The sequence below is a fragment of the Phodopus roborovskii genome, unplaced genomic scaffold, assembly GCF_943737965.1.
Source record: "Phodopus roborovskii unplaced genomic scaffold, PHOROB, whole genome shotgun sequence".
Taxonomy (NCBI): Eukaryota; Metazoa; Chordata; class Mammalia; order Rodentia; family Cricetidae; genus Phodopus; species Phodopus roborovskii.
In genome coordinates this window covers 11,824,311-12,112,668 of record NW_026126563.1, presented here as the reverse complement: position 1 = coordinate 12,112,668, position 288,358 = coordinate 11,824,311, and the positions used below count along the sequence as shown (strand labels likewise).

The window sequence follows — 288,358 nt, the reverse complement described above, 5'->3', positions numbered from 1 at the left end:
TCATCTGTTGAAAATCCTCTCTTTAGATCTATACCCATTTTTTCTTGGATTATTTCATATTTTGCTGTCCAGTTTCTTGAGTTCCTTATATATTTTGGAGATCAGCCCTCTGTGGGGTTGGTGAAGATCTTTTCCCATTCTGTAGGCTGCCATTTTGTCTTGTTGACCATGTCCTTTGTTTTACAGAAGCTTCTCTGTTTCAAGTGGTTCCATTTATTCCTTGTTGCTCACAGTGTCTGTGCTACTGGTGTTATATTTAGGAAGTGGTCTCCTGTGCCAATGTGTTCAAGGCTACCTCCTAATCTTCTTTTATAAAGTTCAGTGTGGCCAGATTTATGTTGAGGTCTTTGATCCATTTGTGCTTGAGCCTCTTGCATGGGGATAGATATGGACCTATTTGCATTTCCTACATGTTGACATCCAGTTATGCCAACACCATATGCTAAAGATGCTTTCTTTTTTTTCCATTTTATAATTTTAGCTTCTCTGACAGAAGTCAGGTGTTCATAGGTGTGTGGATTGATATCAAGGTCTTTGATTTGCTTTCTTTGATCTACCTGTCTGTTCTAAAGCCAGTATCAAACTGTTTTCATTACTATAGCTCTATAATACAGCTTGAAGTCAGGAATGCTGATACCTCCTGAAGTTCCCTTATTATACAGGATTGTTTTCACTGGATTTTTTGTTTTTCCATATGAAGATGAGTATTCTTCTTCCAAAGTCTGAAGAATTGTGCTGAGATTTTGATGAGCATTGCATTGAATTTATAGATTGCTTTTGGTAAAATCTGCCTATCTAAGAGCACAGAAGATCTTTCCATTTTCTGATGTCTTCTTCAATTTCTTTCTTCAAAGACTTAAAGTCCCTGGCATATAGATCTTTTACTTGTTTGGTTAGAGTTCTCCATAGATATTTTATGTTATTTGTAGCTATTGTAAAGGGCGATCTTTCTCTGATTTCTTTCTCATCCCATTTATCATCCGTACATAGGAGGGCTACTGATTTTTTTTAGTTAATCTTGTATCCTGCCACATTGCTGAAAGTTTTTATCAGTTGTAGGAGTTCCCTGGTAGAATTTTCAGGGTCAGTTATGTATACTATCATATCATCAGCAAATAGCAAAAGTTTGACTTCTTGCTTTCCGATTTGTCTCCCATTGATCCTCTTTTGTTTTCTTACAGCTCTAGCTAACATTTTTGAGTACTATATTGAATAGATATCCTGATTTCAGTGGAATCTCTCTGAGTCTCTCCATTTAGTTTCATGTTGGCTGTTGGCTTGCTGTATATTACCTTTATTATGCGTAGGTATGTTTCTTGTATGCCTATTTTCTCCAAGACTTTTATCACGAAGGCTTTCTCAGCATCTAATGACATGATCATGTAGGGGTTTTTTTCTTTCAGTTAGTTTATGTCATGGATTACATTGACAGATTTTCATATGTTGAACCATCCCTGCATTTCTGGGATGACAACTACTTGATCATGTTGTATGATTTTCCTGATGTGTTCTTGGATTTGCTTTGCCATTATTTTATTGAGCACTTTTGCCTCAATGTCCATGAGAGAGATTGGTCTGTTATTCTCTTTCTTATTTATGTCCTTGTGTGGTTTGGGTATCATGGTAATTGTAGCATTGTAAAAAAGAGTTTGGCAATATCCCTACTGTTTCTATTGTGTGGAACAATTTGAAAAGTATTAGTATTAGCTCTTCTTTGAAATTCTGGTAGAATTCTGCACTGGAACCATCTCGCCTTAGACTTTTCTTGGTTTGGAGACTGGATGACTATTTCTATTTCCATAGGGGCTATAGGTCTACTTAATTTGTTTATCTGGTCTTGACTTAATTTTGGTATGTGGTACTTATCCAGAAAATTATCCATTTCCATTAAAAGTTTTAAGTTTTTGGAGTACATGTTTTTGAAATATGATGATTCTTTGGATTTCCTCTGTGTCTGTTGTTATGTCCCCTTTTTATTTCCCATTTTGTTCATTTGGATGTTCTCTCTGTGTCTTTTGGTTAGTGTAGATAAAGGTTTGTCTATCTTGTTGATTTTCTCAAAGTGCCAACTCTTTGTCTCATTGATTCTTTGTATTGCTTTCTTTGTTTCTATTTTATTGACATCAGCCCTCAGTTTGATTATTTCCAGCCATCCACTCCTCCTGGCTGAGTTTGCTTCCTTTTGTTCCAGAGCTTTCAGTTGTTCTGTTAACTCACTAGTGTGGGCTTTCTCTAGCTTCTTCATGTGGGCATTTAGTGCTGTAAATTTGTTTTATCACTGCTTTCATAGTGCCCCATAAGTTTGGGTATGTTGTGCTGTCATTTTTATTGAATTTCAGAAAATCTTTAATTTCTTCCTTTTTTTCTTCCTTGACCCAATGGTGATTCACTTGAGTATTGTTCAATTTCCATGAGTTTATGGACTTTCTGCAATTAGTGTTTGCTTTGTTACCAACTATGTGGTCAACTTTAGAGAAGTTTCCCTGGGGTGTGAGAAGAAGGTATGTTCTTCTGTGCTTGGGTGGAATGTTCTATAGGTGTGTGTTAAGCCCATTTGAGTCAACATCTGTTAGTTCTTTTATTTCTCTGTGAAGTTTCTGTCTGGCAGACCTGTCCAGTGGTGAGAGTTGTGTGTTGAAGTCTCCCACTATTAGTGTGTGGTGCTTGAAGTGTGATTTAAGCTTTAGTAATGTTTCTTTTACAAATATGGGTTCCCATGTATTTGAGACATAGATGTGCAGAATTGAGATTTCATCATGATGGATTTTTCCTTTGACAAATATGAAATGACCTTCTTAGTCTCTTTCAATTAATTTTAGTTTGAGGTCTATTTTGTTAGATGTTAGGATAGGTATACAGCTTGCTTCTTGGGTCCATTTGATTGGGAAAATCTTTTCACAACCCTTTATTCTGAGGTAATGTCTGTCTTTGTAGTTGAGGTGTGTTTCTTGTGTACAGCAGAAGGGTGGGTCCTGTTTTCTTATCTATTCTGATAGTCTGTGTCTTTTTATGAGTGATTTGAGTCCATTGATACTAATGGGTATTAATGACCAGTGATTGCTAGTTCCTGTAATTTTTGTTTTTGTTATTGGTGGTGCTCATTTCCCTTCTTCAGGATTTGCTGGAGTAGAATTATCTTTTGCCTGTGTTTTTGTGGGTGTAGCTGACTTCCTTGGGTTGGGATTTTTCCTTCTAGTATTTTCTGTAGGACCAGATTTGTGGATAAGTATTGTTTAAATCTGGTTATGTCATGGAATATTATGTTTTCTCTATCTATGTGACTGAAAGCTTTGCTGGGTATAGTAGTCTGGGCTGGCGTCCGTGGTCTTAGTGTCTGCATAATGCTTGACCAGGACATTCTGGCTTTCATTGTTTCCACTGAGAAGCTGGGTGTAGTTCTGATAGGTCTACCTCTATATGTTACTTGGCCTTTTTCCTTTGCAGCTCTTACTGCTTGTTCTTTATTCCGTATGTTTAGTGTTTTGATTTTTTGGGGCAAGAGGATTTTTTCATCTACTTGGGGCTCTGTAAGCTTCTTATATCTTTATAGGTGTGTCCTTCTTTAGGTTAGGAAAGCTGCTACTGTTAATGCTTCCGGGTCACTTGCAGCTCCCCTGGGTTGCTAGCCTCTGACATTCTCCCTGGCTGGGACACTCACCTCTGAGAATCAGCCTCATTCTTAACTTCCATATCTAAACCAAAATAATGGGGAGAAACTTACCTACCTCCATCCTACACCCCAACTCTGCACAGCCTCGATGGCTACCAGTATCTAAGGCAGCTCACCAGATGTGTCTGAGTCAATCTTTGGTAGTAGCCTTTGCAGGGGAAGCAATTAAGAGCAAGAGAAAGAATGAATTAACTGAAGTCTACAAAGTGAATGGATGGTTTGGTTGGGGCAACAGAAGTGTGGTACTGTAGGATGCTCCTCTTGTAAGGAAAGAGACTTCTTAAAACATGGAAACAGCTGGGCAGTGGTGGCTCACACCTTCAATCCCAGCACTCAGGAGGCAGAGTCAGGCGCATCTCTGTGACTCTGAGGCCAACCGGATGTACAGAGCTAGTTCAAGGACAACAAGGACCATACAGAGAAACCCTGTCTCAAAAAGGGCCCCCACCCCAAAATGATTTCCTCTTTAAAGTTCCTTAATAGATATGTTCCTAGTTCAATTATTGACCTTTTTCTCTATTTTTCATGGTCTGTCCCATGTTGGAATCATTTACTTGTGCCTGGCCCTCTCTGCTCCATCTTTCTTCCAGTGCCAGGTCCAGGCCCCACCACAGGCACATGCCCAGTGAATATTTTCTGCTTTAAAACTGGCTATTTAAGAAAGGGAACAAAACTGCATGGGTTCAAGAGAAAAGAGTTCACAGGGCACAGACCACATGAATAGGCTGGGTCTCTCTAGAACGTCCACTTGCAAGTCAGTACCTATTAATGAAGATATATTCAGAGGGAACTCATGTCATTAGTAAAAGGGAGCTAAGAATCCGAGTGGAATGAGATGCCAGGAACAAAAGTTTATCTGCTTATGTATCACACAGCATTGTCTCTCCACTGGCACAAAAACTGGTCATTGCTTCTTGGCCCTTTGGCTAAGCCCAAGTGTGGTGCCATCTACACACACATTCATGCACACACAGATGCACACACATAATATAGATGCACTCACACATATACACAGGTGTGAAGAGATTGAGAGATTTGGGGTGCATTGAAACCATGCATACAAATAAGAAACTTTGGGTAAACCCTGAGAAATACTTTAAAGTTTGTGGTTTTGGTGAAGTTGGCAGCTGTGACAGTCATGGTTCCAAAACACACTAGTCGTGGTGGCCACTGCGGCAAACTCTGAAAATAGAACATTGTTATAAGACATTTATAGAAGGACACATTTACTGACCTGTATGCCAGTGAATAAGTCATAGCTCAAAAGGCATGGTGTTTTACTGTAAAGATAACTCAGCAGAAACATGGTCTCTCTGTCATACATGGTCAAAGGCAGCAGCTAAGACGGTCAAGACAGAATTTCCACTAGCCACACGGTTAATGTCATGTCCTGCATGAAGACACAGAGAAGCACCAAGATGCAGAAAATGTTCCAGAAGCAGGAGAGTCGATGTGCCCACCTGCCCCATCATCAGGCATTTGAAGCACCAAGATGCAGAAAATGTTCCAGAAGCGGGAGAGTCGATGTGCCCACCTGCCCCATCATCAGGGCCTAGACAATGCCTCTCATGTGGAAATAACCACACACACATTTTGAAAAGCAACGGGGAGAAAATAGCACCATGTCAAGGAAACGCAGTAGGTTTCTTTATGCGGGAAGTCAAGGAAACCAAGAGATGGCTACGTTTAAAACATATTGTAAAATAATTATCAAGAAGAAATGTTTATTAATATGTTTTAACTTCCTAAGAAACATAGAAGCAAAGAAAATACGCTTATCTGCGAAAAGGCAGACCCTCAATTAGGTATTAAAATGCTCATCACTAACTGTGACAGCCAGGCTCCTAAGAGAGCGAATGTGCCATCCTTCTCTGTATATGCGAAAAATAATTCTTTTTCTTAGTCAAAGTGCCTGTAGGCCATTCAAGGTCAGGAGCCATTTGTGCCCCCCTTCTGAGCTCCGATTTTATTCCATTTTCTGTTGCTTATCTTCTAAATGTGCTTGTAATGACCTCCCTCTTGCTAGCACCTTCTTGTAAATGTGATGCCTATCTGGGTTTATTCCAGCTAAGTAAACTGAATTCAATAAAACCATCCTGGCTTATGCTCCAGCAGACTCTTCACTCCACTGAGCTGCTACTGTGGCCGCTGTCACATAATGCCTTAGGTTCTCCTTGGGCTTGAGTTATGCTGCGTTGTTACTGTACATCTGTGATAAGAGGCTGTCTGCAGTCTGTTCAGTGTTATATCAGAACACATGGTGACTTTTTTATTGAAGGCACTTTATGAGTATCTCCTAACAGATACAGGTTTTTACTGAAATTCAGAACCCTTGTATATATGTGTGTGTGTATGCACACTCACGTGAGTATATACACGCACACATGTAACCTTCCACACATACATAAAGACACATGCTAGACTGAAAACAAGAGTTGAGCTACTTTTTACAGTTAGCAGGGTTCCTTCAATGGCCCTTCTTGTACCAATCTAGTTTAAACCCTGAAAAGAGCACCCCACAGGGAAGTCAGCTATCCATCCCTCCATCCCCACCAATCCAGCCTTTGCTCTTTACTGACTCTTCACTTCCCTGAAGACCTAGTAATTCCAAACCTTGAGATACTCAGCTCTGCAGCCTTCATTGAGTTAAAAATGCGGTATTTGGGGGAGAGTATAACGTACGAAGGAGTCTCCGAGACTTTCACAATTCCTGGAAAGGACATGATGGGCTAGCTGTCTGCCTTCTTTGGTTTGGGATTTTATCCTGGCCTTGAGGAACTGCTTATCCCAAGCTTCTCTGAAGCTTGGTCTGATGTAACACATGATTTTGATGAATCAATTATTGGGAGAAAATAAATCTTTTTAAAAATTAGCTTAATAGGGGAAAGCTGCTTCAAAACATGACATCAAAAAATGTGTATGCCTGGTGATAAAATGTTGGGTATCTCAGGCATGGAAGCTGCCTAAAGGAAAGCTGAGCATCCCTCTACTAGGGAGAAGCTCACCTAGACAGCCCAGGAAACAGACAGCGGGCAGTGCATCACCGGTAAGAAGAAAAACACACGTCATATTCCTTCTTTGTTTCATTTAGTGCTGGATCAAACCCAACTAGTGAGCACTCTGCCACTCGCCTGGTCCCTGTCCCCTTCCTTTAACACCCCCAGGAGTTGGAGCCTGAATTCAGTATGAACTTAGAAGTACTTCTTTTTCTTTCACAGAAAGACTTTGAAGCAGCTATGAAAATATGCTACATTCCTTTCTCCTGTCATCTTATATTCATTAAGATAATACAACTTTCAGGGAAGGAATTATGCAGGGAGTAGGTAGAAATTAGCATCATCATTTCTATGCTTCCAACCAGGGGTGAGAGAGGGCTAAACCACTCCTGTAGATTTTAACTATGGCCGCTTGGTGTTGATGTAGCCCATCAGCTCTGTATCAAGGAAACAAAAGGGGGGGGGAGGGAACCAGGAGAAATGAAACCGATAGAGTTGTCTCTTAAATAAAGCAACATTTTCACAAAATGTCAAAGAAACTGGAAATTTATTTGGCATTGCTCTTAAAAGCTGGACTCTGAGCTATAGGCAAAATTGAAGGTGTGATGGGGGCGGGGTTGCTCATCTCATACACACATATACAGAGGAAAATCCTCACAATTCATCCAGCATTGGGCATTAGTTAACACTGTCATAACATCAACACGCACTTTATTAATCTGGTCTAAAGTGTGCAGGGGGCCTCATGCCAGGTGCTTGCTGACCTCAAGATCAAGGTCAGCTGGAGCCAAGACAGCGGTGGCGGTTGGGATCTCCTCGAAGCTCCGCTTCCTGGCTACCGCTCTCGGAAGAGTCTGCCTGCAGTTTCAGGCCTGCCGAGGGCCACAGACAGCTGCTGCCCCAGCTCCCGGAATCAAAAACTTTGCCATTTACCGATGGGACCCGGGCAAGACTGGAGATAAGCCCCGAATGCAGTCTTACGGAGTTGATCTGAGTAAGTGTGGACCTATGGTGTTGGATGCTCTAATTAAGATTAAGAATGAAACTGATTCCACTTTGACCTTCAAGGGATCATGTATAAAAGGGATCCTTGGCTCTTGTGCCATGAACATCAACGGAGGCAACACTCTGGCATGCTCTCACAGGATTTTGACCCGGACCTCAGCAAAATCTCAAAAATGTACCCTGTTCCACATATGTATGTGATCAAGGATCTAGTCCCTGATCTGAGTAACTTCTACGCACAGAACAAATCCATTGAGCCCTATCTGGAGAAGAAGGATGAGTCCAAGGAGGGCAAGCAGCAGTATCTGCAGTCCATCGAGGACCGGGAGGAGCTGGACGGAGTGTATGAATGCATCCTCTGTGCCTGCTGCAGCACCAGCTGCCCCAGCTCCTGGTGGAATGGACGCAAGTACGTGGGGCCCGCCGTTCTCATGCAGGCCTATCGCTGGATGATCGACTCCAGAGAGGACTTCACAGAGGAGCGCCTGGCCAAGCAGCAGGACCCCTTCTCTCTCTACCACTGCCACACCATGGTGAACTGTACTCGGACCTGCCCCAAGAGTCTGAATCCAGGGAAAGCCATTGCTGAAATCAAGAAGATGATGGCAACCTCCAAAGAGAAGAGGGCACTGGCGTAACCCTCTCCATGCTGAATGTCTGTCAGCGCCGACTTTAATCTCTTCAGACACCTGGATTCTCCAGGAAAACAGCATGTATAATAAACATTTTAAGAAATGAAAAAAATAAATAATAAGGTCAGCATGATGATGATTCAAAACTAAAAACTCATCTGAAAATTAAATTCTATTTTAGCAAATAAAAGCATAAATAAATAAATAAGAATAAAAGCCAGTAACTGCCGGCACCCTCACGAGAGGACAAAACCAATCGCCACTGTGTCTGGGAAGTAACAGACAGGGAGGAGCTGACCAGTGGAGGCTGCGAGGGTAGAACACACACAACGGCAGGAGAAGACAGCAATAATGGAGTAGAAGAACAATGTTGGGGGAAACGCTTTGAAAGAATCAATCGGATTTAAGGCATGCTTGGTGGAATTGGAAATCAAATATGGGATATGATTTTTTCAGAATTTTTTTTGGAATGAAAGCAAACAGCAAAAGGAAAAAAATGATATGAAATAAAATAACAAAAAGTAAGAGGTAGAGATTCAAACTACACTCAGTTGTCACTTCCAAAGTAGGAACAAGAGTGAATGGACAGAAGGCCCAGGCACGGGCTTAAGCTGGCGAATAAATTTCACGAAGTTCACTGCTTGTCTTTAACAAACCTCAGTCTGCAGTTGGAGAGCAGAGGCAAGACAGTCACAAGTCTCGGGGCAGTCTGGGATTCACCATGAGACCCGGTCTCAAAGAGAGAAAAGACACGGCATGGAGAGTTTGAGCAAGTAGAAGATACAAAATGAGTAGAGGACATTCACCAAATCAATGTATGTTTCCTAAAATCCCAGCCCAAAACACTAGTAGGTGGGTTTGTGTTTGTTTGCTTCATTTGTTTGCTTGCTGACATCTAAACCGACATCTAAAGTCCCCACTAGGCTGGAATATGGTTCAGTAGTAAAGGGAAATAGCCTTGCTATAGGAAGAGTTTGGGCTAGAGAGATGGCTCAGCAGGTTCAAAGTGTGTAGTGCTCTTGTAGAGGATCCAACTTTGGTTCCTAGGATATGGAACACATACGCAGTATGAAAATAAAAACAAACCTTTAAAATACACCCTAAAATCAATTAAAAATAATCTACGCCCCAAAACACAGGTAGATATAAATAATCCATAGAAAAGAAAATGGTCTCACTATTTAGCCCTGGCTAGCTTGTAACTCTCTGTAAAGATTCACCTGCCTCTGCCTTTTGAAAACTGGGATTAAAGATATATGCCATCACTCCTGCCTTAAACGGTTTTTAAACACCTGAAAATATGTTCAGTCTCTCTCAGGAATGAACTGAAAATTCAGACTGACAATGATAAACAAGACTTATAACAAGCTATGTTAAGGAGGCAGGAGCACATAATATTGGATTAGATGTTAATTGACTAAAGACTATGGAGAGTAATTTGCAGATCCCAGTGAAATTTCAGGTGGGGGGGGGTGGTAGCACAGGCCTGCAATCCCGAAGGCAGAGGTAGACTGAACTGCATAATAATGCCTTGTCCCCAAAGCAAAAAGAAATCTGAAATAAGGAAAGGGGGTGGGTGGGACAGACATTGGACAGAGCAATTCTGTCCTTTTGAATTTATACAATAAAATATGGGTGACCACACTATCTGCTATTTTTTGTTTGTTTGTTTGGTTTTGGTTTTTGAAGACAGGGTTTCTCTGTATTGCTTTGGAGCTTGTCCTGGAACTCGTTCTGTGGATCAAGCTGGCCTCAAACTCACAGAGATCTGCCTGCCTCCGCCTCCCGAGTGCTGGGACTAAAGGCATGTGCCACCAATGTCCAGCATCATTCTGTTATTTTTTTACACCAATATAATTGAGATAAAAATGTTTACTAGTAGGCCTCTGATTGACTAGGTTATTTCATACATTAGGACAGGTGAGTAATATTGGGCAATCAAAATTGAAGTAATTACTACATACCAGCATAAATAGTTCACCACAATACTGTAAATTAAAATGTAGAATAGTAGAAAAGAGATACGTGTAGTGCTGTGGTAGGGTATTAGTCACTAACACCACGAAAGGATGCATTGTCAAAGTACAGAGTAGTTGCTAAAGCCAAGTAGGAACCATTTTTAGGCTCTTATTCTGGCTTTCCCTTCCCCTCCCTCTGCCCCCTCTCTTTCCTTGAATCACCAAAAGTTAATTATAGATAAATTTCTAACCTGAACTGTGACAGGTGTAAGTCACCTCCCAGGATGATAAAGGGTACCGAGTGCGAGCCAGCAGATTTTGTGGGGGCGGTACCCCCTTCTTCTACTTTTCCCTAGCGAATATTCTGGGAAACAAGACATACTTTGTTTTCTTCTACATGAAGTATGTCTCACTGAGAAATCATTCTCTTCATCCATCAGATACCCCAAACTTGACCCACAACCCAAACTATGTTCTATTCTCATTAGAATGTAAGTTTCATGAAACTGTTATTTTCACTAACAAAAGTCTAAACACCACTGTATGTTATTTCCTTAAATAGTTTTTGCAAAGTCTTCTGGCAAGTGTCTGAGAACACCTATAAGGTCATTGCCCTTCCAACCTTCTTTTTAAAGATGCTGTGGATACTGTTGCTATAACAACAGGTGGGTGGACATCCCTGCTCAGATTCAGAGAAACAGAACTGTTTCATCCAGTGCTTGTGCATGAGTAAGAAGACACACTCCCTACAGTTGTCTTCAAACTGCACTTTCCAGGATGGCTACGGACTCCTTGCTGTCTGCTGCCTTCCTTTTCTTATTAGATATCCTGCATGAGATCATAATTCGGCAAAGCACGACAGCTCCAGTAAGCTCTTACTCGAGATCTGCTTGATATCTGTGTCTACCAGGAAGAGGGGCAACTGAAATAAACTGCTGGAATTCAGACGTGTAGTGGAAGCTGTCCACAGAGGTGGAAAGTATACCAGTTCGGTTTACAAAGACAGAAAAACCTTGCTAATTTTCTTCCAAAGCCATGGCATTGCTGTTGCTACAATGTGGCATTCTCCAGCTGGCTGGGAGGCCTCCAGTTGATTTCGATAATGTTTTGTATAACACATAATTCCTGATCATCTTCCCCAAAACTTCAAGAACGTTACCAGCTTTTTCAAATGCAGCAATTTTACCCTTTAGAAGCTAATTTGGCGTGCTTTCTCTTGCCTATTTTCGTATCTTTAGCACGTTTCTTTCTACCTTCTTTGCTTTCATTTTGTAATCGTTTTGCTAATTTTAGAAATAAAAGACTATTGGTTTTTAGGATTTTTCTATTTTCCAATGTAGTCATTTAAGAGAATAATTTCCCTTTCTGAATTGTAGCTACAGTCCTCAATATTTGATGCTATCCTTTCATTATCATTTAATTCAAAAGTGCTTTTTTGTCTTAGAAATCTTTACTTTTCTAGTATGGTCCCTCACTTCCCTATCTTCTGAAAAACAAACAAACAAACAAAAACATCTTCTTAATCACTGGAACCTATTACAAGACAGGAATTTTGAACCTAGACATAGAAAGGATCCAAAAAAAAAAAAAAATTCTGCCTGTAAGAATCTTTCTTCAAAGGTAAAATCTACTGACAGGAAGGCAGCACCACCAGTAAATTATTATAAAATGTCAAGTAACACATCAGTTGCACAGAAAACATTTGTATTATTTATTTTATTTTTCTGTGATTATAATTACATCATCCCCCCTTCCTTTTCCTCCATCTAACCCTCCCATTCCCCTCCTTGCTCTTTCAAACTCATGACCTCTCTTTTCATTGATTGTTCACACACACACACACACACACACACACACAAACATGCACCCTAAATACACAAACAAACCAGTTCAGCATGTGTCCTGCTGCACATACGTACTGGACATCCAGCTGGTATTGGATAACAAACTGATGCGCTTCTTCCTGAGCAAGACTGTTTTCCCCACTCTGCCTTCTTCAGTTGACTGTAGTTCTCGGTACGGGGTTGAGGCCTCCTGGGATCTCCCTATAATCCCCAGAAAATTTGTCTTTGTTCAGCTTACGTTTGGGCAGTCGTGTTGATGAGATGTTGTGTGTGCAGCTTCTGACGTTCCTAGGAAACGCAATCGCACAGCAAATTTTCTGTTCTTCTGGCTCTTATAATCTTTCCACCCCCCTCTTCTGGAATGACCCTTGAGCCTTAGGTACAGGCTGTGCTGTAGATGCAGCAGTTGGGCCTGGATCCCGTGATTCTGCACTTTTGACTGGTTGTAGTTTTCTGTAATGATTTCTTTCTGCTAGAAGAGAACTTTTCTGAACAAAGGGTGAAAAACTACACTTATCTGTGGGTATAAAGAGAAATATTTAGAATGTAGTTCAGGGTTTATGCTGGTTTAGTGAAGTGGCAGTTTATGGGGTCTCCCCTAAGATTCATGACTTCACTTGTCCTGGGTGATGGGCTAGGTTTCTAGTACCAGGCATGGTTTCCCTCTTGTTGACAAATATTGATTAGGGATTGACTGGTTACCACCACAGTGTGTGTGCCACCACGGCCTCCTCAGGGTTATCTTGCCATGCTGGTCATTGCTGTGGTTCTTAGGCATCATAACTGGGTAGGGCTGCTGGCTGCCTGCCTATTTGGGAGCTTGCACGGTGCCTTCTGAACTGTGAAAGCTAATCAAAGAGAAGGCTTTCAGGTCAGTTCCAGCTCAGGAACCTCTGGACTCTGTGCCTGAAGTGCACAGTGTCTTTAGCAACAGAGCCTAAACTTCCACCTCTGGAAGGGGGCAGCTAAGGGCAACAGGAATAGCCTAGAATATTTGGGCAGTCTAACAACTCCAAGGAAGGCTTCTCAAATTGGTGTTGGGATTTTTAGAATGGTCTTTGGCTCTTCTTTCAGGGAGCCATCTTGTGTGCCCAGATGGGGAAATTTCATTTAAACTACAAGCTTTGTACCATCAATAGCCCACCCTGCAATCTACACAGTGTCAGGCTTGTGCTCCCTCTCATGGTGCGGGCCTCAAGTTGGAACAGTCACGGGTTGGCCACTCCCACAAGTTTTGTGCCACCAATACCCCAGCACATCTGGTAAGCAGGACAGATTGTAGGTCAAAGTTTTGTGGCTGGGCTGATGTCTCAATCCTACCACTGGAGGCCTTGCTTGGGAATAGAAGATGGTTAGTTCTGGCTCTGTATCTGCCATTACTAAGAGACTTCACTAGAGTCACCTCATAGACTCCAGGGAGTTTGTATTGTACTAGGTTTCAACATCCCTCCCCAAATGCCCCCAATTCTAGTTGTTTCTCCAGTACTCTCCCCTTCTGCCCCCCCAAACCCTCAACTGGAACCGTCTGTCCTCATTCCCACCTACTCAAAGTTCGTCCACAGAATCTATTTTATTTCTCCTTGCCATGAAGATTTATGCATTCCTCCCTGGGGCCTCCTTATTTCTTAACCTCTCTGGGTCTGTGGACTGTAGCATGGATATCATTTACTTTATAGCTAACAGCTACCTATAAGTGAATGCCACCATGTTTGTATTTCTGGATCTGGGTTACCTCACTGAGCATGTTTTTGTGTTTTGTTTTTTGTTTGTTTGTTTTCTTCTAGTTCAATCCATATGCCTGCAAATTTCATGATGTCATTGTTTTTTATAGCTGAGTAATACTCTGTTGTATAAATGTACCACATTTTCTTTATCCATTCTTCAGTTGAGGGACATCTAGGTTGTTTCCAGTTTCTGGTTATTATAAATAAAGCAGGTATGAACATAGTTAAGCAAGTGAACTTGTGGTAGGATGGGGTGTCACCTTTTGGGTATTATTGCCCAAGAGTGGGACCAGAGACCCAGGATAGAACCAAACATGACTGCCATACATACATATATACATATATACATACATACATACACACACACACACACACACACATCAGTGAATCAATGATTCCTAATGATATTCTGCTCTATTCATAGATTGGTGCCTACTCCAATTGTCTCCACAGACATTGTCAAGCAACTGGTGGGAACAGACACACAGCAAAACACTAGGTGAAGCCAGGGGAACCCCACAGAAGAGGAAGAGGAAAGATTCTAAGACCAAGAGGGGTAGAGGCCACCATGAGAACACAAACCACAGAACCAATTAAGCAGGGCTAGGGCCTCAAAGGACTGAAGCAACACATGTGTCTGAGCTATGTCCTCTGCATATATGTTACATTTATGTAGTTTGCTGTGCTTGTGGCACTCTTAACAGTGGGGGGGGGGGGGCTGGGGCTTTGACAAGAGTCAAAAGATTGCCTGTGCTCGGGACCCTTTTCTTCCCACTGACTCACCTCATCCAGCCTTGATATGAGGGTTTGTGCCTAGTCTTATTGTAATTTGTGATGCCATGTTTGGTTGATAACCCTGAGAAGCCCGCTCCTTGTTTGTTTTTAAGGGAAATGGAGGAGAAGCGGCTCTGGGGGGGAGAGGGGAGGTGACAGGGACTGGGAGGGGTGGAGGGAGGAGAAGCTGCAGACAGATGTGACATATGTAAAGAAGAAAAATTGAAAGAGCAAAAGCCCAGGCTGCAGAGTTGGGGCAGAATGTCCAGGTCGCTGTGCATCTCAGCCGACCTCCCACTTCCAGAAAAGACTTAGAAGGCAGGGACAGGAGAAGGCAGCGAGGGTAGAGACCAGGTGGATGGAAAGATGAGAGCGATGCTCCAACAGTGAGTAAACTAGATTGCCCTCGCTCAAGAGTTTATGTGACGAAATGGTTCACTTTAATGGCTGACAATGGCCAACCACCATGACAAACTATGGTGGAAATTTGTACAAAGTCATTATTATGGGAATATTTATCAGGAAGTTCACATAGAAAAATTAAAAGGAAAAGAAATGCGAGAGTAAGGAGCAGGCGTGGAGGGAGAGGGGTGGGATCAGGACTCCAACGGTGAGTTTGGGCATCTCATTAATCCTCGCTGTCACTGAGACTTCAGGCAACAAGTGCACAATAACCCTCTGACCACATCAAAGAAACTGCATTCTATTTTGGTCTAGAAAAAGTAGAAGTCATGTCACAAGATTTTACTATATGTTCCAATGCTCCTCACATTTTCCTTTGTTGACGGAAGTACTTCCTGGTATTGGGGAGTGTTCTCGTGACCTCAACCAGGCAAGTGGGGGACTGTTTCCACTTTCACTTGGTCATTTACTCTGGATAAGAGTCCCTGTGATGGATTTCAGCCGGATACCTTCCATATAGATCCCAGACTCCGAAGTTAAACAGGGAGCCAAAATCATGCCACATCTGCTTGATGCTGTGGGTCACTCCTTCGCATGCATCATACTGAATGGAATCCCGCTTTCTGCCAAAACCTCTGTGGGCGTCCTCCTCTTTCCATCAACAACAGCACCAGCATCATCATATTTCATGTTCAAGCCTGGATGACATCAGAGACAGACTCCCAAGCATGGCTCTATAGATCTGTGCCATATGGCCATTATTCCCACAACCCCTGTCTCATTATTACAGAGTCGTCTTCTTCAAAGACTTCTCTTGAACGCTACTCACCAATAAAATCATTAATTCTCACAGTAGTAAAAGTTTATATTTGAAACAACCTACATTTCCTGTATCAATTGACTTTTGTCTTCTCTAGTAGAAAAGTTAAAAAAAAATTTTGGCTTTGATAATTAAGTTTTATTTATTTTTATTTTTTTGAATTATGACAATTTGACATGTGTCTCAAACTGACCAACCTGAATTATTTGACTGTGACTATTCATGGATTTATCTTTTTAAAAATAACTTTATTCTTTTTTTCCAAACCATACCATATAACACTTTCATGCAATAATGTAGCCAGAAGATTCTTGGCACTGAAACTTGAGAGCACTGACCAGAGTGAGGATCTGAGTATTTTTCAAGTGTTTGCTTCTCCGCTGATATGTTCTTAACTCCCATGCTTGCCTGAGAAGCCACAGTGTTCTTGCTGATAGTGCCAGTTAAGGAAATTATAATGTCTATACTGTGAAAACCCGGGACTGAAGAGATGGCTCAGTTGTTTAAAAAGCACTGTTCACTCTTCCAGAGGGTCCAGGATTTGATTGCCAGCATCCACATGGTGATTAACAAATATCTGTAACTCCAGTCCTAGTGGATCTGATATCCTCTTCTGGCCTCAAAGGGCATCGGGTGCTCGTGAAATGTGCAGATATATATGCAGATAAGACACTCAAACATATAAAATAAATGTTTCTTTTGAACCTTGCTATGAAGAAAGATGCTGTCTACTCCATGCCTCTGATTTCTTAGTGATTTCTCCCTAAGCATTTGTATCCACCATGACTGCTGGCCTCGTGAGTCTGGGACAGGAGATGGTCATCACACGGCAGCATTTTCTTAGCATTCTTTTGTTTAAGACAGGTACTGTCTTTATGTTCCATAAAGAAGGCCAGGATCCATCAGATCTGCAGATATGGGCCGACTGATGTCAGGAATTAACTATTAAGATTGTCCCTTACTTATTTCCATTTGTAAAACATTTATTCTTTTCTGTAGTTTTCATATTTTTTATTTTCTTTGCTTATTGAGCATAATTTTTCTCCCAATCCCAATCTCCCTTCTCCCCTTCCTACCCCCTTCCCTCCCACTACCTCATGCTCCCGAATTCCTTGGGAGATCTTGTCTTTTTCCCCTTCCTAGGTGGATCTATGTATGTCTCTGTTAAGGTCCTTTTTGTTAACTAGCTACTCTGGGGTTGTACTTTATGTCCAATATCCATTTATGAGTGAGTACATATGGCATTTGTCTTTCTGTGTCTGGGTTATGTTCTCTGGGTCTCAGTATGGCATTCTCTAGTTCTATCCATCTGCCTGCAAATTTCAAGATGTCATTGTTTTCTGACATGGAGTAGTATTCATTTTGTAAATGTACCACATTTTCTTTATCCATTCTTCAGTCGAGGAGCATCTCAGGTGATTTCACATTCTGGCTATTACGAATAATGCTGCTATGAACATAATTGAGCAAATGTCCTTGCGGTGTGAGTGTGCATCCTTTGGTTATATGCCCAAAACTGTATTGCTGGGTCTTGAGGTAGATTGATACTCAATTTTCTGAGAAACTGCCATACTGATTTCCAGAGCAGCTGTGCAAGTTTAGACTCCCACCAGCAATGGAGGAGTGTTCCCCTCACTCCACATCATCTCCTGCATAAGCTGTCATCAGAAGTTTTACCTTGGCCATTCTGACAGGTATAAGATGGTATCTCAGAGTTGTTTTGATTTTCATTTCTCTGATGACTAAGGATGTTGAGCATTACCTTAAGTGTCTTTCAGCCATTTGAGCTTCTTTTGTTGAGAGTTCTCTGTTTAGATCTGTACCACATTTTTTATTGGATTATTTTGTCTTTTGATATCTAGTTTCTTTAGTTCTTTATATATTTTGGAGATCAGCCCTTTGTTAGATGTGGGCTTGGTAAAGATCTTTGCCCATTCTGTAGACTGTCATTTTGTCTTGTTGACCCTGCCCTTTGCTTTACAGAAGCTGCTCAGTTTCAGGAGGTCCCACGTATTCATTGTTGCTATCAGTGTCTGTGTTACTGGTGTTGTATTTACAAAGTGGACTCCTGTGCCAATGCATTCAAGGCTACTTCCTCTTCTATGAGGTTCAGTGGGATTGGATATATGTTGTAGTCTTTAATCCATTTAGACTTGAGTTCCGTACATGGTGAAGATATGGATCTATTTGCATTCTTCTACATGCCACCATCCAGTTTATGCCAGCACCATTTATTAAAGATGCTTTCTTTTTATTTTTTCACTGTATAATTTTAGCTTCATGTAAAAAAAATCAGGTATTCATAGGTCTATGGATTGATATCAGTGTCTTGATTAGATATTATTGGCCCACCTATCTATTTTTATGTCAATATCAAGCTATTTTCATTACTGTAGCTCTATAGTAGAGTTTGAAGTCAGGTATGGTGATGCCTCTGGAAGTTCTTTTATTGTACATGATTGTTTTGGCTATCCTAGGTTTTTTTGATTTTGCATATGAAGTTGACTATTGTCTTTTTGAGGTCTGTGAAGAATTTTTCTGGGATTTTGATAGGGATTGCACTGAATCTGTAGATTGCTTTTGGCAAGATTGCCATTTTTACTATGCTAATTCTACCTCTTCAAGAGCATAGAAGATCTTTCCAGTTAGTTCTTTTCTCTCTGTTTTTTGTTTGTTTGTTTTTTGATATAAAGTTGTTGGCCTATTACTAGTGTTTCTTATTGGCTAGCTCTGTCTTAAATATTAACCCATTTCTATCAATCTAAGTATTTCCACATGGTCTTACCTTACCGGAGAGAGGGTCCAGAGTTCTTCTCTCTTGGTCCTACATGTTGACTCCTCCTACCTCCCCCTAAATCCTCTTTGTCTCCTAATCCTGCCTATCTTACTTTCCTATTGGCCAAAAGGACTTTACTCATTAACCAATAAGAGAAACATATTTACAGAATGACATCTCCCATCATCTCCTCTTTTCTGTCTAAATAAAAAGAAAGGTTTTAAACTTAACATAGCAAAATATATAATAAAACAGTTATCAAATAAGAACTACAGTTAACAATATATAGTCCATTACATTTACCAAGATTTAAAGAAAATATTCCATCATTTATCCTATCTTTGCGAGTTTAAAATACTATATTTAACTTATCTTTAATCCTAACTAAGGAAAACTAGAGCCATAACTATCTGTCTTCAATTCCATCAAAGACCACAAAAGGATAATATATAAACTCCAGAAATGACAGAAACAACTCATTGCCTGGTCAGTCACCCAAAGTTCTTCTGTAATGTTCCATCTTCAGCCTATAGGCCATAGGATGTCTGGCAGACTCCTCAGCAAAGCAGGAAACTAAACTGTCCATCTGTATTGGCAGTTTGTCAGTCACTTTTCTCTGTGTCCTGTAGACTGTCTGGCAGACTCTCCTATGAAGCAGGAACCCTACAGCAATGTCCATCTTGTTTCAGCAGTCACTTTTCTGTGGGTCCTGAATGTCCAGTTTATACAGCATAAAATCGAACAGTCCAGATGATAGCAGTATCTTGCCCAAATGGCTAGTTTTGCCATATTGGAAGTAAACTCCATAACTGTTTCTTTATTGTCCATCTTCCTTTCTGACTCAGGTGGTGTTGCCAGGAGCAGTTGTGCCTCACTGTCAAGAAAAATCCTAAACCATTTTAAATGCCATATTTTGTAGGTCTTTGAAAGGTTTGAAGAATGCCTATCCATCTCAAATATATCTTAAATACATCTTGACAACCTAACTTAACTCTAAGTTTTGACTATCATAGGTAACTATCTATAATCTGTACTAAATTATATATTCCATTTTAAATGAGCTATAGAAACACAATACCTAAACAAAAGGGGAAATACACATTACAAAATTGACCTTAAATTTGTATCAATAAATGAAAATCCATTCTAAAACCAAGTATTAATATCTATACCATAATCCCCTTTTTACCTTTAAAAAGAGATTGGTTGTGGTCATTAACCATTTATAACCAACTCCATATAAATGAAACAAACATTTATAAACAATATTTGGGAATTTGGGCGTCGTTCTTTCCAAACTGCTTCCTGCTGGTAGGGGGCACTGTCATGGGGGATCCTAAGAAGACGCAGAAATCCTGGCTGTAGTGATCTGCAAGCCTGCCTTGTCCTAAATGTTTTGAACAGTGGATCATCTGTTCAGGGGGTCTTGCTTGATCAAATCATGTTAGTCTGGAAGGAATCCACAGCTTTTCATTTTCTGTTTAAACAAAAATAGAAATCTTTTTCCCCAGTTACCTTTCCCCAGTCCTTGGACTTAATTTTTGAAGTCAAAGCATTTTTAAAATATATAAATTGGATTAATTCAGCAGCATTTCTTTTAACAGTTGTTGCTATTTCCTCAGCAGTCAAACAATACAAAGACAACACAATAGCATACAATATCCAAACTCTTTTTGTGCTTTCCAGTTTTACGTGGCTTTTTTATTATTCTATTTCTTTTATTTCTATTTTTTTTTTTATTTTTTGAGATATGGTTTCTCTGTGTAATTTTTGCTGCCCTGGAATTCATTCCCTACACCAGGTTTACTTTGAAATGACAGAGATCTGCTTGCCTCTGCCTCCAGAGTGCTGAAATTAAAGGTGTGTTCCACCAATGCCCAGCTACTCTCTATTTTTTTAACCATTTTTTTTAAAACCATTGAATTGTTAGTAGTGCTTCTTAAAAGCCTTATGATTTTTTGTCGCTATGCTGAGTCAGGAAACCTCCCTTAAAGGAGCCCCGCAAATTTCTGCTTGTCTCTAGCAAAACAGAGTCCCACCGAGAAAAATGTTGATACCAAGAAGCCTTGTTTAACTCTGTTCTTTTGTTTCTAAAACTCTTTTTAAAGCTTTTGTTAAGTTTTACATCAAATTTCTCATGCACCATGTGCAGGCACCATTTTGTTTCAAGCAGTTTTCCTGCCAGCCTGGTTGCACAGCCACACCAGCCCCAAATAACACACAGAGATGCTGTATTAGATATAAAGCTGTTGGCCTGTTACTAGCATTTCTCATTGGCTAGCTCTGTCTTAAATATTAACCCATTTCTATCAATCTAAGTATTTCCACGTGGTCTTATCTTACTGGAGAGAGGGTCTGGAGTTCTGCTCTCTTGGTCCTACATGTTGACTCTCAATCTTTCCATTTCCTGATGTTTTCAATTTCCTTCTTCAAAGACTTAAAGTTCTTGTAATACAGATCTTTCACTTTGGTTTGGTTAGAGTTATCCCAAGATGTTTTATGTTATTTGTGGCTGTTGTGAAGGGTAGTGTTTCTCTGATCTCTTTCTCATTCCATTTATCATCTGTGTATTAGGAGTAGCTCTTCCCTGCTGGTCTGGTCCCACCACCGTGCCAGCCCCAAATAACACACAGAGATGCTGTATTTGATATTATGCTATTGGCCTGTTACTAATTTCTTATTGTCTAGCTCTGTCTTAAATATTAACCCATTTTTATTAATATAAGTATTTCCATGTGGTCTCATCTTTCCGGAGAGAGGGCCTGGACCTCTATTTTTTCAAGTCTCTACATGTTGACTCCTCCCTACTACTTCCTCAAATCCTCCTTGTCTCCTAATCCTGTCTATCTTGCTTTCCTATTGGCCAACAGTGCTTTATTCAATAACCAATAAGAGAAACATATTTACAGAATGACATCTCCCATCATCTGTATATGGGAGGGCGACTGATTTTCTGTTTGTTGCTTGGTTGGTTAGTTAATCTTGTATCCTGCAACATTACTGAAGGTGTTTACCAGTTGTAGGAGTTCCCTGGTAGAATTTTCATGGTCACTTATGTAAACTATCATATAATCAGCAAAGACCAAAGTTTGACTTCTTCTTTCCCAGTTTGAATACCCTTGATCTCCGAGTGTGTGTTGTTTTAGTTTCTTTATTTGTTTGTTTGTTTGTTTTGGGTTTATTGTTTGTTTGTTTGGTTTGTTGGTTTTTGGCTTTTTTTGTTTTAGTTTGTTTTTGTTTTGTTTTTTTTGTTTTTTTTTTTTTTTTTTTTTTGCTCTAGCTAGAACTTTGAGTACTATATGGAATAGATATGGAGAGAGTGGAGTAGACAGCCTTGTCTTGTTCCTGATTTCAGTGGGATTGCTCTGTTTAATCTGATGTTGGCTGTTGGCTAGCTGCATGTTGCCTTTATTATGTTAAGGTATGTCCCATGTATCACTGTTCTCTCCAAGACATTTATCATGAAGGGGTGTTGAATTTTGTCAAAGGCTTTTTCAGCATCTAATAAGATGATCATGTTTTTTTTTTTCTTTCAGTTTGTTTATATGATGGATTACATTGACCAATTTTCATATATTGAACCATCCCTGCATCTCTGGAATGAAGCCTACTTGATCATGTTGGATGATTTTTCTGATGTGTTCTTGGATTCAGTTTGCCAATATTTTACTGAGTATTTTTTACATCAATATTCATAAGTAAGGTTGGACTATAATTCTCTTTCTTAGTTGTGTCTTTGTGAGGTTTGGATATCAGGGTAATTGTAGCCTCATAAAAAGAGTTTGGCAATTATCATACTGTTTCTATTGTGTGGAAAGATTTGAGGAGTATTGGTATTAGCTCTTCCTTGAATTTCTGGTAGAATTCAGCACTGAAATCATCTGTCCCTGGGCTTTGGGGGGGGGGGGGCAGAATTTGATGATTGTTCCTATTTCCTTAGGGATTATAGGTATACTTACTTTGTTTATCTGTCCTTGATTTAATTTTGGTATGTGGTACTTCTCCAGAACATTGTTCATTTTCTTTAATTTTTTTTAGCTTTGTAGAGTATAGGTTTTTGAAGCATGATCTAATGAGTCTCTGGATTTCCTCAGTGTCTGTTGTTATGTCCCCTTTTTATTTCCCATTTTGTTAATTTGGATATTCTCTCTGTGTGTTTTGGTTAGTTTAGATAAAGGTTTGTCTATCTTGTTGATTTTCTCAAAGTGCCAACTCTTTATCTCATTGATTCTTTGTATTGTTTTCTGTGTTTCTATTTTATTGACATCAGCCCTCAGTTTGATTATTTCCAGCCATCCACTCCTCCTGGCTGAGTTTGCTTCCTTTTGTTCCAGAGCTTTCAGTTGTTCTGTTAACTCACTAGTGTGGGCTTTCTCTAGCTTCTTCATGTAGGCATTTAGTGCTGTAAATTTGTTTTATCACTGCTTTCATAGTGCCCCATAAGTTTGGGTATGTTGTGCTGTCATTTTCATTGAATTTCAGGAAGTCTTTAATTTCTTCTTTTTTTCTTCCTTGACCCAATGGTGATTCACTTGAGTATTGTTCAGTTTCCATGAGTTTATGGACTTTCTACAATTAATGTTGTTGTTGACTTCTAACTTTATGCCATGGTGATCCTTTAAGATACATAGTGTTATTTCATTATTTTTGTATCTGTTAAGGTTTGCTTTGTTACCGACTATGTGGTCAACTTTAGAGAAGTTTCCATGGGGTGCTGAGAAGAAGGTATGTTCTTCTGTGCTTGGGTGGAATGTTCTATAGGTGTGTGTTAGTCCCACTTGAGTCAACATCTGTTAGTTCCTTTATTTCTCTGTGAAGTTTCTGTCTGGTTGACCTGTCCAATGGTGAGAGTGGTATGTTGAAGTCTTCCACTATTGGTGTGTGGTGCTTGATGTGTGATTTAAGCTTTAGAAATGTTTCTTTTACAAATGTGAGTGCCCTTGTATTTGGGGCATAGGTGTTCAGAATTGAAGCTTAATCTTGATGGATCTTTCCTTTGGCAAATTTGAAATGTCCTTCTTCATCTCTTTTGATTACTTTTAGTTTAAAATCTATTTTGTTAGGTATTAGGACAGCTACACTAGCTGTTTCTTAGGTCCATTTGATTGGAAAGTTTTTTTTTTTTTTCCCAACCTTTTTCTCTGAGGTAATATCTGTCTTTGTAATTGAGGTGTGTTTCTTGTGTTTCTGGAAGCTGCTGCTGTGGATGCTTTCTGGTGGCCCTTTCTGGATGCTTCTGCCTCCCTGGTCATGGTACCCCAGCTCACACTCACAGATGACCCCTTTCTTTAACTGTACAAGAACGCTGGTACTAGCTTGCACTTTACCTTCCATGACTTATTTTATTTCTTTATTTTTTTTTTGTCATAAAATTAGTTAAGAAACTGTTTTTGCCAGGTCTGCTCCCAACTGTACCAGCACCATTGGACACTGGACTGGTGCAGACAGAGTTGCTAGGGTAAGATAATGCTGTGATCTGAAGGTGGGTGTGGACATTCGTCTCTTTCCTGAAAGAATTTGTATAATTAACATTCACTATGGCCACTACAGTCACACCCAAATTCAATCTCAAATAAACTTCCAGGATCCTTTTACATTTCTGCCATGCAGCAGAGACCATAAACTAACTTTGGGCACATGGCAATCAACCAATGCATTCCCTCAGGGGACCTTTCCTTTCAATGGGTCCTGGCAAGTAAGATTTTTTCCATAATAGGTTGTTCTCCATGTCTCAAAGGCAAGAAGGTTTTCTTGTTCAAATGTATGCTACTTTGGATATTGATTGGTAATATTTCTGCTAATAAAATAAAAACCAAGAACCTAGGGCAGGTATATTGAGACACACCTTTAATCCCAAAAGTCTGGAGACAGACACAAGCAAATACCTATGAGTTTCAGGCCAAGTTGGCAGGTCTACAGAGTGAATTCCAGGACAGCCAGAGCTAAATAACAACAACAACAACAATAATAACCCTGTCTCCAAAAAAAAAAAAAAAAAAAACTAGAACCTAATGGCCATTTTAAACAAACTGACTAATCCAAATCACTTGACTATGTGGCCAGAATTTTTCCCAACATGGAACATCACAGTACCAAGTTCCTCACTCCCAGATGACCCAGAGGGCCTCTGAGACAAACAAATGGGAAAGGGGACCCGAGTGAAATGTTATTTCCCAGGTTTTCCCCTCACACATCCAGTAAGTTCTAGGTCTCCCTCGCTTCTCTGTGTCTAATGTATTTAGAAACGGGACCTCCCAGTGTTTCCTCACTGCGACCAAGTGAGCTTATATAATCTCAGCTCTGGTTCCAAAAAAAATCAAGACCAAGCTAAAAAAAAAAAGTGTCATCTGAATTTGGCAAATGTTCTTGTGGGAAAATCGTTAAGCAAAAGCAAATTTGTTGATGTACTGGGACAAGAAACTCAGAAAGCAGATAAAATGTTCCATGAGCCAACCCTCTCCTTAGCTTCCACATTCACACTTTTCTCAGACACGTTCTCTACCACTCTGAGTGGAGCCAGCTCACCAGCTTCTCATTAATGAGCCAATGGCCTTTATCAAAGGTCCAGAGGATGTCCACAGCAGTCATGGAGAGTCCCCAACTGCAGAAGTGCTGGGCTATGGTAAGTGAAGAAAGCACCGGCAGAACACAAAGGTGATCAGCAACAGTTGATGTGCTCCTAGTCTGTGTAAACCAACAGATTTCTCCTGACACACGCCCCTCTCCTTCAAGGCTATGCTGAGAGGGGTCTTGTGACAATGAGTAATGTCATTCAACTTAGAGTGTTCAGCTTCACCATAAAAATAAAGATTAAGGGAAAAAAAAAAGATGTCATTCTTTCCCAAGTAACAAGTGGAGGAGATAGAGAGAAGAGAGTTCAAAGGGAAAGCAAAAAGTTGTAGTGTCTCAGGGAAAGAAAATGATGATGTATAGGGATAGTCCTAGGACAAAGAAAGGGACACTGATAAGAAACTTGTGAAAAATTAGAAAGTCTATAAATCTGGGAGAATACTGGCTGTTCACAGAGACCCAAGGTATTTTTTTATTATTATTATTTATTATTTATTATTATTAAAAGGTAGTTTATCCCTCTAGTATTTGTACCTGTGTGCACCTAATCTTCCCCTGAGGTTTCCCAGTGGTCAGGGGCTGCTTGCGAATAGCATCTGGGAAAAGAAGATGCTAGGATGTTAAATTAACTCTCAAATACATCAGTGTACTGTGGGTTGTCTTGCCTTGTTTCTCTTGGGAGCTGTAAGAATGGTTGGTAACTATAACAATTTCTGAGCAAGGTGCTCCTTGTCCTTCTCAGAAGTCCTGGTATGAAGAATAAAAACTAGAAATTATTGTTAATTATCATTAACATAATGCTAATCCAATTAGTATCTAGTGATTCTTCATCCAAACAAAGCTCACAAAGCATCTCCAAGTGTTTCCCAGTACTCTAAGCCACAACCTTGATCAGTATCCATCTAAGAACAGACCAGGTCACTAGTGTAGGTATGAGAACTATGCTGTTCTTTGTTTTCAAAATTGTTTTGGATACTTGGGTTTTCTCATTGCCTTGTGAGTTTTGAGATCTGTATGACAACTTTATTTAATAAACAGATTTTTAAAAATTATAAAATTTGTGCTGAATCTGTCAATAACTTTGGCATTAGTACCATTTTGATAATATTAAATCATCCACTTTATGTGGTACATTTCCATTTTTCTAGGTATTCCCTAATTTACTCAAGTATGTGTTATAGTTTTAAGATAATTTTTTCACTTTTCAGGTAAATTCATTTCTCTGTATTTAATTCATTTTTAAATTAATAACTTGGAATTATTTAGGTAATTTCCATGATAAATTTTCATTGCTAGAGTATAGAGATAGAACAGAATTTTTATATTGATCTTGTATTTCAAAATTCTGCAAAACTCATTTATTGGATATAATTGGTTCTGAGGAGATTTTTTCATGACTGTTTACATGCTAGATCAAGCCATCTTCAAATAAAAGTGGTTTCACTCCCTCCTTTCCAATTTATTTATCTTCTGTTTATTTTCTGTGTCTAATGCACATGTTAGAAATCCCATTATAGTGCTGAGTATAAGGGTGGAAAAATCATACATATACATCTTTAGGCTTTTGCTTTTTCTGTGATCTCTGCATCTCAGTTGAGGTATTTAAACCATTTATATTTAATGTGAATTTTATATGTGGGTGGGTATAAATATTGTATATATTTATCTCACATAAGCGTGCATATATTTAAACATGCATTTTATATGATTGGCTTTAAACAAGGGTCAAACGTGGTCCTTTTGGCCTAGAGCCTTCCTACTTTCCTTTTTTGTTTGTTTGTTTGTTTGGTTGGTTGGTTGTTTGGTTGGTTTTTGTTTTTTCTTTCTTTTTGTGTGGAATGAGGGGCTTTTTTTTCTTTTATACTATCTCTCCTAGTTACCCCACAACGCTCTATTATTTAACTCAGTGCTTGGATTAGGATCTTTAAAAATACTTTCATTATTTCAGTCTTCATTGTGTATGCAGTATCTGAAGAGGCCAGCCCGAGTTTGTCAGATCCCCTGGAGCTGGAGAAAGACTAATATGACACCACCAGAGTCTAGAGATTCTATACCAGCAAGACCTTGATATCCAAATGCAGATGAAGCAGAAGAGAATGACCTTAAAAACAACTTTATGAAGATGATAAAGGCTCTCAAAGAGGAAATTAGAAAATCCCTTAAAGAAATGGAAGGAAAGAACAACCAAAAAAATGGAAGAAATTGAGGAAAAGACACACCAAAAAAGGAAAAAAAATGCAAGAAATCAACAAATTACTGAATGGAAGCAAGGAAAACAAAGAAAAAATAATCAAACAGTTTAAGACCTGAAATAGAGATAATAAAAAACACACAAACTGAGAGAATGCTGGAAATAGAAAATCCAGGTAAACAATCAGGAACTACAGATGCAAGCATAACCAACAGAATACAAGAGATGGAAGAGAGAACCTCAGGCGCTGAAGACAAACTAGAGGAAATAGATTCATCCAACAAATCCTTAACACAAAACATCCAGGAAATGTGGAACACCATGGAAAGACCAAACCTAAGAATAATAAGCATAGAAGAAAGCAAAGAAGCCCAGCTCAAAGGTGCAGAAAACATATTCAACAAAATCATTGAAGAAAACTTTCCCAACCTAAAGAATGACATGCCTGTGAAAGTACAGGAAGCATACTGAACACCAAACAGACTGAACCAAAGAAAAAAGACCCCTCGACACATAATAATCAAAACGCCTAACATACAGAATAAAGAAAGAATATTAAGAGCAGCAAAGGAAAAAGGCCAAGTGACATATAAAGGCATACCTATCAAAATTACACCTGACTTCTCCGTGGAAACTCTGAAAGCCAGAAGATCCTGGATAGATGTTCTACAACAATAAGAGATCATGGATGCCAGCCCAGATTGCTATACTCATCAAAGGCTTCCATCACTATAGATGGAGAAAACAAGATATTCCATGACATAGCCAGATTTTAAAAATGCATATCCACAAATCCAGCCCTACACTGGAAGGAAAACTCCAACTCAAGAAAATTAACTACATCCACAAAACTACAGGCAATAGATAATCCCACATTACCAAAAGCCAAAAAAAAGGGGGGGGAGGGATGACTCCACACACAATACCACCACCAAAAACAAAGCAAAAAGAAACAAAAATCAACAATCAACAGTCATTAATATCCCTCAATATCAATGGTCTTAACTCACCTATAAAAAGACACAGGCTAGCAGAATGGATACGAAGACAGAATCCATCCTTCTGCTGCATATAAGACACATACTTCGACTTCTAAAACAGACATTACCACAGAGTAAAAGGATGGGAAAAGATTTTCCAATTAAGTGGTCCTAAGGAACAAGCTGGTGTAGCTATTCTAATATCTAACAAGTGAGACGTCAAATTAAAATTAATCAAAAGAGATGAAGAAGGTAAATTCATATTCATCACAGGAAAAGCCCAACAAGATGAAGGCTCAGTTCTGAACACCTATGCCCCCAATACAAATGCACCCTCATTCATAAAAGAAACATGAATAAATCCCAAATCACACATAAAACCCCACACACTTACAGTGGGAAACTTCAACACCCCACTCTCACCACTGGACAGGACTACCAGACAGAAACATAACAAAGAAACTAACAGAAGTTATGACCCAATTGGGTCTAACAGACAAATATAGAACATTCCATCCAAACACAAAAGAATATACTTTCTTCTTTCTCAGCACCACATGGAACCTTTTCTAAAATTGACCACATACTCCACAACAAAGTAAACCTTAGCAGATACAAATAATTGAAACAATCCCCTGTATCTTATCAGATCACCAGGGTTTAAAGTTAGAATTCAACAGCAACATTAATTGCAGAAAGCCTACAAAGTCATGGAAAATGAACAATGCTCAAATGCACCACTCCTGGATCAAGGAAGAAATAAAGAAATTAAAAACTTCCTATAACTGAATGTAAATGAAGATACAACACACCCAAACTTATGAGACACTTTGAAATCAGCACTAAGTGCCCACATGAAGAAACTGGAGAATAGACACACTAGGGAATTAACAGCACAGCTGAAAGCTCCAGAACAAAAAGTAGCAAATTCATCCAGGAGAAGTAGATGCCAGAAAATGATCAAATAGGGAACTGAAATCAATAAAGTAGAAACAAAGAAAACAATACAAAGAATCAATGAAACAAAGAGTTGTTTCTTCAAGAAAATCAACAAGATAGACAAATCCTTATCCAAATGCACCAAAAGGCAGAAAAAACATGCAAATTAACAAAATCAGAAATAAAAGGGGGGACATAACAATAGACACTGAGGAAGTCCACAGAGTCAGAATGTCATACTTTGAAAACCTATACCCCACAAAATTGGAAAATTTATGGGAAATGAACAATTTTCTGGATAGATATCACTTACCAAAAATTAAATCAAGAACAGATAATCAATTTAAATAGACTGTAACTGCTAAAGAAATACAAGCAGTCATTAAAAGTTTCCCAAAAAATCAATCAATCAATCAATCAAGCCCAGGGCCAGATGGTTACAGTGCAGAATTCTACCAGAGATTCAAAGAACAGTTAATACCAATGCTCCTTAAAGTGTTCCACACAATAGAAGCAGAGGGCTCATTGCCAAACTCTTTTTACAAGGCTGCAATTACCTTGGTACCCAAGCCACACAAAGACACAACTAAGAAAGAGAACTACAGACCAATATCCCTCATGAACACTGATGCAAAAGTACTCAATAAAATACTGGCAACTCAAACCCAAGAACACATCAGAGAACTCATCCACTATGACCAAGTAGGCTTCATCCCAAAGATGCAGAAATGGTTCAACATATGAAAACCCATCAATGTAATCCAACATATGAATAAATTGAAAAAGAAAACCCCATGATCATCTCACTAGGTGCTGAGAAAGCCTTTGAAAAGATCCAACACCCCTTCATGATAAGTCTTGGAGAAATCAGGGATAACAGGAACATACCCATGCATAATAAAAGGAATATACAGCAAACCAACAGCAAACAGCGAACTAAATGGAGAGAAACTCAATGGGATTCCTCTAAAATCAGGAACAAGACAAGGCTGTCAAGTCTCTCCACATCTCTTCAATATTATACTTAAAGTTCTAGATAAAGCAATAAAGTAGCAAAAGGAGATCAAAGGGATACAAATTGGAAAAGGAAGAAGTCAAACTTTCTCTATTTGCATATGATACGATATTTTACATAAGTGACCCAAAAAAAACTCTACCAGGGAACTCCTACAGCTGATAAACACCTTCAGAAACAGGGCAGGATACAAGAATAACTAAAAAAAAAAAATCAGTAATCCTACTATATACAAACGATAAATAGGCTGAGAAAGAAATCAGAGAAACATTATCCTTTACAATAGCAACAAACAACATAAAATATCTTGGGAGAATGATAACCAAACAAGTGAAAGACTTGTATGACAAAAAATTTGAGTCTTTAAAGAAAGAAATTAAAGAAGATACCAAAAAATGGAAAGATCTCCCATGCTCCTGGATAGGCAGGATCAGCATAGTAAAAATGACACTCTTACCAAAAACAATCTATAGACTTAATGCAATCCCCATCAAAATCCCAGCACAATTCTTCACATACCTTAAAACAACAATACTCAACTTTATATGGAAAAATAACAAACCCAGGATAGCCAAAACAATCCTGTGTAATAAAGGAACTTCCAGAGGCATCACCATCCCTGACTTCAAGCTCTACTTTAGAGCTATAATAATGAAAACAGCTTGTTATTGGCATGAAAATAGGCATGTAGACCAATGAAATCCAATTGAAAATCCTGATATTAATGCACATATGTATGAACATCTTATTTTTGACAAAAGCTAAAATTATACAATGGGAAAAAAGCATCTTTAACAAATGGTGCTGGCATAACTGGATGCTGACATGTAGGAGATTGCAGATAGATCCATACCTATTGCCATGCACAAAACTTAAGGCCAAATGGAGCAAGGACCTCAACATAATTCCAGCCACACTGAAACTCTTAGAAGAGAAAATGGGAGCTACCCTTGAATGAATTGGCACAGGAGGTCACTTCCTGAACATAACATCAGTAGCACAGACACTGAGATAAACAATTAATAAATGGGGCCTCCTGAAACTGAGAAGCTTCTGTAAGGCAAAGGACACAGTCAACAAGACAAAATGGCAGCCCACAGAATGGAAAAAGATGTTCACCAACCCCACATCTGACAGAGGACTGATTTCCAAAATATACAAAGAACTCAAGAAGTTAGTCATGAAAACACCAAATAATCCAATTAAAAAGTGGGGTACAGAACTGAATATAGAATTTTCAATAGAGCAATCTAAAATGGCTGAAAGACACTTAATAAAGTGCTCAACATCCTTAGCCATCAGGGAAATACAAATCAAAACAACTCTGAGATACCATCTTACTCCTGTCAGAATGGCTAAAATCAAAAACACCAATGACAATTTATGCTGAGAGGATGTGGAGAAAGGAGAATACTCCTCCATTACTGTTGGGAGTGCAAACTTGTACAGCCACTTTGGAGATCAGTATGGTGGTTCCTCGGGAAAATGGGAATCAGTCTACCTCAAGATCCAGTAATTCCACTTTTAGGCATATACCCAAAAGATGCACATTCATGCAACAAAGACATCTGTTGAACTATGTTCATATCAGCATTATGTGTAATAGACAGAACCTGGAAACAATCTAGATGCCCTTCAACTGAAGAATGAATATAGAAAATGTTGTACATTTACATAATGGAGTACTCAGTGGGGAAAAAATGAAATCTTGAAATTCACAGGCAAATGGATAGAACCACAAGAAACCATCCTGAGTGAATTAACCCAGTCACAGAAAGACAAACATGGTATGTACTCACTCACTTATGGATTTTAGACATAGAGCAAAGATTACCAGCCTACATCCTCACCTTCAGAGAAGCTAAGAAACAAGGAGAACACTAAGAGAGACATGCATAGTCCTCCAGAGCAGAGGAAAACAAGAGCTCCTGAACAAATTGGAAGCATGAGGGAGGAGGAAGGGGAGGGAGGGAGGAGGAAGAGAAGGGGAGAAGAGGAGGGGAGAGGAGAACATGAGGGAGCAGGAAGACTGAGTAGGGGGATGAATAGAGGAGAGCAAGAAAAGAGACACCTTTATAGGGGGAGTTGTTACATGCTTAAAGAGAAATTGAGCACTAGGGAAATGTTCAGAAATTCACAAGGATGACCCCCAACTAAGAATCTAAGCAATAGTGGAGAGGCTATATTAAATGTCCTTCCCCTGTAATGGGAATGATGACTACCTTAAATGCCATCCTAGAGCCTTTATCTACTAGGCTCACGCTCTTGGGGAGAGCAGAAACATCACCATCCCATGCACGCAGATCATTTATTAAAACAGAAACCACACTGAAAAGGTGTTAAGCAAGAAGAGGCTTTATCCCTTCACAAGCCTGAATGCTCAGCTTTATGCTCCTAAATGTGGTCTCCGGGACTTTGATTCTTACAAGCAAAAGAGTGAAACAGCTTTGAAGAACAAAGTGTCTTGGCCTGAGAATAATTTCTTGCTTGTTCAGTCAGAGACAGTTTATTCTGAGTCTGTTTAGTGTCACAGCCAAGGGAGGGAAGAAATAAAACATTGATCCAAGAAGCCATCTTGCTCTGAAGAGTGATGAAGTACATTTTTGTGTGGTGAGGCATTCTTAAGGGTTGTGCTATGCAGAAGGAGCCTGAGTAGGCAGGTACAGGAATAGACCGGTTCCCTGGGAGACTATTAGTGAAACCAGAGGCTTATCTGGCCATGGGTCTCTGGGGAAGATACACCAAGAGGGAGAACTAATCCACTCCAAGAAGAAGAAAGGATGGCGTCTTACTCTAATTTGATATATCGCTCGTGTGGTGGGTGGGAGCGCTCTTTCAAGTCCTTTTGGCCTAGGCAGTAAATTATTCCTCATGTTTCAGTTTCGTAGTGGTCAGGAGCCATGAGTCATATAGTGAGTGACTCATGGCATCATCAGCAATGGAGATTTGGGGGTGCTCACTGGGTTCGAGGGTCACACTGATAAGGAAAGTCAGCCTCTGTTGTGACGGTGTCTTTTTCCATGCTTCGCGTCTTGTGTTTTTCTTAGCTGCCATTTGATTTGATTGTGTTGTGAGACTCAGAGGACAGAAATGCATAACCCTGGAAACTGGAGAGCAGAGGATAATGATGTTTTAGGGGATTTTTAAAATGTACACCCACATGCCAGGCCCTTTATGTATTTCCGAAACCATTTTCATTTTTGCCATTTGTGCTGGCTAGTTTTATGTCAGCTTGACACCAATTAGAGACCTTTTGGAACAGGGACCCTCAACTGAGGAAATCCCCCACCCCAGAATCACCCGTAGGCAAGCTTGCGGGGCAGTTTCTTGGTTAATGATTAATGTGGGAATGCCTGGTTTCCTGTGGGTGCTGCCACCCCTGGACTGAAGGTCCAGGAGCTATGAGAAAGGCTTAGCAATCCATGAAGAAAACGGCAGTGAGCATCACTCCTCCATGAGCCCCAGGTCCTTGCCCTGTTGAGTTCCTACTCTGACTTCTCTGAGTGATGGACCAGAGTCAACTTTCCGGAACTCGGTTTCCTCAATCAATGTATATCCCTGATTCTACAGTAACTAACAGTTCAACGGATTTCAAGTAAAATGCGGCTGTACACGCACAGGTCTCTCTCTCAAGGGCCTTCCTCAGCTGTGCTCACTGATGACTTCTCTAAGCAGGTGACTGAGCTTGTGAGACATCTGTTCAAGATACTTAGCTAGCAGGATGGGGGCTGCCAAAAGTTTATAGCCCCTTGAAGTAAACTCGTCCATCTGACAAATAATTTTAGACATTTACTACATACTGGGCATTAAATGCCAAAACCCTGTGCCAGCAAAACAGAAAACCCCCTGCCTCTTAGAGAGTGCATACTGTCATTCGCAAACAGGTAACGTGTACAGAAGGAGCTAGCAACTCTGGAAACAGAGCAGGTGTCTCCGCATGGTTTTCAGTTCCAACAGTGGGTCCAGGTTGGACTTCACTGTAATGCTGGCTTTCTGGTCAGAACTTGAAGGAACAAAAGAGGGAGCCAGAAGCATACCCCAGGAAGAGCGGTCATGGAGAGGAAAGCCTAGAGGTGGACGCAGCGGGCAGGTCAGGGGGGCAGCAGAGTGAACTTGGAAAAGGCATGGGATGAAGAGGGGACCAAGAGAACCCAGTATCAGAGCACTGGGGTGGGGGTGGGGTGAGGTGGGGGGAGCTTGCTGACTCATTCTGGATGGAATAAGAAGCCACTAGAAGATTCTGAAGAGGAGGCGAGTGAAATCTGACCTGCATGTTACAATGAAATTCAATCTGTCCACTCTATTGGAGGATAAAATGAAAGTAGGTGGCATATTTGGGGTCATTCATATCATTCAGGAAGCCATTTAAATGCCTTCCTTATATTTGTTTTCACTGGAGCAGTGGCAGGGAGGTATGAAAAGTAACTGGAATCTAAATATAATTTGCACGGTATCTGTTAAAGGAAATGTGGATAAATTGTGAGTCTAAAGCTCTGGTTTCTCAATATGGAAATCAAACACCGGAAACAAATGTCTTCATGTGAGTTACACACAGGTAGGATAAATTTTAAAAAATGCATTATTCGTGAGACACTAAAAACTAAGTGAAGGGTCTGAAGAATGGCTCAGCAGTTAATAGAACTTACTATTCTTGCAGAAGACCTGGATTTAGTCCCCAGCATCCATACCAAGTGGCTCATAATCCCATGTACTCTGCCCTCTGTGGGTACCTGTGCCCATAGGTCATGCAGGCACACACATACACATAAATTAAAAAATAAACACTAAAAAGTATATGCTTTTCCCTGAAAGACCTTTCCGGGATTGCCTTTGTCCATCCAGTATATTGGAGGGTCCTAGTGAAACCACCCTGTCTTCAGTCCAGCTGCCAAGCATCTCTACAGATGTAAAACACACCAAGACGAGAGAGGGGGAATTTCTAAGGGATAGGCAAATAATATGAAAAGAGCCAACATTGTCTATTTTTAATACCTTAGAATCAAAGCCACATATTTTTTTTTTTACTCAAGATATCAGTTCCTGCACCAAAGCTCTGTCAGGAGAAGGGTGATGGGCAGTGGGTCACAATCATGGGAGGCCCCACCCCAAACAAGAGGAAAGCCTCATACCATGCTGGGATCTGGAAGAAGGGTACATGTAGGGGCTTTGGCAGGAGCTTTTGCAGCCAGTTTATCAAAGACAAGGACAGCTGTGCAGAAAAGACAAAGCCACAGGAAATGAATGCACTGTGGATGGGATCACACACGAGCGGGGTGGTGGCCCTGTGGAAAACATGGACAGCCACCTGGAAAAACCAGGGCATGATGCTGTCTATCTGGAAAGACCCACATCCTTTAAGACAGGGATAGCAGGCAGAAAACAAAGTGGGACTCAGGCAGGAAAACAGGGCAGAAGCTCCTGACACCCATGTGGCTTAGTGATCACGCTAAAATCATCTTACTGTTCCGCTGCTTTCATCAAAATGGCACTATTAATCCAGGACCATTTGCTTAGAAGATTAAACACCCACATGACTGCAGACCTTTCATCTGATTGGGTTTAGACTGACCCAGTCTCCTGCTACCTTTTCACTTGTTTCCAGAATAGTTGTCCGACATCCTAAGAATGAAGCATCCTGAGGCTGGGAAGAGATGACCAGGATAGCCCAGGCCCCTCCTGCTTTTCCTTACTCCTCAAGAATGACCCCATGGACCTTCACTTCCCTTGTATTCCTACTCCCATGGAATATCTTTGGGTGGCCTTTGTTTATGTTCTAGGGTGTGGCAAACTCCAAGACGGAACTACTGTTTCAGTGCAGTAAAGGCATAAACTTCCCAAAACTCAGATCAAAGGTTAAAAAGTGTCAGTACCTGGAACAATTGGGTGCTCACAAATACAACCATTAATCTCTTGTGTGTGTAATATCACTGGAGCATTCATTTCCATATTTGTTAATTCGTATGTTTCCTATGGTTGTTTTAACACAATAACGGGGTTGAATAGTTGACAAAAAGTTTATGCTCCGTGAATCCCAAGATACTTATTTGCAGGCCCTTTGCAGAGAAAAAAAAGTTACTCCTTGGTCTAGGATATAAGTAAATTCCTTGGTACTTACTAATCAGCTGCACTATGCAAGAGGCAAGTGGGGGAGGTTTTTAACCCTTTCTAGGCCCTGTGCGCAATGAATCCTCTCAACTTGTCCAATTGCCAGTCCACGTACAACTTAACAGGGTTCTCCATAAACAGCCTCTTTCTGGGACACCAAATAATAGCAGGTCTCCTGTGACTCCTTCGCTCTCTAACAACTTTGACTCCTCTACATATTTACAGCTGAGAGGTAAAAACAAGGCCTTAGTGTTCCGGTGACAGCCACACATCTTGCCCAAGCAGCTAAAACAGTGGAGACATTTACCACTTTGGTTTCAGAATCTCTTCTGAGAACAATGATTCCTCATGCTGCGGTCTTTATCCCCTCTGCCAAGACTTCCTACTTCTCGGCAGACATCTCAGCTTGTGTGAGCTCTTACCTCCTTCACAAATCACACTCATCACTATAATATTAAGTCTGATGTTTTTCCTTCATTACTAGAAATAACTGCTCCACCTCCGTTCATAACCCATGCCTCAAATAGACTGATTGGAAATCTCTTTAGAAAATCCAGACTTAACTTGCTTATGGGGCAGGTCATATTTTCATACATATATAGCAGCATTTCAGATGATAATATTATCCTTTCCCATGAGCAAAATCTATGCTGGTGGAAGAATTTATTGGATACACCAGAATTTCTCTGTTCATAAGAAATAAACAGTGTATTATAGAGAGTGGTACACATCGCTTCTCGGCCTTTTGGCTAAGATCAAGTGTAGAGAGTGGTACATGCATTTTACATGCACTGTAAACAAGCTTTGGCCAATTCAGGTTGTTGTGAAGAATTAAAGAACTTTTGTGGGCTGTAGTATTTCCAAAGGAGGCAGCTATAATAAAGGAAAGCATCATGTGGACGGTGGCAACATGAAGAGAGAATGAATCCCCACAGTGCTGTGTGCTTATCGGAAAGTTCTAGACAAAGATAATCTCCGCAGTTACATTACCGGGAGGTTCAGAGAGGCTTTTATAGAAATTGATGGACAAACTAGACACAAAAGTCACTGGTAGGAAAATTAGTAAAAAGTCTTAAGGTGTTCCTGATTTTCTTATTATGGATCACTAACGTGATCCTCACAAACCATCAATTTGGGCATAGATAAGTGTCTAACGATCAGTGTACACATGCACAGCTCTATATAGATTTCATGTATGTACTCTTGCAATGGGTTTGCCATGCTGTGTCTTGAAGTGGACTGAACTTCTTTCCTTGCTGGAGAACTAGGGTTCTAATAATGGGGGGGCACAGAGAGAAACCCTTGGAGTTGTTGAAGCCAATTTAGGGAAATCTAGTGTCAAGAGCACACACTGTATTGGACATTGAAATGCTGGGCAGACTCAATCTGCTTCGCTGTGGTCTCTGTTTCTTTGAGTGTGTGTGCCTTTACATGTCACCATTTCCCTTAGGCTGTGCTCAGGACACCACATTTATTTCTAACCAATACATGAGGTGATGGAGGTGCTATTTCTGCGGTTGCTAGTGGATTTCCCTGCTCTTCTCCCCAAATTCTGGAAGAGGGCAGACACATTAGGAAAGCCTCTTTGGCAAGCAGTGGAGAGCAAACCCCAGGGCTTGAAGGTAAACACCAGAGCTTTCTGAGCCCATGGAGCAGGAGGATGAAGCCTTTGATTACACAGCAAGAAAACTATTGTTTCAACAGAGACAGAAGAGTGAAAATGCACCCTGGGTAGCTCCTTGGTTTGGCCACTGAGAATACTTGAGCATAGCCCCCAGACAATCATGGTGACCAAAAACTATGAGCTATGAAATGTAGGTATTTTAAGTGCAGGGCTTTGGGTAATTTATTAGACAGTAATAAATAACTCGTATAACAGTGCTATTATCTAAGACCATTGTGAAGTTTCAGCAGTAATTTAGAGATTTTATTGTTAGTATCGGCTCCAGTCATCAGGAAGGGTATAAAAGAACAAATATAATTCTTAAAGTTCAAATTAGCACATTTTTAAGATTCCCAGTCATTTGTTTATGACCTAAGATATTATCACTGGCCCTTCTGACAATGAGATAATTCTTTCCAAGACTCACCAACTTCCCCTTACGATTGTAACTGGTCAGCATCTAGACTTACCATCTCTGATTCTAGACTCAACATTTTCACAAAGGAACACAAATAGTTATGCCACCAACACAATCCACCAGCACAATCCACAAAGTATCATCACCTGTGAATGCAGGCCACCAGCATCAGCATCACCTGTGAGTACAGACCACTAGCATCAGCATCACCTGTGAGTGCAGCACTTTCTTAAGTATCATCTGAAATTAGACTTTTATGATCCAAATCCTGGAGCTTTTAGAAATGAAATTACACAAAAATAGAACCTGAATGAGAATTATGAAGACATATGAGATCTTCAGAGGCTGGGTCCTTTTGCCCAGCATCATGTCATTTTACTCTGTTTCAGTTTTTCATTGGAGCCGCTCAGCTTTCTCAGTGTTTCCAACTTATACTGTCTTAGTTAAGGTTACAATTGCTATAATTAAAGAGCATGATCAAATCAACTTGGGGGGAAAGGGGTTTGTTTGGCTTACACTTCCACATTCTTGCCCAACACTGAAAGAAATCAGGATAGGAACTCACACAAGGAAGGGACCCAGGGCCATGGAGGAGTGCTACTTACTCATGGCTTTCTTATAGATCCCATGCCAGGGATGGCACCACTCATAATAGGCGGGGCCCTCTCCCATTAATCATTAATTAAGGAATTGTCCGACAGGTTGCCTGCATCCCAACCTTATGGAGAAAGTTCCTTAATTGTGGTTCCCTCCCCTCAGATGACTCCAGCCTTGATGTAAACTTGATGTAAGACTATCCAGCACAATTGACCCCTTGTCATATCGCCATTAAGCTACAAACTTTGCTTTCTCATCCAGCCACAGGATCTCACACTAAAAACACAAATAACTTCCAACAGTCCCACAGTCTTCACAAATTTGAACACATTAAAAGTTCAGTTCCTTTAAGATATCCAGCCTCTTTAAAAATCAAAATCCTTCAACTATAGACTCCTGTAAAAATCAAAATTAAGAGGAAAGAACCAGGGCATTGGTCATAATCAGATCAAAGCAAAACCAAACTACCAATAAAGTAAATAACGCAATGTCCAACATCTGGGATCCACTCACAAGTTCCACAGTCCTCAAAGGGGCTGGGTTCACTTCTCCAGCTCCATCCTCTGCAGCACATGAAGCTGTCTTGTAGACTCAGGGGCTCCACTTCACCACGGCTGCTACGCTTGTTGGTTGTACTGTGGTACTAGTATCTCCAAAATAATGGGGTCTCTGTTGCAACTGGGCTGCACTTTCACTAATAGTCTCTCCATGGCTCTCTTCACGGTACCAAGCCTCAACTTCTCAGCAAGACTCCTTCAAACATTCAAAACCAGTACTACCTGGGTGAATCTTACATGCTACCAAGTTTGGCTGCCAGAGTGAAGTACAACCTTGCCTGCCTCTGGAACACAGTTTCTGTGTGCTAGCTCTCAAGAAATACATCCCAGCTTTTACCTTAGCGATGCTGGTTTCTTCTTAATCACTGCTAATTTCTCAGCTCCAGTCAACCAGCATCAACTGTCCCAGGGAAACAAAGATTTTACTTTAGTGGCTCTGGTCTGTTGTTAATCACAACAGATTCATCAACTCCAGCTGACCAGACACCACAGATTCTTCATACAAATGGCCCAATACAGTCTTTGCTTCCCTTTGAAATAAGCCAAGCCTCCATTGTATGCACTACTCTCAACATTCTTATCTTCAAAGATTCAATAGAACAGCCCACTAAGCTTTCAACACTCAATGGCTCTTCTAGCATAAAGTTCCAAAGTCCTTCCACAATCTTCCCAAAACAAGGACAAGTTTGTCACAGCAATACCCCACTCCTTCTCTTAATTGGGGTTACTATTGTTGTGATGAAAATCCATAACCAAATCAAGTTATTTGACTTACTCTTCCATATCATAGTCTGTCACTGGAGGAAGTCAGGACAGGCTCAGATAGGACAGGAATCTGGAGGAGGAGCTGATGCACAGGTCATAGAGGAGTGGTGCTTATTGGCTTGGTTCCCATGCCTTGTGTGGTAGTCTGAATGAAAATGGCCTCCATAAACTCATTAGGAGTAGTAATGTTAGAGGTGTGGCATTGTTGGGGTAGGTGTGGCCTTGTGGAGGAAGTGTGTCACTGAGGGGTGGTCTTTGAGTTTTCAGAAATTCAAACCAGGCCCAGTGGCTCAATGTCTGTTCCTGCTGTCTGATGATCCAGATATAGGACTGTAAGCTACCTCTCCAACACCATGTCTTCCTGTGTTCCACCATGATGACAATGGACTAAACCTCTGAACTATAAACAAGTCCCAATTATTTATTTTCCTTTACAAAAATTGCTGTGGCCATTGTGTCTCTTCACATCAATAGAAACCCTAACTAAGACAGCTTGCTCAGACTTCTTTCTTATAGAATACAGGTATAGAATACCACCAGCCTAGAGATGGCAGCACCCACAATGGACTATGTTCTCCCCAGTCAATCACTAATTTTACAAATGCCCTGCAACATAACAACAGACACTGAAAAAATCAAGAGAATTATTGGGTCATACTTCAAAAGCCTGTACTCCATAAAATTGGAAAACTTTAAGGAGATGAACAATTTTCTAGATAAGTACCACATACCAAAATTAAATCAAGAACAGATAAACAACTTAAATACACCTATAACCCCTAAGGAAATAGAAACAGTTGTCAGTAGTCACACAACCAAAAAGAAAAGCCTAGACCCTGATAGTTTCAGTGCAGAATTCTACCAGATGTTTGAAGAAGAACTAATACCAATACTCCTCAAATTATTACACACAATAGAAACAGAAGCATTGCCAAACTCTTATTATGAGGCTACAGTTAACCTGATAACAAAACCACAGAAGGACACAAATAAGAAAGAGAATTACAGACCATTTCCTCTCATGAACATAGATATGAAACTACTCAAAAAAAAAAATAATGGCAAACAGAATCTAAGAACACATCAGTAAAATCATCCACCATTACCAAGTAGTATTTATCCCAGAGATGCAGGGATGATTCAACCTACAAAAATCTGTCAATGTAATCCACCATATAAACAAACTGAAAGAAAAAAAACACAAGATCATTTCATTAGATGCTGAAAAACCTTTGACAAAATTCAACACCCCCTCATGATAACGGTCTTGGAGAGAATAAAGATACAAGTAACATACCTAAACATAAAAAGGCAATATACAGTAGCCCAACAGCCAACATCAAACTAAATGAAGAGAAATTCAAAGCAATCCCATTGAAATCAGGACCAAGACAAGGCTGTCCACTCTCTCCCTATCTATTCAGCATAGTACTTGAAGTTCTAGCTAGAACAATAAGACAACAAAAGGAGATCAAGTGGATACAAATTAGAAAAGAAGAAGTCAAACTCTCGCTATTTGCTGATGATATGATAGTATACATAAGTGACCCCAAAAAATTCTACCAAGGAACTCCTAACCTGATAAACACCTTCCATAATATAGCAGGATACAAGTTTAACTCAAAAAAATCAGTAGCCCTCTTATATATAAATGATAAACTGAATGAGAAAGAAATCAGAGAAGCATCACCCTTTATGATAACCACAAATAACATAAAATATCTTGGAACAACTCTAACCAAACAAATGAAAGACCTATATGACAAGAACTTAAGTCTTTAAAGAAAGAAATTGAAGAAGACATCAGAAAATGGAAAGCTCTCCTCCCATGCTCTTGGATAGGTTGACTAACATAGTAAAAATGGCAATTCTACCAAAAGTAATCTATGGATTCAATGCATTGTCCATCAAAATCCCATTACAGCTCTTCATGGACCTTGAAAGAACAAACTCAACTTCATATGAAAAACAAAACAAAAAAAAAAAACAGGATAGCCAAAACAATCCTGTCTAATAAAGGATCATCGGGGGCATCACCATCCCTGACTTCAAGTTCTACTATATTGTTATAGTAATAAAAACAGCTTGATGTTGGCAGAAAAAAAAACAGGTGGACCAATGGAATCTAATCAAAGACCCTGATCTCAACCTACACACCTATTAACACATAATATTTGACAAAGAAGCTAAAAATATAAAATTAAAAATAAAACATATTCACTAAATGGTGCTGGTATAACTAGCTGTGCACATGCAAAAGAATACAAATAGATCCATATCTATTGCCACGCACAAAACTCAAGTCAAAATGGATCAAAGACCTCAATATAAATCTTGCCACACTGAACCACATAGAAAAGAAAGTAAAAAATAAACTTTAATGCATAGGCACAAGAGACCAATTCCTAAATAAGACATCAGTAGCACAGACACTTTAAGTAACGATTAATAAATGGGACCTCCTGAAACTGAGAAGCTTCGGTAAAGCAAAGCCAACAAGACAAAATGACAGCTTACAAAATGGGAAACGATCTTCACCAACATCACATCTGACAGAGGGCTGATCTCCAAAATATACAAAGAACTCAAGAAACTAGACATCAAACTACCAAATAATCAATGTAAAAATGGGGTACAGATCTAAACAGAATTCTCCACAGAACAACCTCAAATGGCAGAAAGACACGTAAGGAAATAACATCCTTAGTCATCAGGGAAATGCAAATCAAAACCACTCTGAGATTCCATCTTGCACTGATCAGAATGGCTAAAATCAAAAACACCAATAACCCCTGAACATGGGTGTTAGTTAGGACCGGGCAGTCTATGGAGCCTATGGTAGTAGATCAGTATTTATCCCTGCTATACGATTGGACTTTGGGAACTCATTCAACACAGAGGGATACTTCCTCAGCCTAGACACTGCCTAGGCCCTGCTCCAAATGATATGACAGACTTTGATGACTCCCCATGGAAGGCCTCACCCTCCCTGGGGAGCAGAAAGAGGGTAGGTTGGTGGGGGGAACGGGGAAGAATGGAAAGGTGCAGGAACTGGGATTGGCATGTAATACAAGCTTTTTCAAAATTAAATTTAAAAAAATATCAAAAACAAATCACCAATGATAGCTTATGCTGGAGAGGATGTGGAGAAAGGGGAACACTCCTCCATTGCTGGTGGGAGTGCAAATGTGTACAGTCTCTGTGGAAATAAGTATGGTGATTTCTCAGAAAATTAGGTATCAGATCTTACATTACCACTTTGAGACATATAGCCAAAGGAGGTAAATTCACACCATAAGAACATTTGCTCAACTGTGTCCATAGCAACATTATTCATAATAGTCAGAATTTGGAAACAACCTACATGCCCCCCAACTGAAGAATAGATAAAGAAAATGTGGAAATTACACAATGGAGTACTACTAAGAGGTAAGAAACAATGACATCCTAAAATTTGCAGGCAAATGGACAGAACTAGAAAAAAAAAAAACATCCTGAGTGAGGTAACCCAGAACCAGAAAGACAAATACAGCATATACTCACTCCTAAGTGGATACAAGACATAAAGCAAAAGATTCCCAGACTACAGTCTACAATGCCAGAGAAGCTAGAACCCTCTTCTGGAAACAGATGGAAGCAGATGCAGAAATCCACAACTGATCATTGGGCCAAGCTCCTGGAGTACAATCGAAGTGAGGGAGGAACTATAATATGAACAAGGAGTCAAGAGCATGATGGGAAACCCACAGAGTCAGCTGACCCGAGCTAGTGAGAGATCACTGACTCAGGTCTGACAGATGGGGAACCTGCGTAACTGAACTAGACTCCCTGAATACAGGTGACAGTGGTGTGACTGGGACAATATATGAGGCCACTGGCGGTGGGTCCAGGATGTCACTCTAATGCACAAGCTGACTTAGTGGGGCCCATTCTGTATGGAGAGACGCCTTGTCAGCCTAGACACACAGTGTGGGGGTGGAGAGGAGCCTTGGTCCTGCCTAAATGAAATGATGGGACACATACAGCAGACTTTCCTAAGGGAGGCCTTACCCTCTGAGGATCAGATGGGAGGTGGGGGGAGGGTGGAGTGAGAGGAAAGGAGGAAGAGGGGATTCATATTGGAATGTAAAACATAAATTAATAAAAAAGCAAATAAAGCAAAAAGATTTATGAGTAAAAAACAAACAAAACAAATGTCCTACAAACTTACCTACAGCCTGATCCTATGGAGGGATTTTTTTTCAATTGAGGTTCCCTCCCCTCAGATGATACTAATCTGCATCAAGTTAAAATAACTACCCAGCACCCATGCCCACCACTGGGTCATTCTTGATGAGCTGTGCTAAAATGTCAGAAAATGACTTTTCAACAGTTTCTCTGTATTATGACTAAAGCAGTTTAAGGTGACTCATAGCAACCGGTATTAAATTGACAATGTGGAAGCTGCCTGGCTGCTACCTGTAGATTGGAGAGAGGTTTGGTAACTTGGTCAGCTTAGGTCTATCAATAAGATAGCAACAGTAGCTTGTATCTAATTTGGTGCACCAGTTTACCCTTTAGAAATTACAGTAAAGTAATATGTTTCAAGTAGAAAATTAAGCCATTTTTGAGACCCCCCCAACCCTATTCTTAGAGATAATTTTGATTTCTACACACACACACACACACACACACACACACACACACACACACGTTATTTAAGTGCCTGGAATAGCACTAAGTTAAGCATATTCACACATATAGACAATGCATGGAAAGAGACTTTAGGGACAGCAAAGAAGACACATCATTCAAATGCAAAGCCTTGGAGAAGGACAAAGAATGGAGAAGTTAACCAGGATTTATACAATTTTTTATCTCTAAGTACATAATTATGTGAATGGACCTTGGGGATCTAATGCTGCCCAAGAGAACTCTTGCTTGCTTTTCACGCCTCTGTTAAATGTCCTCATCCTCAGTGCCCGGCTTTTTATCCTGTGCAGAACAGAGTGACAACCCTTTCTCCAGTGTCAGATTCACTAGCATGTTGACATTTGCTTTTCTGCCTTTTCTGCCTCTCACTCCAGTTTTATAAAGCCCTCTAACTCCTAAGTTTCCATACCTTCTTCACCTTTTGTTACCAAAACCTGTCTTCAGGACCCATGAACTCAAAATTGGAGGGGAGATGAAATTCAATATTTAAATAAGAATGTGTTGAAAGCTAACATAACTTAGTCACTTGTATATGTAGAAATGAGTACAGATACCAACCTCATCTTCAAGTGCCTTTAATGCTGGCGTTGTGGCAGGGTGAACTGTTCAGCTTTCTTGCTTTGACCTTTGAGGGGAAATATGGTGTAATGGAGAGGAACCCTGGCTAGACTTACTAAGCCTGGCTTTGTCTGCTGCTAGCCTTGAGCATTTGGCAGAATGCTAGAACACTGTGAAGCCCAGTGGAATTGTACAGGGCCAGCAAGGCAATGACAATTAATGTCTCTGATAAACAAATGGTATTGGCTGCTATAATCATAATGCAATAAATGTGTATGCTTTGGTATTGGCTTCCACATTGCAAAAAACAAAGTAAATGTGAAAAAGAAATACAACTGGACTGGAACTGTTGCAAAGTTTATGGTTGTGCTGTATAAACAAATTAGAAATTACTAAGCTTTGTGCTTCCTTCACTGTATCTTTGCAAAGAGATCTTTGCTGTTGATTGGTAGATCCAAGGGAAGAACTTCTCGTAAATAGGTATCAAACTCACTGCCTAATGAACTTTGAACTCTGTGAACTTGACCCGTTGTAACCATCATCCTCACTGAAAAATAAAGATCCATCTTCATCTCATTTTTGATCAGCGAGGCTCCCCGGAAACAGAGAGGGTCTCCTAAATTTAATTCCTATCCACCTGAGAGCAAGGAGATTCCTATCTGCTCTGTAGGAAAATAAAATTCTGTCTGTGTGTATGGAGCTCAATAGCTGAAGGGCCAGCTCTTCCATGCTGGGACCAATTCAGAGCACGGGTCCTGGTTTGGTTCCTCATGCCATATGCTTCAAGTTTTATTGACAATTGGCAGACCAGCCTTCAGACTGACTGTGCTACAGAGCAGACTAGTCAACCCCTTGTCCTCCTCTGCAGAGCTGAAGAATGACAAGCCGCTTGCTCAGAGTGGCGGAGGGGCAGCTGGGAGCTCAGATGCGCAGCCTGGGGTCCAGCCTAGAAACTTTAGGATTTTAGGGTCTTTCACAATAACATCCTAGTCATGTTCTAATTCACACCTTAGAAAAACTCAGTTTGGTTCTCCGCATAGTTTTTTAGGTTGGTTTGCCATTTATTTTTTTTTTTTTTCCTTCTTAGGTTCCTTTGGCTGTATTTCTATTCCTCCCTTTCCCAGGAAAGGTCTGTTTCAGTTCAGTTGCTGGCTAGAAGAGCTGGCAAATCGCCCACACTTGACATTTTTCTGGTTGTGGAGCCAACAGGCTGTGGAGGTTGGGGGTTGATCATCGTTACCACTGAGACATTGGAATCTGTGGAGTTAAACATTTCCCTACCATTCCCACCCCGCCCTCTCTTTCTCCCTCCCTGTGAATGGGTCTGGAAAGAATGAACCTGAAGTCTATCTTGAATAGCTATAAAACCTTTATGGTTCGTGGGCTGCTCCCTGAGGAGTGGGCCATTAGCCTCCCTGTTCATTCCTGGAGTAAACATAACGCATGAGTGTCTTCCCTAACATGGGGTCAATGTCTGAGGGAGTGGCGCTCTCGGTGCCTGGCACCTGCTGATGCGAGAGCCTGTTGGCAGTGGTCCACCACAGTCAGCTTTGATGACTGCACTAAATACAGAGCTTGGTGCTCCCAACCCCTCTACCTCCCCCAAGTAATAGTTATCCTGGAAGAGCAACGTCTCCAAGACTGACAGACTTGATTCTGTAAGAATATGTCATATAATATATGCATCTATGTGGCAGAATACATTTTACAGTAGCTATGTAGCAAGGATTAAATGTGAATTGATTTTTCTAGTTACTTCCATGGAAACCCCAAAGCTGAACTCGTGATCTCGTCTGGGGTGCATGATGACTCCAGGCTGTCCTGTCTGATGTCATCCATAAAGTGCTGCCTCCGCGATGGTCCCAGTCAGTCTCTAGACTTTGGCCTGTGACATATTATAGGTACCCTCTCTGAAAGCTCAATGGCACCATTCCACGCAGTTGACTACTTAGTGAAAATGTTTTGGTTTGTGATGTGAGGTGCAATCCTTTCTGGTTGTGCAAAAGGACAAGAGAGAGCATAAAAAATTGTACTAGAGGTCACCTACTCTTTGTCTTTATCCTGTGCCAGTGAAGAATCATGTCTCAGCTCCTAAACAAACTCCATATACTAAGTTCTCCAAAGGCGCGCTGTCTATAGAGTCCTGATGGCTTCTCATCTCTGTGCTATATTCTATTTGGATTTTATGATAGTCGGCTAGCTCCCATCCTGGGCAGAACTCTTCAGCATCATAGGCATTTGACCACAAAGAACTGGGGATCATTTAAGAACCAGCTGACCATAGCGATTGCTACAACCACCTTTTCTCTGGAACATAACTTGAAAGACCAGCTCATAGCCCTAGTGCCATTTTGGTAACAGAGATTAAGAAATGGGAGTGGTTTGGTTTCTGATTTGTGGTAAGCTAGTCAGTTCAAAGCAGTATCATAATTGGTGCTATGATGAAAATCACAACAAAGGTTTCAGAAAAATCTCAAATGATTACAGGAAGAAAAAAAAAGACACCATCTTAGGGAAAGTAACAACTACGCAAAGCATTTTACACCAAGAAACAAGCAAAATTAGCCATCATCAATACAGCTCAGACTATTTTATGGGCCATTTGAGGTATTACCCTTCTGACACGAAGGACAGATGAACAATATGGTGTTAGTTTAGTCTTCGAATTATTCTCCAGAAATATAGGAAACTAAAACCTATGGGCAGCTTTTCTTTGAGGTATGAATTCATTCTAAATCTTAACCCACAAAGTCAGAGTCTATAATTTTACATTTTCATTATAGACAATAACTCTGAAGTTAAGAAATTTATTCTATATTTTGTTTTAAATATTCTACTTTTTATGATTTGTCTTTTCTCATTGTGTAGTTAGTGAATAAGGATAGAGTAATAATACATTTAAAAATATAAAGAAGAAAATTCCAGTTGCCTGCAGTTCTACCAGCCAACACGACTGTAGCTATAATTTCTGTGACCTTTGCTGCCAAGCCATGCCCTGGCTCAACTCCCTTGGGACTTCTCAAGGGCTCTACTCTTCAATGACCATATTTTGTCCTGCATTATTACTTTTCCTCCCTCCTATCACCACCGTTCAGAAAGGTGATCACCCTCAGCTGAAAATACTTCCCGTTGGCCCTTCTGTGTGCCTCAGTGTCTTCCTTGTTTCTCTGGCCCCTCCAATCCCGCTCCTCCTGAGCTCTGCAGAGCAATGCCATCAGGCTCTGCTTCCATCACTGTACACAGGGGATGCTTCTCTTCTTCCTCGAGCATTTCTTCTTGCTAGCAGCACACAGCACTCCCTACCCCTTCCCAGTTGGTTTCTGCCCAGGCTCCCCTGCTGGTTCCTAACAACATCCTGGTCTGGAAACCCTGAAGGAAAGCAGGTGCTTGCTTTCTCTATCAACACTCTGCATGCCCTTGAGTTTTCAGGGCTGGTTTGTATTAGGATGGCTTGGAGTTGTAGAAATTTCTGACAAGACTGGGGTGTGGCACAGTAATTTTGTTGCTTTCGCAAAGACCGGGTACCCATCCCAAATACATGATAGATAGATAGATAGATAGATAGATAGATAGATAGATAGATAGATCGATGTATGTGGAGGAGAGGGGCTGAGGTAAAATGTTTCCTGGTCTTGTAAGGAACAGTTTGAGTTTTCACACCCATGTTGAACAACCTGAAACTCTAGCTCCGAGCCACCCAATACCTTCTTCTTGCCCTTTGTGAACGCACGCGCGCACGCGTGCGCACACACACGCACACACACGCACACACACGCGCGCACACACACACACACACACAGAGAGAGAGAGAGAGAGAGAGAGATAAAAAAGAAATCTTCAAGCCAAATTTTCACAGCTCAGGGATTCTCCCCCACGTGCTCCTCTAATCGGGGTCTAGGATGGAGTCTAGTTGTCCATATATTTTGAGTTTTCACAAATGATACGCAATGACTGTTAAGGACTATTGGCCTGGTTTGGCCTTCGATGCCTTACTGTGTAGTTTTCAATAACATTGAGACAATATTAATCTTTTACAAATAGCATCTTATCAAAGAGATCTCCCCTGACTACTCTGTGAAGAGAGCTCCAACAATCCCCCACCATCAGCAGTCCCTAGTATTGTAGAGTGGCCCATTTTTCCTAATATATGATCTTATGATTGACATATATAATTGTTCTTTCACTCAACCCACCACAAATCAAAAATCTTACATTGAAATGTATTCAATATGTGTAAGCATATCAGAAGACCTAGTTTAACAACATGGCACACTGCAAAATGCCCACCCCTCACCTCGTGATCAAATCAAATATTGCTTTAGTCCCAGGGAAGATCAAATCCTAAAATAAGGGTTCTACTAAGTGATTATCACCTTCATGCCACCATGAAGTCAAAAATTCCTAAGTTGAACCAGTGTAAGTTAGAGCAGGCTGTATATGTACTTTTTTTCTAGATTGATTATCTATTTACTGTGGAGTTCCCATATAGTAACAGATACTCTTGTTCCAGAGTAGACATCTACAGAATGTCCTCTGACTGAGTTAAAAACAAAACCCTGGGGAGTTTTCTTTTAAAGGGAAGAAGAGCAATTTGCATAGCTCAACGGTGCCAGGGATGTCACATATGGTATCAGTGGCGTCTTTATGGCAGGTAAAGGAAAGAACAATGTTGATTCAGTTGAATATTTTGGGCAACTTTGAGGTCATTTGTTACAACTTTGTCATGTCACTTTGAGTAGAGTGACTTAGAACTGCTGATGGACCCACTAAAAGCCCCAAGAGGTCCTGGGTAAAAAGAGACTAGGATGCAGACAACCAGACTACTGTTCCTCTGATGTGCCACACCGCCCTATACCAACTTTTTAAAAGTCACACAATAATACACACAGTATCATCACTAAGCTAAATTACTGAATTCATCTTAAAGAAATGCACACCTAATAAGGATCTTAAAGACACACAAACCAATAATTAGCTTATCATCCAATGAGAGGGGAGGGGGAAACAATCCTCCCCAGCACCTTTCCCTACTTCCATGCCACATAAAAATCATCGTTTTGTATCTCAAGGCTCTGTTTAGCCTTTATTGTTCCCAATAAACAACCAGAGGGAATGATCCAAAAAAGACTGACACCATAATGCATCTCTGTGTGTGTGTGTGTGTGTGTGCGCGCGCGCGCGCGCGTGTGCTCATATATCACAGACTAGCCTGGAACTCACTTTGCTGCCAAGGATGATCCTATCTCCCAATCACTGAGATTATAGGTATATGCTATCCTGTCTGGTTTTATGTGGTGCGAGGGATTGAACCCAGGGCTTGAGACATGCTAAGCAAACACTGTACCAACTGAGCTACATCCTTAGCCTCACAATGTAGCTTTAAGGTGGCTATGACCATGATTATAACAGCGACATTTACTGAAGGGGAATAAATGAGGAGACATTTCATATCTAATAAGCTGGCTTTCATCTCTAGCCATTTGTGGTATTTAGTATGTGTGAAAGGAGAAGGTCACCAGCAAACATGTCAAGCTGGCTCACAGGACCAGATCTGAGAATTGAAGGGACTTTTTTAACCATTCGAGTTCTGCTCATTTGCTATGAGCTGTGAGTCTGGCCTCAAGCCCAACCCTTGCAGTGCATGGTTAACATGATCACCAGTTGCGTTATTTGCTCTCCCTGAAGACTCATCCTTAACTTCCTTTGGCTAAATCACAAAGTATGTTTTTCATTTGCTGTTAGCGCAGAAAGAGCAAAAGAGAATGCAGCTTCCTATAAAATCCTCTCAATTAAACAAATACATTTAAAAGGCATCCGACGATAGAAAACAAACTTGAGCAATGGTTCTTTTTCATCTTCTCTATATCTTCCTTTTTGTTACAGAGAAAAGTATTCATTCAATAGCACTTGAAATCATTTCAAAGCACTGGAAAATCAGTGCGTGAATCAAAGCCATACCCATGGAATCCTGCAGTCTTGGTGGAGCCCTGCTTGCCATGGATCTGGAGCACATCCCCCTGGCCTTTTGAACCAGTTTCTTTTCTGCTTCTCTCGAAAAATACCCTTCTGTATAGTCTAAAACCTTTGACCAGGCAGCTGATCCCTTATAATACATCTGCTCGGTAGGAAGGGATCGGAGGCCGTGGTGGGGACAGAGCTGGGAAGAGATGATCTTCACCACACACACACACACACACACACACACACACACATTCACACACACGCATTCACATACATTCACACACACACTCACAATACTCACACACACACATTCACATACATTCACACACTCACACACACCCACAATACTAACACACACACATTCAAACACACACACACTCACATACACACTGGTACATTCACATACATTCACACACTCACACATACATACATATACATTCACACACACTCACATGTACACACACACATTCACACACATTCACATACGTTCACACACACATTCACACACTCACACACACCCACAATACTCACACACATTTACACACTAATACATATACACTCACATACACACTCGCACATTCACATACCTTAACATGTCACACATTCATACACACTCACACACACTCACACACACATTCACAAACTACACACACACACACACACACACACACACACACACACACCCCTGAAAAGAGCACCACAAACTCCAAAGTAGCTGACTTTATTAGTAAAGAGATAAAATCTAACATAAGCTCCTAGAACGACTCACTCCAAAATATGGAATAGAGAGTATTCCAGCCTTCAAACCCAGTGGGCTTTAAGACGTGCTCTAAACAGAATAGTAGGAGAAAGTGCTAAGACCTAATGAGGACAGAGGACAAGAGGAAGTATCATAGTTTAACTTAAATTTCTACTTTGATACAAAAACCATGGAGTTTTTATCACTTAGACCCAGCCCACAGATAATGACTAGTATTCTGCCCACCCAAGAAGCAATCTTTAAAAATGTAACAAAATATGTCATTATCAGATGGTCTCCTAAGATTTGGTAGCCTGTGTGCACACTTGCGGGGCTAGATGTCTTAGCTCCCAACATCAAGCGTACCCGTGCCCATCTGGAGACTTGTCAACAGTACTTATGAAAGTCCTTGGGGCCCTGTTCCAAATTCATGCTCCTTTACCCTCACTGAAGTAAAAAAGGGGAAGCTAGTGTCATTTATCCAGAAAATATACGACCAGCAGTTAAATCTTGGAATGATGTCAACCTAAGAAGGTATTCTGTTACTAGGCATAGGAACAGTTGTTTGGAGAGGGAAAGTTAGCTGAAGTTCTCTTCTGCCTCAGTTCAGCTCAACAGGTACTGATTGACTAGAGCCATGCACACTGCTAGGCTAGCTGATACTTCTCCTGAACCATAACCTAATGTTGGCAAAGCATCTCATGAACAAAACACATCAGCTATCTCTGCTGTTGACGTCAAACACAGGCACCAATCTACGGCCCTCCTGAGTCTCAGCCCCTAGTTCTCCAGTCCAGGCATCTGAAGATCCCTAAGCATCTTTAAGAACATTTGGTTTTCTGTTAGCATTACATTCTCTAAGTCATAACTACTGGGTTTTTTTTTTTGTTTTGTTTTGTTTTGTTTTGTTTTTGTTTTTTGAGTTAGGAATTGGCATCCGTGATTTGGCGAAGCCAAGTTTTTGCCATAGTGTCTCACTTAGTTACAAGTCACCAAAGTCAGGAAAGGGTGAAATTCAAGCGACTGTTATGGGGTTTACCTGAAAGAGGCTTATCAGAGGCTGCTTTCCAGGGACACTGACAAGATGTATTTGCTGAGCATGCGGGTCATATGAATTCCACACACAGACACTTTAAACAAATGTGAGCACACTGAAGACTTGCCTTCCCTGATGGCATTCTCTCCATTGTAATACTTCTCAGCATACATGGCAACGGGTGTTTGTATATTTATCCATAGGTTTCTGTCTAACTACTTTCCAAGCACCGATGGTGTGTGTATGTGCGCACGCGGCTTCCCCAGCCATATGTCTCTCTTACAGCTGAATACTATGACATCACTTCCTCCTGAATGAAGCCTCGCCAGGGGCTTGCTGAGCATAGATATGTACTCAAAAAAGCATATGGGTAGATGAATGAAAGAATGAATGAGTGAGTGAGTGAGTGAGTGAGTGAGTGAGTGAGGATGGTCATGTCTGCACACTTCCCTATGTTGTCCAGTCATCTTCTGGAGCTGGCCTTGAGGTATTACCTCATGTCTCTTTTTGGAATCTAAGTAACTTCTGTAGCTTCCTTTCCTTAGACTCGACTCCTCTCCTCTCAGTCTCAACCTTCTCTTGTCTTCAGGGCCCTGGTTTCTCACCTCACCATGTTCACAATATGTGAAAGGGGGTTGTGCTAATATTCCATAACTGGGCTCCAGAGGTGCTGCCTCCATCGCCCTTCCCTTGTGTCTGGCTGCACCACAGCTGAATGAACTCGCCTATGTATTTGCACACATCAATTTGTTAACTCTTCCTAAGCCAACAAAGAAATCCTTCCTGTCTCTACTGTACACTGACAAGGCCTAAAGGGTAAGAAGCTGGCTTCCCAAGCCTAACGGAACTACACAGTAGAAAGGGGAGAGCACCTTGGGGTAATGATAGAGAATGTGTCAGGAAAATAAAACCACCATACTTTCAGGAATACTGGAAGTCCTGTATCATTATCCAAATATAATTGATATTGTTTCTATGACAAAAATACTCCAGTTGTACTCAGTGTCAATTAACCAATATGACTAATTCTCTCGAAATTCTAATTCTGACACATTCACAGACATAAGCAAATGTCTAGATTGCTGGGAATTTACAAACGTCTTAGGATTACCTTTAACAGTTATAGATGGGCTCACTCTTGAGTGAAACTGAAGGAAAAGGGAAAGGAAAACCAGGGAACTGAATCATTTAACTCTCCTCCTCTCGTGGCAGAAGACTTTGGGGTGCAATTCCTTCACAGATATTTCATGTTGTTGCACATCCACCTCATCTGCGTATTGTCCACTCCTGGGAACATGTTTCCATGACTTGGTGAGACAGCGGTAACCCCTGAGAGCAAGTAAGCTCTTACCGCAGCTAGAACAAATCATGGTACCTGAACTTCTCTTTCTTAATTCATCAAGGGAACTCCATGACATTATTGGGAGGGCTGATGGAAAATGTGAAGATCCGTTGCATCTGACAGATTTGTAAGCTGTGCATGGATCGTTCGCCTGGCCAGCCTTGAAGTTCTCATCCATCTCAGCTCTTCTGAATATCAGCAACACTCGGGAAAGTCCCTTCAGCTTAGCCCACCTCAAGATCCTTTGTTTCCGTTGAAATCTGAATTCAGAGCTTTTTTGTTGAACATATTTGAGAAACAGGGGTCTTTTTCAAGATATCACACCTAGTGTGTGCAAAACATAGGCTTAGCCCCTACGAAGGATTTACGGAATTCTTCCTAGAGCTGTAGATTGATAAGAGGCAAGGGATCACAAAACTCTTTGTTGTTTTCTTTTTTAAAAATAGTAATTTTGAGGAGTGAAATATGGCAATGTGACTGGGTTACCTCATTCAGGATGGTTTCTTCAAGTGCCATCCACTTGCCTGCGAATTTCAAGATTCCATTATTTTTTTCTGCAGAGTAGTATTCCATTGTGTAGATGTGCCACATCTTCATTAACCAATCTTCAACTGAGGGGCATCTAGGTTGCTTTCAGGTTCTTACTATTACATATAGTGCTGCTATGAACATAGTTAAAAAGATGTCTTTGTTGCATGGATGTGAATCCTTTGGGTATATGCCTAAGAGGGGGATTGCCAGGTCCTGTGGTAAACTAATTCCCATTTTCCTGAGGAACCACCATACTGATCTCCAAAATGGCTGTATGAGTTTGCACTCCCACCAGCAGTGGAGGAGTGTTCCCCTTTCTCCACATCCTCTCCAACATGAGTCATCATTGGGAAGGAAGGACAAAGAAAAAATTACAAAAATCTCTAGAAAAACAGATACTCTCAGATAATAAATGCAAGGAGAGTAATCTTCAGTTCTTAAGTGTAATCCTTCCAAATGTGCTTTTCTTCTGGGACTATTCAATGTTCTCCAGGAAAAATAGCTTAACAGAGCCCAGGCTTGGAAAGGTGGCCTTACTGTGCTAACCCTAATTAGAACTACAGACGGACAGGAACCACAGACAAGCCCCAGCCTGCACTGCCTGAGTCACAAGGTCATAAGCCCAAGATTTAACGTGCAGACCCTGGACAGCTAGCTCTGCACTCCATCCATGAACACAGTCTTTCTACCCCTTGGAGCATCTGGGGGTGAGAGGGCTGCTCCCAGGGCACAGACCAGATGGGAAAAGAAAGGTCAGAGGTAGGAAACACCCACGCTCCCCCCTCCCCAGGGAACCTCACCCCAGGGACATAGCTAGGTTTTCATTAGCTTGAAGGCTTGAACACTCTCCAAAGCCATCTTTATTCTCTGACTCACACTCGAAATCTGGATGGGCTTCTTCCCAGGAAGCTCTGGGACCTCCAAATGCAATGCAGAAGTTGTCAGATGGGTCATTCTCATTCTACACAAAATAAATCTTCAGTGGTCTGTGGATAGTGAAAATAATGCTCTTGGAGGGCTGTCATAAAGGCAGTCATTTTACATATCTTAGAATATTTAACTCTCACCTCAACTCACTTTCTTTTTTTAACCAAAAATAATTTTTCCCATGAATATATTCTGTTCACAGTTTCTCCTTCCCCATATCCTCCTAGATCTTCCCCACTTCTCATCCATCCAACTGCATGCCTTGCCTTTCTTTTCTCTCTCTGTCTCTTTAGGAAATAAACAGATCAATAAACAAAAATAGAACTTTTTAGAAGAGAGAAATCACACAACACACACACACACACACACACACACAAATAATACACAAAATCAGAACCATAACATACAAACAAAAGACCAGTAAGACAAAAAAAATGCCCAAACAAAGCAATATGTAACAAAAATTATCTACAAAAATACAGCTGAGCTCATTTTGTGTTGGCTATCTCCTCCTAGGATTGAGGTCTACCCTAAAGTGTAGTTGATAGACCCAGTGAGACACCACTGGAAAAAACTTATTTTTCCTTTTCAAGCAGGTAATTTTTGGAATAGAGACTGAGTCCACTTCTCTCAGTTCTGAGAGCACATCGGGCTTGAACCTGTGCATGTTGCCACAGTCTGTGACTTTACATGTGCACCAGCCCTGTTTTGTCTAGAAGACACTGTTTCCTTGGAGTCCTCCATCATCCCTGGCTCTTACAATCTATCCAAATCTCCTTCTGCATAGCTCCCTGAGCCCTGAGGGGTGCTGTTTATACTGGACAGTTTTATGTCTACATGACACACACTAAAGTCATCTGAGAAGAAGGAATCTCAGTTGAGAAAATGCCCCCCATAAGATTGGGTTATATAAGGTATAGTCTTGGTTAGTGACTGATGGCAGAAGGTCCAACCCATTGTGAGTGGGGTCACAACTGGGCTCATGGTCCTAGGTTTTATACTAAAGCAGCCCGAGAAAGCCAGGGCGAGCAAACAAGTAAGCAGCACTCCTCCATGGCCTCTGCATTGACTTCTGCCTCCAGGATCCTACCTTGTTTGAGTTCCTTCAGTGATGGAATGTGGATGTGGAAGCCAAAAAAACCCTTTCCTCTCCAACTTGCTCTTGGTGTTCCACATAGCAATAGTAATCCAAAGTAAGACACTGTATGATGAAGACATTTGTCTTAGTTAGAATTTCTGTTGCTATGAAGAGACACGATCACCACAGAAACTCTTATAAAGAAAAACAAATTAGCTAGGGGTGTCTTATAGTTTCAGAAGTTTAGTTCACTATCACCATGGCTCTATTGTATGGTGGTGTACAAGTAGATGGTGCTGGGACAGGAGCTCAGGGTTCTTACATCTTGACTAACAGGCAACAGGAAGTGGTCTGAAACATTGAGTGTGGCTTGAGCACATATGAGACCTCAAAGCCCACCTCCACAGTGACACACTTCCTTTTATAAGACCACACCTACTCCGACAAGGCCACACCTACTAAAGAGCCACTTACTTTGGTGGCTATTTTCTTTCAAACCATCATAATTCCATTCCCTGGCCCCCAAAGGCTTGTAGCCATATCATAACGCATTCAGTTTACTTCAAAAGTCCCCATAGTCTATAACAGTCTCAAACATATTTGAAAATCTATAGATTGACCTCTCTTCCAAGATTCATGCAATCTTTTAATTCTAATCTCCTATAACATAAAAATTAAAAAGCATATCACATACTTCCAACATATAATGGCATAGGATATACATTACCATTCCCAAACATAAGGAAGGAAGGGAGCATTGTGAGGAAATACTAGACCAAAGCAAGACCAAAAAACCAGCTGGGAAAACTTCAAACTCTGCATCTCCATATCTGGTGTCAAAATGTTCTGATCTCCAATTCCTTTCAGCTTTGTTGACTGCAGAACACTTCTTTCTCTTGGGCTGGTTCCTCTCCCTCACAGCAGCTCTCCTTGGCAGGTATCCCCAGACTCTGGCATCTCCAAAATCTTGGTGTCTTCAAGGCAATTCAGGCTTCAACTTCACAGCTTCACACAATGAACCCCCTGGGTCTCCGATTCAGGGACAATCCTGATACATGCTTGGCCTCAGCAGCTTTCCTTAGTCACACAGGCAAATTTCATAGCCCCTTTCTATTTTAACTCTAGAGCCACATGGCCAAAGCTGCCAAGTTCTCTTGCTTACTGGGGCTGGAACATGATCCCTACGCTTGGCTGTCCTTGAAGTTGCTCTGTAAACCAGGCTGGCCTCAAATTCAGATACATCAGCCTCTGCGGTGCTGGGATTAAAGGTGTGTATCACTATACCCAGCTCTAAACTTTTCGTTAATTCCTTTTCGCAAGCTGAAAATTTAGCTGGGTAGGATGCTGCCCTGACAACACCACTCCCTTTACTCCATTGCTTAGTCTGTTGATCTGCTCGAACACAGACTGAGCTCCACTCCACTTTCTGACGCTCCTTTTCCCCTCACATTTCACATGTTGTAATTTACCCTGCTCAGCTCCCTCCTTTTCATATAAACATTCATTAGAGTTACCACTAATACCCACACAATGGAGTCTATACTAGGCTGTTTTGAGATTTCCTCAAAACTCTTCCCTTTAGCCTCAGGCAGATTCTTTGGACAAGGGCAAAGAGCAACCACGTTGACCAAAAAGTCACAAGAAAGATCTCTAGGCCACATATTGAAATTGTTCTCCTCCGAAACCTCTTGAGCTAGGCTCCCACAGTTCATATCACCCTCAGCATGTCTTCCATTAAGCAGCATTTAAAGTGTTCAACTGCTTTTCTAAGCCACAGTGTCCTTCAGACAAAAGCATGGTCGGGCCTACCACAACAATACCCCAGTCCTTGGTACCAACTTCAGTCTTAGAGTTTCTGCTGCTGTGAAGAGACACCATGACCATGGCAACTCTTATAAAGAAGAAAAATTGAAGTGGCTTACATTTTCATAGATTTTCGTCTGTTTCATCATGGTGAGACAGGGTGGTGTGCAGGCAGACATGATGCTGCAGCAGAAGCTAAGAGACCTTACATCTTGACTAACAGGCAACAGGAAGTGGTCCGAGACACTGGGTGTAGCTTGAGCATACATGAGACCTCAAACCCCACCTTCACAGTGACACACTTCTGTAGTGATATTTTACTTATGATTTATTAAAGCTTGCCTGAGGGTTCAGAAAGCAAAGTGAGCCACAAGCCATAGAAGCCAGGAACATATCTTTAATCCCAGGACTCAGGATTAAGAAGTAAACAGATCTCTGTTAGTTCAAGGCCACACAAAATTGATCCAGTGCTAAGAGAAATAGCTTGCACAAAGGTGATCACATGCCTTTAATTCCAGCACTAGAGAAGTATAAAAGATAGGAGTAAGGTCTTCAGAAGTCAGTCTCAGGATTATCTCCAGCCACACTGAGGAGAGTCAGCAGTCTGAATCTTAATGAAGAGCTTGTGGATCAGCCCTTTCAGCCTGAGCTAGAGGTAAGAACTAGTGGCCGGCTGCTTTGTTTTTCCAATCTTCAGCTTGAAGCTTGAACCCCAATATCTGTCTCTAGGTCTTTTATTTTTATGCCACACACTTCCTCTAACAGGGCACACCTACTCCAACAAGGTCACACCTCCTAATAGTGCCACTCCTTTTGGGGTCGATTTTCTTTCAGACCACCACAACATCCCATCTAGGACTGAGTGCTCCAAAATCTCTCCCTCTCTGCATATAGCTCTGTTAATTCCTATTTACTGTGGGAGGAAGCTTTTCTGAAGATGGTGGAATGAGCCATTGGTCTATGGGTATAGGAGAACAGGAGTGATTTCATTGGCATGTTCCTTTAGCATAACAATAGTATTTGGTTTTCTCTCGGGTTCACAGCCTATCCAGCCTCAAGTTTTTGCCTTCCTGAGCAGCATCGGGCATTCGTTCTATCTACTTCTTGGAGTGGCCCTTAAGTGCAATCAGATAGTGGTTGTTTACCCCACAATGTTTGTGCCACTATTGCACCAGCATTGCCACGCAGGCTGGCCACTACTGTGTATCAAAGGGTGGTTGCTGGGCTGGCATTGTCTTTCTCCTCTGGTAATGTGCAGAGTATGTTCAGAACCCTAAACACTAGTCAACAGGGCAAAGGTTCTAGTTAGACAACAGCTTGATCTACCCATGTTTAATGAGATATGTAAATATCTTCAGCAACAGGACCTTACCATCAATTTGTAGAGAGCAACCAATAATCTTGGCAATCACATGAGTTGTTGGAGTTTCCCATATAGGGGGCCCATTTGACCAACAACTCAATTAGATGTAACCCATTTCTGGCACTAGAAATTTCACTTGGTGTTGAAGAATGTCTAGTTGAGAATTGCCTCCCCTGTGTTTTGGTGAGTTCATTTAGATTTCTTTTATATCTGTGTGAAAAGCTCTACATATATGTAGAAAGCTTCTACAATAATAAATTTGCATATGATCTCTCAAATGACACTTAGTGTTAGTTGGACCCTACCATATTGCCTCCCTTACCCGCCTCTTCTCGTCTCCTCTCCCTGTAGTTCCCCCTTTCCAGTCCCCCACCTATGTCTCTCTATAACTATATATTCTGTCTCCCTTTCCTATGGAGTGTCCCCTCTCCTCAGTCCCATACCTAACCTCTGTGGTTATTCAGATAGCACCATACCTATAGAAGGCTTAAAAGCTAACAACCTACATGAGGAATACATACCATATTTGTCTTTCTGGGTTTGGGTTACTTCACTCAGTATGATATTTTCTAGTGGCATCCATTTGCTTGTGAAATTCATGATTTCTTCAAGAGCTGAATAATATTCCATTGTGTAAATGTGCCATATTTTCTTAACCTATTTGTCTACTGGTGGATGGATAGGCTGTTTCCAGTTTCTGGCTATTATGGGTAGAATAACCGTGAACATGGATGACTCAGCTCCCTTTCTTGATGAAGAAAATCAGGACCAAGAAAGTTAAAATCTTAGGGTCAACCAGATAGGAAGTAACAAAATCAGGGTTTGAATCATGACTGGTCAATTCCAGCTTCACCATATAACTCTCAGTTGTCCTCTGAAGAAAGGGGGAACTGACACAACTATTAACTTCTTTTGTTCCTTTTTTAAAAAGACACAGATGCAATAATTGTGCTAAGAGTGGGTTATTAGCAAGACTGAATTCCTTCTAGAAGTTCCAGGCAGAAATCTACACCTGCCTTTCTAGCACCTGTAGACCTCCAGCCACACGCATCCCTTCTTTAACATCTTTTTTTTACATCTTTAAAATGTATCATCTGGGCCTCTACTTTTGCTGCTGTCTCCTGTTTCTGACTGTGACCCTTTTGTTTTCTGAGAACAAATACACCTGTGATGATCCAGAGACTCCAGAAGAATCTAGATCATTCTCCTTAAGCTAGTCACATTTTCAGAGTGTCTTTCTCCAAGTAAGGCAACAGACTGAAGACAGGGACAGAGACATCCCACGAGGAGGAACGAAGTGACTGCTGTGCCTACAATGCATACTTAGCTGGTTCTGGGCCTGAGTGACACAGTCATTCAACCTAAGAATCTAAAACTGAAGGGCATCTCTTTGTATAAAATAGGATCTGTTATTTGAACTGCCAAAAATGTAGTTGTAGGATTTCAACAAGTGGGAATATGAGTATTTCCTGCTTTTGAGTTGTCTGCTTGGGTGGATAACGACAGTGGAATCATAAATATGGACAGTCATCATGAACACTGGTATAAGCAATATATATTGAATACTGATACACTATTCGCTTTCCTTCATGAAGACTAAATTTCACTTGAATTTCTTTCTGTATCAAATGTTGAGAACTTTAAAAACCATTTGGATCTTTGAGGTGATCGAAGACAGCAGTGTACAGAATGCTCTTTCACCACAGTAAAGTCCACAACAAGCAGACTACATACACATTTTTCTGTCTTTTTATTACTATTATTAATTTATTTTTTACATTATAATCCCAGTTCCTCTTCTCTCCTCTCCTCCTGCTTCCTTCTTCATCCCCTCCTCCCATCTGCTCCAGGAAGAGGGTAAGGTCTCCCCTAGGAAGTTTACTAAGTCTGTCTGATCATCTTATTGAGGCAGGAGTAAGGCACCTACCCACCACCACACCCCTGTGTCTCCATATAGAATGAACTTCACTAAGTCAGTTTGTGCATTAGAGTTTGATCTTGGACTCACTGCCAGTGGCCTCATCTATTGTCCTGGGCACACCATTATCACCTATATTAAGATAGTCTAGTTCAGTCTTATGCAGTTCCCCATTTGTCACACCTGAGTCAGTAATCTCTGACTAGCTCAGGTCAGCTGTTTCTATGGGTTTCCCCATCATGGTCTTGACTTCTTTGTTCATATTATCATCCTCCCTCTCTTCAACTGTACTCCAGGAACTAGTCCCATTGATTAGCTGTAGATTTCTGAATCTGCTTCCATTTATTTCTGGAAGAGTGTTCTAGTTTCTCTAGTGTTGTGGATTGTAGGCTGGGTATCTTTTGCTTTATGCTGGTATCCACTCATGAGTGAGTACATACTATATTTGTCTTTCTGGTTCTGGGTTACCTCACTCAGGATGTTTTCTCTAGTTCTGTCCATTTGCCTGCAAATTTTAGGGTGTCATTATTTCTTACCTCTGAGTAGTACTCCATTGTGTAAATTACCACATTTTCTTTATCCGTTCTTCAGTTGAGGGGCATCTAGGTTGTTTCCAAGATCTGGCTATTACAAATAATGTTGCTATGAACATAGTTGAGCAAATGACCTTCTGGTGTAAATGTTCCTCCTTTGGGCATAAGCCGAACAGTGGTATTGCAGGATCTTGAGGTATGTTGATCTCTAATTTTCTGAGAAATTGTCATACTGATTTCCACAGAGGCTGTACAAGTTTGCATTCTCACCAGCAATGGAGGAGTGTTCCCCCTTTCTCCACATCCTCTCCAGCACAAGCTGTCATTGGTGTTTTTGATTTTAGCTATTCTGATCAGTGTAAGGTTGAATCTCACAGTGGTTTTGACTTGCATTTCCCTGATGACTAAGGATGTTGAGCATTTCCTTACGTGTCTTTCTGCCATTTGAGATTGTTCTATTGAGAATTCTCTGTTTAGGTCTGATTTCCATTTTTAATTGTATTATTTGGTAGTTTGATTTCTAGATTGTATGAAAAAAAGTTCAAGTCTTTAAAGAAAGAACTTAAAGAAGATATCAGGAAATGGAAAATTCTCTCATGCTCTTGGATAGGTAAGATCATCATAGTAAAAAATAGCAATCCTACCAAAAGTAAAGTACAGATTCGATGCAATCCCAATCAAAATCCCAGTAGATTCTTCACAGACCTTGAAAGAACAATACTCAACTTCATATGGAAAAACAAAACAAAACAAACAAACAAACAAAAACCAGGATAGCTGAAACAATCCTGTATAATAAGGGACCATCTAGGGGCATGACCGTCCCTGATTTCAAGCTCTACTGTAGAGCTATAGTAATGAAAATAGCTTGGTATTGGCATAAAAACAGACAGGTGGACCGATGAAATCAAATCAAAGACTCTGATATCAACCCACACACCTATGAACACCTAATTTTTGACAAAGAAACTAAAAATATAAAATAGAATTGCAATGCATGAAACTGAAGTTCAAATGGATCAAAGACCTCAATATAAATCCATCCACACTAAACCTCATAGAAGAGAAAGTAGGAAATACACTTGCTGCATAGGCACAAGAGACCACTTCCTAAATATAGTACCAGTAGCACAGTTAGTTATAAGAGCTAGCTTAAAAACAAACCTAAGCTATCAGCAGAGCATTTATAACTAAGTCTCAGTGTGGATATTTGGAAGCAGCTGCAGGAACATAGAGAAACTCTACCTACAGGGATCGAGACGCATGATGTGAAAAAGACAAAGAGTAAGTAAAAAGAAAGCTTAAAAAGGATATATACTTTTTAGAACATTTTAACTGAGGGGCTGGTGAAATGGCTCAGCGAAGGCAAATATTGACTGTTTTGTCTCATTTGTGGGTCCTAGGTTTTTACAGATCCATAAAATCATGTACATGAAGATGATATGAAAGTACACGTGAAAGGGGAGAGACAGGATGGGAAAGAGTAGTGGGTATCCGGCACAACATTCATGAAGTACAGTTCTCACTTGTATGAAATTGACTTACATAACCAAGGATAAAAAAAAAAGTTTTTAAATTGAAAAGAAAAGGCAACATAGGAATATGAGAAAGAAAAAACTTATACAAATGAATTTATGCTTTGAGCTTTATCACTAATAATTACAAATATGCTTGCCCGATACTAAATATAACTTGTACATATATGTACAGATAATTATAAATATTGATATATTATTATAAGATGCACACAAGTTAATTAAATGGAAAGGCTAGGTTTTCTTCCAAGTCATGTTGCTTTCCACCTGATATTATGTCTTTCTATATGTGCTGTGAACCACATTAAAAGGTATTTATTGCACCTTCGGCATCCTCAGGTCTGTCTGCTAACCCCAGGGCTTCTGCAGTCAAGAGTATTCTATACTCATAAGTTTCTCTTTCCCCAGAAAAACTGGCGCCCAGTGTGTTGCTTCCTGGGGCCCCAGCTCCACAATATGGCTGTGAGTGGCACAATGGTCAGTGTGCCATCGCTCCTCTATTTGCGTGGTGCATTCTAGCAGACACCTTCCGCTACGTACCTCAGTCTAAGGTGTCGCAGGCAGAAAGACTACAATAGCAGGCCAGTGATGTTTAAGCATTTTGATATTCCTGTTAATGTGCCTTTAATGGAAGAATGGTCTCGTTTCATCCCTGAGAAAATTCTTCCTTTAACTGAATCTTCACATATATAGAATATGGTAAAAATACACCTCGGAGTTCTTCATTCTGATGCAAATGTTCACTATAGCCTGTATTCTATCCAAAGCTGGTGTCATTTCTCTGCCTTACTGGGATCAGCTTCTTAAGCTTTCTAACTTGGAGGCAATGACATGGTCACAATATCCTCCACCTTCCAGAAACTCCCTGTTTCTATGAAGTCTCTTTACCCTCCCTGTTATGAGATCTTGGTCCAAAAGAAAGAAAGCCTAAACTGATGGAGTTCAATTCGTGATTTTCAGGTGTTCATAAATTTCTCTATGTCAACATTAGGGATAAAGACATTAGGCATGGGTCTTTGCCCTCCTGAAGTTTCACATCTAGACTCCTGTAACTTGAAGAGTCCTTCTTTTAAAAAAAATCAGTATTATCATCATCATTATTGTGTGTGCACACGTGTGGTTTGTATGTGAGGGCATATATGTGCCACACCCTGCACATGGAAGTCAGAAGCTATTCTGTGGCAACAACTTTCTCTTTTGAGTTGTTCTGAGTATCAGAAGCAGGACATCAGGCCGGTGTAGCCAGCACTTCACCCACAGTCCAGCTGACCCTGGAAGAGTCTTTAAAGACCCCAGTTATCCACCAGAAAACCATTAACACTTATTTGTTGTCAATCAGTGTTTCATGGGTAGGGTGGAGGAAGGAACTGTGGTTAAATGAAGCTTGAAACATCAAGTTAAACAAAGTTAAATCCAGTATCTCCAGGCTGCTCAGACCTCTGCAGGCTAGTATACATTACAATTCGGAGGGAGAGACAAGGAATGAGACACCTCACAACTTGCTTTCCTCGCTTATTTCAACACAAATCTTTGAAGTCTACATCAACTATTAGTTGAACGTACTTCTGTAATGTGCCTAAGCCCCGCATTTCCTTCTCCATGGAGGAAACTGAGGCAGCCAGGACTGCATGGGACAGAGCTGAAGCAAAAACACAGTCTCGTTATCCATGACCTTTTGCCCATTCTGATGGCTGTGTTTTTACTCTTAGCTGTCTCCTCATGGAAAGACAAAATCAATGTCTCCCCTCCCGGATTCCCTTCCCTCTCCTGACGGGAATGTCTTCTCACATGTTTGCAATTTTTTTTCCCTGTTTATGTGTTTGGATTGTAAACTCTTAAAACCTAAAAAATCAGCTTTTAGACAATAAAATAGGGGCAGTCAGTGCTTGGTAACTGCCTGCAGCAAAAAGGTAAGAGTCGACAGCTCCTTGTGGGCCTGTCCTTCATGTCTCACGGCACCTGCCGCCAATGTTTGTGGCATCCCAGCCCAGAGCACTTAGTCTTGTCTACAAGAAGGGCATAACCTGTGAAGTGGATATTTTTATACAGTTCCATAAAAGTTAAATTATATTCTGCCCACTCACACAAACACACTTCTTTATTCTATATAAGGTCTGTATGTGATGAGCTAAGCACTCGTCATAGTAAAGGAGCAAGTTGACTACTACTTTCTGTGAGTGTGGATATATAGTTCTGTATTTCATTTTTAAAGTATACTTAGGTACAGATTAGGACATATGGCATGGTTTATGGAAACTTGAAGTAAGAAATTCCTCTCAAGAGATAGCTGTAGTCCTAATAAGCCAGCAGGGACTGCTATACTGCCACCTTGTGGTAAGAATGCACAGGAGTCAATTAAGGATGATTTTCAAGTAAACATAACTTGGAAAAACTGATGATTTAATCATGAGATATCGGGTTTTGTCTTCATAATCAAAACATTACATGTCGGCCACTTATGAGTACTCAAGACATATGTGACCAGCTCATGCGTGAATTTCAAAAATTCACATTGGATCCCCAGGAGAAAACATACCTCACCAGTTCAAGGAGAAAGTCCTGCCACACTAGACAATGAGATTTCTCAGGAGGCCATGCCACTTGCTGGGGATGTTGACCTGCTCCTTGGGGACAAGGAGATTTCTCAGGAGGCCATGCCACTTGCTGGGACGTTGACATGCTCCTTGGGGATTTGGCATATTGGAGAGCACCATGCTGCTTGTGTGAGACCTGGCTTGTTCAATGATGTCAGAACACCGTGGAAGGAAGGGGTGCATTTGGAAAAGAAGGGTAACGAAAGTCTCCTTGGTTTTGACAATCAAGTGAGCCACCAGCTGGTCTTGCTGGTGTCCATCCATTTGTCTGTAATTCAGTCTGTAATTATCACACACCACTCATAAGCAAGGCACTCGCTAAGTGAAGGCAATATAGTTGTGCACAAAAACACACATGCTCTTTTATACATTTAATAGACCGCTGATTGTGCTTAATGCCATAGACTTGCACCAATACCAATAGAAAATAATCATATATGGGTTTTCACTCATGTCTTCCAACCAGCCCCCGAGAGAAGTCACCCCAAGTCCTGACAGAGGAAAGAACCATGTCAGACCAAAAGAGCTGGCCAAAATAAGTGAGTATTGCCATAAAGGAAATAGAAAGAAGTGACTGACTGAAAGGCGGCTGGCAGAGCCACTTACTGAGAGTTCAGAGCTTGTGCACTGTGCTGGGAGACACAGACAACTTAAAAAACCGAGACAGTGACTGCATGTGGAGAAATCATCACAGAACACACATGGAAAGCCAACCCGGAAATCATGCACTAACATAAAATAAGACTGCATGAATGGGAGAACAGTGTAAACCTGGGCAGACAAAGCTTCAGAAAGAAGCAACAGCCCCTCAAAGCCCTGGAGCTGGATCTCAAAGATGGGCAGGCAGCAAGGGTTAGATGTGTGTGTGTGGGGGGGGGTAATGTTAGTGTGACCGGAGTGATGGCTCAGTGCTTAAGACCGCTTGCTGCTCTCCCAAAGGACTGGAGTTCATTCCTAGCACCTATGTGGTAGCCCACAACCATCTGAAACTCTAGTTTCAGAGGTTTTAATGCTCTTGTCTGGCCTCCATGGCCACCAAGGATGCAAGTGGTACACAGACATACATGTAGGCATAGCACCCACACACATAAAAATTTTGAATTTTTTTAAATTAACAAAATAGAATACATAAAAAAAAACAACAAAACAAAACAGTTTGGGTGAGAGAAATGGCGGCTAATGATGGAGAGGTGACCTGACCAGCTATGCCCTTTAAAGATGAGACATCAGAGATCTGGGCTCACAAGGCCGTGCATTTGCCTGAACGAGTTAGGGACTACATTATTCTAAAGGTGAGCGGCAAGTTTTGCTTTTTTCCTTTTGGCCTTCGTGGCAGGGCCAATGAGCTAGATGAGCAGAAATGTGTCACCAAAGAACCAGGAGTTGGTGGGAGAAGCCGAGCCCTGCCTCCCAAACTCTCTTCCCAGCCTGAGTGCAGAGCCTGCACCTTCTCCTCCGGAAACAGGATCCAGAATATTTGTCACAGCAGACTAGAGGTGACAGCTTCTAGAAAAAGTGCTCAGAGTAGAAAATGTGCGGCTCACAGGGTACGTGGGCAGTGAGGGAAGAGCAGAGACCGGAACAACAGGGCCCAGGGAAGCCACATTGCAATGACACTTAGAAAATCAGCTGCTGGACATCATTCCCTCCCTTGTCCCCAGAGGATCTCTCAACTCCCGGGGCTTCCTCGCTGAATAACCTCCATGTTGACTCACTTGTCTGGGTCCTCTCCTTTACACTCTATTAATATCTACATTTTGAAAATTCAAATGTATAAAAGTACTTAATGGCGTGCGAATCCTTACTCTTGACATAAAACCAATTACAGTTTTATAGCATAGTTTATGGCAAATTATGTCCCACAGACTAAATCTGACCCACCACCTATTTTTGTAAGCAGGGTTTTATTGGAATACAGCCATGCCCATTTGTTTAAGTATTGTCTCTGGATGCTCTTGAGCTATGGCGGAAGGTTCGGTGGTTGTGACAGAGAACATATGGCTTGCAAATCCTGAATTATTTATACTCTGGACCTTTATACAAGAAACTGCTAACCATCTCATCATAGAGACACACATACACGGTTTATCACAACAATTGGGTCCAAACGTATGGCTTGAGGTCATGTAATCTCTCCAAGTCCAGGCTGTGTCACCTCAAAAAAAAAAAAAAGCAATAATAATTCACCTTTGTCATGAATGACATTGTGGTTAGGAATAATTGATATAATAAATAAATGTTTATAAACTGAAGATATATATGTCCCAGGGTCTACAATATTCCCACTAAATTCTGCAGAATCTCCTCTCCAAGCAGAGTAGCCAGCTGTCTAGTTGAGCTAGATTCTCATCTGTCCTACTCAACAATCAGTCCTCTGGCCTCAGCTAGTCGTTTTGTTCCTTGGTATTTTCCCAACAAATTCAAAGAAACTAAACTCTATAAATTCTATTAAGGAGTGGCAAAGCTTTACCATGGCGAAAACCAATTGCCGCAAGACAGCCAACATGGCTAAATCCAAGAGAGAAACAAAGATATGCTCAGATGTTTGAAGTCAGTAAGACCTTGAAGACAGCAGCCAGAAGTTTATATCTGATCTGATGAATAATGGGAAGTCCCTGGAGACTAAGTAACAAGGCTAACACTCCAGGTGCGGAAAGGCGCCTCGGCTGCAGTTGAGGAAGCCCCGAGGGCCGAGCCTCTTCACGGGATTTCCAACAGGCTCCATTTTGACATTGGGATCAGTCCCAAAAGGCTCCATCTCATGGTCTCTCCATCCCTCACCCTCTGGTTTCCTTGGTGATTAACAGCCTGGCTCCGGGCCTGACAGTGAGCTGTAGCCTCCAACTCAAAGGAAGCTCAGTCAGAATGACCTTGTTAAACTCGCTGCAGAGCGCTGTGGATGTGAGCAAACATCTCCGGAGATTTATGGCCGCGACCCCAGGCTCCTGTTACTCGGTGACTGGGCTGAACTTTCCATTGAGCAATAGGGGACAACAGCAGGGCTCCTCAAGGTGAGCTGCCTTCTGAAGTCCACCCAGTTCCACACGCTTCTTCCTAATGCTATACAGAGGAGATTTATTGGGATGTTTTTGCAGGCCAGGAAATTGCTAAATGATTTTGTCGTTAACAAAGAAGCAAACGTCACTGCCCAGTTTCTGTTGGACTTTCTCCACCTCATTAGCTCGAAACTATAAATGAAGAGAATAGCCTGACTCCTTGTTCAGTTATCCGGTGGGAGGGCGACCCAAACGTTATTATAATTTCATTGTTTTCACTTCAGGGGTTATTGATGGCAACTTAAGAGCATATTTGAATGCCCAGCTTTTTTCTCAGCCTTGGGAAATTCATTTAGAGTGTTCCTGGGCTGGACGTCAGCATTTCTGTAATTTCACCAACAAAGCTACTGTGTCAGAATAGCCTTCTTTCTCTCCTCTTTTTATACGTGTCGGAGCTACTCATCAAACACACTTCCTGCAGAATGGCAAGGTGCAGGCATGTCAACAGTGATTCCCATTGTGTATCTACCATCCATTCTTCCCTATAGTCAGGGATTTCCAGACCAAACCATGCCTGCTCCACTAGTTTATATCCAAGCAAGGCATAAAAGTGATTTTTCTGAAGCAGGAGATTTTTTTGATAATATTTTTAAATTTAAATTCGAAACAAGCTTGTTTAACATGTCAATCCCAGTTCCATCACCCTCCCCTCCTCCCTTGTCCCCCACCACCACCAAATGCCATCCCATCCCCTTTCTGCTCCCCAGGGAGGGTGAGGCCTTCCATGGGGATCTTCAAAGACTGTCATATCATTTGGAGCAGGGCATAGGCCCTCCCCCATGTGTCTAGGCTGAGAGAGTACCCCTCTATGTGGGATGGGCTCTCCATTCATATACTAGGGATAAATACTGATCCACTACCAGAGGCCCCATAGACTGCCCAGTCCTCCCAACTGACACCCACATTCAGGGGGTCTGGGTCAGTCCTATGCTGGTTTCCCAGCTATCAGACTGGAGTGCATGAGCTCCTCCTTGTGCAGGTCAGCTGATTCTGTGGGTTTCTCCACTCTGGCCTTGGCCCCTTTGCTCATTACTCCTCCCTCTGGAAGCAGGATATTTTAACAGCTGCCAAAGTGATGCTCGGGGAAGCAGTAGCGCTTGCCATATTCTTTCCTTGTTAGTGGTCTGGACTGAGACACAGCACAAAGCAATGAAGAAATGCTGCCCACAGTGACTTCTTTTCATGAAAGATTATCCAGAGACCGGGGGGGGGGGGGGGGGATAGAAGATTGAAAAAATTAGAAAGATGCGCCATTTTAAGCAATTACTGGTTGTTTTCAACATCTCACAAGTGATTTCTAAAAATATTAATACTTCACTACAATTTTATTCAGTGTGATGTTAGTGCCTACCATGTGCTCCCAAATTCGGGGAAGATTTTTGGGACCTCAGGAGAAGGATTCAACTTTCAGATTTCAACTGCTTTAAAAAAAAAAAAAAAAATATTAGAAGTCTGCAGTCCTTTGGAAGCTCTATGGTACAAAGGTGTTCCTCATCCTTTCTTACTCCAAACCAAGTTAAACACAAAACTAAAATACTGTACAAAGAAGGGAGAAATAACATTATGCCCATCAGCCATCAGTTAGTAATGGGAGAGAAGCATGGATAATGGGCCCCACACCTCTCACCAGTCCATCTCCGCATAGACACCCAGCCCCCACCCCCACCCCCACCCACGCCCTGTGGTTGTGAGCTGTCTGCGAAGCTACGCTCCCTTCCTTTTCCCAAGTCACTGTTACAGGAATTATTGCAAGAGTAATTCTCTTGTATTATATTTCACTCAACAGAGAGCGACTCAAGAGTCTGTGCTTCTGGGGCCAGACTCTAAAAAAACGTGAAGCTCCTCAGAAAGAATCCCGGAAGGATCAGCAGCCACAAAGGCTGCATTTCTGTGTATTCATCTAGCAGCTAAAGATTCACAGCACTGGGTAAATAACCAACCTACAGATACATTTTCGGTGAGTGTGATAATGTAAGCTGCAAGCTCAAGAGTGGTTTCTTGCTCGTCCCTGAACTGCCGTCTACACGTTATAACCTGTTGCCTTCACAACACTTTTGTATTGGCCATGTCACATTGGGAATATCTAAAAATATCTAAATGAATGGTGATCACAGTACAAGAACTCACCTCACAATCTGTTATGCTGTAAGTCCTTGTCTCCCCCCCCCGCCCCCCCCCGTGGTTTTAACCTTATAAAGCAATTGAATTAGTAAGTCTTCTTTAAGGGTGTTCTTGCTAAAATGAAAGTAATGTGTTTTCCGGGGTGGGACGATGTTTGACATGGACCTGGAAGCAGGACCCTCGCTCAGCTCAGCAGCTACCTGTGATACTGAGTACATGAGTTCCTTACCCCCTCTGGGTCTCCGCTTTCTCATCTCTACAAGAATGACAGTAACAATAGAGCACACATGCAGAGAGTACATGCATGAAATGGCATCATGCAGTTGTGCATGTTGCTTGCATACAGTCTGCACAAGTGAAAACCTACACTGCTGTTCAAGTCGGACCTTGGAGGCTGAAGAAACGACTCTAGGAAGGGTTAGCTAATCCTGCATTCTGCTCTTGCATGAGTTTGTGCTGCCTGACGCCCTTTGACTTAAACTAAAGAGAAACTGGAGGTTGCTGTGGCCTGCACAGGGTAAGGGAATGAGGACATCTGCTTTTCTACGCAGTCTTGTTAACCGAGCCTTATGCTTCTAATAAAATGCAGGCAGCCTGGGAAGTGCCAGGGATGTAGAGGCATACTCTGCAGTGAAGAGTGTCCCAGTATGACTGGGAAACTGTTTTCAGCGACAGGGCCCCGGGACTGACCCTGGGTACCTCATACGCCTTCATGGGCCACCCCTATGTCATGAACAGTGACTGCAAAGCAAGCCCCTTCTTTCCCTCCTCAGGGAAAAGAAAGAGAACAAGGGTCTGGGGGGTCTGCGTGTGGGTGTGTTGAAAGATAAAGGGAGGATGGCCAGCTAAGAATACACACACACACACACAAAGAACACATTTTAGAAAGAGGAAAGGTCTGCTAACGACAAAGGCACTCACAAGTGTTTCTCCCACATCCAGCAAGAAAGGTTTCAAGGGCAGAGAGCCGGATGCCAGCTGACCGAAACTCAGAGAAACTGGCGAGTGACTTGATTTACTCATCCAAGGACTCTCTTTTTCATAATCAAACACCAGAAGAGAAAGTTTCAAGAGGGTGGGTGCCTGAGTCATGAGATCTATGGGATGCTTGATATGTGGCTTAATTCTTCAAAGAGAAAATGCCAAATAACTTACAAGGCAATTTTTACAGATCGCCAGTTTGAGGGAGCTTTGGAATCTCATAAAAAGAAGTATAAGGTGAAGCTTTTTAAAAATGTTCACGTGTGTGTATGTGTGTGCGTGCGTGCGTGCGTGCGTGCGTGTGTGTGTGTGTGTGTGTGTGTGTGTGTGTGTGTTTTCCCTGGACAATAATTAATACAATTCTGTGCCTGTGCTTTTAGACTTTAAAAGGGTTGACTATTTTTAGATTCTTCCATCTCTTTGCCCTGTGAATACTTTGTTGGGACAAACACAACTCGTAGGGAATAATGAGTCCCTGCATTACACTACCTGGACCAGCAGGTCAGGGTTGCTGCCTTCTCTTTTCCTTGGAAGGCAGGCCCTAACATAGCCTTCTATGACAGTCTCACCAGCACTTTAGAATTCTCACAAACTGTCCCACTTCTCTGGATAAAAGAATTGTGGGTACAGTTTCTCACAAAGAGGACGAAAGGTTTGCTTAGAGACGTAACAGATTGCGTGCTTTGAAGCTGGCCAATATCTTCTTCCCTTCTTTCATATCAAGAGTTAAAGAGAAGCACATTACATGTTCTTCAATCAATGTTGAAGAGATTTAATTTCATAGCTTCTACTAGTGACAAAAAAGAAAGAAAATTTTGTCTGTCCTAGGACAACAGGACAAGAATGAAGATAAGCCATGGTTTTCAGTCTGATTTTCTGTAGTGGGATATTCACCTTGTCTCCTTCTGTGGCACTGACCACGCCCATTGGGGGATGGAACGATGGGCGGAAGTGACCTGTGGAAGGAGGTCAGAGGGGGCCAGGAAAGGCGCTCTCTTTCTGGTGTGACTCGGACAGGAGAGGATCGGGTTGAATTTCCTGGTGTTCATCTGTCTAGGTTGTAAGTTATTTCATCCTGAATAAACATCTATTCAGCCTATTTGTTTATCCTGATCCTTATTTACCGCAATAATTTTCGTCTTGATCCCTCCCTGCATGTCAAAGGTGTCTTAGTTGACTCAAGGGTAGACATGGTTTGACAGATCATCACTGTCAACAGTCCCTGAAACTCTTAAAGAGCTTTTGCTAAACTAAGCTTTGAGTTGGCCTTTGAAAAGCTGTTAGAACCCGTATGGCTCCCATCATGCCATTCTCTTTGAAGGGATGGCTGGGGGGTGGATCTTCCCCATTTCTGTGTAGATTACTGACAAGGTTGGTATGACCTTGGTAAACTCATTAAAAGGGCAGTGTTTAAGATTTAAGACTTAGAGCTCATAATTACTACAGTTGATAAGCTAAATTAAGTGGAAATAAATTTAGATTTAAGTTTAGGTTTCTTCTGAAGTTGTTGAAGCTGGCCCTGTGAGCAAAAACAAACAAACAAACAAGCAAAAACAACATTAACGGTTCTGCTAGACAACAGTTACTTCCTAGGAGAGTCTTAAAGGGCATAGGGGAAATTCCACTTGACTGAAAAGTAATAGAGATAACAATTGTAGGTTTCCAAAGCGCTCTGCTTCCTGACCATATGAGGCTAGCAGCTCTAGCTGTCTCCTCCCCATCCAGTTCTGCATTACCATAGTCAGAAAGCGATGCGGCAGCAGACATAGGCTGCTTCAGGAACAATGTGCCAAAAATGCCCTTCCTCCTCTGAGTTCTATGTTGAGCAGGTGTGTTGTCACATGATCAGTAGGCAAGGAATACAAACTATCATCTATTTCCCTGTTCAGTTAATCCATGGTACACATTTAGGGTCTCAACACTTCACATTTAGAATTGCTTTATCCACTTTTAAAATTGTACTGTCCCTTAAATTAGTTTACAAAGAGGCAGGTTTTCCGACAGCATTTTCATAATTTTGATTGACCACAACTCCATCTCCTTCCCATCTCCATGCTTTAACTTTTTGCACCTCGCACTCCACTCAGCATTTTCAAACACGCCTACTCTGACCCCATCCCTCTCCTTCACCGCCTCTTTTTACTCCTCTCAAGGGTCTCTTCTAGTTACCAGACCTCTATACACAATCAGATAAATACAAATATATAAAAGTAAAAACTGGAATCTACCGCATATGAGGGAGAAAAACATGTGGCATTTGTCTTTGTGAGTCTAAGGTACCACATTTAATACAATATTTTCAAGTTCCATAAGTTTTTTTCTGAAATTTTTATATTCTCATTTTTCTTTACAACATAAAATTCTATTGCGCGTATCTAACTTATGTTCATTATTCCTTGATCAACTCATAAGTGTCTATGCTTTTATCTAAAGTCATTTACCTAAAGTCAATTTTGTTGGGTATAAACACGGCCATCCCTTCTTTTCGCTTCTACTTGGGTAAAATATCTTTTCCCATTCTTGTATTTCCATATAATGAATGGCTCAAAGCTAAAGTGTATCTCTTCATTTGAAGTGTGTGTGTGTGTGTGTGTGTGTGTGTGTGTGTGTGTGTACATATTTGAGGGCACACATGTATGGATGCTCATGCCTACGGAAGCAAGACAACAAACACAACCGATATTCTTTAGATAGCATCCACCTATTTTGTTTTTAAGCAGGGTCTCTCATAGGCCTGGAACCAGCCTAAGCTGGTTGACCAGAAACCCCAAGATATGGAATTACAAGAGCTGCTACATCCTGCTTATTTTACATAAGGTTTGCCATCCAAAAAAGGCCTTCATAATTAAAAGGCAAGCACCTTGACAAATGAAGTATCTCCCTAGCAATTCAGTCTGAGATTTTAAAGTTGCCATTGAATATTATCTACTACTAATACATATTTTGACTACCAAGTAGTTGGTACAGTGCTGGGCAGATTACATTTTAGATATTGTCAAAGTCAACTCTAGTAAGAAAACAAGTTATAAAAACAGCGTTTGGGTATATGGAAAGCGTGTGTGTGTGTGTGTGTGTGTGTGTGTGTGTGTGTGTGTGTGTGCTTTTATATATGTATATGTAATATATATTGTATACACATACATACTATATATGTATACATATATCATATTCTGCAACAGTAAAGGTACAGTGGTATGGTCTTGGCTTATTATCTCATTAATGGAAGGGCATGGGGGAACCTAGTGGCACCCTCCATGGTGAGTGGTGGTTTAGCAACAGGAGCAGACTGTCCCAGGAAGAAAGAGTGCACTGGAGAGGCCCAATAGTACCTTAAACACTACACCGAGAGGGTAGCCAAATAACCACATCCAGACGCTTGACTAGGTTCCTGAGTGTTCAAATTGCAGTGAATGTACAAGGTGAAGCTTCCCATGGGTATGCTCAAGACCCAAAGTGTAGTTAGCACACACCAAATGCTCCTGTGCACAGCAGTATGAGCACAAGAGCAAGGAAGAACAGATAGCATGCTTCCTGCTGCTTAGGGCTCAGCCCAGGAGAAGGCCAGTTCACGTACCCTCTCCTCTATTGCTAGGATTCTTAGCTGGGGTCTGCCTTGTGCATTCTTGGGAATTACTCTAGCACCCTAGCTTCAGACTGGCCTCAAATTTGTGACTGATCTTCTGCATCAGCTTCTAGAGTTCTGAGCTCATGGGTTTACCACCCTACCTGGATCTATCGGGGAGTCTTCGGAATGGAGCATTACAAGGATGCAGTTATCTTTTACTTTGATCTACTTAAGAACAGGACAAATAGCACACAAGCCAGCCCTTGAACAGCAGGCACTTTTACTGTAATTACTTAAACAAAAATGTCTTTTAACAGACAAATAGAAAGATGGTGGGATGTATAATCAGGAAATCAGGATTGAATCTCCCTCTGTGGTGTATGAATTCTTTGGCCTCACCATGCCAGAAGGTTCCGAGAAATGAAGTGACCTGCTCAGTATAGCACAGTGTCGTAGTGACGCAGAACCCGTGCTAAAAAACCAAGTTCCTCCAACTACATGCTTTCTAAACTGTAAGTGTCTTGAGATGTTGGGGCACTAATGTTAAATTAAAAATCTGCAGTACCTATCAGTGCTCTTTGAGCTATCATGACACCAAAGAACGTAAAGAGACCTCTATCTTGATGACATCCTTCTGCAGAGAAATGTACGTATTACCACCATGCATCCACGGCAGCCTGTAACTTCTTGGTTCACTTTAACTGAGGCTCTATGATGTTACTGCTCCCCAATTACAGTGTTTCTGCTTAGAGCATCTTGTCCTCTGTGATATACCATGGGTCAGAGCCTAGTGCTAAGCATTAGCTGGTAATTTATGGCCAAACCCTCTGAGGCAGAGGGGGCAGCCATAGCTCACTTTGGACTTGGGAAAGCACTCCAGGTTTTCCCTCGGCTCCTCTTTCTCCTCTCTCTCTCTCTCTCTCTCTCTCTCTCTCTCTCTCTCTCTCTCTCTCTCTCTCTCTCTTTCTCTCTCTCTCTCTGCATTTACTCATTACTGTATCTTTTCAATTTAAGGATGGCCTGCACCCTGCCATGTAAATCAAAGAATAGAGACCCTGGCTCAGCTACCTCTCCTGGGTCACCTGGAACCCATTATGATACAGAATCATAAACACCTCCATTTTCCCTTTAGAGAGAGACCAGGACCGCTGAAGTTAAGCTACCTGCATAAGAGTTGAGTGCCGTCAGCTGTACTTAATCTTTAAATGTCCAACCCACTGATAACCTTTGGTTTGCTTTGATAACTGTGAAATAAATTCTCACTGCACTGGATAGCAGCACTCTGGTTTGTATTCCAGGCCGTGGTGCAGATGTCGAGGAATCTTGGGCAGGACAGCCATCCTTGAAGATCTCTCAGGCCAGTTACTGGCTCTCAGGCACTTAATCTCTAAGCCCCTCTCCACTGACTCTGAATTTCTCTGGTGAATGACATGGCATTCATACATTATCAAACTTTATGTACTCTATGGGAAGGGACCCATTTAGAGGCTGGATAAAGGAAGAAAAAGTTCACGAAAAGTATATGATGTCTAGCTGAAATCTGAAGGATAAACGGGACGCAGCCATGTGGTAGGAAGTAAGGAGTGTTTGGTTCTGGGGAGAATAGAAGTTTGAAGAAAGACTGAATGCTGGGTGGATGCAAAAAGCTGAGTCACAGCCAGCCTTGGGTTTCTGTACTGAACAGGTGGGCGCTACTTACCCGAAGTGCCAGCTAGCACAGCTGTGGAGTGATGGAGTTGGACAAGCCTTCATGATTTTTCTACAGTCACTTATTGATCCTAAATGCTGGGTCCTGCTCTACGCAACAGATTAGTAAAAAAAACAACAACCATCCAACAAAAAGGCAATAACTTCTGCCATATTTAGTCTATACTCTAGTGAAGGGAATTAGATAGAAAATTTGAATAAGTATTATAACATCAATAAGTGTCCAAGGACAAAGACAAAAGGATGCTAGGCTGAAGGCGCAAGTTGCCATTTTATATGGAGTGGTGAGGGAGAGCCTTAGCAAAAGTTAGTGTCTGCTCAAAGATGCAGAGCGCACTTGTGTGGGAGGAGAAACAGCTACGGAGACATCTGCATTGAGGGCAGGTCTGGTCAGTTTGGCTAGTGTGCTCTGGAAGTGGGTGACAAGGACAGGGAGTAAAGCATCGATGCAGATTATAGTCCTGTGGGAATTTCAATGCCTCTAGTTTTCATTTAGGACAAGATAGCTAGACATTGAAGTTTTGTATAGAAACCTATAAAATCAAAATGTTACTATGAGCAAGTTCATCTTTAAAATGTACATTAAATGTATCATTCAAGGTTAATTTTTTTTTTTCTGAGACAGGGCTTCTCTGTGGCTTTGGAGGCTGTCCTGGAACTAGCTCTTGTAGGCCAGGCTGGTCTCGAACTCACAGAGATCCACCTGCCTCTGCCTCCCAAGTGCTGGGATTAATGGCATGTGCCACTACCGCCTGGCTCAAGTTTAATTTTAAACATGCTGATGTCAAACTGTGTGACATTCAGATAGATTATTCAAAGATAACTGGATACTTTGGTCTGAGATGTATCCATAGTTTATCAATAGTTCAATGCTAGCATTATATCCAGCAGCCATGGGGATCATGACATCACTCATGAGAGTGTATGCGGTGTAAAAGTGGTCCTGAGGCTGCAGAAGATGCTGTGTCTGCTGGCTGGTTGTGTGTGGTGCCTTGACACAACGTACACTCATCAGAGGAAAGAGCCTCACTTGAAGAAATACCTTCCTGAGATCCAGCTGTAGGGCATTTTCTCAATTAATGATCAATGGGGAGAGGCCCAGCCCATGGTGAGTGGGGTCATCCCTAGCCTGGTGGTCCTGGGTTCTACAAGAAAGCAGGCTGAGCAATCCAGGGGAAGCAAACTAGTAAGCAGCTCCCCTCTGTGGTGTCTGCATCATCTCCTGCCTCCAGGTCCCTTCCCTGTGTGAGTTCATATCCTGACTTCCTTTGGTGATGAACAGCAATGTGGAAGGATAAGCTAAATAAACCTTGTCTTTACCCAGCTTGCTTTTTGGTCACTTGTGTCTGTTCACAGCAAAACAAAACAAAACAAACAAAAAAACAAAACAAAAACAAACCTAAGACACCAGGGTTGGAGTGGACTTGGGAAACAAAGATGTGGGGAATCCTGGGGAAGAGATATATTATAAGAAGGGTAGGGATTAGGCATCCAAAGAATGACAAGAAATCATACAAGAACAGAAAGGAGTTCTTTGCATTGAGTGACATGAAGAACACTGATGACATTGGCAAACTCAGCACCAATGAAATAATTGTGAAGATAACAGAGAAGAGAGGTTGGCAGAATAAGCATAGACAACTTTAGCTGTGAGGGAGAGGAAATACCGACTAGACACTGAAGGGAGAAGGTTTTGTGAAATGAAAGAGAATCCAGTGTGAATTGTGTGTTGGTAAAAAAGACCGCACTGTGGGAGAGAAGCAAGTTCCCAGAAAGGAGGGGTAGATGGAGTGCATGAGACCCGGCACAGAGTGAGTGTGGCAGGCGACAGGGTTAGATGAAAGATCGGAAGCGGAGCTGCTATCTGGAAATAATGAGAGGCCCCTGTAGTGTTCTACCAATATACGTGTTCCTAGTATGTAAAGTGACACGTACTTATGGTGAGTGAAACATGGTGAGTGGGTGGGGCTACTAACAGAAATATGATACAGATATTGATTGTCCAAAGAACCCAGGAACCCACGAGGATGGACCTATTCTTAAATGTGCCTTCCTTTGCTTATAAAATATCAATTCACTACCTGACCTAAGTGTGGTCGTTTGAAATGACCCCCAAAGGGAATGGCACTATGATGGGGGGATGTCCTTCTGTATCCTGTGAATATATGTTTCTCTTATTGGTTGTTCAACAAACGAAACGCTGACTGGCAGGAAGTACAGGTGGGCCTACCAGACTACGAGAATGCTGTGAAGAGGAACAGAGAGAGAGAGAGAGAGAGAGAGAGAGAGAGAGAGAGAGAGAGAGAGAGGCAAGGGAGAGCATGTAGCTACCAAAGCAGTAACATTCTGGAGCAATATGGTAAGTCACGGCCTTGAATCAATACATAGTTTGGTAGAAATGGGTTAATATTTAAGACAGAGCTGGCCAATAAGAAGCCTGAGCCACCAGCCAAACAGTTTATGATTAATATAAGCCTCTGTGTGTTTATTTGGGACTAAACAGCTGTGGGACCAGGTGGGACAGAAACCTTGATCTACAGCACTATTAGGAGGAGTGGTCTTATTGGAGGAAGTGTGTCACTGTAAAGGCAGGCTTTGAGGCCTCATATATGTTCAAGCCATGCCCAGTGTCTCAGTCCACTTCTTGTTGCCTGCACAAGATATAGAACTCTCGGCTTCCTCTGCAGAAGCATGTCTGTCTGCACACCACTCTGTCCCACAATGGGGATAATGCCTTAGCCACACATGAAGGTCAGAATACAGTGTGAGGTAGTTGGTTCTCTCCCTTCATCACATAGGGGTCAGGGATCGAATTCATTGGTGGCACGTGCCTTACACCACTGAGCCCTCTCTCCATCCCCAAACTGAAAGTTTTTCAGAAATTTTGTATTAATCTTCTGTGTGTACATGTTCAAATGTGTACACTTATTACGAATAAGTTGCTTTACTTGTTAACAGTAAATTTGTTCGTATTATAAGTAAATTCTCAACATAAACTGACATCACAAAGAGCCATAAAAATAGGAAATACTAGAAGGCTCATTTTGTCCCATATTATTAGTCTACTTTAAACTATTCTAAAGTTGCTCTTTGTAATTTGCATTTTTGTCTCAGAAGATGGGGGAGAAATTACATAACTCAGATCAACATTTAGCCGAAAACTACATGCCCCAAATACTTCAACACTACAAAAAGCTAGGTGTGTTTAAAAATCAACCCTTTCTGTGGCTTACCTACATATAAAAGATGTGAAATGTGAAAAGTTCTTCCAGGAAAATGGACGATGTCATTAGCTGCATTGTAGCTAGCCGATAGTCCAGTATAGAGAAGGTAGAGAGTTTGGACCTCTAGTTGAGGGAGTTTAAAGCACTGTGAGATTATTGTCTCCACATCCATTCATCTTACAAAAGCACTGGAACAAATATGTGTCCGAGGAGAAGTCTGCACGTGTATCAATGCCAGCCTTGTGCCTTCTGTACTAGCATGTTTGTTTTGTGTTGCTATGGCCACAGCACTTGGTGGAAACAACCTGGAGGAGGAGAGGAGGAGGGAATGCTTTGGCTCACGGTTTCAGCCCATTCAGCCCATCATAATGGGATAGGCGAGTCAGAGCAGAGCCTTTATTTCATGGCATGCCAAGATGCAAAGCAAGGGCAGTCGGTACTTGGCTGCTTTGTCTTTTCCATCCTTCTACTACAGTTTTAGAGGTGATACCACCTGCATTCAAGGAGTCTTCCTTTGAAGTTAATCCTTCCTGGAAATGTCCCTACAAACACAACTGTAGACATACTCCACCAGTCCCCTAAATAATTCTATCCAGTCAGGTGGAAAATGAAGGTTATCAGGGATGGAGAGATGACTCAGCAGTTAAGAGCACTGGTTGCTCTGCCTGAAGTCCTGGGTTCAATTCTCAGCATCCACATAGTGCTCACAACAGTCTAGAACTGTAGTCCCGTGGGATCCAATGCCTTATCTCATATGCAGACATACACGTAAAATAAGATAAACTGAATATTAATTGTCTTTTATTTGTTCATTTATTCTCTTTTGTAGCTAGGGACAACCAATGAGATATAAATAGAAGTATATTTAAACATACACACATACACTTAATTGTCAGAGACAAAACTGGCACCTTCCCCTCTCATTCTAGAGTCAGGCTGCTGTATTTAGCCTGACAAAGTGGTGAATGCTTTAATACTAGTGCTTGGGAAGCAGAGGCAGGGAGATCTCTGTGAGTTGGAGGCCAGTCTGATCTACATGGTGAGTCCTAAAACAGCCAGAGCTATGTAGAAAGACCCTGTCTCAAAAAAAACAAAACAAAACCAAAAAAAGGTTATTTAGTTATATTTGAATTTCAGATAAACTGTTTTTAAGCACAGACGTGCACTTTATAATTTTGGACATACTAATACTAAAAAATAATTTGTTTCTATCTAAAGTTTATTTTTAACTGGGACACCTATATTTTATGTTTTATTATATGTCTAAAAATGCTGTTTGAAGACTCCAGCAGCTGCCAAAAAGAGAGCTTACAGGCACAGGCTTTATTACAGAAGACCAGAGGGCGCCACAATGGCTCCAGCTGCCATTTTAGCTTGTTTGAGCCACTGTTATTAGAACTGGATGCATTTGGCCAAACTGCTAACTTTTAGACTAGCGCTTTCACAGTCTGCTTTTTCCACACCCTCCTCCATGCTTTTTTTTTTTTTTTTTTTTTTTCTATTCCTTATAATCATACACATTTTAGGTTTATTTTGCCCATTTACAAGATTAAGAGGGACAATAAACTTCACACAATAACTTGTCCCCTTCCTACATCTTCAGAAACCAAACTAAAAGGGGATGTGTTGCGTAGACAGAGGACTGAGAACCTCTGAGAAAGGAGTGCCTGAAAGTCTCTCAAAGGACCACAAAGAATTGCAAAGATTTCCAAGGGCATTCAAGAGGATGGAGAGATCAAAACTCTGGACCCTCTCTCTGGTGAGATAAGACCATGTGGAAACTTAGATTAATAGAAATGGGTTAATATTTAAGACAGAGCTAGCCAATAAGAAATGCTAATAACAGGCCAACAGCTTTGTATCTAATACAGCGTCTCTGTGTGTTATTTGGAGCTGACGCGGTTCTGGGACCAGACCGGTGGGAAAACCTACTCAAAACAAAATGGCACTGGCAACGTGGCTACTAAGAACTTCGACTTAAAACTTAAAAAAGCTTAAAAAGGGTTTTAGAAACAAAAGAACAGAGACAAGCAAGGATTCTTAGTAACAACATTTTTCTTGGTGGGACTCTATTTTGCTAGAGACAAACAGAGGTTTGCACTGCTCCTTTAAGGGAGGTTTCCTGACTCAGCATAAGTGGCAAAAAAAAAAAAAAAAAAAAAAAAAACATTCTTTTAAGAAGCGATGCTAAAATGTTCAGCTGAAATTTGAGTTCAGATTTCCTCTAGAGAAGATTATTCACTTCCAATTCTTTTTATTCAATACCATGAAACACTATAAACTTAAAATAATTTATAAACTACTATGATACCTAATCTGATATACTATAGATTTTATTAGAAAGGCCAGAAGAAATATTATATATGTATTCATGTGTGTAGTGGTATCTTTTCCCACCAATATATGTGAGGTAATAGCCAATAAGCAAATTGAAACCTGAAAAGTATGTTAATAAGTTAAATGCATTTAGAGCTGGGCAGTAGTGGCACACACCTTTAATCCCAGCAGTCAGGAGTCAGAGGCAGGTGGATCTCTGTGAGTTCAAGGCCAGTCTGGTCTACAAAGTGAGCTCCAGGACAGCCAGGGATATAGACAAGAAAAATAAATTTTTTAAAAAATTAAAAACAACAAGAACAATAAAAATACATTTAGGGGTGGGAGATAGCTCAGTTGGCAAAGTGCTTACAAGGCACATGAACTCCAACCATGCAACCCACTGTAAAAGTGGGTGGGGAACGTGGTGGCTCAGGCTTGTAATCCCAGAGCTGGGGAGACGGAAAAGCGTGGATACTTTGGTTCTCTGATCAAGCATCCTGGTCTGCTTGGCAAGCTCCAGACTAAAGAGAGACCCTATTTAAATAAAGAAGGAAGAGGAGGTGTTCTGGTTTCCACCCACACAGGCACTAGCACATACATGGATGCAGGATTCATTTAATATTTTACCTACTAAATAACACAGCTCACTATACAGACAAGTTTTTATAAATGCATGGCCAAGTGAGCAGAGCAAGAAAAATTGAAAATTTGAAGTATGTTTTCCACTAAATTCATATGACTGTTACACCATAAAGCTGAAAAATCTTAGTCAAATGAGTTAGGGACTGTCTACACAGCTTCTGAGTGAGAGTGGGGTGCACTCCTTCCCAGACAACAGAATCAACACATGTCGAGTGGAAATCTGCTTCCTAACATCTTACATTCAGGTTCTGCAGATGAAAGGGTACCCTGACTTTCCTCAGCTCACTTTTAAAAAGAGCTAAAAGCACAAGAATCAACACCTCTTTTCCACACGGCTGCTACTCCTCACTCTCTTAGAGAGGAAATAGAGTAACTTGGGCTGTGGACACCAGGAGAAAAATTCAGGCTTAACCCCAAGTGACCTGACTATAGCATGCAATGATCTTCTCAACTTAGTCTCGAAGACTCTGCTTCAGGACTCATCAACGCATCACAGACTGTTTGGACAGCCCACCACAGAGACTCATCTTGCTACGACTTAGCAAGAACATCCACAGGGTCTGGAGCACAGACATGGGCCATGATGGTTATGATGATGAAGAGCTCCCTCTAAGGACTGATGAATCACAGGAAACACACAAACCAAGCAGGAAAAATGTGCCTTGAACTTTTCCACGTAGTTCACCTAAAGCAACTGGGGGTGGTTCATTTTCCATGAATAGGGCACCCAAGGAGAATAGCTAATAACAGACTGATCCAGAATTAAGAAAGAATAGCATGGCATCTTGCCCCAGTCATGAATAGATGACATAACAAAGAGAGAGGAAAAAGAAACAAGGAACCCAGGAGTAATGGGGAGACCAGGGCTCAGCAGCCAAGCGTCTGGCAAGCAGTGAGTGTGGGAACCTTGCCCTGCCTCTGAGACGCACATTGTTGTCCAACAATGGCACAGTGACTGATGTTGCAAAATCTCCATTTCAAAGGAGAGACCAGCAGAGGTGTTCTGCTCCTCTCCCCTCTGGGAAATCCTGGAAAGTGCCAGTCAGCTTGCATCATTGTTAAAGACATGAAAAAATAAAAATAAATATGCAGCAAACCCTTAATTTATAATGGGCAGGGAATAGGGAGGATGGGGTCTTTTAGGGTGCTGCATTGTAAAATTTAATCTTGATTGAGACCTCACAGGACTGCAGTGGGGTTCCAGCTCAGCAATCAATTTAAAATGCAACCTGATCTCTCTGGTTGCCAGTGTCCTCACCTCTAAAACCAGGTTATATTGAGAGACTGATGAATCTCTTTATTCAACAGTAATATCCAGCTCAGCCACATAAGTAGATGCCTCATGGATCTTACTCTCTAGGAGACATGGTAGATAATAAAGAAAACTAGTAAACAGATGCCCTGTGGCTATCATGGCTATAAGGAAAGGTCCAAGTAAAGAGGAGAGAAGGGAGTGAAGTTGGCGCTCTGAGTGCAGAAGGGCTGCTCAGGGACAGCTCGAGGCAATGGCTGAGCAGCAGCAGCTTCCCTGGTGTGTGCAGGCTCCTGCCTGGAAGCCCAGCGCCAAAAGAAGACCAGCAGCAAGAACACTAGACTGAGATGAAGTCAACCAGATGGAAGGCTGGGAAAGACATCCCCGTCAGAAGGAACAACTACACATGGCTATGACATAGGACACAAGTTGGCATGTTTGGGGTGCATCAAGAAAACAAATGACATAAGATTGAAGGAAGGTGATGGAAGATATTTGGAATGAAACAGGAAAAATTATTTAAAGTTACGGAGATTTGAATGTTAATGTTGAAGGGCATTTATTGAACAAAGAGGTACATCAAATCCTACTAAAACATCATTATGGCTGGCGAACATAGATCTCTCACTTACACAGTCATAAATTAGCAAGCATCACTCTCCTCCAACTTTCATTGCAAGCATCGGGGACTGAAACAACATCCTATCCCATGGACCCCTTGGGAAGCTATGGCACTGGTTCAGCTGAAAAGTGACAGTGGCGTGGAAAGGTAGAGGAAACAGAAGTGAAGAAAATGGATTGGTGTGTGGATTTGACTCATACCCGGAGCCAAACGGATTTGTTGATAAATTACAATGAGACTAAGGAAAAAAATAGTGACCATTAAACCTTCCTCTCTCCTCCTCTCCCTCCATCCATTCTTCTCCCTCCCTCTCTCTCCTTTCTCTCTCCCTTCTTAAAAACCAGTTGGGTCCTAATTTTTATTCAACTATCTCCTCTTGAGCAGCTCCTCCTCCGCCAACCCTGGTGTACAGCAGTCAGTTAATGCAGGGTGATCTCCCTCTATTGCCTTTGTGCATTTTCAGATACCAGGAAGAGCACACGGCTTGACTTCTGGTCAAGGTCAGGGATTGTTGAGTTGAAGGCATCCATTAGACACCCAAAAGGAAACAAAATGCTAGTGCGAGGCTTAGTTTAGATGTCAAAGGAAGCATTAGGCTGAACACAGCTTTAAATGTCACCTAAAAAAGGCATGCATGTAGACAAGAAGACAGAATTCACAAATAACAGATCACGAGAGGAAGAAGGGCCACGCAGACGGGAAGCAAAGCTAACGTGGTGGCTCAAGAAACAATGCTCTGAGAGAGGAACGCTCTCTCGCTGTTTGGGAACCCCTGAAAGAGTTACTGAATCTGAAAACACGGACAACAATCTCAATCAAAGTAGCTGTGGTGGTTTGAGTGAGAATGGCCCCATAGGCTCATGCATGTGTGTGCTTAGTCCACAGCTCATGAACTGTTTGAATTAGGAGATGTGTCCTTGTTGGAGGAGGTATGTTGTTGGGTGTGGACTTTGAGGTTTCAAAAACGCATGCGAGGCTCAGTCGTCTTTTTCTCTGACAGACTAGATAGATAGATAGATAGATAGATAGATAGATAGATAGATAGATAGATAGATAGACAGATAGATACATACATACATATATAGATACATAGATACATAGATGATAGATAGATATAGATAGATTATACATACACACACATACACACACACACACACATAATTATAAAATCTGCCTGTTGCCCATGAATCAGGATGTATAGCTCCCAGCTACTGTTCCATGCTCATCTGCTTCCTGCCATGATGACTAACCTTCTAAAACTGTAAGCAAACCCCAATTAAATGCTTTCCTTTATAAGAGCTGCCTTGGTCATGGTTTCTCTTCACTACAATACAACAGTGACTAAGACAGTGGGTTAAAACTGAAAGTGACAGACTGGAGAATGAGTTTGGACAGCTTCATCACATTTGATAACAAGAAAGGGTAGAAAAATGAGCAACAGTTACTGCCAAGAGGGGGCAGTTTGTGTTGTGTTTTGTTTTATTTTTTTAAATAAAGCTGCAATTGAAAGGCAACCATAAGAAAACCCCTTCTTGACATAATTATGAAGATTAATATAAAATTATGCTGAGAGACGATTGTTAATTTTGCTAAGAACTAAAATGGAATTGAGAGTATAGAATTTTAAAATTCCATATGAAGTATGTAGTATACATAATGACAGAAATAACATCTGAGATTCTCCATAAAATATTTGAGCAAGCAAAAGAAGATTTGAATGAGGCAGATGAAACTATACTGACAAAATATAATTGTTGAAGTTACATGACAGGTACATGTTCCCTGTACTTGTAACTGTGCAGGTGGGGAGCTTCTTAAAGACAGCCAGCTACACGCTTGCTGCTTCCATAGGGACTCAGATGGGGACCTCACATCTCCCTGCCAGGATGGGTGGAATGAAGATGATGGGAAGCCACCACTCCCCAAGGACAGTAGTGAGTCCCCTTCCCTCTCAATATCAGTAAGGTGACATCCCTTCCCCTGCCATAAGGGTATCAGTAAGGTCTATTCAGGAACCCAAATCCAAAAGCAACAAAACATCTCCTCAAGTATGTGTGGAGGCTGAATGGAAAACTAGACTTTTGCCTCTCTTTGGCTAGTAATAAGGTCAAGACCCTTCCTATTTTAACGCAAAACAGAGGAGGACTACCAAAAACAGAAGATTAAATAAGACTAGACTTCATAACATCATACCTACATGTCTTTATACAAACAGAAACGACCCATCACACAAAGGAGAAACTAGGATGCAATGATGAACCTAAGAGATTCATACAAGGTTCCTCACAGACAGGGAAAGGAACAAGAGCTCCTGAGCATAGTGGGAGCTGGGGGGGGGGGGTGGCAGTGAGTGGAGAGGGAGTTAGGAGAAAGAGAAGAGGAGGAGAGGAGAGAACATGTGGGGTCAGGAAGATTGAGTCGGTGGATGAATAGAATAGAGTGGGGGGGAAAGATACCATAATAGAGGGAGCCATTATAGGTGTGAAGAGAAAAATGACTCTAAAGGAATGTCCAGGGACCTACAAGGATGACCCCAACTAACAATCTGAGCAACAGTGGAAAGGCTACCATAAATGCCCTTCCCTGATGATGAAATTGATGACTAACTTATATGACATCCTAGAGCCCTCATCTAGTAGCTGATGGAAACAGAAGCAGATACTCACAGTCAAACTCCTGGAATCCAGCTGCAGAGAGGGAGTAAGAAAAGGGGTCAAGACCAGGCTGGAGAAACCCACAGAGACAGCTGACCTGAACAAGGGGGAGCTCATGGACCCCAGACTGATAGCTGGGAATCCAGCATTGGACTGACTCAGATCCCCTAAACGTGGGTCTCAGTTAGAAGACCTGGACAGTCTAAGGAACCTCTGACAGTGGAACCAGGATGTATCCCTGGTGCACAAAAGGACCTTGGGAGCACATTCCCCATGGAGGGATACTCCCTTAACCTAAAGGCAGGAGGGAGGCCCTAGTCCCTACTCCAAATGACTTGACAGATTTTGATGATTCTTCCTGGAAGGCATCACCTTCCTTACGGAGGGGGGTGGGGGATGGGAATGGGATGGGAGAGGGGTCAGGGGCATGGGAGGGAGAGGGAACTATGGATGTGTAAAATATGAAAAATTTGTGTTTATATATATAAAATAAAGGAGACCCTCCACTTGAAAGGGAAAAGACAACTGAAGGAGGCCAATACTGAGACGTCACAGATGCTGGAATCATCTGGTATGAATTCTAAGAAATGTCTCAATTTGTATGTACAAACAGGTTTACAGAAATAAATGTGCAAAACAAAATAAATGTGATGTGTGTTGAACATTCTGAGAAAGGAACGGGGTACCCGAGACAGGAGGCCTGAGTAAGTCTCGGTGCACAGCTGGCTCAGTGTATCACTATCCCTGGGGTCCTGGGTATTTTAAAACATCACAAATTTCCCAAAACTAAAGCAGCCCCAAAGCCTATTGCATCACTGGCAGCGTTCCCAGTCCGCTCCCTCAAAGGAAGGATTAAGGACTTCAGAATGCCAATTAGGTAAGAATGCTTAATCCAACAAAATGCTAGCAACTCAAAGATCTCGAGGCTCATTCTGAAGTTTCGCCACACTGCCTCCTTTTTAAGACTTGTAAACTTAAGAATATTTATTATTAATACATTTCCAAAAAGTCAGTTGGAACACACTCAGAAATGAATTATTGTGGCCATTTCCAGTCACTTAGGAAAATGTTTCCTATCAGTAGTGCATCCATCAAAAAGAGGTAGTGCTGGGTGTGGCCGAGCAAGCCTGGAAGGGAGGTGGGAAGATCAAGGGTTCAAGGTCATCTTCTAGCCTCTGACAGATTTCACATACTCCACAGAGTTTTCATACATGTGACCCTTGTGTCATTGCCAGTCTTTGGGTAAATAGAGGAAAGAAGTCCTCCATGATGACAGCCAGTTCCTACATTTGCAAGGAATTCAGATTATCAGAACAAAATTGCCAGATCCAAGGGGAAATGTTTATATAAACATGGTAAACATTGGTAGCTGCCTTCATAAGGGAGTGCATTATCACTTTTGGGAAACAGAGAGAGACATAACTGGAAAACTGTTTCTGAACAGAAGAAAACTCCTAAGTAAAATATAATGATAAAAGTGCACTCAAAATGAGAGTCATTTGAGAGTAAGAGTTGATTGTAAAAGGCAACATATATAGAAACTAGTTTTTAAATGAGTTTGTAGTTTAGTAATATTTATCAATAACAGACAACTCTGTCTCCCTGCTTTCTATGAAAACTTAGAAAAATGTACCAGGTTGATGAAAGTGAGCCACATACACATGATCTTTCAGCTACAGACAGCAGTTACATCAGCACCTGTTCTGTTTATCACTTTTTATTGAGATATACACTTTCCCTACTTCCCCCCTCCCCTCCCACCCTGCCCCTGCCTCCCACATACTCCCATTAACTCAGGAGCTCTTGTCTTTTTTACTTCCTGGGTGGATCCATGTGTCTCTCTTTTAGGGTTCTCTTTGTTACCTAGGTTCTCTGGGATTGTGGCCTGTAGGCTGGTTGTCTTTTGCTTAATGTCTAGTATCTACTTGTATTTGCCTTTCTGGGTCTGGGTTACCCACCCAGTATGATTTTTTTTTTTTCTAGTTCCTTCCATTTGCCTGCAAATTTCAATTTTTTTTTAACCACTCAGTAGTACTACATTGTATAAATGTACCACATTTTCCTTGACCGTTCTTCAGTTGAGGAGCATCTCAGTGGATTTCATACTCTGGCTATTACAAATAATGCTGCTATGAACGTAGTTGAGCAAATGTCCTTGTGGTGTGAGTGTGCCTCCTTTGGGTATATGCCCAAAACTGGTATTGCTGGGTCTTGAGGTAGGCTGATTACCAATTTTCTGAGAAACTACCATACTCATTTCCACAGTGGCTGTATGAGTTTGTACTCCCACCAGCAATGGAGGAATTTTCCCCTTATTGCACACCTCTTCAGCATAAACTGTCATCAGTTTTTGATCTTAGCCATTCAAACAGGTGTAAGATGGAATCTCAGAGTTGTTTTGATTTGCCTTTCTCTGATGACCAAGGATGTTGAGCATTTCCTTAAGTGTCTTTTGGACATTTGAGATTTCTCTGTTGAGAATTCTCTTTTTAGATCTGTACCACATTTTCATTGGATTACTTGGTCTTTTTATGTCTAGTTTCTTGAGTTCTTTTTATATTTTGGAGATCAACCCTCTATCAGATATGGGATTGGTAAAGATTTTTCCCATTCTATAGGGAGCCATTTTGTCTTCTTGACAGTGTCCTTTGCTTTACAGAAGCATCTCAGTTTCAAGAGGTCCCATTTATTCATTGTTGCTCTCAGTATCTATGCCATTTGTGTTATATTTACAACGTGGACTCCTGTGCCAATGCATTCAAAGCTACTTCCCACTTTCTCTTCTATGAGGTTCAGTGTGGTTGGATTTATATTGGGGTCTTTAATCCATTTAGACTTAAGCTTTATGCATGGCGATAGATAAAGATCTATTTGCATTGTTCTACATGTCGATATCCACTAATGCATTTGTTGAAGATGCTTTCTTTTCCATTTTATAATTTTAGCTTTTTGTTAAAAATCTGGTGTTCATAGGTGTGTAGATCGTTATCAGGGCCTTTGATTTGATTCCATTGGTCCAAGTGTCTGTTCTTATCATTATGCACTCACTGGAAGAATTTCAATGGTTTGGAAAAGTTTACAGGTATTTCTCAAAAACATTAATGAGTTCCCAGACAAAAGGTCATGGAAAAGACCATGGTGAAACAATTTCAGTGATAACCATTCCAAAAGGCAAACCAAGATCTGGCTTAGTTCTCCTCTTCTGAGATGATTTTTAACTGAAGTGTGTGTGTGTGTGTGTGTGTGTGTGTGTGTGTGTGTGTGTGTGTGTGTAATGAATTGGTGTCTGAATCTTTCGTAGAAGAGCCTCAGATTGAAAATCCAAAACCTGTTCTGAAGGCAGAGATTTCAAGAGAGGTGTACACAGCTGTGCACAGCAGAAGGCAATGATTCCAGGAATGAAACAATGATCCACGGTTCTTGAGACACCACCTCAAAGCAGCCCCACAGGAGAGCTCTCACTTTTGTATAAAGAGCATTGGGGATGGCCATGGGGCCAAAGCAAATACACCTCCTCAAAGTCACAGAATAACAGAAATAAAGGGGACTGCAGAGACATTCTCCACTGGCAAAACCAAGAAAAATTTGGCATTGACAATTCGGACAAGTGCCCAGCTCCTTATTCTATCCAGGAGTTTGCCATTAGAGATGCCCCTTTGCATATTTGAATAGTTGAAGTTTTTGAGAAGTAGTCTTTAACTTGTGGCAAAGAAAAAAAAAAAAAAAACACCTGAGATACAATCCTTCCTTCCTTTATAGGCAGCAAAGCTCAACATCTCTGAGAGTGAAAAAACATTAAGAAATTAGGTTAAATAACCATTCTATTTTGTTGGGGATCTGTCTTGTGCTTGGCCCTGGAAATTCTGTGTCCCAGAAAGTGCTGTTACATCTACTACGTGGCTACAAAGCACAGGCTATCCAGGCATACTACATCTGAACCATAGCCTTGGCTCACCATAATCCATCACACATACTTTCAGTCTCTGTCTCCATCTCTTTTTCTGTAAAACAACAATTACTCATGTTGTGGAGTTGGTGTAATGACTAAATAAGACAGCCTTGTGCAAAGTGAGAGTTTATAGGTGCCAGTGATTATGTCTGTAAGTGTACTTACACAACCACGTGCATAAACACATGGCCTTTTCCTATGGTTTCCAACCATGCTCTTTTCTTACAGACCTGATTCTGCAACTATTCAGAGCACCTGCTTCCCACTCCCAATCTGCACCTCTCTGGTCCTCTTTTCCAGACTAAACAACCCTTTGACCATTGCTCGAATGACATGATTTTCAGAACTTTGGCCCTTGTGTTAAAGTGCAGATTGAGACCCACGCACAGCTCTCATGATGTTGTCCAACCAGTAAGGACACTCAGACAACTAACTTGTCTCTTCGGGATGCTCTGTTTCCATCACGTGCCCTCGGATCACATTAGCTTTTTGGCTGCCTCAACCCATTGGCTTATGTTAAACTGACAATGAGCTAACACTCCCAAGGCTTCTTTCTCTTATAAACTATTAGGCGAGTTCTCCTCTTTCTGGTTTCAGCTGGTTCTTTTAACAAAAATTTAGTCTAAATTTATCGCTATTAGCTTTATCGTGCTGGTTTCAGCCTGTCCTTCTAGGCTGTTGAGAGTTTTATCACTCCTTAGACTGTCAGCCAACAAGTTTTTTTTTTTTTCTCAATTCTGAGTCATCTTCAAGACAGATTAAAACACTGCTTCAAATGTTGATTTTAAAATACTGGACAATTTAGAGTCAAGAATGGAATGATTCCAAAGTCCCATAAAGGTTAAGTCTGGTTAATATTAGAAGTGCTACTATTTATCCAATAATTGCTCTGAGCCAGACAGCTAGTTAGATACTTTACAAACACCCTCCCACTTAACTGCACACTCTCCAAGGTGAATGGGTGTCTTCTTTTTAGAAATGGTAGAACTGAGATGTGGTCACGTCAAATGCCTGCCTCAAAATCAGATGGATATTAAATGTTATAGTACATTTTAGAACCAGATGTTCCTGACATCAAAGTCTAGACTTTTTTTCTATAGCACCATCCTGCTTTGAAGGAGGCTATTAAGTCCTGAAACGTAGCTTCAGCTGGGTAAATTCCAATCATACCCTTCCTAGAGGCTTCCGCTCTCCTGTGACCATCCGTGCAGAGCATCCCCACCAGAACACAGGGAGAAAACCTTCTCCCGCACCTCTCTCGTCTGCCTGGGGCTCCATCCTTCCCTGCTTCATCTGTACCTCACTGCCTTCTATCTGCTAAACTCTTGAGCATCTCAGCTTTTAAGCAATCCTCCTGCATTCTTAGACTTCTGTGACAGCCCTTTCACAAACCTCTGCATTCAGCTGAAACCAGCGCTCCCTCCCACCCCTCTCAGGATCTGATTCACTCAGTCATCGATTTAACAAGTATTCCCTGTGCTATGCTAGGCTCTGTACTGGCGATGAAATAAAGCCCACGTAGCTTATAAACAGGAGGAACCGGTCAAACAAACACACGATGTGCTGGGTGATGCCTGGTGTGTGAATGGTAGTTACAAGGGACTTTGAGCAAGAGCTAGGAATCGGGGGAACTTACAGTGACATGCTAGGCAAAGGAAAGAAGGTCTGCAAAGATCTGGAGAAGCGGGCAGCATAATACACCTGGAGGTCCACAGAAACTCATTTCTGTTAGAGCAGAGAGTGTGAGCACATAATCACACTGCCTACAAACAAAAGTAAAATATGTCAAGAGTAGGTGGTGGACCATAACAATATTCATGTACAAATGAGCTATAATTACAATATTTGTGCTAGACAAAACTAATAGAGATATTCTGTGACTCTCTGAGAGATGGATGGAATATGTGTAGATTTGTGTATATACACATAGCAGAGGAAAATCAGAAGTTAAACCACACTGAAAATTTATTTTATAAACACCCCATAATAGTTTGACCAGGAACTTGTTTGCAGTCCACATCATAACTTTAGAAAACATAGCCAAAAATGTAACTATGATACTGAATAAACAAAAGGAAAATAAAGAACTCTGATCCCATTACTGGCCATGCGTACTCACAAACAACTTATTAATTAGCCTTGCCTAAACATAGCTTTCAGTATCTAGTTGATGAAGAGGATTTTTTAGAAGTTGGCATGTAGCATTCTCTGTCCTGGCAATTTCATTGATGTGCAGCCATTCATCAGGAGGTAATTACTACCTCCTTGCAAATTTAGTTTCAGTATTTTTTCTTTGACTTTACCTGGAAATCTTTACCACAAAGGCTGATTCTAGACCCACTACCAGCTGGAAAATCCAACTCATCCTTCAGTTGACCTCCTGAAGTCCATTTCTCTAATTACACAATGAGAGGACCAACCAAAATGGAGTTTCCACCTCTCACACACATAATTTTGCCACTGTTAAGACTCAGAACAAATTTTAAGGGAGGGGTTGGAGATCCACATATAGTACTACTTAAGCAAAATTACAGTTAGATACCAATTACATTAACTAGATTAACTAAAAGCTAAAGTCTGGAAACTGTATTGTTTGTTTTTAAGACAGGTTTTCTCTGTGTAGCCCTGATTGTCCTGGAACTCACTCTGTAGAGCCTTGAACTCAGAGACTGGCCTTACTCTGCCTCCTGGGTCCTGGGATGAAAGGTGTGAGACACCACCACTTGACCTTTTATTATTTTTTTTTAATAAAAGTGTAACTGAGGCTTGGGGAAATAACTTGTACCTCAAAAATAGACATGACTATCTTTTTTTAAAAAAAAATGTTGTATACCACTAAATGGTTTCTTGATTTTAATTTAAATACTTCTTTTATTGCTTTTTTTTTTTAATTAAGAAAGTATACTGTAAGAGTAATGGGACTTTACTGACCTCTCTGTACACCAAGTCACTCCACGCGGGCTATTGGGATGTCTGTCCCCAGTCCTCAATATTACTAAACAGTAAGGTCATGGCCCTAAGTCCCACATTGATATCTCTGTCCTTCTAATATCTATGAAGAAGATGGAAATATGGAAAGCATGCTCATCAAAGCAAGGACTCACAATAAATGCTGTTGATTAAGAAAAATTGAGATTTACAAAGAGCCACAAAAAGCTGAAACAATAAACCAAATCAAACAAATGAAATTGAGAATGAACAAGTATACGATCCCATGCAAAGGTTAAAAGAAAGACGTGTTTAGATTTGGTTACACTTGACACTGTTAAAATTGGAAATTTTCCATTAACAAATACTATGTGTCAGTAGTGTGTTGTGATTCCAAGAGAAATCTATTGGTCCTTTACTTTGCAGCATTTTATTAAATCTACAATATTGGGGGGAAAAGAAGTAGACAATATTGAATTCAGCTCTGGGTGTCTAGATTATAGTGCATTTGGAATTCGTGTGATGTCTTAGTACTGTGGAGACATCGTGACCATTTAATTGAAGACTTGCTAACAGTTGTAGAGGGTTAGTCCATGATCATCATGGTCGGAAACAGACGTGAAGCTGGAGCAGCTGAGATTAACAATCTGATGGACAGGCAGCAGGCCGAGAGAGACTGGGCCTGGCGGGGGCTTTTGGTGTTCGCTGTTGTTTTGTTTTATTTTTTTCCTCCAACTAAATCATTTAGTTGTCCTTGAAGAAATGACTGACAAACACAACTCTCAAAAAACAAGGCTGAAATCAAGATTCTTCCTGTTGTGTTATAAAACTGCCCCTTAGGGGACAGGGTCATAACATTCATGGGATGAGCATAGCTATTATATGAGATCCATGCATCCAAGTTTCCTAACTGAAAGAAAGGGGAAAGTTAAAGAAAAACTCCAAATAAATGTTATATATGACGTCTCTTTTGCGTTGCACTTCAGAAGTGGGGTCCCGGCAGCAGCATAACTCCCTTGGTAAACCAAGGTGCAAAACCCTGCAGACGTCCTTGGCACCAAATGTCCTGTCCAGGCTTAGAAAGTCTCCAGTTGCAGGCAACAGTCCCTGAGATAGTTTGCACCTGCTCAAGCCATTGCCGCCTCCCCTCAGCTCATGGCTGCCCAGTTAGGACTGGATCAGAGGGTTCCAGTCTGGTGAAGGCTTTCAAAAACTCAAAGCCCACCCCAGTGACACACCTCCTCCAATAAGGCCACACCTTGTAATCTTTCCCAAACAGTTCTACTAACTGCTGTCTAAACATTCAGATACATGAGCTTGGGGGGTTGGGGGAGGGCATAGTCACTGAAACCACCACTCTAGATAAAAGACCCTGAATCCAAGAATCTACTTCCACAAGCTAGATTAGTTAACCCAAAGGAGCTGCAGAATAAACAATAGCTATCTGAGTTAACAAGGAATTAAACTTTCTACATGTAGACCTACAGGGGGAGAATTAGCATTCATGAGTGAAAGTTTCATAGAGGCAGATGTGAGCTCAAGAGGGTCCCAGCCCCTAAACAGGTTACATAACAAATCAAATTACCTTTGAAATGTATTATTGTTAGAGTGCTTGATTCTTAAAATTGCTATTTGAGCTGCCAACTTGAGTTTCATTTAAAAAAAAAAAAAACATTAAACTAATTTTTGCTTGGGACTAGGACAGAATTTCCAAGAATTTTTAAAATAGCCCTAAGACTGCTTTCCCCATTTTGTACCACATTTGCTGATTAAAAAAAAAAAATCAAAATATGAATTAGCTCTAAAAACTGTTAAAAATGCTTTGCATCCTGCATTAATTACTACTCATCTGTGATTTAATTCTTTATGTTAAAAGCATCTACAGATAAAAGAGAGTCATTTTCAGTGTGCAGCCACTGATAAGGTGTCAGTGTTCCTTAAATAATTCTCTACCATGTTCCTTGAAAGCAATCCTAACTTAACTCACTGGGACACACACACACACACACACACACACACACACATGCACACGCACGCACGCACACGCACGCATGCACGCAGACACAACAGTAGAAGAGAAGTAGCTGGGAAGAGGATTAATGGGTGAGAAGTGGACTCCAGTGTGTAACAGTGGGTTTGGGGTGAGTGCCCTAAATACACTATGTATGAAAAAGTCAAAATGAAGCCCACTCTTTAATGATAATATATGCATACCAAAGAACAGCTTTAAAATATATTATCAGTAAATGTTTGGTTTGTGCGCCTATATGACACACCCGAGGCGTAACAATTCCTCAGTGGCCATGGGTGGGGAAGCTTCAGAAAGCACAATTGGGAGGGAGTTCTCTGCCCATCACAGGTGGGATCCAGGTCCAGGGTGAACCAGTGCCTGCCAAGAGAAAATTAAGCAGGCACAGCTGAGCTAATCCCAGTGCTTTGGGGACTTCAAGGCTGGATAGTCTACGATCCAGCCTTTTTGGACAAACAACTATCACAAAAGGGCTTCTACGGACAGCTCATCTGGGCTCCCACAAAATACTAGATCTCTTACAGCTGTCAGAAATTATAGCCTTGACTGTGGTAAGGCTGACAAGAGGCTAATACTTTAGTTGTTCTAAATGGGATTTTAGCCAAAGGTCAAAAAGTTCTATATTTTAGCAGTGTGCAGTGGCCTGAGAGGAGGGGTATTATTTTATTAGGAGCCCCTTCTCTAACTGAGTGAGATCATCTTTGTGCTTCCAAGAACATTGCCCAGACCCTGTGGGGACTGCAGGGTGAAGTAATGCCATACTTGGCCTTCCAGAAAAATGATGTGTTGAAAACAACCTAACTCAGGATCCTTAAACAAAAAAAAAAAAAAATCTAAGGGCCTTTTAGACAAAGTGAAAATACAAAGACCTATAGAGGCAGGGATTTCTGAGATTAAATTGAATTGGGAACCTATTTAGCTAAAATGTATCCAGATATGTATCTTTGTGCTTTTCATATTAATGAAGTGAATAAAAGAAACAAACCCATCATGTGTGTGCCTTGCTTCACTTTACATCTGATCTCCTTATATGGGGTCAGGTCCTACCCTACCCCCACCTTAACTTCCTCCCTCCCTTGCTATCCCCAGTTCTTAACCCTGCGAGCACTCTCCCAGCTGCAGAACTCACTCCCCACATAAAGCATCTTCCTCAAGCACAGGTCAAACAACTAGAAGAAAGAGAAAGAAGTCCTCTATGCTTGAGAAACTCATGTAGCCTCTACTACCCACAAGAAGGAACCTGCTTTTATAAGCTTTGAGTCTTTACTGTAGCGGGTAGAATTTGTTTTTTGAGAGAAGATTCTGGTATATGCTGGTGCTCTGGAGTCCACAGGTGCAATATACCTCTCCTCCAAGAAGAATGTGCTTTATGCTGTAAGATGGGAACGCCAAGGGGCCAAAAGAACACACAATACCAACTTCCTACCACGGCTCACTCAGGCCTGCTTCGCTGATTTTCTTCTACCCTTTAGATGAATCTAGAACACATCTATTTACAGTCTTTATTATCATTCCTCTCAGATAATGAAACTGCAAAAACTTTACACACACACACACACACACACACAGTGTGTCACTTTTACCCAAAAAGCCAATTAACTTCAACGATTTAAATACACTGCACATGTAATGGGCAGAAATCACTCCCTGTTGTTATAGCCCCCTCTCCAGCACTGATCTGCTTTGTGCCTGAAGCTGTGGAGGCAGAAATGGGACCAGCATTTTCCCAGCATTTTCTTCTCATCCTACCTTACTCACTGTGGCTCCTCCCCTTTCCTGAGGCATGGAAAGAGAGGAGATGGCGGTTCTGTTCTTAAAGAGCAGAGAAGGCTGCAGCTCACGGGAAACAGAACTGCCTCTACTGAAGCTCTCTCATCCTGGAATGAGCTCAAGACAGTTTCTTTCTTCCTGGACCATGCTGTTTCCTTGGTGACCTCTCCTCCATAATGACCCCATTAACAGGTCCATTGGAGAGGCCAATGCTTTTCCTAGGGACAGTTGTTCACAGCCACCGCAGCTCTAAGCCTCGGATCTCCTTCCTGTGAAATCATCTTGCTGTGTCAGCAAGCTCTTTGAGGTAGGCTTGTGTCATAGTTACTCTCTTATTGCTAGGAAGAGACACCGTGACCAAGGAAACACCCAAAAGAAAGTCTTCAATTGGGAGCAAGTTCCGCTGAGAACTTACATCTATCTACAAGATGGAGGCAAGGGGGTGAGAGAGAGACTAGGTCAGTTGTGGCTTTGGAAACCTCAAAGCCCATGGCCCAGGGACACACCTCCTCTAACAAGGCCACAGCTCCCAATCCTTCCCAAACAGTGAGAACCAAGCATTCAAATATGCATGCCTATGGGGGCCATTCTCACCCAGTGCCGTTTCCTAGGCTTTCTCCCTCTTTCATACCCTATACCTGGTTCACGGACACACGGACACACGGACACACGGACATGGTTCTCAGTGCTTTGGTGTCCTCGTGTGGCAGCAAATGGACTGTCGTACATCAACTGTGGTTCAACCCTCCAGCATCAGTCTGACAGTGGATCTGACTTAGAGTACAAAGTCCCAGGGTACCCAGCCCCTTGTTCTAGAGCATCTCACCAGGCTGCTCTCAAGAGTTGTCCTATGGGATGGGAGAGGTGGCTAGATGATCAAGAGCACTAGCTGCTCTTCCAGAGGACCCAGGTTCAATTCCCAGCACCCACATGATGGTTCACACCTGTCTGTAGCTCCAATTCTAGGGCTTCTAATACCTTCACACAGATATACATGAGTAAAAATAAAATAAATATTTAAAAAAAAAAGAGTTGTCCCCAAACTGGGAACAGTCCCAAACAAATCCCCAAAGATGAGGGTTTCTATAACTTGAAACATAAGAAAGCAGTGTTCCTCCTTCCAAACCAACACTGTGCTCTCCAAATTTCTTTCTTAAATCCATGTATATGGTGGGGCTGGAGAAATGGCTCAGCACTTAAGAGGATTTGCTGTTCTTGCAAGAGGACCAGGGTTTAGCTCCCAGCTCACAACCATCTATAACTGCAATTGCAGGGGGTCTTATGTCCCCTTCTACCATGCATGGGCACTAGACGTTCAGGCAAAATATCCATGCACACAAAACAAAAAGAAGTATTTTCTTTAATCCTTGTACAGTGGCACATGCTTGCAGTCCCAAACTCAGGAGGCTGAGGCAGGTAGATGGCAAGTTTTAGGCCAGCCTGAGTTGCATTGCAAAGACCCTGTCTAAATACATATGCCCCCCAAAAAAATATATGCATCTGTAAGATCATGCATGCACATGCTACACAGACTTATATTCAGGCAAAACATCCATACGCATAACATAAGAAATTTAAAGTGTGAGAATTGACATGAATGAAAAAGAAACTTTTTGTTCCAATTTGTCTTTCTTCCTATATATCCTTATCATTTTATGGGCTCCTTAATCCCCCTCTCAAGCCTAACTTGGGAAGGATAAACATTTTCTTCATTATATCAAAATGTTATTGTTGGATCCATCTTCAGGTAAAGGCATTGTGAATGCATTAATCCTCACACTATTGTAACTTTCCAAAGTGTTGGGCTGGCTATTGTGATGAAGTGTTCAGAAATAACACTGAAATAAACAGTGTTTGGATTTAAGCCTGACCTACATGCCTGGGAATTCATGAGAACCAAAACTTCAGATCCTAAGCATGTGCTGGCGGCTAAGAAACTTGGTTCTCATTCCTATGGAGGTGCCCAGGTATTCCTCCCACTGATTAAAGTCTAACAGAATGGCCACTTATGGTTAGGTCCGGGATATTCATGTGTGAAAATTAAATATTAGTCCCACGGCTTAGAAAATGTGATTTGTACTAAATGTGTCATCGTGATACAATGTTTAAATTATTAATCATGAATAATTGTCCGTGAAGACCATGGTAAGAATATTATCTCATTTAATATTACTTTTGAAAGTCTAGTACAATGTTTTATCCTATTTTGGATAATAAATTAAAGGCCGAAGGGTCTAACTTGCCCCAGGTCACACAGCTCATAACCAGAGTCAGTGCCGTTATGTGGCTTCAGATATGTTGTCCTTTCTGCCATGAATTGATGCTGAGCACTATGAAGAAGGCAAGGAAAGCGTGTAAAAGACAATGTGTGTATTTTATAATCTTGGTCTAACTTGAACATATATGAAAAGATGGTGGTCTATGCTGCTCTATTCACAGTAGCCATGAAATTGAAAGTTTAGATGTTCATCAACAAATGAATGAGTAATGAAAATGTGGCACATCTACACATTTTATTCAAATGAAATTCTAGAGAGAGAGAAAAGTTATGATATGAGCAAAGGGATCAAGACCATGATGGGGAAACCCCTGGAAACAGCTGACCGGAGATCGTGAGAGCTCACCTACCCCAGGCTGGCACTGGCAGAACCTGCATAGGACTGAACTAGACCCCCTGAATGCAGGCGACGGTGGGTGGACTGGGCAGTGTATGAGGCCACTGGCAGTGGGACCAGGATCTAGCCCTAGTGCAGGAGCTGGCTTTTTGGAGCCCAGTTCCTGTGGAGAGATACTTTGCTCAGCCCAAACACACGGGGGAGGACCTTGGCCGTGTCTCAGCGTGGTGGTGATGGGGTAGACTTTGTGGATCCCCCATGGCAGACCATACCCTCTCTGAGGAGTGGATGGAGGGCGGAGTGAGGGGAAGGTGGGGGGAGGGAGATGATGAGGGGAGGGAGGGGAAACTGAGATTGATACATGAAATTGATAAAATAAAATGATGAAATTCTACATTTTGCAGGTAAATGAGTCAGGAAATTCAGAAGGGGCTATGGAGGAGGGCAGGCTCCAGGGAGAGGAACAGAGTGTGGTGGTGAAAAGGGCTAAAGGGGACTAACAGAGCAAGAAAGGTCGAGTGGAGCAGGAGATGGAAGGGAAGAGTGGAGGAGGGAGTTCAGGGAGGGGTAACCCTGAAGACCTTATGAAGAAGGCACATGGAGACCTACCTCTGCTAGGGCTTCCTAAACTATACATTCACACAATTATAAATGTTAAATGAAGTTACCCTGCAGTGGGCACAGTGCCCCTACTGCCCCTCCTAGAAACCACAGGCTAACAAAAAGCCCAGTGGCAGGAATGGGTTACGTCTTTTGGAGCTGTTGAAGCCACTATACATAGACACAAGGCTTCCCTCCAGAACTTGATAGGAAGGCCCTGGTGCTGCACACACCACACACTTGAGTCATGGAGCACGGGGAGATAAAGCAGGTGCTGGGCAAGAACTTCATCCCCGGCATGAGTAAAACTTCTCCAACTGTCTAAATGATAAGTAGACCATCAAGGCATTCAACCATCTATACAATTTGGAAAAATATATACTAAAACTCTTCCATTAAAAATGGCACCAAATTCAAGATGTCTTACAGCTGTTGTTGCTCCTAATTTAAAAAAAAAAAAAAAATGGAAGGCTTCTCAAGCCACTTGACTATTCTACTATAATAGTAAAGTGTGATAAAGCTAACCCAAAAAAAAAGTAAGAACGCTTAAAATTAATAAAAATTAAAACCTGAACTAGGTAGGTATTAATAAATCATCTCTATTAATGTATTTAAATAATCAGATTCTATAACTAGACCAAATTTATCCCAGAAAAGCAAGACTTCCCAATTTTAAGGCTTGCCCTATAGTTTTGTAAAAGCCAGCAGCCAGAAGAACCAAATAGAAAGTGTCCTCTGGACATGACAGGACTCTGCACTTAAGAACACAGCAGCTGTGGCTACCTACACAAGACCAAGCCACTCCATATTCTAGCATGGAGAAGGACCTCGTGAGCCTTCAGCCTAGCTGAGTAGCTACTGGCATATGATAGCTTCTGGGGTAGGGAAAGTCAGTTTCCATGAAGGGTGTGGCCCCTGATAGGTCAAATCCACTCCAGTGGATGGCCCTATGATCGTGAGCATATGAGCGGCAAAAAGCTGAGCTGTTAAAAAAAAAAGGAGGACACAATTGGGAGGGGTGAGGAGGTGGGGGATGCATCTGACGCAAAGAATGGGGGTGAATGTGATCAAATTAAACTCTATGAAATACTCAAAGAGTTAATAAAATATTATACTTTGTAAATGAAAAGATAAAAATGTGCGATCATTAAATATATGCCAAAAATGTTAGAGATTTGGAGTGCTCTTTCTGACATGCTCATTAGTGATTTATAGAGTATGAACATGTTGTCTCTTATAATAACATAAGCCTCTCTTGGATCATATGGCAATTCTCTGTATAACCTCAGTCTATCCACAGTTTTGCTCTAGACTCCAAAAATTTCTATGTAAACAAATAATTTGCTTAGGAAAACGTTGGGTATACATCTCAAGATATTAATTTAAGGAAAACTTTCACAAAAATAATTTCTATGGTCAAGTAAGTTTGGGGAACCTATAGGTTGACCTTTTCTGGAATAGATTTGCAAATGCAACTTGGTTCATTTAAAGGTACCAAGCAGTCCTCTGGAGTTTGCCCCGTAACTGAACATAGAACACCACTGCTCATGCAGTGCCTATTAATACCCTATGAGTATACTTTGATAAACATTTCACCACAATGTTAATCTCAGCATCTGTAGCATTTGTTGCTCAGGGCATTGTACAAGGTACTGTTGAAGATATAATTGTAAGATATAGTCTATTCCCACAGTTGATTATATTAAAGTTGAGCCAGAATATATAAATAAAAAATTAATGTCGGGCACCAAGGCACAGCTACCAATGGGTAGTTCACACGAAGTTCTGCAAGGGTGCATAGGAGACCATATTGTTACAAGCTAAGTGCTTGCAGAAGATTTCTAAGAGGATTTAAGATGTGAATTAATCCTTGGAGGGAGGTGCAAAGTATAGATGATGCATTTTGTCATTTAAAACGCAGCTTCCAGTAAAGGGTGTCATTATGTTGTTCCCTGTCACTCAGCAATAAACCCCCGTGATACTTCACAAAATAGACAATCATAAAAGGAGACTGTTCATCAAAGATAAGAGTGGTGAAGGGAAAGAAGCGAAGTGGAATTTAAAACAAGATAGAAGTAGCTGTAAAGAGAAATAGTTAAGCCGAGGACACTGAGGTGGCCACTGTTTAAGTGATACTGGTTGCTCAACCACAGACACATGAAGTAAATTTATCACCATAAAGGAAGAAAGTGGGGTTGGGGACATGGCTCAGTTAGTGGAGTGCTGGCCTTCCGTGAATGAAGCCTTGTCCTCAGTTCCTGGCACCATATCATTCTGGCATGTCTACAATCCCAACACCAAGGAAGTAAAGGCCGGAAAATCAGTTCAGTGTCAACCCTCTGTATGATGAGTTGGAGACCACCCTGGGCTACATAAGATTCTGCCTCAAAATATAAGAACATAGTTGGAAGGAAAAAGATGAGGATGGTCCACAGAAAACAATATAAGCAAGCTATTTCAAATTAAAAGAATTCCCAGAGAATGCTAAAATGTTGGAAGCTGGCTTAAACTTAGAAGGGGATAAAATAATTTTCAAAGCATAGGAAAAAATACTCTGTATTACAAGTGACACAATAAAAAGTCAAGATCAAGCTGCACTTTATTGCAGAATCTGCCACAATGTCAAGAAATGTCATCCCCTTATTGCTATCAATGCTTCTAGTTTATATACAAGCTTCAGTATGATATACATGTATATCTTTATGCTTTGTTCATATTCATACCCCATAAACTTATTCTCCCTTCCCTCCTCTGCTCATCTCCTTCCTCCTCTCCTCCCCCAAAAAGTGTGTGTGTGTGTGTGTGTGTGTGAGAGAGAGAGAGAGAGAGAGAGATTCAGATTAAAATATTAATGCTGTATTTGTCTGGTTCTAGTTTCTTTCATGTATCCTGATGACAGCCAGTCCAGCATCCTGGCTCTTTTTCCATCTTCCTGTATCACTCATATATGTGCCTCAAAGGGCTTCCACCCTTCAGTGTCATACAAGCACAGCATCAAGTTTATAAGTTCAGTGTGATAGACCATGACCCACAACAAGCTGTAGTTAGTATTCACTACTGATGATGGACTCTGTTCACATGATTCTCAGGAATCAAGAACTCAAGGCCATAATCATTAAATTTGGTTTCTTGACCATGTCTCAGATCTCTCTGCGGTTGGCTGATCATATCAGAGGAGTCAATGTCTCACCAGTGAGAACAGCAAAACTACCCTGTGGGAAGACAAGACTGTCCCTGTCACCTGGTACCCATTGGAGGACGCTTCTGTTTCCCCTCTGGGGGGAAGAGAGGGCACAGCCAGGGCCTTCTTTGTACTGCTCCTCACAAAGTTCCCTTTGTTTCCTGTTTACTTTGTAGCTGTCTGTCACCACTTTTGTGACTTCCAATGCTCTCTGGCTTGTTCTCTTGAAGTAAGGTCTCTTCTTTGTTATCTTGACTTGTCTGTCTCCTTCACTGAGTCACATAGAAGAAACTTCCAGTCTGCCATCTTATTCTAGATATCTCAAACTACTGTTTTACAAAGGAACAAAACACTTTAATTCTCCATGTTTTTAATATCCAAAACTATAATAACCTAAGTATTAGTTTTTATTTTTAAAGTTTCCAATATTTTAACAAAATTAATGAAGTCACAAACAATCCCAGTATTCTTTGTCAATTATTAAGAAGCCTTTATATAGTTTCAGAGTATTGTCTTTTTACAGTCTCATACGATTCTCCCAAACGAGGACTACACCTATGAATTTAGATTTTAACATTTGAGAAAGCAAGCTGTAGATATAAGTTTGCAAATTCCCATTATATGGGCAATAATCCTGAAGACAATCATTTAGAGAGTGAGTATCAATAAAGATGAGGCCTACAGGACTCCAGTGGGGGAGGCCAAGAGAAGTAGACAGAATCTACTGAGGAATGACTGTGGGATGGAAAGAGAATTCAGAGAGTATGTCCCAAGGCTAAGGAGAGAGGAGAATTAAGTGGAGCAAACACACTGGTGCCGGTGAGACAGACCTGCAACTGTGACCCGATGGGCACTGGGAACCTTGAGAACTGTTTTAGGAGAAATGCTTGTGAGAGATTCTCATAGCCTGATTTGAAGGAAACTGGTAAGAGAGGCAGGGCACAGTGACAATAGACAGCCTTTTGAGGGACATCTATAGCACACAGAAGGAACGCAGTGAGAGGCTCTTGCATCTTCAGCAGATGGACACGGTCCCAGCACGTCTGTACTCTGACTACATAATTAGCTTAAGAGGTTGTATCACAGATGTTGATGTTGTTGATGTCAGAAGATGCAGTAATCATTAAAACAATTTCCTTGAGAGAGGGTAATATCTTATATTCAAGAAGAGTTTATCTCGGATAAACGCGGGACCTTAACAAAATAGGCAGACACTTGCTTCAAATGTAAAATTAGACAGGGCTATGGTAGAGATTCTTGGTGTGCAATCACACCAGAACCAGGGACATTACAGACAATGTCATTAGGAGCAAGGGTGGATGCTAGAGGCTAAAGGTTTGAGCAAGAATGGGAGCAGAGAGATGGGAGGAGATGAGGGTGGGATAGGTTAACCAAAACTAAGGATATATGAAAAATCTTATGGAAATCCACTATTTTATAGGCTAATTAAAATATATAATTTTATAAAAAACCATTTTAGTTATTTTATGTGTTTGAGTGTTTTGCCTGTGTGTATGTCTATGCACCACATGCATGCCTGGTGCATGCAGAGGCTACAAAAGGGTGTGTGGTCCCCTACAACTGGAGTTACAAGGCTGTAAGCCACCATGTGGGTCCTCAGGAAAAGCAGCCATCTTAACTGTTGAGCCATCTCTACAGCCGTGTGCGTGTGTGTGTGTGTGTGCGCGCGCGCGCGTGTGTGTGTGTGTGTGTGTGTGTGTGTGTGTGTGTGTACATATATGACTTTTTAATGGCAAAACATTCATGGTGGCCAGTTAGGGCTACCTCCTAAGAAGATATTGGTTGGGGTTCCCAGAGGTCTCCAAAATAACACAGGAAATTGCCATTTCTCTTAGTTGCTTGCCTTTGCTAGATGAGATTCTATTGCTGAAGACACAACACACATTTGCTGTAAGACAAAGAGAAATCAAGTGAGAAATGACCTGATAACATCTTCCCCTACCCTAGTGCTATTTCCACAATGCTGGAGGGTGCTGGGGAAGAAAGGCCATCAAGGGACTAATCCAGCAATGCACTTCCCATTGTACAACACCTACCTATCAGGCAAGACTGCCCTACTGGTGCAACAGTGACCTGACGGTCATGAGGGTAGCCAAAACCTTTCTAATCATATTTGAGGCCTACACCATAGTAAGGAATTCATGCCTGGACAGTAACCCTAGTCAAACCCATGGCTGGGAAAGTGATAAGCCCTGGGGCTTCGGGACCAACTACTTATTGTCTTGCTAAACGGATATGTTGTCAAATTATCTTCTAAATATTTGTTTTACTCATAGATTAGTGCTTCTCAACCTCGATCAGAGAAGCTCCTTTTTACAATAGGCAGTAGTAGTCAATACAAAGACTCCGTAACTGGCCAAAGTATTAAAAATAAGTGGCTTTGGAGTACACAAACCTAAATGTCCAGAAAGAATATAAAAAACAAGACTGGAAGAAGTCCTTTGAATGCCATCTTCTGGATGTGATATGGACACACAACAGCTACGCTTAGTCATCACTCTAGTATGGATGGGCAAGGGGCATGGGTGGGTCCACCCCTAGCTGAGAAGCTGTTAACAGTCAGTGGCTGCTGGGGAAGGGAGTCAATGAGATGTACGCCCATCCTGCCCTCACTAACTGGACTGTTTGAAACAGACACGAAGGTAGGATGGGCAGCGCTGGGCCAATCAGTACTTAGAGGGATCATTTGTGCTGGATATGATCAGGATTCATTGTATACATGTATGAAGTTGCCATAAATTTAAAACAGTTTTTTAAAAAATCATTAAAATGCAAGTTTTCAGGCCCTGCCCAAGACATATGGAACCAAATCCTGGATATCTACTTTAACTGGGATGGTGATTGATGCACCTTAGTGAGAAGAACATGTCACATCTCCTTGGACATGTCATCTGTCATGACACCTGTCAATCTATGCTCTCAGCAGTCTGCCCCTTCAGCTCTCTGTCATGTTGTAGTACTCTGTCCATAGAAAAGATTCTGAGACCCAAGCTGTTTCCCAACTTTTGTCAGCAAAAAAAAAAAAAAAAAAAAAAAGCCAAATTTATGTACTCCTGCTTCCAAAACAATGCCATTTATATATCGTTAAATAAACTTCGATCCATTTCTAAAATAAAGTTTCTTCATGGTGGCATGTTAAGTTCAGCTCTAAGACAGCAAACTTACATCTTTTGCCTGGCAGTTTTTGTAATATGTAAGTACACATTTTCCTGGATAAGATCCTTGGGACTCAAAATGTATGGATCTTGAGTTGTTTTTGTTGTTGTTGTTGTTGTTGCTTTAAGTGTGTCACCCCTCAAGAGTAGAGCAGACAAGGGAAGACAGGTGGCATTAACCCTGTCCCATAGTGCTACTCTTTGTGGACTTGGGTCTCTTCAGCCACACACTTGGAGGAAACCTCATACAAACAGAGGAAGCTAGAGTCTTACTGGGAGAACGTGGTAGCTGACTTACCACACTGGACACTGATGCCTGCTAAAGATAAAACCTGGGAAAAGACCTCCAGGTCCCGTTCTCCATTGTTGCCGCCTGGGTCCAGTGTGTATGTCTGAACTGTACACACATTTCCCGGGGAGGGGGCACCAGCAGTACACAGCTGTCTGTGGCCAGATTGCTGATGTTTGCAGTAGCAAGCTAGGGCTGCTTTTGCCAAAACATGGTGTTCCTTATTTTAAAGATGAGAACAATTCCTTTTCTCCCCAACTCCATTGTTACTTGGTTTACTAGATTCTTCAGGCAGAGGAAGCAGTAAATTACTGAAGGGAAAAGTGTCTGCCTCACCAGGGTCTGCCGGTTTAAATTTAGATGAAGTCTCGCATACCAATCAGATGTGATGATACAGATTTTCTCTGCTTTACGGGAAATTGGTAAGAAATAAAAACAAAAAATAATTAGATGTTTTCCCAAGTATATCCACACCCTTCTAGAATCTTTAAGAGATGGTCCTAAGTGTCCAGCTTAATGGCTCCGGAGAGCCAGCTGATCAGCAATCAGGAAGGCCTCTGCCAGCCTACAACACTGCTGGCAAGCCCACCCTCCAGTGTCCTCAGGCTCTTCTGTATCAATCCCATGAGTTACTATTACCTTCTCCCACCCGGCTAGGAGGGTGATGACGTGCTGGGCAAGAGAAGGGTTAGCTATCTCCTCAATCACAAAACAAGTAAGATTTACCTTCAAGTAAAATGGTTTTCAAAACACATCTACAGAATGCCAGTATCAAAAAAAAGAGGTAGTGTATGTGTGTGTGTGTGTGTGTGTGTGTGTGTGTGTGTGTGTGTGTGTGCGCACGCATGCACATTTGTGTTTTTCAGGGGACAAATCCAGGGTCTTGCCCACACGAGGCAGGTGCTCTACTGGACTACATTCACACAGGAAGACTCCCAAACTTGTCTATAATAATCTGTGGCACTTCCAATAGCCCCTCAAGTCACCATTCAGTTTAGAAAGGAAGACCACCCTTGTCCTCTACTTAAACTCTGACCTCACTTGAGGGCCCTGGAGACAGACAAACTTGGGAGGGATACTGAATCTTTGTCCCTCTTTCCAGTGTGACCATGCTGAATAAATTGCCTTTTTCTGCTTCCCATTATTAATTTGTCTCTTTTAATTGGTTTATTGAAGACAAGTGGTGAGACCTAATTTGGGGCACAGGTTGTGACCCCCAGGTCCAATAACAAACAGGTTTCTCCACTGTCTGGCCAAACTGTAAATAAATGGGTTTCCTTTTACAGAAAAAAAAGGGAGGTTAGAATAATGAACATCATATTCATACTCATATTCTACCATAGAACTAAAAACATAGGAAGAGAACCTTTCTCCCCATGAAAAATGCCACTACAGTAAAGGATATGCTACAGAGCGGATGAAAATCTCCATCCCTGGCCATGAAAGGGTCTGCACCCAGAACAAAGAGCTCCTAAAGGTTAGCAGAAGGCTCATATCTGCGACCACTATGGAATCACAAAGTAACCCTAGGATGGGGATCACTAAACGCTGATGAAGGTCACTAAAATTAAAAGCAAATGGACAAGCAAGATGAGTCAGTGGGAAAGACACTACATAACCCTGGCAACCCAAGTTTGAGACCTGGAGCCCACATGCAAGCAGGAGAAAAATGGCTGCACAAAGTTGTCCTCTGGCTCACACATGTGCCATTGCACGGGAGCTAAACACAGCACATGGCAAACACATATCCATATGTGCACATACACTAGTAATGATGATGATGATAAAATAATAATAAATAATTTTAAACATAAGAAAACCAAATACTGGATAGAAAAGCTAGAACTCTCATACGCTGTGAATAAAATTCAAAATGATGCAGTTAATCTAGAAAACTAATGAACAATTAGTTCCTAGTGAAATTAAACATGTAATTGCCATGTGTCTGAGCAATGTCAGTATTAGTTATTTATCCTCCAAAAATAAAAATTAAAACCTGCATAAATATTTTAACACCTGCCTTTATTATCAACAAACCTACAAATAACTCCAGTGTATCTTGGTAAAAAAAAAAAAATGAACAATTAATACATCCATTCATTGGATACCATTCAGAAACAAGGGACCAACTGCTGACATTAAGCTGGTCTGGTGTCACCTAGGCTTGAAGAATAACTTTAGTGACAGTTCTAGACTCTGGAACACCCAAGATCAACTTACTGCCAAGCGCAGTTCCTGGCTGAGGGCAGTCATATCACTTTCCTCACAGGCTGGAGAGAGTGATGCCCTCATCTTCCTCCATTAGTGGAACCAATGTAATGTCATCACAGGAACTCTGCACTCATGACCCAACCCAAATCTAAGGACCTCTACTAATATTATCATATCGGGGATCGATGCACGAACAACAAATATATATATTTGTGCTGATGTGATCTCTTAAAAGGACAGAGACAGAGGTCGCACCATAAGGCTGGTACCCCAAAGCTATGGGCAAAATGAATTCCCACATCAAGGGAGTAGGATTTAATAAGTGAATTTTGATCCCAGAACCATGCAGTCCACGACATGAAAATACCAGATAGCACAGGGAATGAAAGAAGCCAGTTTCAGCATGTTGCTTTTTACATCCTCTCGTTTTATGCTATTATGGGAAAGGTAAAGCAATAGGGACTGAGACAGAACAGAGTGGATGAACGTAGGACAACGAAAGATAGCATGAGGTAGAGTGTGGGGCACTGAGCTAGTAAGATCTGCTGGTGATGGGCCAGAAAAGCTAAGAAACAAGGAGGACCCTAAGAGAGACAGACATGGCCCCTGGAGAAGGGGAAAGGGACAAGATCTCCAGAGCAAACTGGGAGCATGGGGGAGGGGGTAGGAGAAAGAGGAGGGAAGAGGAGGGCATGATGGAGCAGGAAGATTGAGTCAGGGAAAGAATAGAGGGGAACAAGAAAGGAGATACCATAATGGAGCCATTATAGGTTTTAAGAGAAATCTGGCACTAGGGAAAAATCCAGAGATCTACAAGGATGACCCCAACTACCAATCTAAGCAAGAGTGGTGAGTCTACCTTAAACGACCTTCCCCAATAATGAGATTGATGACTACCTTATATATGCCATCCTAGAGCCTTCATCTGGTAGCTGATGGAAACAGAAGCAGACACCCACAGCTAAACACTGAGGCAAACTCTTGGAATCCAGTTGCAGAGAGGGAGGAATGATGAGCAAAGGGGTCAAGACCAGGCTGGAGAAACCCAGAGAGACAGCTGACCTGAACAAGGGGGAGCGTGTGAACTCCAGTCTGACAGCTGTGAAACCAGCATAGGACCGACCCAGAGCTCCTGAATGTGGTGTTAGTTGGGAGGACTGGGCAGCCTATGGGGCCTCTGGTAGTGGGTCAGTATTTATCCCTAGTACATATGGAGATACTCCCTCAGCCTAGACACACGGGGGAGGACCTGAGCCCTGCTCCAAACGATATGACAGACTCTGAAGATCCCCGTGAAAGGTCTCACCCTCCCTGGGGAGCAGAGAGGGGATGGGATGGGGTTGGTGGGAGAAACAGGGGAGGACAGGAGGGTGTGGGAACTGGGAATGAGATGTAAAACAAGCTTGTTTCACATTTAAATTTTAAAAAGTATGAAAAACAAAGGATCTGGTGGTGATGAATGCTCGTGACAAAATCCCTAGAGCTGAAACTATCACCCAAAGAGAAATCTTTGCGTTCTTAATTTTAAAAATTAAATTGCAAAATGATGCTAGATCCTGTTCAGAGCACCAAAGTCTAGAAAGTTCTTTATTTAAACCTAACTGCCACCAAGCAGCACCGCTATCCGTTACTGGGCTGCAGAGATAGCCTGCCTCGGGGAAAGACTAAGTTTAAAAACAACAAAAGGAAAAAGCGACAGGGAGACTAATGGCTCCGTCCCAAACCATGGGAAGAACTGGTGGAAACAGACATGTCTGTCTCCACTCTGGCGTCCCAAGTGGGGCCTGAGCCTGACTGAAGACGAAAGAATATAGAGACAGAGTTCACAGGCACGTGGGGCTCTGCAGACAGCAGTGGCCACACTTTATTTCCACATTTGAAGAGAGCATTCGGAGGACTGGCCACTGGGTTCCTGAGGGAAAGGTCTCCAAAGAGCTGAACATCACCTAAGGACCCCGAATGGAAGCCACTCCCCAGGAACAGGACTCACTGTGAGAGTTCCCAAAGCAAGTTTCCAGGGAACTGCCCAGGCGCTTATTAACAATGACACACTTTATGTAGCCCACGCATTGGCCTTCCTCTGTTACAATATAGGAGAAGAAGGGTTATGTCTCTCATCAAGTAGAGAGGAGACTCTCTAGACAGCTTTGTGTCAAAGAACTACTTATTTAAACTTTCAAAAGTGTGGGTAAATCCTTTGAAATAAAGCAAGATTTCAGAAGTGGATGTGTAACTTAATTTAGTGTCTTAAAATATTTTTTACAGTGTATTTGTATTTCTGAAGTTCTTTCCTGCCTTAATTTGACAGAGCAGCGCGTACGTACAACGTCCACCAGAGGGAGACTGAGGACTGTGCTCCCCCTTGGGCACAGTGGGGCAACCCAAGATGGAGGAGATTTACCTTCTGCAGTGAGATAAAGGGAAAAGAGGAGAGGCCCTGTCCTCCTTCAAAGCCCGGGTTTCCCTCTGGAGCCTGCGTGGCTTTCTCCTCCTGATCCTCTGGGGTTTGCAAAGATAGTCTGTGTGCTTTCCAAAGCAAAGTCTTTAGGTTTCCTGGCAATGTCCAAGCTGAGTAAACTGTACAGGGATACTCCCACTCTACCTTGACACTGCCAGAGGAATGTGTCATTCAGCAAACAGGAAGCATTTGCCAAATTCAAGAGATCCCTCTGGGACTATAAATCCTCTGACAGAGCCTAAGGCAATACAGTCCCAGCCTGTGCCACAGAATTTTGTTGAAGGTGTTTAGTCTTCCTTGTAAGTCTTTGCTGATTAATCCACTCAACAAAAGGAAGCCTTCACTTTCACAAAGGCATCTCTGGGGGCTAGAGACACAGCTCAGTGGTAAGATGTGGTTAGTACCTGTGCAGCCTTAGGTTCAGTCCCCAACACCACCCAACAAGAAGAAGAGTATCTCTAATTGTAGAGACCATCTAACAGCTAAGACAGCCCTGCATGAAAAGCATAGGCCAGCTACACTAAAACAGATTTCTAAGTAAAGCACACTATCAGTGGAATTGACATTTAAGATTCTAGGAAATGTACCTATCAACTTTTGTGTGTAAAGAGAGGTTCCACCTAGATCCTGGTATGGCAAGCAGCTAGACTCTGACTCAAAAAGCAAGAGTTTCTGGGTATGTAAATCTGTAGTAGATGAAAGGCCCTGTGTTTACCTCCAATACCAAGGGTAAGAGGGGAAAAAAAAAAAAAAAAAAAAAAAAAAAAAAAACAGAGAACCCTTTTCATGTTTTGACAGTATTAATGTACCAGTACAACTGCCAGGATGTTTCACCCCAAAATTCATTTAAAATGAATCTAACATATGTGGCTGCACAATTACTTTCCATCCATGGTCGCTTAAGTTTCCACATGAAGCCCCCAACCTGAAAAAAGAAATAAAATTGGACTTCCACTTACCACCCACTGGCCAGTGAACACCTACCTCTTCATGGGTTGGTTATAAAATAATAGAACTAGAAAAGTTAACTTTACACTTTTTTAACTTGTTTGTTTGCTGTTGCAGTGTGGGGTCAAATGCGAGTGTGCAAATGTAACAGGCTGGGTGCAGAGATCAGAAGATAACTTCCTTCTTCCATCTTGAGGATTCTGAGTGTCAGACTCAGGTCATCAGCTTGGTGGTCCCAGTAAACTTTACATTCCACTTTCATACCTATAACTTGTAACTTGGTGCCTGGGGAGAAGTGAGTTAAAAGAAAAGTTAAAGTTGTGGCAAAGAAGTATTTTTCCTTTAGTACTAGTTAGACAGACTGATTGACAAGGGCAAGCAATGACTGGTTAAGAATTAAAGCTCACAGTTAGCTGACCAGTTAACAGCTAAGCAATTCACTGGAAAGGAACATTCTTTTCCTTGGACTCTCGTCAACTGAGGGAATCAGAAGAAATGACAGGAATTTTTTTAAGCTTCTTCTATTTTTTTTTTTTTAAGACAAAGTTTCTGTGTATAATAGCCCTGGCTGTCCTGGAACTTGTTTTGCAGACCAGGCTGACCTTAAATTTACAGAGATCCACCTGTCTCTGCCTCCCAAGTGTGGGATTAAAGGTGTGCGCCACTATGCCTGGCTTTAAGCATAACTTAAAAATTATTCTATGCGTAAGTGTCTTTGCCTTCATGAATGTATGTGCGCCACATGTGTGCCTGGTGTCCTCATCAGATCTGCTGAAACTGGAGTTACAGATGGTTGTGAGCCACCATGCGGGTGCTGGGACCTGAACCCCGGGTCCTTCCTCTGCAAGAACGAATACTCTGAATGGCTCAGCCATCTCTCCAGCCCAGGACTTATGATGCCTAAGGCTGTGGCTGCTTCTGCACCAACACTGGGTGAGTGTGACAGTGGCATATGGGACAGGACTCTGCTGTCTGCAGGAGACATGGGGACAATCTGGATCTGTCTCTGCTTCTTCCAGTAGCTCAGTGAAACAGAAACCTACAGAAAAATGAACAAACGTCAATGTAAAGCAGGCTGCATCTGTTTGGGACCTAGAAAAGGTGGTGCAAACAACTGCGGGAACTATGACGCCTCAGCATCTGCCTTTGCCTATAAACAGACACCGCATTGCAAGAGCTCTCAGAGCCAAAGGGAAACCACGGAAGGATCAATTTCCATCCCCTAGAAATGAAATCTGATGACATGTTCCTGGATTGACCGTAAAAACCATTTTCCCAAATAACATCAGCTGAGCCTCTGGACTCTATCCTGGGGACTATCCCCAATTCATCGGGGAAATCATCGGAGCGAATCAGCGTGGCTTTACCAGAGCATGATATGATTTGCAAGGCTATGTCATACAACCACATAATTAGTGTGGATGAAAACACCATTAAGTCGAGATAAGCATCTGTCCAAGAGCTTGCTATAATCAGATCTTGTGGGAATCTCTCCCAATTCTTTGCCAACCCCAGATACAGAATAACTTTACATGTGAGATAGATTGCTCCATCCTAGGAAAAGTGTGCTTGTGACTGCTTGAAACCACGCTGTGTCCATTCTCTCAAGCTCACTTCCCTTTCTTGATTAAAAATTCTGACCTCATAGAACATAGTAAGCAGTGATTATAAATGGTAGTTTCGTTTTTATAACTTTCTAAACATCGCCTTTTAAAAATTGTTTAAAATAAGCTCAGATCCTAAAGATAATTATATTTGGATTTTAGAAACAACTCTTTTATGAGTACTTTTAAAGATTAAAATATAATAACATAATGAAAATGTAAATCCAATATCAGTTGCCCACTTCCTTGTGAAGAATATAATCAGATATGATGAAAGTAATGAGAGATTCCCTTTGTAGTCAATATTTTCATGACAAAAAAAAATCTTGGACCGTCTATAGATTTTCTCGTTTTTAGATTTATTTTATGTGTTTGAGTATTTTGCCTGCATACAACATGTGATTGCCAGGGCCAGCTCATGGAACTGGAGTTACAGATGCTGTGAGCCATCATGTGGATGCTGGAAACATAACCCCAGGTCTACTGCAGAAGCAACTCCTGAGCCCTCTCTCCAGCCCCTCACCAGAATTTCTTCATGGCGAAGTTGTATGGTAAAACCCCAGGAGAAACTCAGAAAACTTTACAATCTGTTTGCTTCAACTGTATCATTGCATGCTGTAACTTTGCTAATGGGGTGCACTATAGTAAAACTAACCTGATTTAAAACAGTAATTTCTCCTACTATCCTCCAGACAAAGACCGGAAAAATATATGACTCAGACAAATACAGCTAGTTTCTGGGAGATCCAGGCCTAGGATATGAATCTACTAATCCACTGTTTATCTGACTGTCATGTTTCTGCTCCTCCCCAGGGTACAGCTTAGCCTGTACCCTGAATGCTCATCCCAAGACAAACTGGGGGACCTTCTGCTCTGGCCTCTCTGGCACAGCCCCCCTCAGTTCACCCTCCCTGTGTGTTCTTCCTCCGACTGTAAGGTCAGGCTAGCATGTGGATTTGTTTCCTTCATCAAGAGCCATGTCTCCTTCCCTTACTACTAAAACTATGTATTCCGCGCCTCTCAGAGCCTAATAAATTCATCTGCCCACTCACTGAGGGGAATGGGTTAGAAAAGCTCCCCCTTCTGGGTGACACACCCTGAGACACTGGCACTCTGAAGACCAGTGCTGAAATCCCTAAGGCTATGCCCATGGCCAGTTATACCCAGTAACCGCAGAACTATACTGGGGAAGAGGCAGGGTTGTGACTCACAGCCAGGTCTCTGTGTGCGCTAGACAAGAGCTCTACCCTGAGCGACAGCCTCACCCCTGGGTGTCATGGTTTTTATTGTTGTTGTTGTTTGTTTTGTTTTGTTTTTCCAGGAATAATCATGGCACTTCAAACTATCACTGTCCAGGGTAATTTTTTTTTATCTAAGAGTAAATATTCCAGCACAAATGGATTCAGCCTTTGGATAGACCTCAATCAATGCACAAATAAGACTCAGTTTACAGGGGAAAAAAATGGAAAATAATAGGTGCTCTCAGTAGTAAGTGCCTGCCACAGCCAACACAGTGCCATTGATTTGTTAGCTCTGTAATGAAGAGTAACCAATGGGCTCACTTTAAGGTCTAGAGATGGAGATACAGGCACCATGCTGTTTCAGGATACTATGTCCAGTTCAACACAATCAGATGCTGGAATTTCAAAAGGAAACAGAAAGGGATCAGGGACAAATATAAGTCCAGAGAACAATAAAGGAGGAGACTTGGGGTTACAAACATTCATACTCCATAAAGGAAGGAAAGATAGGGAAGGGGAAGGAAGAGAAGGAGGGAGGCAGAGGGATGGGGAGAGAAGAAGGGAGGAAGGGAGGAGGGGAGGAGGGGAGGGAGAAAGGGAGGAGGGGAGGGAGGGAGGGAGGAAGAGAGAAAGGAGGGAGGGTAAGGGAGGGAGAAGGGAAGGAAGGGGAGGGGAGGGAAGGAAAGCCACTAGAATTTTAGTTGGGAAAGAAATGTGCAGTGTAGAAAATTTCCTAATAGCAACCTAAGGAAGGTGAAATCTAAGGTGAAAACCAGGACAAAGAGTGACGATAGGAAATGAGAGCATTAGAAACACCTGAGGGATGGCAGCTAGAATCCAGCAGAGTGGTTGTTTTTATTCAGCTAGTCTAGAAATGGAGAAAGAGCTGTCATTCTCTCCTGGGTACCTAGATGAACAGAAGGACAGAGATAGAGAAGGGACGTGCTTAGGGTTGAAGATGACGGTTCATGTTTTGTCTATTGAATTTAAGATGCTGATGAAATACTGAGCTCTATTAGTTAGAGAAATAACTAATAGACATAAATGTAGAAGAAGGGGTTTATTATAGAAATTGGTTCCTGCAACTACGTAGGCTGGGCAGCCAGAAACATGCCATCCATAAGCTAGAGAACCAGGCCGGTGGCATGATGCAATCTTGAGTCCAAAAGGCCTGAAAGTCCAGACGAGCAGGATGAGGCTACTGGATTAAGAATCAGAGTGAAAGTCTTTACTAGAAACTCTGATGCTCGGGACCAGGAGAAAATGGATGTCCCAGGTCAAGGAGAGTGAATTTCTCCTCCCTCTTCCTCCATTCTCTCCACAGTGGGCTGGATGATGCCCACCAGGATCCACAAGAACAAATGCCTTCACTGAATCTGATTCAAATGCTTATCTACCCCAGAAACACTCACACATGCACATCCAGAAATACTGTTTTGCTAGATGTCTGGATATTCCAGTCAAGTTGATGCATAAAACTAACCATCATACCTCAGTTGAGAGGAAGAGGTGTCCTTGACCCACCTGCTCATGGATCCAAAGCCTTCAGGTAGCCAGGTATAGGTGTCTCTGAGTCAGCAAGAACTTGTAAGACTGGAACATGCATGTGTTGCTTAGATATGCATGTGGGGTAAGAAGAGCAGCTGGCCACATGTATGAACGTTTCAACAAATACATGAAAAACAATAAAATAAACAAAATTAACTGTTACAGTAACTGCCCAGGAAGCAATGAAATGTGATAGAGACCCGGAACTACATAAAACTTTGCAAATAGAGACATACATTTGGTAGAAACGTCAATCTTGCACTCACACTTTATAGTTTCAAATCCCTAGGCAGTGACCAACAGCCCTCTAACTGGACTGAAGACCCTCTCAACAAGAAGGAGCCCATGCTGGTACGAGAAACCTAGGTGACCACTCAGTGCTAGCGAAGCCACAGCAACTGGAGGAAAATCCACAACCACTCATTTACTAACCCAGCATAATCCCTAACAACAATCTACAGATGTTTGTTCTTATTCCCACAGATGAGTGCAGTGTTCACCCCTCATCCAGGGAATCTCTCTTTGCAGCATGTGGGAACCGATACACAAAACCACAGCCAATCAAAATGCAGTTGTGGTGGCCCTATCCCATTACACATATCTACAAAATACACCTACACCTAAGGCTGGAGGACACTGCAGAAGAGGGGGGAGAAAGATTGTGAGGGCCAGAGGATCAGGGAGTTTGCTGTGAGATTGTGTCTCCTAGTAACTAACATCAGAAGCTGCACCCGTGAAGTCTCGTCAACATCACTGAACACAGAGGACAGCAATGAACGTGCAAACTGGACAAGGAAAAGCCCACAAGACCTCAACCCTACACAAAGAACTATAGGCAACTAAGGAATGCTGGGAGTAGAAGTGATCCTCCCTAGGGAAGAGCATACCAATTGGTTTCCAGTGCCAAAAAGTCAGCCCTGAAAACATACATACACTCATAGTATATGGACTCAACAGTTATAATTAGGAATATATAATATACAAATATATGCATACATAAAATAACAATTGATGAAAAAAGATACCATGAATTTGAAGGAGAGAAGGAAAGTCTTGGAGGAGGGAAGGGAAGGGAGAAAACTTATACTTAAAACAAAGCCTAAAAAATAAAAATTTTGCCAAAAATTCTCACAGTGTGCATCTAGAATACCGTCTTAATTTGGGACAACGCCCACCCAGAAAAAAAGCTCTCTCCCAGTCACTTGGTTTGAGTGGAGTCAATTCTGTGCCCTGTGACCTGAAGTCCAGTAACCCAAGCTGGAATATTCCAGTACCTAACCCTTCAGGCCACAGTGTCAGAGTGGCTTGACCAGAAGAATGAGATCCTGAATAGGATTGTGACTGGGCTGAAGGTCCTGTGCTCTCACAAAAGACTGCATGTGTTCCTGCTCTTTCTGACTGACCTCCAGCACAGGAAGGCAGGGTCGCAGCTGGAGATAAACTGATACTCCAGAGAAGCAGGGAGGATGAACTCCATTGTGGTATGTCCTCAGTTCCTGTGTGCTACCAATCCATCCTTCTTGGGCTCCAAACTACTTCAACTTCAGTCATTATCATAGTGTTTCTTTGATGTAGAGATTCAGGCTTGGACGGCTTATATGACCACTAACATCATGGACAGCAGACAGGCAAGCAGCAGACAATCAAATCCAAGTTGCCATATTCGCTGTAACACAGACCACGGGACTCTAAAGAAATAGACGCCTACTCTCTAGCTAAAGGAGAGTCTGCACACCCTCTGTGTGGCTAAATGAGCCAGGTTAAAATTTAGACCAACAGTTTACTGCAGGGGGAAGTCAATCATTGTTTCCCTTGAGTTTCATCTATAAAGGTGAACCAAATGGGAATCCTACTCATTTCATCGGTGGTGTTTTAATTAGAGAACTAATACATGTGGGAACATTTGAAAACAGCTCTTACCTCACAAGGTAGGTACTGCTGCTCTCCACCTGCCACAGATTTGTGTTCTCTCGTTGCATAAGCCTCCTTACGACCTTGGGAGTGGGAAACAGAACAGAATGTTATCGCACCCGTGTTAATTTCCATCTGAATAAACACTCACTTCTGTGTTATTGTTGTTACTGAACACTTAATTGAAAGCGAGACGGGGTCTGGGTGCCCTGGAAAATAGAAATCTAGAGAAGTCTCTGGGAAAGGCAGGAAGCCTAAAGCAATGGTTGGCATCATACTGGGGGACAAGAAACCAAAGGCGTGGTCCCTAAGTCTCTTTTGGAATCCACAGAGAACTGTGTCATGTAGCTGAGTTTGTTCTATGGCTCCTTTCCCATCTCCCTCGGGGCATTTTGAAGACTGGTAAGATAATGCATGTGCACATCTCAGAGGACAGCATCACAATGCTTTATAATTCAGCTTGCCTTGGCTCTGTCCATTACAAATACTGCTTCATTCTGAAAACAGAGCTATGTCCTTTCCTTTTTGTGATGTCATATGGATGTCAGTTTTTTCTGTTTGCTGCACAGTGTACCATGTTGATCAAGAGGAGATTCTTTTCTCCTGTAAGTGTATGCGTAAGCCACATTTCATCAAAAGCAAATTACATCCAGAATGCAACAGGGGACCGCTCTGAGATTGAAGCCCCGGTCTGGCATTTCTTACTTCCCTGGCTCTTGGCAAATCACTTAACTTCTTCCTAATAGTTTTCACACCTGTAAAATGAGAATGCTATGAGGTTTCCTTTAACCAACCTTTATGAATTGTGTGTGTGTGTATGTATTTGTGTGTGTGTATGAGAGTGTCTGTGTGTGATGTGTGTGTCTCTGTGTGTCTATGTGTGTGTGTCTGTGTGTGTTTATGTGTGTGCATGTATGTGTGTGTATCTATGTGTGTGTCTATGCATGTGTATGTGTGTGTGTGTCGGTGTGTCTCTGTGTGTATGTGTGTCAATATGTGTGTCTCTGTGTATCTATGTGTGTGTCTATGTGTGTGTATGTGTGTATCTTTGTGTGTGTCTCTGTGTGTGAGTATATACACTCAATGACATGTTTTAGAGAAAATAAACTTTAGATACATGTCCACTAGGACTTCTATCCCTGCTCATAAAAGCTCACTTAAAGGTTTGGGAATAATATAGAGGATGAAGACAGGGGTTGTAAAATGAAACTATAATAACAAATATATTGCTATACATAGTAGTCAAAAATTATTTCTTGTGTGAAAATATAACTAATTATTCTACCTTTACTACCTGAGATGGCACAAATTCCCTATGCTTGTGTGGAACTGGTTCAATTAATAAATGCTCCAAGCAACCTAACTGAACAAATGTCCTACTTTTATTACTAGAGACATGACATTGGACCAGTCACTTCTGCCATCAGTCATTTGCAAGAGTTCTCACATGTGGTTCTCAAAGCACTAAAAATCATCATTATCTGGGTCCATGCCCCAAATGTGTTCTCCGGGACTCGGGTTTGGTAAATCAGACTTTGTATGGGGAGGCTGAATGATTTTCATCTTAAGAAGAATGCACATGCTCTTTTGCACCCCTATATTGTGATTCTAAAAATTGACAGCAAAATTTGAGTTTTCAAGAATAAGAAAGACTGTAATATTTCTGTAAAAAAAAAAAACTGTTCATACATGCCTTCAATTGCCTGAGGTTTTTAAATGTTAAATGTAATGAATACATTTCAGAAATCCCTAGAAATGTATCATAATATGGACAGTTAACTATATATAGCCTATCAAAGTAAGTTTTTTCAAGTATATTGTTGTAAGAAACATGCTGTGCAGGGTAATAAAAAGATACCATATCATAATGTCCTATGCACCTGCTGGCCTCAGCTTTTCCCAACTGTAGTCAGATGAAGGGCGTGATAAGCAGGAATGTTCCTCATCTGGGAGATGAGGAAGACCAGCCAGTATATGGCTAGAGGATGCCCCCACACCTAGTAGGTTGGGGTTCCTTTAGGTGGTGACTGTCAAGAACCAATGCAGTCTCAAAATGTTGACCGCCCAACATTCCACAGCTACTTCTAGAAGGCACAAGAATTCTTAATTAATAAAAAGAACTTCATTATGTAAGCCATTGCAGGCAACATGGGCTTTGTGTTTGCATCGAGTCCTCCCACAGTAGAATGGAGATGCCATGTGTGTGGAGTTTGGCTATGTGTCTGTCCGTGTGTTGAACACTAGGTGGCGCTGATGACATGATCCAAACAACCACGTTACTAGACGCTTTTATCCATGTAAACCAAACGGGTACATTTCAGTTATTAACTATTCTTCTTGAAAATGAAAATAAAAAATATTTCTCAGACTAAGAATGATCATGAACCTTTACCTTCTCAAACTATTTATAATAAGCTGCTTTGCAAATTTCATAATTCAGCTCTAATTTTACAGAACTTTTAATAGGTTTATACCTGGCCTATAACCCTACTTAGAAAGTTAAGAAAGAAGACTCTCTCGTTCAAGGCCCTATCTGAGCAACCTGGTCTCGAAACAAAAAGGAACAAGTAGTCGAGGAAGCTAGGTTAATGGAAGAGCATTTGTCTTCTGTGTGTGAAGTCATCGGATCCACCCCACCACCACACACACCTGGGGGTGGGGAGGGGCTGTAGCTTCAGAGAAATCCTGCAAACTGCAAACTAGAAGGCCATCAGTCCATGCACTTGCTAGAGCAGACTTTTCCCACCCCCCACCCCCCACCCCAAGGCCCAGGCATGCTCAGGCAAAAATACAAGACTACAGCCAGCCCTAGAAGGAAGGGAAGAAATCCCTCAGCTAATTTAGAACAAATAACTAAATCGATAAACCAGGGGCTTCTTCATCTTATACGATCAGAAGTTTAACTTGGCGAGAAGGAAAGTTTGGTCTGAATAAGTTGTTCACAGGCTAGAAGTGCAATGACCAGCGTGTAAGCTGAACAAAGGAAGAGGGCTGATGTATTCGCACGTCCTGACACACAGAACACAAGAAAACTCATTCGGACTGCAGTGTAAATGTTCAAAGCTTTCCTCACCTTTTAACAACTCCTGATTTACAAAACTAGACACACACATACCAGCTTTTACTTGCCGTCATGTCATGGTGCTCGTGTCTCAGGCAGTGTCCTTGTCACACCATGGCAATGTGCCCCTACAGAGTAGGGTCGAAGTCATCGCCAGACTGATTGTCTTGTCACACCTCTGCCTGGTGGAATTTCCTCACCAGCTCTTTGTTTGTCCATTACATAACTAACAGCACTGTCTTTGTGAGTGGCTATATCTGGAACCTTAATGCCTCAATGAATTTTTGGGTGCTCTTATAAATTGGATTGTATTTAAATAAAGATATCTACTTTATCTGCTAGCTTCAAAAGACTGGTCACCTGTGAAGAGAGAAATTAAAAATTAAACAGAAAGGAAAAAGATAGTTATGTTACTGATAACACATGAGCTGTTTAATATATAGTAGACCTATTGCTCATTCTAATACCAAACACAAAGTGCCATTCATGACACAATGGCAATGACATTTTATGAACTAAAGACTGTGATTAACATAATTGTTTACTTAAATAAGCAAACAAAATAAGTCTAAAGTCGCAGAACTCATTCACATTAGCCATGACAGTACACTGGTGGTATCATGCTAGCTAGCCCTGATAACAATTCAACTTGGTCCTGGGTGGCAACCTAAGTTCAGAGTAGGATGTCTGGCTTCCCACTGTAGTGGGAACGTGATCAAGAAAAGTCAAGAAAAACTTCCAGCAAAGAGCGCAGCAAACGCCATGAGGTCCAAACGCCATGAGGTCCCCCAGTGTGGTCAGAGCTATGAAGAGCATAGAGAAGGCACTTCCTGGAGGGACCCAGGGAGACCCTGACAAGCACAATTCCAAACACTGCGGACCAAAGCTAAAACTCCTAAACGCTGTAAGGCTCAGGCGAGCCCAGCGAGTCTTCCATGTTAGTGCTCACAATCCATGAGCAAATGTTTTCTGTATCCATCTTTGCTACTAAAGATTTTCCTAGAGCAAAAAAGCATGCCTTGGTACTTGAGGCATAGCATCATAAGCATAATCTCATGTCTCTGGTTTGTCATTTGGAGCACTCATCCATTTTTCAGCACTCCCTGACTCTAGCCTTGGAACTGTGCCATTGCATCATTGTCCTTGCAGGAAAGAGGATGGAAATACAAGTTGAATGATGCTGAACTTGAATTTTCTGCTCTTCCATCATGGACCCTGAAGGTAAATCTCATATCCTTGATGTGAGTCTTTGTTAGTGATATTTTCTTATTTCACAGTAACTTGATGTGTTTAAATTCAGAAGTTCACTTAGTCAGCAGTTCTGGTTAATTTAGGATCTAGTCCATTTGCATTTCCTGTTCTGAATTTGCTCCAAATGTGAAAGCCAATAAACTTCTGTCTTCATTACTCTGTCCTCTTGCCAGCAGGGTAACTGATCCACTTCTGGATACTCTGAAACAGATGCTAACGACAGTGCCTTGGAGTCCAAAACAAATGCATTAGTAAGCATGCTGGAAGTATACCATAAAAGCCAGGGGACTTTCCATCCTGTGAAGTAAATTCATCATAGACTTTAGCTCTGTCAGTAAAATGGAGACCATTCAAAGGCAACGTGTATGTTCTCAATGTCTTTGTAATTCCCCAGAGTCATTTAGTATAATACACAGTTGACAGTTGTTCCTGGATGAACAAACACCTATTGTAGAGTTATCCCTTTTATGTGTCTTTCAAAGAAAGAATAAAGCAAAGTAATGAAAGTCACGTGAGCAGAGCAGCATGGCCATTAACCTATGGTGAAACTATGGGTTTAATATAGACAGTATCGATTGATCCCTTCTTAAGATTAAAAAAGCAATTATCACGATCTCACTCCCCCCTGCATCTTCATTCATTCATCTATTCTTTTTATACCGTTAGGTCTAACCACATTTACATGCGCTGATACCACAAGGATCCCTACAGCTTTTGACCCTCAGATCGTTTTCTAATGATCTCATCACCCCTGCATGCGCCTTCCTCGTGTCTTCTTCACTCTTGAGTTTCGTATTCTAATTTATTCTTCAGTGACGGTTTGTATGATCGTTGTTTCTCCATTGAGGTTCATATGTGTTGTTGACTGAATTCTTGAATGTGTGGGGGTAACATTGTATATCTACCTATACATGTGAATGGTTCTTTGACTGATATGACAGTCTACAAAATAGATATTGTATATTCTCTGTGTTTATCAGGATATTTCCTGTGCTATTTGTTTAGCAATCTACTTCAGTGATTCCAGTTGTCTTTCTGTTATCAAGAATCTCCTCCATAGTATGTCTCATGTCTATTATGTACTTGCATTGGTTTTTAGCCCATCCTTTACATAAATAATTCTGGTTTAGGGCATCTAATTTGGCCATTACTCTGCATAAATTACTTCTACAATGTTGTTGATTCTCTATCTCTTTGGCTCATTGCATTTTGATATTTGCTACTTGTTATTGTTGCAGCTGTGTGTTATTGCTGAATTCTTCTACAGTCAAAATACTCGTGAAGAACTCTTTTCTATTCTTTTCATTATATTTTTTTCTAGACCAGGTTCTTCCTTGGTCTTTGTTATCTTCTATCTCTTTCTAATTACTATTGGTGTATTGGCTATATTATGTTTAATTTGCCACTGCCTTGTTAGGTTAATAAAATTGAGAGTTCTGTCCAGATCTTCTATCTATGTCAAAGAGAGTGAACTCTTTTTATTCTCTGCGTAACAAATCTGAATATCATTTCATGAGCTTTAAATTTTGGTAATTAAAATATAATTGCATAACTTGCCCTTCCCTTTCCTTCCTCCAACCCTTCCCATTACACTCTTTGTTCTCTCTGACCTATTTTTTAAGTGTGCATATGTGTGTGTGTGAGTGTGTGTGTGTGTATGTGTGTGTGTGTAAATATATAAATACAACCTGCTCAGTCCCTATAATGTTAGCCTGCCTCTGTCTCCCCAGTGCCGAGATTAAAGGCGTGCACCACCAACACCCGGCTGACTATTTCTTTTTTTTTTTTTAATTAATTTTTATTTAAATTAAAAACAATCTTATTTTACATACCAATTCCAGTTCCCTTTCCCATCCCCCACCCCACTATCTCTCTGTCACACCCCCCATCTACTCCTCAGGGAGGGTGAGGCCTCCCATGGAGGATCATCAAATCTGTCACATCGTTTGGGGCAGGACCTAGGCCCTCCTTCATGTATCTAGGCTGAGAGAGTATCCCTCCATAGGGAATGGAGTTTCAAAGCCCATTCGTGCACTAGGGATAAATACTGGTTCCACTGCCAGAGGTCACATAGAATAACCAGCGACTTCCTCCCACCCCCTAATGACACATGTTCATGGGACTTGGTTCAATCTTACTCTGGATGCCCAGTCATCAGACTGGGGTCCATGAGCTCCCCCTTGTTCAGGTCAGCTGTTTCTGAGGGTTTCTCCAGCCTGGTCTTGACTCCTTTGCTCAGCCCTCCTCCCTCTCTACAACTGGATTCCAGTAATTTGGCTCTGTGTTTAGCTGTGGGTGTCTGCTTCTGCTTCCATCAGCTAGTGGATGAAGGCTCTAGGATGGCATTTAAGGCAGTCATCAATCTCATTATAGGGGAAGGGCATTTAAGGCAGCCTCTCCACTATCACTTAGATTCTTAGTTGGGGTCATCCTGTTAAGCCCATAACAATTCTCTTTAGTAAGGTGTCTCTTCCCTTCTCTGTCCTTCCCCCACTCAGCCTGAGGAAGACTGTTTCTACCGCTTGCAGAGTCCCTTAGGTGCCTGTAGTCCCTTGTCTAGAGTTGTGGCCTTGTGAGATTTCCCCCTTCCATGATAGCATGTCTGTTGGTGCCATCCTTGTTCAGATCTTGTTTATGAGCCATGTTGCTGAGACTTCATGGTGTAGCTTCCTGATCCTTTGTAGGAGACACAATCTCACAGCAGACTTCCTGTTCCTTTGGCTGTTATAGTCCTTCCACCCCCTCTTCTGCAATGTTCTCTGAGCCTTAGGTGTGGGAGTTCTGTAGTAGATGTTATCAGTTGGCGCTGGACACTATTAGATAACTTGTTCTCTGCATTTTGACTGGTAGTTGTTTTAGGTACTCATCTTCAACTGTTGCAAAGAAAGGTTTCTTTGCAAAGAAAGGTTAAAGCTTATCCATGGGTAGAAGGGTAAATATTTAGAATGCAGTTAAGAATTACACTACTCCGTAAAATGGCAGTAGTAGGTTCTCCTTCAAAACCCATGGCCTCACTAGCTCCTGGCAGTTAGCTATGTTTCCAGTACCAGGCATGATTTCTCTCTTGTTGACAGGGTCTGAAGTCCAATTAGAGTGCTGTTGGTTAATACCAAGGTGTCCGTTTCATTTATTTTTTTAACTCTAACAGTGTAGTGCATTTTTTTTTCCCTTTCTTCTTTTGCTTTTGGGACTTATTTTTACTTTTGGAATTATAGCATGAAAATATTTATAAGACATCTCTTACAATTCCAAGTATGAGGGATAGTTTTGAAGTTGGGAGTTTGAAGAAAGTGGAAAATTGGATGTTAGATGCTCTGTGTTCTTCCCTGAGCTATAGCAGACAAAGAAACCTGGACTGGCCTGTCTAAGGCCAACCTGCTCCTTCCTCAAATTTCCGAATCTCTCACCTCTCCTCGGGTTTCAAGTCAGCTCAGCCTAAGACAGTGTTTCAAAATGAGTGACTTCATCACAGTAACTGCCCTTTTTCAAAGCCAGACTTCCTAAAGATCCATATTTGTTCGGCCCTGACTCATTTCCAAGTTACTCCAGTTTGTTTCCGACCCCAGTATTCCTGTGAAAAAATGCTCTAGGCATGACCTCAATGACCGGTTAGACACAGTGAACTCCCGTCTGGCGGCTCTTAGCAGTGTGGCTAATCACTCCTTCCTCTGAACTCCTACCTGGACCTCCATTGCCACACACCCTCGGGCTTTACCTTACCAGTTACTTCTGAGTATCTTTGTGGAATTTTCATCCTCTGCCTGCTAGGTTTTCTGTTCTATAAGTACTAGGCTAGGGATTTTATTTTTGTCATACAACCAACCCTGGGTGTTTTAACCTATGAACTTTCTGTTTATAGGTCTGTCATATATATCTATTAGATATCTCAGTGTCTATTTTCTATAACCAAATCAAACTTGTTAGGTCCAAAAGCAAACTCTTCTCTTCCACATTTTTTCTCCCATTCTTTGTTTCGCCAAATGACATGACCCAGTCCTTCAAGTCAAAAACGTGGGACTAGTCTTTAACTGTTTTCTTTCTGTCATTACATCTAGCCATCTTGCCTACTGACTAGAACACTCTATAAGCTACTCTATTACTATTGCCTGCTTCAAATTACCACTATTTTCCATTTCTCTGTAGTCGTCTCCAACTTTCTTTTCTGATTGGCTTCATTACTATTCAAATCTGAGCACACTACATCCCATACCACATAAAAATCTTTCAGAAATTGGCCACTGCCTATGGGATGGCCTCTAAGACCTTAAGCTAACATGAATGATTCTTGATGATTATAGTCTCTTGGTATTTCTCCACGTCTATCTTGTCTATCTATATTTCATACTCCAGACTAAGCATGGAGAAAGTAGACACCCTTGTCTTGCTCTTGATATCATTAGAAATGTTTTCTATTTTCCCCATTTAGTAAGATGTTGGTTATAGATTTGTCATAAATGGCCCAAGCTGTGTTGAGATATGTTCCCTCTGTTCCTAGTTCTTTCGAGGTTTTATCATGAAAAAAATGGTGTCTTGTTGGGGTTTCTATTGCTGTGACAAAATATTATGGCCAAAAACAACTTGGGAAGGAATGTTTATTTCATCTTAAAGCCTGTAGTCTATGATCTAAGGAAGTCAGGACAGGATTCCCAAGGCAGAAAAAGATGTAGAAGCCATGGAGAAACTCTGCTACCAGCTGGTTCCTCATGGCTTGCTCAGCCTGCTTTCTTATATAAAGCAGAACCAGGACCCTAAGTGGTAACCTGTAATCTGGGTCCAGCCATACCTGAATTGCAAAGCAATCTGATAGAGACATTTTCTCAGTTGAGGTTCCTCTTCCCAAATAATTCTAACTTCTGTCAAGTTGATTTTTAAAAAAAAAAAAAAAAGCATATATGAATTTTGTCAAACATTTTCTACCTCTACCGAGACAATCATGTGATTTCTGTCCTTGAGTACATTTATGTGATTCAGCACATTTACTGCTTCGTGCATATGGAATCATCTCTCTGTCGCTGGAATGAGGCCAACTTGATTTTGGTGAACGATCTTTTGGATGTGTTTCTGAATTCGAGTTTTAAATATTTTACTAAATCTACATCATAAGCATATTAGACTACAATTTTCTTTCTTTTTTTCTTATTGTTCTTTTGTCTTTATCTAGCTTAGAAATAATGGCTTTGTAAAAAAGGGTCTGGCAGTGTTCTCTCCTCTTCTATTTTATGGAATAATTTGAGAAACATTGATGTTAGAATTTAGCGATGAATCCATCTGGGCCTGCACGTCTTTTAGTTGAGCTATTTTTATTGCTAGTTCAATCTCATTGTTTGTTATATCTAAATTTAAATTGTTTATCTTGGTTTAACTTTGAGGTCAAAAGTAAACTAAAAAGTTTGTAAGTCATATTCATCTAAAATGTATTTCTTTTAGGTTTTCTAAGTTAGTGGAACATACATTTTCAAGTTATGTGCATATTTTAATAATTTCATTAGTATCTGTTGTAATGCCCCCCCTTATCTCTTTCTTATTTTGCCTTCATTCTCTTTTGGTTATTTGGCTAAGAGTTTGTCAATCTTGTGTAGGTTTTCAATGAACCATCTCTTTGTTTCAGTAATTCTTTATATTGATTAGTGTGTTTATTTCAATTTCATTAATTTATGCCCTGATCTTAAGACTATTTCTTTCTATCTACTGCTTTTGGATTTGGCTTGTTTTTATTTAAACAAGGCCCTAAGATGCATCAATAAGTTATTTGAAAGTTTTCTAAACTTTAATTTAGACACTTGTAACTCAAAATATCCTTCTAAGAACAATTTTCACTATACCCCATAGGTTATGTTTTCATTTCTATACAATTCTAGGAAAGTTTTGTTTCATTCTTGACCTCTTCAGTGACAGTCATCATTCAGTAGTCTATTATTTAATCTAGATGCAGCTTTACACCTTCCTTGTCCTCCCACACCTCTGTGCTCAGCTATCCGTGCTACCAGCCCAGGATCCCTAAAACATCTGTGTTTGAGTCCTTCAACGGGAAACAGACCTGTTGTGATGTCAGTCTTAAATGTTTCCCATAACCTCCTGTTTTGAATGCTTATCCCTCAGATGGTGGAGGTATTTTAAGAAGCTATGCAATGTTGAGTAGATATGTCACAGATGGCAAAAACGGGTCACTGGGAATGGTCCTTTGAAGGTTATATCCTGTAAACAGAGGCTTTTCTGGCCCACCTAGCCCTGAAACTACTTTTTAAAATAATAACTCAGAGGCTTAATATTAATTACAAACTGTTTGGCCTATTTCTTAGGCTTATTACTACCTAGCTCTTACAACTTCAATTTATTCATTTCTGTTAGTCTGCATTTTGCCACGTGGCTTCTTGGCCTTAACTGTTCTCTAGTACACCTTGTTGCTCAAGCGGCTCAATGACCTCTCACCAGACTCCGCCCTTCTCCTGTATCCATGCTTGGATTTCTTGCCTGGCTCTACTCTACCTTGCTAGAGGCCAAATCAACTATTTTATTAACCAATGGAAATAAAACATATTCACAGCAAACAAAAGGGTTATCACACAGAAATATCCAGCCCCCGGTTCCTGTTGTTCTCTGACTCTTGGCCAGCAATAAAATGAGTAACTTCCACCATGAACTGAGATTGCCTCCAATGCCTGGCTATCTACGAAAGACAGAAACCATGAGCCAAAATAAATCTACCAGTTGTTTTTGATGGACATTGTGGTCATGGCTGTGCAAAACTAACTAATATACCTGTGTTCTCCTGCCCTCCTCCAAAACTACCGCAATTGGGTTGGATTACATTTTAAAATGGGTAGCCAGGGATTAAGGCTGAAGGCTTCCTCTAAAGAAAACCGTTCACCTTTGACTATAGCTGAAAGGGGGCATCTTCACAGCAGCGACTGTGACTGGTTAACATACAAAGTGCACATCCAGGGGCTGAGGATGGAGCTCAGTGGCAAGGCATTTGCTTTATAAGTACAAGGTCCTGGGTACAGTCTCATTCTCTTAAAATACGTATGCTACTGATAGTTAATTAAGGGCATATGCCCTTAATTTCAGCACTCAAGAGGAAGGCTATGTGTAGCTTTGTGAGTTCAAGGCCAGTCTGGTCTATGGAGAGAGTTCTAGAACAGAGAACCCCTATTTCAAAAAATTAATAATAATAATAAGAAGAAGAATATCTTTAAAAATTGCATGACAACAGAAATGGGAAGATTTAGTACCTTTATAACAATGCGTTCACATTCCTCTTCAAAGTTTACTTTAATAAAATGCTTGCTTTTTTTTTAAGGCTACAATTCCCCTATGATGTAACACATGGATTAACAAAGTCAAGAGATAACTTAAGGTGTACTTCATTTCGTATTTTGTAACTAAAAAAAAAAAAAACTACTGAGCTGAACTAGAATTGTTATTATTATTTATTTCCCAACAGCCAAATAAGTTTCAGGAAATTGAGTAAATTTTCTCTATGTCCTCTCCTTTATTTTAAGGCATATTTTTATTTACGTGTGTGTGTGAGTGTGTGCCACATGTGTAGATGTGCCCTAGAGGGCAGAAGCCAGAAGAGGACTTTGGACCTCCTGAAACTGAAATTACAGAGAGATGCACCACCCAACGGGTTCTGAGAATTGAAATTGTCCGCAGTACAAGCCCGCGTCTATATCAGCTCTTATTATTAACGTGGTCTTCCCTTATACAGGTGAGCTGTACATATTACAAAATAAACGGAAACACAGAAGGGGAAGGGAGGAAAAGACAGTGGAGAAAGGCTTTGGTTTCGGTTTGGTGGGTCGGTTTATAGTTTTTGAGGCATGGTTTCACTCTGAAGCTCCGGCTACCCTTAAACCCTCTAGGTTGCCCTGGCCAGTCCCAGCCTCATGGTCTTTCTGTGTGCCTCAGCCTCCAGAGTGCTGGGATTACAGGCGTGAGCTACCACACCCGGCCTAGGCGTGGTTTCTTATATCATGTTTAAACACTTTCCAAATTGTAAGAGGATCTAAGTAAAATTTTTTTCAATGAAAACCTTTTCAGACTGATTACTCATCATCAAACTAAGGTATGTACAGCAGATGCATTAATTGTAAATGCCGCCAAATGGTCAGAACAAGTCATAATGACAAAAATATTTGACACATGGCAAAAATAAAAAGTAGATTTATAGGCATATTCTGAATCCCTTTAGGTTCATTTTTGGTGCCCATCCAGTGGCATACACCAGTCTTTGCTTAGGATTGTGCAGAAGTCTCATAAAGGCTAAATGTTCTGATCATTTAGCTGGCCTGTTACAGCTCTTGGAAGCATGAGGCTGTTTTTGTTTTGTTGTCTGAACAATAGGACTGCCAAATAAAGCTGGGGCCACAGACAGCTAGAAAGTAGCCAAAGAATAACAATCAGTAAGTTTATTAACCCTTGTCCTTCCCAAATGCCATCACCTTCTTTTGAATTTGTTCATATCTCCACCAACAAGCAAAATAGAGAACTGAACATTTGATGTGTGTTTGTGCTGTGGTGGAGGTAGGGAGAGAATGGAAATCACTCTGGTTTTCTCCTCATTATATTACCCGGACCTCCACTCTGCATTACCATGCTAACACAGGCTCGAGTCCTCCCTCCTCCCCAGGGGAATTGCCAAGCAAGGAATGAGTTATCTCAAATGCTGCCAAGACTGAGCATCTAAAGACTGGTTCATATTGCATATCCACAAGGAAGCAGGCTTGAGGCAAGGGCAAGAACCCAAGGAAAGTACAGGAAGGCTCTCTGACAGTCCCAGCTGGGGATTTTCTCAAAAAGACCTGTAAGACGCCAAGTTAATCTTGAGACTTCTTGCTTCACCTCCTTTTATGTCGTTCCCTGAGCCCGTCTTGTCTAAACTTGTCCTCAGGATGTCTTTCTGCCTCCTATAAACTCCCACCTCTGGGGAGCCTTGGCACCCCTTCCTTACCCGAAGGCCCTTGAACTACTTGCTGATTTCCACATTTCTCTAGTTGAAAATCTCCCTTCTGGGCAGGAATGCAAGCTATGTCACTCTCCCTCTGAGTCAGATGGAGATATCGGTCATTTCTCAGCCAAGTAGTCTTTTGCTCAGGCTGTACCATCTTTGTTCCGAAAGAACATCTTCCCTGCGGAATCAGCCCCAGCTACCTTGACAGTGAACTGTCTAGCAAAAGAACTGAGAGACCCGACTGTTGAACAGCCAGTTCGCAGTCAATTTTGAGCTGGAGCAAAAGCCTGTAAAAGAGGCCAATATGTACTTCACCCTTTCTCCAAGGGATTTCCCTAGTGCTACTGACTTACCAAAGCCTGGCTCCGCCTCCTCCGGGTGCCATACTAAAATACCTGCAAGCGATTGTACAACTCTTCAAGCCGTAGCTCTGAAATTGGTGCCTGTTCCTTCTTCAATCCACCCCATCCACACAGTGTACAGAACCAAGCCACATCTCAAGTGCATCGCACTAGGGTACTGTCCCTGCTTTCCAAGAGTGGAAATCACCAACTTCTTTTTACCACGTGGTCTTTTGTTCATCTTCAGATGGCAGGTCCCTCACCCGTCTGAGCAAGGCCTTCCCCCAGCTGGCCTTTGATGTGCTCTGTGAATGCTGTCAGTGATGTGCTTTCTTCCTGTCATCTTGCCACCCCTCTCTCTGAGCCCTCACCAGACTTGGCCATCTTACTCTGCACATATCAAGCAAGGCTCTCCTGGTCTCTGTTCATTGTCCAATGCCGAAGCTACTCCTTCCAAACTTCCAACATCAAACGTGTCCCTTCCAAACATCATCTCTACCTCCAAGCAATGTTCTATTGGCTAAACTAGATTTTTTTATTCCTCTTGATGCAACTCCAAATAACAAATAATGATCATTTACCACATGAGGCTCTTGTCCTTTCCTATCCAGCCTACAAACTCAACTGGCTTGGGGAGGGGGGTTGTCTTTTCTTTTTTTAAGAGTTATTGTATACCTAGATGTTACATCCAGTGCACCATGGGTGTGTAGGGGCCTGGGGAGGCCAGAAGAGGGCATCGGACGCCCTGGAAGTTGAGTTACAGACAGTGTGAGTTGATCAGTGTGGGTGCTGGGAGCCGAGCTTGAGTCCTGGGAACTCCCGGGTCTCTGGAAGAACAGCAAGAGCGCTAACCACTGAGCTACCAAGTGCCCTTTGCTTAACTCTAACAAACATTATGTTGGTTTCACACTTTACTTTCTTGTTTGTTTGTTTCTTTGTTTTGAGGCATGGACTCATACAGTCCAGGCTGGCCTGGAACTGGAACTATGTTGCCCAGGCTTGCCTTGAGCTTACACTCCTACTCTCCGTCTCCAAAGCACTCCTGTATATTGAGTGGTCGGCCCTCCTTCCAGGCTCCCTTACTATCTTCCTTTGTGGAAGGAAAAGAATTTCAAAAAGACTACGGCAGCCTCAGCAAAGAAGCTATTGTGTGTGTTTAAAGGTGCCTCTGACTTTCCAGACTCTGCTGTAGTTGCTGAGGACACACCAGAAAACAAAACACACAGATGGAGCCCTGTTCTCATGGAGAACAACGACAATAAACGACTTTAAACATATTTGATTTCAAGCAGTGATAATTGCCATGAAGCAAAACAAAACAGGAAGGGTGACTGACAAGACAAAGTCCTGAGATGTGACTTTGACCAGCTGTTATTTGGAGCCATGACGCCAGTGACATCATCCAGAGGACAGATAGAGATAAAGGAAAGCAGAGGGGACTCCGTTCCTGGGGGCTTGTTTGTTTGTTTTAAGTTAAATTTGTTTCTGGGAATTTCTTATATGAATAGTGTGTTTGCAACTCTTCCCATGCCTCTCCAATTCATAACTTCTTCCTTACACGCATCCTTAAAATATGTGTCACACTCTTTAGGTGCAACAAGTCACTCCAGCTGGATGTTTCCGCCAGCTACATTCAACTAAACATCTGCTTCCTTTTCTCCAAGTGACTTCATGAAGGTTCATGACTTAGTTGACATTTTTGTCTCACAATTCCCAAACCTGAACCCCTGTTTTTAGAATTCCAAACTAACAGTGTCTAATACATTCCTCAATCTTCACATCTCCAGCATGAAGTCTATGAGACCTTTCACCCAGACGCCCTACATGCTCTGTTCACTCCTGCGGCAACAGGTAACGTGTTCTAGACTCTGCCTAATTTCACTACCCCCCCCCAAAAAATGCCCCTAGACTAAAAAAAAAAAAAAAAAAAAAAACATGAAAATAAAATGCTGGTGTCAAAGCTCTGCCCATGACACCACCACCCACTTAACGCCTGAAGGAGGAAATGAAGATCTGGCTGCATTTTCTTTATACACCCGACTCCTCTACCTCCAAACTGAATGGTGTCGATTCTTCTTCCCTGGAATCCTGTTGTCCAATTTCATCAGCATCTTTGTAATCTCATGCCCTCACCACCTGTCACCCGGATTCCCCCAAAGGTCTCTGCTTATTTAATCCGTTGTCTAGATTCGTTCTAACCTTCTCTCTGGGAAAATGTAGATTACTTAACAGATTTCAAGAGTTGTCTTTAGCTCAAACAGTCAAAGGAATGGAATGGGGGGACAGAGGTTCAAGAAAACAAATTAGAGTCCTGTTCTCATGAGGAGTAAAGTCAATAAGCAAGTTTAGATGACGTGATTTCGGACAGTAATCATCAGGCTGGCAGGGTGTCTCAGCAGTTAAAGGCATTGGCCACCAAGCCTAATGACCCGAGATGCACATGATGGAAGGATGACTACAGCCCTCCTCCCCCTCCCCTCCCTGTCTCCTCCTCCTCCGTCCTCTCTGTCCCCTCTCGAGCGTGCACCAGGCATGCCCATCACACATGGCTTAAGGGTTAAGAGCTCTGGTGTTCTTGCAGAGTTCACTTCCCTGTGATACAACTGCCAGTTACTCCGGTCCTGGGGGTCCAGAGCCTCTTCCGGCCTCTGTAGGGACAGCACGTGCAAGCAAAACACCCATACACATGAAGATAATTTAAACATAGACACGGTTGCCATGAAGAAAAGCAAAGCAAGAGGGGTGTCTCGTGCAGAAGAAACACAGCAAGATGACCATGGTTGTCAATTGACTGAATATTATATACCTCTGGCTGTCCTGAAACTCGCTCTGTAGACCAAGCTGACCTCGAACTCACATAGACCCTCCTGCCTCTGTCTTCCAAGTGCTGGCACTAACGGTGTACACCGCCAAGTCTGGCGGAACGCTTTAACATTACCTTTCCAACTGTCTCTCAGCTTCTGTGTTTGTTTCCTTTCAAACAGGATTCCTTAAAAAACAAGTTGCATCCTGTTTCTTCTCTACTCTAGATCCCGAATTATTGCCATGCAAGAGACGTTACCATGGTTACAAAATCATGCATAATCTAACTTGCCTTCTACTTTCCTGTACTAACCTAGCCTGACTCCTTACAGTCCTCTGCTCCAGCCAGACCGGCTGAGCTTGCTGTGTGTGTCTGCTGCTCCCTCTAAACTAGCCTTCCCTGCAGCTATCCATGCACACACTCCTGCATGTCCTCTGTGCCTCTAGCTCTGTCTGAGAGAAGCCTTAGCTAACTAGCTTCCTTTGTCACTTACTCCTATATATTTTCTTTACTTTTTTTTTTTAAACTTATTTTCTGTTGTTTTCCTTGATAGTGTAAGCTCCCCAGGACAAGGGTTTCACTGAAATCACTGAATCAGAATAGTGGCAAGTATTTCCTGGACAGTAATAAGTTAGATGTGCGTGTTTCTAATTAGAATCTCTGCTCTTTTAAAGCAAGGACTAGTTGGCCAGTGGTGGTGCACACCTTTAATCCCAGCACTTGGTGGGCAGAGACAAGTGGATCTCTATGAGTTCGAGACCTATCTGGTCTGCAGGGTGAGTTCTGGGACAGCCAGGGCTTAATGGAAAACCCTGTCTTAAATAACAACAACAAACAAACAAAAACCCACTGTCTCTGAATGAATCTCCTTTGCCTAGCTAATGTATAGTGAGTTCTCAATGTGTCCATGGTGCCAGTAATCCTAAAGGAAAGATTAGACAACAAAAAAATTAGAAAAAATACACTTCCAATCTTCAGGATGGCAGGAGACTCGAGATAGATAATCAGGTCCTTGTATCCCCTTGACCAGACAGTTGGTTTCAAACATGGGCCTCCATCAAAGCCCTGGCTCAGGGGATGCCTAGGGTGACTTGACACCTTCATGATATCACATGAGATCTGAGACCAAAGACACTACAGAGAGAGAAGGAAGAAGAGATAAAGGCAACGCCAGCCTCTCGATCCAGTACTCCTGAATAGGTTCCTTTCTACACTTCTTAATTATCTGAGTCAACGTATTTCCTTTTTGTTCAAACTGATTTACATCTGGGTTTTGGCTACTTGCTTCAGAAAGACAACTATTGATTCAGAATCTTTAAAAAACTAGATCCCCTAGTTCTGATGTCAGACATCCCAATTATAACAGACCATAAATAGATGCATTTTAGTGAGATCCTCAAAGGCATTCATCATCAGGTCCTAGGCTGTAAGCAGAAGAAACAAAAGTGTTCCAGAGCCAAAGGAGAAAATAATCCATCAAAAGTGTGCCAGGCATGGTAGGACATATCCGGAATGCCAACATTTAGGAGACAGGGGCATGAAATTCAGGAATTCAAGGCCAGCCTGTGTTGTGTAAAACCTTGTCTCAAAAGCCAAAAGGAAGTACAAAAAGAAAACCAAAGACATTCAGCAGATTACAAATCAAACAGAAAGCTGGGGAACAGCTTGAAGTGACATGAGCAGGAACAAAACCCCCCAAAGTTTCCCAGGGAAGTAGTCACCGACACGGAACACCATAGTCGGACAGCTGCTCTCAGAGGTCCATTTGGGGGCAACGCACTGCATTTACACTGCTGCCATTGCCGCCCCAGACACAGTTTTGTGGCATCAACTACTGCACCGTGCATTGCCACTTTCCTGGGCAGAAACTGATTATGTTACAACTAAGGCTACTTGGAATGCTAAAAAAAAAAAAAAAAAAAAAAGGATGCTTTTTCATGATTCCCTTGTGTCTGCATTACCAACATCTTTACATCTTACTGGATTTTCAAAGGAAAGCTCTCGTTCTCTCTGACACTCACAGATAGGAGAAGGTCCTGGCCATACATCCCACTAACTACGAGATTCTGCCAGTGGAAAAATCTGTTGCTCTGCCAAGGAATAAGTCTGAGGACCCCATTCTTTCTAGGGCCCAGAATTTACAATTTTTTATACTATTCAAATGAAAGGATCTTGTAACTACATTTTTGCTCATGTCTGCTCTTCTAGTTTTATTTCTGCTGCCGTGATAAATGTTCTGATCAAAAGCAACATAGAGAAAAGGGTTTATATGTCTTAATGTCTAGGTCACAGTTCATCACTGCAGGAGCCAGGCACGTAAGGCAGAAGGCATGGCTCGTGCTTAGCCGCTTTCTTACACAGCACAGGACCTCCTGCTCAGGGGACTGTGCTGTCCACAGTGGGCTGGACCCGCCTCCATCTATTAAGACAAACAAGACAAGGCAGTCCAGACACACCCATAGACCAGTCTGATAAAGACAGTGCACAACGGAGAGTCTTTGGTGACTCTAGTGTCAAGACGGTCGTTAATGCTAACTAGGGCACCTACTAACTATGCCATTTTGACCAAACTATTAAAACAACTCACAAATGACTTCTATTGATTTGTTTCAATCTTTACATCCTACCAATCCAGCATCCGCATGTTAAAGGCGAGAAACACCTGAAAGAAAAGCACCTTAGTCAGATGTTCTAGTTATCGTGATAAGGCACAAGTAACAAAAAAAAAAAAAAAAAAAAAAAAAATACTTGAAAGGATAATTTTTTGAAATCTTAAGAACTGACATAAGGAGAGCCAAGATAATGGTGGCTGCCAGCACCCAGGACCTCAGATCAGCTCCAAGAAGCCTGAGAGACCCTGGAGTCTCGCAGGGGAGATGTAGAAATGGAGGGTGAGTCTACAGAGCCCACAGTCTCTCCAGAACTAAAAGAAAAAGAAAGAGGCAGGTCTTATGGGAAGATGCTTTTAAAAAGTGGTCTCACAGAAAGGGAAGGAAAGATGGTGGACAGAGAGAACATGTGTGGAGAACGGCCAAGGATATGTGAGCAGTGTGAGAGCGTACAGTTGCAGCAGACAAAGAACATGTCATTACTGAAACAGGCTAGTCCTCAACCTGCAGGCTGGCCCAAAGCGTGGATTCCGCTGCTGCAGAGCATGTGGTTGCGGGACTGCCCACAGTCTGTAAGCGCAACGGTCACACTTGGTGAGCCAAGGGGCAGCCGGCACCAAAGGCAGGGAAATGTGTGTTGGTGACCTGCCTCCAATGCCCTGCCCCACCACAAAAATCACCTGACCCTGGCAACAGCAGGGTATCTGAGACCAGTCTCAGCAATAATCCAGTATGTGTGGTGCTTTGGAGAAAGAAACCTTGATCCAGACCAATGACTCCTTGCAATAACGTATGTAAAGCTGTTTCAGCAAATACATATTACACACACACACACACACACACACACACTGCAGTTTGCAACGCCACTACAATGAACAAATATTTGATAGAGAAGTGGTAGAGAGAGGCAGAACTAGAGACACGCCAGCAGCACCAGGTGTTGGAGCAGGTTGCTTCAGACGGGGGAATGTGTTGAGATCTATGGTCCATGCTGCCTCTAGAAGCCGTGTCCATGTCAATGGTCTGTGCTCCCACTGGAGGCCATGTTGATGTCCCTATTTGTGTCACCACCGAAGGCCATGTGGTTGCCTGTGGTCTGTGCTGCTGCCTGAAACCATGTTGGTGTATGTGGTCTGTGCTGTGGCCAGAGCCCATGTGGATGTTAATAGTCCATGCTGGATGTGCATGACCCATGCTGCCTCTGGCTCTTACAGGCAAGGAAGCTTCTGTTGCAGTGGTATCGATGACTGCAGACTCACAGTTGAGAATGAGAGACATTGAAAGCTTTTTCCACAACTCTCCTCCCACCACACACAACCACAAAAGAAATAGTCTGGACAGGAAGCCATTGAAGAGAGCCCTTAAAAATTGTGATAGGGATGCTGAGTGTAGCTAGCTCATCACAGTTGATGGCTTCTGTGGCAGGGGAAGGGGGGTGGACTCAATTTTCTTTAAGGACTGGTCCTGGGAGTTTGGTCATACTCCATTGAGTAGATGGGCAACACAAATGAGACTTGGTACATTTTCTTCTTTTGGGCGGAGGGAGAGAGGGTTGTGGGTTGGCCTGGGAAGCAAGTGTGATGAGGCTGTGCTGTGTGAGATTCCTAAATAATTACTAAAAATATTATGTTAGAAAAAATATACTTTACAGAAAAAAAGTAAAAAGGGGGGAAGTGTGACATGAAAAAACCCTTTTTTTTCTAGGAGTAGAGATTTAGCTTAATGGTAGAGTGCTTGGGTAGACTATACTTGGTCCTAGGTTCAATTTGCTAACTAATTAATTTGCTGAAACCCTTGTTTTGAGTAACACTGCTTAAATGATTCCAGTCAGACAACTGGCCAACACCTAACAGCCTAGTGCCTTGCTGTCTGTGCATGCTAAGGGTCTGACAGAACTCTGGAAAATGAGCCCGTCTTCTCCACTGAACTCACTGCAGAGAACGGCTGGCACACTCCTTGCTTTTGTCATGAAACCTGTTACCCACTATTAGCTTTAAGCCAGAGACATGACAAAAACTCTCAGGTTATAGGTCAGGTGTAGAATGAAGACTCTCTTGCCACAACAAAATCTGTTTCTAATGTGGCACCAGACAGTGAACGATGTCCCAACAGAAGTCCTCTGCCATCCCTTGCAGGCACATAAGCCCACGTGTTGATTACCAGTACCCTACAGGCACTACCTTGATCACTGACAACACATTTGCTGAAATGTGTTCTCCACCCTAGGCCTCATTTGTATGCTGCTTGGGTTGATGCTGTTGCAATCCACCTTTCCCCTTTGACAGATTATTTCAATGGCTCCCACACACAGCTGAGGTTCTGAGTCATCGTTTGTCTGTTTTTCCATTGCATAACCTCAGAGATGGCCTTTCCAAGAGCTTGATGATGGGCTTTTCCCTGCCTCACTTGGACCCCCTTGGAATCCCACTAGAAGATATCCCTCCACAGCATTGAGCCCACAAATTTCCCAATAGCCTCTTTTTGTTCAGTTTGCATGTTATTAGATTTGTGTAGTGCTTTTAGGTGGCAGAAGTACAGAGCGATCGTCTATCTGAACCCTAACCTCCTTGAACCACATCTATCCTGTATCCCAGGTTCTACCTGAGTCCAATCAAATCCCACCATCAGCTTCATCAAATTGTAGAGACAGAAGGATATACTAAGAAAGTTCATTGTTTTCCTTTATAAGAAAACAAATTCAGGAAGGTAAATTATCTTCTAAAATATATATAGCTATTGACAAAGAGATATGAAACAAAAACCCAAGTTCAGTATCTTTCCTCTTTCCTACTCTAACTTTTCTTTAAAACTTTTACTTTTAATGGTGATGTGGAGACTTTCTATTCAAGATAAACTTTGAGCAAGTCCTGTTGGGGCTATATCCCTGAGGTTTAAAAGTATGCCCACAAAACTGCATGTTCCCTCAGAGGCTTCTCCATCCCTCTTCTGATTGCAATTATTGTATAAAGATGGGTTCACTCCAAATATTGAAATTAAAGAGATGATGGGTAATGATCTGACTTAATCTATGATGCTTTTACTGCAGAACCAGAGAAAGAGAAATTTATGCAAAGTTGCTTCCAACAGGTTGTTCACATACAAAATGAATGAGAATTACTCATCAGTAGCGATGGAGCTTAAAATAACTTCAAAAACAAAGGCAATACAGCTCCCAAGTCAAAGCTCCCTCCCCGACAGCTCCACACTCACTCCTTTCCACTCCAGCCAGCTAGCCTCCCTCCACAGCCTTTATTATTGGCTTTCTCCTTGTGAAGGAGCTGATTTGCTTTCTATTTGAGATGAAGGTGCATTTCTTTGGAAGAGGGGAGTGAGAGCAGAGAAACTCTTGGCCGAGAGAGCTTGAGGTCAGACTGTCTGAAGTCCAGAACTCCTTCAGCGCTAAATCAAGGACTGTGAGGGGTTTGCCTCTTTGTAAGTTTCCAGGTTGGCCTTTGTATGCTGTCTGGAATGGTTTTGAACTCCAGTTCCAAGTGATCTTTCCACCACAGTTTCCCCCAAGCAGCTTTGAGTACAGTTACAAGACACTGTGACAACGAAACGTGGTCAGTTCTTTAAATAAGTCCTGTCAACTCCCTCGGAGCTTAAACCCTGTCTCTTGGCATTTTTCTCTCATGCACTGTCTTTTCTTGAATTACAACAGTTTCCTCACAGCAGTAGGACACTGACTATGACAGAGTTGGCACTGGAGAGCTGGGTATTGATGTGACAGTCTAACCATGCTGTTTATAGATGGAATGTGGACTTTGGGACCGTGGATGATAAGTACAGCAGTTGGATGTATTAAGTGGAGCTTAATGGGCCATACAAGTAGGAGCATGAAAGACAATGGTGCTGAGGGTGAATTGAATTATGATAATGCAGCTCAAGAAGTTTCAGAGGAGCAGGATATTAGTAAGTAGCCTAGAGATCATTCATGTGATATTTTGGCAAAGAATCTGGCTGCATTTTGCTCTTGTCTGAAAAATCTGCCTGGCACTAAATTGAAAAGTTTTGGATTAATGGTGTTGACAGAGGAAATTTCAAGACACTCCAGGTTTGACTCTGTCATGTGGTTATTAGTGACCACTCTTATGCAGATCTATAATGAAAAGGAATGAGCTGAACAAGGAAAAATACAAACTGTCGATTTTGAAAGAACAGAAACACCAGGACATGTAATGGAGGTAAGTCCTATGCTCAAGGGGATAAAAATTTAAAGAAAAGCTGAAGCTAAATGGAATAAAGAGAGTGGTGACCTCAGGGCTAGACCCCACCCAGCTAAGCCCCCAACTTGTAAAAAAAGGAATTAAAGAAAAGCTTAAGCAGTCAAGGACAATGTGGACAACAGAAAACTGATGCAGATATAGTTGAACGTGGAGGCCACGTTCCAGCCCCAGCAAGCAGCAGAACTGGGCAGCTTCAGACTCATGGTTCAGGTTTTAGAGTCAAGGATACAAGAAAGGGGTTGTGGTTTCTCCCTGAGGCTTTCCTGCATGTGGCCCAGACAGGCTATTATGTGAAACTGTGAAGGTGAAGATGGGGTTGCACACCCGAAGCTGTTGCAGATGCCAGAGTCATGGTAAATCTGCTGAGGAGAGCTGCAGACTGTGTGAAACCAGCCCCAGGGGAAGAAGTGTGCTGCAGTCAACAAGGCTGAAAGGAGTTGGAGAGCTGAAGAGTGCTTTGACATCAGACATGGAGATGCAAAGTTTGGAGTTTGCCTGGCTGGGTTTCGCTCTGCCTTTGGTCCACCATTTCCTTATTATGCGTCCTTCTCTCCCTCTTGGAGTGGTAGTGTGTAGTCTGTACCATTGTATATTGGAAATATGTGATCTGCTTTTATGTTTTTATTTCACAGGGGGTTACAGTTAAGAGAATGCGTGAGTCTCAGAAAAGACTTTGAAACTTATGGACTTTGGAGACTTTTGAAGTTGGGCTGAAAGCATTTTTGCATTATGATGTGGCTATAAGACTTTGAGAGGCCAGGGAGTAGAATATGGGGGTTTGAATGAAAATAGTCCACATGGGCATGGAGATTTGGATGCTTGGTCACCAGGGATGGCACTATTTAAAAGGATTAGGAATGGCCTTGTTGGAGAAAGTATATCATGAGGGTGTGGGCTTTGAGGTTTCAAAAGCCCATGCCAAGCCCAAAGTCTCTCTTAGCCAGTGGATGAAGATATAACTCTCAGCTACTTTCCAGCGCCATGTCTGCCTGCATGCTACCATGCTTCCCACCGTGATGATGATACGCTAAAACTCTGAAACTGTAAGCAAGCCCCAATTAAATGCTGTCTTTTCTAAGAGTTGCCTTAGTCATGGTATCTCTTCACCACAACGGAACACTGACTAAGAGAGTAACCCAACACTGTCCGATTTTCCTCCTCCTTCTCCTTCCTTCCTACAATTCTTGGAGATTGTTGTATTGACTGGTTGTGTGTCAACTTGACCACAAGCTAGAGTCATCTGGAAGGAAAGAACCTCAGTTGAGGAAATGTAGCCATGGCATACAGCTGTAAAGCGTTTGCTCAATTCGTGAGCATTAGGGGAAGGCTGAGATCATTGTGGGTGGTGGTTTTGGGTTCTATATGAAATCAAAGTGAGTAAGCCATGGAGAGCAAGCCAGTAATCAGAACTCCATGACCTCTGTCTTAGGGTTTCTGTTACTGTGAAGAGACACCATGACCACAGCAACTCTTATAAGGTAAAACATTTCATCAGAAGTCTGGCTTACAGTTTCAGAGGTTCAGTCCATTATCATCATGCAGGGGAGCATAACGTGGTGCTGGAGGAGCTAAAGTCTTGCATCTTGCAGGCAACAGGAAGTCAACTGAAACATTGGACAGTATCCTGACAGTATCAAAGCCCATCCTCACAGTGACACACTTCCTCCAACAAGGCCACACCCACTCCAACAAAACCACACCTTCCAGGACAGCCAGACAGTTTCTCTGTTACACAGAGAATACTGTCTCAGAAAAGAAAAAGAAGAAAGTAAAGATTGGCTCAATAAATAAATAATAGATTAACTGTTCCAACCTATAGTTGGACATAGTCCTTGTTCAAATGGGTAAATTTTTAGTAGATATTACTTAGGGAAATGTGATATTAGAGAGCAGAATTATTCAGGAGGATTTTTGAAAGACAATAAAGTAACTACAGCATGACTATGGTGGCATATACTAAAATCCGAGCATTTACCATGTAGAGTTCAAGATCATCCTTGGGTACAAGTTGAGGCCAGCCTGGATTACAAGAACCTGTTACAAAAAAAATAAGTAATTAAAAACATACAAACTGCTAAGTTGTGTTGCTATTGAACAGATAATGAGAAGGTGGGGGCTAAGGACAGACAGTTGAACAGAATTCTCTAGTTACTTTTACAAAAGAAATAGGAGGAGTGAACCCCCATCTGAGAAAAGTCACAGACTTCCAGAGATGATTAAATGATTGAACAGGCAGGTCTGACACAATAAAGTCTATGCCCTAATTGAGGAAAACTTGGACCTTAAAAGAAAGACAGGACAGGTAAACAGATTCCTCCTAAGATAATGGCTGTGCAGGGCCCAACTCTGTACAAGGAAGCCCTTCATCTGTGTTGGGAAAAGCTGCTGTCTGCTCCAAAGGAGATGCTGCCCTCAAGATCTGCCATTTCCACTTCTCTTAAGTATCCAGGTGTAGGCTGCTAGGCTTGGTAAGAAAAACACTACACAAGAAAGTTGCAAGAGTCAGCCTTCTGTACTACAAAGAACCAGGGGAGAGACTGAGATTTAATTTAAAGGTATTCACATCAGGAGATGGGAGATGGCTCAGGGGGTAAAAGCAGCTGCTGTGCAAGCGATGAGGACCTGAACTTGGATTCCAGAACTCATGTAAAAGTGACCCAAACACTAAAGGGGTGAAAACAGGAGGGTCATGAGGGCTTGTTGGTGACCAGCTTACCTTTCGGTTCAGAGAGAGACCTCATCTCATAAGAAATTATAGAGCAGCACATCCAAAATCCTCCTTGTGTCTCTATACATTGACACATAATGAACACACCACACACATTCATACATGTGAGTGACACACACGTACACACATACACACACACATACATACACATATATTCACATGACATACATATACATACACCACACATACACTCACATATACACAACCACCACACAGACAAATTCACATATAAACATATACACTCAAACATATATACATATACACACCACACATACACACATATACACAGACAGCACACACATGCATATACACACATCACACATATACACACTACACAAATCACACAGACATATACATGCCACACACAGACATACACACCACATACACACATACATCAGGCCACACACATGTACATATCACATATATGTACACACTTACTACATATGTACCACACACACATTTATTCCACACATACATACATCATAACACACACACACACTAACCAAAAAATGTTTGATCAAAGGACCAGAATATAAGACTAGATTGGATCAACAAAAACACAATGGCTTACAGAAATTTGCACTTATTACAGAAGCCTAGGGGATGAGGAAAATTCTCGGCTGGAGTGGTTCTTGGAGACCTAAACTATTTGTGATGACCAATACTAAGCAGAGCAGAAATGCCTGAGTCATCTTCCAGAGGAAAAAATTGCAGGCAAAGGGAAATGGGTAAGGCCAAAATCAGGTTGAGGTAAGAACACGCCTAAGGGAACAAATTCCAAGGAGCCAAGCTTCTTGCTCTTCAGCTCATCTCAGATCTCAACAGTCTGGTCCTAGGCTCCATCCTAGAAATAGGGATGCTAGAATTACATTCCACGAGATGACCAAGAGGATTAATAAGTTCCACAAAATGGTCAAGAAAACATCTCCACCAGGGATTTAAGGCATACACTGACAGGTAGTAAGTAACATAGTGCTCCTCTGAAGGCTAGAGCTCCTCAAGAAAGTCCAAACCAGAGCTGATCTCATGAATATTCATGAGATATAGGATCCCCAGTAAATAAGAGCCAGGCTTCTTAACTTCCAGATGTCAGGGGAAATTGTAGAAATGGCTAATAGGGCATGCTTTTCCTAGGAGCAAAATAGAAAGACAGTAAATAAGGGTGCTGCTTCATACCTTAAAATAAGTCAATAGAAGGAAAAGTAAGGAGAGAAAGACAAGACAGTGGAGAAGAAGAAGAGGAGGGAGCTGGGGGGAGGAGAAGGAATGGGGAAGAGGGAGGGGGAGGGAGGAGGAAAGCAAAAGGCAAGAGGCCAATGGAAGTCACACCAAAAAATGTCAGAATCCATTACTCAAATGCCAGACCTAAGCAGATTTTCAGATTAAACACCGCAAAGAGTAATACTGTAATCACTCCCAGGAGACCAACTTCAGCAATTTAGTAGCTAGAGTAACCCACAAATTAGACCCTTGACCTACAGGAAAAGAACTACTATAGCAGAAAAGTGAGTGAACTATTTCAAACTGTCCTTCTTACAACCAGCATGGTAAGTCAAAAACAACATTGCATCTTGGATATGTTAATGTAAATGTAGCATCTTTAAAGATGTAAGGGAGAAAGTGGAGGCTCTCAGATACTGATAATGGCCACTGCAAAACCCATCCTATCACAATCTCAATGAAGCAGCATACTGCCCACAGTGTTATACCAGGCATACATATACAACAGTTTCCTTTTCATTTTTTGTTTTGTTCTTGTTGGTTTGTTTTGTTTTGTTTTTTCAAGACAGGGTTTCTCTGTGTAGCCCTGGATGTCCTGGGACTGACTCTGTAGACCAGGTTGGCCTCGAACTCACTGAGATCTGCCTGATTCTGCCTCCCGATTGCTGGGATTAAAGGAGTGTGGCATCACTGTCTGGCTCACAGTTCCCTTTTCTAAATTTCCCCCCAGAAAGAGAAGGCTGTGGAATCATGGGTAAGTTGATCTACTAGACACAGCAGTTAGGCCACAGCAGGCGTGACAATGCTCATCCAGGATCCCCTTGTTGTAGAAATCGTAACTGACCACAGCCTCAGAGCTTGTCCACTGAACCTCGCACTCCTTTGTACTGAGGCCAGACTTGCCATCAGCTGCTCCACAGGAGAGGTACCAAAAGAGCCATTGTGGCAAGACAAGGCACTTGTTGGTGACTTTGACTCAAAGGCCTCTTGTCCATCACCATTACTTGACCACCCTGCTGTCTAAAACTCCTTCCTCGCCATCCTTCTATCCCTCTCTTAGTGACTGAAGGCTCTGCCTTCCTTCCTCTGCTCCTTCCTCCAGTAATCTAGTTCTTGATCGACACAACTAACATATCCTAGAAATCTGACGGATATGGAAGAGAGGGGTGATGTTTCTGCTGGCAATCAGGGTGCTCTACAAGGATCAGGGACTAAGTAGTTCTTATTTTTGCTACAGTGATGGTAACTTATGTGAAGATGATTGAGAAACTACCCTGGAGTAAAAACTGCTTTGTATCTTAGATTTTGTACAAACACAGCCAAGGCACAGTTGAAACAGAGTTAGCATAAGAATGAGTGAGCTCACACATAGCATCTTCTGTGTTGGTTTCAGTCACCAGGCAGGATCTGCCCTAAGTCAGCCCTACTTGTGTTCCTAACTTGCCTGGAAATGCTTAGAGATTGTCATTCTCTTGCATCAGCAATTTTAGTTTGGGTCATGATGGCAATACCTTTAATTTTGTGGTTTCCATTCTTCTGCTATTGACTTGGTTGCTGGCTCACCTACAGACTAATAAATGGTTCTCCAGTTCTGGTAGAATAAACCTACGTTAGGAGCAACCGTTTGGTGGACTCTAGTCAGACAGGGCAGTTCCAACCAGATTTCTGGGTGACTTAACCTAAGACAAAGGACAATGATCTATTCACTTTTCAGACATGTCCAGTAGTCTAGGAGTGGTCCAAGTTCATTTGGATTCGTGAAAGATGTGGTTTTCTGGGAATCACCCTGCACTGAGGAATTCTAGAGTTATTCCTGTTCTTAATGACTAACATGTAAGCCACTTAATGTCTCAGTGCCTTTGATTCCTAATAAAACTGTTCTTCTCTTTGAGAAAGTTGTGATATTTTTATGGAACTATATGGAATGTGTTGAAATTCTTAACCTGGATATGAAAGAAAGTTCTATCAGCATCTGGTAGGGGGTGGGTTAGGCTGTTCTGAAAATGGATTTGTAGATCAGGCTGGCCTCAGACTCACAGAGATCTGCCTGCCTCTGCCTCCCAAGTTCTGGGACTAAAGCTGTGTGCCACCACCACCCAACTTTCTACCAGCAATTTTTAATATAAGGCTAATGAACTGACAATTTTCTTCTTCATTTTTGTTGTTGTTAATTATTTGTCTCATTTGTTTATTGAGACAGGATCTCACTGTATAGTCTAGGCTGGCTTTGAACTTTATCCTTTTCCGTCAGGCTCCTGAGTAGTGAGATTACAAACTGTGTAATCATGCCCAACTAAGATCAAATCTTGAGGTTTGATTTGAAAATTGTCTTTCTGTAGTCGATCTTACCTATACTAAAGTCACTCTTTTATGGTCTTAATTTCACTTTATTTATTTACTTACTTACTTTTGTGGTGTGGGGGATTGAACCCACAATCACATATATGCCAGGCAAATTCTCAACCACCAGTTACAACTCCATCCCCTGAATGTGCACTTTATTAGAGCACTGTATTTCTCAAGGGTGTAGACTGTGCCTAGCATGTCTGGTAGTCATTTGCAGGACATAATAAATGCACATCAGCTTTCAGGAAGCAATGTCAAAGACAAGGTCCTAATTCTGGCTCTGAGCCTAGCATATTATATAATCCCTCACAAATTATTTGGATCTAATAGTCTCTTTCAATATTGAGGATTCTGATGCTCGTCAACTCCAAAAACTATTATAATTTCTGTCATTATTACTTTTTTTATTGCTCCAACAATGTAACATAGTATCTTATGATTTCTATTGCTGTGAAGAGACACCATGACCATGGCAACTCTTATAAAGGAAAACATTTAATTGGGGTGGCTTACAGTTTTATACGGTTAGTCCATTATCATCGTGATATGGCACGGTGGCATGCAAGCAGACATGATGCTGGAGAAGGAGCTGAGAGTCTGCCTTTTGACTTACATGCAGCAGGAAGGTCTGAGACACTGGGTGTGGCTTGAGGAACTATCCAGAGAGGTACTAACTTTTTCACAAGTTGAGACCAATGCGGCTATTGTCATTAATTTATACAGCAAATATTTATTGACCCCTACTGTCAGGTCCAAAAGAAAATGGGGACAATTGGCTAAGTGTGGTACTTGTTAGCATACCAAAGCACATGGCTCTCTCAGCATCATGCACCTGCTGGCATCCATGTCTTTCCAGCTCTTCTCACCTCACCCCTACTCTTAAACTTCTCCATCCTGTGGGCTACCCTCCCCCCAGCTTCTCAGTCCTGTATAACCTTACCATTTTGTCCATGCATTCTCTAAGTCCCTTCCCTTGAACCTCAAATTTGTTCCTTTCTCTTGGTCATCCTCTCCTACTCCCCTACCTCCTCCTCTCTTGGCTCAGTTCAATCTGCTGGTCATGTTTGCTTTCTTACACATCCCAGGACCATTTACCCAGAGACGACACTCCCACAGTGGGTTGGGCCCTTCCACATCAATCATCTGTCAAGAAAGTGGCAACTAACAATCTGAGCAACAGTGGAGAGGGTACCTTAAATGTCCTTCCCTGATAATGAGATTGATGACTACCTCATATGCCATCCTAGAGCCTTCATCCAGTAGCTGATGGAAACAGAAGCAGATACAGCTAAACACTGAGCCAAACTCCTGGAATCCAGTTGCAGAGAGGGAGGAGTGATGAGCAAAGGGGTCAAGACCAGCCTAGAGACAGGGCAGGAGGGCCTAGACCTACTCCAAATGACTTGAAAGATTTGATGATCCCTGTGGAAGGGGGGGCATAGGAGGAAGGGAGGGAGAGGGAACTGGGATTGATATATAAAATAAGAAAAAATAGATATTAAAAAATAGAAAAAACAAAAAAATATTTCTAAAATCATGTGTCATACTAATCTCTCTCTCTCTCTCTCTCTCTCTCTCTCTCTCTCTCTCTCTCTCTCTCTCTCTCTCTTATTTTCAGTGCTGGAGAGCAAGCACTCTACCATTGACCAAATAATCATTTCTTGTTACAAGCTGAGCATCTTGGGTACTAGTGACAGTGTTTTAAAGCTGACTAACACATGCACAAACATAGTTCCTGGTATCTAACTAATTTCTCTTTTAGGAATTCCTCAGTACTTAGGGTGGATTTTCAGTAGGAGAGAAACAAGTTGGGTACTTGTTTGATTTGATTCAATTTAAAAGAGCTCAGAGAATTTTCTCAAAAATACACAATGAATATGACAAAGTCTAGCATATGCTATATGCTAGACTCAAAAATACACAAAGTCTAGCACAGACTATATTTACTTTACCACCAACCCAGCCGCTTTGCACACTGTAGTCAGGCAGTGAGCATCTGCATGATGAGGGTTTGAGTGAATGAATTCATTAGACATGTTGTACTCTGATGAAGAAAAGGAGTTGGCCCATTCATACTTACAGTTCCCTGCACTGAACTTTCGGAGCCAGCATGCCCACAAGGAAAGAACACCCTCTGAAGGAAGCTTCTTGACTCTAGGCTTCCGGCATCCCACAAAATCTTGGAGCCCTGGTGTTAAGGAATGCATTGAGCCTGGCCAGCACAGGCATGTCACAGTGATGTTTCTAACACAAACCAGACCTCGGGTTTGTTTCAAGTCTTTACTTGCTTTGATGAAGGTGCACTGGCAGCTGCTGTCCTCATTAGCCTTGTGGCAATACTTTTCCCCTTAAGTGTCTTATGTCTCATATGAAAGCTTAAGGCTTGTTAAATAGGGAGGGACTTTGGACTGCATGCCAATGTCAGACAGTAAAGTTTTTATTTTCTCCTGTTGTAACAACTTTGAAAGGCTGAATTTCCAAATCGCAATCTCTAACACTATTCAGGATTTTAAATTAGATATCGGGGTGAGAACAAGAGCATAACGATTTCTTCTCCCAATTTTATGATCTTTACCATTGGTAAATGGATTTAGAACTTGCGAGGCAGTAAGGACTAATTCTCCTGCACTGGCATTTCGTGAACGAATAAAGCTTATTTCATCTACGGATTCTGTGGTCTACAGTCATGCTTCTTGAATCTCCGTGTTCCACCAAGTGAACTTGACATCTTGCTTGCAGCTAATGAGAGTCATGGCAACTAAGAGTCATTGACCACTTTGTGTGCCGGGCAACATCACTACAAAATGTTCAGTAATGCTGAGACAAGAGTCTGTCTCCATTTCACAGATGAGGAAATGCAAGACTTTAAGAAGAAACTTGCTTATGCTTTTATTCATTGCAAGAAACTGTTGGGAGAGTAGTCAGCTTCCTCATACTGTGAAAAGCCATCCCAACAGGCTGCTCATTCTTTAAGGCCAGCCTATCATTCCCTTTTATTTCGTGTCTCCTTTCCCCAAAGTATCCAGAACAATGCCTCAAACACAATTTTCTTAATAAAAGTTCGCTAAGTAAATGAAAGGGACCTTGACTCATTGTCTCATTCTCTCCCTTACCCTTCTTTCTCTGTTTCTCAAGATTTGCATATTACAGGGTAAATGTGAGTCCTTAGAACTCTCAAAAATCATCCCTACTCACATTCTTTTGTCAAAGTTTCCTGCTTTACCATGAGACCCAAAGCAGCAGCTGCTGAATAGGTGAACTTCAATACCGAGGAACAGGTTGGGGCAGGTAATTAAGGACATTGAACCCATTTGAAACTGAAGTGAAATTAATGGAAGTGGAATGTGTTTATCAGAACTGGAGTTTGGCCAGGATGCTAAGGAAAATACCAATTACCTTTTTATAATACAAAGTAGCACATGAACACCATTTAACTGAATTTCTGAGATCCACAGAATGGGCAGCTCACCCCTGAACTATTTCTTCCCTTGAAAAGAGTTCTTTGTACTTTCGAAGCAGCCCCTTGCATCCAACAAAGAGCACCTCTTGTCAGGTCAGTAAATGAAGGTGAATCCCAGTAATGGACTCAGAGAAGACTTGCAGTCTTCTGTGTGCATTAAATCAGTGCAAAGTGTTGCCCACAGCCTCAGATACCCAGGGCAGAAGACACTGTAAGAGATTTAGGAAAGAGAAAATTCCTCACACAGCAGCTCTCTGCCCAGGGTAACTTAGGAGTGATCTTACTTGGTAAGAAATGAACAAGAGGGCTAGAGAGATGGCTCAGCGGTGAGTGTCCCTGCTGCCAAGCCTGACAATCAGAATGATCCCCAGCACCCATGCAGTGGAAGGAGAAAACTGATACTTTTGGGTAGTTAAGTTGTTCCTCTAACTTCCATGTGTGCATCTTGGAATGTACATGTGCGTGCACACACACACACACACACACACACACACACACACACACAGAGAGAGAGAGAGAGAGAGAGAACAAAATATTTTAAGGTAGCTTTTTTTTTTTTTTTAGGTAAAAGATTAAGATAAGTTTCCAAGTTTCTAACCACCTTTAAGTGTAATTCTGTGAAAAGATCTAAAGTAGAGCAAAACAAAGGGAGAGAGGGACCCATAGATTAAGGAGCTCAGCTAAGAACAATGTTGAGCTTTGTGTGAAGCTTCACTGAAATGAAACAGAACCTGTGTCTCCCCTCACCTCATGCTGGGACTCCAGGGCTCACTTGGCCACTCAGCACAATCCCCAATCCCAAACAAACAGCTGTTTTAAAAAATGAGCCATCCAAACAGACACAGATGAAGCATTTGGCTATATTAAGGAATTTCTATTTTTTTATTGTATTTGTTTATTTGTCAGAGCAGTGGATGCACATGCCACAGCATGTGTGTAGATGACAGAAGACTATTCCCAAGAGTCAGTTCTCTCCTTCTAAATATGGGTCACGGCTCAAATTCAAATCATCAAGCATGGCAAAAGCACATTTACCTGCTGAGCCATCCTACCAATGCAGAATTTACACTAATGATGAAGCGCAATAATAGTTATAGCCTACAGGAATACATATTGAAGTACTTGTAAATAAAACAATGCCAAGATTAGCTTTAACCCGAACTAAGATGGGAGAAGTTGAACACTGAATAAAACCAGATCATTCATGTATGTAGAGCTATGGAAGCTTAAGACAGATTCAAGGATGTTTCATTATGCTACATACCCCCCTTTAAAATTTGGTATTAAATATGGCAATAAACATAATAAAAAACCCTTTAAAAATGTCAGTCAGTACAGCTACTCTCCACAGGGAGTGATGGAGATGGAGTGACTCGTGACTCAGGTGCAATTTCTTGAAACACTATTTTCTCTCCTTTAAAAAAAAAAGAAAGAAAGCACCAGCCAGATGGTAGTGGCACACGTCTTTAATCCCAGCACTCAGGAGGCAGAGGCATGCTGATCTATCTCTATGAGTTCAAAACAAGCCTGAGTTCCAGGACAGCCAAGGCTACACAGAGAAACCCTGTCTTGAAGAGGAAGAGGAGGAGGAGAAAAGAAGAAGAAACATTCAAGAACACAAGTGGATGATGGCAGTCTATTGAGTTTTTACTAGCTCCTAATGTTTTTTTAATTTAATTTTTACAGTCTTTGTGTGTATGCATGTGTGCACATATGTACGTGCCTGTGTGTGTATATGGGGGCACACATTGAACCACCTCGCCAGCCCCAAAAATGATTTTCTTGAAATGGAACCTTACTGTATCACTCAGGCTGGTCTTGGATTCCAGGTTAAATAACTCTCATGTCTAATCCTCCACATGCCACTGTGTCCAGCTTTACAACTTTAAGATATTTTAAACACAGTCTTTTACAAAATTGCTTACTTCATTTTTACTTGAATTTTTGCGGTAATGACAAGCATCAAAACTAAATACTAAACTGGCATTGCACTTTGAAGACACAAGCAGGGTTATAAATCTGAGAGCAGCCTCGGCTAATGGTTTCCAGGCCATCCTGTGGTTCATAGTAAGACCCTTTCTCAAAAGGCAGGAGTGAAAAGAGAAATAATTTTAAATCAAGAAAAACATATTGCTTTTGTAAACTTCAAGTTGAATGGAAATAGCAATGTTTTGTCAACAAATACATGAAATCAAAGCTCTTTTGCTTAGTGTTCTTTTATGAATTCCTATTAATTGTGCAAATTGGTGTACTTCTCTGACATTTCCATATGTAACTATATTGGATGGCTTGGCTGCAATATGCTCTTCCACTCTTCCCCATCTCCCACCCCCTTTCCCTCCCCTTTTAGTCCTACTTTCAGATTGTTCTCTTAGAGTCTGTGTCTGAGAGAGCAAATGATTTTTACTGTGTTTCATTCACATTGCTTAACATGATGTCCACAGCTCTATATATTTTCCAATGAAAGCAAATAATATGCTTTCATTCTTCTCAATAGCTGTATACTTCATTGTGTATTTATATGTGGGCAGATAGGAGGAAGGACGGACAAACGCATGGATAGGTAGACAGATAGATGGATAGGTAGATAGATAGATGATGGGTAGATAATAGATGGATAGATGATGATGGATAGATGATAGAAAATAGATGATAGATAGATGAAGATGATGGAAGGATAGATAGGTAGACAGACAGACAGGCAGACAGGCAGGTAGACAGACAGATGATAGTTAACATTATCTTTATTCACTCATCTGCTGACAGATAGCTGGGCTGACTTAGTAGCTTAGCTATGTGAATAACCCTGTACTAAGTTGACTTCCTTTAAGTCCTAAAAAGGATGATTGTGTTAATTCTCTTTTTTAGCTTAGCTTAGTTTGCCTTTGTTTTGTTTTTCAGACTATGTATCAAGGCTGACCTAGAATTTTAGATCTTCTTGACTCAGAATCCTGAGTGCTAGAATTTTGAATTTGTACCACTATAGTGGGCCTATTTTTACTTTTTAAGAAACCTCTATAATCTTTTCCATAATATCTGGGCTAAACTTACATCACACCAACAGTTTATAAGGATTGCTATTTCCTTACATTTGTAACAGCATTTTTTTTTTTTTTTCTGTGAAAAAGGCTCTCAAGTGCCCAGGCTGACTTTGAGCTCACTCTGTAGCAAGAATGACCTTGAATTTCTGATTCTCATGTTTCTACCTCCCTCCTAAGTGTTGTTGTTACAGGTGTTTGCCACTCTGCCTGGCTTTATGTGGTTCTGGGGATCAAACCTAGGCTTTGTGCATGCCAGGCAAAGCATTCTTCTTATCTGAGTTACATCCCACCCAGTGTGTGTGTGTGTGTGTGTGTGATAATAATGTGATGTGGTCAGGTAACTCCTACTGTGGGTTTCAATTCACATTCAATTCAATCTCACAGTGGTGAGAACTGATCATGGATTGATTAACCTATTCCTTGAGATGTATCTGTTCTGATTAATTGCCCATGTATTGATCGGGTTGTGTTGTTGCTGCTGTTCTTTAATACCATCTGACTATGTTTGGTTTATCTCATTTAACATGACATGTCCAGTTCATCTATTTCCTGCAAAGTATATGCATCTGCCTTCTGATTGGTCAGCAGAGTCTTCCCCCTTCTCTGGGCTTGTCACTGCATTCTGTTGACTGTTTTCTTCTGTGCAGGACCTGTCCAGTTGGCTATAACACAAACTACCAACTTGTGTTCTTATTTCCCAAATTACTGGGATCTTCATTCTAATATCTCAAAATGCTTTCTCTAGTATTTCCAATTTCATTTTTCTTTTTATTCTAAGGCAGGGTCTCCTTATGTAGACCAGGCTGGCCTCAAATTCAGAGATCTACCTGACTTTGCCTCCCAAGTGCTAGAATTAAAAGCATGCGCTACCACTACCCAGCAACTTTTAACCTTATTTATATGTTCAGGTCTAGAAGAGGCTTCTTAGGACTTTTAGCTAATGTGACTTTATCCCTGCATCTCCATTAACAACTTGCTATACTTTGTTTCTCTTTGGAGAACATGGTCCGTGTAATCTTTTCCCTGCTTTTCGCTTCTTTGGGATATTATTCCTTTGGTCACATTACTTACCATTCTTTCTTCTGGTCTCTGTGTATGTGTTAAGGTTTGATTATGTTCCCCAGAATTCATGTGTTAGAAATTTGATCAATGACGCAATGGTATTGAGTTGTACGTGGCAGAGCTAAATCACTAAATAAAAGTTATAAGTGCTTATTACAACAAATTATTTGAACTATAGATTTACTTGTGTTTTTAAGAACTGAGGATTCAAGCTGTACACATCAGAGCTACTGGAAATGTCCATCCAATGTTATGTCCCTGGGACAGGTGAGATGGCATAGTGGGTCAACCCTCTTATCGCCACATTTGACAACCTGGGCTCCATCCCCAGGACACAATGGAAGGTGAGAAATCAACTCTCAGATTGTCTTCTGACCTTGACATACACATGCAGTAAACATTTTCACACAAACACACAAAATAAATAATAGATGCTTTAAAAAAAAAAAAAAAAAGTAACCATTGTCCCAAGGAGAATTAACTTTATCATCAGAATCCAATATATGTAATTCCCAGGGTTTTTAAAGAGGGAATAGTGGAGTCAAGAGGTTGGGTGTGTTCTACCTTGGCTTCTTTTTCCCTCTCTCTTATTTACATATCGATCCCAGTTCCCTCTCCTTCCCTCCCTCCCTCCCATGATCCCAACCCCCCCATCCCATCCCTCCTCCACACTCCACAGGGAGGATAAGGACTTCCAGGAGGAGTCATCTAAATCTGTAATTTGGAGTAGGGACTAGGCCCTCCCCCTGCCTCTAGGCTAAGGGAGTATACCTCCATGGGAAATGTGCTCCCAAAGTCCTTTTGTGCACCAGGGATGCATCCTGGCTCCACTGTCCGAGGTCCTTTAGGCTGCCTCTTACCTTGGCTTCTCTCGGGAGACTTCATGAGGTGCTTTGTTTAGTGTCTTGAGTGTGGCTGTACAACACGGTATCTGGATCCAATTCAATCATAAAATAATAAGAATTTCTGGTAAGGTGTATTAGTAGCTCCCTTTTATTCTAGTGAATGATAGAACCCCTTCTACTTAAGAGATGCTCTAAGCCTACCTCATTAGTCTGTGTACCCTTAAGAGGTCCACTTTGGTGATTTGTGATGAAGGAATGATCTATCAAAGGCTTGCTGTTGGTTTGCCCAATGAAAAAAAATGAATGATAAGTCTGAGCAAATCAAGAGGCACAGAGAGAGCAGTTAGCAATAGGAAAGTATTTGAAAGCCAATGTCTGCAGCATGATTTACCCAACCCTTAGTCTGAGAGGCCTCCCAATTACCCAGACACAGCAGTCTCCAAGATATGACCCTACAAGTCCTGAAATTCCCTTAACCCACAGCTGGGCTGAGTAGTGAGCTTCCTTGATTTGCCATGCCAGGGTCCCATATTGTGTGAACAGACCAAGGATTCTATTGTAGACTATGTTGTGTCCCACAAAGACTGGTCAGGGTAAAGACAGTGGACAGAGCTCAAAGTGCCAACCATAATTAAGTAGTCCGTGTTTTCACTTTGTAAGGAAAATGTTCTGATTTACTTCATATGACCTTTCCTCAGGTGAGTGCAATGGATGCCCAACATGGAAATAGTGACATTCTGAATCATTACTCCTTCAGGAGATAACTAGAAACTACTCCCTTTTCATAGCCAAGTCCCAACTCTGTGTAAAATCTCTCCTCAAATAACAAGGCATTTCCAAGTCTAGCAACAGTTTTAGGAAAACTGAGGGAGAAAATAGTCTCTGACTTGTTATTGCGTAAGTAATATTTACCTGTTGCTGAACAACACACAAAATCTGTGGCAAGTTATTTTATTTTTAAGGAAGTAGGAAGATGGGAGAGGGAACTGGGATTGATATGTAAAATAAGATTGTTTCTAAATTAAATAATAAATTAAGAAAAGAAAAACAGAGCTTTGCCTTTTATATGTGTTGCCTATCATGTTTGGCTGTCTGCTCAGCTAGAATAGCCATTCCTGCTAGTAGGTAAAATCAGCCTGTGTTCTCAATAAAAACTATAGTGGACCTCCTTTGCTTCCTTAGCTGCCACATGATTAGAAATAGTGATCTACTAGCAAGGGGTGCTGTCATGGGGGATTCTAAGAAGATGCAGAAATCCTGGCTGTAGTCTGTAAGACTGCTTTGTCCAGCTGTTTTGAATGTAGGATCACCTGGTACTCTGTTTCAGGCGGTCTGGCTTGAAGTAGTTTGGAAAGAACGATGCCCAAATTCCCAAAGATTGCCTATGTTTGTTTTCATTTAAATGGACTTGGTTATATAAAATAAAATTTAAAAAAAAAAAAAAAAGAAAGAAAGAAATAGTGATCTGGGTGAAGCGATTCCCCAGTCTCTGAGAATCACATGCTTGAAATGTAAGAAATGCATTTAGAGCCGTTCATCTGTAGACCAGTGTCAATAGAATGACTCTAAATCTCTAAACAGCCATAGCCTCAAACTCCTGATGTTTTAAAACACTGATTGTACTTCTCGGTTGTTAGACAAAAATAAACTTGGCAAAGCAGGAGCCATCCACATAATTTACAGAGTCCAGTGGAAATGAAAACAAATATAAGGTCGACCTTTTGTCAAAACTTCCAGATTGGATCGCTAAGGAAGCCTAACCCTTTTTGAATTCAGGAACTTGTGGAATGGTACAGATTATTCTCCCATGGAGCTGGCCCTGACAAAATAAACTGGGGTGACTAGGGAGCCCCACTCAAAGCTTCTGCCCATTCATATCCCTTTCTCTCTCATTATCAATGAGGAGACATCCACAGTGTTGCTAATTTCCTCACCGTCCATTAAAGAAGAAGAACAACATAGACTGCTAAGGAGCTGCAAACCTTCCTATACAGTTCACTAATCAGAAAACAGTCATCACTTAATCATTTAACTTGGGTCCTCAGGGTCAGATGATTTAAAGCAGGTTCGGATGTTTAACAATTAGTGATCTTCAAACGACGGAATTCCTTTATAGATATGGTAACCCTCCATCTGGTTATCAGCAATCCCTACAATTTTGGTAGGCCACAGATATGACCCAAGACTGTTATGAGAGTATGAACTCACTTTGTCTTCCTAACAGTTCTATTTCATGAATAAGGGAAGAGAAGATGTTTAAAAAACAGAGTCACTGTGTGTCATGACAGCTACAGATGCAACCAATTGCTGTCTGCCTGTACTTGAGTCCTGCTCCATGGCAGAGAATTCACGTCTGGTACTGGAAACCCCTGGGACCAGGGGAGCCTACTACTGTCACCTTACTGAACAATGTTGTCAAGCTGACTTTTAAACATTTGTTTACACACACAGATTAGCTCTATTCTCAACATTGTATCAAGCATTTGTCTCTTGCATTATTTTGCGGTGGTGGACGTCAGACATTGCAGATACAAACAACTGGCCAAAGTGCTGAGAATAAGCTACAGCTGAGTGTTCAGCCTTAAGTGAGGTACCTATACCAACCTCCACACAGCCCAGGGGACATGGTAGAAGACGGCAGAAAGCATCTAAGAGCCAGGTGATAGGCAGGAGTGCCGTGAAAGGCTGCCTCTCAACACAACACAGGGGCTGCACTTTGAACTTGCATCAGCTACAGATACTTTTGCAAGATCAAGTCAGTCAGTTATTCCAGCACGGACAGGAGCGGGGTGTGTGAGGTTCCACCCCTAACGGAGGGGCTATTGGCAACTGATGGCTGCAGGGAAAGAAGGAGTGTGCCCACACTTATGTGTATAACTTCACAGGTTATACAAACAACACACACAAAAAAGAACAGGACACGAAGTTAGGAGAGCCATGTGCTGGCAACTAGGGTAAACGAGAGAAAAGAGTTGGGGTAGACATGCCCAAAATCTCTCTCTTTTTCTCCCTCTCCTACCTTGTCTGTGTGTGTGTGTGTGTGTGTGTGTGTGTGTGTGTGTGTGTGTGTGTTATACAGAAAGAGATATGTGTGTGTGTATCTTGTCAAGGAATACATAAAATTAAAGTTAAAAAGTGGAGCTATGGGGCCAGACATGGTGGTACACACCTCTAATTTCAGGGAGCAGAGGCAGAAAGATCTCAGTGAGTGCAAGGAGAACCTGGTCTACAGAGTTGAGTTCCAGGACTAAACTAGAGAGATCCTGTCTCAAAAAGAAAAAAAGAAAGGAAGGAAGGAAGGAAGGAAGGAAGGAAGGAAGGAAGGAAGGGAGGGAGGGAGGAAGGAAGGAAGGAAAAAGAAAAAAGAACTCTGAACTATATCAGACATAACTCAAATATATTCTTCAAATAAATTAATTAAAGAGATTTTAACAAAGTCACTATTTGCAAAAGCATAGACATATTTAAAGACACTAACAAAGGATATTGCAGGCTCCTCTATGAGGCTAGCAATAGCAATAGCTTTTTAAAACTGCAGGTTACTGTCACCTGCAAAGATCAGCAATGTACAGAAAGCACCCTGACCGAGAAGTCGTTAAAAGAATACAGCCAGTGCTCTCTTCAGCAGCACACATACTAAAGCTGGAACGATCCAGAGGAGATTAGCGTGGCCCCTACGCAAGGATGACACAAATTCGTGAGGCATTCCATATTAAAAAAAAAAAAGAAAAAAGAATACAGTGATCATAGTGGCCTCATGGGAACAGAAATGGGAAAATAATACCCACACTATGTCCTCTCCTTTCCTTTTCAAATTTTTAAAAGATGTATTTATGTATGTATTTTGTCTACAGGTATGCATATGTACCATGTGCATGTCTGATATTCTTGGAGGTTGGAAAAGGCATCAGATCCGCTGGAACTGGAGCAATAGATACCATGTGGATGCTGGGAATGGACTCGGGCTAGAAGAACAAGTGCTACTAAATGCTAAGCCTTCTCTTTAACTCCTCCCTTAGATTTTCTGCTCATGCTCTCTACTGACCAAATCCAAGGATTGGTCACAATGGCGTTTAAGTAAGTAGTACCGTGATTCTGCAAAGCTAACCAGAACTGAGTCGAAGCCGGATGGTGGTGGCACACGCCATCTCTCTAGGTCCAACAAGAATTGAGTCACTAGGAGGCTTTGTGAGAACAAATTACTGAGCACCACCACCTGAGAATGGGGTAGGAACTGAAAAAGTAGTTTTCATGTCACCTTGTATGGCTTAATGCAAGTCCCGAGTCCATGCTTAGAAACCCCTGAATTTAAATTAAGCATCGCTGTCTCTGGGCAGAAAAAGGTGAAAAGTGCATGTGGAAGACAGCCGACACAGGAACAATGGAAGGTGGTATGGGAACAATGGACTCATCTGTCACCAAAACAGCTGTCTCTGAACCTGTGCCTTTTGATTTGTTTTCATTTTTCTTCTTCCTCTGCAAATGCAAAAAGGCTAATTATGTTGCCTTGGTGAAGGAGAACAGAGGAGGCTGGAGTCTTTTCAACATGCCTCGCAAACAGTCCCTTGAAAAGCCCCTACACTTAGTCTGTGTCTAGGCTAGACTGCCTCTCCCCAACAAGAGCTGGTGTCTGCAAAAATGGTGTTGGCAGGAATGAGCCCTGGTTCCTCCTTACACCACTATATTCTTGAGCCTACCTACTCACTCACAGAAAAATCTAGAAAATTGACAGTTTGAATGTTAATCTATGAGAAATGCATATGAGTATCCTGGCTTTAGAAAAATAAGGTTTTAATGGATGAGGTCATCCATCAGGCTTGTAGTAACTGAAATATAAAGCTGAACTAGACGATTTCTCAGTCATGGGCAAGTTTGCTCCTACTACATTTTCATTAAAGTCCAACGGTCAGATTATGCTAAAGATAACTGAGTCATAGCAAAGGGACAGAGTGTAAAGCTAAAAGCTAAAGCCTTTCTCCCTTCTGTGTAAACAAAGTCAAGCATGTCAGATCAATCAGTGACCAGTTTGGGAGAACTTGGAGCCAAGGGTTTGATCTGAGTTTGCTGGTGGACAGGTTGTCTCTATTTCCTTGCAGAGAGCTCAAAACCCCAGACTTACCTGGCAAGCAAGAAGTCCGTAGGGGACAGAGGTCAGGTCATCTATTATTCATTCCTATGGTTAACACTACTTTGTAGTTGTCTGCCCAATGCACACAATTTTTGATAATTTAAAATTTTTTAAGACGTATACCTATTTCCACTTTATCTGGGGGGAAAGCTGACATCAGAAGTGGATCAGCTTTAAGTTCGTTATTTAAAGCAGAATCTTAGCTACAGCCAGGGGAAAGGGAAGAGACGAGTGTGTGTGTGTAAATTCTCCATCTATTTATTCATTTATGGAAACATTCCTAGGGAACTTAGTATTTTAACCCAGAATAAAACCCAGAAGACTAACAAACTCTATTACCTTTATAATGTTCATAGTGATCGTCCATGAAATTAGACTTAACATTGTGTCTTTCAAAAGTTAAAATGTAACGAAATTTATAAAATATATTAAATGGAAAAGAATAAACATTCTGATATTGGAAAAAAAAAACCACACTGAGATGGATTGTTTGTCCAAACAATCAGTTAAAGACTCAGAGTTGCAAAGCACCCTCACCCCGCAATGTACCCTGCCCTGCTCTATCTGTATAAAACAGGAGACCTGAGCCATTGTGTGAGAAACCCTAAGCCCTAGACACAATTCTGATAGAAGCCTCAGCAAGAACTGAGGCTCCCTGGAGAGATGGCTCAGCAGTAAAGAGCAATGGCTACACTTTCATAGTACCTGAGTTCAAGTACCAGCACCCACATGGTGTCTCACAACCATCTGTAACTCCAGTTCCTGTAGATTCCAATGCTCTATCTTGGCCTTTGCAGTTACCAGGTATATACATGTCATGCACATGCTTTCATGCAGGCAAAAGACTCATGCATAGGAAATAAAAATAAATAAATCTTAAAAGGGGGGACTATTAATTGACCTGAAACAGTGCCTTGGATACAGGTGATATTTCAGAGCTATTATCTTCTCATCAGTTTTCCAGGAGTCAAGTAGATGAGGCGTGAAATGAGAGTAAAACCTCTAGATAAAAGTGATTACCAACTGGCAGCAGTATTATTTTGAAAAGTAAAGTAAGGGAGACTCACCAAGTAGAAATAAAGTTAACATAAGTGAGACCGGGAAGATGGATCTTGTCACCAAGAATGAGGATCTGAGTTCAGGTACTGTGGAGGCTCTGATGCTGGTGATTAGCCAAGCCAATAGGGCATCATTCATCACTCTGGCGTTCCACTGCTCAAGGCACAGTGAAAGGGATGCTGTGTGCATCTGGGGCCCTGGTGGGACCCTGTGAACTCAGCTCAACCAGAAGGACTGATTTTAGCATGGGGCAATTTGCTGAAGGATTTACTCTCAAATTGGCCAAGTGGTGCCCCATATGGATATGCAATGAGCAAAGGACAGAGTTTCTGTGCCACCCAGTCCTGCTGCTGCTTAGTCCCACAGAGGTTTGTATTAATTATAAACTGTTTAGCCAATGGCTTAGGCTTCTTGTTGACCAGCTTTCTCTTAATTATTAACCCATTTCTATTAATCTGTGTATCTCCACATGGTCTTGGCTTATTAGTGATGCCCAGACCTCTTGCTTCCTCAGCAGCTACATGGTATCTCTCTCAAGACTCACTCTCTGCTCCAGGATTCTCCTAGTCTGGTAGCTAGCCCCTCCTATACTTCCTGCCTGGCTACATCCTGCCTGTCCATTGGCTGAAACAGCTTTATTTATCAACCAATAAGAGAAATATATATATTCATATATCCACAGCATACAGGACATCCCTCATCATCTCCTCTTTTTAAACATCAAAAGTACACACACACACACACACACACATATATATATATATACATACATACATACAGTTATCAAGCAAGAACCATATTTAACAATAGTTAGTCCACCAAAGCACCAACATCTGGCAAAATTTTAAAAAAATATTCTATCATCTATTCTGTCTTTGTGAGTCTTAAGTTTTATATGTAATTTATCTTTTATCATAACTAAGGAAAACCATGACCATAATTATGTCCTCAACTCCATCAAAGACCCTAGAAGGATAGTATATAAACTCTAGAATTGATAGAGAAGTCTTGATGCCTGGACAGTTACCCAAAGTTCCTCTATAATGTTGGAGCATCCCTCTTTAGTTTATATGCCCAGAATGTCTGGCAGACTTTTTGATGAAGCAAGAACCTTGAAGGGCCATCCTGTCCCTTGGCAAGTTCAGCAGTCACTTTCCTTGTAACCTGCTTGTCCAGTTTGGACAGTGTGCTGTCAAGCAGTCCAAGCAAGAACAGTTTCTTGTCCAAATAGCTATTCCTGCCATGTTGAAGGCAAACTCCATAATGAGTTTCTTCAATGCCCATCTTTCTCTCTGATGTAATTGGTGTTGCCAGGAGCAGTTTTGTCTCATTGTTATGAAAAGCCCTAATAAACCATTTTAAACACAACATTCTGTAGGTCTTTGAAATGTTTTGAAGAATACTTATTCATTTGAAATATATCTCTATATCTAGAAAGCCTAACTAACATAATTATAAGTTTTGTCTAATATACATGACTATAATCTGTATTTAATCATGCATTACATTTTTGAATGAGCTGTATAAACATAATGTCTAAACAAGAATAGAAATATACATATAACAAAATTGACCTTAAATTTGTATCAATGAACCAAAATCCATACCAATGCAAAGTATTTATTTCTATAACATATTCCCTCCCTCACTTTTCTTTAAGAAAGAGATTGAGGGTGATTATTAACCATTTATAACCAAACCATTTAAATGAAAACAAACATTTATAAACAATATTTTGGAATTTGGGTGTTGTTCTCTCCAAACTGCTTCCTGATTTTTGGGGACGCTGTAAATCCCAAGGGGATCCTGAGAAAACTTAGAACCCTGGCTATCCATATACATAGATTGGTAGTTGTGGCTTATAATTAAGCCAGAGCTAACCAATAAGAAACACTAGTAACCAACCAACAGTTTCATAATTAATACAAGTATCTGTGTGTTATCTGGGGCTGATGTGGCTGTGGGACCAGGCTGATGGGAAAATGCTCGTTAACACAATGGCACCTGCAACGTGGGCATGAAGAACTTCCACTTAAAACTTGACAAAAACTTAAGAGATTTTAGAAATAAAAGAGCAGAGTCAAGCAAGGCTTCTTGGTAGCAGCATTTTTCTCAGATGAGCTCTGTTTGCCAGGCGTTCTCTGAGGCAAGCAGATGCGTGCGGCTCCTTTAAGAGTAGCTCCCTGATTTGCATAAGTGGCCAAAACCTTTGCTGTTAACAAGCTGATAAGACTCATGTGATTAGAATAAGATAAAGATTAACATAGGTTTGGGAGAGAAAATAAAAAGGTTAGTTGGTTAAAAGAGAAATAGAGAGACCGGGCAATGGTGGCACATGCTTTTAACCCCAGCACTCGGTAGGCAGAGACAAACATATCTCTGTGATTTCAAGGTGAGCCTGGTGTACAGAGTGAATTTCAGGACAGACAAAAATTCACAGAGAAACCCTGTCTCAGAAAATGAAAAAATAAACAAAGAGTAAAAAAAAAAAAAAAAAAAAAAAAAAGCCATGGGAAATACACAGAGTCTGAATACTGTATGCTATAGTGTCTTTAAATTGCTTGATTGCCAAGGAAAGAGCTACAGCTAGTAAAATACATTTGATTATAAATGTTAAATTAATACAACTTATATATTTTGAAATTTTTTTGACTTCAAATTTTAAGTTTAAGGACGGGTTACTTGGGAAGAGAACTTCTACAGAAAATGAAAAGCTGTAGATTCCTTCCAGACTAATATGGTTTGATAAAGCAAGACTCCCGAAGCAGTGTCCCAGGTGATCAGCATCTAGAACAGCTGAGACCATGCAGCCTCACAGAACACAAAAACAAGGACTTAGTCAGGTTTCTGTGTTTTTTCATGATCCTCATGGTATAAATAGTGCCCCTAGCCAGCAGAAAGCATGGATGCTACTAAGGACACCCATGGAATGAATGTATACATAACTTGACCATGAGCAGAAAGGTGGGAATCTCTTTGGCCCAAGACAATGGTCAGCTGAAGCTGGCGGCATTGTACAGAGGAAAGGATGTCAAGTTACTGTGGCTGTCACCTCTATATGGCACTCACTACAGACCAAGCTATTATACAAAATAATTAGTGTCCAATATCAGTACCAAACTCTAGTTTAAATTTTCCCATAGAATTATCAATTCTAAAATATACAGTAAAGTCAACTTTAAATTAATTGTGAAGTCCTACAAAACAGTTTTAAAACAATTAAATATTTTTGTTCATTTTATTTGTTGGTGTTGGTGTTGAAGGTGGGTGGGAAGGTATGTCTAATGGTGAGTTAAGCATGCCATAATTTGCGTGGAGAGGTTGTCTCTCTCCATCTACCTTTATTGGGTTATAAAGATTCAAGGATTAAACTGAAGTACCCGGGTTTCTCCGGAAGTGTGTATACCTGCTGTTCTATCTGTTTAGCCCAAAGAAATAAATGATTTGTTTTTGATTCTTTTGGTTTTTGAGAATTTCACATGTAACTACCACATTCCATCATTTCCACAGCTCCTTCGCCTTCCTCTGTGACTGAAAACAATGAAGTAAAAGGAGGACATGACTACTCCTCAAGTGTGGAGACTTTCGTTGTACCTGTAAGGAAGAAAATGGAAGAGGGGAGAGTCCAGGCTGAACAGGACCATGGCCATGGGGGGGGGGGGCGACAAGAGAGGAGCCACCCACTGAAAGGAGACCTGGGCCAAGAGGCCCAGAGACTGGCATAGCCCCTGGGCCCTGGGAGGGAGAGGTTTAGGGTAGGGGGCAGGGTGAGCAGTGTTGGGAGGAGACACCAGTACTGAGGGATGCTGGGAGAGCTGACCAGCATCCATTTTTATATGTTAACAGCCATTTGTCCTGGGTTTTGGAGACCTAATGCTCCAACTCCTCCCATTTCAACCCCTAAACACATGCCCTCTTCTCTATTGTTACATTCACCACACCCTACCTTGTGTATGTTGTGTGTTTAGGGTAAGCATTAGAGGGACTGCAGTATTACAGTATGTTACAGGAAGGGTGCATCCACGAAACCTCAACAATGCCTTTGCCTAAACAAGACCTGCAGAATGAGCACAGTTGCCCCGCCAACGATGATGGGCAGGGGGTCTCACAAGGCTCCACCCCTAGATGAAGAGCTACATGCAAGCAAGGGCTGCTGAGAGAAAGTTTTCTTCCGAGATGAACTCCTCAAAGATTGTCCAATCCAAAGAAATCTGTTTGCTTGTTTTCCAAGGCAGGGCTTCTCTGTGTGTCTCTGGTTTTCATGGAACTTGCTTTATAGACCAGGCTGGCCTCAAACTCAGAGACTCTCTCGCCTCAGCCTGCTGAGTGCTGGGGTTAACGCTGTGCCCCACCACCGCCCAGCTAAAGTTGGGTTGTCATTGTTGTAGCTTTATTTTTTGAGACAGAGTCTCTATGCAGCCCTGGCTGTCCTGGATCTCACAATGTAGACCAGGCTGGTCTCTGTGTAGCTCTGGTTTTCATGGAACTTTCTTTATAGACCAGGCTGTCCTCAAACTCAGAGATCCTCCTGTCTCTGCCTCCTGACTGCTGGGTTAAAGGGGTACACCATCACACCTGATTCCAAAGAAATGGTTTTAAAATTAAGTTGTGGCCAGGTGTAGTGACACACACTTTTAATCCCGCCACTCTAGAAACAGAGGCAGGCGGATCTCTGAGTTTGAGGCCAGTCTGATGCACATAGAGTCCCAGGCCATGCAGGAGTATCTAGTGAGGGTCCCAGGCCATGCAGGAGTACCTAGCAAGACCCTAGAGAGACAGAGAGAAGGAGATAAGATGGAGCTGTAATACTGCACAGCTTTTGCATGTTTGCTCTGGGTGTTGTTCTGAGGATTGAATCCTCTGCCACTGAGTCACACGCCCTCCCCCCCCCATCCCGCACAAGAACTCGTACAGGATAGGCCTTACAATTATGTGCCTTTGTTGTTTGGAAATATATACTACGAATGTGTTACATCTTACTCTTAATCAGCCAAGTGCTGAGCACAGTTGTGTTAAGCATAATTAGAAATCTACTGATTAGTCACTGTTCCCATACACTTCTTAATCTTATAATGGGAAACTGAAAAGTTAAAAATCTAGCCATGAAAACACTGCATACCTAAAATCTGTAGTACACTTTATTAAATACCCATCAGTACAGTAAATAACAGCAAACGGACATTACTTTGAAAAAGCCTGTGAGACATAAATGACGACAGTAAACTATTGTAAACGTGATGTTACGTAGCTAGGGAAAAACTACTTTGGTAAGTAGTATCAGTGACAAGCTCTTTGCTTCCTTTCTCAGCTAAGGCTTGCTCAGTGACCCTGAGCCCGCAACCTCTCTGTTTGAAAATAAAATAAGGCTTGAAACTCGAGAAGCCGTATCAGTCACCTGACGCCCCACACCAAGCCTTGACGCCTTATGGATGCCAGTGTTTCGTTTGCACGCTCCACTCGGGGAAGGATATGCTTGGACACACGAACTGAGGGTTACTCAGCTCACTCTCGCTTCGGGGAGTTTTATTTCACACAGCACAACGTTCAGCTAGGGCTTTATAGGGACGGGAGTGAATCTGGGTACCCACACAAGAAAAAGGAAAGCAGTGTCAACTACTGATTCTAGATCCAAACTTCGCCCTCAGAGACCTTGAGAAAGAAGAGGTGTGTTGACATCTCAGGAAATGCTAATTAAAAATGTCAACAGAGAGGGATGAAAGCTGATCTGGTTGCTCCTGGGCCTGCACAGAAAAGAGCAATGAGATGTGGATGTCAGAGCCTGAACTGGAGTCATGAAAGGCCTAGGAGCAGCCTGACTGCATGAGATGAAACACCTGCACTGGTCCTTGCATGAATAATGCACTTATTTCCAAACAAAGAGCAGCTAATGCCCGAGCTTTGGGATGCGAGCAGGATCTGCTTTTCAGAGAAAGCATGGACACCTGAGAGGAACACAAGGGGCATTGTGCTTAGGAATGAAAATGTGATCTAGGGAAATGCCAGTTTATCCGCGTTTTGGCTGGCTTACCGCTTTGTTAAGAGAAGGGACATATTTTTGAAACAACTGTGATTAGCTGAGGTTTAATGTGCCTTCTTTGTAATTACCTATAATTTACAAAGATCACACTGTAGTTTGCAAGCCTGCTTAAAGAACAGATCAGGCGCTGCTTCACACGCACGCACGGAGAAAGACGTGTTCAGCTATACCCCCAACAGAAACCATTCTACTAAGCACTTCTGTTCATTCCACACCATTTGCTTTTGGCTTTTGCTTTCTTGGTTCAGACATACCCACATATGCTGTTTAACATTTCCTCGGGTTCATCTATCGATGCCAGTGACTGAAAGTCACTCTGCACAGTGGGAGATCAAGTAAGATGAGCTGGCACAGCTCACCTCCAGACCGGTCCTGTGCCCTGAGTTCTCCAACAACAGAAGACAGTGGGTTTGTTTGGTTGGTTGGTTGGTTTTGGTTTTTCAAGACAGGGTTTCTCTGTATTGCTTTGGAACCTGCCCTGGAACTAGCTCTGTAGACCAGGCTGGCCTTGAACTCACAAAGATCCGACTGCCTCTGCCTCCCGAGTGCTGGGATTAAAGGCGTGGGCCGCCAACGCCCGGCTAAGACTGTAGTTTTTATTTTACTTTTTCTCATACATTCTAGAACTGAGACTTGAGAACTGTCTGGGTCAAAAATGAATTCATGGAATGAAGCTTTTGGTTTAGCTTCTTGGATCTCATTTCTGAACAAAGGGACATTCTCCTAGTCGTGTGACCACCTTGCAAGAGTGATCCTCAGCTTCTCCACCACCCCATGTCTTATGAAACTGGGTACCTCGCAGGAGCATGTTTTCATAGGCCATGTTTACAAAACCTCATCAGTGAGGTGGCCAATCTCTGTCTCGTCCTACTCTATGCTTCATCAGATTTCTTCCTGCTGAAGTACATTAGTTAGCATTCCCTCAAGAAGCATTTGTGAGTTTGGTTTCCGAATGCAAATCACAACTACAGTGAGATACTACTTCCACTTTTGAAAAATCAAAAGGATGGTGACAAATATTGATGAAGAACTGGAAAAACACAGAAGCCTCACATATGGCCGGTAGACATGAAAAATCTGTAGACACTTTGGAAAACAGCTTGGCAAATCCTTAACCAGTTAAACACAAAGCTACCAAATGACCTAGCAACTGCCCTCCAAGCCACCTCCCCAGGAAAATGAAAATTTATGGCCAAACAAAAAACTTGTCACAAGTGCAGATAACACCACTTTTCATAATGCTAAAAGCAAAAACATCCGATGATTGACAGACAAATAGATAAACAAAATGTGACATAAGTATACAACTGAACATTATTTAGCCTACAAAATAATGAAGTTTTGGTACTATAACACAGAGAAGCCCAAAAACATCTTTCCTAAGCAAAAATTAAAAGTGAGTCATAAAAGGAAATAAATTGGTGATTCCATTTGTATGAAATATCTAGAATACAAAAGGTTAAAAAGTAGATTAATGATTATGTAGGGCTTGGTGTAGAATCTAGGCTGAAAACTAAACGGTACATATACATATTGTCAGTGCTGAGAATAAAAAACGCCTCTCACATACTAGGACACTACCACCAACACATGGCCACTAGCCCATTGGGACAATCCTCTAGGGCTGTGATGGTGGCTGCATAGGTCTGTTTTTCCACAACATATACTATCATTGACTTATGTATAAGGCCTGGGGGCACACACCTTTAATCCCAGCATGCAGGAGGCAGAAACAACCAGATCTCTATGAGTACCAGGACAGCCTGGTCAACGGATGGAATTCCAGGACAGCTGAAGCTGTACACAGAGAAACTATGTCTCAAAAAACAAGCAGAAATCCAAACAGAAAGCAACACAATAACTAAGAATAAATAAAAAGAGCTGGTGGAAGTGAAGACATAAAACATCAAATGAGAAAAACATGTAAGACAAGGAGTGATGAAGTGAACCTGGGAAATATTATCATAGAGACAGGAAGTACACTGTTGCGGAATAATCTTTTTGTACACCGTGAAGATGTGCCTTTGCCAAGGTGCCTTCTGATTGGTTTAATTAAAAGCTAACTAGCCATTAGCTAGGCAGGAAGTATATGCAGGACAGCCAAACACTGCACATTAGGAAAAAGAACAGTGGGCTCACCAGGAGATACTGCAAGAGCAAGGCATGCTGGAGGACAAGAAAAGCCACGAGCCATGTGGCAATATGTAGATTAACAGAAACGGGCTAATTTAAGTTGTAAGAGCTACTTAGAATCAAGCCTGAGCTATTGGTCAAGCTTTCATAATTAATAAGAGGTCCCTGTGTCATGGTTTGGGATCTGTCTGGAGGGACAGACCCTGTGATGAAAAGCACAACCCATGGTAAGGAACATTGCAAAGGACAACACATAAAATTTTATAGGGTAAAGTGGGGAGAATTAACCAGGAAAACATAACGATCTACGTGCATTCGTTTCTAAAAAGAATTTTGCAATCCATTAGGCAAAAACTGACAGAAAGAAGAGAAATGGGAAAATGCACAACTAATAAGATCACAGTAACAGTGAGACCATAGATAAAGGCAGTTAGCAAGAGAGTAGATGACTGGCCATCCTGAACTAATTAACAACACCTCTGATCAACATCTCTAGAATGCTGGTTCTAATCAGACACGCATACAAATTCAGGAAGTTAGCACATATGTAAAGCAATAAATTTTGGAGATTTAAGATTCTAAACAATGGGAGATCATCAAAGTCTGTCACATCATTTGGGGAAGGGCCTAGGGGACTGCCCAGGCCTCCTAACTGGCCCCACATACAGAGGGTTTGGTTCAGTCCAGTGCTGCTTCCCCAGATTTACGACTGGAGTCCATGTGCTTTCACTTGTTCAGGTCAGCTGCTTCTGAGGGTTTCTCCAGCTTGGTCGTGACTCCTTTGCTCAGCCTTCCTCCCTTTCTACAACTGTATTCCAGGAGTACATCACCCTCCCTGGGGAGTGGATGGAGGGTGCCATGAGGGGGATAGGTGAGGGGCATAAGTAAATAAGATTGATTCTAAATTAAATAAAGAAAATTAAAAATGTTATTAAATTAGAAATTAGTTAAAATTGACAGACCTGAAAATTAACATCATTTAACTTTATATTGGGATCAAATAAAAGAGATATGGTGAAATATTATTTATGATTTATTAAAGCTTGCCTGAGGGTTCAGAATGCAAAGCCAGTCACAAACCATAGAGCCAGGCAGTGGTGGCACACACCTTTAATCCCAGGACTCAAGAGACAAGCAGATGGACCTCTGCTAGTTTAAGGCCACCCTGAGCTACAGGAAATTGATCCAGTCTAAGAGAAACAGCTCACACAAAGGTGATCTCGGCACTGGGGATCACAACCTTTAATCCCAGCACTTGGGGTATATAAGATAGGAGCAGATATTCAGTCTGGGGCATTTTGGTCACCAGCCACATTGAGGGCAGGATTGCTACAGCCTGGGTAGAGTAAGAGCTACTGGCCTGGCTGCTTTGCTTCTCTGATCTTTCAGCTTGAACCCTAATATCTACCTCTGGGCTGTTAAAATTTTGTGTTACAAAGAGAAATTACAGAAATTGTGAACATGTCTGTGTCCCTTCATCCAGACTTTCCTAAGGCTCAGAAGAGCAGAGAGGGAACGGGTCATGAGGGTCCGAGCTAAGCTTACTCTCCACGTCTCTTCACCACACCCACATGTCTACGGAATTAACTCCAGAGTTAAAAATCAGAAATGCCACCCAGACCTGCTGCTGTACTGGCATGCGCGGCTCCTTCCTCTAACTCTGACAGCTCTCACTTGTTTCCATTTCTACCACCTTGTCGTTTCCAGAATGTTATGTGAGTGAAATCAGTGCGTGGGTTTTCGAGACTGGGGTTGGTGTGGTTTGGATTAAGTGCAAGTACATCCCTAAAGGGGATGCAGTTTAATTAACTGCATTACAAACAAGGTAGAAACTAGCCAAGTGTAGTGGTGTATACATCTTTAATCCCAGCAACCGGGAGACAGGCAAGCAGATGCCTGTGAGTTCAAGGCCAGCCTGGTCTACACAGTGAGTTCCAGGACAGCCAGGGCTACACAGAGAGACCCTCAAAAAAAAAAAAAAAAAAAAAAAAAAAAAAAAAAACTGCCAACCAAGTAATCACACAAATAAGTGAAAAGATGAGATAAAAGGGTAGAAACAATCCAACAATGTTGTTTAGCTGTAGTAAGGGGAGAGGGTCAGGGTTGATAGTCAGCAAAGTAGAAGCCCCCTGTCCCCTGTCTGAACACTGGTGACTTTATAAAACATAGAACCATGTGCAGCCCTGTGCCACCTCAGGCTCTGCCAGAAAAAAAAAAAAAAAAAAAAAAAAGCTATTCTATTGCCACATGTAGATATGTAGATTCCTGAATCTGTAGAATTGTGAGTTAAATAAACTTTATTCTTTAGAGAGTTACTTAGCTTCAGGTACACAAAATGTTCTAAGACAAAATTTTTGTTTGTGTAGTAGTCCTAGCTGTTCTTGAACTCACTCTGTATACCAGGCTGGCCTTGAACTCTGAGATTCACCCACCTCTGCCTCCTGAGTGCTGGGATTAAAGGTGTGTGCAAACACTGATATATTCATATTAGGGAATACTACCTAGCCATAAGAAGGAATGTGCTATTGATGCATGAAGTAACTTGGATGGATATCAAGGGCATTGTGCTAAGTGCAAATACCTGTTTTTGCTGGGCATGGTGGCACATACTTTTAATACTATTACAAATAAGACTGCCATGGACACTTGCACAAAGGTTTTGTCTGAACCTAAGTATTCCTGTGAGTAAATACCCAAAAGTACAACTGGTAGATTGTATGTTAAGCCTCTGTTTAGCTCTTACAAAAACTGCCGAACTGTTTTCTGGAGGTGCTAGACCATCTTACATTCCAACCAGCAATGCATGCGTTTCTGGAGGTGTTGAACCATCATCTTACATTCCAAACAGCAATGCACGGGACCTGGTTTCTCTGCATCGTTGTCAGGTGTTAGTGGTACCCTAACTTTTTAGTTTTAGCTGTTATACTGTCAGTTAATAGCTCACTGTGGCCTTAATTTGCATTTTACTAATGGCTAGGGTGAGTGAACATGGCTCCAGGAAGTTTTCTGTACTTTCAAACATCTTCAGTGAAAGCCCAAGGGCAAAGGTCACCTTGCCATAAAAGCAGGCACTGTGAGAAATGCTGTTGCTCCCAGTTTAAAAGGCCCCAGCAAGAGGTGAGTTTTAAGGTTGGCAGGGTTTGTGGTGGCAACCAGCAATGAAAGGCATTTTACATGTGTGTGTACTCTGCTCCTGGGAGACTTGTTCAGGAAGGTCATGTCCACATACGTGAGCTGAGGAGAAGCCATGGCTTCCAAATGGGAAGACTAAATACAATGCTTTGTTTGCCACTGGGTTTCAGCACGTAGCACTGTATTCCTGTGTGTCAAACTATGGGGATTGTAGATTGCTGGCTTCTCACAGATGGTTTTATAAAAAAAGGCAAATGTAAGATAATAGTAACAATGCCTTTAACCCCTGCACTTGGGGGGCACAGGCAGTTGGATCTGAGTTCAAGGTCAGCGTGGTCTACACAGTGATTTCCAGGGCAGCCAGGACTACACAGAGAAACCCTGTCTAAAAAGAAAGGAAGGAGGGAAGGAAGGAAAGAAGGAAGGAAGGAAGGAAGGAAGGAAGGAAGAAAGGAAGGAAGGAAGGAAGGAAAGGAGGGGGAGCAATGTGCCAGTTGGGTTTTACAAGATTTCCCTGTAGCCCTGGCTGTCCTAGAACTCTCTCTCTCTGTAGCCCAGACTGGCCTCAAAGTCAGAGATCTGCCTGCACCTGCCTCCTGAGTGCTGGGATTAAAAGTAAGTGATACAACTGCCTAGCATTTTTTCAAAGTAATTTTTTAAATTTTATGTGCATTGATGTTTTACCTGTATATATGTCTGTATAACGATGTTAGGTCCCCTGAAATTGGAGTTACAGACAGTTGTGAGCTGCCATGTACCTGCTGGATATTAAACCTGGGTCCTCTAGAAGAAGAGCCATTTCTCAAGGCCTAAAAGAGGGAATCTTAATTAAGAAAAAGCCTTGACTAAAATTTGGCCTGTTGGCAAGTCTGTGGGGCATTTTCTTGACTAAAGACTGAAATGGAAGGCCCCACAGTCCTGGAGCTTATAAGAAAGCAGACTGAGCAAGGCGTAAAGAGCAAGCCTTAAATAGAGTTCCTCATGGCTCCTCCTGCTGCTCCTGACTCCAGCGCTTTAGTTTCCTGCCCTTTGGTGATGGACTGTGAAACAGAAGGGTAAGGTGAAACAAACCCTTTGCTCCCCAAGTTGCTTTTGGTTGTGGTGTTCTAACAAAGCAATAGAGACCCTAACCAAGACATTCATGTTCATCTAAAACAAAGCTGGGCGGTGGTGGCACACAGCTTTAATCTCAGCACTCTGGAGGCAGAGGCAGGTGGATCTCTGTGAGTTGGAGGCCAGCCTGATCTACAGAGTGAGTGCTAGGACAGCCAGGGTAGTTACATAGAGAAACCCGGCTCAAAACAAAAAAAAAAAAAAAAAAAAGTTAGTTAACAAAACCAATAATAATACAATTAAATATGAAATAACCTAGACAAGGTGGTTTGAAAACTATTAGAAATAACTGTTATTTCAATAATAAACTTCACTATACATTGAGATGTTAGCAGCAGATTGAATGTATATACGATATAAATAGGTAAGTAAAGGTCCACAGCCAAATAGTTTAAACACAGGTAGTTCAGTAGTCCCTCCCTTCTCCTCCTTCCTCAGGCTGTTGTTTTGAGTGTTTACACAGATCTTTTGAGCTCCTCAAGTTTCCCTCCTCCCGGCTGCAAAGGCCTGGAGTAACTCTGGCCTTGAATACTAACTGAATGACCTATTACTTTCCTTAGCCTCAATTCTCAGTGTATTTCCTGAGTTTGCTGCTCACATCTAAGCCTTTCTTCAAGCCTCCAGAGCTATACCCAGAGCCAGCCACCTAGTTTGAATATGCTCCATTATTTGGATATGATGACCACCTGGCTGTCCCCTCCCTCATATCTGGGCAGAACTAAGAAAAGGGTAAAGAATGTCTACACTTAACAGTTACGGGTATATTGCTTGCCATACATTCCTGGAGAGGTAAAGGCATGCCCCCAGCCCCAACCAAAGTTTCTCTGTATAGTTCCTGGAAGTCCTGGAACTCAGGCGATCTGCCTGTCTCTGCCTCCAAGGCATACACCACTATCCCCTGCAGATATTAGGGTCTTAAACTCCAAAATTCAAAATGACAGTATTTCTAAAAGAATCATAGCATTTGATGAAAGTTCTAATAATTTTCAAGCATCAAGTGCCGTCCCAATATAAAGACGAATTTTCAGTAACATGGTTTTTCACTTTAATTTTTGAGATTATAATTACAGCATATCTTCCCTTTCCTCCCTCTAAGTCCTCTCTTATATTTCTCCTTCTTGTCCTTGAAATTCATGGCCACTTCTTTCATTAATTGAATATGCATATGAAAAGGTATTTATATTCTTATTGTATACATACACACGTGCGCACACGCACGTGCACATATACCCACAGACTCAGCACGTTATAACTGTATAATGTTACTTGTATGTAGTTTTCAGAGCTCAGCATTTGGTATTGGATAATTAATTGGCGTGCTCTTTCCTAGGGAAGACTATTACTACTGATCTGAGCATTCCTTATTGCTTGTAGTTCTTTGTGTAGGGTTGAGCCCTCATGGGCTTATTCCTGTCCATCTTGGCATGTTTGTTAGTACCATACTTGTTCAGCTCACATTTGAGCAGTCATGCTGATGAGACTTTATGGGTGTAGCTTCTAATATTACTAGGAGACACAGTCTCACAGCAAACTTCCTGATCTTCTGCTCTTAAACGCTTTCCACCCTCTCTTCAATAATGTTACCTGAGCCTTAGGTGCCAGAGGAATACATTGTAACTTGAAATAAATTCATATATTTTGCTTAGACCATGCGATGTCTGGAAATAAGTAGATATTGTGGAATGGCTGAATCAAAATTTAACATATATAATACATTAATATCTCACATAGTTTTTTATTGTAAAATGCTTAAATTTTACAATTTTCATAATTGTGTATATAATATTTTGTCATTAATTATATTCATCAATATGTCACTTAAACTTATCCTTCTTGTCTAACTAAAATTTAGTTTCCATAAAGAAACATCTTTTCAATGTACCCAAGCCCCTTTTGTGCCTCATGTTTCATTTGTCTATTACCTTTAATATACACACTTTATTTCTTAGCCAAACTGAAAAATAATGGTTTCTATTATTAATTATTACCACCGATTTAAAGCATTATGTATCAGATCTTACTAAGCATAATACAAATATCCCATTTAATCCTTGTAATAAACTTTGTTTTTCTTTCTCTCTTTTGTTTTGTTTTTCAAGACAGGGTTTCTCTTGTAGCTCTGGTTGTCCTGGAACTCCCTTTGTAAACTAGGCTACCCTCAAACACAGAAATCTGCCTGCCTCTGCCTGGGATTAAAGGTGTGAACCACCACTACCACCTGGCCCCTTGTAATAATCTTATCTCTTTTTATAAGTGAAGAAACTAAATTCAGAAGCCCTGTAACTTGCCTAATATCTCATAATTAGTACATAGCTATGAACCCAGGCCTTCCCAAATTTGAAATTCAACAGCCATATCTGGAGAAGACATATATTGGAGATATATATATATATATATATATATATATATATATATATATATATATATCCAATGCCTTCCAAGCCAGAAGCAATGGCATTCTGCTACTTAGAAGACGTCATCTCCACATATTCCCAGCCCACAAGGATTTTTCTGACATTAATGACACTGGTCACAACTCCCACAGCATAGACATTTCGTCTCTCTCTCTCTCCCTCTCTGTCTTACACACACACACACACACACACACACACACACACACACACACACAGACAATGATGTCAAGTGAGAGAAATGAGTATGGAGTATTAACTTTTATAAAGATGACTGAGGTTTCTTTTCATTGATAGATCTAATTATTATTGTTGTAGTGTAAAATAAAGCTATTTGGAATTGTTTCAAATTTAAAGGAAATTCAATTTAAAGGAAAACGTTCTTAATGTAAAAAAAAAAGTAAAACAAGAACAGAAAAGCAACCAGCAAGGCTCCTAACAGTGCACAGAAGCCAGGTGGGATGCAAGTTTCAGTGTGCTCAAGCTGAAGGGCTCCTTACCACCCATACCAGGCTAGACAAATTTAACCAAGTGCTTGGAGTACTGTATCCTCACACTAGAAGTTTAAGTGCACCCATTTCTCCAGTATCGAATTTCAGTATCAAATACAAAGTAGCCATCTGAAGACTTCTCTTGAAATCTGGCACAATCACAGACTTCGTGGCAGCAGGATCTCCAGTGTGCTCTCCCGTGGGTGCTGTTTTGCCTGATGGTAGGTAGGCCAGTTCAGGTTCCTTCAGATTGGTGTTAGCACAGGGCATCTTGTTTTCTTTTTGTCTCTCTTAATCTCTAATGCACTTGGCTTTATTTATCTAAAATGAGTTCTGTGTGACACATTTTATCCAAGATGACATTTTCTGTAGACTATTAGACTTAACCTATGGTATCCTCCTTGAGGAAGCTTGACAGCTCTCCAGAGAGTGTAAGCTGAACTTGTTACCCTGTGTTCTTTACTGACCAATATACAGTGACTTGGAAGCCACAGTTTCATATACTTTCCCTTTGTCGTTGCTTCAGGTGGTAGGAATCTGTTTCTGGAAACTCTATCTTGGCATTTCTCTTAATGTTGCTGGACCTATAACCTGCTTCAAAAAATTACCCTTGGGTGGCTAGAGCCACTTCACTTGTGAATGCTGAAAAGGTCCAGAAGTTTTCATCTTTCAATTAACCAAGGCTGGTGATGAGGACGAAATTCCAGTTCCTTTGCCCCCAGGTACAATGAATTCACTGCAGGGTGTTCTGTCGAGCCCCTGGAGTTCTGATGCCAATGCTGAGCCCTCCACCTCTCTTGTTCCCTATGCTGCAGAGTGCCTGGAGTTCTGATGCTGGTACAGAGACCTCCACCTCCCTTGTTCCCTAAGCTGGGAGCCCCTGGGTTACTGATGCTGAGACCTCCACCTCCCTTGTTCCCTATGCTGGGAGCCCCTGGGGTACTGATGCTGAGACCTCTACCTGCCTTGTAAACCCAGTGCTTGCCTCCCCAGGTGCCCTACTGTTTCAGAAGAAACACAGTTCTCACAAATGACAGGTACCTGCACCCACATCTCAGCAGAAGTTTCTTGGAGAACCTGACACTAAATTAGCTTGCATTTTAAAAAGCATTCTTCTGTAAAATACTTCCTTATAGCCTCATCTGCTTCTGCCCTCACATGTTTCCATTATTTACTTACCCTGAAGACTTACAACGGCATCTTGTCCTGAATAGATATTGGAATATATCTGTCAAATTCACCGTATGATGATGAATAACCAACTAACCTGTTTATAACCTAAGAGTAGTTAAGGTAAGCTCTTCATTCGAGCTTGTTCAAGGAAAGCATTCTCTTAATTTTATGGTGATCAAGTTCAACTAACTATTCATTGAGTAGCATTGCAAATGTCTACTTGGGAAAATTGGCAGGTACAAATGTTTGTGCATACTTTTCCTGTATGTGCAAGTTAGTACTTGTATCGTTTGATTGCCTTCCTTGTTTTATGATCCATAAACATTAACCCCATTTTCTATTAACTTTGAATTAACTTTTAAAAGATCCCCAGATATATTCAGTAGCTTAGCTTTACTACATTGTACAAAATAATCAAGCTAGTTGTTTAGGTTTGACTTATAAAGTAGAAATGTAATTTTGTTACATATTTTGTTATTATGGCAAACAATACTGTAACATGAAGTTGCCAGGCATAGGACTTTCCCTAGGTATAGCCAATTAAAATAAAAAGTAAACACCTGAATTAAAAAGAAACTTTCAAAATGAAATTCAATGTTACTTGTTACAATTACTCTGTGAATTTGGTAAATCAAATTTTGGAGTAAGAGATACTTCAGTAATTTAAAAATTAACTGGCTCTGCCAAACTATACTCTGTTCTTTGACAATGACTTCTGAAAACTGATGGGTATCCAGGTGTGTACCGAAGAAAGAAATAGATATTAAGTGGCCACATTTCAATATGAAAGACATTTCTAGGTGAGAAACAGGAAAGGAAATGAAGTGAAAAAATACTTCTATGTTTCAAATTCAAGATTAAGTGGGTGACAAACTATGCTACCATAGGTTAATAAATATATTTATCAATCACATTGTTGCATTTATGAAAATGGCACCTAAACAACAACAACAACCCTTGTAAGCATTTCCTTGGTGAGAAAAAAAACAAAAAAATAAAAACCAAAAATAGATCTTGATCTTGGTCTCTGTATTAATTTTCTGTCATGATAACAGAATACCTGAAGCTAGATACATTATAAAGCAGAGATGTTTATTTACTTACAGTTCTGGAGGTCCAGAAGCATCATTCCAATGTTGATTGGGGCACATGTCACATGTGACGCATGTTAGGTTAATTAAATGGGAGACAACGCACCACCATCTACTAAATCTGGTTTTGTTTGTTTGTTTCATTTCTGTCGTTTATTTTTGCAGAAAGATCATACTATATAGTCCAGGCCAGCCTTGAATTTGCCTTCCTCATTCCTGGGCCTCCTGATTGCTGGGATTATAAAATAGGCCTGCCTAAAACTGATTTTAATTGTTGCAACAAAAACAATTTAGCCTACAAACTCTACAATGGCCTCAGACTCTTCCTTTAAGAAATAACCTATTACCAAGTTCTGCATAATGGTTTCTTCAGATACTTAACACTTTTTCATGCTATCAAGTCAAAAGTATTTTTTTCAGTGTGCCTCACCCTCATATTGTCCTACAAATAGACATGTTTAGTCACAGATGAATGGATGGAGAGGGAGGGAGGGAGAGAAAGAATCTCCCAACTCCAGCTTCTTAAATGATTGAGATCTAGTCCCAGATGGGGATGCATAACTAAATATGTCCAGTCACAAAAAATTTTGATAATAGTGAAAAGTTTCTGAAATTGCAATTCTTGACAATCAAATGTGTGATGAGTCTGAGGTGTTTCTGACAGGTGTTTTGCAGCTCTGTCTCCAAACATATGGCACACACCTTGTCCACGGAGTACTTTCTGTCATGCCACACACCACTCATGAATGCTTCCTGCTACATCCTGGTCTCTGATGAGAGACGACTGTATGTTAGGAAATACAGTATTTTTTAAACTGTACACACAAAGTTTTCTTCTTTGTAGAGATGTAGAGACTTTTCATGGTTTCCCAGTCATGTCCTACTATGTAGCTATCAAATTAGAATAGCTTTGGATTGTACTATATTAGAGTGTTTTTTTTAATTACTGTTTGAATAGCAATAAAAATACTCCTAATGACATATTGCTATACAGTACATAGGCAGTGCATCATTCAGCCTTATCGGAGGGCTACTTCTTGCAGTAGATGGGAACTGACAGAGACCCACGATGGCCAATGTGCAGAGTGAGAGACTTTGGAGCACTCAGTCCTAAATGGGATGTCTTCACCAAAGCCCTCCCCTCAGGGATTTGTGCAGAAGAGGAGGTGCAGGGAAAGACGGGGAGATCCAGAGGTAATGGTTGGCCCCAAAAGCTGGTGTCTTCCAAGCCACAGGACCGGTGGACGCTGATGCGGAGACGATGGCAGCACACCAAAGCCCTGCACAGGCTCAAGCAACTGAGGCTCCAGCAGTGGCAGCGGGAAGCGGACACGGGGTCTCGCTCCTAACCAAGAAGTACTCTGCAACTGTTCCCGGACAGAGGGATAGGCAGTTTTCCCCAGTGAATCTCATTGGGTATATCCACCATCCTCTATGGCAGGCTTTATGCTCCGAAGCGGCTGGCCAGCACCAGATGAATGCTATGGCTTTTCTGTGGGTTTTTTGTTTCATTTTGTTTGGGCATTTTTGGTTTTATATTTTTTATTTGTTTGTTTTGATTTTTTTTTATTTCTTAAAAGAGAACAAAGTTGAGTGGGAGGATCTAGAAGCAGTTGAGGAAGGAGAAATAATATCTCAGCCATGAAAGGTTAGGCTCACAACCAAAATGTCAAAAATTACTGTTTGAGTTACTAACTCATTTTTAAAAAGAGAAACAAAAAGAATCATTAAATGAATGAGATTTGGGATTAGGACAGAATTTCCAACAATTTCTGCAATGGCCTAAACTAGTTTCAGTCATTGTATACTATGTATGTCTGTTATCTTTCTTTACTATGTATTTATGTGAAGCAGTGTTCTCAGTAATCATTATAAAATCAAAACATGAATCAACCATGAAAATGTTACTAATGTTCCACATCTCGCAGAATTAAATATTCAGCCAAGGTTAACGGTTTCCTTTATTTCGCTATTTTACAGATGAATGCTCTTTATGTATTTCTAAGGAAGAGGACATCAGGTCCCATTACAGGTGGTTGTGACCTACCTTGTGGTTACTGGGAATTGAACTCAGGACCTCTGGAAGAGCAGCCAGTGCTCTTCACTGCTGACTCATCTCTCCAGCCCAAGATTAACTCTTTACATAAAAAGAAAAAAAAAAAAAAGCACATCTATGTCTTAGAATACAAATTGTCTCTCCTCTATAAGTGAGAAAATTATATATATGTACATATATATGTACACACACACACACACAAGCATACAAGCATGCAAGCACATGCACACTCAAACAACACACACAAGAAACACATGAATAATTACTTTTAAAAGAAGCCTTGTACTAAGCAGTCTTGTGCCATTTTCACTATACCCTCAGTCATACCTGCTCTCTCCTCTGGGATTCCTCCTCTTTGGTATAATTACGGTACTTAATGCAGTTTGATTCACATAATAGTTACTGGCTGTGGTTTCCCTGGAATCTAGTAACGCAGTTTTTGAATAGTCACTTAACAAGCATTGATTATTAAGCACTTTTAAAATGTCAGTCAGGGTTCCAAACACTGAGGATTCCAAAACGGATCTGATAATTTTGTTACTTCCTAATCAAATACAGAAAAGAACTTGAAGTTGGGCATGGTGCCTCATGCCTGAAATCTCTGCACTTGAGGGTCCAAGGCCAGTGCAGGCTGGACAGAAGGTATCAGGACAGCCTGGGTTATTTCAGTGGAATTTTCATCCCAGAAACTTAAAACAATTTTTGTTGTAGTTGTTGTTGAGGAGAGCAGAGTACAGCTATAATTCCCACCCCCGGGGAAGTAATGGCAAGAGGGACAGGGACAGTCACCCTCCACTGCATAACAAGAATGAAGCCAGTCTGGGCTACTTGAGACCCTGCCTCAAAGAGAACAGCAGGAGACCAGAGGGGCTGGGCAGAGCATGGAGTGTGGGCCTAAGCGCTCTACAGCTGCTCAGCAGAGCTTGGGCAAGCCCCATCTACTCAAGTAGAGTATCTAGCTGTGCTCCAGGAGTGTTTTAAGCATAAAATTTAGAGAATCACTGTCCCAGTAGGGGACCTGTTTCTAAACAAGAAAGTGTTATGAGATTAAGAGCCCCACTTCAGCTCCCTAAAAAAAATAAAATAAAATAAAATTTCTATCAAAATACAGTCCTGTGTTGCTCATTTCCTCCTTCCAAAAGCTTACTAGACATGTTTAACTGGAGACTGTGATATCATTCCAATCTCTTCTTAAAATTGCCCTTTTTTACATTGACCTAAACTTGGCACAGTTCCTGGAACATACTAGCTATCAATGGTCTGCGTTGAACTGTTGAATATCTAAAGCAAAACCTTTTCTAAAATCTCTCTTATGTGGAAGGAAGCAGGGTTTCCAATTCTAGACTTTGGAATGCTGTGAGGCTCAACTGAAAACAAGGAAGGCAGCACACCCAGGCAAATGTTTGGTCAACCTACACCTGTTTCTCTTGGTCTGGTAATGTTTCCTGCTAACTCCCAGGGCAACTACCCTAGTGGGGAGTATTCATCTCACTCCTCAAGGCTAAACTACAAAATAACCCTGGATGGACAAGTGGGGAAGGTCGGGCATTATGGGACTCTTCTCCATTGTAGATAATCTCTATCTAGAGACTTTTGTTGGCACAGGCCCCCAGGATACCTTTTGAAACAGATTACCCACCTCTGAGGCTAACAGCCTGCCTGCTACAGGTATCCACCAGGAGAAGCTCCTAACAATGGACTCCTGCTGTATCTGGCAACTAGCTACCCCTCCCATTGGAACTCTGAATTATTTTGCTGGAGGCTACAACATTCTGAGTGGCTTGCTGGGAGTTGACTGGAGGTGGGGATAACTCACCCAATACAAGCTTAGCAGAGCTGAGCCGCTGCAGCATGTTGGGCTAGCCTTTGATGCAGACTGGTCAGACAGGTTCTGGGTCTACAGAAGAACCAGTTTGACTGGCCTGTTATGCCAACATATTCTGGTTTGATTCCATGTTCCACAGAAGGTAGAAAACCTGCCCTGCGAGTTCAATGCAAGGCATATTAGGTTATCCATTGCACACAGTGTATAGCTTAGGTGCAGCAGAGCTCTTCCACTTCGCAGTAGTGGCCAGCAAACTCTGATGTGGTTCAGAGGGGTGGCGTTCATTGATCTAACACCTAAGTTCATAGCTTCAGGTACAGTGAGCAGTGAAATACCATTTGCTTTTGACCAGGAGCAGACAGTACCTAAATCAATTAAAGGGTAAGTTCATATTTTTTGTATTTTCTAATTTTAAATGAACCTTTGAAAGATTAAATTTTAAGGATATATATACATATATATATATATATTTAATAGAGCAGCATTAAAACATCTGCATTATTTTACTTTTCTGTAAAGCTGGTTGAATATTGTTTTATGAACTTGCATCTATGTTCATCTTTCTTAGATAAAGTTATTTGGTACACTGTATACTTTGCTATACTTTTTTGTAACTTAGTTGTAACTATTATCACTTAAAAAGTTGAGCTGAATAATTCTGCTAAGTAAATCTCACATATTAATGAATCATCTCCAGACATCTATTTCTTTGATAATATATACTGTTATGTTTTACAGGCTCTTGCTACATGGTAACAATTTCATATAGTAAATCTAATTGTGAATAAAATAATGTTTCTTTAAGGCAAAAGAGAAAAGCTATTGTCCTGCTTGGTGACCCTAAGTACTTGAGAGGAACAATTCACAGCAAGACTTGAGGAGTGTGAAAAACAAAGATTGTGGGATCTGGTGACTGATTAACTATTGGGCTCAAAAGCATTTGCTGAGCTGAACAGAAAGGAATGAAGACAGGTTGTGTCATGCCTAGTAGGTCTGAAATCTTTTTGTTCCAGAATACTTGGATCTTCCTTTCATTTACATTCTAAAACAGTTCTTTATGTAGCCAGTTAACATCTGCAAGTAGTTTGTCACTGGGAAGGCAAGCAGCCTGTACATTTACTTAAGTATACCATTTATCAAGTTAGTCACCAGGAGAAGTGACTGCGCCCACCTCTGGGGAATTTAACTAACAGCTGACACTGGGGTACTGAGTAAGTGCTTTCCTGTCAGTTGTCTCAAAGGGACTTTGCCTAGGACCGAGTGAACCATTTCCTTGTGCCTAGTGTCCCCGGTTTATGGTTATGTTCAAACAGGTGTAACACTTTTGGTGTGTTAGTAAAGCAGGGAAGGAGGTGCTCACAGGGGATTTCCACTTTCATAGAGAAATCCGTAGATGCTTCTTAGTGCTGCTTCTAGGCAGTTCTGCCTAAAACCACTTCTGAAAAGCTCCACAGTGCAGCTGCAGTGGAATGTGCTGATTCAGCAAAACAACCTGCCTGTTATTCAATATAAACTGTATTTTCAAAGATTGAGGTAACGAGCCAAAACTTCTTAGTTGAATTTTCTCCTTTTGGTTAGTTTTTAGGTACAACATATACTCAGAGTACATCATGGTATTTCTGCTATTCTGTTGCAAACTGTAATCAAAAGTCATAAACTATGCTATTTAAAATACAAGGCTTACAGACGCTGAACTTTTTTTTAATGTTTATGGTTTTGAAGAAAAAGCTGTTTAGGAACCAAATGCATGTTTTGAACAAAAAAATCTATGGCTGAAATTTCAAGCCTAACTCTACACTTTGGAATGGAATTTTGTAATCTTCACTTAATTGAATTTTGCCCCGAATTAGCTAATTTGGATAATTCGATAATTCAAGACTAACAAACTTTGCTATGAATAAAAAAATGAACTAGGCTATTAAGAACCTTACAGTTCACTATATATATTAAAGACAGTCTAAAAGTAACCAGGAAAAATGTGTTTTAACCCTTATGTGATACTGATAAATGAGTCCTTCCAAGCAAAGCCATGAACTCCATCAGAACAAACCCTCATCGCACATGTTCAATAAATCTTAGGCCAGCATTACCACCCTTACTAACGACCTATAATTAGTGTGACTCTCCCATCTATGTATGCAAACTTCTACATTTCTTTGGGTGGGTGGGTGGGGGGGGGGTTCGTGTTTGAGACAAATGTTTTTCCATGCAGCTAGCCCTGGTTGTCCAGGAACTCACTCTGTAGAACAGGCTGTTTTCAGACTCACAAAGATCCTCCTGTTCCTTCCTCCCAAGTGTTGGGATGCCTAACATAAACTTCTAAAATTGTTGATGTCTAAAAAATAGTGAAATAGTGTCCCTCTTACCTCTTAGTGAAAGTCCTTCTGGGAAGTAGAGCCTGGTCCTCCAGCCAACGTGCAGTTCTGTACAGTTCTGTGTGTGGGAAGTCATCCCAGTCAGGAATGAGAGAATAAGAAAAGGAAACAGAGAGCAGCCAATTTCTGTTTTTTTGTTTTTTAAAAATATGTGTACATGTGTGGAATATATGCCACGTGTGTTTGAGTGCCCATGGAAGCTAAGAACTTGAGTCATAGGTGGTTGGGAGACATCTGATGTCCTACATCTGGGTGCTGGGAACTGAACAAGTGCTCTTAACCATTGAACCATCTTTCCAACCCCAAGACTGCACTTTTAAACCCATCCTCAACTTCAACCAAATAGTACCCCAAAGCTAATAATACATTCTTAGGAACTAAGAAACAGCCCCAGATTTTCCTGTCAGAGGACAGAAGCAAAGAGCTCATAAGTACCAGCTCTGACTTCCAGTTAAAGAGCCTTGAAGGCTGTTAATTTCCTAAAATTTCAAGTTGTGTAGAGTTTCCACTAGTTTTAAAGAAGGCCACACACCAAAAGGTTTGGTGAGGAGCTTTCAAGTTTCTCCTGCCTAAATCTGGTTGTCACTGAAGTAGCTGGGACAAGCAAGGCTCAAGAGGTGTCCAATTTATTATATTGTAGGAAAAATATTATCAAATTGCTTTTTCTTTAGTTTGTCAATAAATTCCAATACACTTTACACCTAATATGGATTTCCTGAGCTAGTAACAGAACATTTTCAAATGGAAAGTAAGGAACTCTAGTCTATTTTTGTTTCATGTATTCTCTCCATTCCCACAAACCTGAGATGCACTGAAATTTGACCTTCTGTGAGAAAGGCATTTTCTAATAAACTACAACTCATTTCCTGAATTTGGCTGCCAATCTTAAAGGGCCAAGGAGCAGAAAAATGCACTCTATTCCCAGTACTGGTCCAAAGACTTTAATTTTCATTGGTAAAAACAAATGACTACATTGGACCTTTAAGTAACACTTTTCATTCTAGTGAAAGACAGGATTTTGAACAATACAAGTTTACTTGGGAGTGTTTCCAAGAGGGTCTGGTTACCAGGAGTAAGTAAATATAACCCATAACATGATGCACGGGCTTGACTCTGCAGAATATGCACGCAGGTTCTAGTCAAGCACATGAAAAACTCAACAGCTAGTCAGGTGTTTCAGTCACACGGGCATCACATGACCACTTGCGTTTATGTAATGCACAAACTTGGTTTTGAGAATGCGAGAGAGATGCCCAGCATGGCAGTGACACAGAGTGACTGCCACAAGCTGGAGGTCAACCTGAGCTACAGCATGAAACATGATCATGCTGTAAAAATCAGAAAGTAAAGGAGACACAAGCTCAGATAAGAAAGAAAATCTAGAAATCTAACAACGAGTATATCTTTCATTAGCTTGAATTCTATTAGAATAATTATGCCTGAGATTAAAAAGAAACTCTTGAGTGCTAAAGTAGTTAATGAACTGAATTAGGATAAAATGGGAAAATTAACCTTAATGCACAGCAAATAAGAGGTGAGGATACATACACACTGCTGAACAAACCCATAATAACAAATACACTTTTGCTGGGAGGCGGTGGCGCATGCATTAACCCAGCACTCGGGAGGCAGAGGCAGGCGGATCTTTGTGAGTTCAAGGCCAGCCTGGTCTACAAAGAGTTCCAGGACAGTAAGGGTCATTACACAGAGAAACCCTGTCTCAGAAAACAAAACCAAAAAAGAAACCAAACCAAAAAAAAAAAAAAAAAACCAGAAACACTTTTAAACAGAGGGAAAGTTCACTCTGGAATTTACTATTACACATTACCCAAAGTAAAAATACATCAACATAACCTTCCCTGGACATGAATCACCATTACTAAATAATTTCAAACAGACACTAACTTCTGAAATTAATGGATGAATTTCTCCTTTATATAGAATTTTGAAATTGGGATAGGTGATTTTAAAAAGGTACATGTATTAATTCTTTGAAAATCCTATACAATGTATTTTGGTTATATTCACTCCCCTCTTCCAATTCCTCTGTGTAGCCCTGGCTGGCCTGCAATTTGATTTGTAGACCAGACTGGCTTTGAAATTACAGAGATCTGCCTATCTGTGCCTCCCCAGTACTGGGATTAAAGGTGTGTACCACCCTGCCTGGCAAGTTATATCAAATTTAAAAGTAATTTTTGGTCAGGCATGATAGCATGAATCTGTGATTCCAGAAGGCAGAGGCAGAAAGATAACAAGTATAAGTTCATCCTGAACTACACAGAAAGATATCATCTTGAAACTAACTAAAGAGTTTTTTTGTTTGTTTGTTTTATTTTTTTCGAGATAGGGTTTCTTTGTATTGCTTTGGAGACTGTCCTGGAACTCACTCTGTAGACCAGGCTGGCCTTGAACTCACATCACAGAGATCCGCCTGCCTCTGCCTCCGGAGTGGTGGAATTAAAGGCATGTGCCACCAATGCCAGGCTAAAAAGTCTTTATGATCTCTTACAATTTAAAGCTTTCTGGAGTAAACAGAAAGATATATTGGTTTACAAATTAACTTTTATGTAATAACTTTTTGGCTAAAATTCAGAAACTTTATTATTTTTTTCAAAAATATTTTTTAGGTGGGCAGTGGTGGTGCATACTTTTAAACCCAGCACTTGGGAGCCAGAGGTAGGCATAGCTCTGTGAGTTCAAGGTCAGTGTGGTCTATAGAGCAAGTTCCAGGACAGCCGGAGCTACACAGAGAAACCCTGTCTCAAAAAAGCAAGAAACAAAATTTAAAAATTGAGCTCGGTAGGTGAATGCCTGTACTCCAGCACTCAAAAGAGGCTGAGACAGAACTGGAAGGTTGAGGTCAGCTTGGGACAACAACAAAAGAAAGAAAACAATTACAAAACAGAGAAATAAAGATGCCTAAATAGTTTTTAAAAAAGAAAAAAATGAAAGCTTTCCTATATGGATTCTATCACCAAAAACTGCATGGTGTATGAGGGGACGACACCTATAGACAAACATGGCATTTATAGACAGAGAGCTAATACTAGCGTAGTAGGTCTACTTACCTACTTAGTAGTTTACACTGGTCGTACTTAGTTCTCAACCTCTGTGAAAGGAATGAAAACCATACCTGCTCTACCTTTATGACTTACTTTTAGGTTCAAAAAAGATGATATATACTGCATTCAACAGGCTGACACAGAAGGATTGGACAAGTTCTAGGAAAGACTGGGCATATAACAAGGATTAGGCCAGCTAGGGTACAAAGCAAGTCCCAATCCCAAACCAAACAATCACACACACACACACACACTATATTTTAACACTATTCTTGAATTAACACTGTTCTTGAATTAATTTCATACCAATGTTAAACCACTTCTCAACTCATAGCAATTTTGAGTATTATTTTTTTTAATCTGGGGATCTTTACTTGATTCAGGGTCTCATGTAGCTGAGGTTGGCCTCAAACTCTATGCAACAAAAGACAAGCCTGAACTTCTGATTTCTCTACTTCCAGCTCCCATGTACTGAGATCACAGACATATACCACAACACCAGGCTCAGTGTACTATTAATAAATCAAAAACTACAAAGCTTCATTGTTTATATTATATATGCAATAACCTACAGATAGTTTAGATATGTATGAATGAGAAGGAAATATTCCTAGGTCTGCTTTTCTTTCTCTCTCTCTTTTTTTATTAGTTTACATTTAAAATTCTTTAAAACTTTTGAGCTGTGATTTAAGACCCAAACCAAGATATTTTTGAGTAAAAGGAAGTCCCATTAATAATTAAACTACAACAATAGATATTAACCAGAACTATGACTGGCAAGCCAAGCCACATGGTGACCTTAGACAGTCTATTCATTACAGCATCAGTGTCCTAAACAAGTCACAGAGAAAGTCGCCGAGAGCACAATGTGTTAAAGCATGATTTCACTATGGATTTTTGTACTCTGGATTATAACTCAAGAAAAACTGGAGAAGTACCAGCTAGAACTCAAAGTCTTTGTTAACTGGCCTGTGGGCATTCAGCTGGGCATTTTCTTGATTCCTAATTGATGGATCAGGCCCAATATGTGTAGGTCCATCTCTGGGTCCTAAGTTCTGTCAGAAGCCAAGGGAAACCAGCCACTAGCAACTTCCTCCATGGTTCCTGCTTGAGTTCCTACCTGGGCTTCCCTCAAGGATGGACTGTGATTGAGATGTATAAGCCAAATAAACCCTTTCCTCCCAGGCTGCTTTTAGTTAGGGTTTTATCACAGTGACACACATCAAACTGCAACAGAGATGATTACATGTGGTTACTTTTATAAATATATTGAGGAATGCTTTAACAAATAGACCCTAAGCATTGCTGACTTGCTACAGTTAGCCCTTCAGATTACTTTCTGACATGGTTGTAACACACACACACACACACACACACATATATACACACACACTATGGTATACTGGCTGGATAAAAGTATAAAAGCTTATTTTTCAAGATTCTGAAACAAACCTGTTCAGTGTTATAGTGTTGGTGATTGCGTTTATGTTTTTCTGGCATCTCTTTGGCAGTTAAATCCTGAGGTTCTCCTAAGTGAGAGTGTTAGAAAGGAGGCAGAAGGGGTAAATACTTAAGATTCTTGGACTTCATAAACTTATAAAGTAGTCAGAGATGAAATATTGTCTAAATACTACTACATTATAAGTACACGATGTCCCTGTCCATGACACATCATTTTGAAAACAAGAGACTAACATTCTCAAACCATTACCACATCTACAACTAGGAATAAACTATGTAAGACCTTTTTTTTTTTTTTTTTTTTTTTTTATCAAGCATATATAGCTTCTTTATTGAGAAAATCATATACCCATTACTCACATAAAATGAAGCTCAGTCAATCTTTAAAAACAAATTAGGGGGCTGGTGAGATGATTAGTTGGTAAAGGTGCCTGCTGCTAACACTGATGATCTGAGTTCGATCCCCAGGACTCCTGCAAGCTGTCTTCTGATTCCCACATGTGTGCTGTGTCCCCAAACCCAGTAAAACAAACAAACAAACACAAAGCAGTGACAACATGGTCAAGGGATGGTCCATAATGTACTTGCTGTCTAAGCATGGTACTAGGTTCAGATCCCCGGCACCTTAAAAACAAACCCCAGTGGACACCTGGGGTTTACTACCCAGCCCGCCTGACTCAGTCAGAAAGCTCCAGGCCCAGTGAGAGACCTTATCTCACAAAATAAGATGGAGGCACCCTTTAATTCTAGCAGTTTGGAGGCAGAGGCAGGCAGATCTGTGAGTTCAAAGCCGGTGTGATCTACATAGCAAATGCCAGGCCAGCCAAGGCTACATAGTGAGACCTGTCTCAACAAACTGACTACTGACTGACTCACTTACTCACTCACTCATTCACTCACTCACTCATTCACTCACTCACTCACTCCTCACTCACACACATATGCACATACCATGCCAACATGTACATACATATATCACACATGCAACAGCAACACACACACACACCAAATTAAAACAAGTCAGGTTGAACTAAAATAAGAGTTCAGGATGCAGCGGGTATGGTAGCTCATGCCTATGACCCCAGACTTCCAAGTTTGAGACAGGAATATTGCCATGAGGTCAGCCTAAGCTATAGAGTCTTAAAACACTCAAATAGTTTCTAGAGGAAAAGAAGGAAGTTTATTTCAGTATAGCTATAACTACTTATTTAGCCAAACTAACTAGACCAGGCTAGTCTTGAACTCAGGGAGATCCAACTAACCCTGCCTCCTGAGTGCTGATATTAAAAGTGTGTACCACCAGCCCCAGCAAAGACAGATATTGAACTTTGGCACTTTCAACTCAAATCATAAACCAAGTATTTTGGCACTTGAAGCAGGATCAATACTGGTATATTTGCCCACCCATAAACACCACTTACCAATAAACAGTTCTTGAAAAATTACTATCAAGTGTTCACTTAACTTGATCTAATATTTTCAATATTAAAATATTTATGTCTTAAAAATCCTTCCAGGTGGTGGTAGGGCCTGCCTTTAATACCAGTACTTGGGAGGCAGAGGCAGAAGCAGAAGTAGGCAGATCTCTGTGAGTCTGAGGCCAGCCTGGTCCACAGGGCAAGTTCCAGGACAGTTCCCAAAGCTACAGAGAAACCCTGTCTTGAAAAACCGTAAAACAAAAAAAAAAAATTATTCCCTTTTACCTCTCATACAATTTTTGTTTTGTGCTTAAAATAATACTGACTACAAGTATGACAGCCCACTCCAATTTTCCAGTATTATATGTTTATGCTAGAGGTTCTGGTTTTGTAAATTATCATGATGGATTTAATCATTGGCTTAAGTTTTGAGCTGGGAGATACAGGTTCTCACTTAATGGTATGGAAGAGGACAATGTGAGGGGGGATGGGGTTAAAGAAAGATGGGGAATTCCAGACATGCATAGGGAACAATGAGATGCAAATACTGTACCCTCCTCCTAGTTCCATATTGGTTATTTATATGAATCACAAAATCTCATTTGTTCCTTTAACACATATAGTAGTATCTGAAAAAAGTAGTCACTAACCACATGGCCTTGAGCATATGAAATGTGGCTGCTCTGAACTGAGATGTGCCATTTAGGTACGAGATACATTAGTATTCAAAAACCTAGTATGAAAGCAAGGAGTAGTGGCACTGGCCTATAATCCCAGAAGGCAGGAGGATTCTATGGTTTTGAGGCTGGGCTAAATTAGTATGGGATGGTGCCTCAAAAAGAAAGAAGAAAAAGCCCTTAGTATAAAGAAAAATATAAAAAGTCTTGTTCTCTCTCTCTCTCTCCCTGTGTGTGTGTGTGTGTGTGTGTGTGTGTGTGTGTGTGTGTGTGTGTGTGTGTGTGTAAGATATGAGCATAGACAGCTGTATGGAGTGAAGTTAACTTTCACGAGTTGGTCCTTACCTTTCTATCTCTCTTGTTTTTAGACAGGGTCTCTCTTGTTTTGGCTGCTGTGTTTATCAGGCAAGCTGGTTCTTAGACTTGTCTCTGCCTGTGGTTCTGTGATTACCTGTGCTACCACATCCAGATTTCTATGTAGTTTCTGGGGATCAAACTTAGGTCATCAAGCTTACAGGACGATTATTTTTATACACAAACCATATCCTTGGCTTCTCATTACTTTTTAACTGGCTACATTTTAAGGTAATGATTTTAGACAAACTGGGTTAAATGAAATACATTGTTAACTCCATCTTTTTGTTTTTGTTTTGTTTCTAGACAGGTCTCACTATGCAGCTCAGGCTAGTCTAGACCAGGCTAACCTCAGACTCACAGAGATCCACCTGACTCTATCTACTCTGCTAAATGCTACAATTACAAGCATGGCTCATCACGCCCAACTTCACCACACTTTGGTTTTATTTTTTAATGTGGTTATTAGAAAATTTTAATTTATATCTCTGGTGCTATCAGATAGCACAAAGCAAGTGAACAACTCATGGCTATTGACCTGAAGAAACTTACAAGCCTAAAGGCGAGAAAAACCAATTAAAGCTGGGAACATGGTGCTAGAAAAGGAACTGTCTACTGAGATAAAAAGATGAATCCAGGAAGAGACACATATAATAGACAGCTAGAGAGACAGAGCACAAAAAGTGCAAACAAGGTTGGAGGAGGTACAGATGGGCTTTCTTCACAGAGTAGCAGAAAGTCCCTGAAGGGCTTTAAATTCTCAGCTGCTGTGCAAAAGTGATTGGGAAGGAACCAGTTTAAAGGAGAGGGGGTAGTTTAAATTTACCTTTTGTTTGTTTGTTTTTTGACTAGGTTTTTAAATTCAAATTTAATTTACTGTGTAGACCCCACTGGCCTGGAACTCAGAGCTCTGCCTGTCTCTGCCTGCTGAGTGCTGGGATTAAAGGTGTATACCACAATGCCCACTGAAAACTTTAAATTTAAAATATTTACTTTTGATTTTGGAGATTTAATTCCATTCTTCAGTCATTTGAAATTACTTTTAAATGTATCACGATATTTGTCTCTTAGCTCAGAAATGCTAACAGCTAGCTTTTATTGAGCATATAGTATATATTTGAATTCTATCTTAACTGGCTTTCATGTGTTCATTTAATACTTATACCCTGTTAAGTTTGCACAACTATACTCATTTTACCGGCAGGGGAATTGTGACAGAGGTTATAATGAGAGCAGGGTTCAAACTCAGGTCTGTCTCCAAATTCTGCATCTTACTTATTAGACTATGTATCTTTTTAAAAATGTTTAGCAACATAATACATATACTTAAACAGAAAATAAATGCATCATGGGAAAAGATGCTCAATTTTTCCTAAATATCAGAGAAAAGTCTAGAAAGATGACTGGGTGTGTGGAATGGGAAATAAATGGTAGTTTAGAGAGCATGGTAGTGAAGCCTGTAATCCCACTACTTAATAGATGGAAGTAGTGTGTAAACTGACAACATGCCTGCTCCGTGTTATGGTCAAGGGGAAGGTTTTTTATTGTAGATGTAGGAAAGAAAAGTGAGCAAACTGGACAAGGCCATAGCCATCTTCCAGTGAGGGCAGTAGGGAATAGAGACTACACAGTGAAAGATGAGCAGATCGTCGAGGGGAGGGAGGAGGAGGTAGAGAGACAGGGAGGGGGAGGGAGGGAAGAGGCAGGCAGAGAACACAGTGAGAGAAGGTGGGTTATTCGCAGAATGAGAGTTTAGGGATGGGGAGGAGGTGAGAAGTGCTGATTTGCTAGTATGGACTTGGAAATGTGTACCAGTTTACCTACACCGAGGGAGCCTGGAGGCCAGCATCAGCTTTGACATGCTAATAGGCACCACAGGTTGCCCTAAGTCGTCTTCTGCCGGAGGTAAGGGAAATGTCTCCTTTCGGTAGAGGGGAACCAGCTTCACAAGTTCCTGTGGAATGCTGGCTTTTACCTGCCAGAATCTTCCTGTGTTTGGACTGCCTTTGGGAGTTTGGTGAATTGAAGTTACATTTGGACATTACAGGTAGGAATGAATGTCAGAGTTCAAGGCCCACATTATTTATGTAGTAAATCTGAGGACAGCCTAGGTTGCATGTGACCTGTCTCAACAAACAAAAAATAAGAGATTATGGTAGTTTACAGAGTCAATGATGAAATTAAAGGGATGGATTTACAAGATTATTTCATAGGTACTACTGACAGGATTTGGTGATAGATTTGATAGGACATTTAAAGGAGAAGAGATGTTTTCATGGATTCTGATTTATATAAATGGGTTACATACGTAGAGAGGTGTTTCGTTTTGGTCTTGGTTAAGGCAAGGTCTGGTTATCTAGTCTAGGTTGGTGTTCGGCTCATAGCAATTATCCTACTTAAGCTTTCTGGGCTTCCAACGGCTGCGATTATAGGTGTGTACTATGTACACTTCTTATTTCTATTAGAAACTATACAAATTTCAATGAAAATTACGAACTGTATATTATGCTATGCTAAAAATAGCACAATAGGACTGAGTATATGTAACTGTGGTAGAGTGTTTGCTGGAGGAAAAATACAATCCATTTTTCATTCTTTGACTAAGTCTTATAAAATGGGATACAGGGGGCTGGAGAGATGACTCAGCAGTTATGAGAGTGCTAACAAAGCCCTGGGTTGGATGCCCAGCACTACCTAAAAATAAACTAACTGGTGTGGTGGCTGCCGTATGCCTCTATTATGGCATAATATCAGCACTCAGAAGAAATCAGGAGAATCCGGAATTCAAGAACATGCGTAGTGAGTCTGAAGCCCACCTGGGACGGACACACACACACACAAAGTTTTAACAGCCCATTAAACAATGAACTCTAGACACTTGTAATTTCTTATTCCGCACTTTCCAGAAAACTCATCATTTAACTCCGGCAGCATCGTTTTGAAATGCGGCGTTCTCACGCAGTCCTCTCCGATGCCACCACTAAACCGTAGGCTGTTATCAAGGCTGAAAAGCAAGAGTGAGCCTAGGCATCCCAACCGTCCATCTTAACTCTCCGTCAGCTTCACAACAGGTCGGCTGGACCATTTTCCAGGGACTTCCACGAAGGCAGCGGGAGTCAGCCGTGCCTGCGGGCCCCAGGGCAGCTCCATCCCCGGAGCACCCCCGCATCCGGGTCGGTACCACCCGCCCGCGCCGCCGCCGCCCAGCTGCCCCGGGGAAGGGGCGTGGCGAGGGAACTCCCGCGTGACGTCACGCGCCGCCGCCGGGCTCGGGGCCGGGCGGGGCCGCCGCCCTCGGGCCTTCCTCCGGGAGGCTCTGGCCGTCCCCGCCGAGGGTTCGGCCGCCTGGCGAGGGAGGGACGCGGCGGAAGGAGGGGAGCAGAGCGGCGGGGCCTTCCCGGCCCGGAGGACATCCGCTGTCTGCCTTGGGCTCTCCAGGGAGGCTCGGGAGCGGTGAGTACGAGGGCCTTCCCTTCCCCCTAGCCGGCGTGCCGAGCCGGGCGGACACTTCCGGCCCGAGCGGCGCTCCCGGGAAGGAAGGCTCGGGCGGCCGGGACGCGTGAGGCACCCGCCGAGGCTGGCTGGGCCCGGGCCCGCGCATGCGCCCCGCGCGCCCTCCGGAGCGTCCTCCGTGGAGCCGGGGCGCGGGAGGCCGAGGGGCGTGTGCGGAGGCGGCCGGAGGCGAGCGGGCTGGGCGAGAGAGAGCCGCGGCGCGGCTGCGCTTTGCTCGCGAGAGGGGCGCCGAGGGTCCTGTGCGTTTGCCTGGCGTGCTGTGGCAGCCCGCCTAGTCCTGGCGAGCATCCCCAGGGTGGGGGCTGGCGATGCTGAGGGCCCGCAGGAGGAGGGTGGGCCCCGTGTGTCCGCGGAGCGTGCTGTGAGAGGGGCGGGCGCTGTGCCAGTGGATAACGGTTCAGAGCCAAAAACAAAGATTGGCCCCGGAGTGCCGGGCGAGCACGGTACGCGGGAAGGGTGTTGTGAACCGAAATTTGCGAACTTGGTATTGATGGTGTGCTATGTAGCCTTTTAAACACACACACACACACACACACACACACACACACACACACACACACACACACACGGTGTTCTATGTAGCCTTTTAAACACACACACACACACACACACCAGTTTGAGCGAGTTCAAGGCCAGCCTGGTCCACATTCCAGGTGAGCCAAGGCTAAATAGCTAGACCCTGTGTCAAAACAACAAAAGCATTGAATTATTTGAACTGCTTCGTCATTGAGGCATTTCCTAAAGGATAGTTAGATTACACTAATTTTAACTGTCAGTCTTAAGCTTTCCATTAAAGTTATAAAACGTTTTCTTTTTTTCTTGAGACAGGGTTTCCCTGAGTAGCCCTGGCTTGGCTGTCCTAGAATTTGCTCTGTAGACCAGGCTGGTCTCGAATTCAGAGATCTGCCTGCCTCTGCCTCCCGAATGCTGGGATTAAAGGTGTGCACAACTACAGCACAGCTTACTTTGTTTCTTGCTACAGAGAAGTATAGTTTTGGGGCTCAGATCCTAGCCCTGAAATAGCCATGTCTTAATCAGTTTTGGAGTTAACAATTTTACCTCTCTGTAGATAATTCACCAGAATTACTAATAAAAGTATAACCTATATGTTACTATACATAACTAAGTACAGGCTCTTATTGGCCATAATGTATCTTTTATAGCTAAGTAGTTAACACATAGGCTTGTGAAGCAAAACTGTATTAACACTCTTCATCTCACTTTTAAAAATACACGAAACGGATATTCACAAAGGAGAGACATCAGCATTGTGTATCGTTTCACACACACACATCCGTCACTTAGCTTCGATAGCTGCCAAAGTAAGCTGTTCTTGTTTCATCTCTCCACCCACACCCCTTTTCAAGCCAGTTCCAGACACCGTTAGTTTATCTCATAATCCTGTAATAGACAGAGCCTTTCAGAGGAAAAACAAAAATTGGGGCTGGAAACGTATCTCAGTGGTAGACTTCTCCCCTAGCATGCCTGAAGCTCTGGATTCTTTTCCCAGCAACATAAGAAATAAAAATTTTTAAAAAGATTAAATGATCACATCACTATTGCATCTAAGAGATGCACCTAAGAAAATTAATAAGATTATTTGAAATCTATATTTGTTCAGCTTTTTTTCTGAGTCTTTTTAGAAAGTCTAACTGCAGTTTTTGTAACACTTAGTCAGTGTGTGTATTATTTCTGTAGTGCTATATAGGTAACCAAGTGGTTGCATACAGTTTTTTGCTTTGTTTTTTTTTTTTTTTGGAAACAGGGTTTGGCTGTCCTGGAACTCAATCTGTAGACCAAGCTAGCCTTGAACTCACAGTCTAAAGTAATGGGTTTCTTTTTTTTTGGGTTTTTTGTTTGTTTGTTTGTTTTGTTTTTGTTTGTTTGCTTTTGTTTTTCAAGACAGTGTTTCTCTGTGTAGTCCTGTCTGTCTTGGAACTCATTTTGTAGATCAGGCTGGCCTGAAACTCAGAATTCTGCTGGCCTCTTGTCTCCTGAGTACTGAGATTAAAGGGGTGAGCCACCATGTCTGGTTAAAGCAATGGGTTTTTTCATACACATGTCATTGTGCAGTTATTATCAGGTTGAATGCACTATTGCTCCTTTGAAAGTTTTGTTTTGGTTTTTGTTTCTTAGACTTATTTTTTATTTTATGTGTATGGGTGTTTTACCTGCATGTGTGTACCACATACATGCCTAATGTCCATGGAGGCTAGTGGGGTATCAGATTTCCTAGAACTGGAGTCACAAAAGGTTGTGAGCTGTTATGTGGGTGCTAGGACTTGAACTTGGGTTCTTTGAAAAGCAGCCAGTGCTGTTTAAACACTGGGCTATTTCTCTATCCTGAAAGTTGTTCTGGTACAGAGTCTGTGTATCCCAGGCTGGCCTCAAACTCTGCAGCTGAGAGGAGAGGATACCCTTGAACAACTGATCCTCCTGCCTCTGTCTGAGTGCTAGGATTATAAGCATTGTGCTGGGAATGGAACCTAGAGCCTTGTAAGTGCTAGATATACGCTTTACCAACTGAGCCACAGCTCCAGACTCCGTGTGTGTGTGTGTGTGTCCTGCTCTCCTCCTCCTTTCTCCTCTGCCCCCATCATTTTTCTTGAGAAGGTCTTGCTGCTGCATAGCCTGGTCAGCCTGGGACTTGGCAGCAGTCTTCCTCTCAGCCTCCCCAGTGCTGAGATTTAGGCATGAGTCACTATGCCTAACAGGTCACTTTTGTAATGGTAGCTAATTAATGGTTTCAGGTAAGAACACAGTTTAAAATATGTATTAAACCACTTGAGTTTCTTAATAGTCTGTTACTTCTATTTAGGGCCTACATAAGTTGTAAAGTTAATCATTAATTGTTACTGTGAAAGAGTCACAAAGTACCTTTACCCTAATAGCTTTGTACTTCTAAATAGAATATTCTTAGAGGTTTGCTGTAAGTGTATCTTACTGCCTTGTTCTCAGAAATATACATGGATCCTCCCATGCTTTATTGTGCTAACCATCTGCCAGGTTTTATAACCCATGTACATGTAAATGATTGTAAGTCTAGAATCTGGTTCAGTGCAGTGTTTTGCACATCTCTCCAAAAGTTAAAGCATTACTTTTTTTTTCTTCAGTGCTAGGGATTGAACCCAGGGCTTTGGTTGTGCTCAGTAAGCACCCCTATTCTAATCCACATCTCATTCCATGAATATTTATCATTATTATATTTATTTACCATGTGAGTGAACATATGTGCCCACCCATACCACAGTACACATTGGAGGTCAGAAGCCAACTGTTGGGGTCCTTCTTCCCCTTCTAGTGATCAAACTCAAGTTGTCAGGCTTGGTGGTGTTTTTACCTACTAATCCATCTTGCATGCCCCCTTCTTTTCCTTTCCTTCCTCCTCTCCTTTTCTCTCCTCCCCTCTCCCCTCCCCTCCCCTCTGTTTTCCTTTCCTTTCTCCTTTTCTGTCTTCTTTCCTCCCCTCCCCTCCCTTCCCTTCTTTTCCTGATAGGGTATTATTATATAGCCCAGACTGACCTTGAATTTGGGATCCTGCTTGTCTCTACCTCAGGAGTGATGCGATTATAGGCATAAGCCAGCATAGCTGGCCAGTACATTTTATAAGGGTAAATGAATATTGATTGTGAATGGTTATAAACTTTTCAATATTGGTAGAGCCCTTCAGTATAATTTAGGTAATTACTCCTTAGATGGAAAAATGGAAAGCCTGCCTAGAGATTTTTCCTATATAAGGCCAAATAACTGAAATCATAGTTTCCTCCCTTTGGGGGGGGGGGGTGCACAGGTACTCACTATGTAGCCCTGGCTCTTCATGGAACTTACTACATAGACCAGGCTAGCTTTGAACTCAGTGTTCTGCCTGCCTCTGCCTCTCAACCACACCCTGCTCTCACTATTATCTTCTTTCCTCACTCTTTCCCAACTTCTGTTAAATTATCCTAATGATTGCTTGTAAATAGATAAAGAAAACTTGAAAATAGCTCAGCTTCTAGTTTCATCCTGATTGCAAATTACCTAAATGGGAATGCAAAATATGACATATTGCAATTTGTCATTTCAGGTATTTCACTATCCTAAGACAACGTCACACCTATGTAAGGTAACAGGAAAGGTTGGGGAAACATCAGCAAACAGAAGTGTGAAGCCTGCTGCCAAGAAGATGAGCGTTTCCGGAAGCAGCTGTGGAAGCCCCAACTCTGCAGACGTGTCCAGTGACTTCAAGGAACTCTGGACAAAACTAAAAGAATATCATGATAAGGAAGTGCAAGGTACAGTACTGCCTTAGGTGCTTGACACTATAACAGTAGAAACTAGCTTGGATTATTTTGATATATTTTTAGATAGAAATAACCTTATTTAGGAGCAAATGTTCTACCTTTAAAGGGCATTCATTACTGTAATGTTTTATGATTTCTTTTATTGATTGTTTCTTTAACTACAACTACTGCAGAATATAGTTTTTTTTTTTTTAACTTTTTTAGAAATTTGTATGTATATGTGTGAGCCTGCATGAGTATATCTGTACAATATGTGCTCAGGAGCCCATGGAGGCCAAAAGAGGATATCAGATCCTCAGCCAGAGTTGTAGGCAGTGAGCCACCATGTGGGTACTAGGAACCGAACCTTGGTCCTCTGAGAGCACTAAATGCTCTTAATTGCTAAGTCATCTCTCCAGCACCCAGAACATAGTTTCTATACAACTTTTCATTCGTTACTCATGGAAATATGCTTGGAGGTGCTAAAAACAGTAGAATTTATTGACCAGAGACTTAGGTTTGACTTCTAATTTCATTTTCCGGATGGTTGTGTGATCTTAACTGTTTTATAACCTTTTATCTTTTTTCTACCATTATTTTCAGGATTACCTCTAGATATAAAAGTGCCATTTATGTAATCTGACAATCCTTTCAGGAGCTGTTTGCTACTGAACATTCGCATACAAAAGTGAATGGCAGTTTCCTTTCAAAGTTCCTGTAGGCTGCTAGAGAAGGTCATGGAAACAGCCATGTACAGTTCAGTGAAATAGGAGCTCAGAGGACTTATGTGGAGTGCAGCGAATGTACAGAAGATTAAGTAGTTGTAATTAGGATGAGTCTATAAATGTTTCAGTTAAAAGATCCCTTGGGGACTGGGGATGTAGCTCTGTTGATGGAATGCTTGCCTGGCTTTTATGAAGCCTTGGGTTTGATTCCCCAGTACCACATAAACAGATGCTTTGGCACTCACTTGTAGTTGAGGCTCTTGGGAGGGAGAGGCAGCAGGATCAGAAGTTTAAGATTTTTCTCAGGTCTTTAATGTATGATAGATTTTTCTCATATATGAGAAGTCTTTCCTATCACAAATTTGTGTTTTAGTGGTGATGCAGAGGCCAAGGCCAAGGCCTCACATATGTTGAGCAGTCTCCGCTGAGTTACATTCCCAACCCTAGGAGTAGTTCTTGATTGCCTACAGTAACCATGTGTTTTATATTGCAGAGCTCCACAACTTTGACATGGCACTGCAGTGCCATTAAAGTGTGACGCACCTGAATCAATTCTAACGTTTAATTGTGGGGTTGTATTGAATCTTTCCATGGTAAATTTAGCTTCTTTCAGGACACTTATGATAATAGCCTCAATAGATTCTGAACTATCAACCTCAAAGTAACCTTCTAAGTCCCAGTTTACGTGGAGATACTCAATCACAAATGTGTTTTGAATATTTGCTGTGTGACAGAATTTTAGTGCAGTGTATTCTGTTTGGGAAGACAAAGGAAAAACGTATGTGATTATGATTTTTCTTTTGGATTGGGCTTTATAATTGGGTACATCCAGGTAATATGGTGGTAGGAAGATGAGAAAGACAGAATTTCCTGAAAAGACAGACTCTAGAAAAAATTGGAGATAAGAGCGTGACTTTTTTTTCTCCCCCAAAATATTTTAGACAGCTAGATCTATTTTTAAGCGGCAATGTGATGGGAGTAGGCATGTAGCTAGGATATAAGCAGTTATGTTCAGGTTAGCAGCAAGTACATGCTGAGGAGAGTCTCAACAGCTGATCTGTAGAATTAGCTCTTTGGGGGGAGCAGGGGAACTTCAAGACAGGGTTTCTCAGTGTAGCCCTGGCTGTCTTGGAGCTTACTGTCTTGGAGCTTACTCTGTAGACCAGACTGGCCTAAAATTCAGAGATTGTCCTATTCTGCCTCCCAAGTGGTGGGCTTAAAGTTACGGATTAACTCTTGAGCGCTCTGCTTCTGTTGCTTGTGAGTGGATTCAAGTAGTGCTATGTTGAGACAGGCATGAGATACAGTGGTAAAATCTGTAAATTTAACTGCAAGTGTCAAAAAGCTGTGTTCTGTCTGATTGGAGTAGAGATGGTAACAGCACAAAAAACTTTGTACTGCTTTAGATGCCTCATGCATGATAAGATGACCTCCTACCTATGACTGTATTACATGACTGAATATGTGTGAAGTGTTTGGATATGTTAGTTATCGCCATCACTCTGAAGCAGCAATTATGTTTAATCAGTGCCTGCTGTAGACACTCACAGTGGGATACTGGAAAAAAAAAACTTTTAACAAAAGTCTCGTATATTGATTACTTTGTAACATGAGGTTTTCTTGTCCCAGCTAGGCTCACTGCTGCTTCAGTCCCAAGGGAACACAAGGATGCTCTATTAGTTTTAAAGCTGTTGTCCAGTGACTAGGGTTTCTTATTGTCTAGCTCTGCCTTAATTATTAACCCATTCCTATCAATCTAAGTGCATCCATGTGGTCTTGGCTTACCAAAGAATGCCCGACCTGCTGCTCCTTTGTCTGCTACATGATGACTGCTCAGTGTCTCCACAGAGAAGAGAGCAATTCCTGTTTGTCCCTGCTTATATCCTGATACTGCCCAGCTGTGTCACTTCCTGTCTGTCTGTACAGACTTCCAGACCTCTATGGTTAGCTAGTAGCTAGTTTCTGCCCAGCTACATCACTTCCTGTCTGGCCAATCAGCTAGTCAGTGTTCTATTCATTAACCAATAAGAGAAACATATACAGAAGGACAGCCCCATTACTTCTGTGCATAAAATACTTATTTATTTATTGGAAGTATCTGGGCCATGGTGCTTTTGTGTAGGTAGAAGACAACTTTTAAGAGAGAGTTCTTTCTTCACTATGTTAGCTGAGGGGATCTAACTCAGGTTGTCGGGCTCAGCAGCGGCCTGAGCTACCTATGGAAGGGGCTCCCATTCTTTCCGGTCTTTTTGTTTGATTTTTCAAGTCAGGCTTTCTCTGTATAACAGTCCTGGCTGTACTGGAACTTACTTTGTAGACCAGGCTGGCCTTGAACTTAGAAATCAGTTGTCTCAGCCTCCCAAATGCTGGGATTAAAGGCATGGGCCTCTACTGCCCAGCTCCTCTACTTTTTTCTTAAAGACAGGATCTAAGCCTGGTCCAAATTTCCTATATAGCCTAGGCTGACAATGAACAGGAAATATTTTGGCAGGTGTTAGTGCCTTCTATGTTTTTTTTTTTTTCCAGGAAAATTTTATGATTTTTAATGTATGAGTCCTTTGTCTCCTAAGCATTTTATTTCCATGTTGTATCAAATAGAAATTTTCTTTGTAAAAATTTTGAGATACTGTATGATGAACACTGAATCTCCCAAGGGTTAAATTTAAGGTTAACCTGTATTTCTTTGTCTGAGATATCTATATCTATCTCTCTCTCTCTCTCTCTCTCTCTCTCTATATATATATATATATATATATATATATAGATATAGATATCTTGTTAATTGTTTTCTGAGGTTGTTGGTTTGTGGGGAGGTGGGCAGTTAGAGCAGGTGTCAGTAAGTTCAAGCTGACCTTGACCGTGCTGTGTAGTTGAGTGTGACTTTGAGCTCCTGTTCCTCCTGCCTCTGCCTCTACTTGCAGAAGTGCTGGTATTACATGTATGACAGTCATGCCCTGCAGTGGCTAGCCTTTTCCTATCCCTGTCTCAGAGACATTTACATATAAGCAGACAGATCACTTGAGGTCAAAGGACATGTCTGGGAAATGGTTCTCTTCTTGCCCCCATGTGAACTTGAACCCAGGTCATGAGATTTGACAACAAGCACTTAGACTTGTTGATCCATCTTGCCAGTCTAATCTTTGCTCTTCCCAATTTCAAGTTTTTTGTTTTGTTTTTTCAAGACGTGGTTTCTCTGTATCTCCCTGGCTGTCCTGGTACTTGCTCTGCAGACCAGGCTAGTCTCAAACTCAGAGATGCGCCTGTTCCTGCCTCCCAACTGCACCACCACTGCTTGGCTACTTTTTGTCTTAGTTTAACAGGGAAATATATTTGGACAGGTTTCTTCCTTTTGTTCTTCTGTAAACAGGGTTTTCAGGAGACCTCTATTTTATGATGAAGTAGCATTAAGAAAATAAATAATGTATTCCTTGAGCAAAGCAATATATTGATTATTAAATCTGACAAATACTACATAGTGGATAGCTTACCTTTGTTTTATACTAGATAATGCTTTTATGTTGTACAGTCCTTGTCTTTAATAGACTTCATGGTCCCAGAAATGTTAGGGTAGGAGGTAAGCAGACTTGTTTCCTGCTTATGGATTTTTGAAGGCATGGTCTTTGTTTGTTCATTTAAGACAGAGGTTCACTGTGGAGCCCAGCTGGTCTAGAAATTGCTGTGTAACCCAGGCAGGCCTCAGACTGAAGGTCTTCCTGCCTCAGCCTCCTAGTCTTGGGACCACAGGCACGGACCACCATGCTGAGCATGGTAAAAACTATTTGTAGAATATTGATATTGTTTAAAAATTTAGTTTGTGTTACTGGATATTTCCCAAACAAAAGAGGGCTTTTTATTATTAGTCCTTTGTCAATGTGCTGCACATGGTTCCATATAAAATTGGATCATCTGAGTATGTAATAACATCAAAGACCTGCCTGGGGGTGCTTACTTTTTAAGAAGAAGGTGGGGGATCTACTTAGAAAAACCAATACAAGAAGCTGTTTGCAAGACATCAAACATAGACGTGTCTGGACATTGCAGGTTTTGAAGTATATATAGGAATCAAAATTGACTCATTACCTTTTAAAGCTTCGAGTCAGTAATAGACAAAGGAGAACTATTAGGAAGAGTAAACAGTGCTTGAGATGCTTAATTTTTACATTGACAGCCAAGCAAATCTGTTCATAAGAAATTACATGCATCTGTATAACCTGCTGCATTTGGGATTCTTTGCTTTGTTTGACCAGAACAAAATAAAACAATATTGATGATATACCATATACTAAACAGTGTGGGCATTGATCACAATATAATAAGCTGCTTGCATTTTAAGTCTAAGAATAAATGGTCTCCCATCTTATGTTGAAAATGAGTAATTTGAAAGCTGCATTGTTTGCAGGGGGTAATTATGTTGATATTTGTCACACAGTTTTTAATCTTTTTTAGTATAATTTTATCCTTCATTGTTTATTCTAGTGTCAATATTGTCATTGGGAATAGACAACTTTATGCTTTGAATTCAGAATAACAGGTTTTAATAGCAGGTTCAAAATTCTTTAAATTTCAAAAGTATATCTTCAAAGAGTATATTTGGGTAGGATTTTTTAAATATTATTAAAAGCACTAAATAAAGTAGAATTTAGCATGTTTGTTTTTCTAGTGTTCACTGTCCACACTAGCATCTGCTGTCATATCTCAGTTAATGTAATCTCTGTTTCTCATAAGTCTGAACCATGTTCATAGAAAGCTAGGCAGTTTGGAGAACGTAATTGCAACTGATTAAAGAAATGGGACAGATCTGATACTCTGTCATGACAGCACAAGTGCACGTTGAGTCCAATTTTGATTGGTCCAGTTTATTGTTCTGCTTACTCTCAAATGTTTCATCAACATTATACAAAAATTTATGTTAAGACTACAAAATCAACAGTTTTGATTCATAGTACCAATGCCTATTCATTAAGAGCTCTCTAAGCTCTCACATACATATTATTTTATTATTTGCATTTATAACTACTATAAATTGAACAAAATTCACAATTTATCTATTATGAGATAATTAAATAGTAAGCAAAGTACATATCATAAAGTATAGCTGGTTTCATAAATATTAGCTTTTAGTTGATTAGAAATACTTTATTGTATAGTTAGAGAAATAGGATTTTTTGGTAAAATAAAATTATTTGATCTATAGGTAAATCTGTTACTTAAGAAAAGTGGGACTAGTTTAATCATTTCTATTTTTAAAACATAAGTAAAGTGATGGTAGGCATTATGTGGTTTTTTTATATGAATAAAAAGCTAAAACAAGAATTAATAGCATTTATTTTTGTTTATTCATGACAAATTGAACTCTTGCCTCATTTCTGAACTCTTAAACTTGTTTAGTATAGTATAACATAACAACATATACTTGCCCCGATTGTTTGATTTCCTTAGAAATCCATAGAATGAATAGATAAATGATTAATTGATGTCCTATAGTGCTTAGTCTTTTGAGTACTGTTTCCTCAATAGGTTCTCAGGTTGCTAGTGTTACATCCCAAATACTTTGTTGAACAGACTACCTGTTCATACAGGAGTTAGATTGTTGCATAGCCTCATTCCTTCCAATGGGTGTGGAGCAGGATTAAAGCACACTTTATAGGGGTTCTAATTGTAGATACCTAATTGACTTGATGAATAGTGAATGCTAAAATTTAAACACACACACATAAACCTGTTTCAGAGCTGATCTACGTGACAGAACAAATGCCTCACAGGTGTTGAATCTTTCCATATTTCCCAAGAATTTTCTTTTGAAGTTTATATGGATTTTCCACTTCATTGTTTCTTTTCTAAAAAATGAATCTTTTTTTTCACAGCAGGAATCCATTTCATCTTTGACTACTTTCTACTTGCAAAAGCAGACCTGACTTTTAGAAGTCAGCCAAAATTAAAAACAAGAAAATCTGTCAGCAAATAAACCCCCCCCCCCCCACATTTTAGGGAGAAGAGACACACTTGCTGATTCTTGTCTTTATTCTAGTGGGGTCATAAGTTCTTAATTCTGCAAGAATGGTGCTTTGCTCAGTACTTCCAAATTGTCTCAAGTTTGCCATCATTACCCAAAGAAAAAACTCCTCGGGCTAGGGCTTTGTCAGCTGTGAAGGCTATCATTCCATCTAGTGGTACTTTATATATATTTTGTGTAGACATCTCTAAGTATTTTTACATTGCTAAACATTGAGTATTTTTGTTATAAGTTTCTATATAGATTAGAACTCAAGAAATTAGGTAATGATGAGAACAGTGAATATATATGCTATACTAGTTTCCAGTATCTCCAGAGAAGCATGGTTGTATAGTTTTACAACCCTTCACCAGTGCTCAGCGCTATCATTTTATAATTAGGAATTAATCCTTTCAGTTTGCATTTATGTTAAGTTGCTAGTAGTGTTGTAGATTATGTTTTGTGGTTACGTTTTGGTTATTGCCATGAAAATTAGAAATACCCTATTTCATTATCTCTTTTCCCTTGCTGTTTTGTTTTATATTGAAAAGAGCATATCTAGAGTTAAAAATCTCAGTGTTCTTTGTTAAGTCTTTGTTAAGTACTTTTCTGTAAGCAGTTTTGTTTCTAATCCAGTACTTCCTGCCACAATCTAGCTTAATCCCCAGAGACTTGAGCCTACATAAGCACTATTTTCTGTTAACAAATACATAGGCTGTGTCAGAACACAGATCTGCATTTATAGTGAAATCCTAATTATATGTTGCCCTCACTATTAGAAAGGAAGTAACTCACTTTTAATCTACTTGGCTGCCATATAATGAACTAAAAGTAATAATGTTGCAGATTTATTTTTGTAGCCTGGGGTTACAAGTAAGGGGATACACTGTACATCAGATGGGTACTGGATCATTTTCCATAAGCCATTTTAAATTGACTTAATAGTATAGCATTTGCCTCATAAAGGAACTTAGATAACTGTTATAGAATTGGTACAGTGTGTAACAAAATACTGTGCTTTTTTTTTTCTTTGTTACTTTGCAGGTTTACAAATAAAAGTAACCAAACTGAAAAAGGAACGAATTTTGTAAGTATCAGTATATAATGACAATGTTTTATTTATTAATAGGCATTTGATATTAATAGCCAGCCTCATTTTTTAAAAAAACTTCGTGTCTTAAAAAGGAATTAACTTTGGGCTAATTAATTATGATTTTATTTTATTTTTTGTTTTAAAGCAAAAAAGAACTGGTTTCTAAGTACAGGCTTAGTTAGCATGCATTTGTGTATTTTACTATATTCTATAATATACAATCATCTTTTCATGGGATATTTAGTGAAAGGAGAATTGTGTCATTCTTTTCTCTGGTATATTAATGCTTGGGATTCATAGTATTGCAAGAAATGGGGAAGATTATTATGATATTCCTAAACTTGTAAGAAATGGATGTCCGACATGGTGGTGGACACCTGCAATCTCAGCACTTGAGAGTAGGGGCAGGAGGGATAGTGTCTGCTACATATAAGTCTGAGGGCAGCCTTAGTTAAATAAAAATCCTGTCTAAACCAGAGAGCAGTATTCCTGTAGGGTCAGCACTTGGAGATAATGTAGGAGCATCAGGGATGCTAGGCCAGTCTCATTTATATAGCCTCAACTACATGAGAACTTGTCTTAAAAACAGCAACAGAGCTGAATCTGGTGCTGCACCTGTAATCCTAGTAATCTAGAGGAAGAGCAGGAATTAGAGGCGAGTGTGAGCTACATGAGATTTTATCTCTAAAGACCACATACACACAACCACATAGTGAATGTACACATATATGAATGAATGGGTGCTAAATGGGTATTCTGATATTACTTTTAAGAAGTTTAGAACAGAAGGCCCCTGAATTGCTTTGATTATTAAACTTGAATCATACGTGGTTTTCAAGTTTGGAGTCTGTTTTACTCATGGTTTTTATGTTGGAGAATATGCAATAGGTGGCATAATAGAATGCCAATACACATAACAAAAAACAAATGTCATTATGAGAAGTGATTTTATATTTGCTTTACAGTATATACCCATATCTTTATGAGCCTGCCTTGCCTTATGTTCCTAACATTTCCAGATTATAGCTGAAAGCTAAGATTACTTTTTATATTTATTCATAAAAAGGAACTTTTCCTTAACACCTAGAAAGTAATATTTGCTGGCAGAAGTAGATTCAGAAATGGGAAGAATACAAAAACTTTAAATGTGGGGCTGGAGAGATGGCTTAGTCACTAAGCCTTAGTGGTTAAGAATGCTTGTTGCCCAGGGTTCAATTTCCAATCCCATGTGGTGGTATACAACCCTAATCCCATTTGCAGGAGATCTGTGTCCTCTTCTGACTTCCATAGACACCAGATACCTACATCAGTGCACATATAAGCATATTGGCAAATGACTCACTTGCGTGTATGAGACGTGTGTTTGTGTTTGTGTGTGTGTGTGTGTGTGTGTGTGTGTGTATGGTGTGAATATACATATACGCACATGTATATACATACACACACTATAAATATATTTGTAACTGGCTTTGAAATCTATGTAGACCATAATGGCCTTGAACTCAGAGATCACCTGCTTCTGCATCTGCCTGCTGAGTGCTAGGATTATGTATATACAATGACACCTGGCCCATAGCTCCTTTTTAAGGCTGTTGTTTTAAATTACCTTAACCATAGTATAAGCCATTTCTCTGTGTCTATAATAAAACAGTATTCAGTTTCTCACGGTTGAGAGATGCTTTAGAAGAAGTTAGTGGGCTTTTTCAGAGTGGATATTTAGAATATATTGCTTACTGAATAGGTATTTTCTTACTAACAAACAGCCAACCAGAAATTACTTTCATATGAAGGAAATTATGTTCTTTCTTGTACAAGGCCCTTAAAAGAGACATTTTAGCACTGCCCAATCAGTGATTCAGAAATTGTTGAAGACTCAGATTATTCTTTTCTTCTCTACCATTGTTCATGCTTCCCTTTCCCCTTAGACTTGGCAAAATAGCACGATGACCATGTCATTGTAATCATCTCTTGGGGGACTTGTATTCCTCTTAATTGATTATTAACATTTGCCAGAACCCTTCAGTAGACCTGCTCTAACTTACTGACAATAATTTTGCCACCGTTTCCTAAATAACTACACAAAAATTAACATGGCTGGTTTAAATTAATAGATTTGGTGCTACTTTATCTGTAGTCCAGAATGGTTTGAACAAGTAAGTACATTGTTGACATTGATTGCTAGGATTGTTACTCACTTTTAGGAGAAAGGAGTTAAAAACCCAGAAATAGGGAGGCTTGAATGAAACGTGTTGTTTGGTAGGGAATTGGAATTATTCAGAGACAGTAATATAAAATTTTGACAAATAAATAGTACAGAAGTTGATGTTTTTGTTAGTGTGGGTGAGGATATATGTAAATGTTCCCAAAAGCAATGGCACCTCAGGAATCATGAGTGTATCTGTAACTATCTCAGATCTTGACTTCTAAACAGTGATTTCCAGTAGTCTGTGTGGGTAGAAAGCCTGCTTGGTGTTTAGCACCACTTGGTTGCTTTTCCAACACTCACATGGTGGCTCACACCTATCTATAATTCTAGTCCCAGGGGTTCTAATGTCCTCTTTGGCCTGAGATCATCAGGCCTACAAGTGGTGCACAGACATATATGTAGGCAAAATCTTCATATACATAAGTAAATAAAAAATCAATTAATTAATAATCTTTAAAACAATCTATATTCTTGGAAGAAATGGTAACAGCCACTTGAGGCTTATAGCATTCAAGATGAGCTAGAACATTTTGTGATGCCAGGAAAGAAGGACATAGTGCAAAAGGTAATGTCTTAAAGATAATAAAAGGATGTTCATGTAACTCACATGGTAGAGTGCTTGCTTAGCATGTGCAAAGTCCTGAGTTTGATTCCTAGTACCAAATAAAAATCAGGCATGTTGATACTTATTTATAATATGAGCATTTGGAGATGGAGGGAGTTGGTAATTCTTGACTTCATAGTGAGTGTGAGGCCAGCCTGGGCAACATCAACCTTGTCACATACACACACACACACACACACACACACACACACACACACACACACACAAATAAAAATAAAGAGGCAAATAAAGTAAAAGAAAAAATAATATATCTCAGACAACTTGAACAAATAAATAATAACTTATGTCTTAGTTACAGTTTCTATTGCTGTTAAGAAGCTCAATGACCATGGCCATTCTTATAAAGGAAAACATTTAATTAGGGCTGGCTTACAGTTTGAGAGCTTCAGTCCATTATCATGGTGGAACATGGCGGTGTACAGGGAGACATGGGGCTGGAAAAAGAGCTGACAGTTTTACAAGTTGATTCTTAGACTTCCTTCAATAAGACACACCTACTCCAACAAGGACACGCCTCCTAATAGTACCACTTCCTATTGAGACCAATTACATTCAAAGTACCACAAATTATATTTCCCTTAAAATAAAGGAATGACTCTTTGTTAGTGGAATTCTAGTTAGTAAGTGTAGAAAGTGTTAAAGGCAGTAGCCATCAATTGAGCCTTAAAAATGTGTGAAATAGTATGATACGAAACAGTATTAGCAGGTAGAGTTGGCTTAATGGTTGAGAGCATCACTGACTGCTCTTCCATAGGACCCAGGCTCAGTTCCCAACACTCATCCATGTACCTGCTCATAATGGCTTTTAACTCTGGTTCCAAGGGATCTCACACCTTCTGACTTCTGTGGTGATCAGACACACATGGTGCACATAACATACATGCAGGCAAAACCCTCATTACCTATGAAATAGGGTATATGAATTTAAAATAAACCATCTTTGCAAATTTCATACTTTCCTGGGAGTGTTTCCTTACTAAATTCAGAGTCAGGGGATCATTACAGTGGAGAAACCAGTGTACTTAGCAAAGGATCACAGTAACTTCATTAATAATGAGATGCATTTGCCTTAAGTATCTCTTGGCATGGTGTAATAAAAAATGCACAGTATTGCTTCTCATATTCTTAGCTAAACAGCTGTATACTGGGGAAGTCAACAGAGTAACTGTACAGTACTTTACACACAGACTTTTCCAGATTGGGAGAGACATGACAAATACATTCTGGGTCCTGGGCCAGAGAAATTAGTTAAAGGAACAGTTGGTAAAAGTTTAAATACAGTTTGTTAATTAGTTACCACTTAACACTGTTGCTATCAGTGTTGATTTTTTTATTTTGGCAATTGATTGTGATCTCTTTTTTGCAACTTATTTGTAAGTCTGAAATCATTTTCAAAATGAAACATTAGAAAAGATCAAGTTCTGTCCCCAAAACTATTAAATATTTAAGAAATGAAGACTAATCTTAGCAAGAAATAAACTAGGAAAATGGCTATTGAGTAGGCAACTGAAAATGTTGTTACAGTTTGACTGTCACAGGCTCTTACAGTAGCCAGCAAAGAATCTGCTAATGCAGCTTAGCAGCTCCTGGAGCATGATATTCCTTATGTGCCACAAATTTTATTTCTGTGGGTGTTAGAACTTCATAAACTGTCCAGATTTTTAATATACTGTAATACTGATGGTATTGCCTTATATTTATTCATTATATGTATATATCTTATATATACATATGTGTGTATATATATGTATATATATATATATAGTTACATTTGTTACCTCATAAGTTCTCCCTATGATACAGATTACTCAAAAGGTAAATGATGAAGTTGCATTTTATTGGATGAGACAAAACTATAATTATTTCCTAATGGAAATAATCTGTTTTATTTAAGAATAAGTAGATGTTTCCTCAGTGTTAAAATTTTTTTGAGTTATGTGAGTTTTAAAATGTGTGTTGATGTCCTTTATAAACACTGTCAATGAGGTTATGTAATATCATATGTGATTTGATGAAAACCAAATGAAATATCTAATGACTGTGTATTGGACTCATTCTACAGTTCTCCCTTGTATACTACACTCAACACTCAAAGTTCTTCACTTTTACTTTTAAGAAAGGAGTTTTATTATTATTATCATTATTTGTGTATGTTTGGGTCGTTTGCCTGTGTGTATGCCTATGCACCGTGTGTGCCTGGTGCACATGAAGGCCAGGAGTTCTTGGATCTTGAAACTGCAGTTACAGAGCAGTACTTTCAGTGCTAGGAATCTAACCTGGGTCTCCTAGAAGAGCAGCCAAGTACTCTTAACCACTGAGCCATTTCTTCAGTTCAGTATTTGGCTTTTTCTAATAGGTTTAATGTTTCAGAGTTGATTAGTAATTGTAGGATGAAATCTTTTATGTTGCTTCCTGGGTCAGTGTGGTTACTAATGTTGTAAATTCTGAATTAGCAACCACTGACTCAAACGCCTTCTTTAAGAATCAAGTGTTGATTCTTTTTAAGAAGCAATAATAAAACCCAGAGATCACTGCGTTTATTATTCGATTGTACATTTTAAATTGCTTCCAGTACATGTTTTGAAAGATCTTTTGTATAAAACAATTTTATTTTCTAAAATAATACTATTTTAAATGATTGTTTTAAAGTTATAAAGTAGCATTTTATCTTCTCTTGAATCAAAGTAATTTTCCTGCAAATTGAATTACACAGTCTTAGATTTGGTCTAGATTTGCTTATTTTAAACGTACTTTTTACATAAGTATTAGTGTTCAACCATAACTAAACAGCCACATAAAAATTATTCTTGGATATGTAAATTTGTGTGGACTCTGAGTTTCTCAAAATACCTGTAATACTTTTGAATATTAAAGAATGGAAGCACAGTTGGCTATTCATTAGTTGATAACAGTGTTTTACTTTGATTTCTAGCTCCCAGTCATTTGGTCTTCTTAGCACCTTCTTTAATGTCTGTGGACTTCAGGTAGATTGGGGTATGACAGTTTAGAAGCACAAATGAGTAGCTAAATTCCCTAGTAACCAGAAAACTAAAGGATAGTTTTTTTGCCTTCTCTAAAATAAGCTAGGTCCTTGCATAGTGGGACAAATAATTTATGTTTATCTACCTTATATCTGTATTATTCCATAACAAATGAAATAATTGTCATAATGGCCAATTAGTCAATCTGATGATCTTAGAATCTGCCATTACTTATTGGGGAAAAAAAAAACCAAACTTTTTTTAACTATGAAAAAAAAATAGTCAGCACAGTGTCTACCCTAATCAGCCATTTAGCTTTTTTTCTTTTGAGACAAGGTGATGTGTGTGAACATATGTGTATGCACATGTGTATGGAGGTCAGAAGCTAGTATTGGGTGTTTTCTCCTTAGTTTTTAGACAGGGTCTCACTGACTTTGCTAGGCTGGCCAGTGAGACCCAGAAATTCTGTCTCCACCTCCCAAATGCTGTTTACAGGTGCAAGCTGCCTTGATTGCAGGGAATGTGAGCAATCAGTTTATTGTCTGAATTATCTCCCCAGTACTGTCTTTTTTATTTTTAAGACCAAACTTTGGAGTTGTAATGTCAGAACTATCCTTTTAATTTTCTGTGGAATTCTCATTTACTTCTTAACTTTAGAGATGCACAAAGACTAGAAGAATTCTTCACCAAAAACCAGCAGCTGAGAGACCAACAGAAAGTCCTTCAGGAAACCATTAAAATTTTAGAAGATAGGTAAGTTTGGTACTTGATTTACTTTGAATTGTTTCTGAGATTGGAAGTGATGTCCTTTTCTCTTATGTCATTGTTGAGTAAGTCTTTTCTGACACTGAGGATATACTCCCAGGTTCTGTATATTTTTCCCATTATTTTTTAGCAATTATAGCTTAACCTATAAATTGTGTCTTTTTGTTAAATATAAGGGGACTTTAGGGATATCAGTATTTTAATCATTCAATGCTTACATTTTTGTTTGTTTGTTTGTTTCCAAGTATGTGGAAACGTATAAATCCTATTTCTGCCATCTTTTCTACTCTGATTTCTTTTACTTCCTACCTCTATAAGGATTCTTCCTTCTGAATGTTCTTGAGATAACACAATCAGACTTCATACATAGACCTTTCTTTTCTACTCAGATGAGACCAGTACCTGGGAATGAAAGTGCTTCCAGAATTGGGTACTTTCCATTTTCATATGTTAAAAAGAGGCTAACTGATTTGAACTAGCATTTTTTTTTTTAAAGTGGTTGAATAGTTTCTTATTTATTTTTTGTGCATGTGTATGTGCCTTGATGGCATGTGTAGTTCGGAGAACAACTGTGAGGTCCCACAAATTAAATTCATATTAATCATACTTGGCAGTAAGAGCCTTTACCTGCTCTACCATTTTATCATTCCAAAATAATCTAGTATTCTGCACATATGCAAGCCAGAGTTGAGTGTCATCTCTAACTGCTGAATCTAAGGATATTCATTTACTTGAATAGGTAATAGTTTGTGGTAAAGACCTACAGGCTTTGGGATCTCACACACACACACACACACACACACACACACATCTTACTTATAATTTCGCAGTGTATCTTTAATTAAGATTAAGATTAAGTATTTCTGTTCTTATTATACCCTAGTTGCTGCTTTAGTTGTGTGGGAGACAATTTTCGAATATGGATTTTCTTTATTTTCAGTGTCTTCAAGCATGTTTAACTTTATAGTTTAATTGGTCTTCCAGTTTAGGTAGCTTTTGTATCTTGTATTTTTTGAAACATTGGTGTTTTTGAAACAGGGTCTCACGATGTAAACTCTGGCTGTCTTGGAGCTTACTATATATATAGACCATGCCAGCTTTGAACTCAAAGAGATCTGCCTGCCTCTGTTTCCCAAGTTTTGGTATTAAAGATGTGTGTCACTATGCCCTGCATGCTTTAAGTGAGTTTTCCTATTTTAGACTGTTTTTGAGAAATGTCAGTACATCTACCTCCCATGGCAGTGTTTTCTAAGCTATTTTCCTTATTCAGTTAAGATTTAAGATGTCTAGTTGTTAATTCTATAGTTTGTTTAGAACTAGACTACTGTCTTGTAAACTGTCCAACTTCAAATCATTCTGGTCATTAATTTCATGTGAGCCATGCTTTATTGCTGGGGTTTTTTTTTTTTTTTTTTTTTTTTTCAGTTAAAGTATTGCCTGCCTGCCTTCTTATCTCAGAGACAGGTATATTTCAGGCTGTCTTCACACTAATTCCTTCTGTCTCAGCCTTGTCAGTGCTTGGATTATCTTCTGTGCTATTTATGCCCGTGTCATAGTGAGAGTCTATATGTGCACTGAGGGTTAGCTTTATACTCAGCCATCTTAGCAGTCAGTTTTCAAGTTAACCCCTTAAGACATATGATAGGTCTATTTTCCACGTAAGAAAACAGCTGACAAAGAAGGGAGAAACTTTTCCAGGATCTTATACTGACTACATAATTAGATCAGATCTGAAACTTTCCTTGTTGCCCATAGTTTCTGTGGTTTTGTGATACTTTGTAGGTCTTCATTTTATGAATGTGAATGTAAATTAATTATATCTCAAGAGTATTTATGCTTGACTGTATTACCAAAATTGATGTTCTGAAATGTTAAATCTTCAACATTGCCTTTTATGTAGCCTATTCTTTCTAAAAAGTTCTTTTTTACTTGCTACTGAATGCTATCTTTAGATGTTCTACCTTTAAAATTCATTTTATTTATATACTACATTAAGAATAAGATATAGAGCAAGTTATTTTTCATTACTTTATGTTTTCATTTATGTGTATATGTATGTATGTATGTACACATGCATGAGGATGCTTATGGAGGTCAGGGAAGGTGTCAGACCTGCTGGAGATCCCTGATGTGGCTGCAGAGAACTGAACTCTAGTCCTCTGCAAGAGTCACAAATGTTTTTAATCACGGCTGTCTTTCCTCTTCAAGACAGTCTCATGTGTTACACCCTGTCCTGGCACTTGCTATATAGCTGATGGTTTTGAACTTGTGATCCTCCTGTCTTTATCTCCCAAGTGCTAAGATTACAGATGTGTACCACTGTACCCAGTTTGTGTGGTACTGCGGACTGATCCTGGCTTTGTGGTGATGTTCCGCCAACTGACCTTTGTGTATATTTCTAAGTAAGTAAGCAGTGACATTATTTAAACTCCCTTTTTTGTGTGTTTGTTTTGTTTTGTTTTGTTTTGAGACAAGGTTTTCTGTGTAGCTGTGGTTGTCCTGGAACTCTGTAGACCAGGCTGGCCTGGAACTCACAGAGATCTGCCTGCCTCTGCCTCCCAAGTGCTTTGATTAAAGGCATGGTCCATATCTGCCCAGTTCCTGTTCCTATTTCTAGTGTCCTGTTTTGTCTCTTCCTAAGTTTTTAAAAAAAATGTTATAGCATTCATTTATTTTGTGTGGTGTCATGGAAACGAACATACATGCCACAGCATATATGTGAAGGTCATCAGTTACTCCTCCCCTTCTACAGTGTAGGTCTGGGGGATTGAGCTCAGATTGTGAAGCTTGGCATTACATGTCTTAACCTACTGAGCTATCTCGACAGCACTGCTTTGTAAGCTGTTCTCACTTAATCTGTTGAAACTTGTCCGTTTATATTAGAGAACAGTCTGTTGTAGGCTGAGTAGCTGTGGATAGGAGCTCTACTGTAGCATGATCTGGCAGCCAAGTTCCTTAATGCTGTCAGTGTCTTTAGGCCTTAGCTGCTCATATTTTAGAGATGACTTCTTCTTAGAATGTGTTTATATTTATTCACTTATTGTATATACTTATATGCTTATATGTGTGTATAGATAGAAACATAACCATACCAAGTGTGAAAGCTTGTGACACTTGGCTTTCTCCTAAGGATCCAACTTGGCTGCAGGTACATTTACCCAGTGAGTTACCTCAATGGTCCTCCTAGAATGTATAATGAGGCTTGCTACTGGTGTCCTGGGAGGGCCAAGTAGATGATAAATGCATGGGCTAGGTTTTAACAGTTTAGCTGCGTATATGTTTGTTTCATTATTGCAGTCTTGCCCTTCACTATTATGCCCAAGGAACTCAATTTTAATTTCTTCTTAATATAACAAGTAAATTGAAATTGCCACATGTAGCTTTAGATACCTTATTGATTACACAATTCTAAACTTCTCCCACCATTTGTTAGGGATTTTTCACATTCTCCATCCATTTTTGTCTTCTAGCTGCCTTTCTTTCACTTTGCTTATCTGTTTCTTTCCTGTTCTTCCTGTGCATGTGGGTTAAAATGTGTACATGTATGTTTACTGTGCTTGTGGGATTCTAAAAGGAACAAAAGTAAATAAATGTAGATGTTTACTTCATCATCCTACTTGAGATTCTATATATATTATGCATGACTTCAAATTTGGTGACTGTGAGGTCTGTCTGTAGAATATATTTTATCTAAGGCAGGAGACTAACGCTATCCCTTCAGTATGTAAATTATGATTCTATTAATGAATCCTGTGAGCTTCTCTACTCAAATCAATGTTGTTGATAAGACCATCACTTTCACTACAAAAAAGTCTAGGTTTCTGTGTGTTAAATTATATAGTTTTATTTTCTCTTCACTTTAATTTTATGGCATATACTACTATTCTGTGACTTCCACAACTTTTGGATGCTCTTTATATTTAAATTATTAAGGTGAATTTCTCTTAAAATATATTTCTTAAGTTTGCTTTGAAGGATATTTCATTTTTAACTACATTTTTCTGATATATAAATAGTAAGATTGGAGTAACTTTGATTTTATGTGTGTGTGTGTGTGTTTGCATGTATATATGTTATAACACTAAGAAAGAATTTTCATATTAGTGCCTATAACATTTTAGAATACATTTTATATCCCATACATACACATGTATTTATATATGTACTTTTCTCTTCAATACTTGTAAGTTTTATGATCTTTTTATATAATGTATTGCCATTGTTTTATAGTAATACTGGTCTCTTTGAATGTTGAAAGAAAATGTAAGGTGACTTTTTCCCTTTGTATTAACTGATCTTTCATATTTACAGAACAAAAAAAAAAAAGTCTCACATTCACTAGATCTGTATTGTGTTATACTGAGCAAAGCAGATGCAGAGTTGCTTAAAACATCATTTGACTACTTAGTACTGAGTAGGGCTTATTTTTCACTATGATAGATAAAAATCAGGGTTAGCTTTCTTAAGAAAAACGTTTCTTGGGGCTAGTGAGATGGCCCAGTGGGTAAAGATTTGACCTGGAATTTGGGTCCCCAGAATTCACATTCATTGTGGTCTTCCTGTGATCTCAAAGCAAGCTGGTTAGCCAGACTAATCAAAAGTGAGTTCCAGGTTCAATGAGAGACTCTATCTCAATATGTAAGATGGAGAGCAATCAAGGAGTGCACCCATTGTCAGTCTTGGGCTTCCATGTTCACCTACTCAGTGCACTTGTGCACTCCCATACACAAAAACACGTGCACACTACCGCACACAGATGTACACCACCCACCTACCCAAGAAAAAGGAAAAAGGTTCCCTCAGTTTTGGGACCAATGGGACCGGGATTAGAAGTTCAAGACCAGTTTGGCCTACGTAGTAAGCTTTAGGTCAACCTAGACAACATAACAGATGGACCCTATCTCAAAACCAAAATAAAAATAAGTTTTTAGCCAGATGTGATGGGACAACCTTAACTTCTAGCACTGGGGAGGCTGAGGCAGGGTCTTGGTGAGTTTGAGATCAGCCTGGTCTACATAGAGTATTCCAGACCAGCCAGGCTACATGATGAAACCCCATCTTAAAATAATCAGTTTTTTAAGGGTACAAAGGAAAGGAAAGGAAAGACAAAAGACTCTGAACAATATTTAAAATGGTAATTTCACCCAGAACTGCAGTATATAGGAAATGATACTGTAGCATGGTTTCAGTTTGGATAAGAGTATATTAAAGGGTTAGTATTAAATCGTTAGTTGTCACTGTAATTGTCAATTTTTTAGATCTTTATAAAGTATAAAACTCTAAAGATGCTTATAGTATGATCATCTCTAATCCCACATTTGTAACTGAAGGGATGGGTTGACATTTAAGAGCACATACTGCTCTTACATGGGACCTGAATTTGTTTCTCAGCATCCATGTATGACAACTTAGATCCTCTGGAACTCTAGCACCCAGGGGTCTTGTCACCTCAGCCTCCTGGAGCACCTGTACTTATATACATACACACATCTGTATATATAATTAGGAAATAAAAATAATTTTTTAAAAATTTCAGAATTCAGAATGCTTTGAGATCCCAGAACCTTTCAATGACATGACAGCATAACCAAAACTGTGCATTTGGAGATATTTCAAATTTTAGACTTTTTAAAAAATGCTTTTTTTTTTTTTAGACTTTGTATTATCTGCAAATACTACAAAAGACAAAAAAGTAAAATCTTAAACACCAGAGTCCCAAATATGTGAAAAAAAGGATTCTCATTCTGTATAAGGAAATAGATGAAAAATATCTTGTTTCTGTTCACAGGTTAAGAGCAGGATTGTGTGATCGCTGTGCAGTAACTGAAGAACATATGCACAAAAAGCAGCAGGAATTTGAAAATATCCGACAGCAGAATTTGAAGCTTATTACAGAGCTTAGTGAGTTCCTTTTCATTTTTTACCAAGTACTTAAAGTATACTGTCCTGTTGTTAAAACTTAATAGGGAATTGGTTTTAATTGTATCAATTACTTACATTTTAAAAATTTTAGGTTTTAATTTTAGATGTCTTTTATAGATTTAATCTTACTGTTTCAGTAGGAAATAGGCACAAAAGTTATATATGTACTGTTTACATTGTCCTTTAAAATCTCACCAGGTTTTAAGGTGAGAAGCATATTTCTGGGTAATACCATATTGCTTTTATTTTGATTGCATGCAGTTGGATGCATAGTAAAGTTAAATATAGCAATGTAGTATGTTCACAAAGGTGTGTACTATTTTGATTTACATGTGTATTTATTGAGTATATTATTTTCAGTTTCTTCTTCCTACCCATTCATGTAGTGTTTTGTTAAATTCTTAGCTCTTGGCGCTATTAAAGTCATTTTTGAGTTTGGTAACCCCTAAAAAACCAGAGTTGTCACATCCTTCTGGTTCTACATACTGGTCTGTTTGTCTTTACTCCTCCTCCATAGTTCAGTTACTCTCCCTATTCCTCCCACCACTCCTCCTCTTCTCTCCCCTCCCCTCTTTTCCCTCCCTTCCCTTATAGCTCATGCTGGCCTCCTGTCCTTGAGTTATAAACCTTTTACCTCAGTTTCTTCAGCATTGGAATTATAAATAATGTTCTGACATGCCTGGCTCAAGGTACTCATTGCTTTTAATTATCATCAGAAGTCGTCTTGCCCATGCTTTGTTTTCATTTTGCTATATGCCGCACTACATGCCACATTTTAGTCTTTCTGTTATTTGCTCTGAAAAATGCTAGTTGGTAACCTTGGTTTTATTTTCTGAGATAGGATCTCATTCTGTAGCTCAGGCTGATCTTTGAAGTCATGGCAGTCTTCTTGCCTCTCAGCCTCTCAAATTCTGGAGTTAATAGATTTGAGCAACCATATCCAGTTTTCTGGTAATCCTAAAACATAATCCTGTCTTAGTTTCTGTTCTTACTACTATGATCTATCTGTAGGTAAATTCAATTAGAAAATAATACATAAAAATAAAATAAATTTTTTAAAAATTTAATTAAAAAATAAAAAGGAAGAGCCGTAACATGACATTATGAGACAGGGAACCTCTAATGATGCCATTGAGTTAATTTTCTGTTGGCCATCTACTGCTGGGCATATAGCCTACCCTTAAATCTTGTTTCCCTGTGAGACTCCTTGGAGGAAACTCAGTTTTCATTTGCAAGTGGCTATCCATTATAGTTGCCTCTGGGTTAGGGGTGGGGACTTGTGTCTACTTTCAGCTCTGATGCTCTATCTCATGCAGACCCTGTGTATGCAGCCTCGGTCTCTGAGTCCATATGTGTATCAGTCATGTTGACTTAGAGGACTTTGTTTAGTTGGTGTCCTCCATTTCCTCTGGCTCTTCCTTGATCCCTTAGAGGAGGGATTTGATGGCGACATCCCATTTAGGGCCCGAACTCCCAGTCCATCCAAAGCTATCTATTCTATTTCCCAGGGAGATCTCTCTGTCCCCCCATAGTCCCTTACTCTATACCTAATCTCTGTGATTTCTATGGATTATAGCTTGATTATCATTCACTTAATGGCTAATACCCACCTACAAGCAAATACATACCATATCTGTCTTTCTGGGTCTGGGATACCTCACTGGGGATGATTTTTGTTTATTTGTTTCATCCATTCACCTGTGCCTATAAGTATTTTACTAATATTAAGGTTTATAATTTGTATAAAATCCAGACCCTGGGAACACTAGGAAACATTATTTTTGTAATTAAATTTATTTTAAGGTAACTGTCTAACATAATATTTGAAAATAGAACTGAATAACCCAGATGGAATTCTTTCTTGTCCTCAGTGTGAATAATTAGACTGTACTCCTTAATATTCTTTTGTCCACAAGCATTATATAAAACTATCAGTTAATCAGTTACATAGAATTGGCACTCTAGCAAATGCATTAATCACTACCCAAGACCAAGCTAGTTTTGCCCAGTAGCACTAACCTTTTGTGACATTATGATTTAGGATTAGAAACCCTCATTTCTGACCAGTGCCATGCCTCACATCCTAGCAGACCCTTTTAAGGGTTTGAGATATGAGGATTTTTGTGATTTTTAATTTATTTTTAATTTTTTTTATTTGAGGCTATTTTGGCCTATCGATACACTGAATTCCAAAATAGCCTCAGCTAGAGTGTGTGTGAAACCTTGTCTTAAAAAATGAAAAGGAATGAAATCCTAACTTCTTTATAAATGTTGACCTTTTAAGCACCTGACATGAATATCAATATGCTTTCTCTTCCGTGTTGTTTTTAAGTGAATGAAAAGAATACTCTTCAGGAAGAAAACAAAAAGCTTTGTGAGCAGCTGCAACAGAAAACTGAGTAAGTATTCTCTCAGCAGCAGAGAACACTCTTTTACTTTTCTTGCTTTTATTATACTTTTATTATACTTAGTTGTACAAAGTGAAGGTATAGTCACAAATTTTACTTTTTTAAAATTATGAAATGCTCTACAATAATAAATACAGAGAATCACTGCATTTTGTATATGTTTTAGGGGAATACCTATCAGCATCTTAAAACATTTAAAGCTTCAAATAGCCAGGCAGTGGTGGCATACACCTCAATCCCAGCACTTGGTAGGCAGAGGCAGGCGGATCTCAGTAAGTTTGAGGTCAGCCTGGTCTACAGAGTGAATTCCAGGACAGGCTTCAAACTCTGTCTCAAAAAAACAAACAAACAAACAAAAAACAAAACAAAAACATTCAAATAGTAGAAAAGTTCTTTAATTACTTTGTATTTCAGATAAATATCTAATATTTTTTACTTCATTTTCCAGTGTCCTCATTCCTCTTGCAGATTTCTTAGGCATATAAAACAACTTCGCCCTTTTATTTTTTCCTTCTTCTCAGGAATAAAAATGTTTTTATTCTGCACTTTTCCCACTTGTAATTAATTATTCCTAGTCTGCACTGTGATTCTGCAGAGTAGTTTCTTATCCATATTTTACAGCTGAGAGAACCAAAGCTCACATAGTTTCATCACTGGTGAGTAGAGTGAACATGGACCAAACCTTATCTTCTGAGTAAAATCCTGGGCTTGTCTTTCTAATGTGGTCTGACAAAACTCAGAGTGAAATAGGTTACTTTTTAGTTCCCACTCTGCCGGTTAGTCTCATGTCAACTAGACACAGGCTGAGTCCCTTGGGACGAGACCTTGGTTGAGAAGGTGTCCCTGCCAGACTCTGTACACAGGCCTGTGGGCACTTTCCTCATTGCTGACTGAGGTGGGAGACCTCAGCCTCTTGTAGATGGTACTACACGTAGGCAGGTGGTCCTGAACGCTGAAAGAAAGCAGGGCGAGGAGCCAGGGGACAGCACCTCCATGACCTCTGCTTCAGTCCCTGCCTCCCTTCATGCCTTCAGCTCCTGCTTTGACTTCCCTTTATGGTGGGTGAACTGTCATCAGGACACATAACCTGAATAGACGCCGCCTTTGCCCCGTGTTCTTGGTCATGGTGGGGATTCGTTTGGGTCTGGGTTTTTTCTTAAGACAGGTTTTTGTTGTTGTTTGTTTGTTTGTTTGTTTGTTTTCTTAATACCCGTCTGTCTTGGAACTAGCTCTGTAGATCAGGATGGCCTCAAGCTCACAGAGATCCATCTGCCTCTGCCTCCTGAGTGCTGGGATTAAAGGCCTGACCTTTATCACAGCAATAAGAACCCTAAGATCTAAAGTTGTGTTGTTTTTATTTAGAGTTTTGTTGATTTTTGTTTGTATTTAAGTTTTGAAGTAGAGTCTTGGGTCTCATTACATTTGTTATCCAGGTGGCTTTGAAATTGTGGTCTCAAGAAGTCTTACCTATCAGTTAGCTGGGACAGCAGGCACACCAAAAACCTATGGTTTTTAAAAATTGTTGCATTCAGGACAGTTGTCGTAGTGTTACAGAATTCTTAATATCCTGTTGCATTTAAAAAGGCATCTAAGATGAGCAGTGGTGGTGCACACTCGTGATTAATCCCAGTTCTTGGGAGGCAGAGACAAGTGGAACTCTGTGAGTTCAAAGCCAGCCTGGTTTATCTACACAGAGCTAGTTCCAGGACAGTCAGGGCAACACAGAGAAACCCTGTCTTGAAAAACAATAATAATAATAATAAAAATAAAAATAGGTACCTACAAAAACTCAAGACTAGGAAAGAAGAGTCGATAATGAGTGTATGAAAATGCAAACATTCCTATTCACTCATTTTCTGTAATGAAAAGAGGTCTGAGCTCCAAAGTTGTTTTTGTTTATTTCATGTATTGACAATCTATGTTTATTTTAACTGCCAGAATGCTATTTGTAGTCTTTATCTTATTCCATGTGAATAGCACATATTTGCAGTAACTGTATCAAGGTATTTATTGCTAATGATGACTCAGAATCTGCTGCATGTGGTATAATCTGTGTGTACTGTATATTTTTATTAAAAATAAATCTGAATATTTCTTGCTTCCAAGGATGTAAGATAGGGTATTGTTGATATATTTATTTGTTACAGCATGATTTAGCACATGTAGCTCATGATACAACACCTTTGAAAGTATTAGCCTTGTTAATCTTTAAGTGCTTAGATATTATACAGAATTAAGTGGATGATTGCCTGAAGGCCTAATGTTTAAGTGTATTGAAAATAAATTGGCATTTGCTTGATAGAAATACCCGTTCTAGTCTGGAGAGGGCCCAATGGTTAAGACTGCTTACTGTTTTTGCAGAGGATACAGGTTCTGTTCCCAACACTCTTAGAACTGCTCACAACTGCCTGTTACTCCAGTTCTGACCTCCACAGGTTCTTGCATGTCTGTCTTTCTGTCTCTCTCTCTTCCCACAGGTTCCTCCATGTCTCTCTCTCTCTCTCTCTCTCTCTCTCTCTCTCTCTCTCTCTCTCTCTCACACACACACACACAATCAATAATATTAAAAAATAAATGTTAATTCTAATTAATGTGGAATTTATTTTTAGTGTTCTGAAATACAGACTTTTTTCTGTTAGCCACTGATCTTGAATTAAAAAAAAAAAAAGCACTACAGTAAAAACTTGTCACATAGACAAATTCAAAGTGTGTAAGTGTTTGCTTGGTGGTAACAGTATAAGAGCAGGTAGGGCTGGAGAGATGGCTCAGCCGTTAAAGAGCAGTGGCTGCTCTTCCAGAGGTCCCAGCAACCACATGGTGGCTCCCAACCATCTGTAATAAAATGAGTCTTAAAAATAATAATGAAAAGAAGAGTGTAGGAAGTAACAGTCTATTGTAGTTTTCCTTTCTTTTCTAAAATTTAAGATAGTTGTGATTGTCTTGAGCCAACTTTTTCAGTAACTTGCTCTTCTCAACTTGTTCTCTTTTTGGTTAGCAGTTTTTAAAAAATAGCAAATATTGTCTTACAAAGGCAACTTTATTTGCTCTGATTGCCAATACAAATAGGACTACCTGAATTCCCCTGAATTTTAGAAAATATTGACTTAATTCTTCTAACACACTTGAGCTGGATTTGACAATACTGATTTCCTATATGGCCAGATAATCATTAACTGAAGCTGCAGTAATAAAATATTCAGTAGAAAAGAAGAGCCATATCTATAATTCACAGAAAGCAAGTGATTAAATAAGTTGGCTATTGTGGTCATAGCTCTCTTTGATCAAAGGCGTCTATACAGACTTTCAGAGGATTCATTTTATTTTCTCTAAAAGTGAGTTTGTTGTATGATGTCTTCAGCCATTGTTTGAATGGTTTTTGATGCAAGTTCCCTTTTCCCCAAGAGTGTAATATTTTAGCAAGATGCAATGTTTGAAGTATTTTCTAAGCTTATTTAGAATTACACTGTTGATCCCAGCTTCACCTTCTAGGACCATCTGGAATATGACTCTTCTTGTTTTACTTAACTTCACTTTTGATACCTGGCTCAGCTTATTTTTTTATTTGTTGACTGCCCTTCATGAGAACTCTTCAGAGTGCCATTAAGTTTTTGCTCAGAGATCCGGGTAGGAGCTAAACACAGCAAGGCTGACAACTCCTCATTTTCGTGTCTTTTTACTTATATATGTTTGACCAATATTAAGTACAAACAAACATACATATTAGTTTATCCTTTCTCTGCCCTCTGCTTGCAAAGTATTAAATGTAAATGCAGGACTTCAGAGACATGACTTAATAGTTCATTGAAAAAAATCTTTCATCATGTATTAATATACACACACCTTTCTTTTCTTCCTTTTTTGGGGTCGGGGTGCTTTCCAGACAGGTTTTCTCTCTGAAACAATAGTCCTGGCTGTCCTAGAACTCTTGTTCCTTTTTAAGTTTTTGTTAATGTTTTGCTAATCTTTTTCATTCCCCCCCACTGTGTGTGTATGTGTGTTGAAGTGATGTCTTTGTCAGAATAGCTGTGTTTCTGTAGTTGTTTGTGTGTAGATGTCAGAGGACCACCTTAGGTATTTGTCCTTATCACCTGTTTGAAGCAGGATCTTTTAGTCACTGTTGCTTATACCAGGCTAGCCTGCTTCTGAGTTCCTAGGGATTTATCTGTCTTTGCCTCCAATATTGTATTAGGAGCGTGGGGTTACAAACACATGTACTGTGTTTGGATTCATGTGGGGTCTAGGGATTCAGACTCAGGTTCTCATATTTGCATTGCAAACTGTTTACTCAGTGAGCCATCTCCCTAGCTTCTTAAGCTACTTTTTGTTGTTGTTTTTTCGAGGCAGGGTTTCTCTGTATTGCTTTGGAGCCTGTCCAGGAACTCGCTCTGAAGACCAGGCTGGCCTCAAACTCACAGAAATCCACCTGCCTCTGCTTCTCAAGTGCTGGGATTAAAGGCATTCGCCACCAAGCCCTTCCCAGGCTACTTTTTAAAGTAGCACTTTTGGTTAAATACTTACATTTGGGGAACTAAGTTGTATCTTCCCTCTTTACAAATTTCCCATGAAAAGAAAAGAAGAAAGTACAGAAGCATACCTATTTAATCAATAAGGAAAGTAGAGCTCAGGAATGTTAAATAACTTACTTAGTTCGGCTAGACAGTAATCGTAATTGAAGTATATTCACTCTTGACTTAAAACCCCTTCTCTGTAGTCTTGCTTTGAAACAGTCACAGGTTACCTATACATGGTGTCACCCTCTCTCTCCTCTGACACACTATTCCTGTTCTTTAATTTTTTAAATGGCATTGTGTTTGTGTGGTTTGAATGAGAATGGTTCCCAAAGGCTGGAGTATTGGAACACTTGATCTCTAGTTGATGGAGCTGTTAGAAAAGATCGACCTTGTTGGAGGAGGGGTGTCACTGGGGCAGGCGAGTCTCACTCTCTGTCTTATGGTTGTGTCTCAAAATCTCAAAACGTGAGCTCTCAGCTTCTGCTTTATGCCTGGCTTCTGCCATGCTTTCCAGCATAATGGTCATAGATTCTAACTCTCTGAAACTGTAAGCCTCAAATAAACTCCCTTGGTCATAGTGTTTTATCACAGTAGAAAAGAAACTTAGTGTATGTTTGTGTATGTGAACATGTATGTAGTAATTATAGGATAACTCTGGGGAGTCGGTTCTTTCCTTCTACTCTGTGGATTGTAGGATCAAACTCAGGTTGTCAGGCTTAGTGACAGTACCATTGCTGGCTAAGACATCTTAGTGGCCTACTCTAGTGCTGTTGCATTTTCCTAGGTTTGCTTCATGACTCTAGGTTGAGGTGACTCACATGTGCTGCTGTTTCCACTGATATATGTCAGGTTCGTTTTTAGCTTTATGTCTTTCACAGGTTTAAGTGACTTCTGTCAATGCCTTGTATCAAGGTCATTGATAAAATGTTGAACCAAGTATGCCTGAGGTTAAACCCTTGAAACATATTACTACTGATAATAACTTGTGACTGGAGTTTGTGTTCCTTTTTTAGTATATTGTTTATAGTGAAAAGGTATTAAGAGGGTCATTTTTCAGATTTCCTGATGGCTAGATACTCAATGAAGCATTCCTTAAGAACATTGTTCTAATAACACTACTTTTAAAAGTCAGATTTTAAATTATTATAAATTATTTATATGATAAACTTACATTGGTTCTAAGGGATTAAGGGATCAGATTATTTGTACTTTAAGGACTATTTGTACTTTCAGGATTTGTACTTTGAAGGTGAGGATTTTTCAATAACAGCTTCATGGCTGTAACATTGTTTTAGTGAGTTTAAATTGTGTTTTAACTGGAGATAGAAATTCTTCACAGTAGCAAAGGAAAAAGCTAAATTTTAAAAGCTTTTAAACTGGATTCCTTATGACAAGAAGCCCTGGCTTCTCATAGATCATTGAGAAAGAACAGCTAAAACAGTTCTGATGGGAGTTTTAAGAGGCAGACTACAAATGAAATACTTCCTGGAAATGTAAACACACAACAAAGGTTGGTAGTTAATATGTCAGCATTATCATCCTGTGTATCATTTGATTCTCCTACCACATCGTTTAGCATTGGCCATTTCCTTTCCATACATAAGTATCATAGTTCAAACCACAGAATCTTGCCTGCTCTTTTATAGCTACTGTCTAATTAACTTATCTCCTTTTTTTTTTTTTATTCCAATCACTTTTGCATGCTCTTGTTAAATTATCGCATTCTTTTTATGCTCTGAAACCTTAATTCTTTTTCTCTTCACTTGTGGACACATTCACTCAGGGTGTCCTGTAATTCCAGTTTACCCTTATGCAACACAAGTAGACACTTTTGCGTACCTTTCCTCAAGCTGTGTGAATTCTTTACGATTCAAAATACCTTTAATTTTACCTCAGGTGCTGCAGTCTGTACTTTCTACTTCAATTCCAGATGTTTCAAATAGTTTAGGTTAAGCATTCTACTAATATTCTCCACTTTGTACTGGCTTACTTGCATTCGTTTCTAGTCTCTGAGTTTGGAACATTACATGCAAGGGATAGCATCCTTTATATCTTTGTATTTCTATTCTAAAGTTACACATTATTTAGTAGATGTTTTAATAAGTATTTACAGAACCCATTCTCTTTCAATTTGTCATTTTGCTCTAGAAATGATCAACAGGATCAAGTAGCTGAGCTGGAATATGAGGAAAACGTTATTCCAGATTCACCAATAACATCCTTTTCATTTTCTGGCATTAACCGACTACGAAGAAAGGAAAATCTCCATGTCCGGTACATAGAACAAACACATACTAAATTGGAGCACTCTATATGTGCAAATGGTAAGGGTCCGAGTTATGTTTTGGTTAGCTGGCTTTGTAAAGTTTTCACTCACTGTTTTTATGTAACCTGGTTTGGAGGAAGGAAGGTGGACATTGTTCAGATAATCAAGGATATCACTGAATTTAACTTCTATTAGTAAAATGACTAATAAGGTATTTGTTTTTCTGCTAACATACAGACATGAGCAATCGTTCATCTGAATATGTATGAATGAGTGTGTTTGTGTGTGTCTGTCTGTGTCTGGTGTCTGTGTGTGTCTAGGTATATATGTATGTGACTAGAGCCCACAGAGGTCAGAATAGAGTGTTAGATCCCCTGGACCTAGAATTACAGGGGGCGGTGAGCTGCCTTCCATGTGGGTGCAGGAACCAAACTCAGAAATTGCAAAAGCAGCAAATGCTTTTAACTGTTGATCCGTCTCTCCAGCCCTCTGCATGGATTTTTTTTTATGTATATATTTTATTGAACCAATTTCTTTCTTTTTGAGACCAAGTCTCTCTCTCTCTACCCTTGACTGTCCTGGAACTCACTTAGGTAGACCAGGCTGACTTTGAACTCTGCCTCTACCTCTGGAGTGCTGGGATTGAAGGTGTGTGTCAATTTGCCTGAATTAATGTATCCCTTTTGGTTTTTTGGGGTTTTTTTTTTTTTGTTTTTTGTTTTTTTTTTTTTTTTTTTTGACACAGGGTTTTTCTATGTAACCCTGCTGTCCTGGAACTTGCTCTGTAGATCAGGCTGGCCTAAAACTCAGATCCACTTGCCTCTGCCTCCCAAGTGCTGGGATTAAAAGTATGTTCCACCATGCTTGGCTTATAGAAACTATTCCTAATTCCATCAAGTTTACTGTTTTGGCTAAATTATTCAAAAACTACTTTTTCAAATGATCTTATACTTGTAGTTTATGTGACATTACACTGTGATTGTTTTTTTAATTGCCAATTTAAAGTTAAGGACAAGGACTAATTCTTAGCCCAAAATATTCAAAATGTTTGTGGGAAAGGAGGTTTCCAAAGTTATAAAAACATTTATACCAAATGAATACATTGTTGATAGTTATGCTTTTAAAAAGTAAGTAGATCTGTGTGGCTGGAGACAAAGCTTAGTAGTTAAGAGCAATAGCTGCTCTTTCGGAGAATGCAGATTCAATTCCCAACAAGCACATAGCATAACAAAACCATCTTTTTTAACTCCAGTTCCATGAGACCTGATGCCTTTCCTGGTCTCCATAGACATTAAATAGATATGTGATACACAGCTATACATGCAGATAAAACACCGTATACATAAAGTAAAAATTAATAAATCTAGAGTCCTAGAGAGATGGCTTAGTGGTTAAGAGTACTTGTTTCCAGCACCTACATCATAGCTACACCCATCCGTAACTCTAGTTCTGAGGATCTGACTTGAACATCTGTGGGCTCATGGTATAAACAGGTATATGCAGGCAAGATATACATTCATATGAATATGTACAATAATTTAAACATGTAATTAGACCTTTATTCTTTGAAAGTATAAATGAATTGTATTACACTTATAGTTAAAGTAAAAATGTAACAATCTTATCAACAAACAAAGGGGAAACTAGAATAGAATTTATTGGAGAAGATGATGAGAAGTAGGATGAAGGAGGAATGTCTAAAGGTCTTTTGAAAAACCCCAAAGAAACCTACTGTAGAAGTTCCCTGAAGGAAATGCATATGTGAAAGGAATTTAAACAAACCATATAACGGGGAGACAATGCCCCAACTAGTCATCTTAAGCCACCAAGTAAAACTTCCAATGCCAGGAATGGGTTACATCTGGTTGAATTGTTGTTCAAAAGGACTTCATAGACCACCACCTCACAAGCATCACAAGCTATTCCAAGGCTATTGGTTATTCTCCATAACCCTGATGGTTAGACTCTGTTGCTGAAGACACCACTTATGTCATTGAACATGGGGAAATTGAGATGGTGTCCAACTAGAAGCTTCACCCTCTTGACTACTAATCATGGTTCTGGAAGGTTTTAGGACCTAAAAGAGGAGAAAAGTGATTAATTTCACCCAACTACAAAGCCTGTAATCCACAACAGACACCTGCTTATGATATATACTGGTACAATAGTGGCATAAGTGTCATGGCAATGAATAATCAGTCACTTTTTGATTGGTCTTGAGGCCCACTTCGTAAGATGGAACACTTAGCTGATGCTGCTAATGTGACCGAGAACTTGAAACTAGATAGGTCATGGACCTAGGGGGAAACCTGCTACTATTATTTTGCTAAAGGAACATAGCAATAAAATTACTCCTATTGACATATTGCTCTACCTGTAGAGCAGAACATTGTTCAGCCCCCATCAGAGAAGCCTTTTTGCAGTAGGTGGTAATTAACAAAGAGATGTACAACTGAAAACACACAGAGTGAAAGATGAAGCACTCAGCCCTAAGTGGAATGTCTTTATCACATTCATCTCACTGAGGCTCAGGGACATGTGCATAAGAGGAGGGGGCCAGGTTGGTAAGAATCAGAGGTGGTAGATGACGCCAGGAGACAGCTTCTTCCAGACACAACAGGACTGACAGCACACTCAGAACCTTCAGCGGTTTAAACCAGACAGAATTCCAGCACTGAGAATGGGAAGTAGACACATAGTCCTACCCCCAGCTAAGAAGCTGTTTGCAGCTGATAACTTGCTGAGAGGGAAAACCAGTTTTCTTCAATAGGCTTGTCAACCACATGCCTCATGCCTAGGAGTGAGTGAGTGTGAGTGTGAGTGTGTGTGTGTGTGTTTTGATTGGGATCTTAAAATTTTTTTCCTGGTTTTGTTCTTTTTTTTTTTTTTTTTTTTTTTTTTTTTTTTTTTTTTTTGCATATAGAGTATTTTTTATTTAATTTTATATAACAAAGTCCAATTAAATGAAAACAAACATTTATACACAATATTTGGGAATTTGGGCGTCGTTCTTTCCAAACTACTTCCTGCTGGTAAGGGGCGCTGTCTTGGGGGATTCGAAGAAGATTCAGATATCCTAGCTGTAGTCTGTAGGGCTGTTTTGTCCAGCTGTTTGGAATGTAGGATCAGCTTGTACTCTGCTTCAGGCGGTCTGGTGTGATCAAACCACATTAGTCTGGAAGGAATCCACATCTTTTCATTTTCTGTGGAAACAAAAATAGAAATACTTTTCCCCAGTAACTTGTTCTTCAACTTAAATTTTGGAGTCAAAGCGTTTTTTTTTTTTTTTTTTTTTTTTTTTTTTATTATTATTATTTTACATGTCGATCCCAGTTCCCTCTCCCTCCCTCCCTCCCTCCCCCCCAAGCCCTCCCTCCCTCCTTCCCTCCCTTTTACCCTCTCTACCCTCTCCCATGCACTCTAAACACCCTCCCCTCCCAACCCCCCACCACAATACAATATGTAGGGGAATGCCATCCAGTTGGGGTCATGTAGATCTGACAGGTCCTGTGAAGTAGGGACTAGGGCTTCTCTCCTATCTCTAGAATAAGGCAGTTATCCCTCCATGGGGGATATGTTTGCAAAGTCCTTTTGTGCACCAGGGATACATCCTGGCTCCACTGTCTGAGGTCTCTTAGACTGCTCAGACCTTCTGGCTGAGACCCATATTCAGGGGAGTCCGAGTCAGACCCCTGTTGGCTTCCCAGCTATCAGTCTAGTGGCCCTTAGCTCCTCCTTGTTCAGGTAAGCTGTCTCTATGTACTTCTACCACATGGTCTTGTCCTCTCCATCTGCTTCTGGGTTCTAGTTTGACTCAGTGTTTATGTATGGGTGTTTGCTCCTGTTTTCAACAGGCATTAGTTGAGGACTCCATGGAGAAGTTAGTTGTTGATCTCACTCTCCAGGAAGGGCATTTATGATAGCCTTTCCACGGAAGCTGAGATTGTTAGTTGGGAGCAGTCTTGTAGTTCCTTCGACCTTTCTTTGTGTTCAACTTTATCTTCAAACCAATATTGGCTCCCTCTTTTATGTTCTCTCTCTCTGTCTCTGTCTCTCTCTCTCTTTCCTATTTTCTATTCCTAAAAAAAGGCACAAAACTCCTAGTCGCACATGCCTTTTTCTCCCCCCCCCCATTTTCTCCTACTTCTCTCTCCATTAGCTGTCCTCCCCCACTATACCTGAGGTCTGGGGGACTTGTCCCTTCCCAGTTCTGTGAGGGACTTTATATGAATCTCTTAGAATACAACTTGTATCCTAGTTCCTCTGGTGATGTGATTTATAGGCTGGTGATCATTTGATCTAGGTCTAAAATCCATATATGAGTGAGTACATACTGTGTTCCTCTTTTTGTGACTGGGTTACCTCATTCAGGATGGTTTCTTCAAGTGCCATCCACTTGCCTGCGAATTTCAAGATACCATTATTTTTTTCTGCAGAGTAGTATTCCATTGTGTAGATGTGCCACATCTTCATTAACCATTCTTCAATTGAAGGGCATCTAGGTTGCTTCCAGGTTCTTGCTATTACAAATAGTGCTGCTATGAACATAGTTGAACAGATGTCTTTGTTGCATTGATGTGAATCCTTTGGGTATATGCCTAAGAGGGGGATTGCCGGGTCCTGTGGTAAACTAATTCCCATTTTCCTGAGGAACCGCCATACTGATCTCCAAAGTGGCTGTATGAGTTTGCACTCCCACCAGCAGTGGAGGAGTGTTCCACTTTCTCCACATCCTCTCCAACATAAGTCATCACTGGTGTTTCTAATTTTAGCCATTCTGGCAGGGGTAAGATGGTATCTCAAAGTTGTTTTGATTTGCATTTCCCTGATAGCTAAGGATGTGGAGCATTTTCTTAAGTGTCTTTCAGCCTTTTTGATTTCCTCCATTGAGAATTCTTTCTTCAGTTCTGTACCCCATTTTTTAATAGGGTTATTTGGTGTTTTGTTGACTAGTTTCTTGAGTTCTTTGTATATTTTGGAGATCAGCCCTTTGTCGGATATAGGATTAGTGAAAATCTTTTCCCAGTCAGTGGGCTGCCGTTTGGTCTTGTCAACTGTGTCCTTTGCCTTACAGAAGCTTCTAAGTTTGAAGAGGTCCCATTTATTAATTGTTTCTTTCAGTGTCTGTGCCCCTGGAGTTATGTTCAAGAAGCGGTCTCCTATACCAATTTGTTCAAGGGTACCTCCTACTTTCTCTTCTAAGAGGTTCAATGTGGCTGGATTGATGTTGAGGTCTTTGATCCATTTGGACTTGAGTTTTGTGCATGGCGACAGACATGGGTCTATCTGCAGTCTTCTACACACCCTCATCCAATTGTGCCAGCACCATTTGTTGAAGATGCTGTCTTTGCCCCATTGTATCATTTTAGCTGTTTTGTCGAAAATCAGGTGTTCATAGGTGCATGGATTAATATCAGGATTTTCAATTCGATTCCATTGGTCTACCTGTCTATTTTTATGCCAATACCAGGCTGTTTTCAGAACTATAGCTCTGTAGTAGAGCTTAAAGTCAGGAATGGTGATGCCTCCTGATGTTCTTTTATTGTATAGGGTTGTTTTGGCTATCCTGGGTCTTTTGTTTTTCCATATAAAGTTAATTATTATCCTTTCAAGGTCGGTGAAGAATTGTGGTGGGATTTTAATGGGGATTGCATTGAATCTGTAGATTGCTTTTGGTAAGATTGCCATTTTTACTATGTTTATCCTACCTATCCAAGAGCATGGGAGGTCTTTCCATTTTCTGGTATCTTCTTTAATTTCTTTCTTTAGAGTCACAAAGTTCTTATTATATAGATCTTTTACTTGTTTGGTAAGCGTTACACCAAGATACTTTATGTTGCTTGTGGCTATTGTAAAGGGTGATGTTTCTCTGATTTCTTTCTCTGCCTCTTTGTCGTCTGAAAAAAATAGGGCTACTGATTTTTTTTGAGTTTATCTTGTATCCTGCTAGTTTGCTGAAGGTGTTTATCAGCTGTAGGAGTTCCCTGGTAGAGTTTATTGGGTCGCTTATGTAAACTATCATATCATCTGCAAATAGAGACAGTTTGACTTCTTCCTTTCCAATTTGGATGCCCTTGATCTCCTTTTGTTGTCTTATAGCATTAGCTAGAACTTCTAGTACGATATTGAAGAGATATGGAGAGAGAGGACAGCCTTGTCTTGTTCCTGATTTTAGAGGAATTGGCTTAAGTTTCTCTCCATTCAGTTTGATGTTGGCAGTTGGTTTGCTGTATATTGCTCTTATTATGTTTAGGTATGTTCCTGTTATCCCTGACCTCTCTAATACCTTTATCATGAAAGGGTGTTGAATTTTATCGAAGGCTTTTTCTGCATCTAGGGAGATAATCATATGGTTTTTCTTTTTCAGTTTGTTTATATGGTGGATCACGTTGATAGATTTTCGTATGTTAAACCATCCCTGCAATCCAGGTATGAAGCCTACTTGATCATGGTGGATGATTTCTCTGATGTATTTTTGAATTCGGTTTGCCATTATTTTATTGAGTATTTTTGCATCGATGTTCATCAGGGATATTGGTCTGTAGTTTTCTTTCTTAGTTGTGTCTTTGTGAGGTTTGGGTACCAAAGTTATTGTGGCCTCATAAAAAGAGATTGGCAATAAACCTTCTGTTTCTATCTTGTGGAACAGTTTGAGGAGTAGTGGTATTAGTTCTTCCTTGAATGTCTGGTAGAATTCTGCACTGAATCCATCTGGCCCTGGACTTTTTTTCGTTGGAAGGCTTTCGATGACTGCTTCTATTTCATTTCGGGTTATAGGTCTATTTAAGTTGTTTGTCTGTTCTTGATTTAATTTTGGTAAGTGATAGTTATCCAGAAACTTGTCCATTTCCTTTGAATTTTCAATTTTTGTGGAATACAGATTTTCGAAGTATGACCTGAAAATTGTCTGGATTTCCTCTGTGTCTGTTGTTATGTTCCCCATTTCGTTTCTGATTTTGTTAATTTGCATGTTCTGTCTCTGCTTTTTCGTTAATTTGGATAAAGGTTTATCAATCTTGTTGATTTTCTCAAAAAACCAACTCTTTGTTGCATTGATTTTTTGTATTGTTTTCCTGGTTTCTATTTTGTTGATTTCAGCCCTCAAGTTGATTATTTCCTGGCGTCTGCTCCTGCGGGTGAATTCGCTTCTCTCTGTTCTAAGGTTTTCAGTTGCGCTGTTAATTCATTTATGTGACTATCCTCTGTTTTCTTCATATGGGCACTTAGTGCAATGAACTTCCCTCGTAGCACTGCTTTCAAGGTGTCCCATAAGTTCGGGTATGTTGTATCCTCATTCTCGTTGAATATTAGAAAGTCTTTAATTTCTTTCTTTATTTCTTCTTTGACCCAGGAGTGGTGCAATTGCACATTGTTAAGTTTCCATGAGTTTGCAGGTTTTCTGCTATTTGTATTGTTGTTGAATTCCAATTTTAAAGCATGGTGGTCCGATAAGATACAGGGGACTATTTCTATTCTCTTGTATCTGTTGAGGTTTGTTATGTCTCCTAGTATGTGGTCGATTTTAGAGAAGGTTCCATGTGGAGCAGAGAAGAAGGTATATTCTTTTGTCTTTGGATGGAATGTTCTATAGATGTCTGTTAGCCCCAGTTGAGACATAACTTCTGTTAATTCTTTTGTTTCTTTGTTGAGTTTCTGATTTGTGGTCCTGTCTAATGTTGAGAGTGGTGTATTGAAGTCTCCCACTATAAGTGTGTGAGGTTTTATATGAGCTTTGAGTTTTAGTAGTGTTTCTTTTACGAATGTGGGTGGCTTTGTATTAGGGGCATAGATGTTCAGAATTGAGACTTTGTGTTGATGGATTTCTCCTGAGATGAATATGAAATGACCATCTTCATCTCTTTTGACTAGTTTTGGTTTGAAGTCTAGTTTGTTAGATATTAGGATAGCTACGCCTGCTTGCTTCTTATTTCCATTTGATTGGAAAATCTTTTCCCAACCCTTTACCCTGAGGTAATGTCTATCTTTGGAGCTAAGATGTGTTTCTTGTATGCAGCAGAAGGATGGATTCTGTCTTCGTATCCATTCTGTTAATCTGTGTCTTTTTATAGGTGAGTTAAGACCATTAATGTTGAGGGTGAGTAAGGACCATTGATTGTTGGTGGTTGTTTGATTTAGGTTTGTTGTTGGCAGTGGTATTGTGAATATATTTGTTCTGCTTCACCCTAGGTTTCTGGTGTAGTTGGATTATCTGTTGCCTACATTTTTGTGGGCGTAGTTACCTTCCTTGGGTTGGAATTTTCCTTCCAATACTTTCTGTAGGGCTGGATTTGTAGATACATATTGGGAAAATCTGGTTTTGTCATTGAATATCTTGTTCTCTCCATCTATATTGACTGAGAGTTTTGCTGGATATAGTAGCCTAGGCTGGCATCCGTGTTCTCTTAATACTTTTAGAACATCTATCCAGGACCTTCTGGCCTTGAGGGTTTCCATGGAGAAGTCAGGTGTAATTTTGATAGGTCTGCCTTTATATGTTACCTGTCCTTTTTCCTTCGCTGCTCTTAATATTTTTTCTTTATTCTGTATGCTAGGTGTTTTGATTATTATATGTCGAGGGGTCTTTTTTCTTTGGTCCAGCCTATTTGGGGTTCGGTATGCTTCTTGTACTTTCATGGGCATGTCCTTCTTCAGATTTGGAAAGTTTTCCTCGATGATTTTGTTGAATATGTTTTCAGCACCTTTGAGCTGGGCTTCCTCACCTTCCTCTATGCCTATTATTCTTAGGTTTGGCCTTTTCATGGTGTCCCACATTTCCTGGATATTGTGTGTTAAGGATTTGTTGGATTTATGGTTTTCTTTGGTCGATGAATCTATTTCTTCTAGTTTATCTTCTGCGCCTGAGATTCTCTCTTCCATCTCTTGAATTCTATTGGTTATGCTTGTGTCCGTGGTTTCCGATTTTTTGCCCAGCTTTTCAATTTCCAGCTTTCCTTCCATTTGTGTTGCCTTTATTTTCTCAATTTCGGTTTTCAAATCTTGAACCGTTTCCTTCACCTGGTTAATTGTTTTTTCTTGGCTTTCTGTACTTTCCTTAAGGAATTTGTTCATTTCTTCCACTTTTTTGTTTGTTTTTTCCTCTATTTCTTTAAGGGATTTTCTCATATCTTCTTTGAGGGCCTCTATCATTTTTATGATGGTGATTTTTAAGTCATACCCTTCTGCTTCCTCTGCTTTGTTGTTGTGTTCCATTCTAGTTGGTGTAGATTCCCTAGATTCTGGTGGTGTCATGTTTGTCTTTCTGTTGTTAGGTGTTCTCTTGTATTGCCTTCTTCCCATAGCTTCTTCCTGTAGGTGTTGGTGGTGTCTCTTCCCTCTCTCTACGGTCCTTCCCAGATGGGCTTATGTGGATCAAAGATTCAATGTCTGTATCTCTGTGTGGTCCAAGCTCTCTAGGAGGCTTCTCTCTGGCCAATAGCCGGGAGAAGAGGACGAGGGCTGGACTGGAACTTGAGAAGTTTTTGCAGGGTAGTGGGATCTCACTGGAAACTGGCGCTCTCCAGCTGAGACCTCATTCTTTGGCAGGGCCCGGATTTGGGGGTCAAGGATCTTGCCTGCAGGAACTCCAAGTGGACCCGCAGAGATAGGCGGATCTCTGGGAGGGGGCCTGGGACTCCAGCAGAGGACTGGAGGCGGGGTCAGGGACCAAGCCAGTGGGAATTACAGGTGGTCCCACGTGGATAGTCAGGTCTCCTTTGTTCGGAGTTGCTCCGAGAGGTCTCCGAAGTAGGGTGGACTGTTGGCTCCACCCTCTGTCCCAGTGCTCAACCAGAGCGGCAGGACCGTAGGTGGGGTAGGGCACAGGGTGGGGGGGGGGTAGGCTGGAGGTTGGGATGGGTGGGGGTGTATCAGAGCTCCAAGGGTGCTCTCAAAGGGGACCGGAGACAGGAGCAGCAGGATCAGGGGCCAATCCAGGGAGTTCAGGCGGGGGAGGGGGGAAAGAGGTTGAAGGGGACAGGCAGCCCCGATTGGGCCCAGACTCACCTCTGGCCAATAGCCGGCAGAAGAGGACGAGGGCTGGGCTGGAACTTGAGAAGGTTTTGCAGGGTAGTGGGATCTCACTGGAAACTGGCGCTCTCCAGCTGAGACCTCGTTCTTTGGCAGGGCCCGGATTTGGTGGTCAAGGATCTTGCCTGCAGGAACTCCAAGTGGACCCGCAGAGATCCCTGGTTTTGTTCTTGAGAGCAAGAACATTAAGTTGAATTGGTAGCAAGGATTTTGGCAGAGAAAGTATATGATCAAAATATATTGTATGAAAATTTTTAATAAAAATTAAAATTCTTAAAAAAATTATTTATATCCTTTTTGAAAAATGTAAGATTCGGAATGGGAAGTTTTCTGTATTTTGTGAGTTCATATCACCCTCTAGTGGAAAACAAAAGAAATGTTTTTGAATCCTTCATCTAATTGGAGTTAATTTAAATATAAGATCCTATATGTTAAATGAACATTTACTGGTCTTTAAGTTTGGGCAGGATATGAATCATGATAGACAACTGTATAATTTAGATCATGACTAAATCTATCCATATGAATGTGTAGAAAACAACAGCAGTGATTTTTTTATAGTCATTTGTATCAGAAAGTCTTGCTTATTTCCTAATTATAGAAAACAAGCATATAAATACCTTAAAACTTAATTTGTTTTAATCTTATTCTATTCATTTTTTTACTTAGAAAGCAAAAATAGTTTTAAATGATTTAATGGTTTGGTACTATTCTCTTTATCATATTTTTTATCTTAAAATTTTCTAATAATTTTTAATTTTCAAGTTATAATTAAAGTACAGCTCTGTTCATGTACTTTGTTCTTTTGGTTGTCTTTGAACTAAGTATTTAAGCAGTAGAAATATTTTCAATAAAGCACGTTTCAGAGTGTCCTTTCAGGACAGATATACAGAAACAGGAACGTTTTCAGTAAACTCAGTTTCTTGTCCCAGCTAAGGAAAAGTGATTGAGCGTCACTCCCTAGGTAACTTTGGTCATAAGAAAATAACTTGTTCAAGTCCCCTTGCTCCTACTGTCCTAATCTGCAGTTTTGTTTCTTGGTGAAACTAAAGAATTATGAGGATTGTGTCAATAAAATAATGATTGTGATACATTAAAGGCAAATTTATATTGACTTATCTGAATAAAGCGTGATAGCATCTTTTATCTTGTTTATTATGTAATTCTTTTTTTTTTTTTTATAGAATTGAGAAAAATTTCCAAGGCTTTAGCTCCTGTACCACATAACTCTGAAGAACATGAAATTCTAGTAGCTGACACTTGCAATCAAAGTCATTCACCACTGTCTAGTAAGTAGACACTGAGGTTATAAGTTTAAGATTGTAGTTGTTCGTAAGTAAAACTGACCAACAACTAGAATTAGGCATGGTTTGTTGTTTTTGTTTTGGTCTGGTTTGGTTTAGTTTTTGGTTTTTGATTTTGTTTGTTTCCTGGCTGTCCTGAACCTGCTGTGTAGATCAGGCTGGCCTCAAACTTAGAGATGCACCTGCTCCTGCCTCCTGGGTGCTGGGATTAAAGGGTTGCACCACCACATCTAGCCTTAAAGTATGTTTGAGAAAGTAATGTTATGCTAGTATTAATTCATGTTAATATTGAATCTAATGTAAAGTGCTAATAATTTAAGTAAGAAAGACTTTATTGTGGTTTATTCCTTCATCAAATATTTAAGAGTCTTCTGTGTCAGACACTGAACAAAGAAAGCTTTTACCTTTTTGAAGCTTTCAGTCTGTTATGGGAAAAAGAAAACAAATTTATGTCAGGAAAGGTCAAGTGCTCTGCAGCCAAAACAAGGTGACAAGGACAGCAGGAAGTCTTTGTAACATGACACTTATGTAGAGGCCAAAGGAGGAGGTGATGTCCAGGAACAGCATCGTATGTAGAGTACAGTTTCAGTTAGTTTGTTGAGCATTAAGGAAGTCTGGCTAGGGCAGGATGAGTGAAGGGAAGAGTGATTCAGGCAACAGGAATAATAGAATTGCTTCTTTGCAGAAGAGATTGGGAATAACAGTATCTTTAATAATAAAACTTCATTATTAATATATGAGTTCATCTTTAGAGGAGAAGCTGAGAGTACTGAGATACACGTGGAAGTTGTTAACATAGTGTTAAAACCATGAGGTTGGTTACCAAGCAGGTCAGTGTAGGTGAAAGAGACGAGTTCAGGGACCAAGGCCTGGGCAGCTCAGCCATTATATTAAACAGCGATTTTTATTACCTCTTTTCCTCCTTAGGATTTTAGTACTGTAGACACACCATTCCTGTGTTCTATTTGTACTTTATACATAAAAGAGTAAGACATTTTTTGTTCCCAAAGCTTCTACACACATGCACACATGCACACACGCACACACACCCTACCCCTTGATAGTATTACTGCTGTTTGTAACAAAAGCCTGGTAAAGAGCTTCCAGTGGGAAAGGATGACTAGCAGTAACGGCCTTTAAGCCAGCTGAAGGGAGGAGGAGGAAGTGGGCAGCTATATAGAACCCTGCTGATAGTATAGAAAAGATGATGGCTTCTTAGACTTGACCATAGAATTTGATTGCATAGAGATCTTTAGGGAGTAAACTAGTAACATGATTCAAAACTTGAAATGTACAACCATGATTATCTGAAACTGTTATTAAAAAGTTGGAGGCAGAACAAGCAGAAAGCATACCTATAGATGAATCTCTTAGGTTATTGTTTCATAAAGGGAAAGAACATGGGACAAAGAGAAATGGTTCAAATTGTCTTGTTTTTAAGATTGGTAGCAAATTTTTGGGCTTGATGGGATGATCAAGCAAAGGAGAAAATTTGGTAATACACAAGTCAGTTGAAATAACTGCTAAATCATTGATAAGGGGTGAAACGGAATGAGATCCATAGCAATGTTAATTAACTGTTTCATATCATATTAGTGGCAGACTGATATTCTGGAAGCCATAGATGGTCCTGTATTGCTGTGGATCTGTGATTATTTCAACAGTTACATTTCTATGAAAGGACACTCTTGCTTGTATGTAGGCTGATTGCTAGCCTAGCACAGCACATGAATATGGCAGATGCCTGGTACTCACAGCTCTCTTTTTCTCTACTGTGCCTGCCTTTCTCCATCATTTGCCTTCTTGTCTTGGTTTCTTATATTTTTCTGTTATTTGTTTGTTGTGCCCTGCCCCACCTCATGTGAGAGATTGAAACTACAGCTTTGCACACAGCGGCAAGTGGCTTTGCTACTAAGCCATATCCCAGCCCTGATTCTATTGCCTCCATGTTTGTTTTATATATTCTCTGTACTAACTTTAGCCACGAGCATCATTAGGACTGTTCCAGTGCTTTGCTTTATTCTCCTGTCAGAGTTTGCTTCTTGACTGTGAGTCAAAACTTTTAGATCTTTTCCATGTTCACAAGAGGAGTTCTGAACTCTTAAGCATAATTTGACCACTAATTCACAGGTTTGGGCTCATGTTCTTCTACTTTGATATCCACAGTTCAATTCCTAGCTGTTAAATCTCATGTAGTTCTCTGAAAAGCAGTTTTGTTTCATATATCTGTATCCTTAAAGATACCTAAAGACTTACCCCCTCCCCTCATCTCATTAAGTGGCCAAACTTCCCTTTGTTTGTATAGTTTGTCTTGAGTCCCCAAAGGAGATTTAGGGTCCTTTATTCAAACTTTTATTATGCTTTTTGCATTCTTTTGTAAATCTTTTCCCCTTAGAAAACAGAAATTCTATTTTCACCTTTCAGGTGTAGTCACTAAGCTCCTTGAGAAGAACACATATAACCTGCTTGTTATACTCAGTTCATTATGGAAAAGTAGAAAACTTAGATGAATGAAAAAGTTTAACAAGTTTGGATGCTAAATATCTGTAACCCATTGCAATTTATGGAAAATATTTTAGACCTTTTAAACAGGGTTTAAAATTTGTTCACTGTCATCTTAAAAATGGTACTTTGGTTTCTTTGTTTTTCCTAATCTTTGTGATTTTTTTTTTTATACCTTGATTCTTCTCTTAATCTATGTGTGTGTGTGTTTTAATATATCTACTCTTTCAAATTGTATAATGAGTATTTTTCTTTTTACTTCAGAAATGCGTGGAACAAGCAGTTATCCCTCTGAAGAGTCACCTTTTAATTTAGATACTGTTGTTGCTGAGACTCTTGGACTTAATGCACAAGAAGAGTCAGTAAGTAGTCACTTAGGTGATGTGTATATGAATTATTAATTGGTATGTATACTGATTGTATGAGTTATTAATTGATATGTCTACTATAATATGAATTACTAATAATTGATATATCTACTTGTAGTCATTCTTCTTGTGGGGGGTGGTTGGTTTTTTGAGACAGGGTTTCTCTGTGGCTTTGAAGGCTGTCCTGGAATTCACTGTATAGATCAGACTGGCCTTAAACTCAAAGATCTGCCTGTCTCTGCCTCCTGAATGCTGTGAATAAAGGTGTGCGTCACCACTGCCTAGCTGTATCCATTCTTAAATTAATCAGGAGCCAGTTGTAATGGTATAGGCTGATAGACTATGCTGAAGAGACAGAGGCAGAGGCAGAGAGACTATGGGAACGAGCAGGAAAAAAACAATTTTATCCAGTCATCATTAGATAATGTCCTAGAACAAAACTGTTAGAAAGGCCCACTCATGTGGTCCTTCCCCATGCAGTCACAGCAGCAAACTCTTGGGGTATGACTAGAGTTGTCAGCTGTCTTTCATACTCCTTTTTTCTTGCTTCCTCCCCAAATTCATTCTAAGAAAATATCCTTTAGATTGAATTCAAAACGTATTGGGTATTTCTGACAGCCATTAATTTTCATTTTGATTTGAAAAATGGCCTGAAGTTTAAGAACTACCAATTCAGTTAAATATAATTCTTAGAGGTTGGGTCAGAGACTGAACCTATAATTCTGTTTATACTATTTTAATACTGTACTGGGTTTAATTTACTTTTTTCCCCTTAATCTTATAACACAAAACACTTGAATTTGAATTCCCAGGTCTTAGGTTCTAGTTTTGTCTGTGTTTTAGGTTTATTTATTTATTTACTTCTTTATGTGTGCATCTACATGTTGGTATGAGTTACAGGCACTTGTGAGCTGCCTGATAGGGTTGCTGGGAACCAAATTCTAGTCTCTGCAAGAGGAGCAAATGCTCTTAACCATTGAGCCATTTCTCTAGACCCAAACTGCAGATTTCTCATCTCTTTGTTTGTAGTATTGGGTATTAGAACAGATGCTTCACAAATGTGCTAGGTTAAGTTGCATTATGATAACACTTTAAGGACTGGTGATTTAATTTAGCTCACTGGCAGAGCATTTGTGTAATGTGGCAAGGCCTGGAGTTTGAGCACTAGCACTACAAAAACAAATGACAGCTTTAATATAGCCCTCCTTTGTTCTTGCCAGTAAATATGTGTGTGCTCTGGGAAAGTGTCTCACTGTTGAATTTCTAAAACTTGAGTTAATTTTTTATTACATATGAATTTTAACCTTTTAAAATTCATCCTCAAGTGATAGTGGATAATTTTTAGCTTCTGAACATTTAAATGAGTTTAATAGTTTCTAGTTCCTTACTGTCCACCACAAATCTAGCAAGTTCAGATATTAGAGAAGATATCAAAGGACTTTTCTTGTAGTCTGATTTCACAGGTCAACAACATCTTTATATTCTTGAATGTGTTATAGGCACAGATTCTGATCTTGTGTCTTGGTGATTCCTGACTGACTTGTATGTACATTCAATTTTGAGGATTCCCTCAAAAGGACCCTTTTAAACTCACCGCCATTTTTATCCTCTCTCTTAATATATTTTGGTATTGTAGTGTTTCTGTGTGCTATTAAATTATACTTACATAAAGTATTAATATACTGGTAGTGTCTTCTCTTCAAATTTTTTCATTGTGATAAAATTTAGATAGTAAAATTTGTCACTTTAAAGTCTATATAGTACAGGGATATTTATACATTCGCAATATTATACAACTCCCTTTCTGTCTAATTATATAGCTCTCCATTTTGGTTCCTTTTACTTCATGTACTTTTGAGATTTGTTTGCATTATAGCATTTATCAACTTTAAGCATTCTTTACTATTGAAGGGACACCAAGACTGTACAAGCCCTCTTGGGGATGAGCTCTACCACTGTCTTGAAGGAGATCACAAAAAACAGCCTTCAGGGGAATCTGCAAGGAGTAGTGAAGACAGTTTAAGGTAATTTGGATCATATAGTAATATAGTATTTTTGTTTGTTTGTTTTGTTTTGTCTTGTTTTTTAATGTAGCTCCATATACCCTATAAGATTGAAGTTCATTAATACTGCACTCCCCGGAAGTAGCTGCAGATATTTCTGCATCATCAATCAGCATTAAGAGCTCCCATAAAGACATAGTCATTATTTTATGTCTCCAAACACTAAGTGGTGTGAAAGAAGCATTTTTTATTTTGTGTGTGAACCTGTGCACGTGCACTATATATTCCCAGGAGGTAACAGGTCAGAACAGGGTGTCAGATTCCCCGGAACTGGAGTTATAGATGTTTGTGAACCACCATGTGGGTCCTCTCTGCAAGAGTTGTCGGTGCTTTCAACCCCCGACCCATCTCTCTAGCCCATTTTTTGTTTTGTTTTTCTCTAGTTTCATAATATTTAACAATACCTATGTTGATTAAGCATTTTGCTTGCTTGGTTGGTTTTATTGGGGGGGGGATTGATTTTTTTTTGTTTTTGTTTGTTTTTTCAGGGGTGGGTTTCAAGACAGGATTTCTCTGTGTATCTCTGGCTTTCCTGCAACTCATTCTGTAGACCAGGCTGGCCTCGAACTCACAGAGATCCACCTGTTCTACTTCCTGAGTGAGGTGTCAGCCACTACCACCTGGCCCTTGCTTCCTGATTTCAAGTGTCTGTCTGTCTATTTTGTTGCCTCAGTTTCTCTTAGTTTATCGTGATAATAACTTGTTAAGTGAGTTTTATTACCCCTTTTTTCTTTAAACAGATAACAAAATGTGGCTCTTGTAAGGTTGAATTTTTTTCTCATAAGATCTAATAATATCAACCTTGAGTCCTCAGTGGACTTCATTTCTACTTTCATCTTCTATTCTGCCAAATGAAAAGAGACCAACACTGTATCTTAAATTTGTTTTACTCATCTGCCTCTAGTAGGCAGATGATGCCTCACTATTCTGTATCAAGAATTTTTTTTTTTTTTTTTTAGTATACTGGTTTTTAAAATTTTTATCCTGTTTTTCAGAAAAAAAAAAAGTTCTTATATAATTCTTTATTTAGATTTCCAGATGCTGCTTCAAAGACACCTCCTGAAGAATTTACTACTCGGGTCTCATCTCCTGTATTTGGTGCTACCTCTACTGTGAAAAGTCATTTGGGTTTGAATACAAGTTTCTCCCCTTCTCTTTTAGACATTGGGAAAAGAAACCTTCGGAAGACAGCTCCCTTTAGCAACATTTCTATATCTAGATCAGAGAAAGCTAGATCAAAATCAGAGGACAATGCTCTTTTCACGCATCATAATCTTGGGTCTGAAGTAAACAAGGTCATTAGCCAGTCATTTCCTAATAAGCAGATACTTATGAATAAAAATGCAAGTGAATCTGTAGATGAGCAGGGCAGTACTGATCATATTAAAGAAGTTGTTACTGATAAATATCTGGCTCCTTTGAAATCACTGGGAGGCAAAGCAGCCAAAAGGAAGAAGACTGAGGAAGAGAGTGAACATGCAGTAAACTGCCCCCAAACCTGTTTTGATAAGGAAAATTCTCTTCCTTTTCCAATGGAGAATCAATTCTCCATGAATGGAGACCACGTGATGGATAAGCCCCTGGACCTGTCAGATCGGTTTGCAGCTACTCTACGTCAAGAGAAGAGCCACGGGAATGAAACTTGTAAAAACAAGTTTAAACAAGTGACTGTTTATGAGGCTTTGAAGCCCATTCCAAAGGGCTCTTCCTCAGGCCGTAAAGCCTTGAGCGGGGCCTGCTTATTAGGCAGAGATTCTTCAGAGGCGTCCTGTTTACAGCAAAGTGTCCTCCAGTCCTCCAGCAAAGCCTCTCCAGACCGTAAAGCACCACTGCAGATAAAAGAGGAAGAGCCTGTCTTCAAAGCCCCCTTGTGCTCACAGGAGAGTGCCGAGACAGAGGGTCTTTATAGTGACGTGAAGGTTTGTGTTCAATGTTCAGAGGTTTTGAGTAACGTTAGTGATTTCATTTCAGTGCTAATAATTATTTCTGTTTAGGATACTGGTTCTCTTGTGGCAGCAAAAGTAAAAAGCAGATCAGTGCATGGAGGATGTGAGCTGGCGTCAGTCCTTCAGTTAAATCCCTGCAGAGTTGCTAAAACACAGTCCCTGCCAAACAACCAAGGTGTGTGCGCTATAAACAGGCTCTCTCCTCTTTTTAATTTGGGAGGGGGATATCTTATTTTTACCTGCATAAATCTGTGTTTCATAGTATTATTCTCACCGCTTTCATTTTACCCTGGTTTTTCTGCTCGTAAGCTTTTTAAAAATATATTTTAAATACTTTGATAGTATTTTTAGATGGTGTTGTAGATTTACTTATGTAGTTATTTCTTGCTTCCTTTGCAGAAACTTTAAAGGTGTTTTCTCTGTTCCATTGGGATGTTGTTGTTGTTGTTGTTTGGGAATAAAGACATGGCACCCCACCACCTACCTGTTGCTTCATGTTCTTAAACTACAGTTTGCAGCTGTTATGTGTTATACTATATACGATACATTGAAAATTCAAACAGTTTTGCAAATTTTAAGCAATGACTTCAGTGAATACAAATCACATATTATTAAAATGTCCATTGTGTCCAGTCCAGTTGTTTTGTGTACTTACAGAGTTGTACAATCTAAGTTTATCATCTTGCATTCCTTTTCATCCTTCCAAGTTCTAGTTATCAGTGATCTAATTTTTGTCTGTGGATTGAGTATTGTAGACATTTGAAGTGAATAGAGACTATTCAGTATGACATCTTAGAACTTTTTTTCTTTGTCGTAATGTTTTCTTTTAACTTTATTTTACTATTGTTATTGTATGTGTGGTGTGTTTCTGTGAGTGTGGGTACCACCACATATGTATATCAAAGGACAGCTTTGTGTAGTCGATTCTCTCTTTTGCATATATTCCAGTGTTCAAACTCGAGTCATTATGCTTGCAAGGCAGTACCTTTACCTGCAGGGCCATCTTCTTAGTGCTGGCATCGTGTTTTCAGTTCCCAGCCATACTGTATTATGTATTGGTTTTCCATCCCTATGTATTGCTAAATAAAATTTCATTATATACAAGTCATGTTTTGATCAGTTAAGACAAATTTGCTGTCGTTGTTACCTTTATGAATAACACTGCTATGAACATTTGTGTACAGAGTTTTCTGGAAATAGATGTTTTCTTTTTCTCTTTCCCAGTTTTCCTGGTACTAAAATTGTTGGACCTCATATCAGCTCTTAGTTTGACCATTTAAGGGACTGCCTGTTTCCCAGAGCAGCTATGCCATTTCACATTAGCACCATGACTGTGTGAAGGGTTCAACCTTTCCAAGTGAATATCTATATATACACACTTTGCATCTAGTCATCTTAGTTTGTGTGAATGATCTCATTTTTGTCTTTTGTTTTTCTGATTGCTGGTTATATTGGTCACTTTCTCATAATGTTAGCAGTCAATTGAATTGTCTGGTGAGATTCTTTGCCCACTTGGAATTGAGTATTTTTATGTATTTGAAAGTTTTGCCTGTATGTAAATTTGCACCATATATGTGCCTCATGCCTACAGAGGTCAGAAGGGAGTATCAGGTCCCCTGGAACTGGGTTATAAACAGTTAAGAGCCAACATGTGGATGCCAAGAACCAAACCCAAGTCCTCTGCTAGAGCAGTTAGTGCACTCAACGGCTGAGGTATTTCTTCAGCTTCCTGGGATATTTATTTTTGTGTATGTGCTAAAGGAATTCTTTACATTTATATTCTGTAGGTCCCTTCCATTTTAAAGTGAAACAAATTTTCAAATTGTGATTTTAATTTGTGATTCTCCTCTTTTTCCAAGATGGGTCCTTTGAAAATATCCAGTGGAGTGTAGATCCAGGAGCTGACCTTTCTCAGTATAAAATGGATGTTACTGTGATAGATACAAAGGTAAGTTATAAAATTGGACTAAAGCTCATTTGTTTCTCAGTGAGTAATCAGTTTCCTCTCCTTAAAACATCTTTTTATACATCTCATTTATTGCGTATGTGTGAATGTATGTATGCATTAGTGCACACCACATGCACATTACATCATACATGAAGAGGTTAGAGCATAGCCTTCTAGATTTAGTCCTCTCCATGTACCATGTGATTCCTGGGGATCAAACCCAGGTTGTCAGGCTCGTACATTTACCACTGAGTCATCTTGTTAGCCCAAGGCAGCAACTTCTTAACACTTGCATGTGTTCTTTCTGGAAACAGAAATTCTAACAGGATGATAATATTGAAAGGTTAATAATATTTTCTGATTTTTAGAGACCTTTGATACAAAGCATTAATGTTTTTTAAATAACAAAAACATATAGGTACATATTCCTAGTGATTTTACCTTTATCAAAAATAACCCATTATATGTTCTTAGTTTTTTTTTTTTTTAGAGAGGATCTCATTGTCCTCCCAGACTGGTCTCAATCCTAACTGTCCTCACGCTTCCCTCACATGTGTTTCCCATGTGCTGGGAGTGCAGGCGTGTATCACCATGCCTGTAATTCCATCGTGGGGTTAGCTTAAGTTTTTAATGTTGGTTTATTGTGTATATGACTTTTGCCTACATGTATGTTTGTGTACTATGTCTATCTGAAATTCCCTGCAGAGATCATAAAATGGTGTCAGATCCCCAGGAATTGGAGTTACAAATGGTTGTGAGTCATTATTTGGGTACTGGGAACTGAACCTGGTTCCTCTGTAAAAGCAGCAAGTACTTTAATTACCAGGCCATCTCTAGCCACCTTAATTAGCCGAGAGCAAGAGGGAAGGAGAAAGGGAGGTAGGGGGAGAGGAAGAGAAAGGTAAGAGAGAAGGAAGTAATATTTTTGTGGTGTGTGTCTTGTGTTTGTTCAAGACAGGGTTTTCCTGTGTAGCTCTGGCTTTCCTGGAACTCACTCTGTAGACCAGGCTGGTCTTGAACTCACAGAGACCCACCTGCCTCTACCTCCTGAGGGCTGGGATTAAAGGCGTGTGTCACTACACCCAGTTATGATGTTTTGTTTTGTTTAATTTGTACTAGAAACAAGATTTTGCTTTGTGTTCAGGTTCCATATAGTTTGTGAAATTCTCCTAATGGTGGCACATTAAGAAATTATGTAGTTTATTAAAGTAACATGTAGCTATGAAGAATTCAAGTTTTATTGTTAAAGTTGCTTTTCATGTGCATTAAAATTTATTACTACAAAGCAGACTGGTGAAAGTAAATAAAGCACAAAGTACTTTATTGATAAATAAACCTCTCTGTGTCCCTTTCTATGGCCACGGCTTTCTTTTTTCTCAAAGTGACATAACTTTTTATATATTGGGGCTAAAGTAAAAAAAACCTGTATCTCTGTTCCTGAAATACAAAAGAAAATAACTTACTATTCTATAATAGTAAGATTTGATGAGTGTTTTTAACTCGTGTGTGTGTGTGTGTGTGTGTGTGTGTGTGTGTGTGCAAAAGCAGATATAAGACTATGAAGGAATAATTGCTAAACTTCTGGGTTTTTAAAATATTTATTTAGGATAACAGTCATTCACGATTAGGAGAAACAGTGGACATGGATTGTACATTGGTCAGTGAAACCATGCTTTTAAAAATGAAGAAACAAGAGCAAAAAGAAAACAGTCCGAGTAAGATTTGTTTTTATTTTTGTTACTTTAATCACATGTGGAATGAAATGTATAGTCATAGCATTATACTGATAAGTGCAGAAACTTGGTAAACCAAATTTTGAGGGTTATTTTTTGTTGAAAAATATTTTTTTATACAGTAATTATAGTCATACTTTTCCCTTCCCCTAACTTCTCCCAGATCCTCTCACCCACCCAACTCCATGCCTTCTCCTTCTCTCTAGGAAAAAAGAAAGAAAAATGTACAAGTAAAAGAACAAAAATTGTCCAAGCAAAGTTATATGAGACAAAAAGTTGTACGAAAATGGCATTGAGTTCATTTTATGTTGGCTGACTACAGCTGGGCTTAGGGCCTGCTCTGAAATGTGCTTGATGTATACCCAGTGAGACTCCAGTAGAGAAAACTAATTTTTCCTCTGCCAGTTGCAGATAGCTCCTTGGTTAGGTGTGGGAGCTTTGCTCCACTTCCTCCCTTCAGTGCCAGGACCCCATCTGCCTTGAACCTGTGCAGCCAGGTTCCATGCATACTGCCACAGTCTCTGTGGGTTCATATGTGCGTTTGTCCTGTTGAAGTCTATCTACCTCCTCTTCCTCATAGGTCCCTGACCCCTGAGGAGAGGTGTTTGGTGAAAACATCTCATTTAGGACTGAATACTCCAAAGTCCCTCACTCTTTGCACATTGTCCATTGTCAGTCTTATATTAATTCCCAGTTACTTCCAGAAGCTGCTGTGATGATGGGTGAGCATGGGTATAGCAGAATGTAGTTAATAGCCATTTTATTGCTATGTTCCTTTAGTAGAACAGTAGTATTTGGTTTTTCCTAGGCCCATAGTGTATCCACTTTCTTGGCCACCCTAGCAGTGTCAGACATGGGTTCCATCTCATGGCATGGGCCTTACATACAATCAGAGTATGAATGGTTTGTCCCACAATGTTTATGCCAGCATATCTTTAAGGCAGGACATAATTGTCGATTACAGGGTTTATAGCTGGGTTGAGGATTATCTGTAGTAGCATGTGACTGCCTTCCATTACCATGAATACTGGCTGGTCTACATGCTACCTCTAGTTAGGCGCCAGCTTGACTGCTCCATGTCCAGTGATTATATAAGTATTGTCTCCATACACTTGCAGGAATAGGGTCTTAGCGTCAGTTGGTGGAGAGTAACCAATAGCCTTGGCAATAGCCTGAGATGTTTGGGACTTCCATAGAGCAAGCCCCTTTGGCCAACAACTCAATTGCATGTAATTCGTTCTTGGCACTGGCGGTTTTAGTTGGTGACATTAAGATGTCTATTTGGGACAGTGTCTCCCGCATTATTTGGTGATTCCACTTGCATTCCTTTCATATTATTACATTTAAGAAGCTTCTCCACTAACAAGTTTCCATATGACCCCTCAATGGCCCTTAGTGTTATCCTCATAATCCCTTCCTCGCTCCTCTTCAGCCCCCCTCCCATTTACTTCTCTCACATGTTTGTTGTCCTGAACCCTGTCTCTCCATAACAATATGAGAGGGCTGGGTGCAGAGAGGATGTAAGGGGAAGAAACAGGAGCCCTCTCTTAGCTGAGATGCTAAGGAGGTAAGGTGTGGTTTGTTCCATCTCACTTCCTTTCTATCTGAACAGACCTCTATGGCTAACTAGTGGCAAGCTCCATTCTCTGATTATCTGACAGGCTTTATTTGTAAAAGCAAGATATCACCACATGGCTGTTAGCAACACATTGCAAGAACAAAATTTGTAATAGTAGATCTGTTGAAGCCATATTTGAAGGGGGGGGGGGAGAAAAGGAATCTGTCTTATTAAAGTAAACCTCTTCAATGCAAAGTGAGGTACACCAATAAACTGCTAATATCTTTGTACCTATTGTGCATTAGGCCTCGCGGGTGCTGTGATAGAAATATCAGAAAGTATGTAGTGTCTTTGTACAAGTATTACTCACTCAGAAGTTAAACTAGTGAGTCATCACTTTAGCTCACTAACAGAGTATCACTTAAAGATTATTTATAATTTTGCTCCTTGGCCAAAAAAAAAGGGGGGGTACAAATATGTGATCATTCAGTAAATATCAAGCAAAAATTACATAGTAGGAAATATTCTAGAACTGGAATAAACAGAACAAAAATACCTACCCCATGGAATTTATATTTAAATGGGGAAGAAACTAGTGACTATCTAATATGATAATGATGGAATGTAGAAATCAATCAAAGTAAGAATTACAGTTCTCCAGATTAATGATTAAGGACTGCCAGGTGGTGATGGCACACACCTTTGATACCAGCACTTGGGAGACAGAGATAGATATATCTCTGTGAGTTCAAGGCCACTCTGGTCTACAAAGCAAATCCCAGAACAGCTAGAGCTGTTTGCTACACAGAGTAAACTTGCCGGGGTTGGGGGTGGGGTTGGGAGGGCAGTGGTAGTTATTTATTATGAGTAATTTAAGTTGGCTCTGGACTGTCATATTTAATAGGCAACTGAATCTGTGTCTGAATTGACCATACAATAGGTAATATAGTTAAATTTGTGAAGACGAACCCAGCACTTTGATGTAGTAGATAGGGTGTGAATTCATTGTTTCCATCCATTTTAAATTAGGTGCTAACTGATTTTAAAAACAGAGTAACTTTACCGCTTCATTAGAAAAATAAGTAAAATTTTATGCAGAGTTTAATGTCTGCTGGTTATACAGTTGTTTATATTTGTCAAATTTTCATTATATATTATGGTGTATTTTCTAGTCCTCACAGTTTCCTTGATACAGATTCTTTTGATTTTTGTTACACATGAGCTGATAGAAGGGAAAGTCTTCACCATGTGTAAGAGATCCAATAACAAAAACTAGCTTTATCATCATAAGACAATACTTGAAGTCACTACATAAAGCTTTTGTAAATGAACAGTAACGTAACAACTAGGACTTTTTTTTTTTTTTTTTTAACCTCATGTGCCCTTTCCAGAATTAAGCCACATAGATCTCTAAATACTTAATTACATATAGTATATTACCCACTGTGAGTCACTGAGTTCTGCTCTTTTAACATTACAGTTTGCAACTAATATTCTTAAAATCATCTTTTTAGTATGTCCATAGATGCGTCCAACTCACTCCATATTCAGTAAAACACGACACCTGGATCTGAAGTCTAGATTATAGTTGTGCTTTTAAAGTATCTTTAAACATTCCATCACATGTATTAAGGTTTGTTACCCATTTGACTTTCTCTCTTGACAAGGTCTCATAAAGATAACAGTCTTAGATTAACTTCTTTTTTTCTTTTTGGTTTTTTTCAAGACAGGGTTTCTCTGTATTGCTTTGGAGGCTGTCTTGGAATTAGCTGGCCTGCCTCTGCCTCCCAAGTGCTGGGATTAACAGCGTGCGCCACTAACGCCCTGCTTAGACTAACTTTTTACACGTGTTATCTATCTATAAGCACTTCATTATACCTATCTATTTAAAAGAACACTCTTTTATAAGAATCTTTTATAAAACAAGTGCTTTCAAAGACCTAGTTATATATACTACTTTATGGTTGTTACTATTAATATGTAAGTTCACATTGGGCTTCACAGAAGGCCAGAGTTTGCCTTCTGCTAAACCAATGCCCTTTTTTATAGATGGAGACATAAAAATGAATGATAGCTTAGAAGAAATGTTTGATCAGACAACACATGAAGAATATGAATCCTGTTTGGCAGATAGCTTCCCCCAAATACCAGATGAAGTAGAATTGTCTGCTGCCACAAAGAAACCAAACAGTAAGTCTGTTTTCTCTTTAATTATATGTTTTCTATATATTGAGTTTACTGAGTCACCAAGCTAATTAGTAGAGGATTGATTAGAACTATTAAAAACTTCGTGTTTCTTATGTAAATTTCTTTTCCAGATTTTTTTTTTAAAAATTTATGTGTGTGAATGTTTTGCCTGTGAGTGTGTGCCCACGCACTACATATGTGCCTTGTGCCCTGTGCCTGAAGATGCCAGATGGTAGCATTGAATCTCCTGGAACTGGGATTACAGAAGGTTGTGAAGCACCATGTGGATGCTGGGAATCAAACCTGGGGCCTCTGTAAGAGTAGCCATTGCTCTTAAGGACTTGAGCCATCTCTCTCAGTTACTTTTTTACTTGAAATAACTTCAAATTAAGGAAATATTTCAAAAAAAGTAGGTGAGAGTGTTCACCTGTACCTTCCACTGAGCACCTCTTGATGCATATATATTACACAACTGAAACTCATCTTGGTTCTGTAATATAATTTTCTTTACATAAGTACATACATATCAACTTTATATATGTGTGTGTATTTTATGTATATTTATACATATATAAAGAAGTATGTATATATTTAAAAAGTGAGAAACTTTAATCTTATAATTGTTAATTTTATCAGTAGTTGTAATGCAGTAGAAAAGAGTCACAGAAAGTTTAGACCCGTTTTCTGCTACGTGTAGCATGAATTCTCTTTGATCTTAATAATAATAACTCAGAGTCAATTATTGGGGGTAAAGACTGAAGGATCAGAGAAGCAGAGCTGCCAACCACTCGAGTTCTTATTCTACCAAGGCTCAGACCAAAGGGACGATGCTGTCCCTACAAATCCTCAGACTGCATCCGTTTTTATGAAACCTCAGTCTGGGACACTTGAGACTGCTCTGAGCTCCTGTCTCCTCCCTCCTTATATTCCTGTCTCTGCCCGGCCATGTCACTCCTGTCTCTACTCCCCTAGTGCTGGGATTAAGGGCTTGCCATCCCAAGTGTTGGGATCAAAAGTGTGAGCTCTGTTTCTCTTTTAGACTGATTCAGTCTTGTATAGCCCAGGGTGGCCTTGAACTCCTGATCTTCTTGCTTCCTCCTTCCCAGTGTTAGAATTAAAGATTTGTGCCACCACTGGCTGGTCTCTATGACTAACTAGTGGCTTAGCTCCACATTCTGATCTTCAGGTAAATTTTATTTGTTAAAAGCATAAACAAAATATTACCATAGCTGTGAGCACTTTGTCTTCTCAGAGAAAATACTTAATATACTTAGTGTTCTAAAGGTAATGTGATAGTAAAGGGTATTCCATCTACTTGGAACTCTTAAGAAGATAATTGCCTCAGTGTTTAGCTGTGTGTGTCTGCTTCTGTTTCCATCAGCTACTAGATGAGGGCTCTAGGATGGCATATAGGTTTGTTAGAAATCTCATTATCAGGGAAGGGCATTTAAGGCATCCTTTCCCCACTGTTGCTCAGATTGTTAGTTGGGGTCATCCTTGTAGGTCTCTGGGCATTTCTCTAGAGTCAGTTTTCTCTTCAAACCTGTAATGGCTCCCTCTATTATGGTCTCTCTTTCTTTGTTCTTGTCTATTCATCCCCTGACTCAATCTCCCACATGTTCTCCTCTCCTCCCCTTCTCTTTCTCCTAACTCCCTCTCCACTCACTGCCCCCCTCCCAACTCCCACTATGCTCAGGAGATCTTGTTCCTTTCCCCTTGTGAGGGACCTTGTATGCATCTCTTAGGTTCCTCCTTGTATCCTAGTGGAGTAAGATGTTATCTCAGAGTTTTCTTGATTTGCATTTCCCTGGTAGCTAAGGATGTTGAGCACTTTCTTAAGTGCCTTTCAGCCATTTTGGATTCCTCTATTGAGAATTCTCTATTCAGTTCTGTACCCCACTTTTTAGTAGGGTTATTTGGTTTCTTCTTTGTATATTATGGAGATCAGCCCTCTGTCAGGCATGGGGTTGGTGAAGATCTTTTCCCAGTCTGTGGGCTGCCATTTGGTCTTGTCAACTGTGTCCTTTGCCTTATAGGAGCTTCTCAGTTTAAGGAGGTTCCGTTTATTTTAATTGTCAATCTCAATGTCTGTGCTACTGGTGTTATGTTCAGGAAGCGGTCTCCTGAACCAATTTGTACAAGGGTACCTCCCACTTTCTCTTCTAAGAGGTTCAGTGTGGCTGGATTTATGTTGAGGTCTTTGATCCATTTTGACTTAAGTTTTGTGCATGGCGATAGACATGGGTCTATCTGCAGTCTTCTACACACCATCATCTAGTTGTGCCAGCACCATTTGTTGAAGATGTTTTCCTCCTTCCATTGTATAATTTTTAGCTGTTTTGTCAAAAATCGGGTATGGGTAGGTGTGTGGGTTAATATCAGGATTTTCGATTCAGTTCCATGGGTCTACCTATCTATTTTTGTGCCAATACAAAGCTGTTTTCGGGACTATGGCTCTATAGTAGAGCTTGAAGTCAGGAATGGCGATGCCTCCTGAAGTTCCTTTATTGTACAGGGTTCTTTTGGCTGTCCTGGGTTTTTTGTTTTTCCATATAAAGTTGATTATTATCCTTTCAAGGTCAGTGAAGAATTGTACTGGGATTTTGATGGGAATTGCATTGAATCTGTAGATTGATTTTGGCATTTTTTTTTTCTAAGCAAATTGACTATTTCTCATCAAGTTCTACAGCTTGTGAAATTCTTGTTTTGTTTACAGTACATGGTGATAAACAAGATATAGTCAAGCAGAAAGCATTTGTGGAGCCATATTTTAAAGATAAAGAGAGGTAAGTGGGTCTCAATGTTACCAGTGTGTTTGTAGGTACAGCATAGCTGTCTTTGTCAGTCTGTGAGCTATTTAATTATTGCTTTGATTAAAGTAAAATAATTTATAAGGAGACCAAGGCCGTCTAGAGCTACAACACAGTTTAAAAAGAAGATAAAAGAGTTATTTAGAACCAAGGTCACATCTCTGATACCAGCACTGAGAGACTGAGGCAGAGCAATTGCACATTTGAGACCAGCCTGGGCTACACAGTGAGACTTTGTGTTAGTATTAGGGCATCTGTACTGGCCTGCCTTGGGGTTCTGACAGGATGTCTCCTCAGCTGCAGCCACTAAGAGCACCTCCTGCACACATTCACTACCTTCCCTTTCAAAAGGGCCCTGCCTTCCCCCTTTCTCTCTGCTTTTCTAACTGTCTCTGCCCCCTGCGCCACCCCCTTTTTTCTTCTGTTGCTCCTATCGCCACAGGCCTGTCTTCTCCCTGCCCTCCCCCCTTTTCCCATTCCCTGTCCCATAATAAAAACCCCTCCACGTGAGCTCTGTCCCATGGCGTCTTTCTCTCGAGCACTGTTTTTTTAAATTATAAAACTCTTAAAAATTTAAAAAACAAACAAACAAAAAACCATATATGGGGCTGGGAGCCTGGGAATATAGCCCAGTGAGCAAAGGCCTTAAGTTCATAAGAGGCAGGCGTGGAGTGCACGTCATTTACTACCCTAGCCCTGGCCAGTGGAGACAGATGGGCCAGTCCTGGGAGCTTGCTGGCCAGCCAGTTTAACAGAAATAGCTGAGGTTCAGTTAGAGACCCTGTCTAAAAAATGAGAACACTCTATTGAGTAGGGATGAGAGTCATTTGGATATAATAAAAATACATTATATGAAGTTCTCAAAGAATAATAAAAAGTGGAGGGGCCAGTTGAAGGCATCCTGATATTCACCTTTGACCTCTACATGTGCCCTCATGGGCAAGCATACTCATTACCAGTACCACTCATTTTCCAACAGCAGTAATGGGTTCTTTGCTTTATTGTAACAAATGCAATTTTATATATATATATATATATATATATATATATATATTGTAAATTCTATTGCTTGCAGTTATGTTCTATTTGTTGGTTTTGTTTTTTAAGTAAATTTAGGGGTTCTGGAGAGAAGGCTCAGCAGTTAGGAGTAAGAGCACTGGCTTATTGCTCTTTAAGAGGACCCTGATTAAATTCCCAGCACGTACATGACAGTTCACAACTGTCTGTAACTCCAGCTCCCAGGGATCAGAAACCCTCACACAGGATATACATGTAGGCAAAACATGAATGCACATAAAATTAAATAAATTATTAAGAAAATAATACTTATACCTAATACTTATTCTAAAACACTGCTTTTTTTCATTTATGAGGTTCTCAAAATAAGTTACTCTTTTTAAATTATATTTATTTATGTATTAGAAGAGGCCATGAGCATGCTACAGCTGGTGTTTGGGAATGAGAGGACACCTTGGAGGAGGAGGAGTAGCTTTCCTTCCTGCCATTCAGGTCCCAGAGAGCAAACTCAGGTCAGGTTTGGTAGCCCAAAGTAGTAAATAATAAGTAAGGGTGACTTGAACACAAGCATTATAGTAGTGCTATGGCCAATCTGATACCTGAAATGACTGCAGGTGGGTAGCATATATGAATCAGATACACTGGATAAAGGGCTTATTTACATCTGGGGCAAGATGGAGCAAAATGTTGCAGGATTCCATTGTACTACACATAGAGAACTTCATACATTTAAAACTTTCACATTTACTCCTGAAAGTGTCCATGTAATAGTTTTAGACCTGGGTAACAAACAGCAGAAAGTGAAGCTGCAAATGAGGAACAACTAACTACAAGTTGTTCTGTCTTCACCTGTTAGAAGCCTCCAGGGACAAACGGTTCTGTAGACATCTTTACAGCTTCCCTGTTAGGAGGTGTTCTCGCTGGGGCTGGGGAACTGCCTAGGCATTTGCCACTCTTCCACAGGAATTTGCTCCCCAGCAACCACATCAGGTGGCTCACAGTTGCCTGTAACTACAGCTCCAGGAGATCCAGCCCCTCTAGTGGTCTGTGAGAAACACGCACCTGTGCCTGTGTGTGTGCACGCTTGTGTGTACCCTTAAGCAAGTGATAGATGTTATATAGACTTTTTCTGCTTCGCCAGTTTTCATTTAATTGCATATCTGTAAATTAGTTAATATGTATATAATGGTTGTCTTTTTTTATAGCTATATATGACTGTACTGTGACTTGTTCTCTAGCAGTAAACACTTACTATGTTCACCATGATGTTAGTACACCTAATGATAACCGTGAATAAGTAATTTTTTTCTGCATCTTAGAGACAGCTCTAGATTAATATAGCTTGTGTTTTAGATGTTTCTTAATAGAGATTCACTAATTTTTAAAATATGAGTAGTTTCATTTTATTTCTGAAGCTATTGGCTAGCTAAGGAAACAGGAAAGGGATAAGGTGGAAGGGTGGCAAAGGTCTCTGATCTTGTGTTTCTCCTCCTGAGAATTCTAGAAAACCCCCGTGTGCTATACTTGTTTCGTTGCTTTGACAAATCCCTGACAGCAGCAGCATGAGGAGGGGAGGGTTTCTTTCCCTCACAGTTCTGAGATCTGTTGTGTATGGTGGGGAGGCCACAGCAGCAGGAGTGTGAGGCAGCTTGTCACACTGCTCCAGTCGGGTAGCAGAGGGACGGATGCTAGTGCTCAGCACCCTCTCTCCATCCTTTTACACTGTCTGGCCTCCTGCCATGGATTGGCCCCCCACAGTTACAGTGGGTCTTTCACCTCAGCCAGAGACGGCCCCGTTTAGAGAGTTGCTCGTAGGTGTGCCTAGAGCCTTCTCCTGAGTGACCCTAGATTCTGTCAACTTGACAGTATGACACATTAAATCAGGTCAGGGACACAAAGCTTACCAGCCTTTTAAGTAATGCTTTCTTTGAGGTCTGCTATGGATGTCCTTCTTCTAGTGAATTTCTTGCTACATATATATTCTAAGAAGAAAGGATATGGCAAAAACAGGTTCAACAAAAGCCTAGATTTCATAAAAGCTTGAAAAAAAATATCATGTAACAGTGTTTTATCCACCCTTTCATACTCTCCCTTTTTTAATTGATACATTACTCTAGAGTTGAGGGTTTTTAAAAGTTAGGACACAGAAGGGACCTATTACTCAGTATATCTAGAAATAGTAGTTAAAATTAGTTTTGAAGAAAAATGTTTTCCAATTAAAGGAACGTGAGATTCAAATACTCAGAAGAGTAGATGTATCCCCAATAAAATCATTTTAGAAGTCATCTATGTTTCAAGAGTATTTAAGTTCACAGAGGGTGTTTCTGGTATAAGCAGCATGCAGATGCAATTTTATAATTTTTCATGTAGTTGTCTTATTTTGTTTGTTTTTGTTTTGTTCTGTTTGTTTTTTTCAAGACAGTGTTTCTCTGTAGTTTTGAAGCCTGTCCTGGAACTCGCTCTGTAGACCAGTCTGGCCTTGAACTCACAGAGATCCACCTGCCTCCTGAGTGGTGGGATTAAAGGCATGGGGCACCAACACCCAGTTTCATGTAGTTGTGTATATGTGTGCAAATCAGTGAACTAATAGGAAGCCTTAGGAAAGGAAAAGAGTGACCGCCTGTGACAGGGTAGCAGAAGGGGCCAGCAGGCACGGGAAAAGACAGGTGAAAGACGGCAGTGGAGGGAGGGGACAAAGAGGAAATTATGCATGAAATGACACAGGGAAACATACTTTGCTGCCAAGATTACTGTAAAATAATATCAATAGTCAGCCTTTAATAAATACTTGAAAAGAATCATTTGTTTTCATAATATACAGAAGAATGTCTCCTGAGTTCTTATATTTTTAATACAGATTTTAAACCAAAAATCTTTCTAATACAAATAGGTTAACTTTAAATTTCTTTTCCCTCCAGAGAAAGTAACATACAGAATTTCCCTCATATTGAGGTAGTTCGGAGAAAAGAGGAGAGAAGGAAATTGCTTGGGCACACATGTAAGGAATGTGAAATTGTAAGTACTAACATAAACACTTCTTTTGAAGTATGGTTTTATATAAGTACATAATTTAAAATAACAGATACAGATCATAGTTATATTCAGAAACCTTGTTTGATCCATTAATGATAAAAGGAATAAAGAACATTCTAGCTAGGTCCAGCATATATTATAAATAGATATGTATGTATGTATGTATGTATGTATGTATGTATGTATGAATGAATGTATGTATGTGAATGCCCCGAGCTTGTCTTAGAAAATTCTCTTTCTAAATGCATTTATTTAATGTACATTGGGGCAAATGGGTGCCATAGTGAGGTGTGGGGTCAGAGGATCACTTAAGGGAGCTGGTTCTCTCCTACCACCATGTGGGTCCCAGGGACTGAACTCAGGTCGTCGGGCTTGGTGGGCAGCAATAGCCTGCTGAGCCATCTTTCAGGTACCCTAGTTCTTATGACTATCTTAAGACAGTATGTGCCATTTAGGGAAATTGATGCTTCAGTAGGGAACTTTAACATCTATTCTTTTCACTCTCAACAAATAATTTTTAACTTTTTAAAGAGTAAATTCCACTATAGGCCCTCTTTTTCTCTGAGGTACTTTTCATCACAAAATGTGAAAAATTAGTTTTCCTTCACCCTTAGGACACTCTCCCCTTTTTACATTGGCTGCCTTTTGCTGAAGAAGTCAGTACTAATTATCCACTTAATGAGTTGTCCTAAAACAGATTATTTTTTTAATCTTAAAATGTGCTATTTTTATTTTTTGTTCCACTATAGCTGTCAGATTGTCAGATGCCCTAAACATCTAACTTCTTTATTTAGATTTTCTTGTTAACTATGATCTCAAAAATTTGGTAACCAGCATACTTGAAAGTAACCTGTGAAGGTATAAACAGGTTATAGTAAGCACTTACAAAAGTACACTCTTAATCATAGCAGGAAAATAAACTGGCATCCAGTTTTGAAAAACAGTTTGGCAATTGTAGTTGCTTTCTGTGGTTGTGATGAAGCATGATGAAAAACAACTTTGGCGGGCGGGGGTGGGATGTTAGCTCACACTTCTGTGTCACAGTCCATCAGGGAAAATCTGCAGGAACTCAAGCAGAGGCCTGAGCGATGCTGCTTACTGGCTTGCTCCACATGGCTTGCTCAACTTGCTTTCTTATAGAGCCCAGGAGCACCAGCCTAGGGGAGCCATCACCAATAATATGTGAGGTCCTCCTCCATTGATCACTAATTGAGACAATATTGGTCTTACAGCTGGATCTCAGAGAGGCATTTCTTCAACTTCTTTCTCTCTGATGACTCTAACTTGTGTCAAGTTGACCCATAAAACCAGCCAGTACAACTGAACCCTTTTCAACTTAACACACAATCATATCACCATTAAACACCATTATTTATCTCCAGATCTCACATTAAATCATAAATAACTTTATAAGTCCCACAGTCTTTTCAAATTCAGAAACAGTGAACTGGGCCCTCCCATATAGTCATTAATCAAGAAAGTGCCCCCACAGACTTGCTCACAGCAGTCTGATGCAGACACTTCCTCATCTGAGGGTCTTCCCAGGGGAGCTCTTACCAACTTACCAACCAGCACATTGGTGCAAATAAAACCACTTAGATAAAGTTATCATAGCACAGGCACTGTTGATCTACTTTACTTCTCAGTAGTTCCTTTCCTGCTGCTAGTTACTTACTGTAAAAGAGGTTTTTTTAATGGTAAAAATAAATAAATAAATGTACTTATTGTTTGTAAGTTTATCCCAGTGTCTATTACAAATGTATGGGGAAAGAGTATGGTAGTGACCACACATGCCACATGTGTAAAAACAAATGGTTTCTATATTTGATTCCCATACTTCAGGACTTGGTCTCTTATATGTCTGGGATTTGTTTGTTTTCTAATTTTGTTTGAAGAACAGATTCTAGTAACTCTCTGTGGTTTTGTACATATCACTATCTTTCAGCAAATCCCATGGACTCTACTTCAGAAATTCCCCCTTTACATTCTTCTTACTCTCTTCACAATCAACGACCCAGTACAAACCCAGACATCATCTTACCCTGATTGAAGTACTCTACCTTCTTTAATACATTGCACCCTTCAGAACGGGAGCAAAAAGATAGTCCTCATATACTCTCACCTCCATAGTCTCCATTTTGTTCTTATCTCTCACTAAATACAATGATGGTCTTTGTAGTTTTTCCTAGTGACCTTTTAGAATAGAAGTAAAATCATGCCATTACCTTCCAGTGTCTTCTCAGCTTACCAAGTAGAGGGGTAGCTCAGTGTTGTATGCCAAGGTTGATTATGATACAAACTCCTTTTCTCGTTTATGATCAAGCATTTCACCAACTGTTTTATTATCTTCATCATTATTAATTACTGTAATATAATCATTATTTTCTTAGAATGTTTAATCTAAATAAATAGCTTTTTAGCTTCTAGTTTATAATCAGTAAACATAGTATGATGTTTATTATTCCTAAGTAAAATGTTTACCTGTTGTTGTTAGTACTATGCAGATATGCCAGCGGAAGAAAGAGAAAAGAAGTTGGCTTCCTGCTCCCGACACCGATTTCGATACATTCCACCTAGCACACCAGAAAATTTCTGGGAAGTTGGTTTTCCTTCTACCCAGACATGCTTGGAAAGGGGTAGGAATAAATTTCAGTATTTTATATATGTGTTTTTAAATATGGTATAAATTAAATCTAAAATCTAAATAATAGCCCTTTTCCTATAACTCTTATGCTGCATGTTTGGTGCTGCTTCTGCGGAATACAAGGGTAGGAAAGGTTCTCTTTCAATTGCTCTGTTCATTTGCTTGGGATTAGACACTTTGTATAATCTCTTTAATGTGACTGTGAAGTTACTAGTTTTGTCATTCAGAAGACCAGGAAGCAGCTTCACCCTGTCAGTAACCTTACAGAGGTCAAAATGTTGACATGCAGCCAGTTCCTTCAAATCTGGCATTTACATTTATATCATCAAAGCTAGTTTTTAAAGTTTCAAGTAGTGATTTTTGTTCCTCACTGTCACCAATAGCACAGTGCTAAAAAATATGGATACACCGAGTTTTCATGAAAAAGAGTGTATTTTCTGAGATGTAACTGGCAAATATAATAATGTTCAAATTATATGACAAAATGGTCTTGGCCATTTAATTTATTTGTAGCCTTTTGGTCTAAGGCCTATATTTTAAGTTAAAATATCAAACTTTTACCCAAAGATATGGCAATGAATAAATATCAAATGATAAAAGATGACCAACCAGACTTTCAATCCAGCTTCATCCTCCTACATAATTTTCAAGGTCTACTTGTGACTCGCACCAGAGGTCTTCCTCACTTTCAGAGATGCTTCATAGATTTAACTGTAAGAAAAACACAGTCATTGACATCATTTCTCTTCCTGGTCATTGTATAGAATCAGATAAGCTGGCTGCCCCTGGTGTTTGCCCTACTACCCTGGCCCAGAGCACAGTCCTTCGTAGAAAATTACGTGATTGGAGATTGCTTGGGAGAATGATGTGTAGAACATGGAGGGACCTCACCCAGTGGAATAGCTACCACAAAAGACTTGGAGTTTATAATAATGGTAGAGTTTGGCTTTAACAGTGTGACCCCATGTAGAAACCTATGGGGAGGGGACAACATAGAGAAACTCCTGAGAACTGTGGTACTGAGTTAGACAGGCATGGTTCTGAGGTGATGGATACAAAGCATTTTATTAATACTTGCTGCTTTTTTTTTCCTCTTGGTATAAATGAGGGAACTCTGATGCTAAGTAGTGAAATCATTCACCAGCATCATAAAGCTAAGAATCAGAAATACTTAGGCATTAAACAAGTCAGATATGTAATGGATAGATACTTAAAGAAATGCTATTATTGTTTTTGTTGTTTGGATGTTTTTGTGTTTTAAGATCGGGTCTCTTGAAGCCTAAGCTGGCTTTGAACTCCTTATCCTTTTGCCTCAACTTCTCAAATGCTGGAATTACAGATCGTCACCATGCTTGTATGTGCTGAAAGAAATTAATGTTGATAAGATAGTGTTCTAAATTCAAAATTTGTTTTTCAGGTTATATCAAGGAAGATCTTGATCTTTGCCCTCGACCCAAAAGACGGCACCCTTACAATGTAGTGTTTTCTCCAAAAGGCAAGGAACAAAGGACCTAGATCTTGGAGTAAAAGCAGGGCAGAAGACCTTTTTTTCCCATTTTAGTTATTTATAGTTAAAGTTGTAATAAACATTGATCTTTGGTTTTTGTTTTTGATCTTCTATAAATTTATAAATGAGTTTTCTATTAAAAATGTTTTAAGTGGCATTTACTTACCATACATATAATTTTTAAAAAAGTGGATGCATTTATGTTGTTTTTGTTTTGTTCTTTATCTTTTGTGCCTTTAAGCAATAAGGCTTCTCACTTTGGACTCTAACTTGATGGTTTTTTACTTTTGTTTTAGTTAGAGTTTCTATTGCTGTGAAGAGACCCCTTGACCGTGGCAACTCATATAAAGGAAAACATTTCATTGGGGCTGGCTTACAGTTTAGAGGTTTAGTCCGTTATCGTGGTGGCAAACATGGTGCTGGAGATGAGAGTTCTGCATCCGGGTCAACAGGCAGCCTGAACAGAGTGCCACACTAGACCTGGTTGAGCATTTGAGACCTCAAAGGCTACCCTCTAGTGACACACTTCCTCCAACAAGGTCATTTATGTCCTAATGGAGCCACACCCCAAGAAGCCAGTGGTGGCCATTTCTTTCAAACCACCACAATTTTATTTGGTAGTTACAGCTTTTGAAATATGGTCATGGTGGCCTATAATTTGTTCCTTGCAGATCTTATTTTGTTTCTTCTGGTGTGTACATGTAGAAATGATCTTGTGGTAATCTCTATGGGCTTTCAGTTTGTCCGCTAACCCTATGTAGATCAGACCAGTTTTGACAATCTAGTGTTTAATTTTGAAAGGAGAATGGGAGCTAACTTTCAGTAGTCCCTCTCACTGTCCAGGATCTTTTCTTCTGTTGAACTGAAATGAGTTGCCACTCTGCAGTAAATTCCTTTCAAAATTACTAAAAATATCAATAGACTAAGCATATCCTCTGACCCAATCATAGTATTCTGGTTCTTTTCACCAGATTCTTTTCTAGTAGTTTTCAAACTGAATTTGTTGGATGAATCTTTGCCTGTTTATTCAAATGCGTTGTCTGATTTTGCTGGACTAACTATAATGTTATGAAGTACTTGTAATCTGGCCTCAGAGTCTTTTAGTAACTTTATATTCCCCTGGATCTAATGGTGTCTGAGTTAACTGGGTACCTACTGTGCCTCCGTTTTTAATGGCAACTAGTTTACCTGTGTCTTTTTCTATATGCTCCTTTAACCCGTATCTTGCCAGTATTTTATGTAAACCAGCATACAAAAGGATGAAGGGACTATGCTAGTAAGATCTATGTAACCTCATTCAGAAAATCTTCTCAAACTTGTGAAAATCCTCTTACTTAACCTAGTCTTCCTTCATGTGATCAGGGTTCCAGATCTTATATACGGATGTACTAATAAATTATTTGTTCTCAACTTTTACATCACTATGGTAGTTTCTGTTTATCACTTTTCTTTCCTTCAGTAATTATTTACCCTGTGTTTAGTGTATTTTTTGTTTTGTTTTGTTTTCTGTATCGAGTGCTAACCATCTTTTTTGTTGCTATATTCTAGGACCTGTGCTTGTTTCATAGGATTTTCTTTTTTAATTCTTAAATAACCTGTGAACTTAATAGTAATGTTAAATTGTGACAAGTTGATCCCCAAGACGACAGATTAAATACACAAATGACTGCTTCCCCACCACACATACACGCACATTTACATATCAATTCCAGTTCCCTCTCTCCCCCATCCTCCCATGTGCCCCCACAGCCCGACCCATCCCATCCCCCATCTACTCCCCAGGGAGGGTGAGGCCTTCCATGAGAGATTATCAAAGTCTGTCAAGTATTTGGGGTAAGGCCTAGGCCCTCCCCACTGTGTCTCTAGGCTAAGGGAGTATCCCTCCTTGGGTTCCTGAAAGTTTGTTTGCAATAGGGCTACATCCTGGTTCCACTACCAGAGGTCCCATAGACTGCCCAGTCCTCCTAGCTGATAACCTACGTTCAAGTGGCCAATTTGGTCCCTTGTTGGTTCCCCAGCTGTCAGACTGGGGTCCATGAGTTCCCATTTGCTCAGGTCACCTGTTTCTGTGGGTTTTTCCAATGTGGTATTGACTCCTTTGCTCATCATCACTCCTCCCTCTCTGAAACTGGATTCCAGGAGTTTGGCTCAGTGTTTAGCGGTGGGTGTCTGCTTCTGCTTCCATCAGCTACTGGATGAAGGCTCTAGGATGGCATTTAAGGTAGTCATCATTCTCATTATAGGGGAAGGGCATTTAAGGTAGCCTCTCCACGGTTGCTTAGATTCCTATCTGGGGTCATCATTGTGGATCTCTGTACAATTCCCTAGTGCCAGATTTCTCTTTAAGCCTATAATGGCTCCCTCTAGTGATGTGTCTCTTTTCTTGCTCTCCTCCATTCATCTCCCCACTCAATCTTCCTGATCCCTCATGTTCTCCTCCTCCTCTTCACCGCTTCTCTTTTTCCTTCCTTCCTTTCCCCCACCCCATGCTCCCAGTTTGTTCAGGGGCTTTTGACCCTTTCCCCTTCACCGGGGGAATGTGTGTGTCTCTCTTATGGTCCTCCTTGTTTCCTAGCTTCTCGGGAGTTGTGAAATGTAATCTGGTAAACCTTTGCTTCATGTCTAGTATTCATATATGAGTGAGTCTTTTTGTGACTGGGTTACCTTACTCAGGATGGTTTTTTCAAGTCCCATCCATTTGCCTGCAAATTTCAAGATTCCATTGTTTTTTTCCTCTCACTAGTACTCCAGTGTGTAAATGTACCATATTTTCTTATCCATTCTTCAGTTGAGGGGCATCTAGGTTGCTTCCAGGTTCTGGCTATTACAAATAGTGCTGTTGTGAACATAGTTGGACAGATAGATGTCCGTGTTGTATGAACATGTGTCCTTTGTGTATATGCCTAAGAGTGGAATTACTGGATCTTGAGGTAGGCTGATTACCATTTTCCCGAGGAAATGACATACTGATTTCCAAAGTGGCTGTATGAGTTTGCACTCCCACCAGCAGTGGAGGAGGGTTCCCCTTTCTCTACATCCTCTCCAGCTTAAATTGTCCTTAGTGTTTTTCATTTTATTCATTTTGACAGGTGTAAGATGGTATCTCAGAGTTGTTTTGATTCGCATTTCCCTGATGGCTAAGGATTTTGAGCACTTTCTTAAGTGTCTTTCAGCCATTTTTGATTCCTCTATTGATAATTCTCTGTTTAGTTCTGTATCCCACTTTTTAGTTGAATTATTTGTTTTTTAGTGACTAGCTTCTTGAGTTCTTTGTATATTTTGGAGATCAAACCTCTGTCAGATGTGGGGTTGGTGAAGATCTTTTTCCATTCTGTGGGCTGCCGTTTAGTCTTGAGAACTGTATCTTTTGCCTTACAGAAGCTTTTCAATTTCAGGAGGTCCCATTTATTAATTGTTGTTCTCAGTGTCCGTGCTACTGGTGTTATGTTCAGGAAGCAGGCTCCTATACATACTAGTTCGTTCAAGGGTGCCTCCCACTTTCTCTTCTAAGAGGTTCAGTGTTGCTGGATTTATATTGAGGTCTTTCATCCATTTGAACTTAAGTTTTGTGTATGGCAATAGATACGGATCTATCTGCAATCTCCTACATGCCCGCATCCAGTTATGCCAACATCATTAGTTGAAGATGCTTTCTTTTTTCCATTGTATAGTTTTAGCTTCTTTGTCAAAAATCAGTGTCTGTAGGTGTGTGGGTTAATATCAGGGTCTTCAGTTTGATTTCATTGGTCTTCCTGTCTGTTTTTGTGCTAATACCAAGCTGTTTTCATTACTATAGCTCTATAGTAGAGTTTGAAGTCAGGGATGGTGATGCCTCCTGAAGTTCCTTTATTGTATAGGGTTGTTTTGGCTATCCTGGGTTTTTTTTTTTTTTTTTTTTTTTTTTTTTTTTGTTTTGTTTTTTTTCCCATATAAAGTTGAGTATTGTCCTTTCAAGGTCTGCATGCACACACTTTAAAAAAAAAAAAAAAAAAAAAAAATCAAAGACTTCTTGTAGTTCTGTGACCCAACATACATAGACAGATCTCTTTTGACTTTCTGCTCTTCCAAATTCTGTGTTAAATGATTAAAAATTTAGTGTCTAGAATCATGTTTATTTTCTGTGTAAAAAGAAAAGAAGAAAAGCACGTGCTGTTTGTTTTGTCCCCTTTAGAAAGTTTTACAGAGCTGGGCATGGTTAGCCATGCCTTTAATCCTAGCAGGGAGCTACAGGCAGGAGGAAGCTGGCCTGCCTGGTCCACACAGAGTTCCAGAACAGCCAGAACCACACAGGGAGATCCGCTCTCTCAAAGGACCACAAATAAATAAAGTAAATTGAAAATGTTTTACAGAAAGTCCTATTGCTTTTCAGTGGCCTGAACTCACATGGCTGGCTCCTTCAAGTCCACAGGCTAGGAGTCTGAGAGATCTCTGGACTTAATTGCCACTCGTGTGGCATCTGCCTCCACTACAGCTTGCTTTTCAAAAAGCCTAAGCAAAGAAGGTTGTCTGGGTAATGGTAGTGTGACAGTTGTCTGACCCATTAGTAGTGTAAGGTTGGATGAACCGAAACCAATATCCCTTTTATCTACCTTTAGCTCTGTCTTAACATAATAAAACAAACACTTTAAAACCACTTGAACTAAAAGGCATTTAAATGCAAGTGGAAGTTTAAGACACAGCATACTCTCAGGCTTTTAAAAGCTAATGTGTAGGGGCTGGAGAGATGGCTGAGTGGTTAAGAGCACTTGCTGCTCTTACAAAAGACCCAGGTTTGGTTTCCAGCACCCACATGGCATCCATAACTCTAGTTCCAGGGGATTTGACAGCCACCTCTGGCCTCCAGATGCTGTCTCCGACCAGGAAGTAAGGGAGCGAGCTGGAGTCCAGGACCCAAGACTTAGCCCCCCTGGTCATGCCCACACCTGTCCCCATACCCCATGGGCGTGGTTAATGCGTGGGGGGGGGTTTCACTACATTACTCAACTGGCTATGTGTAGTTCTATGTAGTTTCATTTGCATAGAAGCTTCTTAAAGTTGAAATGACTTGGATGTTGGTAATAAGCAGGACACTTAACAGTTGAGTGACTCCTGCCTTTGATCAACAGATATTTTGATTAAACCCCTTGAAATGTAAAATTTTTCAATAGAAAATATTTAAATGAGTTAGTTAAGAGTGCCTTAATGTATGTAGAAGATAATGTTATGAGGGTAGGGCAGTGCGTGAAACTAAAATACTCCTTAAAACCACTTAAGGGGGAAAAAAACTTTTTCAAAGTCTGTCTGGCAGCTTGCTGCTTGAGAGACCTATTATCTTAGAAACTCAGTCTAAACTATAGTCAGCACTCTAAAAGACTACAAAGATTCCTCTTATGAATGCCTTTTATAGAAGATTCAGTTATAAAAAGAACAATGATGCATAGACCTAAGAACACCATTCATTTAGCAAGTGTTTGCCAAGGGCGTTACCCTTACCCAGGAGGCAGAGACAGGTGGATCCCTGAGTTCCAGACCACTCTGGTCTACAGAGTGAGCTCTAGGACAATCAGGGCTACACAGAGGAACACCGTGGGGGGAGGGACATAAAAAAAACCCAACAGAATACAACCCCCCCCCCCAGCACCACCAGAAGAGCAGATTTTTAAGACATACTTGTCTCAACATCCTTGTTTCATTGTCCCTGGCACATTATAAACATGCCTTTAATTTGGAAAAATGTCACTTCCAAACTAAAAGTGAATTAAAGCTCATATTCTACCAATTAGCTATGCCTTTTCAAAGTACCTACCAATGTAAAAGACATCTTAGCATTGTTAGGATAACTTCTTAGAATGGTCCTTGAGTAAACATTAAGTGTAACAGAATTCATGAAATGGGTATCTGCTGTCATGCCAGCAGAGGTCAGAAGAGAGCTGTATCACAAAAGAACATCAGGAAAATTAGAATACTGGGGTGTCTTTGATATAGTAATGAAGCCTCATTGGGTCAGAAGAGATTTCAATATAGCTACTATTACAATAAAGCAAATGACAAAAACAAGATTTATGGTTTTGAGAATATGCCATCAACATAGGGTTGGTGTTTAGAGATATAAAGACATACAGGAAGTCCAAATACCCAGTGAGAAAAGACAGCTAGGTCCAAAGAAATTCAGACTGAGTACCTAAAAATTGAAGAAAATAATTAAAACTAAAACTGTACTTTAAGTTAGCCTAGAGAAGGAGAGGAAAAGACAGTAAACTCTAGTCAGGAGATGAAATGCTAAATCACTAAGGAGCCAGAACCTTAGTAATTAGTTCAAGCCTGTCACTTTATGATGATTTAACAGTAATGCCATGGTTCTAAAAAGCTGAAGTCAGGATGTGGTACATCTAGGGCCTCTGTTCTTTCCCTTTTCCTAGGTATAGGTTGGATTACTAGAGTAGAACTCCTAGGAAAGCCAGAACTGGTATGTCTGGGGCCTCTGTTCTTACCCTATTAGGTGTGGGTATGAACACTAGAGTAGAACTCTTAGGGTAGGTTAGCAAGAGAAGCCCTGAACGTGGATCTGAAATGTAAGCAGAGTTTGGAGAAAGTCTTAATGTCTGGTTATGAACCTAGCCTTTAACAGCTGAGCCATCTCTACAGCCATAGACAGTCTTTCAAGTCTTTGGAGCCTCGGTATGCAGGGTTTGGGCCTTGAGCACTGTATAGTAGAAACTAGCCTCAAATCTCATCCTCCTTCCTCTACTTCCAAAGTGCTAGGATGAAAGGCATTCACCACCACACCCAGTTTACAAAATGGTACTTTGATAGCATAAATGTACTCCAATTAGCCCAAATAGAAAGGCTAGATAAATATAAAAAGTGGGAGGCCAAGTTTTATGTTGGCTTCATCCTTTTTTATGTGTTTGCCTCATGTATGTAAGTAAGTGCACCATATGCATGCATTACCCTTGGAGGCCAGAAGGTGTCAGATCCTGTAGAATTGAACTTATAAATCGTTGATAAACCACCATGTAAGTGCTAGAAATCAAAGCCAGGTCCTCTGGAAGAGCAGCCTGTGCTCTTAATTGCTGAGCCATCTCTCCAGTGCTACCCTTCATCATCATTGATATTCCAGTCAAATGTTTGTTGCACTCCAAACCAGTTAAATCAGAATATTTTCTAGCACAAAAAGTAAAAGACCCAGAGACTGATATTGGGGTTCAAGTTTCAAGCTGAAGATCAGAAAAGCAAATCAATCAAGCCACTACCTCAGGTTTGGGGCTGTGGATCTGTTGACCACTCTTTCAGGGACAAACAGCAGAGCCTCTGGTGAACACTCCTGCTGTAAGTGAGCCCAAGGATCCTTTGGTGCAGGTGGGACTACAGCTCTGGTGGACTCTCCTCCCATTGGAGGTGGGGCCACAGCCATGTCGATTGCTCCTCTAGATGTAGGTGGGACTGAGAGTCCAATGGTTGATGTAGTAGAGGAGTAGCTCCAGCTGAGAAATGGCAGTGGAAGCTGGCTAGAACAGAGGTGTTCTTTCCCAGAGGAACTTCTTGTGGTATATTCTAGGAGCTACTGCTGGAAACTGCTACTGTCATCTCATCCAGCAGTCACTCCCAATCCTGGGCTTGAGGCTCTTTGTTCCCTCTGACACTGCTTCTGGGCTAGTGATTCAGGTATCACACTGACCCTGCTCCCAGGCCTGTGGCTCAGGCCCCTCTGACAATGCTCCCAGGCCTGAGTAACATCACCCTTTTCAATAGCCACAAATAGCATAAATTATGGGGTATCTCTAACCAAACAAGTAAAAGACCTATATGACAAGAACTTTATGTCTTTAAAGATAGAAATTAAAGGAGATATCAGAAAATGAAAAGATCCCTCATACTATTGGATAGGTAAGACCAACACAGTAAAAATGGCAACACCACCAAAAGCAATCTACAGATTCAATGCAATCCCCAACAAAATTCCAGCATGATTCTTCACAGACCTCAAAAGAACAATACTCAATTTCATATGGAAAAACAAGAAACCCAGGATAGCCAAAAACAACCTTGTACTATAAAGGAACTTGCAGAGGCATCACCACCCCTGACTTCAAGCTCTACTATAGAGCAACAGTAATAAAAACTGCTTGGTATTGGCGTTAAAACAGACACATGGGTCAATGGAATAGAATTGAAGACCCTGATACTAATCCACACACCTACGAACACCTGATTTTTGACAATGAAGCCAATTGTACAATGAAAAAAAAAAAAATCAACAAATAGTACTGGCATAACTGGATGTTGACATGTAGAAGATTGCAGAGAGATCCATATCTATCACCATGCACAAAACTTAAGTCTAAATGGATCAAAGACCTCAATATAAATCCATCCACACTGAGCCTCACAGAAGAGAGTGGGAAATACACTTGAACACATAGGCACAGGAGACATTACTGAATAGAACACCAGCAGCACAGACTCTGAAAGTAACGATTAATAAAAGGGATCTGCTGAAACTGAGAAGCTTCTGCAAGGCAAAGGATACAGTCAATAAGACAAAACAGCAGCCTCTGACAGTAAAACTACACACCAAAATATAAAATAATTCAATTTAAAAAATGGGTATAGATCTCAACAGAATTCTCAACAGAAGAAACTCAAATGGCTGAATTACATTTAAGGAATTGTTCAACATCCTTAATCATCACAGAAATGCAAATCAAAACAACTCTGAAATACCATCTTACACCTATCAGAATGGTTAAGATAAAAAACACCAATGATAGCTTAAGCTGGAAAGAATGTGGAGTAAGGGGAAACACGTACAGCCACTGTAGAAATTAGTATCTCAGAAAAGTAGGAATCAATCTACCTTGAGACCCAACAATTCCACTCCTGGGCATAAACCCAAAAGAGGCACATTCACACCACAAGGACATTCACTCAACTATGTTCATAGCATTATTCATAATAGCTAGAACTTGGAAACAACCTAGATGCCCATCAATCAAAGAATGGATAAAGAAAATGTTTCATATTTACACAATGAAGTATTACTCAGCAGAAAAAAACAAAAAAAAAAAAAAACAAACAAAAAAAAATGGCACCTTAAAATTTGTAGGCAAATGGACTGAACTAGAAAAAGCCATTCTGAGTGAGGTAACCCAGACCCAGAAAGACAAACATGGTGTGTACTCACTCATAAGTAGATATTAAATGTAAAGCGAAATGTAACCAGGATACAACCCACAACCCCAGAGAAGCTAGGTTAAAAGGAGTACCCTAAGAGGGCACACATGAAGGGACCCAGGAAGGAAAGATAGTTAAGATCTGGGTAAACTTGGAGGGGCATAGATGGGAGGTGTTGGAAGATGGGAACATGAGTGATCAAGAAGACCAAGTTGGGGGAGAGCAATGAAAGAAATATCTTAATAGAGGAAGCCATTATGAAGTGGGGAGAAACCTGGTGGTAGAGGAAATCTCAGAAATCCATAAGGATGACCCCAGCTAAGACTCCTAGAAATAGTGGAGGGGTGTCTGAACCGGCACTTCCCCTTTAATCAGATTCGTGACTACCCTAATTGCCATCATAGCACTACTCCAGTATCTGACAGAAGCAGATGCAGTGACCCACAGCCAAGCACTGGACTGGGTTCCTGGAGTTCAGCTGAAGATAGGGAAAAGGGATCGTATGAACAAGGGCGGGGGAGGTCAAGATCATGATGGGGAAAACCCCAGAGACAGCTGACCTAGTCAATGGGAGCTCACAGACTATGGATTGACAGCTGAGGAACCTGCATGGGACCAAAGTAGGCCCTCTGAATGTGGTGACACTTATGTAGCTTGATGGGTTGGGGAAGGTGCATGAACTGGCTTTCTGGAGCCCAGTCCCTGTGGTGGAATGCCTCTGTCAGCCTTGATACATGGGTGGGTCTTGGTCCGGCCTCAACTTGATATGTCAGACTTTTTGCCTCGCCACGTAAGGCCTTACAACCTCTGAGGAGTGAATGGGGATGGGGACAGGGAGATGTGGGGAGGCAGGAGGAGGGGAGCTAGGGTTGGTATGAAAAATGAAAATAGTTTGAAATGAAAAAAGTATAAAAAAACAAAAACAAGGAAATGTATCAAAGCAGACCTGGCCTCCAGGTTCTCCCAGCACCCCTCAGTCCCAGCATACCATGGGCCTTACCTGAACTCTCCAGCCCAGGGATTGGGCTGCCCTTCCCCCAGGGGCTCTTCCCTGTATAATCCAGCCATTTTGATTACCCGCCCCTTTTGTACCTTGGCTGCTGAACCTGTTTCCTCTGTCTCCCTTCCCCTCCCTCTCTCTTACATGGCCCGGCTCATTCAGTCTGGTTATGTGCACTCTGAACTTTCCCAGATGACCCTGCCTCTGGCTATATTCCCCCCCCCCCTTTTATCTACAATAAACTTTCTACCCCATACCTAAGAGCAGTCATGCCCTTACCTTTCCTATTTATTTGTTTGTTTGTTTGTTTGTTTTCATTCACCCATAATCAAGTGTCCCTGCATCAGAGACTCATGGACAGTTCAATGCAATGTCTACAGCAAGCACATAAATAGACCCAAAGCCAAACATCATGTGGTCATCTCAGTAGATGCAGAAAAGGCCTTTGACAAAAGTTCAGCAGTCTGTTTTGAGAATGTGCTTCCCCCACCCCAAGATAAGTTTTCTCTGTGAAACCACTCTGGCTGTCCTGGAACTCACTGTGTAGACCAGGCTGGCTTTAAACTCACAGAGATCCACTTGCCTCTGTCTTCCAAGTGCTGGGATTAAAGGTGCAGGCGCGCGCGCACGCGCGTGCGCGCACACACACACAAACACACATACACGTCACCAGTCCTTTTTGATGAAGGCCCTAAGCAACTAAACAACAGAAGGACCGTAACCCACCATAGTAAAGGATGTACATGACATACCTGAGCCAGCATTGTCCTGAACAGAACCCAAAGCACTTCCACTTAAATCAGGGACTGGAGGAGGTGTGTTTTCTCCATTCTTATTCAATATAGTACTTAAGCAGAATAGTAAGAAGCACAGGTACAAGTAAGAAAGAAATAGGTTAGATAACATTTACAGCAAAAGTAGAGAGCTACAAAAACAACATACAGAAGTCAGGAGTGTAATCCTACTTACAATAGCTTTTTTAAATACCTATGTGTAAAAGTGGAAGACCTTAATAACAAAATGTTTTAAACTCCACAGAAAGAAACTGAGGATACTAGAAGCTGGAAAAACTTTCTATGTTCACGTATTAGCAGAATCTCTATACCTTTATTGCTGTATAAATATAAATGACTGTCAATACTGCATTCCATTGATTTAATATGCTCCCCATTAAAATCCCAATGATATTTTCACTCCTAGATAATACATTTTATGCCCCTTGATACTAAGTTTCTCCTCCACTGAAGTGAGCCAGGGAAGTTTAGCTGAAAAAGGATACCAGCAGGTTTATTGAGAAGGCTCACTGGTCCCAGAGAGCAAGGCCAGAGAAGTTGTGCACAGCGGAGGAAGTGTCGATAGTCACCAATGATGAAGAAATGTGCTTTGTGGCCTTTCCTTTGTTTGGAGACTCCTTGGGTAGGCAGTGTTTGGAGAGAGAGACAGAGATACAGAAAAAGACAAAAATAAAAAATAAAAGGCTCAGAGACAGATATTGGGGTTCAAGCTTCAAGCTGAAGATCAGAAAAGCAAAGCAGCCAAGCCAGTAGATCTTCCCTCTACCCACCTGAAATGACAATCCTGTCTCCACAAATCCTCAGAGGCAAAAGCTCTCCGTTCCTGTCTCCTCCTCCTTGTATCCCTTTCTCTACCCAGCCATATCGCTCCTGTCTCCACCTCCATAGTGCTGGGATTAAAGGCCTGGGATCCCAAGTGCTGAGGTCACCTTGTGTGAGCTGTTTCTTTTAGGACTGGATCCATTTCATGCAGTCAGTGTTGAACTAACAGAGATCTCTCTACCTCTTAATCCTGAGTCCTGGGATTAATGGTGTGTACCACCACTGTCTGGCTAGCTAGTATGGCTGCTGTGATTAAATGTGTGCATCACCACTGCCCGACCTCTATAGCTTGTGGCTGGCTTTGCTTTCTAAATCCTTAGGCAAACTTTAATAAATCATAAATAATATGTCACTGAGAGAGAGAGAGAGAGAGAGAGAGAGAGAGAGAGAGAGAGAGAGATGGGGCTTCCCAGACCATGCAGGGGCAAGCTGGAGGATTCAACCAAACACAAATGACCTTGCATAGATAAAGCTATTCTCAGCAAAAGCAATAATGCTGGAGTTATCACAGTGCTGCCTTTGAAGTTACACTACCAAGCTATAGTAATAAAAACATGTTACTAGCACTCACAACATATCAGTGGGGCAGAGTAGAAGACCTAGGATTAAACTCATACAGACATAGCCACCTGGTTTTACTTTATTATTAATAAAAGCTTCAAAATCATACACTGGAGAAAGGAGAACCTTCTCAACAAATGATACAGAAAAAAATTGGATATCTACAGGTAGAAGAATGAAGATAGATTCCAATTTCTCACCCTGTATAAAAATCACTTGAAAATGATTGAGGACTTGCCTTAATGAAACACCCCTGTTACAGAGAAATACCTCAAAATAATAGGCAAAGACTCTCTGAAAATGCTACAATAACTCAAGAAATGGCACCAAGAATTGACAAATGGTATTACATGAAATTAAATATTTGCTGCACAGCAAAAGCTTAGTGAGGATAGTCTACAGAATGGGAGAGTCCTTTCTAACTGTATACGTCTGACAAAGGAGTAATATATATTGTAAATAAGGAACTAACCAAAAAAAGCCTACTAAGAAAAACAAAGTCAATAAATGGGCTAATGAAATGGACAGTTCCTTAAAAATGAAGTACAAATGGTAAATAAGCATGAAAAAAAAATGCTCAACATCCTTAGCCATCCATGATGGAAATGCAAATTAAGACTACATATAAAAGGATGTCTCATTAAATGTCCTTGCCTGATAATGAGATTGATAACTAACTTATAAGCCATCATAGAGCCCTCATCTAGCAGCTGATGGAAACAGGAGCAGACACCCACAGCTAATCACTGAGCCAAACTCCTGGAATCTAGTTGCAGAGAGGGAGGAGAGATAAGAAAAGGGATCAAGACCAGACTACAGAAACCCACAGAGACAGCTGACCTGAACAAGGGGGAGCTCATGGACCCCAGACTGATAGCTGGGAATACAGCATTGGACAGAATCAGACCCCCTGAACATGGGTCTCAGTTAGGAGGCCTGGGCAGTCTAAGGGACCTCAGACAGTGGAACCAGTATGTATCCCTGGTGCTCAAAAGGACTTTGGGAGCACATTCCCCATGGAGGGATGCTCCCTTAGCCTAGAGGCAGGAGGGAGGGCCTAGACCCTACTCCAAATGACTTGACAGATTTTGATGATCCCTCCTGGAAGGCATCACCCACCCTGTGGAGTGGGGGGTTGGGATTAGAAGGGGGTCGGGGAAATGGGAGGGAGAGAGAACTGGAATCGATATGTAAAATATATATATGATTCTTGGTGGTTAAGAGTATTTGCTGCTCTTACATATAAACACTCATACATATAAAATAAACAAGTACAAAAACTTTTACTCAAAAAATATCACATCAAAAGACTAAGGGGGGGTGACTCAGTCAGTAAAGGGCTTGCCATGAAAGCATCAGGCTTAACTAAGGATCCTCAGCACCCACACAAAAAAGTCAGGTTCTGCAGAATATACTTAAAATCCTAACTGGAGAGAGACAGAAAGATCTCTGGAACTTGCTGGCCAGCTAGTCTAGCCTAAACAGTCATTGCCTTATGGAAAGCAAGGGAGTCACTCAGCATCAGAGTCAAAGTCTGGCCTCCACATGCATGTGTTCCACATGTACACGGTTTTGAAATTCCACCTCCCCAGTCAGAATGGCTATCGTGAAGAAAACAAATTATCCAAGGATATGGGGGGAAGAAACCCTTAGATACTGTTGGTTGGAATGTAAATTAGTTTAGCCAAATCAATATGGGGGTTCCTGAAGAAATTAAAAAGAAATCTAGCACATAATGTGGCTGTGCCACTTCTGGTTTATAGACACAGGGATACTTGAGCAGTCATTTATATAGCAGCTCTAGTCACAAAGCCAAGTTACAGAATCAACCTACCAAAGCAAAGAATGAAATTACATTGTTTGCTGGAAAACAAATGCAACTTGGTATGATCATTAAGCAAAGTAAGACAAACTCAAGAAGGATCGAAGTTTTGTTTTGATTTGGTTTTTGGGTTTTTGAGGCAGGGTTTCTCTGAAACCCTAGCCTGTCCTGGAACTCATACTGTAGACCAGGCTGGCTTTGAACTCACAGAGATCTGCCTGCCTCTGCCTCCTGAGTGCTGGCATTAAAGATGTGTGCCACCACCATATGGCAAAGTGTATTGCTGGCACTGGCAGGCTGGCTCAACTTATTTATTTATTATGGATATAGTGTTCTGCCTGTAGAGCAGAAGATGACACCAGATCTAATTATAGATGGTTGTGAGCCACCATATGGTTGCCGTGAATTGTACCTCTGGCAGAACAGCCAGTGATCTTAACATCTGAGCCATCTCTCCAGCCTAAGATCCTATATAGACATATAAAACCATGCATGTGGTATGAAAGCCAAAGATGGCCTGGGTAGGAAAGGAGACTGGCAGGGATAGGGGCAGGAAGGAACGCATGGAGAGTGACGTGGCCAAAGCACCGATAGATTTGAAAATAAATCTGTTCTAAAACTCATTATTACACATAGTACCAATAAATAAATAATATTCTTTAAGCAACTAGAAGAGGAAAACATTATTGTCAACTAATTATTAACAACAATAAGATAGCTGGTTTCTTAAAAGTGGGGTACAGGTAACAATGAAATAACACCTTTAAATCACTGAGCCATCTCATAGGTAAAGCACATGCTATGCAAGGATGAGTGCCTGAGTTCAGATCCACAGCACTCACACCAAAGTGGGCACATGGGTTAGCGAGCGTCTGTAACACCAGCACCGGGGAAGAGAGACTCACTCGCCAGTCAGTCTAGTCAAATGGCAAGCTCTAGGTTCAGCTGAGACCCAATCTCAAAAAATTAAGGGGAATGGCACATGACCTCAACCTCTGGCTTCTATATGCATACACATGGGTGTGTGCACATGTACACACATATACCATACACATGCATAAACATATCCCCACTGAAATAAAATAACTGATAGCATAGCATTCTATATCCAAAGGATCTTGCAAATTGAAATAAGAGCTAATTCATCAGTGGCTTACTTGTGCTATAATACTATCATAATTTCTTAAAGGGTATGAAAATGTCATAATGAAACCCGTTAATACAATTAATACAGGCTAATAAGAGAAAAATATTAAAGAAAAAGTATTCCAAACAGAAAAGGAGAGTTACAAAGGAAAAGAAAAGTGTTGGAAATAGTCAATATCACTGTCAGAGATTTTACTGTGTGGATTTTGTAGAAAGTTAGAATTACGATCAAGGAAGTCACAAATCACAAGCTGGCTAACAGGTGCTACAAAAAGCCTGCTGGCATACATTTGATTGGCAGATTCACAGAATCAAATATTAAATTTTTAACGCTAGAACTAATGTAATGCATTACGAATACACTGGGGGTACAGGATGAATTTTTCTTTTGTTTACTCAGGTAAATGAGAAATGCATAGTTACAGATGACAGCCACAGCGTCAGGTCCAGTGCTTGTTTCAGGGGCTGGTTGCTTGGCATCTGGGTACCTTTGGTCACATGGCTGAGTGCTTGCCAGTGAAAGGGTTGGTGCTTGTTTGTTTTAATCTATCCTGCACCACAAAATTCTCTTCTATAAAATTACCCCAAAATCTTGAAGAAAATAAAAAGTGAACTCAACACAAAGTTGAATCATTTGCATATTTGTCAATCTTGACTTATATGTGTCTTGGTGACAGCAAATGCATCTGAATCTTGCTTGCAATTCAGCTAATTATATTAGGGATATGTAGTGTATTAGTTGCACAGTTCTGTGAAAAGACATGAGTAGACGAAACTTCATAAAATACTACACAGAAGAGCTTGGTATGATAGCACACACCTTTAATCTCAGAACTTGAAAGGCAGAGGCTGGCAAATCTCTATGAATTTGATGCCAGCCTGTTCCACATTAACAAGTTCCAGAGCAAATAGGATTGCATAGTGAGACTCTATTTCAAAAAGCAAACAGACAAAATCCCACCAATTTAATAACTTTTCTGACTGATTCCACATTGTATTAGTTAGGATTTCCATTGCCATGAAGAGACACCATGACCATGACAACTCCTATAAAGGAAAACATTTAAGAAGGTGGCTTACAGTTTCAGAAGGTTAGTCCATTATCATCATGGTGGGGCATGGTGGCATGCAGGCAGACATGGTGCTGGAGAAGGAGCTGAGTGTGGAGAAGGAGCTACATCTTAATCCAAAAGCAACAGGAAGTGAATTGAGACACGGCATGGCTTGAACATAACTGAGACCTCAAAGCCCATCCCCACAGTGACACACTTTCTCCAATAAGGGTATAACTACCCCAACAAATCCACACCTCCTCATAGTGCCACTCCCTGAGTTTATGGGGGCAATAACACTCAAACCATCATACACATTAATATGAATTTACCCTAGTTTAGTCAGGAAAGATTTCATGTGAGTTGCCACAAAATTTGTGTCAGTTGGGCAATACCTTAACTCCATGACATCCAAATTATCATATTTTACATACTATGTCCATGATATAGTTTAAAATGAAAGGAACTTCTAGAGAAGGTGTTAGCAGGCCAGAAAAGTGCTTGAATACATTAGGATATAGCATACCTTGTAGGATGAGAAATGAGTCTGAGATTCAGAAGCGTTTAGACCAACACTTCTCCATGCTACTTTGGCCAAGACTGCCTTTTGTACCTTTAGGAAATGTGGTGGGATATAACCTTTGAGGTCCCACCCAAGCTCCACCAGCTTCCCACATTTATACAATAGCACCTCTGTGGAAGAAGACTACAGAGTAGTTAGAAGAGCACACAAGAACACAAGACTGGAGTTCCCATCCCACCACTGAAGAGTAGGCTTTCACCCGCGCACTTAAACTTTCTGAACTTTTCATGCTTAAATATCAAGGCCATTCTGAGAATTAAGCGAGATGGCATAGGCTCTCACCATAATTCCTGGAACATAATAACCTCGGTAATTAGATTGATGGTAAATTATTGTCACTGTTGAGGAGATGTGGGTGGTAAGTCAGGAAGAGGAGAAGTTGGGATAGCAGCTGGATCTGAAAGGTCAGATAAAGTCTGGGGAGGCTAGGAAGATATTTCATACATGGGTAAGGGGCCACAGAGGCAAAGGCCTGAGGGCCTCAGGATGGTTGTCACTGGTTGTGGTGGGTAGGGAGCTGCTGTCGGAACACAGCTCTCCTGGGCAGGAGAATCCAGCAGGGAAGTCACACACCCTTAAGGGTACACACAGAGGTAAGTGAAGCTGTCCATTGCACAAAAGGTCTAAGTCACACCGCACCCTCTCTAGGGCCCTGGGCCCTCCCTGCTCTCTGAATGTTTTAGAGGAAGGAATATAGCATTTGCATTCCTCAGCCATAGTAACCTTAAATTTTAGTTATAAGGTTTGAAGAGTAGATTTTGTTCCATATTAACTGGCCACTCTTATTTGCTCACTGTGAAGTCAACGGGGATTAGGAGCAGGCATTGAAATCTTGAATCTATACAAAAACTGAAAGACAAAATTAGCACTTTCAGAAAAATACCTACACAGAAACAAGTGTGCTCCATATTTCTTGTAGTCTGTGCTACTCAGAACTCTGCCAACTCAAGGGCCACCT

At 40.6% G+C, this 288,358-nt stretch overlaps 2 protein-coding genes and 1 non-coding gene across 4 annotated transcripts; all 3 read left to right on the top strand.

Annotated features, from left to right (window-relative positions):
• The first annotated feature begins 6,322 nt into the window (after positions 1-6,322).
• Positions 6,323-8,322, top strand: LOC127234957 (succinate dehydrogenase [ubiquinone] iron-sulfur subunit, mitochondrial-like). The gene is given in 3 exon segments (XM_051202045.1): positions 6,323-6,327; positions 7,437-7,815; positions 7,818-8,322. Coding segments are annotated over 3 exon segments (876 nt in total). The 3' UTR covers positions 8,310-8,322.
• A 154,846-nt stretch (positions 8,323-163,168) lies between these two features.
• LOC127235076 (U6 spliceosomal RNA) lies at positions 163,169-163,273 on the top strand. The gene has a single exon (XR_007835668.1). It is a non-coding gene; the product is annotated as a U6 spliceosomal RNA (small nuclear RNA).
• A 24,247-nt stretch (positions 163,274-187,520) lies between these two features.
• Positions 187,521-270,624, top strand: Rbbp8 (RB binding protein 8, endonuclease). 2 transcript variants are annotated; one of them, XM_051201981.1, is made up of 19 exons: positions 187,521-187,586; positions 204,132-204,339; positions 212,089-212,131; positions 218,607-218,702; positions 224,503-224,615; positions 226,969-227,035; positions 233,704-233,879; positions 245,032-245,136; positions 247,918-248,015; positions 249,933-250,045; positions 251,115-252,003; positions 252,079-252,205; positions 253,890-253,978; positions 255,585-255,693; positions 259,319-259,459; positions 262,173-262,242; positions 266,202-266,298; positions 268,811-268,952; positions 270,378-270,624. In XM_051201981.1, the coding sequence occupies exons 2-19, from the start codon at positions 204,231-204,233 to the stop codon at positions 270,473-270,475; spliced, it is 2,682 nt and encodes an 893-aa protein (XP_051057938.1). In that variant the 5' UTR covers positions 187,521-187,586; positions 204,132-204,230; the 3' UTR covers positions 270,476-270,624. The 2 variants fall into 2 exon arrangements, with proteins under 2 accessions (XP_051057938.1, XP_051057937.1); XM_051201980.1 differs by lacking the exon at positions 187,521-187,586 and adding an exon at positions 199,811-200,005.
• The last annotated feature ends 17,734 nt before the right edge of the window (positions 270,625-288,358 follow it).

Coding starts and splice junctions, on each gene's coding strand:
- Rbbp8 (XM_051201981.1), top strand. CDS start 204,231: ATGAGCGTTTCCGGAAGCAGCTGTGGAAGCCCCAACTCTGCAGACGTG. Junction 218,703..224,502: donor ATTAAAATTTTAGAAGATAG/GTAAGTTTGGTA, acceptor TTCTGTTCACAG/GTTAAGAGCAGGATTGTGTG. Junction 227,036..233,703: donor CAGCTGCAACAGAAAACTGA/GTAAGTATTCTC, acceptor ATTTTGCTCTAG/AAATGATCAACAGGATCAAG.